Source organism: Strigops habroptila, chromosome 8, assembly GCF_004027225.2.
Source record: "Strigops habroptila isolate Jane chromosome 8, bStrHab1.2.pri, whole genome shotgun sequence".
Classification (NCBI taxonomy): Eukaryota; Metazoa; Chordata; class Aves; order Psittaciformes; family Psittacidae; genus Strigops; species Strigops habroptila.
This window is the reverse complement of record NC_044284.2, coordinates 42,019,752-42,239,360: the sequence shown is the minus strand read 5'-3', so window position 1 is coordinate 42,239,360 and position 219,609 is coordinate 42,019,752. Positions and strand designations below refer to the sequence as shown.

Sequence of the window (219,609 nt, the reverse complement as noted above, 5' to 3'; positions counted from 1 at the left end):
CACAATGCATAGGACTGCAAGAGCCAAAACTGATTCTGGCCCATTAGTACTACAGAAATGAAAGTGACACAAGGTGATAAAGAACAAGAGGAACAAACCTGACCCAATCCCCAGCAATTCATGCATGCACACAAAATAAAAGCCTGGTCTCTACCTTGCAAGACATCAGCGCAGTTTTTCAGAACTGCTGCTAGGTTTGGCCACTCTGAAGTGACCCTACTGTTACTGAGTAATGGGCTGTAGAACAGCAAGAGAGCACCCAAACCTTTGGGTTGCAGAAAGAGAAGCGTGTTGCAGTAGCGCTGATACATACCTACTATTTATTTTCTTGTATCCACTGACATCAACAAAGTCCACCATTATCAATATTCTGCAAGCATGTTCATAGAAACATTAGCACTACAAGTACCACAGATTAAGAGGGTTCCTTGAATGCCACAGAAGAGAGATCAAGTGTGAAATACTGTAGTTTCACCATGTCACTTCTTGTCTCCATTTTAGAAGGTCTTAAGAAACAGTGTTCCCCTTTTAGCTTTGGAAAAGGAAGCATTTTTCAGGCAAAAAGAATTTGTATATTCTGCTCAAGTTTTCCTTGGTTTTATTCCCACGTATTTATGGCCATTTATTTTACTCTTATTACAATAAGAAGGATTAACCTTAATGAGTTTTATGGAAACATCAAGAGAATCTTTCCAGAAGGAAAATGTCCCTCTAGATAGAAGACTTTGATGAACAGAACCATTTATCTTCCAGATTCTGTTTGTTTGTTCTGCACCTCACCACCTCATAATTTACACACACACTTAACCTTAACATCAAAACACACCTCCATGTGTATAAGCCTTTCACACTCACACTTTCACTCACCTAGAGTAATCACCTGCACAAACCACAGGGAAGTGACTACCAAGTGCTGGCTTTACTATCTCCTTTCTCTGGACTACCTCTTACTTCAGTAGCATAAAGGGTTGTATCCTTAGATGGAAACATCTGTCAGTTAGCTTTGGAGACTCAACGCCAGTTAAGGTGGCTTCAGTGCCTGAGCAAGCTTTTTTAAAGGTAAAATAGGGCACTTCAAAACTGAGTCCCACTCTGTATAACGTAACATGATTTCATGGGTACTGGCAACCTCAAAACACCCTTCGTATCTTTCAGTTGGAAGACAACACCAAGAAGGACACAGAGGTTTTTGCAGTTGTTTGGATGGTCTTCCCTAAAAACTGACCAGCAGTTGCCCGAAATCTTCATATTAAAAAAAAAAAAAAAACAAACCACAAAAATAAACCCAAAAACAAACAAACAAAAAAACCCCACACAAAAAAAATCCCACCAAAAAAAAACACACACAAAAAAAAAAAACCACCCACAAACAAACAAAAAAACCCCACCAAAACCAACCTTTTCGTTTACCTGGTCCTGGCTAGTCCTAGAATATATGAATGTCAAGCTGCAAAGTTATTATTCTGGGGCTGCATATTCAGCAAGTTTCCTCTGGCTTCCTCAGCAAAGCTGTGGCAGAAAGAAAACGTGAATTCACCATCACTATCTGTGCAAACAGCCCCACCAAGTGGCCAAACACAGCTACATCGCCTCTTCCACATCTTGCAGCCAAAGCAGAAACGTCTCACGAAACTCTGTTAAAAAAATACAAAACTTACTCACCTAACCCAGCCCTACTTACTATGCCCAAAGCCTAACAGAAAGAGGGCTTCCGAGACAGAGTTCTGAAGATCTTCTTTCCTGCAAGACTGTGGGTAAAGGTAAAACTGGGAAGTGAAAAAGAGGCTTCTTTCCTTCACAAGGAAAGCAGCAGCAAGGCATACAAGCAGAGAAAGAGGTATCACAAAGCCTCTTAAAGTTTTGCTCATGTTCAGGTACTGTGCTAAACCATAATCTAAGTTGCCCCCCCATTTCTCATCTTACCCACTACTACCTCTTCTACTTGCAAAAATAACAAAGTTGGTTTAAACTCTTAAAATTTGGAACAAAGCCCTGTCCTCCCTCTTGAGTCAACTTACCCCACCAGCAGGAGACACCTACCTTGCTTTCAATAGTTCATGGCATAGAGTTCGTGCAAAGAAAGGATGCTCACAAACAATGGGAAGTTCAAGCTGTGCTGTCCAGCTGTCCATACATATATTCTGGATGTTCATATGTCTTAGCTTGTAAGTGAAGGTACTTTAATCTCAGTGTCAATATACACTCTTTCAGCAATACAGCAGCTGCACAACTCTGCTGATAAACTCCATGCCCCTCCTCTACTCCACCCACTTCCCCCACATCTGTACCTTTTACAATCCTAAACTAAAACTGTTTAGCTCTAAAAAAAAAAAAAATGGAGTTTGGGGAATGGTTATGGACAAGTTGATGAACAAACCCCATCTTCTACTTCCTACTCCTGGAAAGTGACCTTCTGAGTGGTAACCTATATTCACACTGACCACCTAGGTGATCTAAGCTACTGCCTGACCTATGCAGGTTCCCTAAAGGAAAGCTCTAGTAAGGCCTAGACCCTGATAAATCAGAGCACAAAGAAAGTGCCTGTGCTCTGCTCTAAATTAATCTGAATTGGCATCAAAGTTACCGGGTTACTCTAGCACAAAAGCAGAGATGTAGAGCCAAGTTTACAGGATATTTATACAAAGATGGTGTAGGCATTAAATCTCCTACATAGGTTAGCATGCTGAGACCAGAGCTACATCTTGCCCGGGTTTCCCAAAGATCACCAGAAGCAGTATACATATGGCCCAACAAAAGTATTATAAACAAGACATACTAAACAACCCCATCTTAGAGTAAAATATCTGACAATTATTTGCATCAGAGGGAAAGTGGTACTGCTTAAAAAGACATTCTGGATCATTATATAACTACAATAATTTTTTGCTATACAGGAGGAACAGGCAGCATATAATCTACATATGACTGTAAGGGAGCTAAGATTCTTCTGAAGAGAAAAGGCCTGGCATCTTCCGGCTGACCCTAAGACAAGCATTTGTAACTGGATCTAGATGATATCTAAACAAAGAAAAGATCTTGCTGATACTAGATTAGCTAGAGAAACGCAGAACAAGGACTTTTCCTGGATGTTTAGAATACAGATACAGTTTAAAGCCACATGATTAGCACACATGAACCACTGAACCTGGTGTGTTACTGATGCTGCATCAAATCATCAAAATACTCTGATTGTTGATCTACCCAAGAACAGACACTAGCACTACAGCAAGATGAAAGGTCAAAAGTGTGGAAGCACAGCCAGTGGTAAGTGTGAAGGCTGATACAGAGGGTTCCCAGACTGAGTGAATAACCAAGATAAACTCATGAAACCGCTGGAAAGATTCCTGCTTCCCTTGGAGATTTTAGCTAAAAAAAAAAAAAAAAAAAAAAAAAAAACCAACACACACCACCAAAAAAACCCACCAACACACACCACCAAAAAAACCCACCAACACACACCACCAAAAAAACCCACCAACACACACCACCAAAAAAACCCACCAACACACACCACCAAAAAAACCCAAAACCAATCAAACAAAAAAACCCAAAACCAATCAAACAAAAAAACCCAAAACCAATCAAACAAAAAAACCCAAAACCAATCAAACAAAAAAAACCAAAACCAATCAAACAAAAAAAACCAAAACCAATCAAACAAAAAAAACCCCCAACAAACCACCACACAAACAAAACAAACAAAAAACCCCCAACTATCTAGCAGACATCTATCAGAAAAATTAAGTATTTTTCAATTCAACAATATGCAAAATAGCACAATCCCTAACACGCACATTGCTTTTAATATTGGGTGGTGGTGTTTTTCCCCACCCCCAAAAGTTTGTAGGGAGCAACAGGCTTTTTTGGCCAAAAGAGAACAAGGTATCTTTTCCTCACATGAGTTCTGCTAGAAAAAGTAAGTGGGGAGAGTAGTAAGAGTAAAATCAAATAAGCAGCATCAATACAACAAGAGAGTTAAGAACTTCGTTCAAACTGCTACAACAAATTATTCTTGCCCAGGTGGGCAACCAAAATTACTTGATGCCATATACTCTCAGAAAAGGGGAGACACTTTACATATATAACTAGACCAATACATTCATATCGAGCAGTCTCACCTCAGAAGTTTGCTTACATGACTGGGAGCTAATATTTTTCATATTACTCTTTAAACATAACATGCAGCTGCAAATACAGTCTGTATTTCTGTACTGCTAAAGATTTCACCTTGAATTAATCCACATGCTGGGTATAAAACTTAGCCACAAACACCACTGTTATTAGTTGTCCTGGTTTCAGCTGGGATAGAGTTAATTTTTTTCCTAGTACCTAGCACAATGCTGTGCTTTGGAGTTAGTCTAAGAACAATGTTGATAATATACTGATGTTTTAGTTGTTGCTAAGTAGTGTTTACCCTCATCAAGGACTTCAGTTTCTTGTGCTCTGCCAGTGAGGAATGTTCTCATCTCAACCCATGGGGTTTTTACCTTTTTCCAATTCTCCTCCCCATCTTACCAGGCAGCTGGGGGAGCAGCTGTGTGGTACCTGGTTGGCAGCTGCAGGCTTTTTGAGTTTTGGGTTTGTTTGAAACTCCTCAAGCATATGATTTGACCCAGATTCTTCACTGTTGACAGAATGTTGTTAATAACTAACACATGTGAAACCAGCCCAAGCAATACAATGCAGATTTGCTACAAACTTTATGTAGTATATGACATACACTGAATTACATGCATAGATGAACAAAATTCAAATTACATATTTAAACAGTGTTATGCCAAGCTGTATAGCAGCGCCTGCCATTCAATCATTCTCACAAGCAGACCACAGGGAAGGGTATAAAGGCCTCATTCCACCAATTCTAGTCTGGCTATTCTCCTCTATCAGCTTCACGAGAAATGTCCATCTGCAACTCACTTATTTCACAACCATGTCTCAAAATAAAGGATTTTGTTTGATTTCTGCAGTTTTGATTTTGGCCTTTGCAGAGGGCTCTTGTGCAGAAGTACTACCAAAAAACCCAAACAAGTTTTTGAATGGCACTGCCCTCTTGAGGGAAATTGAGCTGTATCACCTTAGCAAAGCCATCCTCCCTTCGCTGCTATTCAGGTCACACTAAAACACCCCCACTGCCTTGCCATATGGTTCAAGACAAGAAGTTCTTGAAAAGCAGCAGTAGACTCACACCTAGGAATCAATTATCTAGATTAACTAGATAAAATATAGTTTTTGTTAGGTTTTATTTAGAGGTATTTTAGTTACAAACCAATAGGCCACTCTGAAGGCACAGAACCTATTGGAAATACATAAACCTGTCCCCAGAAATCAGAAGTTTTGTTTCCTCATGAATTGTGGCCTTTTATTTTACCCAACAGCCTGTGCTGCAAAAATGAGAGCAGGAGCCAGAATCTATCATTTTCTTTATTCTGCAAGTTCCTAATCACTGAGCTACACAAGCATGATCTCTAGCCTAAGAATCTTCATTTTCCTGAAGGAAAATAAGTTTATCCTGCCAAAGCCATCTGCTGGTTGGAGTAATCCCTTGCAGTATCTACTTGAAGTTTTTGGAAATTCCTTTCCCAAAAGCTGCTGTAACAACCAGGCTGTGGAGCACAGCCTCCAACAAGTCTTTATGAGAAAGCAGATATTACTACTATATTTATAGAATACCAAATCACATGATTTACTTTAAATCTTTATGGCATCACCAAATAAAGTCACAATCCCAAAATTCTCAGAGAAGTTAAAAGAAAGTATGCCTGGTTTCCAGTATCTTGTCAAGCTGGGATATAGGCTAGACTGACATGAGAAGCACGGATATCTCAAGAAAGCTCAGGGAAAACTCTACAAACATTGCCATCTGTATTGAGGAATTTCATAGTACTGCAAGTCTGGAAAAACCCAAAAATTATCACACCGTTTTGTACAGACATCAAGTTCATTAGCAAGTACTGCCAATGAGAAGCAACATCTTCCCATAAATAGTATCTGTGTTACACTAGAATCCATGCTATGGCAAAGGGAGTGGAGCACACTGCACATGAAGAACATAATGCTTTAACACACAGCACAAAAAGACTTTAAAAAAAAAATCACTTTCAAAGCTCGATACCCAAAACACCTCTAATTATGCTATATGTAGTTTAGTGTATGGAATCCATAAAGAATTATTCTGTGCCTTGCATGTACTTAACATCTTTAGCTCTTGGAAAAATCATCTACCTTCGCAGTTAGACTTTCACTGATCTCTACACTAGATGCTGCTGCACAACATTGCAGGACTGTTGGGATAACAGAACTTACTTAAAAACATGAAGTTGTGCTACACACACACCCCATCACACAAACTATATTTGGTGGAAATGGGAAAACTGTATGAGAAGCTTTGTACTTAGATTAAGACATGTAGATTAACAGAGACTTTCCGTGAAATGTCTCACATGCTTCAATGTAAGAAAAATCTTCAAAGCAAGACCTTAGAAGGTTCTGATGCCCCAGTAAAAGCTTTAGAAGCAATGATCACCTGCTGCTCCTAACTGACTTGCTAGCACCTCTAGCTAATAAAAGAAGTTGAAGAATTAAACAAGACCAGAAAGATATCTTTATACAGGCTTGAATCATCCTCCCTTCACTATTAAAAAAAAAAAAAAAACAACAAAAAAAACAAAACCAAAAACACACACACCAAAACTTCTAGCAGTACACATTCCTACAAATGTCCAAACCAAAATTTTTAAATTGGAATGTTATGCAAAGTCAGTTGGGAGAGAGCAGGGAGGGGGGAAAAGACATAAGAGAGAGGGTTAAATATCCTTAAATCAACTATTTTAAAAATTAACATTTTATTTTTTGAAATAATTATAAAGACTGTGGAAAAAAATCAAGTCATTAATATCCATGCCACACAAAGCGCAAGCTCTTAAGTTCAGATACAAGGATAAACATAATGAAAGTGGAATACAAGCAAAGACAAGTCTAAGAACTACTTCCAGGAGTCTGAACTCTAAGCAGCCCCTTCTCCAGTTCAGCAATTTTATCTTCTCGTGAGGCTGCGTAACTCTTTGCTGTCTTAATGAGAGACTCATGATGCTTCTCCAAACAAGCCTTCAGATTCAGGTATATTTCCTAGAAAGAGGAGATAAAGGCGGATGGAATATCCATCAGCAAAGTTAATATTTATGCTTTATAAAGATTTAAGTGAGACCTGTTGGTCTCAAGTGACTCCAAATGTACCTCATCTCTTACTTAAGAAGCAGCATTAACAGAGCACAGGAAAGTTACAAAACACTAGAAGAATAAGAGCAGCCACAAGCAAAATCCCAATATCGTGATTCTGCTGTAATTCAAATAGTCAGAATACTAAGATGGTCAAACAACCAGCACTAGCCCAGCATTCACACTACTACTGCCCCATTCTGTGTTAATCTGTGCCACCAAGGTCTCTGCCACTGTGACTGACACCATTGTCCTCCCAGCATGGACAGAACTTCAACAATGAACAGATAGGATGAGATGCTACCGGCAGACTGTTATCCCCTACTCCAAACCCATCAGGATTTCTACCTCTTTCCAAAGCTGAGCTGGGCAGTCATCTTCCTGAAAGCCCAGGAAGAAAGTGTTTGTGACATTGCAAGTGGTCCAGTATTTGAGGGAGACTGTCGAGAGGATTATTGTACTGCCCATCACTACAACACAAATGTAAAGTCTCACAAGTCAGGTCCCAGGGGCCAAAAGAAAAAAAAAATAATTCAAGCACCATGATACAAAAACTGGCATCATGCAACTAGCATAATATCTGCTACAGGCACTGGTGGGAAGACAAGTTTAAATTCACCTCCCAAAATGCTGGGCAATCACAACATTCCAGAGTCTTTTCTCTCAGGTCTGAAAAGCCCAATTCTGTGGGCTGCCTGTACAGCCTGCAGAGACAAGAACAAGCCCTTGCAACCCAGTGGCACCACATGCAAGCAGCACTCTTCCTCCCACTATCCATCCAAACCACCACCTGCACAGCACTCATTTTTAGGCCCAGTAAGTGATCCTTTGTCTATATAGTCCAAATTAAGAATCAGTTTTGATATTACCAAGCAGGATTCCTTTGGTGGGGCGGGAACAAAACCAAACCACCAACCCACCTTGGCTTTCATTTCTTGTTTTTCAGCATTATCATTCAGTTGCTGGATTTTGAACCTTGTCTGGTGGATTTCTTTCTGAATGGCCATCACTTTATCATATACAGCATCCCTTTTCTCCTGAACTCTGTTACAGTACCTAAAGGTGGGGAAAAAAAAGTTAGTACTGAGCTATTTGACTAAATCCAGATTAAATTTAACGCCACCACAAGCAAAGCTTGAATTTTATGAGCATGAAACTAGCAGCTTCTAGAAGCAATGTTGTATATAATTTACTTGCTTGGAAATTTGTCCAGTTCTTAAACTAGAATAATTTAGGTACAAGAAGTGAAAGTCTAACAAAGTGGAGTTAGAGGAGCATGTTGAAGATATTCAGTTGTTGCCAACCAAGGCAACTGAAGTGACTCCAGCGGAAACAACCTAACAGACAGCTGGACACTGCATCTTCCTGCCTTAGCTTAATGCAGTACAGGTCAGTACAGCTCAGGCGTCAATGAAGAGCCCTGCCTAACTCACTGGACCAGATCAAAAGCAATAACTATACTTGATATTTCAGCATAATTGCAACTCACACATTTTCCTTAGCCCCAGATCACCTCACACCAAATTAGAGCTCTAATCCCATACATCTACATATGTCCATCATTTCACTGCATCTCAAACAAAGACCAAATAATATTTCCCCATCTTGCAGGTAAATTCAGATAGCTCGAGCTGTGAGCTGCCATACAACCAGCAAAGCTGTTAGGGTGGGAACAGGAGATCTATTTTTCAAATGCAAAAAAGACCTACTAGTTTATACTAAGCATTTGTACAATAATTACAGTTGGAACTCTAACAGCTGCTTTTGCTAAAAAATGGCTCAAATAACTCATATATAGCAATAGCCTACTTATACCTTCCTAAATCAAGGGAACAGTCAGGACACATTCTCTCATTCACCAGTAAAACCCCTTGTTTTCAAACCAAGGTTAACTCCCTTCCCCTCTTGCTTATCAAAACATTAAATTTTATCACTCAAGGGAAATATCTAACACATTAAAAAGAGATAAATTTGCAGCAACTTTTAACATAAGAGGGCATTAGGTTATATTATTTTTAGTCTTTATTTTGAAGGAAAAGTAGCTTTTAATCAACCTTATTTAGCTGGTGCAATACACTAGATGAGGAGGAAAGAAAGCCTGGGAACCTTGCTGCCATTCTACATACCACACAAGCTTTATTAGCATGACTAAATCTTAGTTGACTGACTCAGCTCTGTGGAAAAAGCTCTCTTCCATTATAGTTAATCTACAGCCAATAGTTTTCCATATTCCCTTTCCTATCTATGCATGAAAGTTACATAATAAGCTTCCTCTATAACAGTTCAGCACCTCTAATCTTACAGTGAAGCCACAACGTTACAGTTTGCTGCTGCAGAAAGTAACTGCTGTGCTGTAAACACTGCCTTGCAGCTTGCCTTTAACATATGGTAGGAAGGAAGATGGGCTAAGAGGCTTTGATCAAATGACACTTTTCCTTTTGTTTTAGAAGCATCATGTCAGGATAATACTCCTCTGAGATACAAGCCCCATTTCCCCATGGGTCTTGAACATCTTTGATAATGAGCAAAAGTGGCAAGGGAAATTATGAAAAATTCATGAAAGGCAAATGGGGCTTTGTTGAAGTCTGATAAGTTGGAAAATTATCCCAATGTGACATTCTCTTTAAGAAGATAAAAGAATCAAGAATAAGCATTATAAATTAAATTAGTGCTCCAATAAAAGAATTGCTGTCAAGTCACATTGCAATTATTGATTTGAGACCCCAAGTCCCTGCCTGCAGCATTACTGGTCTTCATGCAAAGATATCCCACATCACTCATTTTCTTCTCATTGCTAAGCTACATGTTTGTATCAGACATGAACTTTGGTAGCACATAACGAAGACATAAAGTAGCATCATGCAGAAATGTCAACACATCCATACTCAAATACAGTGTGCTTATATTGCTCAACATCTTCACGCTTCTTTTTTATCCTTATTTCAGCTGTAGACAGCTTCTCATGTTTTGCAGTGACCAGTCTCTTTAAGGACGTTTCATCTGTCTTCCCCTTTTTCAGCTCTATCTGAGCACTCTCAAGCTGGTCCTCCAGATCTCTGACCTAGAGTACGGAAGAAGTATTGTAATAAACTGAATAGGGGGGGAGGGGAAGGGGAAATCAAAATAGCATACCCTATCGGTTTACTAAGATTAGAACTAACTCCTCACTTTTGGAAGATCTGACGCTAACAAATTCTCCCAGTTAAATTCCAGTTCCCTAGTATTTATCTGATTTTAAATATGTCCAAATGGACAAGATCCCATCACTTAGAATGATTTTCAGAAATTATGAGTTCTGCTATAGCTCTTAGCCAAGGGTAATTTGAACATATGCTATACAAATACCCAAAAAGACTGCATACCATTTTTCAAATGCTCCTAACAATTTTATTCTCCCAAAACTGAGTAGCAAATAGCAAGGTACTGTATTGTGACAAACATTTCATCAGGGAAAGGCTGGCTTAGTAATAAAGTTAAAAGCACTTAAGACATAACTCTTTCTGAAGTAATAATTTTTTGCTCTTAGTTTCCACTTTCTAGGCAGAAGAAATTGGATCTCAGGTTTCTTCTTTCACCATTTCCTACCAACAACCCCAAGACAGTTCAAACTATTTTAGGTCAGGTTTCCATGGCAACAAAGGCTTTGACTATTAAAAGTGGTCAATAGCACATGAGCCCAGCTATGTTTTACTGACATTTTTAAGAATGAGATTTTTGAAGTTAGCCAAATTCTTCCTTTCTGGGGAAGAAGAGAGATGGGAACTTTCAAAACACATTTACTGATGATCACCTATCTTGCTTAGACATTAATTTCTCCCTACCCAGATATAAATTTGCATAATACAAACCTCTGATAATACACTGGCCAGTCTTTCCACGTTTGCTCCCTGTCTTTCCATCTTCTTTTGATATAACTGCACCTCCAGTTGACATGATGGCAGAACCTCAACTAGGTCTCTGTAACCTTCATATTTCTCAATAATTTCTTGCTTTAAAGAGAAAAGACTATTAATAAATAGCTTTAGAGTTCAGCTATTTTGTATAGTATTAATGCATATTAACTTTTGTATCCATTCCCTCATTGTTTAATATACACTAGAAGTAGTATTTAGTAGTTACTGAAATGAGATCTTCAGTTTGTAAAAAGAAGCATTTATTTGTAAAGCACAGGCAAAGTGACACACAAGTGTTTTACACTGAACTAACCAGCTTGTTAGAAGAGCTTTCAGGACAAAAAGGGGGAAAAAAGAAAAAAAAAAAAAATCTGTAAAGAAATTCTATACTGGTAAAACTGGAGTTACATACAGCATCATAAAAACAGATATCTGAAATTGAAGCAATAAGGTTTCCACCTTTGGAACAAAATTAGCTAGGGAGACAAAGTGGTGCAAGCTTCACTGATGTATGAGCAATCATGAACTACAAACATCTAAAAACTGGACATTACTACAAAAAACAAACTAGGAAGGTAACTCAGTGTTCAGCATACTAGTGGAGACAGACATGAATTCTGGAAACAATGAATGACAGAAACACTATGAAGAATATAATCCAAATCCAAGGACATTTGTAAACTGCCAGAATATTGTCAACTCTAGAGAGCAAACAGACAGACAGATATAGTATAAATTCAAGAGTTCTACACCTAGTTTCACAAATAAATAGTCATTGAGGACAAAGCAGCAGTAACTGCAATACTGCCTAAAAGAAAAAAAAAAAAAAAAAAAAAGGAGAAGTCACCCCCACAACCAACTTTCAGTTTTCTCTGAAGTTGTGATTTCATTTCAGACTAACCACTGTTGATTTTTGACTAGAAGTACAAGCCATTCAAGCAGCAGTTCTGGATTATGACAGTTCATTAAAACCTGTGCTTTTTTTAACAGAATACCTCCTTGTGTGGACAAAGGAAAGCCTCACCTTGGATTTCTTGAGTTTCTTAACAGTCTCTTTCATCAGTTCTTTGTAATTTTTCAGTTCCTCTGGGCTCTCCACAATTTTTGATTTCAGCTGCTCTTGTTCTTCTTTCAAAGTAGCCATTGTCACTTTAAGTTCATTCTAGTTAACAAGAAACACACACTTTCAATATTAGCAACTAGGTGAACAAAGAGGAATTGTGACACATGGTTTGCCAGGGTCTTGCAACTAGACAAATACTTTTCTCTAAATCATTCTTCACTAGAAAGCCCGCTTCAAAAAAAAAAAAAAAAAAAAAAAAAGAGAAAGGATAATTTCCTCTAAACAGCATTAACATTCCCAATCAAAGCGGTAAACAGTCCATTTTGCTCCCTGAACATGCTTATACAGGTGCAAAACTAAGTCATAAGAACAGCATTTAACTAATATTCCACAAAAGGCCTGCCAGCTAATACTTATTACCAGCAGTGCTCTCCTTCAGAACCCCTCACCTAGGGCAATCAAGGTAGTCTCTGCAGGGTTTCAGAGACAGCTGTATCAACCTGGTAGAAGAGCAACAAGCTTCCTGTGCAATCTCTCAAAAACCTGCTGGCTTGTCCCCACCAGGTCAGGGGCTGCCTCATTACCCATTCTATGCACTGAAGGCAAGCCCATAGCATCTCAGAAATCCAGATTTCTTGCCCTTTAACGGGTCAGCTTCCTGAACCCAGACAGCACTTTATATTGAAGACATGTGCATTTGAAGTTACCAACAAAACAAGCTACTGCAGTAAAGTTTCAGGGCAGGGGGGCATGAAGCCAAATCAGTTCAATTGAAAAAAAAAAAAAAACAAACCAAAAAAAAAAAAAAAAACACACACACACAGAAAAAGGTAACAGTCACCACCTAAACATTACCTAGCTCCAAGAATAATTTGACCCTAGAAAGGAAGATGATCTATTAGTTGACCTGAGATGCAAGCAACAGCCTACACCCACACAGAGGTGTACTTACCAGTTTTCGGGTACTCTCTGCAATAGCCGACTTCTTCTGTGAAATTACTTCTTGCAAAGCTATCTAAAAACAAACAAACAAAAAAAAAAAAAACAGAAAAAAACCCACCAAAAAACACAACAAACTTTAAATAAGCATCTCTACAACTATTGCCTCCTTCCCTTCTATCATAGAACTGTCTACAAGAGAAATCCCATTTATGGTTTCTTTAGAGTGCTATAACTAGGCAGACAAAATTGCAGCCTATAAGATTTAAAAGACAGGGAAGAAGAATATTGTCACAAAATCCAGTGGGAGCACTAGGGATGCAGCCAGCAGTAGGTAACTAGGAACAGGGATAAGAGAGTACTACTTCTTTCTAATTCTATGCTGATCCTGACAGCATTATACACACACAACCTTCTTCGCCAGAGGCACTGTTCTTAAGAAAAATATAAGTTAATACAACATACCAAATAATAGAGGTCACATGCTTAATAATATTAATAGCAGAGACATGCCTTAACATAAAAAAAAAAAAAAAAACAAAAAAACCCACCCACAAAACAGAAACAAACAAACAAAACCAAACAAAATCCCACTAAACAAAAAACAACACTATTTGCAGTTTTTTGGGGGGGTTTTTTGTTTGTTTGTTGTTGTTTTTTGCTTTGGTGGGTATTTTTTCTTTTTTTTTTTTTTTATCTGAAGCAGATGAAGAAGTTACCTATGAGACCTTAGAGGCAAGTTGCCATTGCTGGAAAGTTACCCCTGCAATCAACCCTACTCTTTTTGCCACGCATTTCCTTAGGTGACCCTTCTTAGGCCTCATTTCCTGCAATGGCTCACCTCCAGTTCCAATTCTTTGAATTCATAGGGAAAACAAAGGGAAACATACCCATGTTATTGTTCAGAAGTGTGACGTGCATCTCTCAAGTCATTGCAATAATGCATTTCAGAAAGAAAGGGAATACAAAAAGCATACATTCAGCTCTAAGCCCAATTTCCAGTATGTTTCACATTCCTTACAATGAAATGAAGAGTTGGTGCTAAGTGTTAGACAAGACATTGAGTTGCAATGACCTTTGTTTTGAATCAGAAAAGTCCCCTTTATCCTTTGTAGAAGGGAGGGAAAACAAAATAAAAATCAACAGAAATAAGGAACACCCATGATGAGAAGCCATAGCAGCACTTGAGAGAAATGTATAACAAGATCATACTTGTTTTCGACGATAGTCTTGCCTTAGTAGTTGTTCCAGTTCTCGAATGTTATCTGTTAGCTGCTTGACCTCTGCTTGATGTTCAACTGGAACAGTGCTAAGCAAAAAAGGAAGATATTGGACAGTTTCAGTATAGTTAGGTCAACAGAGCACAGTAGATAAAAGTCACTCTCTCCAAATAGTTTACAAACAGTAACTTTAGTAAACAGGTCAAGACAGTGTCCAAGTAATACATTTTATTCTCTTTTGCTTGTAAGATTTTGTGGTTGAAGCATAATCTGAAGAGCTATTTTGGCAAGAAGTGGTACATACTGTCCTGGGTTCAGCTGTAACAGTTATTTTTCTCCTTCTTAGTAGCTGGTGCAGTGCTGTGTTTTTGACTTTAGTCTGATAACAACGCTGATAACACACCAATGCTTTTAGTTGTTGTTAAGAAATGCTTACTTCAATCAAGGACTTTTTCAGTCTCATGCTCTGCCAGTGAGGAGGGGCATGGGAAGCCAGGAGGAAGCAGAGACAGGTCACCTGACCCAGACTAGCCAAAGAGGTATTCCATATCACAGCACGTCATGCCCAGTACATAAACTGGGGGGAGTTACCTGGAAGGCCCAGATCACTGCTCGGGTCGGGCTGGGTATCAGTCAGCAGGTGGCAAGCAATTGTATTGTGCATCACTTGTGTTTATTGTTTTCTTTTCCTTTTCCCACTTTTAGTTTTATATAATCTCACCTTGTTATTTCCCTTATCATCATTATTATTGGTGGTAGTGGTAGTAGTAGTAGTTTTGTATTATACCTTAGTTACTGGACTGTTCTTATCTCAACCCATGGGATTCACATTCTTCCCATTCTCCTCCCCATCCCTCCAGGAGCAGAGGGGAAGAAAGGGGGGAGTGAGCGAGCGGCTGCATAGTTCTGAGTTACCAGCTGGGCTTAAACCACAACAAAGCATAACAGAAGACTACATTTAAAGATCATGTTAAGCAAAGCACAAGAGAACAACACTTGGACCGATTTTGTGGTGATTTTCATTTATGAAATTTGCGTATTACCTGCCATAGAAACAGTTTGTATTAGAGTAGACCTACAGCTAGCTAAAGAACCTCCTGTCTAGCATATACCAAGAATAGCTATCAGACAAAAAACTCATTGTTTTGAAAGTTATATTGGAAACTAGCCATCTCTTCATCTTATTATCCACAAGCAAAAACAAAACTTAATGGTGCAAATACACAGGCAGAACTAAGCAGCCCAGTTCCCTCAGCTGCTCCTCCTCCTAAGATTTGTTCTCTAGACCCTTCATCAGCTTTGTTGCCCGTCTCTGGACCCACTCCAGCACCTCAATGTCTGTCTTGTACTGAGGGGCCCAAAACTGAACACAGTATTTGAGGTGCACCCTCACCAGTGCTGAGCACAGGGGGACAATCACTTCCCTAGTCCTGTTGGCCACACTGTTTCTGATACAAGCAGAGATGCTATTGGTCGTCTTGGCCAGCTGAACATGCTGCCAGCTGTCAACCAACACCCCCAGGTCCTTTTCCACCAGCCACTCTCCCCCAAGCCTATAGCATTGCATAGGGTTGTTACGACTCAAGTGCATGCATCAGCACTTAGCCCTATTGAACCTCATACAACTGGCCTGAGCCCACCTATCTAGCATGTCCAGATTGTGTGAACTGAACAAGAAAGTCACATAGCGCATCTCACAGTGCTTGCTCCTCTTACTCACTTCAGTTTCTCCAGTTTTGCTGCTGCCTCCCGATTTGCAGTCTCCAGTTGTTGGTGTTTCTCCATAGCTGATTTCTGCAAATTAAATATTCAGAGATATTTTTTTATTTTAGAGGAATATGGTTTCTCTCTGGGCTTCTATTAGAGTCCTGCTCATCATTATTTCACATGAAATGCACCATCTGTGAACTACTGAGATATTCAGAAGAGGAGCCACCTGCAACTCAGCCCACTGACTGTACATCTACCTTTTCTCAAAATAATGCAGGATGTGAGACCTTTGCTTATCAGGCTAAACTATCAAATAAGTTACTGGAAAAAAACTTTAGGTAATAGCTTTAAGTAATAACTTAGTCATGGTCATACAGAAATCTTTACAACATTGACAAGCTCATCCACTCTTCTAAACTGACAAGTTTCCTTAGGAGCTTTGCAAAGGTTTTTCTTAAACCATTTACAATAGCTGTGTATGCTTATAGCATGCAATATAATTGTACAAATTTCATGTAGTATTAAACTGGTACCTTCCTACATTACTTAGCTATATTTAAGATTCCAATGCATTACATAAACATACAGTTAAAAAACACAGCCTTCATGCTCCCAGTTCTAGGTTAACAATAATTATACTTAAGTAGGTATCTAGAGCAACATGGCATCCAATCTTACATAGTTCTGTTGTAACTCCAAGTAGACCTCACGTCGTGATTCTCTGAAATGTACAAAGTTGAGAATACCACTCAAGAAGCGAACTGTCCTCTTTGTTTCTGAAATAGGAATTGCAAGCCATCACTATGCTGTTTTTCACATGCATTACAACTGCTTAGAAAAAGTTGGAAAAACTTAATTCAAAGAGACAAAAATTACAAAAGAACAAATTCCAAATTAGTTCTTCACCTGCTCACCTTGCAAAGGTTTCACACACGTCACAAAACCCAGTACTAAACTATGAACTTACAATGTCTCAGCAATTCTATGCAATTTAACAAATAGAAACGGCATCCAAGAGAAAAACTATTAACGTACAGCCTCCCATTAAAACAGAAGTCAGGGAGAAAGAGTTTCAATCTTCAACTACAACTCCGAAAACAGAACCTTGCTGTGACTCTCAGGCTAACTGAAGAGAGGAGTTTGAATTGCAGGAACTCTAGTCCAAGCAAGCTTTGTGGAATATGATTACAAAGGCCTAAGATGTCTTAGACAAGACAGAGACAAAAAAGTTCTTCAGGATAGCCTTTTCTAATTTGTTTGTGCTGTTTACCCAAGAATCACCACACTTGGGTATTGAAAAGGGTGAAGCAAAAATTCAATTGCTTCCTACACAAGCATCAGCATAATCAATCCTATAGCACTCCATAGCTGCAAGGATAATTTTAGTTACCATCTATTCTTACAGCATTTCAAGTATGTCACAGACCACTCTCTAGACCAGCAGTTCAACAGACTTCTAGCATTCAAAACTCCCCTCAATTACTTAACTGGATTAGCATACATAAGGAGGAGAACTGCTCATTAGAACCAGCTTGTCTAAGGGCCACAACAACCATAAGAAGAGTAGTCGGAAGCCGTGGACAGTTCCCCATACTAGACACCCATCTGGCTATGCCAAATGAGAAAAAGCACCTGGATATCAAGCAACATCTAACACCCCAGGAAACACAAGGATTACAGTGCTCTTGCTTACTTGGGTTTAACACATCAGCAATTTGAAAATCATTAATCTGGCACACTGGAAGTAACCGTTCCCTGCAAGGAAAACAAAATACAACTTTATCTGCAATAACCATTATTCTGCTTTTGTGTTATATCCATTTACCACAAAATGGATCTTGCCCCTCTCATCCCAGAGAATACACACAGCAAGCACAGACAACATTAAGTCTCAGACGAATGACACAGTAGGACTCCACACACAGACCAGCATTAAAAATTTGTACATCATCTCACAAAGGTTTCTAGAGGAAAAAATACTTGCCTCTAGAACAACTTTTTACCTTAATTAGGAATTTCTACACTTAACTGTTAGTCAGTTCTCCCTTTGCAACTGAAAGTAAGCTTAAAGTCTAGCATTCACCTTATTCCAACAAAGAATCTACACAGGATTCAGATGGCAAGTTTAAACAACAGGTACTTAAGATCCCTCTTCTAGGCGTAATGATGACCCTCTAGCCATTCAAAGTATAGATATACTAAATAAGGCTGGATTATTTAGTCAACACATTCATTTTGACAAGATAGTTGCCAGCTGAGAATTTTAGCCTATTAAATACTGCTGTCCCCTGTTCATCTGCAAATTTCGCTTTGCTCAGAACCAGCAAACAGTGGAACCACCATCAGCAAAAAGGCATAAAGTCCCACTACTTTTGGTAAATTGGACCTTTATAAGGAATTGCAACTGAACAGATGCAGCATCTTATACTTACATGTGAATATACAAGTTACAAACAGGTAGAAAGCCTTCAAATATCTGTGGATACATTATGCCCATGTTGAATGGCATCTAAAAAATAAAGTCAATGCATAAGTAGAGAATACTTAAACAAAAACTACACAGGTCTGTTTCCAAAACTTAAGATAGTTCAAACAGGTTAAACACCAAGGATGGTCTCCCATCTCCACATGGAACACATGTTAGAGGTTGAAGAATGCCATCAAGTTAATCAGCAGACTATTTTAAGTGTCAATTTTGGCTGGGCAAATTGTAAGATGACAATAATAACTAAGGCAGCAACATTACAAACTCTGGAATTCAATGAAAACCCTCTGTTTCATTTTGTTCAAAACTGGTGCAGAAGGACAATCTCAGCATTACACACCTAACACCAAGAAGCTCTTTCTTTAAACATCCTGAATTTCAAACTCAACTGTTTTATGAAGGAATCAGAAGGCAGCAGCAGTACACTGTCACCTTCTTCTGCTATTTTAAGCCTCATAATACAGTATCCCAGCTTATAACTTGATTCTCTAGAGGTAATGACATCTTGTGCATATATGATCTTCCCTTTCAGTTCATTCAAAAATGGCATAAGACATGACTATTTATCCTCACTTAGGAATCAGTTCTTGTTTAACAGAGACAGAAGATAAATTGTTAATCAACAAGGTATCAGTTAACCTCCAGCTGCACTTCTCCTTATTTTCCTCCCAGTTAATGGAAAATTAGAGATGATAAAACATTAAAAGCAACATTTACTTTCCTTGTATACCTAACACCTAAGTAGAGATCCTCCTCCAGCCACAACCAAGGCAGATGCCTAAGGAGCAAGTATCTGGTATCCATTTTCAAGGCCAGAGATGGTGTCCCTTCATAAGCTAGTCCAACCCCTCCTAGACCTTACAGACATCTCCAGCAGGGGGGTTGGAACTCCTCCACTTCACAGCTTAACTGCAGGAGGAGAGGGGTCTCCACAGAACCTGTCCTTACAGCCTACAGTGTAAGTGAGCTCCTCTTCATGTCCACTAGTTCCTTAGTGGAAAAGGGAGTCTCCTTTCCATGAATAATAAACAAACAAACAACTCAGAGGCAGCACACCCACAAAACCACTATTTCTACAGGTATGTTGAGCTGAAGTCAACTTCTAGACAAGGAACAATGATCAAAGCAACTTCTCAGACATGATCAGCAAGGCCCAGGAACAGCCCACAGATGACGCTCCCAGGTTTGCTTACCTCTGGTAAATGACCCATGCCAAGATCCCACTCATGCAATTACAATATACAGAACAGTAAGCTACTTGCAATTTGCTGGTGAGAAGATGAAACTTCAACATTTAATTTGTTACGTGCAATTCTTTCTTTCCATTCACATATCATTACACCTGCCACTGCAGACATACCATGTAAAAATGCTCCAGGCGGATTCCACATACTTTCTGCAGAACTCTCATGTAAATCATGTGTAAAACTTCGAGCTGCAAGAAGACAAGACATGAATCAGTATTCCTTATGATTGATTATTCAGGGCTTCCAGACTGGGCCATGAAGACTGATTTCAGTGAGCCACCAAGACTAACAAGTTTTACTTTCCAAGAGTTTGCAGTTCAAGCATTACTATCTCATAAATACAGTTATAAGAGATAGCAATTAGCCCAGACAACTACAGCTGTAACTACCACAGCTATGCATTGTTTTTCATTACATTGCTGCGCCCTGAGCAGTTCTCAAAACAAGTCACACCAAAATCTGAAAAAGGTCACAGCAAGTATAATCCCACAGCAAAAGCACCCTTCATCACGTTATTAAAATGGAGCAGCAAAAAATACCTACAAGCCAGTTATTCATTTACAGCACTAATCCACGATCAATTCAAATCAATCTTGCTTCTTAAAAACAATCATCCCGTTATTCCCTAACAAGCAGGGCCGGCCTCCTCCTACAGCAGGCACAAGCACTTACCTAACAGCACAAGGAATCACACAGTGTATTAATTCAATTTTAAAGTCACTTCTCTTTTGTCAAGGACACTACAAGTCTGTTCCAACACAAACAGTCAGACAGATAAAAAAGAAAAGGAGGTGGAGCAGGGAGGAGCTGCTTTTTTTAAAGGATTGGTTTAAAAGCATTAGGTGATCAACTAAGCTGTTGAAACTGTGACACTATACTAAACAGTGCCTATTCTAACCCAGTTTCCACAGAACCAAGAAAGACAGACTGTTTAATTTCATGTATGCCCATGTTCAAACCCTCACCCCCTTCCTAGTGAGGCTTGAGCAAGCTTCTCTCGAGATGAAGAGAGAAGCTCTAGGTTTAATCCTGTAACTCCTACAAGACTAACCTGCCATATCAGACAAACAAGTTGCCCCACTTAGAAGGCATTGCTGCACACCAAAGACCATGCAAGCTGGGGAAAGAATTACTTAATACCAAATTAAACAAGTATTTCATTGTGTATAGAGACATAGTCATGGACAAGGCTATAAGGACTCTCAAAATAATGAAGGCATAGAAAAAGAGGACCAGATGTTTTCTTTCAAATCAATGTGGGTCTTTATCTTTTTGCTAAGGCCTGAGAAATATGTAAACAGCTGCAAGAGAAAACAGCTAAAGGAGCCTCTCAGGGTGGTAAATTCACCCTAACAAGGACATGTAGTTAATTGGCAAAACTAAACAAGCATTCCAATGTCCTTAACTAACAGATTTCCATAATAAAGGTAAAATGAGTGGGGATATTTCTCCCCAATTCCCAGAGACCACTCCTCAAATTCACAGCACCTGCACCATGGCCTTATCTACCCAAATTACCATATGCAATAAGTAATAAGAATTGGGTGGGCATTTCATGGAATTGTGATTAATATGTGCATAATACAGGTATATAAACTGTAAACTGTCTCTTCTTGGTGTGCATGACAGGCATAGCAACCCACCATGCACCTGGTACCATAATAATGTAATGTCAGCTTTCTAACCTATTATTCTAGTTAGAGAGTTTATTTAGAAACATAGAATGGTTTGGGTTGAAAGGACCCTAGATTGAAAGATCATCTAGTTCCAACCCCCCTGCCACGGGCAGGGACACCTTCCACTAAACCAGGTTGCTCCAAGCCCCATACAGCCTGGCCTTGGACACTGCCAGGGATGGAGCATTCAAAACTTCCTTGGGCAGCCTATTCAAGTGTCTCACCACCGTCACAGAAAAGAATTTCTTCCTTAAAGAAAAAAATTCCCGAATTTCAGTGACATATCCAAGAAGCCAACCGACGCGCCAGAACACCCCTGGCGCTACGGCACGCAAAGGCCGTGGGAAGGGAAGAAGTCGCCTGAGCGCGGCGAGGCTCCAAGCACGGCTCCCTCTGCCACTCCCGCTCCACCACCGCAGGCCTCAGCCTCCTCCAAACCCTCTCACGCACCTTGGGGTTGCCGAACACGTCACTTTTGACCAGGTTCCGGGCCTCTGCGCCCGTTAGGATGAGGCCGCGGAGGTAAGTGATGATATCGTCGGGGCTGTAGTGGGGGAAGGTGAGCACCTCCATCCCGACGCCGAGCCGACACCACACCGCCAACGGCCCCGCAGCTTGAATTTGGCGGGCAACTCCCCCGCCCCGCGTCTCGCGCAACACGCCGATGGCCAATCCGCGAACGCGCCGACGGGAGGGGGCGGGCCTTGACGAGGCCCCGGCGCGCGGCGGCCGTTGGCAGCTCGGGGCGGGGCCGCCCGAGGCGGGCGGTGGGAGGGGGCCGGGTGCCGCCCGCAGACCGCAGAGCCGCCGGCACGGCTGTGGCAGCCGACGGGTGGCGGTGGCCTCGCACCTCTCTGGCTGCGGGGTTTAGAAGGCCGCCAGCAGCCGGCTTGTGGTGCTAAACGCTGCAAGGGCACCTACCACCGGCGGTCCTCTCTCAGGGGCAGGGCAGGTCCTCCCGCGTAGGGGTGGGCAGGCGGAGGAACACCATGGCCAGTCAGAGGGAACTGAGGCGTCTGTGGAAAACTTGTCCTTGGTAAAAATGAGTCTGAAAGAACCTCCTTAGTTGCCTTCTCACGACTCCTGAGAGGAGCCAAGGCCAATGCAGTGCAGCATTGCAGAGGGCTCTCTCACTAATGAGTACTAGTGATCACCTTTTACAGTTTGACCCCATTTGTGACAACATTTGCACTGTTTACGCTTGTCTTGCGCAGTTTTGATGCTCTCATCCAATGCACGCGTCCTCTGCACCTCCACTTAGCTGAAAGCAGCTCCTGCTCAGCCAGCAAGGTCACAGCGCTGCTCCTGAAGCCGGGCAGCTTTTGCAAGCCATTTATACAGAGGTGTCATCTGGCACCAAGTGTGATATGGAGAAGCTCGAGCCACTGTTCTGCACCAGAAACCGGGCTCAGTTTCCAGCTGGGCGCTCTGCCAAAGAGTCAGGTGAGTCACGGACACAAAGTGCTTCCTGACAGCCTTGCAGCCGGACACCTCCTTGGCATGGCTGTGACAGTAATGTAGCTTCCATAGGGCTGCTCACAGTCCCCAAAAGGCTGAGCAGTCTGCAAGCTCTTAGACCATGTTTCCTTCAGGCAGACCACAGCCCCTGAGCCTCATGTTTCTTTTGGGGATGGGGATGGCATCAGAGAGGATCAACTGCCCAAGAAGGTGTAGCTGTCAGTACCTGGAAGTGAACTGCACAGGGCAGCAGTTGCAGGAGTTCCCTGTGGCCATCCCACTGGATACCAGGCAGCTGATTCTGGCAGCAAACAACATCTCGTACCTGCCCACAGTGGAATTGAGTTTCTTGACTGATTTGGTCTATCTGGACTGCAAGAAGAACCTCTTAGGGCATGACTTGGATTTCACTTTCATTGGTGTGGCCAAGCTTGTCTATCTGGACCTCAGCTTCAACAGTCTCACACAGGTCACCTTCAGCACTTTCTCACCCCTCCTCAGCCTGGTGGTACTGAAGATCTCGGACAATCCCAACCTTGTGGCCATTGAGAAGGATGCTTTTGCCAACAACACCTGGCTGAGGCACCTGGATGTGAGCCGGACAGGCTTAACATTCCTGGACACCAGCACTGTGCAAGACCTGCCCAACCTGAGGTTTCTGGGGCTCAGTGACAACCTGTGGCACTGCAACTGTTCCCTTCTGGACTTCATCACCTGGATGTCAGAGAGCAACATTCATTTTCCAGGTGAGGGCTGTGTGAACAGGACCTCTCTTCTCCCTACTGCAGATCTTTGTGGAACGGAGAGGGCCCTCTGTTCTCCTTCTCAAAACTTCAGCTCACGGGGCTGTGCCACTGCATGTCCCATGCTCTGGTTTTGCACAAAACACAAATTGGAGCAGCTGGGTTACCTGTGCTCCACGCACAGACAGCCGTGAGCCATTCTTGCTCACACCCTCAGGACAGTCAGGAAGGTGTACCCTGTAGCTAGAACATTGTTGCTGCTCTAAAATGCCTGGTTTCAGCCTCAGAAGGTGCCTGCGAGTCACAGCACCTTGTGGCTGCAGTGCCAAGAATAAGAAGCCCAACACTGCTCTGGGGAAATAAGCAGTGGGAAAGCTGCTGCTGAATTTTCTGCCTCGTCTCCTGCTCTGATCATTTTGGTGCTGCCACAGTACCAGTGTGTGTATAACGATCAGTTAAGCCCCCTCCTTCTGCGGAAATGCTGCCTCTGTTCTGACCTGCTCAGAGCAGCCTCTCCAGCCTTGAGCTCTCACCATCCACCAGTGTTCCTTACACCTGGAACACCTTCCGCTAGCCTCTTCCCACACAACGTCCCTGGCAGGCAGACCTCATCCACACAACCTCTAAGGCAGCAATTCCACTCAATGCTGAAAACAAAGCCAGGCTGAAAGCCAGTCAGCTCTTCTGCTGTCATCTTCCACTGACAGAGTCTCTGGGAAAAGTTTGGGTAGTGTGGAAGCCAGTGAGAGTTTAGGTGCTGACTTCTGTGGGGCTGTGATCACACCCTGACCCCTGCTAGCCCTTTACCATACGTGAATAGAGTACACAATGCACTTTGCCTTAAGAACATAGCAGCTGTTATGCTAAGGCAGATAAAAATTACAAATCCTGCAACCTCCAGCTGTGACCATGCTCCTCAGCCCTCAGAGCAGGTACATTTGGCTGATTCTCTGTACCAAATGTGACCCAATGCTCAGAAGTCAGAGAAGGACATTTTGCTGTTCCCATAGGAGCTCTGGTTTGGGTCCCAGCTGACATTTCCTGGTCAGAGTGAAACAGAACATAAGTTGAGCTCAGAAAAGCATCCGTATCCTTATGGCTGGGAGGCTCCATATGGGTCCCACTATTCCTCCAGCACCTTAAAGGAAATTTGCACTCTTTTATTTTATCTTTTCCAAAATAATAGCTGTATGCACAATGCAGGTGAGCATTGAGTCCCATGAGCTGCAGCAGCACAGCACAGCTTGCTGCTGAATAAAAGCCATTTCTTGAAAACAGGGTCTCCAAGACTTCTTTACATCACCTGGGATCCCAAGATCAGCTGTTTCCCATCATATTGAGAGATTCTACAACTGGGCTATAGACACCAAGTGTTCATGAGGCAGGGTAATCGCCAGTTCCCTTTCCCAGGAAAACACTGGTCCCAAGGGCAAAGCTTTGTTCTGCAGCTGCAGCACATGGACTCAATTTTTCCAAACTGCCGAGGAACACAGCACAGCACATATTGATGAAGAAAGCTTGGCTTTCAGTAACACACGACACAATAGAGAGAGAGCAGCAAAAGAGAAATTGTTTGAGAAAGTCTGTCCATCAAGTAAGAAAGGGCCACAAAAGAGCCCAAGGGGAAAAAAGGGAAAGGCAAATGGAAGCTGGTGTTAGGACAGAACCAAATTAAAGACATCCCTGTGTCTTATTAGCTGTAGTAAGCTCCCTATAGACAGTAAAGTATTTTCCACATAGAGGTTACAGGCAGTTATGAAACAGTGTAAAGTACTGTTCTTAGCAGCAAGATCAGAGATAATACACTGAACCCTCCTCCTCTCCACTGCTCCCTTTCCCTCAGGCCCATCTACCCCATGCACCAAGCAGTGACAAGCCTGTGTCTGCTCTGGGGAACACAAAACCTGCCAGGCAAGGAGAGGGCTCTGGCCAAGAGCACCCTGTGTTTCCACATGCACCAGAAGGAGATGGTGCTTTTACCATGCTTGGCCTTCAGAGGGAAAACCAGTACCTGTTTTGTCACTACATATATTACAGTACGACAGGGTATAGTTGTTATTTCAGTGGAACTGAATCATTGATGAGTTTCCTCTTTCTCACAGAGCAGGTGAGGCTATGCCTAACTGCAAACCACCCTAATTGTCAAATGCACACACGACGCTTTATTCCAGCATAACTGAGACTGTATCCCTTCAGAAGGTGTTTGAGATTAAAAAACCCCACACAAGTTCTCTTATATTAAAATAAAAGTGCTCAATCAGCAGAGAGCAGTGCAGGGACAGCAGTTTGCCACAGTGGCACAATCCAACAGACAGTATTTTCCTATGTATGGAGGCAACACCACAAAAATCATTCAGGCAATCTGGCAGTTGTGGTTGGGCAAGGGTCTGCCTGTCTTGTTTTACCTCAGCCATGGAGAGAGAGGGGTGTGAAGTCTGTAGACATTTTTCACACCTCTCCACCATTTTTCTATCAGGACTTCTATTCACTAACACTTAAGACATAGGCAAGAGTCTTGCTTCTGCTTTTCCCTCTGCAGATGCTGACAATGTTACCTGCTATACCCCAGAAGGCTTGCATGCCCTGAAAATGCCTGCAGTGGAAGCACAGCTCCACTTCAACTGTCTGATGCAGCTGTACAAGCAAGACTACATCTTTCTGTGTCTCGCTGGCTTCTGCATATTCTTTGCCGGCACTGTGGCAGCCTGGCTGGCTGGCATCTGTGCTGTCATCTATGAAGTCCACATCTCAAAGGGAGAGGAGGAGGAAGAGGAAGACACAGTCACTTAGGATCGCCCTACAAATCCTTCTGAACTCATGGGAACTGAAGGCAGGCCCTTCCTGCCTCATTTCCCACATGATCTCTCACTTTAGATGCTTTTTTTTTTTTTTTCCCCTGAAGTGAAATAAAACTGCAAGAGACGAAAGTCTCTGCTCCAGTTTCTCTCCCTGTGCTACCTCTACTTGTCTTCTTCCACTGGGATCCAGGACACTGGCAAAATATTCGTTTGGGTGGAGCACTTGAGAGGTGTGCACAGTGCCAGGCATTTACACTTCAGCTTTACCATGAGACCACAGAAAAGCAGGGCCATAGGGACCTGCTTGAAGAGGTACGATCTGAAACATGGGAAAGGCCCCAGCACTGTGCTCTAGCCACGGGGTTTACCAAGCCCTCCCTGGCCAGAAAGCCCAGCAGAGATTGTTTGGACCAGCTTAGATAGCTTACTGGAGCCCCGGGGAATCCACAAACTTTCTGCTGTGGAAAGGCAGGTACGTGAGCAAAGAGATTAAATCCAGGACTTTTAAGGGCCCAGGATCCCACTGGGTCTTGCTTGCTTCCCCATTACACTTGTTGACAGCGAAAGGCATCATCTGTCCCCCTACAGCCACACCCCGTGCACTTCCACCGGTTTATGAACATTGACAGAAATGCAAAGTTCAGCTTCAGTTTTGTATCATGTATCTCAAAATTAATGTAAAAAACATGGCTTACACACACTCCAAGTATTCTTGGAAATGTCTTGTGTTTCGATGTCAAAGTCCCATATGCAGACCAGAAAAAAGGGAGAGGTAAGATCTTTCATATCTCTAACGTTGGTAATTGCCAAGAAAAGTATCTGTTTACATGACCAAGTACATCGACTTGACATGTGAAACACTGGCTTCTTCATCCAGTACTAGCAGGATCTGGTGAAATAGAAAGGAAAAGCTGAAGATTTCAGCAAGCATGGTATACTCTCTTAAAGCCGTTAAACTGCAGACTGCGAATCAAAGCTGCAATCTCTGTCTTAGGTATAATCGGTATGACAAAAATGGTTAGGAGTGGACACAGCAGTGCATTCCGTGAAGGAAACGTGTGCGCTGGTGACACATATGCAGAACTACCAAGTAGGACAGGTGCGCCCTCAGCAAACTCCGTAGTGTATTTTTGCACGGCAAAACCCTCCGCAGAGCCACCTGAATCCCCGTTAAACTCACCTCTCAAGACGCACCCGAGAGCCCCACGCAGTCGATAAGCACCGCCCCGCGCTGCCGGCAGCGGAGGGCTGGACACGGTGGGGCCCCGCCTGCGGGCGCTGCCGCGGGCAGACCCGGCCCCGGGCGCGGCCTCGCTTCCGGCTCCGAACGTACCGCGATCGGCTACTCTGCGCCGCGCCCCAGGGTGAGTGAGGGCCGCGGGAGCTGGCTTGCCTCTCCGGCTGCGGGGAACGCGGTGGGGAGGGAGCTCGGGTGGAGCGAGTGCTCTGAATGCGTGCTTATTATGTGATTATCCTGATGGCAAAGAAAATACAGCGGGCGCCGTGACCCTCCTCCCTGACTTCTCCTTCCCTCCGGGAGCAGGCTTCGGGGGAAGTGACTGCGGTGAGCGGAGAGCGGCGGGGCGTCGCCTGCACCCCGGCATGGTCAGCTTACTTAGAGCCTGACCCTACCCGCGGCGCTTGCAGACTGCCTGTGGAGCAAAGTCTGCGCGCTCGTCGGCTGACAGAGAGCTCAAAAGGCTCTCCTGGCTTGAGTGAAAGCCTGAGCTTTTGTCGGGTAGTCCAGGCAGAACCGAAGCGCTGGTCTGCACAGTGAGACTTGCTGAGGTTTGCTGACTCATAGTAGCCGTAGTGTTATGGCAAACTTGGTAAAAATCCTTAATCTGGAGTAAAAGCACCCCCAGGAGCAATTCTGCTACAGCTCCCAGTCAGTGCTGTGTCATGCTCTGGAATCTCTTGGTCGTGTGGCCCTGGCCTGAAGCATCTCTGCATGGAAGATACAAATTCAGTCTTGTGCACCATGCCAGTGCTTGTCAGCAGAGTCCTTGCAGCTGCAGACAAAGGCTCCTGAAATGCTCGAGGAACCAGAATCCGGAAACAGGCACTAGGCGTGCAATCAGAGAGAGGCTGAAAGTCCTGTTGACTTTGGAGTGTTTAAAGCAGTTCCAAATTACTAAAGCAAAGGTTTCAGGTACAGTTTTATACTAACAGGGTAAGAGTAGCAGCTTTATAATACACCTGGCTTAATGCTTGCTGTGGTCTTTGCTGCTAAGATGAAACTCCATATTATAATTTAGCACTGTGAAGATAAAGTGCCTGGTTCTTGCTGGCTGGCGGGTGTTCTCCACCAACCTTGTAATTTGAAGGCGGAAATCTGACCATCGACCCGCTCTATTGGGTGGGAATGTGTTCTATATCCAGTGTGCCATCTGTCAGGTGCTAAGCTCTATTACACGTGGGTGCAGCTGACTTTTCTTCGTTACTTTAGGATTTCAGTGCTCTTACTGATAATTGTTTATCAAACTTCATGTGGACAAAGCTAGCTGTTGTCTTCATCTTGCTCTATTGGTAATAATCCCTTTGCAAAGGAGAAATAAAACCCTCTGGTTCCTAAGATCCCGGGGGGGGGTGGGGGGAGAAGCTAGTGCTGCTGCAGTAGGAAGGCTGTTTGCACCAGTTCCATGAGGTGGCCCATTTTCTCCAACACTGCCAGACTGCTGGTGGGATAGCGCAGGAGACTCCAAAACCTCATTATATCATGGAGGCACTGGATGGAGATAGGTATCAGCTGGGGTTTGGCTTGGAGGGGGAATCATCTCCATGCTGGAGAGAGGTCTCTGCTGTTTTCTGCTGTGCTGCATCATGCAGCACTGTCTTGGGTCACACAGACAGACAAGATCTGAGGTTTGGGATTGTGTAAGAGGACCCCTGCCAGAGGGTTGTGAGGAAGGACCCTTGTGCTCACTTGCAGCCAGGGAGGGTGGCAGGGCACTTGGTGTTGAGCATTTCCCAGCAGCGCAGGCTGGTCCAGCAGATGGGCAGCAGGAAGGAGGGAGAAGCACGCAACACAGCCTTGCTGCAGGGCAGTGTGGCAGAGGCTGCTGGATGCACCTTCTGCTCCATGGTTCTGTCTCAGGCCTGCACAAGGAAGTGCAGAACCATTAAATGAAAACCATGCGGGCCCTGACATCTCCTGGCTGGCAGACTTGCTTGTGCAGATGTTGGTAAATGCCAGCAGCTGCATGTTGTTGCAGGCTGTTCACTGACTTGTGACCCTGAGAGGGTCCCTTGAAGCCATGGGGCTGAGCATCACTCATCTGGCCAGTCCCTCTTTACTAAAAAGGTTTGGTGGATATTGCTATTGTGGTGGGGTTTATTATTGGTTCATTGTTGACCTAAGCAGTACAAACTAACTATTCATGTAGCCCAGCTCCTTTCAGCTCAGGGGATTTCTGAGCCAGTGTGTCTATGTCTGTATTATAATTCCCAATTTACGTCTTATTCCCAGAGCTTGCCTAGTTTCTCCTTGAGTTTATGAAAACTGCCTGCATTGGCAGCATCCCTCAACAGGGAGTTCCACGGGTCTGTTTCTTACTGCATGAAAAAACACCTCTTTTGTTTTGTTTCAAATCTGTTTCCTGACTTCATTTGGTCGCCCCTAGCCCTGGTGTTGAAGTGGCCATGAACAATCAGTTCCCGTCCACCTCCCCAGAGCATCCCTGCAGGCACAGCACCGTCAGTGTCAGTGAGTTGGTAGGACTTAGCCAGACACAGCCAGAGCTGATGGAACCTACTGTTGGCTGTAGTCATACTTTGAGCCAGAGGCAGAACTAGGGTCCTCCATACACCACCTCTCACCAACACTTATGCCATTTTAAGGCCTACTTGACAGAGAGCCCGTGAGTTTTGCTGCTTAATAGCCAGCAGACACCAAGAGAAAACTCCCCAACTCACCATTTCTCTTTTCCTTCAGCCAGTCCCTGTGCTGGGAGGTCTTGGGTCCATACGCAGCAAGTCATCCATACTCACATATCCACATGTAGTGAGCTGTCACTTCTCCAGTCACACCCTGAAATAGTAACAAGCTCTCTCTCTGACAGCACCAGCATGGCTGTTCTTTCCAAGGAGTATGGCTATGTCATCCTTACAGGGGCCGCCAGCTTCTTCTTGGTCATGCACCTTGCAGTGAAAGTGGCGAAGGCTCGCAAGAAGTACAATGTGGAGGTGAGTGCTCAGGCTGAGGGAACAGGAAGGTCGGAGCCAGTCTGCAGGGGATGTTGCAGACAAGCTAGGTGACACCTTGCTTATTTTGGGTGACTTGCCAACATTTCCTGCCCCACCACATGGATGCAGAAGGGCAGCTGCTATTCTGGAGCAGATGGCACAACAGAGCTTGGGGTTTGGGACATGAGGTGCTTGGTGCCAAGCCAGCTGAAAGCACAAGGCTTTGAGCTTGGGAACACTGATGAACAAGAAACCACACGTCCCTCTTTCCCCTGCAAAGGCGGCTGATGCAGCATTTGGGGCAAAGGGATAATAGTGGAACAAAAGTGACAGGAGGGTTTCTCAAACTCAGGGGGAGCATGTGAGCCCTATCATAAGAAGTCTTTCAAAGTGACCTTCCCTCAGCATCCATTGAGGAGCCTTTGAGCTTGGCAGGGCTGTGGGCTAGGTGAGGGCAGCCAGTCCTGTCCATGAGTCAGGATGATGGCATGCAGAGGCTTCTGTGCCACTTGGCTCCAGCACAAATGCTCCTTTATGGGGAGTCATAAGCAGGGGTGGGCACAAGGACAGCCCTGGGCATGTGCTGCAGGCCCCGGTGCCTGTTGGGTTGACACCACTCCTACTGCATGAAGTCAGGGTTACAGCAAACGTACCCAGTGCGTATGGTGCACAGGGCACTGGGTTTCAGGCTTGGCTAAACTTCTGCAGCCAAGCAGCAGCTGCAGCTGGCTGCCCAGCTCTGCAGTGGTGAGGGAGGCAGTGTCCTCCGAGGGCTGTTCCTGAGTGATGGGCGGCTGCCAGCTCCTCAGAGGAGACATGGGGGCACGTCTTTGGTAAGGATGCTTTGTTCTCCTCTCCAGAGATGGGATTTAAACAGGGAGGTCACGCAGTGCCTGGCTATCTTCTGTTCAAAGCAGGGGACAGTTAGGTTGCTCATGGAGCTCAAGAAGCAGCCTGGGGCAAGCAGCAATTTCAAGAAAGCATTTGTGGGCCACAGGGCAGGAGACAGGCTCTAACTTGCCAGTGCAGGTCAGTCCTGCAAGCACTCAGGCAGCACTAGGCTCCTTGGGGAACGGTGCTGCAGGGCATGGTAGAGAACAGGCTCCTGAGCCCAGGCTGCACGTGCTCATGTTTTGCTGCTTGTTTATTCTTTTTGGCAGTATCCAATCATGTACAGCACAGACCCTGAACATGGGCGTATGTTCAACTGCATCCAGCGTGCACACCAGAACACGTAAGTAACATGTATGCATGCAGACCTTGGAAATAGACCACATTGTGGAGTAGGCGCTACAGCTAGAGACTCAGTGCTGCCAAGTGCTTAGGTTCAGCCTCAATGCTTGAGGAAGATACACTTCTGTGTAACACTTAGCAGTAAGGCCATGCTGGCTCCTTACCATGCCTTTAACCATGAGACAGGGCTGTGAAGCAGCCTCCTCTTCCACAGTGTCTGGCTCTTATTCTCCATGGGTGGATCTAGACACTAAAAATCTTGTTTCCAGAGAGCCCGTGTGGGGGCTGCTGATCTGTTGTGCTGCCCGGGTCTCCCTGGGGAGAGGCCTGAGTCCATCCAGCTATGGTAGACCAGGCTGCAACAGCACATCAGAGGGGTGCTGGAAGGAACAACTCCTAGGTTAGCTGATGGTAAGTAGTATTTAGCAGGGGCTTAGGGCACAGAAAGCCTGTGCATGCTCAGATTCTCTTTCCTTCATCTGTGGCTGCAGCATCAAGCATGGAGACTTGTAACAGTCACAGCTTCTGTGTTTCTGGAGTTTGCTCTTTGTAAGCAACTTGAGCACAAACACAACCTCCTTGCTTTTATTTTCAGGTTGGAAATTTACCCTGTCTTCCTGTTCTTTTTAGCCACTGATGGAGTCTTCCACCCGGTAAGTGACACTGCAGTGCAGGTTTGCATGACTGCACTTTGCTCTTGCTCCCTGACTTGGGAAGGGTGTGGGGCAGTACGCCAAGCTAACCGCTCTGGAGGCAGCAGGCAGCTTCACTAGCCACATCATGATTCACAGCTGTGCCCCTTCTGAAAATGTAGTTGTAGAGGTCTTGTGTAGAGAAATCACAAGTAGTTAATAAACTCATTCCTGCTACTTCAGGTATTAGACCTTTCCTACCCCTAAGGCTGCCTTGTTAGACAAACCGAAGCATTCACAGCCTCCCGTCCATGAGTGGAAGGGTCCCTCCAACCCTGCCTGGTTTTTCCAAGCCCTGCAGGGTCCTGCTGGGCTTACAGTAGTGCTACTCAGCAGCTGGTTGCGTGGATGACAGGAACACTTTTTTCCCCCTATCTAAACAAACTTTCATGAGGAGTTTAATGATAAGAATAGAGGGGGAACACTGATCTTCCCACTCACTGCCACCACCAAAGGAGGCATGCGAAGGATCAAAAAAAGCCTGGATTATTTTTCACTGAAAGATGCATACAACTCGGGAGGAGGCAGGCATGTGGGAGAGGCCAAAATCAGTAGCTCGCTCTTTGCCACCAAGAGACAAATCAGGTTCCTTCTTGAATATTTCTTTTCAGAGAGGGAAGGAAGCAGCATAGGCACATCTGGCAAACTGGAGCCACATTGCAGCAAGCTCCAAGTGGAAACTTGTAACACCCAAAACAAAAATGTTTCGGGTGTGCATCTCCTATAGGCAGTGAAGTGGGGCTTGGGACAACAGCTGCCTCCAAGATCCCGGCACTTGGTGTTGCTCATTAATTGGACAGTGCTGCTGCCTGTATGACTTACCCCTTTCTTGCTTGGGTGGAGTTGTGCTGCAAGAGCAAGGCTCAGCAGCACATGGCATGTTCCCTCCCCATAGGTGTCATGAAGGTGACTCATCCTATACACAACTTAATCTAGCACACTGCATCAGTCACTCGCCTCCCCCATGCTGACTCCCAGTTGTCCTACCAAGGTCAGGACCCTTGCTATAATTGGTGGTTACTTCTCTGAAGCAGGGCTGCTATAACACCTAAGCACATGTAAGCAGCACGTCTCCAAAACCTTTAATGCTTCTCCTTTCTCTCTAGCGGATTGCCACAGGGCTTGGCCTCACCTGGATCGTTGGAAGACTCCTTTATGCCTATGGTTACTACACAGGAGGTAGGTCTTTAGTCTGCAGCACACAACAGGTGCTTGGAAACTCAAGTCTCTTGCAGTGGCCTCAGAGCTTTTTACTCCAGCTCACATCAAAGAGGCAGCATAAAGCTTCCAGTCAGGGTATAGAGAAAAGGGTGCAGGTCCACAGGCTGCTAATGCTGCGGTATGCTTTTCCTACTGATGGGAAGAGCACTAGTGTAATAATAGCACAGACTGAGGGTAGGTACATGTGCCTGCTGGTTTGCCTTGTGATTTATCTCAAGTTCCTACTTCCTTTTAAATTTTGAGTATGGGCTATTCCTCCAGTGATGGGCTGCTGAACTGACCAAACATGTCTTTCCTTTTTCAGAACCGAAAAACCGCAGCAGAGGGGCCATTGGTTCACTTGCACTCATTGGGATGGTGGGCACAGGCGTGTATTCAGCTTTCCAGCACCTCGGTTGGATCGGCAAGAACTAACTGACAGCATAATGGCTACCTGGGAAACGAAAGGGATTTTTGGTTTGTTTTCTTTTAGAACAGTTCCTGTTTTCTTGGGTTTTTTTTTTTTCCTTTCTTCATTCAATAAAATGAAGTTGTCAATTCTGTATTTTCATTCTAAAGTTACAGAAGGTCTTTTTAAGAAGTTTTACAGAATGCCAGAACAACTCTGGCTTTGTAAACCCACAGAAATCTGCCTGTCACACAGAGATGTTCTAGCTTTTATGATTTCAGTGACCAAAAAGCCATCTTGCAACTTGTTTAACCCATACAGCAACAACCCTATTTCTGGACCTCTCGATTCATGTCACGATACAAGAATATGTTCCAAACAGCGTTAGTATTTATTTGACTGCTTAAAAAAAAAAAGGCTGTTGGCAAACATTTAAAGTTGTTGCTTAATCATGTTTATAAAGAAGAGTAGGCCTATAGGAAGGAAGTCAAATAGCGTTTGCTTAAGAGCAGCAGGACTCTAACCTATGCTGGACCTTGGCTGTGCTCCATACTCTGTGGGGATGATTCTCAAGGCCATGCCTGTCCCAGGTGGCATCAGCTAAACATCCCCATAATACCTTGTTCCACCTTGGAAGTGAGGCACAGATAGAAAAAGCAAAACTTCTAGTATGGGAGCTAGAGGAAATGAACAATCCTACCTTTAAGACTTCTTTGTAGTCAGAGACTAGATGGAGCCTGTAGCTACAGGGTATCAATGTCCAACAGCTTATACTTGCATTGAGTAGGGTCATACCTGTTCAAAGTTGACTGAGGGTGGAAGGCAATGGGGTTTCAAGGCATGCTGCACTAGAAAGAGCCTGTGCAAGACCTCTGCTACTGATAAACCTCTGGTAACACCCACTTAGCTGAACGAGCTGCTGCTGAAAGCCGCACTGCTACGTCCTACTCAGAGGTTCCCATCTTGCACCAAGCAGGCCCTTGTATGTTGCCCCTTGCAGGGGCAGGGTGGCTAAATGCTGCTCCAGCACTGCCTCCCCTCGCAGGCACTTCACTTAGAATTTTAGAACACTTTATTGCTGTGTACATGATCCCTATCTCTGTCTGACAAGCAAGAACTGGTTGATGCTCCCTTGAGCCAACCCTAGAGCCACTAAAACACTGATTCCACATCACCCATCTCCACACAGACAGTCTTCAGCTGCGAGTAGTACTCAATGGCTGCCCGTCCATTCTCTCTGCCAAATCCTGCAGAGACAAGCCAGAAGTGAGAACACAGCTCCATGCAGTACCAGGTACCACTCATACCCCCTCTAACTGGCATGTAGTCATACCAGGGAAGGTCAAACAGAGCTCACCTGATGCCTTGTATCCTCCAAAAGGCAGCTCCACAGGGCTGATGTTGTAGTTATTAATGAAGCACATCCCAGCCTTGAGAGCAGCCACTACCCTGTGAGCCTTCTGGATATCCCTGCAGGAAAAGGGCAGTTTAGCTGGATCCCTTCTCATTCATCCCCTCCTTCCCTGCCAGCTAACACACCACTAGAGAAAGGTCAGCAGGTCACAGTGGTTTTCAGAGCCTGACCTGCCCTATGCTGTCTTTGCCTGCTCAAAGGACACATCACCTATTCCCAAGGACATTCAAAAGTGATTTGAAAAGGCAGGACAAGGACACCAGCAAAGCTGACTATAGCAAACAGCCACCAGCTGTCTTTGCATGCTTTCAGCAGCGTAGCAGGCTCCTGCTGCATGTCACCTGGAGATGCAGGAAGGCAGGCAGCAGGCCAAGCACAGGCTGGAAAGAGTGTGAAGGACAGCTGGGCGCACCTAGCCCTTCAGAAAAAAATGGGAGGAGACGCATAGTCTTTTATAAAGTTCCCTCTTGGCAATCCCTTGCTCCAGCTTTTCTGGAAAAGGATATCCATGCCTATGACAGGCACTGAAAGATGAACATCAAGTTGCCACAGTATTTCCGTTCTTCTCCCCTCCCTAGACTGCTTCCACCCCAGCCACACTTTCCAGTCATACCTGGTGAAGACTCCACCTGCCAGGCCAAATTTGGTGGCATTAGCTCTTTCCACAACCTCCTCCTCTGTGTCAAATGGCAGAATGGACATGACAGGCCCAAAGATCTCTTCCTTCACACATGTCATATCATCTGTACAATTCCCTGGAAGCATGGCAGAGCACATGTGCTTTAAGAGGAAGATCTAGTTGCACAGCCTGTGCATTCAGCAACCCACACAGCCTTGAAGCCAGCACTCAGCACTGCACAGCCCCCCTGGCTTGGCTAGCAGAAGAGCAAGTCTCATCCTGCATCTCAAGGCAGCAAAGGCACAAACTGCACAATTCCTGTCAGACCCTTCAACAGCAGAGATTTCTCTGGATACCCATATGAGTGTCTGTCCACACTGTGGACATACACAGAGACAGGTTACACTGAACACAGCTTTCTCTAGAAGAAACTCAGCAACATCGTCATAGAAGACTGCACTATCATGAATAGGAAGGATCATACCTAACACACAGGGTCGCATGTAGTAGCCATTCTTCAGCTTCGGGTCATCTGGCACATACAGGTCCCCACCACACAGAACCTCTGCCCCCTGAAAAAGAGCCAAGCAGAAGGTAGGCAGGCACATCCAGGAGCATCCTGCCCAGCTGCCATAGCTCAGAGCTCTATCCAACCTGATCCTGAATGTTTCCAATGATGGAGTATCTACAACCTTTCTGGGCAACCCATTCCAGTGTTTCACCACCCTCACAGTGAAGAATTCCTTCTATACATGTAGTCTAAATCTACCCTCTTTTGCTTTAAAACCATTATCTCTTGTCCTGTTGCAACAGACCCTGCTAAAAAGTTTGCCCCCATCTTTCTTATAGCCCCCTTTAGGTACTGGAAGACTGTTATAAGGTCTCCCTGGAGTCTTTTCTTCTCCAGGCTGAACAAGCCCAACTCTCTCAGACTGTCTCCATAGCAGAGGTGCTCCAGCCCTCTGACCATCTTTGTGGCCCTCCTCCACGCTCACTCCAAAGGTCCACATCCTTCTTATGTTGGGGAGCCCAGAGCTGGAGGCAGGGTCTCACAAGAGTGGAGTAGAGGGGCAGAATCCCCTCCCTCAACCTGCTGGTCACACTTCTTTGATGCAGCCCCGGATACAGTTGGCTTTCTGGGCTGCGAGTGCACACTGTGGGGTCAAATCCAACTTTTCATCCACCAGTACCCCCAAGTCCTTCTCCTCAAGCCTGCTCTCAATCCCTTCATCTCCCAGCCTGTACCGATACCAGGGCATGCCCCAACCCATATGCAGCACCTTGCACTTGGCCTTGTTGAACCTCCTGAGGTTCACATGGGCCCACTTCTCAAGCTTGTCCAAGTCCCTCTGGATGACATCCCATCTCTCAGGCATGTAAACTGCACCACTCAGTTTGGTGTTATCAGCAAACTTGCTGAGGGTGCACTCAATCGCACTGTCTGTGCCACTGATGAAGATATTCAACAGTACTGGTCCCAGTAGAGACCCCTGAGGGACACCCCTATCACCAATCTGCATCTGGTCATTGAGCCATTGACCACTACCCTCTGATGCAACTATCCAATTCCCCATCCACAAAACAGTCCACCCATCAAATCCATCTCTCTCCAATCTAGAGAGAGGGATGCTGTGGGAGACTCTGTCAAAGGCCTTAGAGAAGTCTAGATAGACAACATCCATAGCTCTTCCTTTGTCCATTGACGCAGTCACTCCAACATTGAAGGCCACTAGGTTGGTCAGGCAGGACTTGACTGACCTTGGTGAAGCCATACTGGCTGTCTCGAATCACCTCTCTGCCCTCCATATGCCTTCACCTAGCTTCTAGGAGGATCTGTTCCATCATCTTTCCAGGCACAGACAGGTCAGTAGTCCCCAGGGTTCTCCTTTATAACCTTCTTAAAAATGGGTGCAATGTTTCCCTTTTTCCAGTCACCCAACTGCCATGACTTTTCAGGTATTACAGAGAATGGTTTGGCAACTACATCAGCCAGTTACCTCAGGGTGCTGGGATGCGTCTTGTCAGGTCCTAGCGGCCCAAGACACTTATCGAGTAATTCAATCACAATAGAGAAATAAAAACAGCTTAACTGGAAGGCACAGGACAGGAAAGCAGCTCTGGACTGTTTGTCTAACAAGAGAGTGATATTTCAGGGCAGTCACAAGGCAGCATCACAATCTCACCTGCTCCTTCGCCTGCTTGATAAAGCCCTGGACACGATCCAGGTGGGGCCGGTTGATGAGGGCTCCCATCCGCGTATCTTCTAGAAGCGGGTCTCCAATTTTGATTTTCTGTGTGCGTTTCACCACCTCCTTTGTGAAGGCATCCAGTATCTTCCTCTCCACAAACACCCGCGTGCCGTTGCAGCACACCTAGGATACAGGACAGGCGGTTCAGTACAAGACACACAACAAGCACTGCACAATCCTTCCCTGTTTGGGTCCTGCTACAAAGGTTCTAAGAAAAGCATCTCCACAGCTACTAAACCAGCTAACTTGTCCCTGGGAACAAAGACGACTAGATTACCCTGCTGCTCATGACTGCACTGAATAGTCCATGCTGGACATAGTAGTACTGATGCCACCAGGTGGCAAAACTGCATCAAGTCACCAGCAGAAGAGAACTTTAGCTGACTCTTCAGTTCCCAGAGATGAACCTGGTAAGCAAATTTGCCAGCAGAATTTCAAAAAAACCTGCAGCATATGTGGAGATCCCAAATTTGGGACAGAGAGAGTCCCATAGGGCCATGGCTTAGCACACGAGACTGGAACCTCCTGCCCCTCCAGAGAACACCAGCACAGAACAGCTGCTCTGAGCTGGATACTGGGTGTTAGAGAAGCTCCACTTCTGGGAAGGAGAGGGCACCAGCTAAGACACACTCTGCTGGGACACTATGCACTACCTTCTGCGAGGACACCCCTTCTGATCCTTTGTGACACTGCACAGGGAAATGCACAGCAAGATAGGAGCTTCAGGGCATCCCTCAATACAAAAGGCCACAGGCTGGTTCTGCTGCCCAATCCTGAAAGCCTCCACCTCACTGGGGATGATCGCTCCTGCCCCATGGACACATACCTCACCCTGTGTAAGGAAGTTGGCCATGAGGGCTCCATTCACAGCATTCTCTAGGGCACAGTCCGAAAAGATGATAAGGGGGGATTTGCCCCCCAGCTCCAGGGTGACTGGTTTGATGCCTTTAGCTGCCATCTCCATGATCTGAGGGAAACAAGGACAGAAGAGACAAGTGACCCACTGGCAAAGGGAAGGCTGGTGGAGTGAGGGAAGAGAGATCCAAAAGGTGAGTTCCTGCAGGACCCTTCACCAACAACAGAAGCAGCACAAAGGGCAAGCTGGGTTTCCTACATGTGTGTAGTTCAAACTGCGGATGGTTTCAGAGGGTTTGATTCTTCTTATTTTCTGAAGATAGAACCAACAAAACCTGAAGAGTCATTTACAGGAAGTCTCGTGCTCATTGTAAGCTGAGGACAGCAACAACTGCATCTATGACACTGCACCCCACAGGTACGCACATGTAGTGAGTGTTCAAGGGCAATATTTCACAAAATCATAGCATGGTTTGGGTTGGAAGGGACCTGAAAGCTCATCCAGTTCCAACCCCCTGCCACAGGCAGGGACACCTTCCACTAGACCAGGTTGCTCAAAGCCCTGTCCAACCTGACCTTGAACACTGCCAGGGATGGGGCAGCCACAGCTTCTCTGGGCAACCTGTGCCAGTGCCTCACCAGCCTCACAGTAAAGAATTTCTTCCTAATATCTCATCTAAATCTACCATCTTTCAGCTTAAAGCCATTTCCCCTTGTCCTGTCACTACATGCCCTTGTAAAAAGCCCCTCTCCAGATTTTTTTGTAAGCTCCCTTTAGGCACTAGAAGCTGCTCTAAGGTCTCCCCAAAGCCTTCTCTTCTCCAGGCTGAACAAGCCCAACTCTCTCAGACGTCTCCATAGCAGAGGTGCTCCAGCCTCTGACCAAATTTGTGGCTCTCTTCCAGGCTCGCTCCAACAGGTCCACATCCTTCTTCTGTTGGGGAGCCCAGAGCAGTACTCCAGGTGGAGTCTCACCAGAGCAGAGGGGGAGAATCTCCCCCCTTGACCTGCTGGTCACACTCCTTTTGATGCAGCCCAAGACATGGTTGGTTTCTGGGCTGCAAGCACACGCTGCCAGGTCACATTGAGCTTCTCATCAACCAACACCCCTAAGTCCTTCTCAGGGGTGCTCTCAATCCAGTCTCCGCCCACCCTGTAGCTGTGCTTGGGATTGCCCCAACGCACATGCAGGACCTTGCACTTGCCCTTGTTAATCTTCATGAGGTTCCCCTCTTTCAGATCAAAATTTACTTCTAGAAGTCTTTTTGCTACTGCTGAACCCAGGACAGGGACTTTTAATTTTTGAAGAATAAATTAAGCTTAAGAAATTCACAGAAACTAACCTCTCGCTTAAGAACAGTAGACTCTAAGCAGCTAAACTGAACTATTACTGTCAGAAACATTCATATATTTTCCTAGTGCTGCTGTTTTACATGTCCTCCTCCCCACATAGCTAGCCACTGTAGCAGCTCAGAGACTTCACTGCAACCAGTGTCTACACAAGGGAAGATGACCATGCGGCTCCTCGGAAAAGACTGAGTGCCCAAGCCAGTGGGCCAATCAGAGCTCCAATGTAACTTCGTGTCATTTGTATGTGCAAGCTCCTTGCTCAGACTGAAAAGTGCTGACTCCCACCCCATCTTTACAAGTCTCATGCATAAAAGCTCAAGAAGGTATTGGCATCCGCAACACACTGTGAAGGGCAACGCTACAGACCTCTTGCTTCCCTGAACGCAAAGGTGCCTTTACCTTGATGCCAGTTGGCACACTGCCAGTGAAAGAGATTTTGGCCACATCTGGGTGATGACAGAGGAACTGGCCTGTGGCCGCTCCACCCTGCACCACGTTGAAGAGCCCCTTGGGCACACCAGCCTCTGTGAAGATCTCTGCCAACTTCACCACTGAAACGGGGGTGAAGGGAGAAGGCTTGAAGACCATCGCATTGCCTAGGGGAACCCAGACAGAGGTAAGGTGGGGTTAACACCTGAACCGCTCTAAGAGGAGAAAAAAAACAAACAAAAAACTCCACCCCACACAATGAGTTTGTCTCAACATATCCCAGAAGATCCCCTCCCAGAGAAGGGGAAACAGTTTCAGATGAATGCTGCAACCAGCAAAAGGGAGTAACCGCACTTTCCTGCTGGGAAGGTCCAGGGAAGATGGGGCTGCTGGTCCTGCACTGCAGACATTTCCAGAGACCTTCCTTGTATGGTACAAAGCCACACAATCAGCCTTTCTCCTCATGTGCTCCCACCCTCTTGGCATCTGCCACGTTTTCACTTCCATTTCCTTTCTCTTCCTGCCAGAGTAGCAGCTTGAAGGTTCTACTAATCCTTTAACACCTCCTTCAAGGTAATCCTAGACTTTATCCCCTGAATCACTCTTTCCCACAGGATGATTTGGCTTCAAGGAGAAGCTTGTGTAGGCAGAGTCTCCATTACCACAAGCCAAGGCTGGAGCAGACTTCCAGCAGGCAATCTGGAAAGGGTAATTCCAGGCTCCAATCCCAACACACACCCCAAGGGGCTCTCTCCGAGTGTACCCAAAGGATCCCCCTGGAAGTTGGATGTGTTCACCTGCAAAGAAAAGAAACAGCCAGAAGGTAAAGAAAAACAATGCCCCTACCTGTCTCACCAGAGTTTCAGGGGCCAGAACTCGCTTTAATTTGGAACAGAGACAGGCAGTTTTTACCCCAACAAGTTCACAAGAAGGTGCCTAAGTGGCCACAGAACATAGCAGCATTAGGTAGAGATCTCTGAAAATCCTTCCAAGATCTTTAGAAAAAAGGAATAGTCCATCTCTTAGAGAAATCAGCAGCAAAGATGGTCTTGTGCCACGGAAATTACCAGGGAATGCGAGTGGCAGGACAGAGAGTAAAGAGCAAACTCTGGTAACGTTCTCACCAGCTAGAGATCCTGCCAGTCCTGCATAATACTCCAGGCACTGCCAGGATATGTCAATGTCCACTCTGGCTTCAAAGATGGATTTCCCATTGTTGATGGTTTCCATGGTGGCAATTTCTTCTCCCTGCTCCTGTGAGAGGCACAGGGCAGTGACATGTTAGAGAAACCTGCAGTAGAACTCCACAATTGAGATAGCTGCTTCCCAAGCACTCAAGTCCCAAACAAGACTCTGCCATCAGTAAGCCAGGCTCTGCTGTGAGAAACTGTCATCTCTAAAAGGTACATTCCCAACTGCTATTTATCAGTTTCCCAGGGGCAATTGATCGTAGGGAAATGTCAGCCAGCCAGCCACTGAGGTTCCCTGCTTGTCCAGTCTTGCTTAACATCCCTGTTTATCTAAAAGATTAGCAAACCTGAACTTAGAAGCCAGCTGGCAAACAACGGACTGGGAAGAGCAAACAGCAAGATTATGATGGTACCAGAGGACTTAGTGAAGAACAAACAAAGCAACACAGCTGAGAAGTGTCCTTTAACAGACCATATCCCAGGCAGAAATAGTATCCTGCTGTGGAAGTCTGGCAAAAGCAGAAGTTTGGCCAAAAAAAAGTTCTCTCCTCACGTACACATACCAGCAGAAGAAGGTCTGGTTTCTTACAGATCTGTGCTTTGATTTCAATGTCTAAGAACATATTATCTCACAAAGGAGTTTGTGATAAAGCTAGCTTACTTGTATCCTCTCTCATGTGTGTTATCTGCTATCTAAGATAAAAGTCAGCATTCCTACATTTTTTATTGCCAAAACAAAGCACACTCCAGTCACGTGACAGCAGTGCCTGACAAGCTGAAAGATAAACAACATAACAGTTATGCAACTTCAACTTTGAAATCACTTGCAGTGAAACTTTATCTTTGAAGCTACGAAAAGAAGTACGAGCCCTGAAAGATGTCAACTGGATGGCTTCAGTTTTGTGTCTTTTAACAGAATTAAGCAGAGAAAGTACACACTGGTCTTGAACACAGCAACAGACCAAAGCCCTGCCAAAGACAGCTTACTGTCTTCTGGTCACAGGTGGGTTTTAACTCCTGTGTTCCTTCTGGAGCTCAGGAAGTCCTGTTGGAAGCCCCCAGCAGCCACATTAATCCACAACAAAGCTCAGAGACAGAACCTCTCCAAAAGAAGAGGCGAGCTCCCACAACATACCCGAATAATTCTGGCAGCCTCCAGCAGCACCCTGCTTCTTTCCATGCCGGACATCTGACTCCATATTTTAAACGCAGCCTTTGCACTCTGCACAGCCAGATCGACCTCCTTCTCCCCAGAAGAGAGTACCTTGCATATCACACGACCTGGGAACATTTTAAACAGGAAATAAATAAGACAGAAGTCTCAGAAAAATGGTACAGAAGAATGCAGTTTATCTTGCATCAAAACACAAAGACTTCAGTCCAGCCATCTCTACCAGGCTACATAACTTCATGTTGTGATCCCCACTGATTTGTAATTGGCTATAGAAGAGGTGCTGCAATTCAGCCACTCTGAATTAAAGATGTGTAATTCTCCACAGTTGTGTTCTGGTTACTAATTAGCTCAAATCACTACAAAATTCCTCTGTTCCCCTCTGGAGCTTGTTACACTTCTACCACCAGCCTCAGGGCTCTGTTACATATTGCTCTGCACAGTTAAACACTATCTATGTTGAAGTGATTCTGCTGAAACCTATATACCTCCAGTTAAAAAAAAATAAATTAATTTTAGAAATGTTTAAATCGTGTTATTTGCCAAGATCAGGCACCTCTCGATTTTCTGTTTGACTGCAAGTCAGAGCTGATTTCTGCTAAAAAGTGTGACACGGGACATGCACTGCAGGAGGCAAAACGCAGCCACCAGACCACCACGGCCTTAAGGACACCTTCACAGGCAGCATCCGACGGTGGGAGAAGCCGAAGGCGTCCAACCCTTGCAGGCAAGTACAAGGAGGCAACTCCGGGCACCGACCCCGCGCCTCAGCGCAGGCTCAACCCCCCCACCCCAAGCAGACACAGCGGGGCGGTACCTGTGGCCGGCTCATACACCTCCTCAGCCTGCCCGCCGTCGGCAGGATGAACGCGGGCGCCCGCCCGGTAGTTGAGGGGCTGGTGGATGGTGACGGTGCCAGTAGCGCTGCTCATGGCGAGACTGGGTCGGAGCACGAAGAGAGAGGGAATGAGGGCCGGCAACCGAGACCGCGCCAGCATCAGCTGGGCCGTCGGGGGAATGCGGTGGGTTGCGGAAGCCCCACGGGAAACGAACCAGTCTCCCGCAGGGCACCCCCTGCTGCCACCGCCCCCTTTTACCTCTGGGCCCCAGGTTCCACCACCCCCCGGCGCACACGTCTGCTTGCGCGCTGGGGCGTGGCGGAACCCGCGGCCCTGCCCAGCACTCGGGCTCCCTCTGGCGGCTCGGAGGTATTACGGAGCACCGTGTGCAAATAGTTCACTTTCCCAAGCGACAGACTGGTGTGATGCGATGTGTGCGTACTCCTATAAAATAGCGAGAATTAACCCAATATTCACTATTTAATATGGTATCGCACCTGCTCCACACTCTGTGAGGTGTTTCAGTTTCATCCCTTTGCCGTGCACCTAGTAAAAAACTTCCGAGTAAGACGTACCCCATGATAACCCTCTGGTCATACAAGCAAGAAATCAATAGCCCCTCAGGTACTGCCTGCTTCAGGAAAGCTGTCAGTCTAACTTGAGCCACAGTAAGATTTATTCACTCTTTTTAAACAAGGTGAGCAGGTTCCAGCCAACAAGATTGATCCAGTTATTTGGCGAAGCTAGAGACAGCCTGGAGAGCTTCCTGGCCCAAGAGAGAAGCTTTTTAAGAGATGTACTGATCATCAGTCTGTTTAGCAGTGAAGTTAAGGAGCATGAACAAAAATGCTGCTGTGATAACCACTTAGGCAATAAAGGGTTGAGTAGCAGCGAATGATACTGACATAATGTAACAGTTTGCTCAAGTCTGCAGGTCAGGTTTGTTTCTGTAATTGAGCAGATTCTGCCTAAGCAAGCAACTTTTACAGAAGCTACCTAACTCCACAACCACCACCATGGGGCTGTACTCTGCCAGGAAGACACATACTGACAGTACATCCAGAAACACCTGCACCCTCCAAGAGCAGCTGGCACAGGGGCAGGTTCCGCTGCCTGCAGTCACCTGGGCCAACAAAAAAACCTCACCCTCCACGATGGAAGTTTTGTGAAGGGCACACCTACTTGTCCAGCTCCCTGCTACACAGGACTATAGCCAGTATGGCTAAAACAAGAGAGTCACTTCACAGCATGATCATTCTGAATTTTCCAAATTGTCTACTTTGCAGACCCCACTCTTGCCAACCAAGTTGATTTCCATTTTGTAAACTAAATCAACTGCACTACATCAATGTATTTCTACTTGTCCTGCCACACAATTAGGAGACATCTAAATAAACATGCCCATGCCATTTATTTCTCAGAAACACCAGAAACAAAAGGTCAAGTCATCTTCTGAGAACTTTCTTGGTTTGATAAGCAAAAAACTGCTGGTAGAATACTCCAAATGGAAGATGTTTCCAAGACTGCGGCAAATACTGCATAGGCTGGTTTTGGACCTGTGAAGCCTGGTGCAGGATCCCATCTTGTTACCTCCCAAAGGCAGTCTTGTGCACTGGTCAGACCTTCCATGAAGGCTGTTAACTGTGCTTTAGGAGAACTTTCCTGCCTGAGGCGGTGGGCCAAGGAAGCCCCCTGCTTGCTTGGTGGCAGCCCGGGAAGGAGCAAGACCGAGCATCTTCTGGATATTCTGCAAGAACAAAGCAGAAGAACAGGATAGTGTCAGACTGTGACAAAGGAGACAAAGCAGAAATCCCAACTCTTACAAATACAGCTTGCCACTAGTTTCAAGAGATTCAGGTTCTTACCCACACAGCCTTACCAATCTTGCTAATATATACTGGACCTCTATCTTTATGTATTCAAAAAAGCTTAGCACAGAGTCAGACAGCCATCATCCACAACAGCTACAGTTAGAGCTGTGCCACTCTCCCCCACCTCAACAAATGCCTTCTGATTAAATTAAATCCATAAAATTAAATTAAATCCATATTTTGGATGACGGTTCTTTTCTACCTCCGGCTACACACCACAGTCAGTTGGCAGATACCTTGTTAACGTCTTTGCACATAGGTTGGTTTAAGATGAACCTACAACATTTATCTTTGCAACTTAACTGCAGTGTACACAGAGGAACAGGTTCCTAACATCTGCTCAGAGGCAGAACCAAATCAGCGCTCAGTTTTCACAAGTTCCAGAAACCACTGTTGATAGCAGCCATCAGAGCCTGAGGGTCTGCAAGCTGGTGAGGAAGGCTCTCTCGTAATGCAGCCAGAATTTGGGTCAGCAACATGGCAACCAGAGCATGTGCCAAGTTCAAGTCAGGAGCTTAGGCAAAGAATTAACATGAATGCTAGTGATGCAAACTGAACAATGGTTCAGTGGAGACATGCAGAGTAACAGGGCATATGTAGCAAAACTCAAAACCTGACTATTAAGATGACCTCATCTGCATCTGAGCAGGATGTTTCAGTAGATAACAACAAACAAGGAAAGATTTAAGTAGCAGGCATTAACTAAAAACTCACAAGAGATTTAAATTTGATGTTTTTCTCCCTTTTTGCGAAATTCCTTTTGTAGTTGCACTGTTGCAAAATTTAAAGAGCTAAAAGTTTTTTCAGTATCATCCTTCATGTAAATAACTGCAGCTGAAGATGCTGCTTATGCAGTGCTGGCATGACAGGGACATCTAATACAAGAGAAAGAAGAAAACAACTGCGTCCTCCTCATGTCACCAGCTGAGTCCCGGCTATTGAGACAACAAAAAGAGGAAGAAGGATTCTCTTCAAATCCAAGTGTCATCTCAAAAATAACTGTCAGGATAAGTCAGATAGCAGGGTCACAGAGTTCTTGAACTTTTTGGTCATGGAAGGAGAACAAACTAAATCAACCAACCAACCAAAAATGGGAATTGTTCCAGGTGGAGACTATGGAAAGGAAGGTTTCAGCCCACACACAAGCATGAAAGTAAAGGAGAGGAGGGGAACACTTACAGAAGAATTACATCAGGTCTAGTCCATGGCATACATCAATCAGCCACTGGTTGATATTCAGCAACTGAATATATATTAGAGCATTTAACTGTGGGAGATTCCTTCGTGTGGTTCCTCTACTCGGAGCTTCCAACTCAGTCAAGAGTTGGACAGAAATTAGAAACCAAAAGCAGGTAAGGGACAGATACAGCAACACCAGAGGGTGCTGCAGAGCCAGCAGCAGGCAGGACCAGGATCCTAACAGGTTTGTACTGCCTCACTTGTGGAGAACATTAGGGATCCTAGAAGAGCATCCATGGAAGAAGGGAAGTGTGCACTGCCTCCTCCCTGTTCCTTTAAGTATCAAGAAAGAAGGAGAACTGTAGTGCTAAAAAGCTTAATACATCTGCTTGAACAGTTCCATGAGGAAGAGAAATGACAGCTTGCCTGTACGTGGATTCAAGACCACAGTCAACTCTCCAGCATTATCCTTCCATAGCTGTCTCCCTCCTTTCTGTGGAAGACAGCTAGGCTCCTGCACCAGTTGCAAAGCAAGTTTTGCAAGTCAGCAATCCTGAACTCTACACAGCTGGAAACACCAGGGCTGGGGCAAGGTCCAGTAGAAACCTGTGGGCCATGTTGCACAAGGCAGTCTGCAGAGTCTGCTTTCAACCCAAACAAGGCCATCACCTTCAGGAGTAAGGAGGGAAGACTGCGAGACTTAAGGATTCAAATTCCTCATCTAAGTTCTTCTGATCTCTCCTCAAATGACTGCAAGAAGGACAGGAGCTGTTTCTGCTTTTGTCTCAAAACGCAGAAGGGCCTCAAAAGCAAGGCAGCCATTGTCTCCCTGCCCCAAGACCAGGCTGTGTGGGAAAGCGCACTCCTGGCAGTAGGAATAATTGCTGGCTCCCCTTCCCACTGGGAACACATTTCAGAGAGAAGGAGCCTAATCCACAGTTCAGGCATGTGTGAAAAGGAAATGAAGACCAGCAAATGCCTAAGGAATAGCAACATATCCCTCTTCACAAACAGCACAGGTGAAAGCTGGAAGCTCAGAAACAGGAGCAGGGACAGAGGATGTAACCCTGACATTATGCCTCCTGCCCAGCCAAGCAGCGGCCTTTCCCAGCTGAAACCCAATAGCTCAAGGACCCTTGGAGGGCCTCTCCCAGCAACCCTCCTCTCTCCAAACAGGAAGGCAAGAGGAACTAGGGGACAGGATTTACGTGCCAGGGAGAGCTGGGAACAGCGCAAAGGAAGTTACTCACTAGGAGTTGACTATTTCAGGAGATGCTGTCCAGGTCACAGGCAGCAAGCTTCCCAGTCGGTGTTTGAAGAGTTTATCACCCCCACATGCCTGAGGACTGCATGAAGAGACTGCCTGATGCTGCTACTGCCCAACCCACTAATGTAATTTTAATCACCGTCCAGTTATTCTCCCTATGCTCACGTACTCCCCTCAATTTTCCTCCAGGTCACTTTTTTTCACATACACAAGTTCCTCTACTTCTGAGTTCCACAGGTACGTCTCTCTTCTCTACCCTTGACCCTTTCACAGGCAGCTCCAAGAATTAAGGAAAGGCTGAAGAATATATGGTCTCCTTAGCTTGTTCACAACCTGTTCCCTGACTTTTGGTACATGTCCACTCCTTCTCCTCTTGTGCCAGCAGCATCAAGCCAGACACTAACTCCCACATCAGTTCTCCTCCCTTGGGCTAACAGCTGTTTCAAAGCTGAGCAGGTGAGATTTCTCCTTTTCCACACAGCGAAACACAAAGGGTCAGAAAGCTTTCAGCTTTAAGGTCATCAAAAACACCAAAAGCAAGTCTTTGGAACCATTTTAAGCCCTTAATTACTTTCTTCCCCTCTCCCCTGGCCTCTCACACTCCTTCAAAGTCCTCTTCCCAATGCTGTTATCACCCAAATTCTTTCAAATAGTAATAAAGCCAAGAACAGATGCCAGCAATCACAGCTTCAGTTCCTCCCTTTTGCACAAACCTCCCTTTTGTGGCTGGTCTCTGCTCTTCCCTCCATGTAGCAGGAAGGAAGAAACCCAGTTGCCCTAGCAGTTGGAGAACTGCAGGTATAGTTAGCCATGATTACACAGATAAGGCAGCACTACGAAGTCTGCAATCTAAGCAGACTTCAGAGCAAAAACACCCTTCTCCAAAGCAATAAAGTAACTTCTATCCTCTGCAGGACCAGGAACATGAACTCTAAAAGCACAAGGGCAATTTTTCCTGGAATTTCTCTTGAAAGCCCAACCCACTGCAAACAGCTTGGCATTTCTGCCCAGAGCCAGGCTGGACCACCACTCAGTTCATGCCATCTACGGATTTCACAATAGGAAACATCAGGAAATGCCCAGGACTAGAACTAACCACAGGAATTGTATTTTTGGACAAAAAAAAAATCCATGGGGGATTTCAGCAAGGGAGTTCCCCAACCAACCCAGTGAGTGCAGAAAAATCTTGCTGACGGTGCTAGTTTCACATAATAATCTGCAACATTGCAAAGAAGGGTCTTTCCATTAACAGTTAACACAGAGCAGCACCAGACTAGATTGCCTGAACGAACAGCATCAGACCACAGCATCCCAGGAATTCAGGAAGATGATCCCATGAGCTAAAAAGGTCTGATTTCTTTCAAAGCCGCAAACACTGCTCCCTTCACTCCCCCTCACACTGAGAAGTGAAACAAGATTTGTCTTGCAGCAACCAGATGAGGAAGCTCCTGGCCTTTGGTACTCTGAAGTTGGCCCCTGCTTGGAGTGAGGGGTGAGTCAGATGACCTCTAGCTGACCCTTTCAACATCAACTATTCTATAATGTTATCTGCTTTCGCATAGGACCAGACAGAGATTCATTTTAAAACAAGCACCCAATAGCAACGTTCACTAGGACACACTTCGTGACTAAAGGAACTCTCTACTATCAAGCTGCTCCATCAAGCTCATCCAAACTTCTCACAGCAGCTGGCATAACATGTCACTTCCTCCTACATATCTCCTTTAAGTCTTTCTAAGCCCCTTGGCACCCTCTGATGAAAAGCAACAAGTCAGTCAAAGAGAAAAACAGCAAGAATTCAGGAAGTAAATCAAAGAAAAAGGAAATATAAATACAGAAAACCAGATAATTTTCAGCTGGTTTCACCAGCATTCTCCAGCCCCCAGAGCCTATTAACTTATCCCTAGCACTGTGGGGAAGTTTGGAAAATGAAGTAAACGTCCAGTTGCAATCAGAAGATCCACTTGTCCTCACTGGCCATTATGCCACTTAAGCTGCTCAGGAACCTTCCTGAGCAGGCACCTCCCTTGTCCTCACTGATGCTGCTCTTTTGAAAAGATAGGACTAACTAGCTTTGCTGGTGAACTATGTGTAGCCTACTCTTAGCTTATCATACCAGACTCCCTTTCTGTATCACATCCCTAACACTAGGAAAGACTTGACACCAAAGGTAAAGTTCTTAAGACTCGGGGGGAGTCGGGGGGGACGGACCAAACCAAAAATCAGGCAATCAGCAAAAACAGGAAGGACAAACCCAAAAGAACTCACTTTCCCAGCAACTTTGTGGATTGATTTAACCTTTACAGAACCTCAAGCCACAAAGGAAGCTTCCCCTAAAGATACTACACTTCTTTTTTCCCATATTACTATAAAGTCATTATTACTAAGAAGCAGTTCTTAGATTGTCTGCTCATGGAGGCAATTTCTTGGTATGGCAATCTGCAAAGTTATCTGACAAACACACACAAGGAAGGAACCCATTTCTGCCAACTCTGTCCTAGCGCCCTGGTGTAAACCTCCAGTCGAGTCTTCCACATCCATCCAGGATAGTGGCTTGTTTTGATTCCAACCTAGAATTGCTTTGGATATGAAGTATGAGAATAAACAAACACGGAAACCCAAAACAGATCAAAAATTATACAGGCAAAACTGAACAATAGTAACAGACTCCTCTTTATGGATTGAGACGTGCTTTCCTTGCATGCAATTGACACAGCAATGTACTCACCTGTCTGATTGACATTGTACAGAGAATGTAGAGGAAGATAAAGGAACAGTCAGTATAATCTTCACCCAGAAGGTTGCGGTGGGAGAGACCTTGGATGTAGGAGAGGGGAATAAATGGAAGCTTTGCCACCACTCGGCCATCAAATCTGGAAAAGAGCGCACTGGATCAAAACTGGGGACAGTAGAAGAGCCTTTGGCTATAGAAAGAATAAGTGAGCATCTTCAACAGGCAGGTAAGACCACATGGAAGGCTAAAAAGTCACATTGCCTTCTCCAGACCACCTTTATATACACTTATATATAAAGTGTATAAATAAGCTAAATAAACCTCTGTCATAAAGCCCTGCACACCCATTCATCCACAAGCTAAGTAGGCTTCACTCAATAACAGGTTTGCCATAGTCAGTGTTTCAAAGTGATTTAAGTAATCAGATGGACAAGATGTTGGTTCATAAACTCTTAGTTGGTGTTCTGCAGTTTACTGCTGCATTTTATTTAAAAGTAGAATTTAGCAGATCACTTCCCAAAACTTGAATAAAAGATGGATGACTATCACCCTGCTGTATTGCACTTACTGCAAGACAACAGACTCTTTGCTTTAAGCAAGAGCACTTTCTATAAGCAGACTGTAAGACAAAGACATCTTTTCCTTTCCTAGAGCAACTATGCTTCTTAGCACAGGAAGAATGCTTAAGAGAGCCATCAACAGAATGCTTTTTAACACCAATAGTTTTCTCTGCATTAGCTCTGAAGATAAAGACAGTGCAGAGGCAGGATGATACCGCATATTCCAAGCAGTCTGTCCTGCTCCTGGAACTCCTCCAGGTCCACATTCCAGGACATCAGACAGAGTATGAATTCTGGCCAGTTCCAAAAATTTCCCCCAACCCAGACTCAATCTTTTGAAGTAAATGTGTATGATGCCCCATCAGCATGTGCATATTTGGATGTTATTTCCTCTGCATGTGCTGATTTTCTAACAGGTGTTTCTTGTTTCAAGATATCCTAAATGAGCCTTCTTTCCTGTGGAGATGCAGTCACACAGCTACGGCTCAAACACACACCAACTTTGTTTACATCTCACAGGCAGTTTGGCAAAAGAGCCAGGAACGGATGTTTATCTCCCTGTAACATCCCCCCAGTGGCTTAAAATTCTGCGTTATTCCTGCTGTGAGAATGACAAGTATTTCAGCAGTAGCACCCTGAGGTACCTGCTTTCAATTCCAGCAGGTTTCCACAGTTATGAAATGCACAACTCCTAGAGTAAGACAGAGAACTGATTGCATTAAGAAGTTTCTGACAAGAAAAAACTGAAACACACAGAAGCTAATTTCTCTTCCAGAAGAAATCCCATTTGCTTGGAGGCCACCACCACTACAGATTTCGCTGCCCTAGTATGCCTTTTAAGCCACAACAATTATTCAGCTGCTCATCTTCAACACAGTATCCTGCACTTCGGGTTTAAACCAGCCTTCTTGATATTTACATATCCTTCCACCATGATCCACTCTGCTGCTCTATTACTACTGGCACTCTGAGAAAGAGAGCCAGTCATCACAGTAATTTCCACTTTGGCTAAGCTGGCACTTGACAAAGGTGAGGTGCCTAGCCACAGAGTAGCAGTGTCTGCATAGTACTTGTCCAAAGGGCAGCACATCATGCTACTTCCTTGTGATTCCAACTCCTTTTGTCCCCCAGAGAAATGAACTCATTCAAGAACAGGAAAGGCAAGCAAATGAGGCTACAGCCACTGCAGGTGTCAGCCACCCTTTTCCTCCTTTTCATACCACACCCACAGCACCTCCATGGATGACCTGGCCGTAGCAGCTTCCTAGAGGGAAGTTAAGAGCCTACTGAATTCATAACTGAAGTACTCTCCTCCTGAGACAAACAGCTGCTCTTTATGCTATGCCAAGAAAATGATAGTATGGGACAACCAGCTCCATGAAACCATTCTGTCAGCTTCAAACTGTGCAGGCACAACCCACTAAAGCTGCCATTCAGATACAAATACATCACCTTGTACTGAGACCAGGAGCAGAAATTTAACTATCTAGCCCCAAAGGCCACACAACCACATCTTCAGATTTTAATTCAACAGCCTCAGCTGTTAGCAAGAAAGCTATTTCAATTTGAACAATCACTGCTCTCTCTGGATACTCCTGCTGTTCATGTTCAGGTTCCCTCTAAACAGATAGTTAAAGGAAAGATACACCCAAAAGCTTCTGTTAATTCTGTGTCTACTATCATGGTCTCTGTAGGTAGGAATCCTCAAAGAGAGGAACAAGACAAGTAAACTTTGTATAATAAACTGATTTTTTTAGGTTAGTATCTATTGAAGGAGGAGCCACACAGGATTTAACCAAAATCAATTCCTTTGTAAATCAACTACTCCTTTTAATGAAATTATAACCCTGTCACACTTGTCAGTCATAGCATACTCTGAACTGTCTCCTTCTGCTCTAGGAAAGTGTGCAGAGTAGGGTGAGGGTTTTTTTAGTTTGTTTTTCAGTTTGTTTCAGGGGCAGAAGTGGTGCTGGTGTTTGTATTGCACCCAAATAGCTAGGCAAGCACCTCAAGGTCTCAGGTGCTGCACTATAAATCCCTGCCCCCCTAGATGCTATGTTGCTGGGCATATGACTCACAATGCACCTTCATCCCTAAACTTCTTAAGGCTGCAGTAAAATGAGACATCAATGACTCAAGACTGTATCCAAATGTTAAAGTCCTTTAGTGCTGTGTTCCTCTGCTCAGTTTCACAACATTCCAGAGAATGCTAGATGCTGAAGCCTGACTAAGCTGAATAGAGTCCACACAGCTGAATAGAGCCTGAATAGAGTCCACTTCTGTTATTATGTTACCCCCTGTTTGCAATTTACCCACTCACTGATCTGCAGTAAAATAACAGTTGACTGTATCCTGGGGACTGCCAGCACAGAGGCCAAAGATTTTGGTGCCCAAGAGCATAAATTCCTGCTGGCATGACAAGTATACTGCCTGGATACTAAACAGCCTTCCAAAGATTATAATAATTATATTCATGTCACCTTCAGATTTATCAGACAATGGGAAGCCTGCATTTCAAGACCGAATCAAGTTTTGAAAGTCAAGCACAATCTTTCAGTTTTGCATATCTCAAACAAAGCTGTCTATAAGCTATGAAAACCAGTTTGGGCATTTTTGTCTTTGTTCAGTTGTTTTTTTGTTTGGAGGGTATTTTGGGGGTTTTTTTTTCTGATCCCCCTCCCCCCCGCTTTTGTTTTGGGGTTTTTTTTGTTGCTTTTTGGGTTTTGTTTTTTGGGGGTTTTTTGGGGGTTTGGGTTTTGCTGGGTTTTTTTGTTTGGTTGGTTTGTTTGTTTTTTTGTTGTGTTTTTGTTTGTTTGTTTTTTTTTTAAACTAGACCCATCCGAGGTCATTTGTAAAGCAAAGGAAGATTAGAGCCCATGCCTGGACCTGTTACTACCTTGACTGATCACCTTAAGTAGGGCAACAATGAATTCTGCAGTTACAACTCATTTCTAAGTGCAAGGGAGCTGACCCAGTTTTGCTTGCAAGAGCATTCTTTGGTCACACTATTACAGCAAAGCCAAAGAAGCTGATGCCTGTAGCTGCTTACCTGACATTTACCAAAGTTGCCCTAAACAAGATGTTCCCACACAGAAAGGACGTTAGAGTTGTGCCTAGATCTAACGCAATTTGTTCAATTTGATGCAGTGTTCCCTGTTGAGCAGAATGTGTGTGTGGGTGACAAAAGAACCGCATCTTCATATGAAATATTGATCCATTTTATACAGATTAGTTATGGTTCTTGGATGGACTCTATCACTGTAATACTTCAGGTGATAGAAGGTGGAGAATATATTCACTATGAAAATTGAAGAAAAATCCAGAAAGTCAATACTTACATGGAATTAAACATTCCCATCAAGGCAGTGAAGCAGAAGCCAATGGCAAACATGGATTTCATCCGAACCTGCAAGCAGAAAGGTCAGAAATAATCAAAAGAGGCCTACACTAAGGGATTATGAGCTCACACCCTTAAGAATAGGCTTTGTACAGCATCACCGGAATACAGAAGGAAAACATATGACCCAGAAGGCCAGAGTGATTGTAAAAGTGACCGGAGAACTTCCAAGAGAAGTTTGGTCAACAGCTGGGTACAAAGGCAGCCACAGTGGACCACTGATGTGAAGAGCTGCTTCAGGGGGGAAAAAAAAGTGCTCAAGAACTGTCCTGTAACCTTCCACAGGTTGTTTTTTCCCCTTAAGCCTATATAGCCAATCAGCAGGGAATCATTATCAAGACAGAACTTAAAAGAGGAAGTCAGACAAATTAATTCTACTTTGAAAACATCACGAAGACTTTTAAAGGTGAACATAGCTAAGGTTGGGCATGAGATGAAGAAGTAACTTCTGGAGAACTCTGTGGCTCATACTAAAACCCGCAGCTATTAGAAAACAATCCAGAAGGACTTTTCAGGAGGACAAGCTGCTATGTCTGCCAACGGAATAAAGTCTTTCTGTTGGAAAGCTCACCGAAATCTTCAGCAGTTAAGAACTTGCTTTAATTGTCTTACCATTGACAAGTCCCTGTTGTTATTCTTCAGTTTTTCTTCTTGTCTCTCTGGAAAAAGAAAACCAACAAACACTTACCAATTTTACCAACTTAGAAAACAGAATGTTTTCATTTCCAGGAAGACTTAACCTTTCTGGCTCTCCAAACAAACACCACTTCCAAAACCAACTCCAGCTTTCTATGCCAGCCAGTAAAAGTGAAAAATTGTACATAGCCAACTGCTTCTCCACTATAGACACATGCAGCAAAGCAGCCACAAAAGAGGAGGTGGTGGCTAGAATCACACATTCAGCACTTTTGAAAGAAATGCAGCGCATGTCGAATTTGCTAACTCAACCAACACAGGAGCCTGAACAATGTTGCCAGAAAACAGAGACAGTGCCTCTATGTCACTTTTCTGAAAAAGATCAGTCTCAATTTGCTGCATGCTGGGCTCACCATTATAAATACATTATACAAAGTAAGGACTTCATTTTGGAAACCATACACAGAGCTGGGAGCCACGCCTCAGCAACGCTAATATCCTCCTGGTCTTAGTAATGAATTTTCAACCCTAGTCACACCTAGAAGATTATCCAAAAAGATACTTTCTACATGAATTTCAGTAATGTGTGTATCACTGTGTTTTGCAGAGCATACTTTGAAACACTACTTTGGAAATTTAGTCTGTCCTTAAGTCACCAGAAGCTTCAAAGATGCCCAATTTTCTGAGAGGGCATTTTCCATGCCCCTCGGTGGAGGACTGCTCTGGCTTTGCACATTATTTACCATCTGTCACCTTTCTTGTCCCATGTTCCCATCATCCCTTGTCCCCTGTGCTCCTCTCAAACTGAGGATCCAGAGGGGCAGCCAGGGCTTGGAAGCAATACCTAGCTGAAGCAGACATGTGAACAACGAAGAACAGCATGAGCAAAGAGAGAGGGAATACAGAAGGGCTGTCAAGGGCTATCCAGCATGCAAGTTGTACTCCAACTTCAATAGGGATCCACAGGACAAGAGAGCCACAGCACAGAAGTCCAGTTATCTTTTAAGCCCCTGCTAAATACGTGGATGCCCAGTAAGCATTATGAAAACACCCCTACTCAATTTCTTAGAATCCTCATTGCTATTTTCAATTGCTCCTACCTACATACCATCCACTCTGCCAGGAACTTTCCAGACATCTGCTTCCTGATCCAGGTGGGGAGTTTTGTGCTGGGACATTTCAGCAATTGCAGGCCAGCTCTTTAGGAATCACATTTGGCAACAATACTTGTTTTTTCCCCCCCTCTGCTACATAACTAATCATCTATTTAGATGGGTTAAAGGTTACATAGGGATAAAGAATACAGCCACAGTCTCCCAATATACCCGACATGTTTCTCACCCATTTCTACAAGTTCTAAACAAATAGGCTTCAGGCGCCCTACCACCTTACATAAATAATCTATTTCTGCCCAAGTCATACATAAGCAGCCTTTAAGTACTTTGCTATAGAGCTGGGTAGAGGCACAGAGAAAGAAGAGTGGGCCAGCAAGCAGCACCCCGGAGTCCAAAGCCGCCTTATTCTGCTCACTGGAACACAAACAACAAGGATACATGGATTCAGCAATAACCTTATTTGCCAGCTTTTTTTTTTTTTGGGGGGTGGGGGGTGGTGGTGTTGGATTTTGTTTGGTTTTGTTTTGCTGTCTACCCAGCAATTGGGGACTCCTGGGAATATCACTGTCTTTTCTGCTAGGGGCACATGGATGCAGAAAGCAGTAGCAAAGTTTAAGCTAATAAATACACTCCTTCAGCTGAAATGACAGAAGGCTGCACCATGATGCTAAAGGTGTCCTGTTCCGGCAGTGTGAAAGGTGATTTGGACACAACGTGACTGAAGTTGGTTCATTTTACGCTTAAACATAAAAAGTTTGATAAGTAGGGAACACCAAGTTAAGCCTTCCCATGCAACTTTCACCCTACCTCCTTGCCCATATGCATGATTCATCCCTTACGTAACCAAGTAATATCATACACACACCTCCTGCCATATTCTGTGCACAGAACAGATGGCAACTGAGGTAGATCTGTACATGGCTGTGACTTAGCTGTAAAGCCTCAGCTCTTTTTTTTTTTTCTCTTTTTTTTACCTAGAATGGTAGAATTTAAAGGAACTCCAGCACAAGTAAATCTGCTGTTACAACTATGCTACATCTTGCAGGATGATTTGACATCCAGTAAGTTACTGGGATCAGAGATTTCCAAACCACTTAACAGCTGTAAGAGTCATTTTCTGGATGTCCAGCTTGACATTTAGTGCCTTATTTTTCAGAAACACTAAGAATTCAGCTTTGCCTGAAAACAAATGAGACACTGAAGTTATACAGCACTTGCAAAAAAAAAAAAAAAAAAAATCAAAAAATCAGCCTCAGTATCTCAGGCTTGCCCAGCAGCATCACAGCAAGCAGAATCAGTGGTCATTTCCTAAGTTCTGTTGTTAGTCCCTTTGTGCTTTGTTTTTCGTTTGCAAAACAAGATTATTTCAGTGTAGGAAAAAAATTGGTGGAGTATCTGAATTCCTCAGATTCTGTTTATTAGTTTAGTCCAAGCACAAGTAAAATATTCTCTGCTAGGAAAAGAGCTTGGATGGTGCCCTGCAAAAAAGTCATTGCCACACATGCAAAAGTGACCATAGCTAAGAAAAGCACGTAACATAGTGAAGTTGACATATCCACTAAGTGGTACTCATCTCATGCAAAGATTATTCAAGATTAAGAACTGAAAATGCACAAGAGGAAGAATTTTGGCTCCTGTCCCTTCAGGAGTCTAATGATAACAGGTTTTATACCTTGGAAAAACTGTTTGAAGATATGTTTATAATTATTCCCAAGCTTTGTACAGATCAAATGACTAATCCAGCTACCTGGTGTTACAGAGGAATGAGGAAACCAACTCCCAGGAGCTCTCAGAAGTGTTCCTGCTACAATTTCTGTAATAACTGACCTTTGCTGCACGCTTTACTTTAGAGTCCTGCAGGTAACAGAACTTTCTAAAGCTCACAGCCACTAAACATCTACCATGTTGTTATTATGTAGTTCAGTACTTAGAGTTACCTTAAACGAAAAAGACTTAAATTTATTTACAATTGAAAAAAAAAAAACCCAACAAAAAAAAATAGAAAAAATATTTCACTACCTAAAATTGAGCAAAATTAATTTATCATACTTGCAATAAATCTAGTGTAGTTGCAGTCATCATGCAAACACCTTCAGCTGTGAAGTGTTCAAATGAGAAAAAAAAAGATTCAAAAATCACATTCATACAGTCATGGAGCTATTGCAAGCTGACAGAGCACTGCAGCAAAGAGCTTTGACAACAGAAGTTAGTAATAATCATGGATATAAAGACTCAAATTGGAGAGAAAGGCAACCAGCTGAGCAAGAAATGCTGCTCCTCTCAGGGATGTTGCCCTTCTTTGCGTTTGACTAACACCATCAGGAGGTTAGACGTCTCCCGTTTTGAAAGCGTAAGGCAAAAGTGTTCATATTCCAGTCATGAGGCCAAGAACTAGCTTTAGTACCGCTTTAAATAAATAGTTTTGAAAGGAAGGAAAGGATAATCATTTCCATAAGTTTCCCAACTTTCCCCTACTCTTGGGGCACCGCACTCCTTTCCCAGTCTTACCTATTTTCTTTTTCTGCTGTCGGCCTGCTGATTCAGTTATTGTTTCCTTCTTCTTTTCCACTGTCATGTGAAAAGAAAGATACACTGTCATTTCTGTGTAGGGATATCACCACTCCTTTTCCACACACCGAACAAAGTATTCTATTTCGTTAGAGAACAGGGGCACAAAACAAAGGTGGGCATGACTAAAAACATATTCATCATCAACGATTTATAAACCTTCAAGGCTGACCCCACCAAACACTTAATAACAACATTTCAAAGTGCTGGATGAGATACCAGAATATTTAAAGGGATAATTTTGAACTCCATCAAGAGCCCACTACATTGTTAACTGAGCAGTCTGGAGACAATTTTGGCTCAAATGACCCTTGCTGATTTGTCATTAGTACTAGACAGTACTTTTGATTCAGCAAGTCTAATGAAAAGAGCTTTGTGGCAAGCTCTGCTCCCAATTATCTGCAGTGGGAAGCAGAATACAGGAAAGACTGTGTTCTCATACATCCCTTCTTCACAAGCAGGCATTCTCAGGGGAAATGCTGTCCAAGTAGCCAGACTCAGCCTCTCCATTCTTCAATTAATTAGTAGTGAAGCATTTCTGATATTTTAAAGCAGAAGCCTAAGCTCAAGGTTACTAAAACCCTGAATTGGACAGTCACAAACCATCAGCAAATGACAACCAATGCAGCAAAAAGGCCTAACATAAAGCCAGAATAGTGAACATACAACACAATAAATGGGCTGCTCATCTGCAAGTGCTCTGCTGACAGCAAAAGCTTTTCCAGGAAGTAAGAGACATTTTCATTTACGAGCTATTACAAGAGTACTACAAGATGTGAGGATGATAAAGCATGACTAGGGTCTAGCAACAGAGAGCATATCTATTCTGTAGATATCTGTACCATATCTGTACCATATCTATTCTACCAAATAGTCCTGGCTCCCTGTTAGCTCACAGAATCAGCTTAGAGACCTCAGCATTAGGACCCTTCTCCTGTATGGAGTACTAGCTCAGCACGGGCCTGCTAGACTTTATTTCTAAGCATGGGTGAAATAAAGACAGACAGCCTTCCAAGTCACACAAGGATTTGTAGTGCTGCCTTCAGAAATGTCTGTGAGTCAGTCACAAATTCTAAGAAAACCACAGTAGCCCAGACAAGATACCTAAAATCACCTTTTCCATGCTAATGTAGTAAGACACAATTGTTTTTTCCAAAGAACAAGCATATCTCTGATGGGCAGACTAGCACAAGGGGAAAAAACAGGGAGGTCTGCTCAGAGAGAATGCTGGAGAGAGGTGCCAGATGACACAGCACACCCAGTACTCACAGAATACTCTCTCCATAACCTTCCTTGTTCCAGATCCAACTAGGGAATCCTGATCAGTCAGTCTGTCCCAACCCTAGTCCACATAAACCCATGTCCTCCAACTCTAAACCCAACTGGAGAACACTGACTCTCTTCAGGCCTATCTACTCTCAGCCCTAATGAAAGGCTCTTCTACACCACAGCGTCACTTTAGATAACCCCGAGGAATTCTACAGCCCTAATTCCCTTAGGGTTCAAGCAGAACAAGTAACTGACAGGCAGTCTCATGAGCCTGTCCCTGGGAACATATACAACACAGCAGCAATTCTAAAGGTAGCCTTCAGCCTTGCAAATTTACTGCATTTACCCCAGAACGCTTACTATGATCTCTGCAGCAGTTTCAGACAATGCTGTGACTTTCAATAGAAGCGAGGGGACAGGAAGAGATGAAATGAAGAACCACGATTAACAACCTCTGCTTGAGCACACTACTTGGCCTATTTGTTTTTGCAAATCCTAAGGACTGCTGGGACTCTCATGGGAGAGCTTAAAGATCTCAAATGTGTTTTTTCCTGTTTCAGATGTGTTAGATAACAGTTGAAAGGTGTGGCTCAAGTAGTCTACTTTGCACATTGTCTGTAAGCCATCAGGTCAGCCAGCGGTCCTTAGCATAAGGGCGTGGGGGGGGAAACAAACCACCAAAAAACCAAACAATGCATTTCTAGTGACTCCTTATTCAGTTTTGCCTTTTTTTTTTAATTATTTTTTTATTGGGGATGGGGAAATCAAACAAGGATGTTAGAAACTAATTGAGATGCATGAATCTCACATCTTTCCCTTCATAGATTATAGCCTAGATACCAGGAGAGCTATAAAAACACAGAGCATTAAACTCTTACAGCAATCATTAAGCTCTAGAGAGCAAGCCCTGCGAACAGCTTTTGGAGTTCTACAGCACAAACACGCAAGGACATTAACTCAAAGTTTTCAGCTGGATTTCAATTACTTCTCTAACTTGCTCTTCTAGGTGCAATTCTATCCTACACATTTTTGTCAGCCAAGTGGGAATAAAGTGAGACAGAGATGCAATCCTCATCCAAGATTGCTGTGATGACAAAAGGCCCTAATTTAGGAGCTGTGACACAAACATGACTATACTTCAATTCTTTGGTTTACTTTGCTCAGGGGAAGGCTGGAATAAGCTAGACTGGGAAAAGCATGCTTTGATGATATTGTTCTCTCACGCAGCACTAAGAGCACTGACACCATGGCAAAATGTCTCTAAGGTAAAACCAGCCCACGTTTGGCCCCAGTTGTTGTGTGCTGCAACTTGTGTAGGGTGCATACAGTTGAGTTTGAAAGATCAGCTGAATTTCTTCTCTGCTCCTTGGCTTCTGATACAAGCAGGTCCATTGAAACACTCCATGCTCAGACCCTCCTGTTTACCATTACTCTTAATATCCGACACATATCTTCTGACTTCTCACCCTCAGCTCCTTTTGCCCCTTCCTGCCTTCTTTTTTCAGCCACTCCCAGGCCTCTCAGATCTCTTCTCTATGGAAGCAGCCTGGGACTTTTTTCCTATTCAATTCTATGTTTCCAGTTCACACTACAATAACTTATTTTTATATCAGCTGATAGCCCAAACCTTTCTATCATGGCTTTGTCTTTACTCATTCTCCACCATTAATCACCACTTTCAGTCTTTACATACAATGCCTTCCTCTCATGGTATTCATTATTCAACCCTGGTTCTTTCTCACCTCAGATCTCAAATTCTCGATTGCTCTTGAAAAGCAGAAACTGCATCTTTGAACTGATTTCAAGCTTCTAAAGGAACCTACATATACAAACAGTGGCTACGCATGTTCAGAAAAGAAGATGCCAGTACTGATCTCTTACTCTCTCCTATCCTCCATTAAGAGGAGAGGCAATTCAGACAATACCACAGGTCTTCATACTAACCCTCCCTCCAGCAAAAGACAAGAATTAAGTACAGAAATAAGTCCCTTCAGTACAGATTTGTGTAGCTTGTAAAATTAGGCTGCTATGAAAACCAAGCTGAAGAAAGTTCTGTCACTCAGCAGAAAAAGCAACAAGTATTTCTCAGAGCACAGACTCTATTCAACTTGACATCTGCTAAAGCAGAATGTAACAGGAATAACAATACATTCTCTAGTGTCTGAAAAGTACTTACATTTCTTGCTCTGTTTTTCCACTTCAGCCTTTAATCTCTTGTATTTGTCTGTGCGGTACACCAGCACCCAAGTTATACCTGAAACAAATACTCAGCAAGTTACTAAGTAAATAACGACTTCTTGCAATAATAGGAATACAAGTTTGCAAATAGATATGCAAAAAAAAGTCATGTCTACATGACATCTACAAACCCACATTATAATACAGCCAAGATAGCACAAAGCACCAGTAAGCTGATTCATCACCTTCCTTCAAATCCCCTTCTCAAGTTCCATGTAGCAATGGTGCCTATAAAATAAATGTCTTTACCAGTTACCAGCCATCTTACTGAGCACTGCTGTTCCTTGGGACTCATTCAGTTTCTTCATGCTCATATTTACCAGCTGTTGCTCATCTTAAAACCAGGAGTTGATTAAGACAAACAACATCTTTCTGCTCTGCATTTTCATAGCACCTAGTTAAGGCCTGAGGATTAACTCCCACTCCTACCAGGACCTGCCTGTTAGCAATACCACGTTTTGAAAAGGCAAACAGAGATATTAGGCTAAACAGACCTCAAGAGATTCTCCAGTCAAAATCCTTGCACTCAAACATGATCGAAACAAGTTGTACCACAAGCAGTGGTAAAAAAAGAGCCAACAGGGCTGTGCTTCTGAGTCCCAGGGATCACCAGCTGCAGAGAAGTTCCTGAGACACCTGAGGTGGACACAGCTTTATGCTGTGAAAAGCAAAGGATGTGTACGCCATCTAACTCAAATGCAATGCAGTAGAGCTCCTAAAAAAGCAAGTATTGCATTTCACCTGGTACTCTCCCTGCACTTGAATGCCTAAAGGTAGTGTCTTGCAGCTCTGGGATGAAGGAGATATGGTGATATAGCTCAGTGCCTGAAAGAGAGAGCAGCCTCTGACTTTGATTACCCCAAAAAGTACCTATGCAACCCACCCTTAAAAAGCTGCATCTATTTCAACACCCTACCATTTAAAAAGCCTTTTCAAGTAGAAAGTCACCATCATTTCAAGTTCAGGCAATTTCTTCACATCCTTCCCATGACAGCTACAGAAAACCACCGCTGTCCTCTTTCAGGCACACTAAGAACTGTTAATCCATCCTCTCCTTGCCTTCCTCCTCCTGGAGGAAACAAACCCAATTCCCACTGCTCTGCATCACAGGTCGGTTTTGTTGTAGAGTTCTTCGCTGCCAGCCCCGGGGGTGCCTATGCCGCCCTCCAACAACCAGGCCTCCGGTGGCCCTGAATAACCGAACCTGTTGCTCACTCTCACGGCCCTGCTCTTCTCTCGAAACACGCTCTCCCTTCCCTTCTGTTTCGTTCCGCCCTTTAACCGCTCCCTCCCAGCGCTCAGCGGCGGCGCGGCACAGGCGAGGAGCAGCAGCCCCCTGCCAGCCCCCTCCGGGCCACCCCCGAGCCGCTCGGGCCTCCAGCCGACGGGGCCACCGGGCCAGGATCGATCCCAGGGCCTCCCCACTCCGCCAGAGCCCAGCCGGGACAGGCCCCCGCAGCCTGCTGAGGAAGCGGGGCCGCAGCCCGCTCCGCGGCGGGCCAGCACTCACCCTCGGCCAGCAGCGCGGTACACACGGAGATGAAAACGATGAGGAGGGTGTCAGCGAACATGGTGCTCATGGTGGTACCACCACCACCACCCCCCCCGCCCCAGCAGCGCCACCGCGCTCCCGGAAACACACCCCGCCACCCGGAAGCTACTGGGGCACGTCGCCTAGCAACGGCCGGAAGCTAGCGTTCGCGCTTCCGGGAGCCGCCGGCGGCCAATCGACACGGCGCTGGGAGGGCAGCGCGGGAAGAGCGAGGGGCGGGGCAAGTGCCGGCAGGCGCTGCTCTGATTGGACGAGGCGGCTTTTAATGGTGGTGGCGGGGCCCCGCGTGGTTGCTGGGGGCGGGGGGGTTGGGTGCTGTCGTGGCGTTTCGGGCGGGAGGCCGCGGGAGCGGCGCTTCTTGGGCAGTGGTGCCGGGACCAGACGCTGTCCTTGCAGCCGAGGGAGTCGGCCTCCTACCGCGGCGCTGAGTCCCACACGCCTGTGCTGGTGGTGCCCAGGCGCAGCGCTGGGCCTGCAGTGGGGTTCCTGCTGCCAGCACAGCCCTCCCTGTGTCTGGCTGGGCAGTGGTGCTCCACACAGGTCCTTCTGAGCTGCTCCAAGGCTGCTTCCAGAGTAAGATGTGTGAGACACCTGTTTTTGATAAACATATTCCTCACAAAGTCACAAAGGGGTTGACTTGGAGCAGCCTTTCCTGGTTTCTAAAGTTGCACTCTGGGTTAATTTGCCAATGGCATGAATATCCCACGCAGCAGCAGGAGGTGTTTTCTGGGATCAGATATTTACAAATATGGTTGCTGCCTTTTTCCAGGGTTCGTTGCTGGCCCATGCACTCGTCATGCAGTCAGCAGTGGAGTACTGTGTTCAGTGATTCAAAGGGCTGGAATCGGGGAGGTAAATCTTGTGTTGCTGTGCATGTGTAAAATATTCACAGATGGGATGAGACTAAGAAGGACAGTAACAGGAACAGTGAAATAATGGCACGAATTTAGCAAAGAGACTAATTGACTTTTATCAAGGTTCTGGCAGCTGCACCTGGAGCAACAGAACTAGACCAAATCCAGAAGTTGTAATGGGGCAAGGAGACCTAGAAAGCAAAAATACAGACAAGGAAACAGGGCAGGAAAGGAAGGGCGGGTTTGTAGCTGTCCTTATCTAACAGAGAAGTTTGCTGTCAATGAAGAGTGATGCAGATATGCAAAGCTGAGTGGAAAATAAGGAAGGTAAAAAGCCCTGCCATTGCCCTTAAATTAAACACTCCATTCAGAAAGAGGGTGACAAAACATAGTTCAGAAAAGGCAGCAGCAAGTAATAAGCGAGGGTGTGAGATGAGACAGCAAACAAACCCCAGTGACATTTGCATACAAGGAAACACAAAAGCCACATGCGTGCAGCTGGTTGTGCAATGAGTTAGGCCATCACTGAAAGTTGCAGCTAAGCACCCTCTGTGCCACAAGAAAGTCCTGGCACCGCCTCTGAGCCCTGAGAGTTTCCTGCAGCATTGGGGGAGAACTGAGAGCAGAACCTGGTCATATGCAACAGGAGTCCAGTGGGAGCAGGAGGCATCAGAGAGACAGGGATGAAATTAAGGACGGATATCATAGAATCATCATAGAGTGGTTAGGGTTGGAAGGGACCTTAAGATCATCTAGTTCCAACCCCTCTGCCATGGGTAGGGACACTTTCCACTAGACCAGGTTGCTCAAGGCTCTGTGCAGCCTGGCAAGGAATGGGGCATCCACAACTTCTCTGGGCAACCTGTGCCAATGTCTCACCATGCTCATAGTGAAGAATTTCATCCTAGTATCTAGTCTAAATCTACCCTCTTTCATCTTAAAGCCATTCCCTCTTTTCAGTTTATATTTCAGTTTAGTGCATGCAGCAGGAAGATACTAACAACCGATGATGTGGCAGGACCCATGATAGTGTTTTGTACCTTGCGGTGTGCCACCTCATGCACTTGGCTGTGCTGATCTTCCACCCTCTCACCTTCTCTTTAGAGCTCGCTGGCTTTCCTGTCTGTGAGATGTATCCATATAAATAAAGGCAATATTTCATAGAATACTAGACTATGTCGCCTAAGGAAAATTTGGAAATATTTTCTCTTATACCACTATGGCAAATGACTCACATGATAGTTATCGACACTGAACAAGGTCTTTCACAGAATACTTGTGTGGCAGAAACCAGGCTAGGAGGATACGGTCAGTGACATGCACCTCTTTCCTCTCTAGTGTCTGTGCTTTGAACTTGAGGTAGAGGTGACATGGGCTCTTTGTAACTTCATCCTGTCATTTTGAATCACACCAGGTTCCTTTTCAGCTTTTTTTTGGACAACAGAAAGCATAGTACTCTCAATGGCATTTCCTTTTTAAAACAGCATTCTGTGCTTTGATCAATGTGTGACAGACAGATGAAGAGTTGGGTGCAGTTTGGTTCGATGTAACAAGCCTGGGATATGAGAAAAAAGAAAGCATGTGCATAATACATAGCTCTTGACATATGAGTCAGGGGCCAGGGCAGTCTACAAACATTCTAGGTACAGCAGAGGTAGTATTTATTGAGGTAACCTCAAAACCAGACTAGAGAGAGTCATGTCCAAACAGATGTCATTATACTGAAGTCTCCAGCCTATAACTAGCAAAAGATTAAGTTGCTTTTCACAGTACGTTAGTGACTGGCAGCTAGGAAGAAGAGTGTAAAATTCTCAAGTAAGATTTGAGGAAAGATGCCACCTAAAACTAACTGGGACTTGGATTTGATTCCTTTCCAGTTTACAGCCCTGGCCTGGTTTTGAAAGAGATGCTAATCCGATCTTTGCAAATTCTCCTTGTGTTCTGTATAAATAAGCCTTGACTGTACCCCTTGAGGGCCCATCAAGAGGCATTACTTATCCTTCCCTATACGAGTGTGTCTGCTCCTGCCAGGTGTGAAGTGTCTGGTTTAGAAGGGGAACTGGAAATGAAATGCCATGATGGGCATCCTACAAAGATGCTCAGCTCTGAGACTGGATGGACAGCACAGTCTGAAACAGCTTCAGCACAGCAGAGGTTTTGATCTTGTCTCCAAGCAGGGCAGCAGAGAGGCTGGCAGCAGCGAGCGTAGGCATGAGGAGAACCAAGTAACCTGGAGGTCAACAGGCACTGAGGGGGTTTTGCCATTCAGACATGGGTTTGTTGCTGTAGGGGTAAGAAAGAAGAGCTGTGAATAGCTTCTGTACGCAGTGGTGTGCACAGGAGCTGTGCCCATGGTCAGCGCTTGGAAACTGGCATGGAGTCGTGGGAATCCACTGGAATTCATCCCTGCAGGAAGTTCTTGTCCACGTAAAGCACTTCCTCCCCTGGCACCAGCCGCACGCAGTGCCATGCTCCCATGCCACAAGCTGCAGTCCTCAGGGGCACAGTTGGAGGGGAATTGGGAGCAGTGGACAGAGAGGGGTCACACCTTCCCTGGAGATGCTCTCTCACATCCTGCGTGATAAGGGCTAGGATGTGGCACTGTCTGACAAACATTTCCACACCTGTTTCACCGTATTAAAGTGGGAAGTTAAAAACCTCACTGAAACTGATGATCCTATGAACGGGCTGGGAGGAACATTAGGGTATTGGCTTAGACCACCTCCTGCCCCAGTGCAGGATCAACTCTACTAAAAACTTTCTATTCAGGAAGTTTGCCTAGTGCCTCTTAGTGGAGTCCTTACTCTTCCTCAAAAACTTATTCCAGGACTCAACCATTCCCATACCTGAAAAATGTGCCTGAATGTCTATCTTGAATTACCCTTGTTGCAATTTGAGGTGGCAACATTTTGTTCAAGTCCCCATGGGTAACAGAAACTTATTCCCTTCCTGTATGTGGCAGCCTTTTATGTATTTGGAAACAGATGTCATGTACCCGCAGCCGTCTCTTCCCCAGACTGGACATGCAGAGTTCCTGTGGTCCTTCTGCAAAGTCAAACCCTAAGCTGTTCCCAAGACCCCACTGGTCTGTCCCATCAGGCCTCACCTTTCTCAAAACGTGGTCCCTGCCTACATTTACATGTTCCTGTGGGATGTTTGCCTTTTTCACAGCAGCACGGCATTGACTCTTTGATCCACTGTACTCCCAGATCTTTATCTGTAAAAGGGCTGGCTAGCCAGCAGGTTCCCATCTTGCATTTTCACAGATGATTACTCCTACCTAACTACAGTATGTCCCACTTGCCCATATGGACTCGCACCCTTCATTTTGTTGAGCCTTTTTCTGTTTCATCTAGAGCATTTGACTTTGAATCCTGGCCTCCAGAGCATTGGCAGCTTCTCCAAGATGGGTCCCATTTGCCAAAGACATAAGCATAATTTTTATTCTTGGTTTGAGTCGTTAATAAGCATTCCTAAGTGCTCACAGGACCAGGGCCCAGGTGGGATGGGAGAATCCGGAGGGTGGACATATAATGGGGGTCCTGCCAGGGGCCACTTTGGTGTGGTCCCAGCGCTCACTGGAAGCTGATGGTGAGTGGGCAGCAGGACGCATCGGGCGAAGGGGCAAGCCAAGCCGGCAGTGAGAGGGAACAAGGGCCAGTGAATCGGGCGGCCGCACCGCCTTTGTCCCCGGGCGGAGGAGGGCGGTGGCGAGGTGCGGAGCCATGTGGCCACCGAGCTGTACTGTACGGTATTGTGCCGTGTCGTGTCTACCGCCAGCAGGCTGGGCCGGAGCATGTGCAGCTGCGGCAGGCACCTGGCAGGGCGCCGCAGCGCCGGGATGTGAACCAGGCGGGGAGGAAGGCCCTTGACTCATCAGATAAATCCAGCCCCGCACGGGGAGTGAAGGCGGAGGAGGTGGCGTTGTTGCTACTAGCAGGGGAGGATGGCGGGGGACAGCGAGCAGAGGCTGGAGGAGCACGGGCAGCCCAGCGGCGGCGAGCCCTTCCTCATTGGGGTCAGCGGTGGCACAGCCAGCGGCAAGGTGCGGGGCTTCGCGGCGGGCTCCTGAGGAGCCCCGGGGGGAAGGAGAGGGATCCCTGCGGCGCAGCCTCCCCCCGCCGGGCGCGGCGGCCACATGGCAGCGCGGCGGGTCCGAGCGGCCGCTCCGCCACGTGAGCTGCCCCGAGACCTGCCAGGCTGGGCCGGGCCGGGCCGTGCTGTGCTGGGGAAGGCGGCAGGACCGGGCGTGCTCGCCGCTCTGGCGGCGCATGCTGCGGCCTGGGGAAGGACGAGCCGGCGGAGGGAGCAGGGCCGCCGAGGCGTCTGGCCGGGCGGCGGTGCGGTAGCCTCGGGTGCACGTGGAGGGGAGGGGAGGGAGGGGTGGTGGTGTTGGTGCAGACGTTGACCCCCCGGCCGGGGCTCTGCTCCCGGGCGCTGCTGGAGTTCGGCGGGCAGGGCTGGGGGCTGCGCGGGGCGTGCGCGGCCCCGGCCCGGCCGGGATGGAGGTGCCCCCGCTGCAGAATCCCCCCGTCTGTGGCTTTAACCAGCGCTTCCTCTCCGTCACCCCTTCACTCGCAGTGTCCTCGAGGGTCGCTCGCACCGCGGCAGACCCGCAGGGCGCGTTGGGTGCCATGCAGTCAATTAATTTCTTCTTTAATGGTGTCGGTCGTGCATGGGGGTGCCCTTTGCTAGCTAATTTCGGGGTAGCAGGAGTGGAAAATCCGCAGTAAATGCTGACTCACAGCGGCAGAATGACCTCCTGGCTGCGCCCGGGAGGGGATGGTCCTTGACCGCGGCAGGTGGGAGCGGGGCGGTGGGGACAGGGCGAGCCGCTGCGGCCAGGGTGATGCGGGCTTTCTCTGGAGGGCTGCTGCACCCAAACTGCAGCGCTGGGTACCTCCGGCAGCCTCACGGCTTTTATTTCCTTTTAATATTTTTAATTTCTTTTTTCTGTTATTTCACGCACTGGATTTTTCTGTATTTGTTTAACCTGAGGTAGGTTGCTTTTGATCCTGATATGATTTCCGCGCCCCCCCCCTCCCCCCAGCTAATCAGCCCCTATGCAGGGCAGCACAGACACTCTACCTGCATTTTTAAGAGGCATTTCAGAGACCGTGAATAAATTTGGAAGTAGCAATACCTTTGAAATATTTCTTGCTAAGGAAACTGAATGTGAGCTGTCACAGGAGGAAGACAGCCTTATATCTTTAGGTTGAGTTGTATTTGGAGGGGGGCCCCTTTTTCTCTTGAAGGATGGCATAACCCAACAACTGCACCTCAGTCCATAATAGTGTTTTAGGAATCTGTCTCTCAATACCCAGTTGATTCTTGGACTGCTGTTGCTCTACTGCAAGGGAGAAAAATCCAGATATAACAGGGGAGGGATGGTGAAAGAGGACGCAATCTCCTCCACTGGGAACCAAAGCTGGATTGTTCCTGCACTACAGCTCCTGGTGATTCAAACATGCTGGGTTTGTCTGTTCTCTGATGCGTGGGTCTGCCTCTGTAGCTGTCCCAATAACATCGTGTCTGGCGCTGCTGAACTGTTATGTCTCTGAGCGCTGTGTCTCTGGCCCATAAGGTAAAAGCAGTGATTACAGTACAATATGCCACAGTTGTTCTCAACTTCAAAGTGAAAATACTTAGTAGCAGCAGGCTGCCTTAGTAAAAAAAAATAGGCAAATGGTTCTTTTAGCAAGGGTGATGTAGTAACTGGCTTTTCCTGTCTCTCAGCTTTGATTTGCGTGTGTTTCCCCCCCCCCCACCCAGTGACTGGTGCCTGCTAAAACCTCTGTGCAGTGCTGCCAGTTGAAGGGAATCCAGCAGATCAGTGCAAAATTTGTGGGAAAAGACTGCAAGAAATATGCTGGGGGGAAAAAAAACCACCAACACCCCACCACACACCCCCCTCAAAAAAAAAACTGGCTTGAGGAGAAGTAACGGGAAGAAATAACCTGGGGCTTGTGCACACAGACCTTCAAATTCACACTTGATGCAGCTGCAAGGCAGGGGTGCACTGGGGTTGTCCCACCACTGGCTAGTGACAATGCCGGGTGCTGGGTGATGCCGAGTGCACAGCACACTCTGGGAAAGCAGTGGCCGGGCTGGTGTGGTTTGCTGAGCTAAGGGCTTCCCTGCAGCTAAAATCTAGTCCAGGAGCTGCCATGCCAGTATGCTGGCTCTGGGTGAGAACAAAATGCTCCTTGAGGGAAGCAAAGCAGGCACCTTTCCCACTAGGAAAGTGGCAAATCCATCCGACTCACCTTCACGCCAATTGAGAGTTGTTGTCATAACACACCCCTTTGGCAGCACACCAGCCAGAAGATAACGGAGGGCATTTGCCTTCCATGGTCCCCCCACCTCCTCCCACTGCTGCTTTTGAGTCTAAGGTGGGGAAAACGCTCCACAGTCCTCCCCCATCCTTCTCAACATACCAGCACAGTCAGGCTGTGGAAGGAAGGGATTCTGTTTGTAGCTTGTCACAACTTGTGTCGCATGGTGCTCTGGGGAAGCTGGCATCCAAAGTGGCCATCATTCCCTGAAGACCTGGGGGAAGTGTTTGCCTGGTATTTCTTAAAGCCATATTGGTGACAACTCAAATCCAAAGGCTGACTGCTGTTCCCAAGTGAGCAAAAGAGGCTTGAGCAACTTTTGGTACCAAATAGGAGGTAGAAACCTAAGTGCTGTCCTGTTTTTTGGCTCTTAAAAGGAAGCTGGACTCTATTGGGAGCAAAACTGGGGAGCCACAGAGGTCCTGGGAAGGCTGTGATGCTGCAGCCTCTATGAGGGCAGTCTCAGCTGCATGGTGGCTGTTTTGTGTCTGCTCAGCTGGAACAGTCTCTTCACAAAAGCGTGCTGGGAGGCAGCATTTCTCCCCCTGTCCCCTGAAATATAAGCACTGTGCAACTCAGGCAAAGCTTGCTGCAGTCTCCTGATGTGGAGGAGATGACATGGCATTAAGACCCCCTCCTGAGCCAAAGCCAGAGAGAACTGCAACTGCCTAATTTTCTTAGAGGGATTCCCAAGGTTGATTGTAGCATTTTCTTTCATCCTGTGTGCTTTCAAGTGATCTGCTAAAGTTCTTGTTTTCTTCTTATACTCATGGTCTTTGTGCTAACACCTTCTTCCCTTCCTCCCACAAGAGACTCCTGACTACCAAAGACTGCAGCATGCAAGGCAGGCAGCCAGGCTGCGGGCTGGAGGAAAAGTCAGCAAACTGACTACTGAGATGTCCTGTAAAGAGTTGGGATACCTTCTTAGGCTCTTCACGTGTCCTCACTTCAGCTTAGCTTCTGGGACCTTGCAGCTCTCCTGGCAGTGCTGGAGTGGCAGTGGAAACATATGGTGATGGGGTGGATGCAGAGGTGGGGAGAGCTCTTCAAATTCAGGCTAAAGCATTAATGGCTTGTCCCCATGTGCAAAGCAAGGTGCTGATTGCTACCTTCCGTCAGGAATTTCTAAGAAAACACAGATTTGCAAATGCTTTTGTTGGCTACCCAACCCTCAAACTAGTGAGGGCTGAATATTGGTGCCACTGTGGCCCTGTGGCTGCATCATTTGGATCCTGCGTTAGAGCTTAAAGTTGGAAATGCCTGTTTGAACATGCAGCCTGAGAGTTTTCAGACTGCAGAGCATCAAAATTGCAGCATGTGTTCAGCCAGGTGTATTCTTCACCGTTAATCCATTAGGCACTTTTGCTTTAAACACCTAAAATGCTGTTTGAGTCTGAGCTGGCTGCCTAGATGACTGAGTTGGAAGGCTGATATCACCCAGCCAGGGTGGGACAGCCAGGGTGTTGGTCCCCAGAGAAGCAGTGGCCCCAGCTGCAGTACATACCGGCATGAGGCAGTTCCCTCTCCACATGGGGCTTCTTGCATGACAGAGTTCAATCCCTTATACTAGCAAGGGCTGAAGTCCCCCCCAGAAGCCTGGGTGTCCCTGCCACATCGTCACCACCTCGATGCCAGGCAAAGAAGCCTAAGGGAGACCCTGCAGTGACACAGGGGGAGCCACGGGAGGGGGACTAGCAAGGATTGTAGCAGTCCTGTGTCAGTTCAGCACCATTTCCTGGTGACGTTTGTTCTGTGGCTGGCAGGAGCCCTGCATCACAAGGTCTGACTTGTTAAACACTGGTGTCAATGTGTGCTAGAGACTTGTCAAACTTTTTAGTAGAACATTATTCTGTGCCAGCCCTTGATCAGATTGATACACAGGACATTTTGATGGGTCATCCCTTTCCCATTACCAAATGAATATGCGTAAGTTTATTATGGAGCCTGCTTAGCATAGTCCTGTGGACTTGGCCTGCTCAAGGCTATAGAGTTTGCAGCAGAGGCTCCAGAAAAATGTCCTGTGTCTAAATCCAGTGGATTGGGAGGGATCGTGTTAGGGTTTTTTTTTATTTCCCTGTGCATAATCTGTGTTCAGATCCTCAGTGTTTGTGTGCCTGTTTATGCTCCAGCCCAGGACTGCTGATCACATGCACAGTGTCCCAGGGTGAGTGAACAGAAACCTGGCTATCCCAGTCCTAGACTGGTTGGCTTGTGGCTCACAAAGGGAAAGGCAAGAATGGTGAACCTGCCTGTGAAAGCTCTGGGTGGAGGCCCAGGTTTTTGGTACAAGAACAGCAAGTTTCCAGTCCCAGTGCTGCCATGCAGATGTGCTCCATTAGGACTGGAAAGGATTGTATGGGTCATGAACCAGCTCTCTAGAGTTCCAGGCAGACATTTAATAGATGCTCTGTGACCCTTCCTAATTTGGTATCTATTCTGTGTGCCACCCCAGTCCACCAAGTACTTCCTAATACTCTATAATTAACATAACCTTACAAGAAGAGACCAAAATCCATAACTACTGCGCTGCAGGAGATAAGCTGGAGAGAAGGGCAGCACTACCATGGCTCCTGATTTCAGGGACCCAATTGAGTGAAAGTCCCCTGTGATTTCTGAAAAGGGAACCATGCTACCGGGGACATCAGAGAAATGCAGCAAGTAATCCCAGTGGCCTCTCGTGTGATCTTAGGGAAAATCCTGTCAGATCCCAAAACTGGAGACTGTTTTATCTACAAGCATGTGATGAGGACACCTCAACTGGGCTCATGTGGGTGCAGAGCTGATGACAGCCCCTGCCAAGCCTGCTGACATGCAAATCCTAAGTGGTGTCCCTTGACATAACTTCTGGGCTTCTCTCCCTGATGAGAGGGGGGATATGACTGCTGCAGTCTATCCTTGCTCTCGGCTGTAGCATTTGTTGTGGGCCAAGGGGCAATGCCTCTCTTTCTTCCACACTGGAGCACAGCACATGCCTCTCCTGGTAGGTCTTTCTTCTGGCACAGCTTTTCTCCCTTTACTTGCTCTTGGGGGGACTGGCAGCTTCAGTATTCCTTTAGGGTTGGAATCACTTTATCTGGCATAGGGAGGATGGGGGGTCCTCCCTGCTGCTGTAGTGGGACCCTAGTGAGCAACTTGGTGTAGACATCCTTCTGCAGTGCCAGGCTCCCTGGGGATAGATGGACTGCTCAGAGCAAGTAGGTTTTAGTGTATTCATATGCATGAGGCATACGGATCCTTCTTAGCCCAGGTCAGGCCTTGCCAGCCAGGGCAGAAATACCGATACTGCCCTATCTGCTGCAGCAAACCTGGGGCTGCAAACATCAGCTGTGTCCTGCCTGATGCCTTCCCGTGATGGTTACCTGTAGCATTGTCCATCAGCTTTCTCTCTAATACCCATCTGAAGTCCTAATTCTCTGGCTGATAAGAACTACTCAAGAGGGATTGTGGGATAATCTGCGTGGGAAATTAGTCAACTCCTGAAGAATATCTGAGCAGCCAGCTATAGGGCATGATAAATGTGAATTAAATATGTAATGTAATTAATATATTTGAAATAAATGTCAGGGGTAGAGCTCGAAATAACCATCTGTAGAGTTTCTTCCCCTGTGCACCACTTCTCTCCTTCTGGGAAAATATGCTGGAGTTCTTCCCCAGGTGCCCTCTGTGTCTTCCCAGCAGAATAAAGCTGTACTTCTTCCTTCAACACTAGTTATTTGTGTGCTTGGTTCAGAGGAGGAATCTTGCAAGAGGAGCTGCAGCTGCTTCTGCCCAGGAATAACATCTCTGAGCTCGCTTCTTGCGCTGTGATGTGTAGATACCTCCCTCTCAACCATCTGTGTGTGGTGTGGGTTGGTTTGCAGTTTTCCCAGGGAGCAGCTCAAGTGCAAAGCCTGGGGGAGTGCAGCTCAGTGGGTTGCAGCCAGTTGGCTTAAACCTGGAGCCGAGTTTCCCCTCAGTGCAGTGTGTGGAAAGTAATGAATGATGGCAGAGTGGCCAAGGCTGCCTGCCTGCATGCTTGGGAAGTCCTGCATTGGTTTTATGTCGCTGACATGGGGAAGGTCCGCTTGGCAACCATGGAGGCTTGGGAGTTGTTGTGTTCTGTCTATATTTAGTTTTAAATAAGTTCTGGAGGAGGGGAAGGCTTTTGCTTAAGAAAGCATCCTGTTGCTGGGAGTGCACTGCGGCCGAATCACCTTTGATGTTCACTTCGGATCATGGTGAGGTGTACGCAGTGTAGATCTGGGGAGAGGGCTGAGCGAGGCTGGTTGCACCCTGGCACGTTACTTCACAGTCATGTCTTGGTCTTTTAGGGCATCTTAAGGCCTCCCCAGAGCATAACTGCTATCATTTCCAGTTATTAGTGGATTTTTCACACTTCTGATTAACATCAATCACATGTATGTATACATTACTGGTTTTGGAGGAGGGTGTTTAAGCAGGGGACACACATTATTCATTTGGAGGGATGCTTCCTAAGACTGGGAAGTTTCGTTCCCACTGTATAGGGGAATTTGTAACCTCTGTGTTTCTGGTTTTATTTCCTCCTTAACATAGGGTGTTTATCAACCAAGGGGAAAAGATGCCTGTCCAGCTGTAGGAGGTATTCAGACTTGCATCAAGGAATGGCCCCCATGAACCATTCTTGTTTCCATCACAAATGATTGCGAGGAAAGCAAAAACCACCTTCTTCATATAGATCTTGCTGAGGTTTGCTGCCCCACTGAAGCAAGCTTAACACAGCCCTTGGGTTGAAGGAACATGCCATGTCCCCCACTGTTCCTATGTTCTGCTGCACTTAGTGCCCTGGCCCACACCTTGTGTGGGACCAAGGTGACATGTGCTGCTTCCCAGAGCCCAGAGGTGTCATCCCTGTCTAGCTGGGCAACACAGTACAATGAACCTGCGCTCAGTCCTGAGAGTGGGATGTCCTTGTGATTGTCTTTCTCCACTGCTTCTGATAGGTCGCCAAAGACCACCAGAGAGAACGGAAGGGCCCATAGCATCTGCCTGGATGCTTTTGTAGGAGGCACTTGCCACCACAGAGCACTGAATGGTAAATGCAACCAGGACATGCTCCAGTCCTGGTCCTGGGCCCCAGTGGGAGGATGTACTCCTATCTCCAGCAGCTGGGGACTACTTTCTCCTTGGGTTTTTCTCACCACTAGGTGTCTTAAGTTGTGGGGTATGGAACAGGAGGGTGATTTTTCAGAGCTGATGGGGACTTCCCTCCCCACCCTACTTTCCAGGATCAGTAGTCCAGAGATTAGTGTGCATAAGGCAGAAGAAAGACTGACAGGAACTGTCTGATGCCCTCAAATGATTTTATGGTCCATCTGCATGCCGAAGTCCAAGGGGAGAGTGAGTGTGCAACTAGCGTTTTACTTTCACTGATCCAAAGTAAAGGGGCCCTGCTCCTTCTCCTGGGCTGGGGAAAGCGATTTCTGGTACACATACAGACGGAGCCTGCTGATCTACAGGCTGGGGATCTATCTGGGTGGCTGTGCTGGGAGGTGGTTTATTACAATGGGTATGGGAAATTTGGTGTCAGCAGCTGTGGCCAAGGCTGAACCCTGCTGCACTGCATCTCCCTGCTGCACAGGCAGCATCGGAAGGCAGCAGTGTCTGGAGGACAGAGCAGGGAGGAAAAGTGGAGGAGAGGCACTGTGCACGCCCTGTTCCCTGTTTTTGTGAAACCTATGGGATACAGCTGGATAAGCAATAGGGCTGATGCAGCCTGGAGAAGGATGTGGGGAGTGGGAAAACAGAGGAAACGGAGAATGGGCCCTGGCTTTGTGTCTGCGCATGCCGAAGGCCGAGTGACTGGCACTGACTTGCAGTGCTTTGTTCTGGGTGGTAGCAGTTTGCTGCAGGGCAGGGCTTCCTGACGTGGCTCAGGAAGCACAACTTGCCAGCTGCGAGAGGCAGGAAAAGAAGGTGGGATGCTCGGGAGACCCTGTCCCTGACCTGAAACCCGAATTTGTGCCCAGGGCCACAAGGACTGCTGCCGGGCAGCCTGAGCTGGTTCACTCTGCAGCAGTGCTGTGTGTGGAGGCTCTCCAGCCAGGCTGGGGCTGACTCACAGCACAGCGGTCACAGCCAAGTCAGGTCAGCCTGGCCTGAAGGAGAAGAGACAGTCTCTAGGGACAACAATGCCGTCAAATCTTCCAGCTTCTCAGGCAAACAGCCTTGCCCTCTGCTTGCTGGGGTGACCTCCTCTGCCAGACATGCATTCTTCTCCCTGTTCCCTCTCACCGCTGCTGTCTTCAGCTCTGCTGAAGGTTGTTAATCTGGAGGTTGTCAGCCAGGTAAAAAAGCAGATGGTTGAGCCAGCAGGGAAGTGTGAGCACAGAAGGAGCCAACAGCAGGCTGGGGCAAGCAAACTTCTCTTTGCAAATCAAAGGGCTCAGCAGAGAGTATTTGTGATGATCGAGACCAGGAGCTTCTCAACTGGGCATCTGCAGCAAGTACAATTCGCATGAGGTGAAGCAGCTCAGTTTGGCAAGAGGACCACCCACTTGTCCCCAGACAGTGGATGCTGTTGGGCAGGAGTGGGGCTGACACAGAGGGCTCCCACAGGCAGGTCTCGCTGGCCAGGGCAGGCGTACCGGCTGCCAGTTGGTGATGCAGTCAACACTGCTGTGTTGCACAGTGGCCAAGGACTCGTATGACTAAGGAGAAGGGACTGAAGTGGGCTTTGGGATTTGTCCCCCAAGCTGTGCTCTTATTCTTGTCGCTGTGGTGGGGTCCAGCATGACCCTCAGCTTGTGCCTGCTGCAAGTGCCAGCAGAGTGTTGATGCCAGGCCACCAGCACCCAGCCTGCTCCATGTGATATGGGAGGTGCCAATCCCTGTGCCAGCAGTGCTCCTGGGGATCTTGCACTGGCAGCCAGAGCCACATGGCTCTGCAGTGTCCTTAGTCTCATTGTGCCAAGAGGCACTGGGATATGCTCGAGGCTGCGCCTCCCAGCCCTGACAGCTGTGGCAGAGATCCGTGATATAGTCCCACAGCTCTCTTTCTGGTGTCTTTTCACCCTGAGCTTTCTTTAGCATGTGAAAACAATCTGGCTTTCCCTCTCTGAGGACTCTCTCCCTCCCTGCCCATGCGGTGGTGGGGTTTCTGGGCTGGACCAGTGCTGGAGGAACCAAGATACTGAGGCCGCCTCCCAGGGAGGAGGCTCAGCCCTGGTGCCACACGCAGCTCTGCTCCCTGGGGAGCTGCTGGCCAGGCTGAGACTGGCCATGGGGCCCCTAGGGGTGCGGCAGAACCCAGGCAGTGGCTGACTGGTTTCCTGCTGCCATTTGTGCCCAGAACAGGAGCTGTGGGCAGGCTGTAGGGATGGAGGAGAGGGAGGCAGGGAGCAAACTTAGTGCTGCTTTGACACTGAAGGGCCCCATGTTGATGCCTCTGGAGCACTTTTCCCTCAGTGGCTTTGGGCTGTGCCTTTGAGGAGACCACAAATTCTCAGCTGGAGGTCCAGCAAGCAGTGCCTCATGCACCCAGAAATGGCTGTTACCTGGGGACGTTCTCCCTGCACGGCTGAGGCACCACTTGCCACTGACTTGCCTCCTTTGCTGTTCTTTTCCCAGTCCTCAGTATGCTCCAAGATCGTCCAGCTGCTGGGCCAGAATGAGGTGGACTACCGCCAGAAGCAGGTGGTGATCGTGAGCCAAGACAGCTTCTACCGGGTCCTCACCTCAGAGCAGAAATCCAAAGCGCTCAAAGGCCAGTTCAATTTTGACCACCCAGGTGAATGAATGGAGAACAGCACTGTGGCTCTGCCATGCAGTGTGAGGCAAGGGCTGGAGTGGGACCCCTTGCTTCACCAGCAAAGAGCCTTGCATGGACACTGGGACCCTCCACAGGGGGCAGGAGTGGGAGACTTAGTTGAGCTGTTGTGGAGCTGGGTTCACCCCTGGCAGGGTGGCTGGGGACCACCTGTGTCCCCTGCAGTACAAGCTCTGTCTCTCCTGGGAAGGAAACTGCCTGTGGGGTGGAGTGTTTGAGATGAGAAAGGGCAGGTTGTGAATCCTCAAAACTCCTTGAGATGCTCCTCTTCTCCCTGCAAAAACATCCATCAGTTTGAAAACCTTTCTGGTGCAGCTGGGTTGGGACCAGGGAGATCGCCTCTGGCACAGCCCCCTGGAGCCAGCAGCTCTGTGTCCCTCCTTCAGGGAGGGAACAGTCTTGTGCAGCTGCTCTGCAAACCCCTCCACTGAGGGGGCTGTGCCCTGTTACTACAACAGGGGCTCTTTGAACCATCTCTGGGCTTGGTGGGGAAATTCCAGAGCTGCTGTCCCTGCATCCCCATGAGGACAATGGCCAGAGACAGTGAGCACTGAGCAAACAGAGCTCGCTCTGTCCAGCAACTCAAGGCTGAAACACTGCTCCAGTCTCTCTGAGGGCTGGAGCCCTGGAGGAGATGCCTTCCTGGGCCTGGGCAGCCGCACCACCATACAAGGGCAGTATTGATCTCTGCAGGCCAGATCCCAGACTAGTGCAAAGCACTGACGGTGAATACCCAGGGGCTCTGGGAGAGCTGGGCCTTGCTACGCCCGTGGGGATGTGCAGGGCTTTTCTTCCTTGTCTGTGCATTTGTCTGTCCCCAGTGTGGAGTGCCAGTGGCTCTGGCTAGGCTATGCTCAGTGTCTGCTGGGTGGGAGGGGTTGTAAAGCTGCCTCAGGTAATGTTTCCTCTCTCCTCAGATGCCTTTGACAACGAGCTGATCGTGAAAACGCTCAAAGAGATCACTGAAGGGAAGACGGTCCAGATTCCTGTCTATGACTTTGTCTCCCACTCCAGGTCCAACAGCTGCTCCTGCCTTGCTGTGCTGCTGCTAACACCCTGTGGCACAGCACGCAGTCCTGCCAGCCCAAACCACCTGCCCCTCTGCTTGCGCCCGCTGTTAGGCACCTAATGTGCCAACTCAGAGTTTCAATCCTAACTTCTCCAGACCCCTTGGTTAGAGGATCCAGGGCAGATACAGGTGCAGTCTGAGGGTCTAGAAAGCTGCGCAGCTATGCAGTAGCATCCAGCAACATATAGGTGTCAATGGAGGGGGTTTATGGCCTCTCTTTTCTTCTTCCACCCACAGTTTGTCTCCCCACAAAGCTAACCACTTGTAGCTTTAACAAGTATTCCAGGCTCAAACAGCCTGGCACTGCCAGGAAAGGAGGAGAACAAGAGTTCTTGCTCCTGTAACTCTACCCTTGCATGTGTTCAGCTTGTTTTTGCATGCCTGTATTGGTCGTGGACCGTGTGACTCTGCTAAGTTTCCCACAGAAGCGCTGTGGTGTCAGGGGAGTGCTACCTGGCTGCCAGAGGAGCAGAGCTGGCTCTTGCAGTTTCCCAAGGGTCAAGTCCTATGTGTTTCTGGGCTTTATGGCTTGGCACATAGCGCTTGCAAGCAGCAGCTGGCCAGGATAGAGGGACAAGGGCTGGTCTGCGTCCTGCTCTGCTGTTTGTCCTTCTAGGAAGTGTACGTATGCCTTGGATTCCCTTCACCACGGTGGGGTAGGTCTGCCCTCTCCTTGGTTGTCCCCCTTGTGCAGCGGTGATGTCCCAGGGTTGGAGCAGTGTCTAGGAGCACCGCTGTTTCCCCCACCTCTCTTGGCTTGTTTCCCCCTACCAGCATATTTTGACTCTCCTTCCTCCTGTTAGGAAAGAGGAGACGGTGACTGTCTACCCTGCCGACGTGGTGCTCTTCGAAGGCATCCTGGCCTTCTACAGCCAGGAGGTGCGGGATCTGTTCCGCATGAAGCTTTTTGTGGACACGGATGCAGACACCCGGCTGTCCCGCAGAGGTGAGGCCCAAACATGCCTTGTGGAGCAGAGACAGAAACGTCACTTAATTGATCTGGGCAGCTGGTTGCAGAGGAAGGTTACAGTGACCAGAGCAGGTCCGGAATTGGCACAAAGCTGTGCTGCTGCTAGCAAAGAGCCACGGAACTTTTCCTCCGTGGTGCAGAATATCACGTAGGGCAGCTTATGGCAGTGGAGAACGCCTTGCTCCATCTCTCTTAGGATTCAGTGGGATTTTTGCTGCCTTGCCTGGGATTCCTCCTTTGATGTGTAGCAGTGTGACTACTGAGCATGCTGTGTCCTTGTATGGCCCTGTGGCACTAGCTCTGTGTCATCGGCTGAATAGCAGCTACAGTCAGCACATACCAGCAGGGAGGAGTGCAATGGGCAAGGCAGAGCATCTCAGCAGTTCAGTCAGAAGACAGTGCCTGAAAGATATGCTCAGGACCTGGGGTATGGATGTGCTCCAAAGATGCATTTGGGTGTGAGGTTGTCCATTGTGGATGATGATGCAAATAGGGAGTCTAGTTGTTCGTTTTTCAGTCTGTGCAAGCACAGCCAGCGCAGCATGGAGCCTCTTTGTGATACTTGGCACTGGGATGATGGCTTTGGGAGCAAAGAGCCCTAGAAACCAGAATATCCCTCTCTAGGACACTCCATGTCCAGCTTGGCTTGTCTGTGGGTTGCCAGTTGACATAGGAGGGACTCCAGCTCTGCAGGATCTGTGTCTCGAGATGCTGTTCAGTTCAAAGCAGCCTTTATGAGTGGGCTCACTGATGTAGCCATCTGAGTCTCCCTAGATGACTAAGAAAGCATTTGGGGATTCTTGGGGCAGAATTTGATTCTCTCTGAACTGTCCCTGCCCCTGCCCCTGCCTGGCTCCAACAGCCTCCATAGGGTGTCTGGGGATGCAGAAGGTGACTTAGGAGAGGTCCGGTCCAGACCTCTAGGCTGTGATGAGAGGAGCATGTCTCAAATGTGTCAGCCTGGAACTGCTTGTGTGCATGGGACTGTTCCACTCTGCTACAGAACTGGTCTTAGAATTATAGAATCAACTAGGTTGGAAAAGACCTTTAAGATCATAAAGTCCAATTGTTACCCCAGGACTGGCAAGACCACCACTAAACCATGTCACTAATGGCCTCCTGAACACATTTTGAACACTTCCAGGGGTGATGATTCCACCACTGCCCTGGGCAGCCTATTCCAATGCCTGACTACCCTTTCAGTGAAGAATTTCTTCCTAATATCCAGTCTAAACCTCCCCTGGCACAACTTGAGGCTGTTTCCTCTTGTCCTATCACTTGCTACTTGAGAGAAGAGACCAGCCACCTCCTCGCTCCATCCTCCTCCTCCGCCTGCCTGCCCTTGTCTGTGAGACAGATACACAGCCCGCTGCTGGGATGTAATCAGTGCTGATTAAAAGCTCCTTTTTACGCATCCTTCTTGACCCTGCCCAGTATTCTTGCATGACTCATCCAGGGAGGTGACAGCACAGTCATTGCAGGGCGATGTGTTAGGAGATAGACATTTGCAAGATCCTGCAGTGTGAGCCTTATCCCTTAAGCAGACTGTGCTGTAGAAGAACTTGGGTTCACACCCAGCCACGGGGTAGCACACTGCTGTGGTTTAACTCCAGCCAGCAACTAAGCATCATGCAGCCACTTGCTATCTCTGCCTTCCCAGCAGGATAGGGGCAAAACTGGAAGAGTAACAGTGAGAAAACTCATGGGCTGAGATAAAGACAGTTTAATAAGTAAAAAGCTGTGTGTGCAAGCAAAGCAAACCAGGGAATTGACTCACTAATTCCCACCAACAGGCAGGTTTTCAGCCATCCTCAGGAAAGGAGTGCTCCTTCGCACTTGGGTTACTTGGGAAGACAAATGCTGTCATTCTGAATGCCGTGTCCTGTCATCTGTCATCCTGTCCCCCCCTGCCCTCCTCCCTAGCTTCCTCCTTCTTCCCTAGCTTTATATGCTGAGTGAACATGATGTCATATGGTATGGAGTATCCCTTGGGTCAGTTGGGATCAGATGTCCTGGCTGTGTTCCCTCCCAACTTCTTATGCACCCCTAGACTACTTGCGGTGGGGTGGTGTGAGAAGCAGAAAAGGCCTTGACTCTGTGTAAGCACTGCTCAGCAATAACAAAAATATCCCTGTGTTATCAACTCTGCTTTCAGCACAAATCCAAAACATAGCCTCATACTAGCTACTCTGAAGAAAATTAACTCTATCCCAGCCAAAACCAGTGCATTCTCCAGCCCTTATTTCATACCATTTATGTCACGCTCAGGTCCCACATTATCCAATGCATTCTCATTGCCCACCACACCTCTTCGCATCCTCTGATATAATGCACAGATATAATTCCCTTTGTTTATGGACCGCCCCTATAAAATAGCTGCAAATGTCCATTGAGTTCATTTAGTCCATGACTTTGGGCTCCATCTGTTATGATGATCACTTGGGACAAGAGAGGTGGTGTGTTGCATGGAGTTACTGGGCACCAAAGCCAGCTCAGGTAGGGTCACTTGCTGCACTTGCACTGCTTCTTCTAAGGCTTGTCCTCCATTGGTTCAGGTGCCTCCTGCTATAGTAATTCCAATAACATGCAGCTTAAATCATGTGTTACAATGATTTAAAAGTCTGTTCATTATGATCTTCACCCCTGCTCCCTTTGGGTTAGGTTATAGGGTTTAGTATTGCAATGAACTCTCCCTTGCTCCCAGCCCGGCTAGCAACAAGAGGGCCCTGCTGTAGCAATTCCTGTAACATACAACTCAAATCTCAAGTTACAACAATTTTGGCAGTGCCCTGGATTAGCTGTCTGAAGGCAAGGTGTTGCATGTGCATTTGCAGTGCAATATGACCATGTGTGCATCCCAGCTATACTCTGGAGTGTGTGGTACAGTCACTTCGGACTCGGTACAGAACTGTGAGCTCAGGGCGTGAAAACTGGTTGAGATCCCATCTAAGATCTGAGAACTGAGACTATCCAGCTGCTGACCACAATACAGAGGTAAACCCAGTTGTGCTGCAGCTGTTGGAGAGGGTCCTGAGCCACCTGGGCCCAGGCCATTCTTAGGTATTTCTCCCACCCACCATCAATTGCTAAAGCCTTGCAAAGGGGCATCTAGCCTGGTTGAGGTGCTGGTATCTCCTAGTTAGGGCAACTCATTGGCCTCCTGGTAGGGAATTGACCTGGCTTGCTGTCAGCAGTTGGGAGGACCATTGCAGCAGTAAATCTGTTTACTGTGTCTCCCTAACATTTCAGAAAAAGGAGAACCTGCATGTGAGGTGCTGAAACTATAATCACATCCCTGGAATGTAGCTGGAGGCAGTTTGTAGCAAAAGTCAGGATCTTGCATTGTGACATGGCCCTGAGTCATCTTGCTCTCTTTGAAGTCCTGAAGAGTTGGAGCAATGGGCTTTTCAACTAGGCAGCAGCAGATGAGGTTCCTGGAAGTGTAGCTGACAGCTCGGTTAATCAGTAGTGCTGTGGTTCTGTACATGTAATTTGCACTGTCCCCATCTCTGCACCTCTCCCAGGAAAAACACTGCTACCGTAGGACAAGGGGCTAGGTCTGTCGGGTGCCTCAAACAGCCTGAGCCATGGAAAGCTGATTCTGGCTGAGGTCACTTCACTGCCCTGTCCTCAGTCAGCTTCTGTAAAACAAAGATAAGTCATTGTACACGTTTTGGGCCCGATTTGAGCAATGTCTGCCTGCTGGTTCTACATGGTGCCAATCTGTCCTTGGGACATTTGCCTGCCCTGCAAGTAGAGGGTGATATTTCCAGATAGGGTGGGTGGTCTTAGCCTGGGTTGCTGGGACCTGTTGCTTTGAGGTCAGGTACAAGACAGTAGGTGCTTGACTTGTGTTTGTGTGGGGGGGTGATTTGCCCTGCTGTGGTCTGCCTGGGAGCAGGCAGGAGAGCTTTGCCTGCCAGGACTAGCCCCTGCAACCTGGGCACTCGCCCCCTGTGCAGTTCACAGGCCTCCAGCATGCCATCCCAGGCTGGGTGTGCTGTAAATACGCCCTCACTGTGCTCCTTCCCTGCCTCAGAGCAGCCAACAAACAGGGTGTGGGACCTGGGAAACAAAAGTCTTTCTAGTTTATTTTCTTTGCCTGTTTTTCTGTATTGTTTGAGCTGGGGCTTGCTCCCACTCTTTGGAGAAGGCAAGGAGCTGTCTAGAGCAGCCTGGGCTGAGCTGAGCCATTCCTGGAGCTGGCATGCATCCTGCTGCCGGTCCTTTCTTCCCTCCATCACCTCCCCCGCTTGGGGCTGCAAAAGAGCACACTGCAAAGCTGCTGGCTGAGGACAAACAGACCCATGGGGATGGTGCCAAACCAGCACTGGAAGAACAGCAGTGTCCTGGCCCTGCAAGCACATGGGCAATGGCTGCCGAGCAGGTCACACAGGCTAGTAGTGCTGTGGCTTGGCTCTGCCTTGGCATGTGGGAAAGGCTTACTCCAAACCCAGTGCCAGGCATGCTGGGGAGAAGCCAGGCCCCTGGGGAGAGCCAAGAGACATCTGCTCTGCCACAGCACAGCAGTTTTGGCTCCTACCCATGGATTGAATTCCCCCTGAACTGGGGCGCTTGTTCATGCTGAAGTGGCTTCAGACTGGGGATGACAATGGCCCAAATACCTTATGCAACCAGGGTGTAAGGCCCAAATGGCAGAACAAGCAGGAGGCCAGCTTGCTCTCCTGGCTTCCTCCAAGCACCACCCCCAGCCTCTTGCTGTGGGAGCCTGCTTTGCCTTCCCATCCTACTCAGCTGGGAGCTGCACAAGGGGCCTGGCAGAGCTGGGTAGGTGGGAGAGTTTTACTCTGCACACCTGAGTTAAACTGTGCCTTATGGGTGAACTCCACTGCTTTTTTATTCTTTGGGCACCTCTGTACTGGATCAACTGGGGGAAATGGCCCTAAATGCCTTTTGGCCAAAGGAGTGATTGGAGGGTTGCAGGGACTGTGAGGCTGGAAACAGTCAAGACTGGGGTAGCACTGGTTACAGCTGAAATGTGCTTGCAGAGCTGAGAAGAGAGGGAGGACAAGAAAAGCCCTTAGTCAGGTCAGCCAGCCCTTGGCTCCCAGGAAAGCCTGGAAGCATATAGCAGGGATGAGGTGTGCTTGAACATGTGGGCAGCAGCTTCCAGGAACAAAAACCTCTGGCAAAATACATGGGTGGATGGCGAAAAACTGTACTGAAGGGAAGGGGGATGGAGTAATTCATGTCTTGTCTCCTGATTGTGCCTTACATCTTCCCTGCAGTGCTACGAGACATCAGTGAGCGGGGCAGAGACCTCGAGCAGATCTTATCTCAGTACATCACCTTCGTCAAGCCTGCCTTCGAAGAGTTCTGTTTGCCAGTAAGTAAGGGGAGCGACACCCACAGGAGTCTGCCAAAAATGCCTTATATCATGCCCAGCTCTTCAGACAGGAGCATTTTGTGTCCCAGAGCTCAGGTCAGCCTGTCTCACCTTCATCCCTCCCTGCAGGCACTGGCAAAAATAGGGGTGCTAGTGCTGGCTGAGACAAGGTGAGATGGGGACTGTTTATACAGACACTGTCTTCCTGGTGAGCTCCCCTATGTGAAGGCCTGTATGGCAAATAAACCCCTCCCTGCACAGGGTCTGATAAACCAACACCAGGCAGCCCAGCAGATTACAGCCAGGAGGGAAGATCCTTGGCTGCATCTAGCCAGGGGAGATCCCTACCACAGGCAGTGTCTGCTGTGCCTGCCTCCTGTTTTGGGCTGTCCTGCCTGCCCTTTTCACCCTGGAGTCTTTCTGGCTTCTTGATGGCTGGATGCTTGGGAGAGCAAGGGCACTTCTTCCTGTGCTCTATGCTGCAAGATATGGCCTTGCAGGTGGCATTTCCTGGCTGGTGAGAGGCCAAGGTGTAGAGCATACAGACCTTGCTCTGGGCCAGTGTTGCAAGGTCTGCCTGGAGAAAGGAAGCTACTTTGGGAACTGATAACTGAGGCAAGGCTCCCTAGCAGACAGGGACTTTGCATGTGGGAGACCACTGCAGTCCTGCAGAACTTGCAGGTGGAATAGCACGTTTGTAGGACTAGGCATTGCACACCTCTCCTGGCTCTCGTGCAGAGGAGCCTGTGCCTTGGATCTCAAGGGTTTTCAAGCAGATGTGGTAGTTATGTGAGGATTTTCTTCTTCTTCTGGAGGCAGAATAAGAAGGAGCAGAGTTCTTCAGCCTGAGAACTGCTGGCCAGCACTATAGACAAAAATGGAACCTGGGCTGTCACCCTCAGGAGCATCTCTGTGCCTGTCTAGGTGGCCAGCTCTGCCCTTTCCTGTAAGAGGGGCTGATTTGCTGTGTGCTTGTTAGAAGATCTTTTCCTGGCTCCTCAGCAGCACCCTTTTCTCTCTCTCGCTCAGTTGTGGCTCTGGGAACCAACATCCAATTCCTGGTAATCCCAGAGAGGCTTTTCCTGAAAGGCAGGTCCAGTTTGGTGGCTCCCTTCCTTGCAAGTCCCCAGCAAGGTAAATCTGCAGCTTTGCAAAGTAGCAGATGCTGCATCAGTCTCTTCTGTTGAAGAGTCTGTAGGAGGATGAAATAGGAGACAAGCAGGGTAGAAAACAACTGCTTTGTCCCTTCCCACCAGCTTTGCAGTGGCCTGTTCCTGCTTCTAACCTGGTGGTGCACTGAGCTGCAGAGCAGTTGCATGCGGATGTTGAGCAGGCTCAGCCTCCACCGTTGCTCTGTTATCTGACTCCTAACCCAGCCTTGGGCCAGGTGGTCCAGCACTGAAATGGTCCAGCATGTGCTGGTGATTTTTGATATAGCTAGAAGCCCCTGGAGGTGTCAGATGGAACTCTTCATCCATGGAGCTGACTTCTTTACTGGTGGTAGAGCTTGGCTGTCAGGAACTGGTCAGCTGTAAAAGCTGACACAAATAAGGGAGGAAACTGGGACTGGCACCTACAGGTGAAGATAGGTCAGAACTGGTGTCCTGAATCAGACTTTTTTTGCAAGCGTTGCTGGTAGAACGTTCTTCCCACATCCCAAGCAGACCACACGGCTGTGCCCAGGCATGTCAACTCTTGCACCAAGTCTCGCTGGATTCAGCAGGGAGGTTGTTCCCAAAAGCATCAACTGCTGGAGTCCTGTGATCATGAGGCTTTTTTTATTTCAGGTTTGTTAGGGTGACTCTTGCTACCTCTTAGTGCAGTCTGTATGAGCTCATGAAAATGGAGTCAAGGCACAAAGCATGGCCCTCAAAACACAGAGCAGAAGACAAAAAAAAAAAGCATCCAAAATGTGTTATCAGCAGTAACATACCTCCCAGTAGGTTTGGGTTTGGCAAGGGGAGGGGAAGGACCTGGCCCAGGAAGGAGGGGCAACGCCACAGCCTGGTGGCTCTCCACTTTCGCCATAACACAGTGCTCTCTCTCCTCCCAGACCAAGAAGTATGCTGATGTGATCATTCCCAGAGGAGCAGATAATGAAGGTGAGCGGACCCAGAGCCTGCTGTTATGTCCTGGCTACCAGCTTTGGCCTGTGCTGTTGCAGTGGAGCCTGCCACAGAGGTGACTCAAGTTACTGTCACCCAAGAGAGTGCTGTTACCACACATGCACTGACTGAGATGAGCCTCTGCCTTTGCTCCTTCCTGGCTGGAAGTTTTTGCTCCTCTGATCAAGCCTGGGTGCCCATCTACATGCAGTGCCTCCAGGCAAACTCCTGGTTCATGTTCATCCCACACAAAGGAAAATAAATGTGCTTCTCCCAAGGCAAGAGTGCAACTGGGACAGTCAGTTGCTGGCTTGAGTGCTGGGCTTAGCTAGGGCAGAGGGATGAAATCCCAGCGGGCAGCTCCTCCTGCCAGGGTTGCAGCTCCCCACCATGGAATACGAGGGGATGGGAGCAGGGGAGACATTATGGTCATCATCTCTGGACTGGCTTTAGTTTATGTGCAGTGACCCTAACACAATCTCTCCCTCATGTCTTTCCCTCCTTTTTGCTCACAGTGGCCATAAACCTCATTGTGCAGCACATCCAGGACATTCTTAATGGAGGACTCAGCAAACGCCAGAGCAACGGCTACCTGAATGGCTACACTCCTCCCCGCCAGCGGCAGCCCTCAGAGTCCAGCAGCCGGCCTCACTGACCGCAGTGGCAGCGTGAGGCTGGGGCAGAGGGCGCTTGGGCCCTGCCACTGCCCCTCTGTACATACTGTTCATTCATTCCCCCCTTATCTATTTAAGAAACCAGATGGAGATGAATGCCTTTAATTTTGTATGTTTGAAATGCTGACTGAGAATCAGCTGTCTACTTGGGAGCCTGACTGTCCACAGCTCCTGGCCTTGCTCAACAACTCCTCTAGCACGGAACTGGCTATAAATATCTATAAATATAGAATTGCTCTATTTTTGTGTAAATGCAGAATAATGTAAAATTACTTGCCATAAGGTATTCACCAGGCTGAGTGTTGCTGGGAGGGCACTGGGAAAAGGGTCGTGGGAGATGTTGCTGTCAGGATCTTCACCTCAAACGTGTGAAGGAAGGAAGAACAACAACTGCTTTAGTATCGCAGTGGTGTCTGCCCCGGGGAAGGGACAGGCCTGTGGTGGCTTGAGTATGGCATGGATTTTGCAACTGGGCTGGCATTGCCTCCTCCAGCCGTTGCTGTTCAGGCCTGAGCAGCCTGGTTTTGGCTGGCAAGTACTGCACAATACCACTGCGAGCTGGGAGAATGATGTGTCATACCTCCCCTGACTGTCTCTGCATCTCCAGGTCTCTGTCTTTTAACAGTATCCCTTTCTGTGTCTGACACCCCTTTCCGCCACAGTGTGGGTCAGCTGTCACGCTTTCAGCAAGGACCTAGCAGGGGATGCTGGGTATGTGATCATACGAACATGGCAGCTTGTGTCCTTAGCAGTCTCACTGCTTGGCTTGGGTAGGGACGGCACCCGCTGATGCTCGCTGGCCACGTGTGTGGTGGGACTCCTAGCTAAGCCCTGGGTTCAACTGTAAGCCTGGAGGATGGCTTGCAGAAGGTCAGAAGTGTGTCTGTCATTCCTCCCTGGGAACGTTTTTGCTCTAGATGGGGGATTTTGGGTCTGTAAGATATGGTTAAGGGAGAACCAGCCTCTTCTGAATGAAAGGGGCAACAGGTGATGAAAGGCAGCTGCTGAGCAGGCTGTCTCAGCAGGGGCAGCAGCGTGTCCCTGAGCTGCCCAGTATCCCCATATGGGACATCCACAGGTCCCAGCTGGGTTGCGTGAACTTGGATGCCCAGGAATTCTCTGTTCCCCTTTTTCAAAGCATGCTGTCACCTAGTCTGTGTCCTTTTCATTGTGTCCTGCTGGAGGACAGTGTCCCTGCAGTCATCCCCAGGTTTGCCCAGGAAGTGCCCTCCCTTGCACAGGGTGAGACCTAGTCTCCCCTAACCTGCTAGTGCTGCAGCACTTGTGGCCCAGGAGAGCCTGGTGGGATTGGACTGCAGGTCATGGGATGCCTGGAGAGCAAGGGGCAGCAGGGCTGGGCCAGAGGCTTGGTGGCAGCCAGTGAAGGGGACGTAGGATGGCAGCCAGCAAGATCCTTTGGCCCATGCTTTTGGGTCTGACTTGCCCCATTGAAAACAAAGTTTCATAGGCATCCCGTGAAGCCTGGAGCAGGGGCCCTTAACCTTGCTTTCTCTGATGATTCCCAACTTTTCCAGAGCATTCTTTTTGCTCTACATGGTTAAAAGCTTAAGACCTTAGATGCTCGATGCTCCATTGCTCTCCAGCCCCATGTGAGCTGAGATAAGCTTTGATTTTTAACAAGAGAACAAGAAAGGAAACACGACCCGCACACACACCCCTGCCGTGACCTCTACTGGGACAACCTCATTCCCTCTTGATCTGTGATGGGGGCACGTGGCAGCCCTTTATCCCCTTATGCTAGCTTTGCCATAACCAGGGGCTGGCACTGGGCAATTCTAGGTACAGCCATAATGTCACAGAACTGATAAATTGAAGCTGAATAAAATTTATTCAAACTCAATTAAAGCTCTACCAACATTAACTAAAGATTTGGAATGCCACATGAATTCGTCACTATGCTACTGAATCTTGAACTTCATGGCCAATGATCCAAAATGCGCAATCACTCACATGAAAAGGGAGGGCTCTCAACCTCAAGGAGTTCCCCTGGATGGCGTCCTGACCCAAGGGGAGAGTCCCTGACTGCAGACCTGCTGCTCTGAGGAGGACTGAAACGTGTCCTCTGGTAGGTCTCCTGTATGACCCCAGTTCAGACATGGTCATGCAGGCCCCCATGGGCTCAGGACTCAACTTTCTCACCCCTGCACCCATGGACCACCACCATGTGGGTGGGACAAGAGCTGCGCACACGGGAAGCTCTCCCGGGCTCTTTGTGGTGGGAAGCTCTCCTGGGCTTTTGTCAGTTTCTTGCCAGGGCTTTTGTCAGGGTGGGTGTACCTCCCACACATAGGTAAGAGGGACCAAAGCCCTGCAGAACTGGTGAGGCATCTTGGGGCTTAAGCAGCCAAGACAGCTCTCAAGATAAAATGCTGGCCTCCTCTCCCCTGTAAATAAAGACAGAACAAATGGATGCTGGTGTTTCTTGTTTCCTTGGTACTGCATGTTGCTAGCTGTGTTCCCAGTGTGGAAGCAGACTTGGGCAATGTTGTCTTCATTCTGCAAGTCAAAGCCACACCTGGAGCAAAGCTCCTGGCACAAACTGCTTGCGTGAAAAGGGAGGTGCTGAAGGCAGTGGCTCTGGCTTTTGGCTGGCCAGGCTAGCTCTCAGCAAGACCTGTGCACATACGGCTTTGGGTGTTTTTGTGAAACCCCTCTGTGGTCTCAAGATAGCAGAGAGATGGAGAAGTTCAGCCCTTCCCATTAAATCTCTTGAAGAGGTGACAGTCAAATGAATTTCATCAAAAGAGCTTAGAGGCAGGGGGGCATTAGCAATAGTGGGGTGGGCATTGGGCAAGGGTGAGACTGCTTTTAGCAAAGGGGTAGATCGCTGTGTGGCAAATCACTTTATGTCAGCATGGATCACAAAGGGGAAGGCATGCTTAAACAAAGTGATAAACCTCTATAATCTGGTTTGGCAGATGAGGGAAGACCACAGCGTATTGTCTATGTTGATTTCTCTCAGGCTTTTGACATAGACTGCTATAAGATCCTCATGTGAAGCTCTTGATGAATGGGCTGGCTGGGCAGACAGTGAGATAGACTGAAAACAGGCTGAATGGCTGACACCAAGAGTGTGCTGATCAGTGAGGACCGGAAACTACTAGTGTAGCCAGGAGTCAGAGCACTCACAAGGGACAAGGGCAACCACTGGAAACCATGATCTTTGCGACTGACCCAACTTAAATTTCACCCTATAGAGGCCTGCTGCTTTCTCCCTTGCATTACTGCTGGGTACCGAGACACAAATGGTTGTGCGCCCCACCAGGCAGGAATCTGACAAGAAAGCCCAGCACCTTCCTTCCCCGTGTTGTGCTGGGGTCTTTTGGAGGGTTTTGGCCCTGCACATTGGCATGTCCTTGGTGAAGAGGCAGAGGAAGAAAGCTTCGGGGCCTACTGAAGCTTTCTTGCCCAATATGGATTTTGTTTGTTCATAGCAAGCCTTCTCGGCCAAGGCTGTTGCAGTTTTCTGCTCCCCACAACCCAGCCCCTTCTTCTGCTCACCTGTCCCTTGGATCTCTTTACATTTCTCCAGAGGCCAAGCGCAGTCCCAGCCATAGAGAGCAGCCACACGGTTACCCAGGGCTGGCAAAGCGGCCAGGCCATCTGCCCCTAATGGCCCAGAGGGCAGGACAAGTAAGAGGCCATGATCTTCAGGCCTTCAGGAATGATGGCCATCCTGACCCGCAGCCAGCTGTGGGGGTTGCAGAGACCAATGCTGCTGCTCCAGTCAGCAGCCATGCTCTCCGCAACAATGGGCAGTTGCTTTTGGCTCTCAGGAATGATGGCCGTCCTGAGCCCGACCCAGCTGTGGGGGCTGTGAAGACCAATGCTGCTGCTCCATTCAGCAGCCATGCTCTCAGTGACAAGAGGCAGCTGCTTCAGACACAGCCGGCATCCCTCCCGGCTGTGATGCAGTGGTGGTGGTTGCAAAGGCCAAGGCCACTGGGGAACAGAACTACCATGCATAGTGTCATGGTCAGGAAGAGGCCCTGCTCCCGTGAAGCCTGGAGCAGGGGCCTTTAGCCTTGCTCTCTCTCATGATTCCCAGCTTTTCCAGAGCATTGTTTTTGTTCTGCATGGTTAAAAGCTTAAGACCTTAGATGCTCAATGCTCCATTGCTCTCCAGCCCCACGTGAGCTGAGATAAGCTTTGATTTTTAACAAAGAGAACAAGAAAGGAAACACACACGCACACATGCAACCTCGAGGAGTTCCCCTGGATGGCATCCTGACCCAAGGGACGCCTTTGGGATGTCAGTGGGCCCAGGCATCATCTTTGGGAGGGTGGAGAAAGGGATCCTCCGCAAAGTCTGTCACCAGAGAGGTGCCAAATTCCTGTTGGCTTTTGTGCCAGGTGGACATGAGCAACCAACCAGGACATGGTCACCCATTGGCTGTGGCCACCCTGCAGGAACATGGATCATCTAGAGCCAACCCCCTTGCCACAGGCAGGGACACCTTCTTTTAGAGTAGGTTGCTCAAAGCCCTGTCCAACCTGGCCTTAAACGCTTCCAGGGATGGGGCATCCACTTCTTCTCTGGGCAACTGGATGCTCCGGCTGGAGTTGCCATCCACCCTCTTCCTAACACCTGCCCCTCTTCCTGGTGTGATGCCCTCACACCAGCCTTGGAGGTCCTAAAACCCAAGGAACCGAATGGGTCATGGGCAGGCACTGGCCACTGCCCCGTTATGGGACATGGGAAGGAAGAACCACACACCTCACGGGATGTGGGCATGTACCAGGTACCTCAGTGGGACATAGGCACCAACCTGGAACATCACAGGGACAAGGGCATCCTGCCAGGACGTGGGCCTCCCTTCCTGGGATTGGACACCCATGGGGCACCTCACAGCCACGGATGCCAGTTCTCCCCTGCCTCACGTCCCACCCCACACAGACAACAGCACTCCCTTGTACCACTGCCTTTAATGTTGTCAATCGGCTGGGGACACATGCTGGCTGGAGTTGCATGGGGAGCTAGGGCAGGCGCTCCGCTTCTTATCGTTTACTCGTGCCTTCTCCTTCAAGTGCTTGTACTCAATCACTTTCTGGCGTTGGTCGGAGACACGCCGCAGGCACCTGAGCATCACTCCATTGGCGGTCTTCAGCCGGCAGAGCAATCTGTAATATCTCAAGCTTCTCTTTTTCCAGTAGCCTGTTGCCATGAAAGACGAGGCCGTCTGTCTCCTTCCCTGGAAATGACAGGGCTGGGGCACAAAGAAGCACGTGAGGCCCGGTGGAGCTAAAAAGTGCCCTGCTGGGCTTGGCTTCCTCTGGAAGAAGTCCAGCCTTGCAGGACTGCCCAAGGTAGCACATAGAAAACCTCCGTGGGACCTGTGTTGTGCTGGGGTCTCTTGGAGGGTTTTGGCCCTGCGCTTTGGCATGTCCTTGGTGAAGAGGCAGAGGACCTCTCGGGGCCTACTGAAGCTTTCTTATCCAATATGGATTTTGTTTGTTCATTGCAAGCCTTTCTGGCCAAGGCTGTTGCGGTTTTTTGCTCCCCACAACCTGGCCCCCTTTGTGTGACTGATCTCGACTGCTTACCTGTCCCTTGTGTCTCCTCACATTTCTCCAGAGGCCAAGGGCAGTCCCAGCCATAGAGAGCAGCCACACGGTTATCCAGGGGTGGCAAAGCAGCCAGGTCATCTGCCCCTGCTGGCCCAGAGGGAAGGGCAGGTGAGAGGCCATGATCTTCAGGCCCTCAGGAATGACGCCTGCCCTGACCCGGACCCAGCTCTGGGGGCTACGAAGACCAGTGCTGCTGCTCCATTCGGCAGCCATGCTCTCTGCAACAATGGGTGGTTGCTTCTTGCTTTCAGGAATGACAGCCATCCTGACCCGGACCCGGCTCTGGGGGCTGCGACGACCAATGCTCCTGCTCCATTCAGCAGCCATGCCCTCTGCAACGACGGGTGGTTGCTTCTGGCCCTCAGGAATGACGGCTGTCCTGACTCGCACCCTGCCATGGCGGCTGCGGAGACCAATGCTGCTGCTCCATTCGGCAGTCGTGCTCTCAGTGACAAGAGGCAGCCGCACCAGGTTTTCAGGAAAGTCTTCCCTCCCGGCTATGATGCAGTGGTGGTGGTTGCAAAGGCCAAGGCCACCGGGGAACAGAACCGCCATGCAGAGTGCCATGGTCAGGGAGAGAACCATGTGGAGCCTCATCTTGGTTTCTCCCAAGGGAGGAAAATCACAGTGCACGAGCTGGCTTCTGTCTGTCAGGCAGCGACCAGCAGGACTGAGTGGTCACCCCGTGTGTCTGCACTTGGAAGGGCTGCTGATGTCAGACAAGGCTCTGTGATGTCACAAAACCCTTCCCTGCGCGCCCTGCAGGCGGTGACGGCTGAAGCGGAGCTGGGGAGGACCCCCGCAGGTGGATTTTGAAGCCTGCTGCTCTCACCGCTGTGCCTGCCAGCAGACACTGAGCCCAGCAGTGGAGCGGGACTCTGCCCCAGGTCATTTGGGCTGTGCTCTCCGCTTCTCTGCGAGAAGGAGCTGTGCTCAGACTCCATGCAGGCTGCGTTCAGCAGCGGGGCAGCCGTGACACGGTTCAGCTCGAAATCCTCTTGGGGACCAAGCGGCAGCCCATGTTAAGAGGAAGGCCCAAAATCCATGCACTTTGACCATAGCCTGAACCGTGCCTGAACAGAGCGTTGGACGAACTGGCGTCCAGAGCAGCTGCCTTCTAAGCTCAGCCATTCCGTGGATTTTAAAGTGTTTTCAGCATTAAGAAATGCAAAGGCTTTCGTGCTGTCGGCCTCCTTAGTCACCAGCACGACCCTCTTGTGCCCACATGAGGCTCCTGGAAGGCCCCGGTAGATGGCACTGGTGGGCTGCTGCGCTCCAGCTTCAGCTGCGAGATGAGTTGGTGCCGGCTCGCTTCCTTCTCGCGTGTCCCTGTCCCTCCTCACGGGGACTTCCCGCACAGCTGCCCATGAGTTTAACCTTACGCGAGGCTTGAACTGTTCAACATGGCGGCAAAAGGGCAGCGAGCACGGCCGGGGGAGGCCGTGCTGTGAGGGAGCGTGCACCAGAGGGAGCGCCCAAACGGTCTGGAACCGGCTTTCACGGCCTCTGCCACCGGCAGGCACGTGGGGGAACGGCCCTTCCCCAGCAGGGTACGCAGTGAGGGCACGCTGGCTGGCCGTGGTGGTGGTGGGGGGCTGTGGCGGCTGAGGCAGCAGCAAAGTGGTGGGACGGGGATGCGTGGCTGTCTTCAGGCATACTGTAGGCTCAGATCTCCACAGCCACTGGTCTGTGGACAGACAGGGGTTTGTGCGAGGGAGTTTGTCATCATCGCCGCAGAGATGGTGAACTGCCGCAGCATGCTTTGAGGGTGGACTCTGAGATGAGAGGTGAGGGCCATTGGTAGGGCCAATTTTGGGGGTGCACAGGAGGTCTGTGGGAGCTGCATCCAATGCTGATGCGCTCTGCCCGGTACTGTGGGGATCTTGCGGTTCCCCTCAGCAGTTGTCACTGCCACATGCGAGCATATGGGTCTCTTGTGCCAACCAGAGGTATCTGTGCAAGAGACGGTGGTGAGGAATGGACGCATTACGAGTCCTGCGTCTGGGGAGCTGCTACAGGATTACAGACCACAGCAGTCAGGTGTGCTTTCACGAGAGACTGCTGTGGCCTTCCCTCAAGCTAACAGGAGTAACGGGTGTCCCAGGCTGAATGCAGTTCCTTTCCTCAAAATTTGCATTTTCCTTCATGGCTACAGAAGAGAGGTGCACCAGGCCTTTGTGGGTCCCTCCTCTCCTGACTGTGCTGCAGTTCTGCTCTGGTGAAGAACTTGCCTCTGGCCTCTGTGACCACAGCTAGGATCAGCACCCCGCCGCAACCGAGCCTCACAGTCTTGCTGCATCCTTGTGAGCTACCGCTGCCTCTCTTTTCTCAAAGAGATGGATTCTGTTACACCTGGGACGGGTACTACCTGTTGTTCATCTCTGGGGAGGAATAATGAAATGCTCCTCAGATCTGACCACTGGAGGGGATTAAAGCTGAGGCCAGCATCCACAGGGGTCCCCAATGGTCCTTAGTAGGCTGGCTTTCTCCCCTGGCTGCCATCCAGCTACCAGATTAGGAAATCATGCACATCTGCAGCCACAGTCACTTCTGCTCAAGAGAGGGAACTGGATGCGCCAAAAAGCCTTGCTTTGCAGCAGGCATTTCACTGCGTCTCTTTCATGACTGACCCAACTTAAATTTCATCCTGTAGAGGCCTGCTGCTTTCTCCCTTGCATTACTGCTGGGTACCGAGACACAAATGGTTGTGCGCCCCACCAGGCAGGAATCTGACAAGAAAGCCCAGCACCTTCCTTCCCCGTGTTGTGCTGGGGTCTTTTGGAGGGTTTTGGCCCTGCACATTGGCACGTCCTTGGTGAAGAGGCAGAGGAAGAAAGCTTCGGGGCCTACTGAAGCTTTCTTGCCCAATATGGATTTTGTTTGTTCATAGCAAGCCTTCTCGGCCAAGGCTGTTGCAGTTTTCTGCTCCCCACAACCCAGCCCCTTCTTCTGCTCACCTGTCCCTTGGATCTCTTTACATTTCTCCAGAGGCCAAGCGCAGTCCCAGCCATAGAGAGCAGCCACACGGTTACCCAGGGCTGGCAAAGCGGCCAGGCCATCTGCCCCTAATGGCCCAGAGGGCAGGACAAGTAAGAGGCCATGATCTTCAGGCCTTCAGGAATGATGGCCATCCTGACCCGCAGCCAGCTGTGGGGGTTGCAGAGACCAATGCTGCTGCTCCAGTCAGCAGCCATGCTCTCCGCAACAATGGGCAGTTGCTTTTGGCTCTCAGGAATGATGGCCGTCCTGAGCCCGACCCAGCTGTGGGGGCTGTGAAGACCAATGCTGCTGCTCCATTCAGCAGCCATGCTCTCAGTGACAAGAGGCAGCTGCTTCAGACACAGCCGGCATCCCTCCCGGCTGTGATGCAGTGGTGGTGGTTGCAAAGGCCAAGGCCACTGGGGAACAGAACTACCATGCATAGTGTCATGGTCAGGAAGAGGCCCTGCTCCCGTGAAGCCTGGAGCAGGGGCCTTTAGCCTTGCTCTCTCTCATGATTCCCAGCTTTTCCAGAGCATTGTTTTTGTTCTGCATGGTTAAAAGCTTAAGACCTTAGATGCTCAATGCTCCATTGCTCTCCAGCCCCACGTGAGCTGAGATAAGCTTTGATTTTTAACAAAGAGAACAAGAAAGGAAACACACACGCACACACGCAACCTCGAGGAGTTCCCCTGGATGGCATCCTGACCCAAGGGACGCCTTTGGGATGTCAGTGGGCCCAGGCATCATCTTTGGGAGGGTGGAGAAAGGGATCCTCCGCAAAGTCTGTCACCAGAGAGGTGCCAAATTCCTGTTGGCTTTTGTGCCAGGTGGACATGAGCAACCAACCAGGACATGGTCACCCATTGGCTGTGGCCACCCTGCAGGAACATGGATCATCTAGAGCCAACCCCCTTGCCACAGGCAGGGACACCTTCTTTTAGAGTAGGTTGCTCAAAGCCCTGTCCAACCTGGCCTTAAACGCTTCCAGGGATGGGGCATCCACTTCTTCTCTGGGCAACTGGATGCTCCGGCTGGAGTTGCCATCCACCCTCTTCCTAACACCTGCCCCTCTTCCTGGTGTGATGCCCTCACACCAGCCTTGGAGGTCCTAAAACCCAAGGAACCAAATGGGTCATGGGCAGGCACTGGCCACTGCCCCGTTATGGGACATGGGAAGGAAGAACCACACACCTCACGGGATGTGGGCATGTACCAGGTACCTCAGTGGGACATAGGCACCAACCTGGAACATCACAGGGACAAGGGCATCCTGCCAGGACGTGGGCCTCCCTTCCTGGGATTGGACACCCATGGGGCACCTCACAGCCACGGATGCCAGTTCTCCCCTGCCTCACGTCCCACCCCACACAGACAACAGCACTCCCTTGTACCACTGCCTTTAATGTTGTCAATCGGCTGGGGACACATGCTGGCTGGAGTTGCATGGGGAGCTAGGGCAGGCGCTCCGCTTCTTATCGTTTACTCGTGCCTTCTCCTTCAAGTGCTTGTACTCAATCACTTTCTGGCGTTGGTCGGAGACACGCCGCAGGCACCTGAGCATCACTCCATTGGCGGTCTTCAGCCGGCAGAGCAATCTGTAATATCTCAAGCTTCTCTTTTTCCAGTAGCCTGTTGCCATGAAAGACGAGGCCGTCTGTCTCCTTCCCTGGAAATGACAGGGCTGGGGCACAAAGAAGCACGTGAGGCCCGGTGGAGCTAAAAAGTGCCCTGCTGGGCTTGGCTTCCTCTGGAAGAAGTCCAGCCTTGCAGGACTGCCCAAGGTAGCACATAGAAAACCTCCGTGGGACCTGTGTTGTGCTGGGGTCTCTTGGAGGGTTTTGGCCCTGCGCTTTGGCATGTCCTTGGTGAAGAGGCAGAGGACCTCTCGGGGCCTACTGAAGCTTTCTTATCCAATATGGATTTTGTTTGTTCATTGCAAGCCTTTCTGGCCAAGGCTGTTGCGGTTTTTTGCTCCCCACAACCTGGCCCCCTTTGTGTGACTGATCTCGACTGCTTACCTGTCCCTTGTGTCTCCTCACATTTCTCCAGAGGCCAAGGGCAGTCCCAGCCATAGAGAGCAGCCACACGGTTATCCAGGGGTGGCAAAGCAGCCAGGTCATCTGCCCCTGCTGGCCCAGAGGGAAGGGCAGGTGAGAGGCCATGATCTTCAGGCCCTCAGGAGTGACGCCTGCCCTGACCCGGACCCAGCTCTGGGGGCTACGAAGACCAGTGCTGCTGCTCCATTCGGCAGCCATGCTCTCTGCAACAATGGGTGGTTGCTTCTTGCTTTCAGGAATGACAGCCATCCTGACCCGGACCCGGCTCTGGGGGCTGCGACGACCAATGCTCCTGCTCCATTCAGCAGCCATGCCCTCTGCAACGACGGGTGGTTGCTTCTGGCCCTCAGGAATGACGGCTGTCCTGACTCGCACCCTGCCATGGCGGCTGCGGAGACCAATGCTGCTGCTCCATTCGGCAGTCGTGCTCTCAGTGACAAGAGGCAGCCGCACCAGGTTTTCAGGAAAGTCTTCCCTCCCGGCTATGATGCAGTGGTGGTGGTTGCAAAGGCCAAGGCCACCGGGGAACAGAACCGCCATGCAGAGTGCCATGGTCAGGGAGAGAACCATGTGGAGCCTCATCTTGGTTTCTCCCAAGGGAGGAAAATCACAGTGCACGAGCTGGCTTCTGTCTGTCAGGCAGCGACCAGCAGGACTGAGTGGTCACCCCGTGTGTCTGCACTTGGAAGGGCTGCTGATGTCAGACAAGGCTCTGTGATGTCACAAAACCCTTCCCTGCGCGCCCTGCAGGCGGTGACGGCTGAAGCGGAGCTGGGGAGGACCCCCGCAGGTGGATTTTGAAGCCTGCTGCTCTCACCGCTGTGCCTGCCAGCAGACACTGAGCCCAGCAGTGGAGCGGGACTCTGCCCCAGGTCATTTGGGCTGTGCTCTCCGCTTCTCTGCGAGAAGGAGCTGTGCTCAGACTCCATGCAGGCTGCGTTCAGCAGCGGGGCAGCCGTGACACGGTTCAGCTCGAAATCCTCTTGGGGACCAAGCGGCAGCCCATGTTAAGAGGAAGGCCCAAAATCCATGCACTTTGACCATAGCCTGAACCGTGCCTGAACAGAGCGTTGGACGAACTGGCGTCCAGAGCAGCTGCCTTCTAAGCTCAGCCATTCCGTGGATTTTAAAGTGTTTTCAGCATTAAGAAATGCAAAGGCTTTCGTGCTGTCGGCCTCCTTAGTCACCAGCACGACCCTCTTGTGCCCACATGAGGCTCCTGGAAGGCCCCGGTAGATGGCACTGGTGGGCTGCTGCGCTCCAGCTTCAGCTGCGAGATGAGTTGGTGCCGGCTCGCTTCCTTCTCGCGTGTCCCTGTCCCTCCTCACGGGGACTTCCCGCACAGCTGCCCATGAGTTTAACCTTACGCGAGGCTTGAACTGTTCAACATGGCGGCAAAAGGGCAGCGAGCACGGCCGGGGGAGGCCGTGCTGTGAGGGAGCGTGCACCAGAGGGAGCGCCCAAACGGTCTGGAACCGGCTTTCACGGCCTCTGCCACCGGCAGGCACGTGGGGGAACGGTCCTTCCCCAGCAGGGTACGCAGTGAGGGCACGCTGGCTGGCCGTGGTGGTGGTGGGGGGCTGTGGCGGCTGAGGCAGCAGCAAAGTGGTGGGACGGGGATGCGTGGCTGTCTTCAGGCATACTGTAGGCTCAGATCTCCACAGCCACTGGTCTGTGGACAGACAGGGGTTTGTGCGAGGGAGTTTGTCATCATCGCCGCAGAGATGGTGAACTGCCGCAGCATGCTTTGAGGGTGGACTCTGAGATGAGAGGTGAGGGCCATTGGTAGGGCCAATTTTGGGGGTGCACAGGAGGTCTGTGGGAGCTGCATCCAATGCTGATGCGCTCTGCCCGGTACTGTGGGGATCTTGCGGTTCCCCTCAGCAGTTGTCACTGCCACATGCGAGCATATGGGTCTCTTGTGCCAACCAGAGGTATCTGTGCAAGAGACGGTGGTGAGGAATGGACGCATTACGAGTCCTGCGTCTGGGGAGCTGCTACAGGATTACAGACCACAGCAGTCAGGTGTGCTTTCACGAGAGACTGCTGTGGCCTTCCCTCAAGCTAACAGGAGTAACGGGTGTCCCAGGCTGAATGCAGTTCCTTTCCTCAAAATTTGCATTTTCCTTCATGGCTACAGAAGAGAGGTGCACCAGGCCTTTGTGGGTCCCTCCTCTCCTGACTGTGCTGCAGTTCTGCTCTGGTGAAGAACTTGCCTCTGGCCTCTGTGACCACAGCTAGGATCAGCACCCCGCCGCAACCGAGCCTCACAGTCTTGCTGCATCCTTGTGAGCTACCGCTGCCTCTCTTTTCTCAAAGAGATGGATTCTGTTACACCTGGGACGGGTACTACCTGTTGTTCATCTCTGGGGAGGAATAATGAAATGCTCCTCAGATCTGACCACTGGAGGGGATTAAAGCTGAGGCCAGCATCCACAGGGGTCCCCAATGGTCCTTAGTAGGCTGGCTTTCTCCCCTGGCTGCCATCCAGCTACCAGATTAGGAAATCATGCACATCTGCAGCCACAGTCACTTCTGCTCAAGAGAGGGAACTGGATGCGCCAAAAAGCCTTGCTTTGCAGCAGGCATTTCACTGCGTCTCTTTCATGACTGACCCAACTTAAATTTCATCCTGTAGAGGCCTGCTGCTTTCTCCCTTGCATTACTGCTGGGTACCGAGACACAAATGGTTGTGCGCCCCACCAGGCAGGAATCTGACAAGAAAGCCCAGCACCTTCCTTCCCCGTGTTGTGCTGGGGTCTTTTGGAGGGTTTTGGCCCTGCACATTGGCACGTCCTTGGTGAAGAGGCAGAGGAAGAAAGCTTCGGGGCCTACTGAAGCTTTCTTGCCCAATATGGATTTTGTTTGTTCATAGCAAGCCTTCTCGGCCAAGGCTGTTGCAGTTTTCTGCTCCCCACAACCCAGCCCCTTCTTCTGCTCACCTGTCCCTTGGATCTCTTTACATTTCTCCAGAGGCCAAGCGCAGTCCCAGCCATAGAGAGCAGCCACACGGTTACCCAGGGCTGGCAAAGCGGCCAGGCCATCTGCCCCTAATGGCCCAGAGGGCAGGACAAGTAAGAGGCCATGATCTTCAGGCCTTCAGGAATGATGGCCATCCTGACCCGCAGCCAGCTGTGGGGGTTGCAGAGACCAATGCTGCTGCTCCAGTCAGCAGCCATGCTCTCCGCAACAATGGGCAGTTGCTTTTGGCTCTCAGGAATGATGGCCGTCCTGAGCCCGACCCAGCTGTGGGGGCTGTGAAGACCAATGCTGCTGCTCCATTCAGCAGCCATGCTCTCAGTGACAAGAGGCAGCTGCTTCAGACACAGCCGGCATCCCTCCCGGCTGTGATGCAGTGGTGGTGGTTGCAAAGGCCAAGGCCACTGGGGAACAGAACTACCATGCATAGTGTCATGGTCAGGAAGAGGCCCTGCTCCCGTGAAGCCTGGAGCAGGGGCCTTTAGCCTTGCTCTCTCTCATGATTCCCAGCTTTTCCAGAGCATTGTTTTTGTTCTGCATGGTTAAAAGCTTAAGACCTTAGATGCTCAATGCTCCATTGCTCTCCAGCCCCACGTGAGCTGAGATAAGCTTTGATTTTTAACAAAGAGAACAAGAAAGGAAACACACACGCACACACGCAACCTCGAGGAGTTCCCCTGGATGGCATCCTGACCCAAGGGACGCCTTTGGGATGTCAGTGGGCCCAGGCATCATCTTTGGGAGGGTGGAGAAAGGGATCCTCCGCAAAGTCTGTCACCAGAGAGGTGCCAAATTCCTGTTGGCTTTTGTGCCAGGTGGACATGAGCAACCAACCAGGACATGGTCACCCATTGGCTGTGGCCACCCTGCAGGAACATGGATCATCTAGAGCCAACCCCCTTGCCACAGGCAGGGACACCTTCTTTTAGAGTAGGTTGCTCAAAGCCCTGTCCAACCTGGCCTTAAACGCTTCCAGGGATGGGGCATCCACTTCTTCTCTGGGCAACTGGATGCTCCGGCTGGAGTTGCCATCCACCCTCTTCCTAACACCTGCCCCTCTTCCTGGTGTGATGCCCTCACACCAGCCTTGGAGGTCCTAAAACCCAAGGAACCGAATGGGTCATGGGCAGGCACTGGCCACTGCCCCGTTATGGGACATGGGAAGGAAGAACCACACACCTCACGGGATGTGGGCATGTACCAGGTACCTCAGTGGGACATAGGCACCAACCTGGAACATCACAGGGACAAGGGCATCCTGCCAGACGTGGGCCTCCCTTCCTGGGATTGGACACCCATGGGGCACCTCACAGCCACGGATGCCAGTTCTCCCCTGCCTCACGTCCCACCCCACACAGACAACAGCACTCCCTTGTACCACTGCCTTTAATGTTGTCAATCGGCTGGGACACATGCTGGCTGGAGTTGCATGGGGAGCTAGGGCAGGCGCTCCGCTTCTTATCGTTTACTCGTGCCTTCTCCTTCAAGTGCTTGTACTCAATCACTTTCTGGCGTTGGTCGGAGACACGCCGCAGGCACCTGAGCATCACTCCATTGGCGGTCTTCAGCCGGCAGAGCAATCTGTAATATCTCAAGCTTCTCTTTTTCCAGTAGCCTGTTGCCATGAAAGACGAGGCCGTCTGTCTCCTTCCCTGGAAATGACAGGGCTGGGGCACAAAGAAGCACGTGAGGCCCGGTGGAGCTAAAAAGTGCCCTGCTGGGCTTGGCTTCCTCTGGAAGAAGTCCAGCCTTGCAGGACTGCCCAAGGTAGCACATAGAAAACCTCCGTGGGACCTGTGTTGTGCTGGGGTCTCTTGGAGGGTTTTGGCCCTGCGCTTTGGCATGTCCTTGGTGAAGAGGCAGAGGACCTCTCGGGGCCTACTGAAGCTTTCTTATCCAATATGGATTTTGTTTGTTCATTGCAAAGCCTTTCTGGCCAAGGCTGTTGCGGTTTTTTGCTCCCCACAACCTGGCCCCCTTTGTGTGACTGATCTCGACTGCTTACCTGTCCCTTGTGTCTCCTCACATTTCTCCAGAGGCCAAGGGCAGTCCCAGCCATAGAGAGCAGCCACACGGTTATCCAGGGGTGGCAAAGCAGCCAGGTCATCTGCCCCTGCTGGCCCAGAGGGAAGGGCAGGTGAGAGGCCATGATCTTCAGGCCCTCAGGAGTGACGCCTGCCCTGACCCGGACCCAGCTCTGGGGGCTACGAAGACCAGTGCTGCTGCTCCATTCGGCAGCCATGCTCTCTGCAACAATGGGTGGTTGCTTCTTGGCTTTCAGGAATGACAGCCATCCTGACCCGGACCCGGCTCTGGGGGCTGCGACGACCAATGCTCCTGCTCCATTCAGCAGCCATGCCCTCTGCAACGACGGGTGGTTGCTTCTGGCCCTCAGGAATGACGGCTGTCCTGACTCGCACCCTGCCATGGCGGCTGCGGAGACCCAATGCTGCTGCTCCATTCGGCAGTCGTGCTCTCAGTGACAAGAGGCAGCCGCACCAGTTTTCAGGAAAGTCTTCCCTCCCGGCTATGATGCAGTGGTGGTGGTTGCAAAGGCCAAGGCCACCGGGGAACAGAACCGCCATGCAGAGTGCCATGGTCAGGGAGAGAACCATGTGGAGCCTCATCTTGGTTTCTCCCAAGGGAGGAAAATCACAGTGCACGAGCTGGCTTCTGTCTGTCAGGCAGCGACCAGCAGGACTGAGTGGTCACCCCGTGTGTCTGCACTTGGAAGGGCTGCTGATGTCAGACAAGGCTCTGTGATGTCACAAAACCCTTCCCTGCGCGCCCTGCAGGCGGTGACGGCTGAAGCGGAGCTGGGGAGGACCCCCGCAGGTGGATTTTGAAGCCTGCTGCTCTCACCGCTGTGCCTGCCAGCAGACACTGAGCCCAGCAGTGGAGCGGGACTCTGCCCCAGGTCATTTGGGCTGTGCTCTCCGCTTCTCTGCGAGAAGGAGCTGTGCTCAGACTCCATGCAGGCTGCGTTCAGCAGCGGGGCAGCCGTGACACGGTTCAGCTCGAAATCCTCTTGGGGACCAAGCGGCAGCCCATGTTAAGAGGAAGGCCCAAAATCCATGCACTTTGACCATAGCCTGAACCGTGCCTGAACAGAGCGTTGGACGAACTGGCGTCCAGAGCAGCTGCCTTCTAAGCTCAGCCATTCCGTGGATTTTAAAGTGTTTTCAGCATTAAGAAATGCAAAGGCTTTCGTGCTGTCGGCCTCCTTAGTCACCAGCACGACCCTCTTGTGCCCACATGAGGCTCCTGGAAGGCCCCGGTAGATGGCACTGGTGGGCTGCTGCGCTCCAGCTTCAGCTGCGAGATGAGTTGGTGCCGGCTCGCTTCCTTCTCGCGTGTCCCTGTCCCTCCTCACGGGGACTTCCCGCACAGCTGCCCATGAGTTTAACCTTACGCGAGGCTTGAACTGTTCAACATGGCGGCAAAAGGGCAGCGAGCACGGCCGGGGGAGGCCGTGCTGTGAGGGAGCGTGCACCAGAGGGAGCGCCCAAACGGTCTGGAACCGGCTTTCACGGCCTCTGCCACCGGCAGGCACGTGGGGGAACGGCCCTTCCCCAGCAAGGCACGCAGTGAGGGCGCTCTGGCTGGCCGTGGCCGTGGGGGGGTTGTGGCGGGTGAGGGAGTAGTAAGTGGCGAAGCGAAGTCACTGGTGCGTGCATGAATATATTACAGTTGGAGCTGCCATCCTCCTGTTCTAACACCTGCTCTTTTCCTGATGTGATGCTCGCCGTCGCACCACCCTTGGAGGTCGCTTAGTCCGTAACTATTCCTGGAGGGAAATGGCCAATGGAAGCCTGGCATGCGTCGTCCGCTGCCGCCTCACTCGTACATGTGCTCCTATTTAGAACCTCCAGGGTATGGGTATATCTCTGGGGCACTGATTAGCCGGTGGGACATGGGTAGCCACCTGGGCCCTCCGCAGAGTCCATGCCTCATGACGGCGGCAGATGCACCCGGCCGTCACGGATATACCGGCTGGCACGGGCCGTGCCGACACACGGCCAGCTCTGGGAGAGGTCGTAGCCAGCGGCGGGCTGCGCTAGGCCCCGCCGTTCCGGGGCCGCTGCCGCGGGAGGGACGGAAGGGGCGGGCGCGGCCCGGCGCGCGGCAGCCGCGGTTGGCGGGGCCGTCGCGCGGGGTCGGATCATTTCCTGCCGGTGGGGAGGGGCCCGCAGGGTGCGCTGCGTTCGGCGCGGCTGTTGGGGGACCGCGGCTCGGCGGCGGACCCGGCGCCCGGCGTGAGTGAGCGCGGCGCGGACCGTGCGGCGGCGTTGGGCTGGGGACCGCTTCTCGTTGCAGCGCGCGTGCTGAGGGCCCCTTTGGCGCCGCGGTGCGGGGCCGGGTGCGCTGCCCTCTCCCGGTGCCGTTGGGGTGGCGGGGCATGGCTGGCAGCGGTGCGTGTCGCGCTGCCTCGGCAGGCCGCCGCTGCAGCGCGGCCTGGGCCATTCGCTCCCGGGCCGGTGGGGAAGCGGCGGGCCAGGTGTAGCGCGCCCGGCTTCTCGGCTCGCGTCGGCTTCTCCTGCGGGTCGGGGTCCACGCCCCTGCCCGCCGCTTGCTGTCGGTTGGCGGTGTGCCCTGCGCGCCGCGGGTTGGCGTTAGGTCTCCGGGGGAAGGGGCAGGAGGGAGCCGTGCTCGTCCGGGAGGAGCAGCCGTACGTCCCGGGAAACCTACTTGCGCCTGTGGGTGATAGAAAGCCATGCCTACGCATTGCTGGGAAGGTTGTCGTTTCGTCCAGTTGCTGCCCCGTGGAGAGCACTAAATCGAGGACCCTAGTCCAAAATGTGTTTTTTGTCCTCATGACTTTTAATGCGGTTTTAAGGGGTTTTAAATCTGATGCAATCAGGGGTCTAAGAATGGTATCGTCCACATTTCGTGGCATGTGCAGAATGCTGTGAACGGCCTTTGCATGTGTTCCAGCACACGGGCAGTTGTGAAGATGCTGCTTTGCAGTGGGGCAGGTGGTGGTCCGTGTGGGTGCGTGCAGTGAAGCTCGCTTTTCCAGGAAGCCCCTCGATGCTGGCGAGAGGAGGGGTAGCAGAGTCTAGTCGGGGAGAGGCCAGGCAGTCATAGTTCGGATTTAAATGGGTATGCAGTGCCCTAACCAGGAGGAATCGGCTTGCTTTATTTGCAGGAAGCGATGAACCTGAGTAATTTGCAACTGTGGAAGACAGCAAATCTGAGCTTATTTTTCATTAACTGGCAAACTGCTGTGTTTGTGTTTCTGTGATAATGTACCTACAGAATGTTGCATATAAAATAACTTGCTTCTTCATGTAGCCAAATATTTATTTTGTAGTTAAATTTGAATTGTGCCAGAAAGTATTTTGTTGCTGTTGGATGCAGGGCTTTCAATGAGACAATTTCAGTCTTCCAAAAATTACTTTATTCTTCCAGAATTTAAGTTTTCCTAATTTAAATCCTACTTCTCTTTATTGTCAGAGTTATTCAGTCTCATTCTGTCATTGCTTTTCCTATAGTTTCACTAGTTTCTGATTTCTCACATCAGTTATGGATGTGAGGAAGTCAGTATGGAAGCAGAACACCCTTCTGTTTTTTTACTATATGATGGAAGTTAGCCTTATTGCTTTAAATAATGATTGAATTGAATTTGTATTTAATTGCATCAACATTAAAAATAAAATTTAGATGATTAATACCTTTGAAAAAAGGGTTGATCTGCATTAGAATTAAAAGTTAGTGGTTGAACATGGAAGACCTGTGCAGTTGCAAACTGTTATTTTCCTCAGAAAATGGATATTTGGAGTGGATGTGTGGTGAGCATTAGGCAGCATCATTAATCTTTGCAGATGTAGTACCATTATTAGCATCCCTTTTACCTCTGGGGCACATAGTTATCTTCAGTTTCCAGACACAAGTTTTATCTTGCATCAGATAGTTTCTGCAGTGTAGCTGTTGAGCAGCGCAGTGCTGTTTATTAGGTGCCAGCCTGCCTTAAATCTGGTAAATGTATGAAGGAGAGATACCTCCTGGCTCTGAGAGTGAACACCCTGTTACATGAGATACTTTTTCCTTTGGTAGAACAATTTTAAGGATTCAGGGAGGCAGACAGTTTATTGACTTTATGATGTGTGTATTCCATTTGCCTAAAGAATCATTATGCAGCTGTAGTGAAATTTAATGTTGATATTTTCTCCTGTTTTATTCTCTGCAATCCAAGACATCATTAATCTAGGCTGTGGATTTTATAGCTGGTTAAGAGCTTGAAGGCATATTAGTCCATGGATGTGGTCAGTTCTGTTGTCCTAGAGCCAGAATGAAGAGAGGAAAGAAGGTTCTCTTCCTTCAGAATATGACCCTTTTTTGTTCTTTTTTTCTTTTGGGATCAGGTCTTGAAGCATAGGGTGAAGGTTTCTCTTCACGGTGCATGGACGGAAAGCCAATGCGCAGGTAAGACCATGAAAAACAATAGTCCTTCTCTTACCCAGACATGATAAATCACACGAGTTGGTTTCTCAAGTGCCTAGACGATTTCTTTCTTTTTTTTAAGCCCTGGCTAGGAGAATTATAATATAAAGTGTCCACTCTTAGTCCTTACTTCAGTGTATTTAGTTTTCTATATTTACAAGACCAGAAGTCTCTAAATGAATGTGCTGTTAGGAAGAGTACAGGAGACAAGTTATAATTCTCCATCCCCCATTCACTATCCTATTTAAAATTCAGTATTTAATTACTAATTTAATTGTGTGAAATAATCTGCCTGGGAATAAATTTAAACTTTAAGGGGCATTGTTTTTTCTCTTAACTAGAGTTTAGTTTCTTTGATGGGGTAAGATCTTGGGTGAAAAGGAGATTTCCTTTTCAAATTATGGGGGGTGTCAGTTGCCTCAGTTCTAATGAGTTGAAGATGAAGCTGAAGTTTAATTCCGGGGAGTTCCTGCAGTGGTTATGTCAGAAACATTATCTGTAATATACAGAAACAATTACCACAGTAAATCAGCTTGATGACAGGTTGGCAAACAGGGTTGTCTGCTAATTCTAGTTGCATTTCACTATCCAGTGGCAATCCCATGGAGAAACTTAACAGCAGATATATTTCTGTATTTCTGTGTGTGATATAGGCTGTGTGGAAGCAAAGTTTCCTGAAGTTCTATACCTCTAAATGAAGTAAAGACAACTGATACAAATTGCTTAGTCTGTCTGCACTCTTTAGGATGTCGAAAGTAGGGAAACTTGTATTAATAATAATTCTGTAAACAGTCATGTAAAAGAAGAAAAGGAATTTTAACCATAGATGAATATGTAGAGCATTTTTAGCTACAGCATTTGCAGAAACCATTAGCCCAGGTTCTGTATAAGAAGGCAATAAATAAATAGTCATTTAAACCCTTAAAGAGTGACACTGTATTGTTTAATTAAATGAACCTGTCAAGCACAACAAAAAAAGGCTGTGCTGCTGCTTCAGTTAAGCTAACGAGTAAACCTTGTGACATGATATGGGCATCACTGCTGTGAGGTTATGTGTTGTTCAATATTTTTGCCAAGATAAGAAATGTAGTTTGGCAAATGAGCTGTATGTGACTTTTACAGTGAGTTCCTTCTTTAAGACAGATTAAGTAGCAGGTGAACTTTCTTCAATCTTAGTCTTCTACAATGTAGACTGTTTAAACATTAACCAGTATAAAACCACAGCTTTTCAGGTTCTCGTGTTGTACTTCATTTATCAAAACCTTTTTACAAGATGACATGAAATTGGTGACTGGCTTGGCTTGTTTTCTTGTTTTCTCTCTATTTTTTGTGTTCCTAATGGAAAAATTGAGGTTCTAAATTTTTTTTTTTTTTTTTTGTCTGCTGTTTTCTGCATGTTGCATTGAGGCAGAAAATTGAAGTGCTGAAGTTCATGTCTTTTGTGGGTTTGTGGCCTTGGACTTGCTATCATGGAAGTTCTGTCTGCTACTCAGACTAGGTAGTTTTAGTGGTGAGTAACAGCTGGGTGCTAAAGTAATAGAGGTTTTCTATTGTGATGCTGATCCTGGCACTTCAGGCTTTGGGGGATTTTTTAATTTTATGTGAGTAATGGGTGCAGACCAGACTTTTGAGTACTTCTTGTTTTCTCTCCCTCTCTGGCAAAACAGGTTAAGGCATGGATAACACATTTGACGTATTTACATGCTTTTACTTTTGATCTAGCTAGCTGATTACTGTGCCTCGACGTATTGTACTGCTGCAGTCTAGGCTAACAAGCAGCGCTCTACCGTAAGCTGTGGACTTCAATTCTTGAATATGCTTGCATATTTTAAAGCCCTCTGTGTGGATTGTTAAAATTTGTTTGTTGTTCGACTGCGTGTCTTAGCAGAAAATGATAAAAGATTCCTGACTGAGCTTTAAGTTCCCAGATCTTCCTATAAAGTCCAGCTAAGCCAATGGTGGAGCACTTCCTTTTATCCTTTTATTCAGGGCTCTGCAGCCATTTAATACCACATGTAAGAGTCCTGTTAGATATTGCAAGAAGAGGGAAGTGAGACTTGTCTGTACTCTATTAGTAAGCATGGCGACTTGGTATCAAACGTGTACAGCATTCAGAGGATGGGAAGTACAGTTTGAACAGAAAAGGAATTGCAGATACTTCTGTCAAGGGTATAGTAAACACATTGATGTTGAAACGGTATTTATCTTGCTGTCCTGGTTTCAGCTGGGACACAGTTAATTTTTTTCCTAATAGCTGGTGCCCTGCTGTATTTCGGCTTTAGTGTGAGAATAATGCTGATAACACACCGATATTCTAGTTGTTGCTAAGTAGTGCATACCCTGATCAAGGACTTTTCAGTTTCCCATGCTCAGCAAGTGAGGAGGGGCACAAGAAGCCAGGAGGGAGCTGAGACAGGACACCAGACCTAAACTAGCCAAAGGAATATTTCATACCACAGCACATCATGCCCAGTATATAATATGGGGAAGTTGGCTAGAAGGGGCTGATTGCTGCTTGGGGATTGGCTGGGTATCGGTCAGTGGGTGGTGAGCAATTGTATTGTGAATCACTTGTGTTTGCTGGTTTGGGTGGGTGGGGTCCCCTTTTAGTTTTATATCTCTCTCCTTGTTATTTCCCTTATTATTATCATTATGAGATAGTACTTTATTTTAGTTATTACACTGTTTTTACCTCAACCTGCAGGTTTTGCATTCTTTCGATTCTCCTCCCCGTCCCACCTGGGGAGAGAGAAGTGGGGGGTGCGAGCGAGTGGCTACGTGGTGCTGCTTTTCCGGCTGGGTTTAAACCGTGACACTTGCATTAGGAATGAAGTGACAGTTGGGGCAGGCTATACTTTCTCCCTGTCAGGGAGCAGCAAGAGAACATTGTGTTGCTGAAGGAAATAACAAGGCAGAGGGGACGTCTCAGTAAAGGGCATAGTCCCACAGTACCTGAGCAAGGAGGGCAAAGCAAATCTGATGACCAGGGTCAGTCAGGAGTCTGGTACTCATCAGCCAAGTCTGTAGTGATGAAGAAGGGCTGAGGTCAAGCCAGGAAGCCAACTCAGCAGGTCAGTGTCAGTGGAGTACAAGGTCAGGTGCAGATGTGCTCAGACCAGGCACGAGGGCTTGAGCAGCTCCCAAGCAAAGCAGGGAGGTCCTCCTACCTCTTTCCTCTTTCCTGCAGCCTGATTCCAGCTTACAACAGTGCTGTACCGTAGCGGCCTCAAGCACAGGCAGCCAGACCATGCTGAGGGGGAGTCTTCAGACCCCAACCGCGCGCTTGAGGCCCTTGTGTGCACTTGAAGTTAATCAATAGCTTGGACATAGCTCTTGACCAAGATAAAATACAAAAGGCTTAGGAAGGTTTTGAAAGACTCCAGTAATGACTTCGTCTTTCAGAGTATGGACATCCTCATTCTTGGTGAAACTGAGTTTTCTGGGCTTGGTCAGTAAAAACCAAACTAAACAATGGAATAGAGACATATCATAGAAGCATAGAATGGTTTGGTTTGTGTTGGAAGGGCTCATGTAGTTCCAATCCCCCCTGCCTTGGGCAGGGACACCTTCCGGTAGACCAGGTTTCTCAAAGCCCCATCCAGTGTGGCCTTGAACACTTCTAGGGATGGGACATCCACAACTTTTCTGGGCAGCCTGTTCAGTACCTCACCACCCTCGTAGTAAATATGTACCAGATCCTTGCTGCTCTCCTTTTGAGCAGTATAAAATACTGTTGCAGTCAGGTTTATTTGCTTGTTTGCATGACTCAGTCTCATTGATAATGTGTATCTAAACCTTGCTGGCTAGGTAAGAAGAGGAATTGGTGGTATTTTTAATAATAATCAGACTTTTAGCTAACTAATTCCTAGAGTATTGATAGTCACAATAAAGCACTTCCATTTACTTAGTTGGCAGTGTTATTGCCTCTTCCATCATCAAAGGTATTTCATTTGGCTAGTCCAAATCAAAGATCTTTGTTCTGGCAGTTTTGTAACAAGTATAGGAAATAATATATTCTTTGTGTATGTGTTAATTTCAAAGCAAGGCATTGACAGAAATTTCTACTGGTTTGGTTTGTTGTTTTCATTTGCTACTAAAATCTGTTGCTACTGAAATCCAGTAGTGATGTATGATTTTGGATTTCAGTTGATGTTTTCAGCCTGAGACTTGTCCTGTTGCATAGGTCAGCCTATTTTTTTTTTTCCTGGAAAATGTTAAAGTTTGCTTATAATCTCATGCTAAAACATATGTTAACCTAAAAAAAAAAAAAAACAGGCCACTGACTTGGAAGTTAAGGAGCTCTAGGACAGTGCTGGAGAGAATTTTTCCTAGATATGTTAGTAGATATTTTTTTGAACTTTGGAAGGAGCTGCTGTAAGCTCCTGGGTTGGATGTTTCACAGATGTCTGCGTTAATGAATGAAGTTTTGGCAACTGGTGTAGCCTAGTAAAATGGAGGCAGAGCAGCGTATTTATCTAGCTCACTTAGTGTTGCAGACTGCCTGTGTTCCCATTTGTACTTTTCAGCAGTGCGCTACAAAAACTGATCCTTTGTCAGCCCTTTCTTAATCCCATTGTATTTGCTGATTTCCCGAGCCCTGCATGTTAATGGAAGCTAATCCCAGAATATCTGCATAGCTGGGTGTGAATCTTTTATCCTTGCATACACATTTCCTCTCCAATCCTCAACCCTTCTTAATCACCCCGAGTGTTCAGGAGCAGCTCTTATCTTTGCGTGTGTGGGGGGAGGCAGCTAGCCTGCCATGTGAGGATCAAGTGTTGCCTTCTGTCTTTCACACCTCTAAGCTACTGACTCATCATTTCATTCTCTATGCATACATATGCATAATGCACACATAATGCAGTTAAATTATTATACCTGTGGAGGCGCTTGCTATCAGACAGTGTCCTTCTAATACATGCTTCCATGCCTGTGTAAGCAGCAACCCACAGTGCTTAACATCAGACATCTGGTTTGGTCCAGTTTGGAAATTCCCAAGCTCTTGCATTTCCCAGATATAAGTTATGGATGAATTGGGAGTGCTAATTTGTTTATTACTCTTTTTTTCCACCCATTCAGTTTTTATTAGTCATTAACCAGGACTTTCCTGGAGGAAGGAGGCTGGATGCAATGCGGGCACTCAGATGAACACTGATGGGAACAATGCACGAACGCCTCCAGATCTTACTAACCAGACTCCCTTTCAGTCAGTTTATTTAAAGACTTGTTCAGCAGTCTCATTTGGGCGTAAAAATCCTGTTCTGTCCTGTCTTGGCCAGGAAGGACTACTGCCTAAATCTGGCCAGTCATGTGGCATAAGATGGTCCACCCCATTGCTCTGTGTCAGCAAAGAGTCTTGGGTGGTGGGATTGACGAGGTACACTGTATTCCTTGTGGCAGCATAGACTTAATCTAATCTTTCTGTACTTAGAATCTGTGCCAGTCTGAAAAGTTCTCTGAGATCTTCTTTAGGGCTGTTTTTAGTGGGAGTTGTCTTTGAGGAAAGCCTACGGGTGTAGTAGAGGGATTCTGCTTTCCAGAAGCAGGTATTGTCTTGGACATAGGTCATCTCTTGTGATATGTTAGTTACATGGAATGGGTTTTTGATTTGAAGAATGCTTGTTCTGTACTGTTGTGATTTGACTGACCAAAAATTACTATAGTGAGTGTGTGTCTTAATAGGGCTCTTATTTTTCTTTTTTTTCTCCCAGGGCTTGGTTTGACATAGCTTGAAAGCCCTAATGCACAGTAAAAATCTGTTTGACTTGCTTGGCAAGAGCTAGGCTCTACAGGGTGATTTTTGTCACTAACTTTCTTCATCTCTTGGTAGAGGGATTAAATTACTTGCCCTCTGGCCTTAGCTGCTAAGGACCATGAAAACAAGCTAATTAGGTAAGTTAATCTTTAGTCCAGGTTTCTTAGGGGGTTTTGTAGGGGTACCATTAAACTTGGTTTGTCTATGTTGCTGTGAGGAGAGCTTAGTGCATTTTTCATGAGGAACTTGGCAGAGCTTTGAAAATGGTTGTCAAACCCTACAAGGTGAATTTGGGTTGTGAGGGACAAGAGTGGGTGGAGGAGAGTGAGAGGCAGTATAACAGCAGAAGGATGTGTCAGAGGTGTCAGAAAAGGAGAATGGTGATGGATATAAAAAAGATGGAATAGGAGTAAAACACAAGGCATTTAAGGTGCAGAGGCTGAACAGGAACAAGCAACAAAACCGAGAGGGAAGACCCAGCTGCTAATGGTCTGAAACATCTGAATATGCTGATGAAGAAGAGAGCATGGGGGAAATGGGGAAACAGGCTAAGATGCAAGTGAATAATTTGAATGGTTGCAAAGAGACTGGTTTCCCTGTGGTTGGAAAGTGCATTTGACATAGTAATGAGAGGAAAAGATACGAGTTACTTTTTTTTAATTCTTTACTTCAAGCAGGCTGCAAAATACATTGAGCAATAGCAATGTGAAGTTAGGTTTCTTTTTAACTCTTGATATAAACCAAGTGAGATAGTGACAGCTCACAGATAACAGTGTACCAGAGAAGGTGGTAATGGATAGCATGTATTGGGTCTTTTAGTATATTTTCAACAGCTAGTGTACTAACTGGATAATTCATAACTATCAGTATTCTGATACTTTGTGCAGTACGCTTTAATTGATCTAAGTGGTGGTTTTCCTTTGAAGTGGGAAGAGGAAATAGTTTCCTTTATTTTCTTTATTTTCATAGTAATTGGAATGTTACTGGCGCTGATGCATCTTTTTTAATAATTGTGCGTATGATATGTGGCAGAAATTCACATATGCTATGCTTGGAACATGCAAAATGCCACCTCAGTTATGTGTGTACTGATCTGCTTATTTAGTCTGATTGCTGAAAATAGAGTTGGGTTTAGTTCTCGTTTAGCACTGATTTCAGTCATAATGTGTTATGAAGCCTGGGGTGTAGGCAGACATCTCTGCAAAGTGGGGTTTGAGGTGTGTCATCTTGGTTCATCCCTGCAGAACTGCAGAAAGCCTTGGGGCAATACTGCATTCCCATTCTCTCGGGTTAGTAGTATATGTGGTGTGAAGTGTGGTCTGTCAGCATTGTCATGCTGCTGTGCAGAGGGCTACTGCACTTAGGCTGTGGCAGAGCTGACATCTGCTCAGGGATGTGAGGGCTAAAGGAAAGGTACGTGAACTTTCATAAAGAAGAACATCAGCTAGCTAACACGTTGCATGTGGAACTCGGAAGATAGTATGTTGTTCCTACTCTGTGCCAGAAACTTGGTTTATATATTCTCAAGTCATTCCTCATCTCTAAAGTTATCATCTTGACTTTATTTTCTTCCTTTCTCACTAGGCGAATAGTTGTAGATACTTTGATTGTTTTGACTTTTTCCTGATCAGGATGATAATCCCAATTGCCTTCTGCAGCTCCTAGTCTACCATTCTTGGGAAAGATTAGCCTTCTCTTGAAACGTGTCAGGGAAGGTCGATTGAGTCAGAAGCCTCCATAATTCCAAAATAACTGAAGAGGTGATGATTACGTGGATATTCTGTGAACCTGAAACACTCATGGTAGGCTGCAGGCTATGTTAAATTACTGAAGTCTGTGTGACAGTTTAGTGTGTTCAGACATCAATGATGAGTGACCCTCTAAAAACAGTAGGTAAAAGAACAGAAAAGTTTGGCTAAATCATGCAGCTGGAATTCTTGGCAGTGGAAATCCATCTCCAGCTCTGTTAAAGAAAACTCAAGTGACAATGGGCGAGTCAGCTAATCTTTTCTGCTTTGAGTTACTCTCTATGAAATGGGGATATTGCTTCTCTACCACACAAGGCTATTATGAAGTTCAGTTAATGAATATGTATGTGTAGTTGGATATTACAGCCATGTGTCATAGAAAACATATAAAAATAGGTATAAATATAAGCCTGCTGGAAGTTGATGTTTGTTTACTTCTAGGTATGCTTTGGTTTGAGACAGATTCCTCTTTCATGTGATTGTGTGCTTGTTTCCATGTTACAGCATGGAGCTACAGGCACTGCTGGTTTTGTGCTTGTAATCAGTGCGAGCTGTAGAGCACTTTGGCTTACAGTTGGTGGTAGACTAGTTGATGATGGTCCTGTCTTACGACTTCCTTCGCTGCAGGTGTACCAGTACTCGACCAGGAGAGACCGGAATGGATGTGACTAGCCGTTGCACACTCGGAGATCCTAACAAACTGCCAGAAGGGGTGCCTCAGCCTGCTCGCATGCCCTACATCTCTGACAAGCACCCTCGACAAACCCTGGAAGTCATCAATCTTCTGAGGAAGCACCGGGAGTTGTGTGATGTGGTGCTAGTAGTTGGTGCAAAGAAGATCTATGCCCACAGGGTGATTCTGTCAGCCTGCAGCCCTTACTTCCGAGCCATGTTCACTGGGGAACTGGCAGAGTCTCGGCAGACAGAAGTAGTAATTAGAGACATCGACGAAAGGGCCATGGAACTGCTGATTGACTTTGCATACACCTCTCAGATCACTGTAGAAGAGGGAAATGTCCAGACTTTGTTGCCAGCTGCTTGCCTTCTCCAGTTGGCTGAGATCCAGGAGGCCTGCTGTGAGTTCCTTAAGAGACAGTTGGACCCTTCCAATTGCCTGGGCATCCGAGCTTTTGCTGACACTCATTCATGCCGTGAACTGTTGAGGATTGCTGACAAGTTCACACAGCATAACTTCCAGGAGGTAAGAAGCTAGTGTGTTGGAGTTAGGGTGTAAAATGTGTGAATGTGTCCTGTGACAGCTTTGAGCAGCTCTCATCTTGTGCTTCTTTCCAAATCCTACCTTTATATTTGCTGTGTGCCATAACAGTGATGGGTACCAGTCATTAGGTGGGGAAGAAAGAGGAAAGAAGTACTTGTAGGACTGTGTTGTACTAGTGGTTTGTATATGATCCATAGCATTTCTGAAAGTTGAGTGGCAAGTGCTATGTGGAAGGCAAGGTTGCAGGTGTAGCTGGAGTTTGGCAGTGAATCTGACAGGACTGCATAATGGTATGACATTTCATTCCCCTTTCAGAAATGTTCTGGATTCTACATGATTGGAGGGGAGATAGGTGTTAAAGTAAGGACAGTACATCGATAGAACCAAAAAAATTTGATGTCGAGTTTAGGGATTGGAAAGGTGGGTGTATGGGAGAGCACACAACTGCCTCAGTGGAGTCTTCAACTCCCTTCCTGTAGCAGAACTAGGGTTTTGCATCTATTATTCAGCAGAAGCTGTTTAATTTTGTAGCTTACCTTTCTGAACTCAAATCTCTGTTCCTATGTGACTCTCTGCCTAGGTGATTTTTTTTTTTTTTTTTTTAGTGTTTTTTTTGGGGGGGTGGGGGAGGGGAATTGCCAGCAACTGGTTCGGGGAAGGATCAGCATAATAATTAAGGATTTTGTGAGCAGTAGTCTGGAAAGAATGGGTCTTTACTTTGCTGTTACACCCAGATGCAGGAAGGAGCCCAGTGCTTTTAAGTGGTGTCTTTCCTGAGCCCTGGTTGGAAGGGTAAAAATTTGTCTGTGTTTGGGAACCAGCTGCTCTGTAGGAGTGCGCTCAGCATGGACGTCTGTTCCTCTGCTAAAAGAGATTAGTCTCTTGCCTCTTCTAGAAGCTGCACTCTTTCATCCTTTGGAACATGTAGCCTGCTGTGGAGAAATCTCCTCATTCCACCTACTTCACAGGTAGATCTTTTCCAAAGGGAGTGACTCCGGTATCAACTCGTGGTGCTCATTTAGTGTCCCCAGAGAAGCTGCAGTATGTAAGTGCTGTAATTGATTGCAGCTTGCTGACTTTTTGTCCCCTGCAGGAAACAGATTGGAATTGTATTAATTTCAATCAGAAAAAATATGAGCAGAAGCAAACACAGTTGAACTTGACTGTTGGACACATTGAAGACAATACTTGGTATCTAGCTGTAGACACATGACATCAGTTTACTCTAAAAGTTGCAGTTAAATACATCTTTCCTATCTGTAAAGACTAGAAAATAGAATTTGCTGTATAAGATGAGAGCTTGTGTTTTGCAGAACTTGGTGATTTCCCAAAAACCTGACATTTTAACTGTCCATTTCATGTGCTCTGTGCTTGCTCTGCATTTAATTTCTTCTACATTTTTTTGGGGGGAGCAGGATGGTAACCAGATGGCCACTTTTTTCAGTGCCTGGTTGTTTTAATGGTTAGATCTGTGCTGCTCTTGTTATTACATGAGTAGGGCATGCTTACAAGCCTCTAAATAACTTTTTAACAGCATAACAATTTTGGTTTAAAATGTTTTAGCATTAGTACATATAGCTGGCTGTTAAGGGCTGCTTGCTATGGGGTTCTTTTCTTTTGCAGTCCCTCAGAAACAGCTTTCTATCTTCCTTATCCCTGTTAAAACACAAAAAGCAAAAGTTTTGGACTCAAAACCACTCCTACTCAAAGATGAGGCAAATTAAAATTGACTTAACTGAATCATGGCCTCCGGAAAACAAGTGCTTAGATTAGAGCACTATTTGTTGGCCTGGGCAGGTTTTGATGTCCCTTTCAGTGCCCTGGGAATTTTGCAGCTCTTCATCCTTAATGATCATTTCTTTGCTCCCACTGTTTCTCTGCAGACAATCTTAGTGGTGCTGCTTTTTGGCATTGTGTTCTAATCTGCCATTATTTTCCATCTGGAGAATGGACTGGTAATCTCTGATGGAAGCCAGTGATACAGCTACTTAATCATCCTCTACTGTGGAGGCTGAGAACTGATAAAAATGTGCCTTCCTCTGCAGAGGCTGTACGCTCATCATTCCTCCGAGCTGGGAAGAAATGCGAGATGGGATTTTCCTGAATGACAATGTAAAATATTAAGCACTAGGCATCAGGCCAATCCATGCCAAGTTACCTTGAACGCAGTTTGAATTGCTTCATGTTCTCTGCTGCACTAACCTCTAGTTCTATTAATTTTTATGTGTATTGCTGTATTAGATCATTAACTTCTTGGTAAAATATTTTTCCAAGTTTTCCATTCCCCTTAGTTTAATTTGTTGCCTAAACCTCCTAGCGAATCTTGTGGATATAACGTGAAATGGTTCTGTTAACAACTCTGCTGTACAAGGACAACTTTTGTATTTTTTTGTTTGGTCTCTGACACCTTTGGGAAGGGAGAAATATACTTGAGGATGAACAACTTGTACTTTGTATCAACAGACAAAAAACGCACCCCATATTATATACTTTGACATTTGTTCTGTTTGTAAAAGCAGCAGTGCACATGAATACTGTAGAGGAAATGAAGCCAATCCAATTCTTGTTTAATAAGAAGTCAGTCTAATAGACCATTAGTAGTATTAGGTAATTATTAGTGTCCTGATAATTAAGCCAGAATAAGCCAAAGCATTTAAAATTATTTACTATGTAAACTAACAAGTTGCATAGTAGTAATGATTTGGTTTGCAGAAGTGCTTCCAGTACTTTGAGTTTTCTGAGGCCATCAATGGAACTGGGTTTTCTGAGCGTGGAAAGGAGAGTCTGGATGACCATCCTTAACTCATAGATTTCCAGAGCCTCTGTTTTCAGTCTCTGAGGCTGCATTTACAAACTGTCAGAGTAAAGTTTAGACATAAGCTAGTCAGCGTAGAAAGGAGGGAGACTGTGGAAAAGTGCTGATAAATATCTTTAATGATAAACCCCGTTCTTACTCTAAGCCTGAAGAAGTGTGGGTTAACCTGTCCCTGAACGCCCATGAAATCCAAGAACCGTCTTGTAACTGATCTCATTGTTGTGGTCTTTTTAAACAATATTTTCTGTTGTCAGTAACTTGGTGATTTTTGTGGATCTGTTCAGTGCTTTTAAGTAATTTCTTTAGGTAATTAAAAGGACTGCACAGCTGATTCCTGTTGAGATGGTTGTGTCGAGGTATATAATTTATGCTGCAAATCATAAAATAAGTCGTGGAATTCTAATGTGCCCACAAATTATAAGAACAAGGCCAATATTCAGTAATTTTTTGTCACTGAACCTCTTGGAGATTACAGGCTACAAACTGGGAATGATTGTAGGGAAGCCAAGATGGCAGTTATGAATCAAACCATTTCTGCAGTTCTCTTTATTTTGATTCTTGCATCTTTCCCATGGTACCTGTGAGGAAGACATGGCTGTGCATGAGCTCGGTAACTTCCCAAGGCAGTCACAGAGTGACTCACATGTGCTCTGCAGTGTGTTGTTTGAGCAGTCCTCCAGTGACAGCTAAAGCCTTCTGAGAAACTCGGTTGCTATCTTGGCTGCTGAAGGAATTATGTGTTTGGAGATTGTCAGTGGCTTGAATTTCACAAGAGATCAGTCTTTAGGGCCTTAGGAAGCTCTGATTCTCTCTTTAGTGCATCTGGACTTGTGCATACTTGCATATTAAGAGCAAATGAAAGAGGCAGGATCAAATCAGTCCATCTCCCTTTCCTGAAATATTTTTATTCTGCCACAAATCGACATTCAGGAAGACTTTCCATGTTCTCTACAATGTCTCTAATAACTTGTTTCTGAGACTTTTATTTTGTTCTCTGTTTCGAATTTCTTGTGAATAGAGCCTCTCTATTCTGATAGTGCTTTTCAGTCGCATATTTATCATCTATGCAACATTTTTATTTCTGCTTTGTGTTAGACATGCCAAAACAAGGAGACTGATTTTAAAGAAGGGCTTTGTTTTTCTCGTGTATTTTGAAATCCAGTCAGTGTGTTCTGTGGTTTAAAGTGTCCTACAAAAAAGAATTTTGTGTAAAGGTCCCTTTCACTTGCATTCCCATCTAAAAGTGTCTTTGTTGTGTTGCAAGGGACTGCATTCTGCTCTGTGCAGCAAACCCTTCACATGTGTTGATGTCAAAACTGATGGGTATTTGGCACTTTACTGGATCTGTCCATTAGACTCTAATTCAGGTGGACTGTGTCCTCTTCAGAGTTGCACTGAAGTGCTGGTGTGGTGAATGCTCTGGTGCTTTGGCCATTGTCCTTACTTTTTTTTTCCCCCCTTTCCTTTTCTGTTTAATCAGGTAATGGAGAGTGAGGAGTTCATGCTGCTTCCTGCCAATCAGCTCATAGACATTATATCCAGTGATGAGTTAAATGTTCGCAGTGAAGAGCAGGTGTTCAATGCAGTGATGGCCTGGGTGAAATACAGCATTCAGGAAAGAAGACCGCAGCTGCCACAGGTAATCTTGAGCACAGTAACATTTGAGGCTGCTTTATCCAGAAGAAGAGTAATGAGGGCTGATGTGGTGGTGCCACAGCAGTGTCAGTTCTGAATGTATGCAAAGCTCCAGTAAATCTCTCTGACTTCTACCTGTGGTAGGTGGCTTGCACTCTCTGTTCATCTAAGCTGGAAGGTGCACTGTCTGGAGTCTTCAACAGGGGCGTTGTTGAATTGTTTCTAGGCAGGACTTGCCAAGCTAGATCACTCCAGTGGTCTGTCCAGACAAACCCATCTGCATTGCTTTGAGTGTTGTATAAAAAACATAGTGGATTAAAAAAAAAAAGCTTTTCTTCATTTATGGTGTATCTTTAAGCTCTGCTGCTTGATGCCTCGGCCCACATGATCCTGTACTGGAGCTTGTCAGAATGGTTTTGTTGAAATATGATGCTTCATCTAAGCCAAGCCATTTCACAGAGAAGTACCCATTCTGACAAAGCTTGTCAGCTGGAAAGCCTCTGAAGTCTCAGGCTTTCTGATCAAAAGAGGTGAGAGTCTGCCTGCCTCAGTGTTTCTGCTTTGAAAATAGACATTAAGTGCAACTTTATTTAGTTGAAAGCTTTGGAAATTGTTTTAAATAAACCAAGCCAGAAAAACCTGCTGTTCTCAAGGTAGCTCTTAATGCTCTTATAAATGTTTGCCTTTTTAGGCCTCTCTGTCTATACCTGCTTTCACCTCTAAATTCTAAACCATTGTGAAAAGCATGTTGCTTGTTATTGTTCCTTTACTGCACAATACGGCTCACATTTAAGAGAGCTAAATGGTTGATAAAACTTCTAAGTAAACTAGTGTTTCAGGCAAATGTATTGACATCTGTAATTTTGTAAAGGTTTTTAATTGTGACCTTGTTTCCAGCTGTTAATAGATCCAGTGGGTTGTTCCCTTTCAAAGACTGGTATTTTGCTGGGTATATAAATGGGTATATTGAGAAGATAAAGGTGCTGTAAGAGGAGCTAAAATGCCAGGGTTTGGCTGTGTAAATGACTGTGCATGTTTGCCAGAGGAATTATTAACTCTTTTTCAAAATCTTTTAGCCACTATTTTCCATTTGGCTTCTTGCATCTCTGTGGGGGTGTGTGGTTTACCATATATATTCCATTTTGTGTTTTAGGTCCTGCAGCACGTCCGTCTACCACTGCTGAGTCCCAAGTTTCTTGTGGGTACAGTGGGTTCTGATCCACTTATTAAGAGCGACGAGGAATGCCGGTAAATCTCCTCACTGATTTACACAGTGAGATTTCATTGTGTTTGCATCTGTTCTCTAAAACTGTGCTGATTTGTCAGTGGTAAATGGGTAATATCTCACAATTTCCCCTCTCGCAACTGGGAGGAGAAGAGATGCAAGAAAAAGTGTTTTCTGTTTGCATAATAGTCAGTGGTGTGCCCTACAAATGTTTTTGTTCTCTCAAGTTTCCAGTGAAATAGTAAACTTTAAGTGTGCAGTTTTATTGCTGGTAAAATACCTTTCAGTGTACTGTTTTCTACTTTACATTTTTTGTTTCTCTAGTCATGGCCTTTCATTACAGCTTATCACTTGCATGGCATTCATAATCTCATTAGGACTGAAAGTAGTTTTTCTATGTAAAAAGTCTGCACTTTGATAACTTAATTGGATTCTGGGGTTCGAGTCTGTGATTTCCCACAATGCCAGTGCAGTGATGAGTTTATGTTTTGACTTGACCTATTCATGCACTTACATGACTTGTGAATATGTGAAGTGCATGACTATTGCTGGCTTCTGTTGTGATCGGTTTTGATTTTTATCTTCTCCTGAGACTGGTATCAGGTGAACTTTGGGGATTAATATTTTCCTGTTTTGCACAGGGATCTAGTGGATGAAGCTAAAAACTATCTCCTGTTGCCCCAAGAGCGGCCACTGATGCAAGGACCAAGAACTAGGCCACGCAAACCCATCCGCTGTGGAGAAGTGCTCTTTGCAGGTATGTATAGCTCCTGCTGGCTTAGGTCAGGAGACTCAGTTCTGGGTTTTCTGGTGGTAGTGTTCCTGGAAGGCCAGTCTTCACAATATATTTCTGAAGTGACCTGTGCATTAATATTTGGAGGTTTGAGTTAATTTTCACATTCTTACTTGTGTGATTTCTTCGGTGCTATGAACACCACAGCACTTCCAAACTTATATTAATACTCTTGAAAATCACATTCTGTCTTCTAATTGTCGTTCTTAGAATGAGTAACTCGGAGATGGGAAGTGGGTTAAGACTCGCAAAGTCCAGAGGCATTATTTGTACCAGGCACACACAGAGTACATGAGCTCAGTGCATTGTTATGATGCTATTTCTTGTGTTTGGTTCTCACAGTGGGGGGCTGGTGTAGCGGAGATGCAATTTCCAGTGTCGAGCGCTATGACCCTCAAACCAATGAGTGGCGGATGGTGGCTTCCATGAGCAAAAGACGCTGTGGTGTTGGAGTCAGTGTTTTGGATGATCTTCTTTATGCTGTGGGAGGCCATGATGGTTCCTCTTATCTTAACAGTGTAGAAAGGTAGGTCTCTAGAAGGCTAGTGTGCAAGATGTTAACTCTGAATGCTTAAACCTGGGTGAAGCCTCTTAAAAATGAATTCATTTTGCCAGCTCTGTTCTTGTTCTTCTGAAAACCTGAAATTTATACTATGTTATCTACATTTCCTCCTCCCTTCTGTACCCCTTCAATATTGTGTTGGTTTACTGTTCAACTAGGGCTTAATGCATAACAGCTTGTGTCATGTTATCCCCAGCTTAATGAGACAAGACATAGCCTTTGATATAAGGAAGGCATATGTAAGAGGTGGGTCTGGGTATAATTGGTGGGAGGAGTGCTGCTCCTAGTTAACCTTCTTTTCAATTGTAGTTTGTTTTTAGCATTGTTGAGGAAGGTGAGGTTACAGTAAGCATTTCTTAGATGTTGAGGGAAAGATCCTGGAATTTTATTGGGGAGTGGTAACTGGAGATTTAAGGAACCTTAGTACTTACACAGAAGAAGGAAAATGCGTAAGTTTTAGACCTGTGAAAGACTTAAGTCAAAAAGGCTTTACCAGGCTTCATATGGCAATCCCCATACCTAAAAGCCGTAAGACTTAGGCACTCCTAGTACTATAAATCTTGGCTCTGTAACAAATATAGTGACGTATACAAATATCTATTTTCTCCTTGAGCCTTTCCTTCCCACATGTCTCCTTGCATACTCCCAGGTTCCCAAATCATAACCCTAGCCTTGCATCTCCTGTGTCCTGCACTTTTCTTCTATGCACCATATTTCCTTGTCTCTGGATTCCCAAGTCCATCTGGCTCTTCCATCTTTTATCTTGAAATGCAGGTCCTAGTGCTGGCTGAGTTCTTGTGTGAACTGCAGAAAACATACAGCAGAGTAACTCTGGCTGCTGCTCTTTGCATAGAAGCAAGGTACCACATGTCAGCCAGTCTCTGGTAACCTGCTCTCTTATGAACCTGAACCTTTGATCTTCAGTTTGAATCATCTTATGCTGGAGTTTGAACATCCCTGGAATAACATGTATTGGATGCATTATATCACTTCAGAGGTTTTGTCCAACTTACAAATAGCTGTGTTGCAGTTTAAGCTCAAGATACGCAAGTTTCACTGCCTTAGTAGTTCCCAAGCATGAGAGTCTGAAGCATACCTAGACAAGGAATTCATGCTGTTTGGTGTGTTTTTTCTAGGTATGATCCGAAGACCAATCAGTGGAGCAGTGATGTGGCCCCCACTAGTACCTGCAGGACCAGTGTTGGAGTAGCAGTTCTTGGAGGCTACCTCTATGCTGTGGGTGGCCAGGATGGTGTCTCTTGTCTAAACATTGTAGAAAGGTACTTTCTAATTAAAAAAGGTGGGGCACAAGGAGAAGAAGGTCTCTTAGAAGGTGCAATTGATGCAGATGAGCAGTTGCTGTACAGATCTTACAGGGATTTTTGTTTGAAGAGAATAAGGTTCCTGCCCCTTTGTGAAGATGTCGACACTTCACTAAGCTTTGTTGTTTATTCTTCTGCCAGGTATGATCCCAAAGAAAACAAATGGACTCGAGTGGCTTCTATGAGCACCAGGCGCCTGGGAGTTGCAGTGGCTGTGCTAGGGGGCTTCCTTTATGCTGTGGGAGGCTCTGATGGAACTTCTCCTCTCAATACTGGTATGCCAATCCTTTCCCTTAACTGCAGTCAGCTCTTGTTGTGGTCCTGTTTGTCCTTTATGTCCCCAGATGACTTTTGATTATCTTAATGATGAGTTTGTAGTGTTTTTTTCTTCTTAAAATACAATTTTTGCCATACAGTAATTCACTCTCCAGGCTTGCATGTTGCCTTTTTTTTCTTGATGCTGCATTTGGCAGTGCGTCCTGAATACAATACTTTGATCATTTGCATAACAGTTGCAAGCACATCTTTTTTTTTCCTGCAGTAACCCTCTTCTGCTGTAGGAAGGAAATTGCAAAAGGTAAAATTACTGCAAGATGATTATGCAGGTCAGTTTGTAGCATTACCAGCTCCCTCTTGGGTGAAGATGCTGAATGTGATTGACTGTAGGGCTGGAGACAGGAGAGATAATAGCAAGAGTTGTGTAGAACAAAAGCATTAGAGTGAGAGATAACAAACTGGTTCATCGTATTTTTGGTGTGTGCAAATTGTAGCATCTTCACAGATTGAACAATGCTTTGGATGCAGGTTCGAAAGTGCTAACTGCCACTGTGTCATTTCCTCTGCAGTGGAACGCTACAATCCCCAGGAGAACCGCTGGCACACAATTGCTCCTATGGGGACAAGGAGGAAGCACCTGGGCTGTGCAGTATACCAAGACATGATTTATGCTGTGGGAGGCAGAGATGATACAACAGAGCTCAGCAGTGCGGAGAGATACAACCCTCGAACCAACCAGTGGTCTCCTGTTGTGGCCATGACATCCCGCCGGAGTGGAGTGAGTTTGGCTTGGTTTTGTTGTCTATACTACGCATAATTGTGTGGTGAGAACACAGTATAGTGTCATCTTGTGAGGATTTTCTCTTGCTTTCTCTGTACCTTCACCTCTCTTCTTCTGTGAGAGGAAAGGGGGAAAGGTTTGCAAAAAGTCAAAGCTCTTTAGCAAGGCTGAAGTAGTAGTCATATCATGCCATAGACAGCTGTTTAACATGCTTGAGGATGGGGAAATGGAGGATCTTTTTAATAGTTTTGGTTACTTATATGAAGTCAACTACTTAGGTCTGAAACAGAAGAGTTCTTGAGGTTTTTACTTGGTGATGTAGCCACACTTGGTATGAGATACTTTTAGAGAACAGTATCAAAATTAGCACCCGAGTCTTTTTGGGTGAATTAGGAGATGAACATACTTTCAAAGAAGAGCAAGCTGGGAATTTGGGCAAGCAGGTGTTTAGATATAGACTTCATCAAAGTCTTTTACTTGCCTTGAGATGTGTGTGGGAAGAAGGTTTCTGGATTTTCACTTAGTACATTGCCTTTCTTCACTGAGTCCTGTGAATATTGGGAGTTGCAGCATCTTCTCATCAACTGCTAATCTTAGTGCTTTCTGTAGGCTTGTTTAAAAAAAAAAGGGGGGGGGAGGGAGAAGGATTAACAGTGGTTTAAGTAGTCATCATATTTAGGCAGATGCAAATGCTATGAATATTTATCATTGGATAGAATCATAGAATGGTTTGGGTTGCAAAGGACCTTATGATCATCTAGTTCCAACCCCCCTACTATGGGCAGGGACACCTTCCATTAGACCATGTCGCTGAAGGCCTTGACCAATCTGGCCTTGAACACTGCCAGGGATGGAGCATTCAAAACTTCCTTGGGCAGCCTGTTCCAGTGCCTCACCACCCTCACAGTAAAGAATTTCTTCCTTATATCTAACCTTAATCTCCCGTGTTTAAATTTGAACCCATTGCCACATGTTCTATCACTACAGTCCCTCATGAAGAGTATTGAATTATATAGTAAAGAGTGGATTAATTCTGTCTGTAAGTTAGCATTTCTTTGGTGAGGCAAGTATGAATCATAATTTGAGTAACTACTGGTTTTGGAGGCAGAGAACACATATTTTTTTCCATCAAGACATATAGTTTCCTGTCCAATGCTGTCCTTTTTAGTTAATGATCAGGCATTGACTTTTCATGAGCTGCTTCTCTATTTGCTTTCTGTAAGCTGCTGAACAGATACATCTGTATCTGCAGCCCTCCTGAGTTTTCTAACTTTCTCAGAGCCAAAACAAGCACTTTATATTGTGTTCTTGTATTTTCTCTGTTATGCCACGAGATGTTTTCACTGGAAATGATCTTTCTAAACCACAGAACTATTGGAGATTTCAGTGATTTTTTTTTTTTTTTTTTGTGCTTCGGCAGAAAAAAAGAGAAATGCTGGAGTCCAAGATACTTACAGATGGTCCAAGCCCCAGCCTGAGAGGAGCAAGCCAGGGGCTTAAATATGGGTCTCCTAGTTCAAGCAAGCATTCCAGGCTGTAGGCTGGTAGATATTCTGGTGCATGCATGTCACACTTGAAGAATTTCAGTCCAGGACATAGTAAGTTTTGTCTGACAAAGGCTTAGGTTCTCATGTATCTGTTATAATTCTGGCAGTTCTAGTTCTTTTAGCTGGTAATAAGGGGAACCTTCTGCTTCTTCTCTAAGAGATTCTGTTTTGAGATAACTTTTCATGTCTCATTATTTTTAGGCTATTTTATTTGCCCTTCCCCCAACCAAAAAACCTCTGCTGCAGACTGCCTTTCATTTTCATTCTAACCCTGCTTTTCAGGACCTGTCTTTCCAGGACATCCCAGCTAAGTAGCTGCTATCTGTGATGCTTGTTTTGCAGGTTGGCCTTGCCGTGGTGAATGGACAGCTGATGGCAGTGGGGGGTTTTGATGGCACAACATACTTGAAGACCATTGAGGTGTTTGATCCAGATGCTAACACATGGAGGTAACTGTTAAGTTTGTGAAACAATCAAAAAGCAATCTCCAGCTGTACCTGGTGCCACTCAGCTGGAAGTGTCGCAGACAAATTAGAAGTGTGATGTACACTGTAGCGAAGAACTCATGTGTGGTAGCCAGCATAAGATTGACATTGTGGCTTATTGGCTTGCATGGAAGTGTAAGAAAGAGAATCACATTTTGAAAAATATCACAATATGTCATTTACATACAGCATCCCCATGTCTATGACTGTGGCAGTTGAGAAACATTTTCTTGCAGATTTCTGCTTGAATTCCAGTCATTGACTCCATTTTAAGTAAAACAGGAGTGAGATTTCCATGGTTTTCCCATCTAAGTATCCCAACAGATTTAACCAACACCTAATGAATAAAGTTGCATTGCATCTTTTGCAGGTAGTAACGTATATAGCTTATTGAGACCCAGAGAAAATAAATTATTTAGCAGGCTTGTTGGGTAGCAAGCAAAAGGTCATACCAAAACCTAGTTTGTTTTTAAGTGCTGTTTTTGAATATAACACAAATATTGTACTTGTGAGATGCCCCTTCTGTTTATTTTGGGCTATTTATTATCTGCTTCTCAATAAAACTACGCTTGTCCTTAGCAGAAGGAGCTCACAGTCATGATGGAAAATTAAGCCTACTCGTTTTTTTTCTTTCAAGCTGAGGCTCTGACTTCCAAATCCTTTTGGAGGAGCTGAAACAGAACACTTCAAGCATATGATGTTCTTCCCCTTTAAATCTGCAAGACAGCAATTAGAAGAATGTCATCAGATTTACAAGCTGAGAGGAATAATATGAAATTGCTGCTCAAAAATACATACTGAGCAGAAAAGAAATAGGAAAAATAGCCTTTTTAGTAATAACTACACTTGAAAGCAATTGCTTGTGTATTTATTCCCAAATCTAATTAATACAAAATTTCAAGATCCCATGGGTATTCTTGCTGCCTTAGTAATCTGGCAGGAGTGGGGAAGAGAAGTTAATGTCTTTATTCCTTCCAGCCTAGTAATACTAGCAGATTAACTCTTTCCTGCTGAGATAAGCTGTCATGAGAAGCACTGGAGGAATTTTGCCTTGTTTGTCAAACTATGGACAGTGCTTTTTGAACTGCTGAGAAAACCAGTTGAGTAGAGAGTAATACATGCTTCATATTCCTTAGCTGAATAGCTTCAGTTACTCCCAGTGGCAGAGTAATAACATGTCTAGAGTTAGAAGTTACTGCCTGGGCTAGCATTCACAGAAGGTAAGGAGGTTGTTCAATGTATTTGCTTTTGTTTTTCTCCCACTAAATTCAGTATAGCTGATAACATCTGTGGTCTTTTCTTTCTTTTGTTTGCTGAACTTCTTGCTCCATGAAGGTTATTTTTTGAGTCACCTAACTGAGAAACGCTTCTGATGCAGTCTGAGTTTAACAAATTGCATTGGTAGGAGTTGTTTAAAAACTTGCTTCTCCCACTTCTGCCAGCAGACTTCAGTGGCACAGAGGGGAATACGCAGCTGAAGTGAGTAGAGATTAGATTTCCATATGAAATGCAGGCACCATTTCAGTAACATATTTCAGAGAAACAGATGGTGCTTCAGATGTGTTGTATCTTGATTGGATCAGCTGAATTTAGGGTATTAGAAATATAAAAGAAATTAGTTCAATTGTGAATAGCAAACCTATTCTTGCTTCTGTGTTACCCAAAATGTAGCCCAAGGTCAGCTATAGTTTACAGAGTTCTCTTCTATCTTGTACATTACCAGATGGGGAAAGCAAGTGATTATTTGAGAAAACTGCAGTGTCAAAATGAGAAGCAGTTTCTGCTTTGAGAAGGGCATGAGCAAATACAGCTGTTTACCTTGGAAGTGTGTAAGTTGACTGCTACCCAACTTCTTACTTGTCATGGTCCACTTTAGCCAGAGGTTAACAATGGTGTAATTTTGCTCACAATGGATGGTTCAGTCTTTCCCATGGTAGCTCCATGAAGGAGATGAATTAGTGACCACTGAAACCTTGTCTTTGCAGGTTGTATGGTGGGATGAACTATCGGCGGCTGGGAGGAGGAGTAGGTGTTATCAAAATGACACACTGTGAATCCCATATATGGTAAGCATCAAGAGGGAGGGAGACCCCTTGGTTCTCATTCCTAGAAAAACTGAAGAGACTTTTTGACACTGGACCTCTTTGCAGCTCTAGTATGCACAGTCTAGATCCAATATAACTCTTTGCCAGTGACTCTTTCTATGGGATCATAAAAATGACTTCTGTGAGAGTGTGCCCGATGGGAGACCACGTTGTCAGACCCCAGGGAACCACTGGACAAAAGTAGAAGTGTTGCTTATGTCCGTATTTTTTCTAAATAGTCTACATTTTTGAATAAACCAAACTGTAAAAGTTACTGTAGCGTAAACAGTGCTGATGTAGAAACTATATGCTACACTGGGAGTCTGGCAAGGAGGAGGGTTTCCTGCCTTCCCTCCTGCTGTGTGAGCAGTGGATGTGGCAGCTGTGTGGTGGGCGAAAGAGGAAGGTGATCCAGAAAACTTTGCTTTTGCCTTATTTACAGAGAGCTTCAAAAAAGTACTTGACCTGCAAGGTGCCACCTTTGCACAGAAGCTTTTCTGTGCACAGAGTATATTTATTTTTTCATTTGTATCATGTATTTTCTTTGTACTGCTCACAGCCATAATTCCAGCTTTTTATATACATATGTGTGCATATATGTATGTATTTTATACATATGTATATGTACGTGTGCAATTTGAGTTTTGATAAGCTGGCGGTTAGGGCAGGGCTATGTCTTGCCAGCTGTTGTGGTTCCAACCCTTGTGGTATGTTTTAGGGTCTCTTAAGAGTACAGGAGAGCTGTGAGGATGGGTGCCCTGAGTATCTTTTCAGTCTTGCTGGAGGCAAGAAGTAGAACTGGAACTCTCATCTATCGACTGAATCAGTGAAGTGCCCGAAAAGGGTGAGAGTGAAAAGGATTTCAAATTAACGCCTTTTTACTGTACAGTGTATGGTACAAAAGTTCAGCTTTTGTCTCTCCCCTCCCCTGTGTAAACCTAGAAACAACTAGTTGTTGCTTACTTATAAAAACCTTCTTCTCACATTGCCTGCTAGATATCAATTCTTGTCTGAAGCTGGGATGCAGGTGTCATCTGTTAATTCTGACTAGCCTAGATCAATGCTCACTTCTTGGGTTCTTGCTAGATTGCCAGACACATGGTCAGCTGCTGAAAAAAGTTTAGACCAGCATCTTAGCTGCCCTCCTGCCTCTTGTCTGTGTCTTTAGAATTCCTCTTGTAAAACACTGACCACGATGAGATGGTACCCTCTCTATTAGTGATTTTTTTTTTTATTTTTATTTTTATGCACTTTGCCTGTGTGTGTTTAGAGCAGGAAAAGGTATGAGACTCATTAAAGAGTTTGGAGGGGATGGACTGTTTGCTGGCACTATGAGTAACTCGTGTTTCAGTGACTGTGAAGGCATCCAGGGGGAGAGGAAGGAGGAACTCTAGACTCAAAGGTTCTGATACATTTGTACTGTAATTTCTATCTAGTATGAAAGAATGACCTTTTGCACCTGATAAAAATTTGGACCTTACTAAATCTGATTTCAAAAGAGTAATAGGACTGTAAATTCCTGAGATGAAAAAGGCAGTGCTGACATCTTAAGTTCTTTAACTTCATAGTTTGATTCATGTAACTCAGATTTTAATGTGCTTGAATATAGTAAAAATTACACTACAGTAATAAATGGGCCATTTAAAACTTTTTTTAAAAGTCCCTTTACCCCTAACGGTCGGTATTCTTGTGTTTACATATGAAGATCATTTGCACCTTTACAAGGAAAACAAGTATTCTGTAAACAAATGTTTACATGTATCATTTATGCTTTTTTCTAGCATGAGTAACTTGTATAAATAGTGCTATCTTAATAAATTTCTTCTATGCTGTTCTTGGTTTGTTCCTTTGGGTGAAATTGGACTATATTTTTGTATAGTTTGTGTGAACACAGATGCTGGGTTTTTTTTGGTATGTTTTGTTTTTTCCAGGTACCAGTCCAAGTAAAACTGGCTTAAAACTTTGCTGTTTATTGCTACCCTCAATTGCTTAGAAGCACATCATTCAAAAACAGCTTTTTCTCAAAGAAAGCAGCTGTACTACCTGGCTGAATCTAGCTCTGGTCACTTTACTGCAGTTACCAATGAGGGCTATACTCCAATTTTCTCCAAAGTAGCTTTGGAGAAAGTAGCTTTTCATTCCAGCGCTACCTTACAGCTAGGCTGTAGCAGACGCACGCATACACAGCAAAACATTGGTCTTGAAAGCTGAGTACGGCCATAGTTGATATATGCACTCCACTGGAAATTCACATGCTTATTAGACTGTGTTCTTAAGGCAAAGGACTAGTTAAAAGAGGCTATATGGAATTTAGTTTTTTAGAGATCTATGCAAATTTGTTGGAAAGAGCTGAGCATTAGATTTAAAACTAAGCCATGGCTGCAACAGTCCTGTTTTCAAATCAAATACAGGTACCAGTTATGTCAGACCTCCTACTGCTTTAGCCAGTGTTCCTCTGAATCAAGATAGCAAACTTTGTCTAAGATGTTTCATAAAAGGAAACTAAAGCACCAGAAGCGATAGTTTAAATAGCTGCTGTGCTGTCAAGACCTTCAGGAAATTGCTTAGCTGCTTCTATCAGGGTAAGAGTTAGCACTTGGCAGACTGCAACCTTTACAAGCAAAAATAATCCATCTTCAACTAGTAAACAAAAACTAAAACCAAGTGCATGTTTCTTTTAATAATCTATTTCCAGAATTAGCTAAAGTAGGTTAGGAACTAGGTATGCAATTATGTCACATTAGGTAGTTACATGTTTGCATGGCTGGTTCATCTTAGTGTGTGGGGAGAAGAATGAAGAATGTTTTTAGTGACAGCTGACAAATCCTAAAATTATGTGGTTGGGCAAAGAAGGGAAACTTGTGGCCCTGTTTAGGGAGAATGTCACAGCACAAACTCATCACACCTCAGAGATGCTGCACAAGTGTGAAGGTATACAATTCACTTGTAATAAGAAACTAGACTTTAAATTTTGCTGCTCACAGAATTATTTAATAGGCAACAATGGGTAGTTAAATCAGGTAAGCACCCTACAAGTATATATTTAAGCAAGCATATCTGGTCTTTACTTAGCTCAAGACCGATCTGTTGGTAAAAGATGGCAAATATTATTTAGTACTGTAATACAAAATTATAACACTTGACATATATTTACTCTACTTACTTTTTGCTTGTTTAAGCTATGACCAGGCACTGTCCACTAACTGAACTCCTAAGTGCTGTAGAAGGGAGAGATCTAGTATAAAGTTTTAGCACCCATAGCTCCAACCCCAAGAGCTCTGGGACCTACAAGATTACATCCAAGACAACAACCATCAGGCAAAGCACAGTCAATATCTAGTTTATCCACAGCCCTTAATTTCTGATGTATTAACTCATCTAAGAGAACCAACAGGCTGGACACAAAAGGCAGTTGTCAGTCTCATGCTGTTCAACTTAGCCCAACAGGACACAGATGAATACTTTATGACCATTACCAACTGTTCTTAGCAAGCTAGAAAGGAAGTTAGAAACCTGGATTTTTCTGCCCTGGGTTGTAGAGCATGCACCCTTTCTCTGGGGTGTTTGAGTGCAGTTAGATTGGCCCAAGAGTAGTCCTAGTTGAGCTAAGATTAAGGTCTGTATAGCTTAGGCTATCTACTTAAGTGAAAACCAACTTGCTATTTGAAACAACAGAAGTACCTGTCAGCAAGTTGCATCCAAGAATTTGCAAAGTTTATCTCCTAGCCCCGGCTGATACCTACACATAAATGAACAGAATGACTATGATAAAAACAAAGGTGCTTAAGAAGCTATTAGTAGTTTGTACTGTAGCCCTTCTTTAGGGCAGAAATGTCTGCTTGTCTTTACTGTACATGACACTGAATTACAGCTAGAGGCAAGTGCAGGACTTAGGAGTTCAATTTTGGACAGCCAGCATGAAAGGAAAGAAGATGCTGCAGGAGTGAGTTTCTACTTGGTTTCTCAGCATACATCTTCCAGCAGTAGCCTCTTTAGCATGATTTGCTGAAATGACTCTCACTCTATCTGAGAGATTGCTAGTTCTGTCAGTAGCATCAGCACTTCAATTACATATTGGCTTTGTAGAAACTGAAAGAAAGAAAAAAAAAAGGCATGTAAAAGAAAATTGCACTTGCCAGATTTCCACACCCTTAAATGGTTGAAAACCAACTACCCCATGTTCCATGTGACTAGTCAGCTTCTCTGTTATTTGTACAGTACCTTTGTTACTGTTTTGACCCTGGATAAGATACACATGCCTACATGCTGCTCCTTTCAGAGCCCTGTCTTCTGCTCCTGTCCCATGTGAAGCAGGATATCTTAAGAAATGTCCTGCTTCTACTCCAGTTTTTTCAGAAGCTGAGAATCCTAGCACTTCTGCTCCTTCAGCTACCTCCCTTCTTTAGGAAGATCAGGAAAGAGGTTGCTGTTTCCTTGAACACCCCTATTTTCCATACCAAATATATCCTCATTATGGAAGAGCCCAAACTGAGTTTGCACCACAGACATTCCCAAAGAGAACCCTTCTTCAGAAAGCCTATTCAGTTGAATACCATTTGTGCTTACTTAACTGCAAAAGATGTTTCAGCCACTTTTAAACTGCTGCAGATAAAAAAAAGCAATGTACCACTAACATTTAGCTTTTGCAGTTCTGCTGAAGGCCAAAATTGTTAAGCAAAGTTTATCATCTTTCATTTGATGAACTCATGCTCCAGGAAAGAGGTGCATGAGGGGGGTCCCAGTTACAGCCTCTACCATTCCCTCTGTACCCAGAACAATAAGGACAGAGCGTCATAGACTAAATTTAAGCAATTGCATTTACACAAATTGTTCTTTAACTCAGATTGAAGAAACTTCAGGAAGGATTAATCCTCCATGATTTTAAAAGACATTATAGATACCTCTATAGGAAGACAAATGCATCTTTATGAAAAGGGTTATAAGTGGTTTTAAGCAAAACATTTTCACTCTTAAAATTATGTTGTCTTTTGGCTCACCCACACACCAGTTATTTTAATATAGCAGGTTAATTATATTTATCTTTTTACCTGTCTTAATTACTGCAATACTGGAAGCTAGTAATTTTTTTTTCTTAAAGTTTTTTTATTAAGTTTGGGATCTTTTTAAGCTTAAGTTTTGGGCAATGGGCAAAGAAATTTTCCTGTTGATATACCACAGCTAATACACCTATTTCTGGCTCAAGACTAGGGTTAGTAGCTTCTATTTCAATACAGCAGTAAAATACTGTATTGATAGCCCCAACTCCAGAACCAATTATGACTAATAAAACCTGAGGGCTTAACAATTTCTTAAAGGAAATTATGCACAAGAAACATGAAACCTTCATTTTTTAAGAGTAAGGCATTTCTAGAGAGGTACAGCTATTTTATTTGTTGCACATTAGTTAGGACAATGTGCTACTTTAAACCTCACCTTTATAATCCCATCACAGTGTGCTGAGGCAATTGCTGTAGAAACTTTCACCAGTTTTGTAGATGACAAGTGGATCTTAAAGTGTCTGTGGAAGTGAGAGTAAAGGCAATCCATAAAGACATTCACCTCTTCTTGAGTTATCTCTCCTGGCGTTTTTTGGACTGTGTCCCACAGAGCTTTTGCATCCTCTGGATGAATGGCATATAAAATATCCAGAGGCTGGGGCAGATGGGGGACAGAGAAAACAAGTTCCATGGCAGATGCAGTTTTGTCTACCTTGCATCTAGTCCACATAGCTGCCATCCAACTGAGACTGAGAGGGCTGATGGCTAAACGGTGGAAGCAGCAGTCAAAAGTCTTCTGAAACCAACTTCCAACAATGGACGTGTAACTCTCTGCCCCATTAGCAAGAAAAACCGGTAAACAAGTGAAGTCCTCTGGCATGTTCTTGGAAAGATCATCTCCATACACAGAGCAGAACCAGCCCGACCATACCAGTTTCTCTTCTGACTTTTTTTGGTAAGCTTGTGATCTTAAAGAAAGCTGGGATGGGGAAAAGAAGCATTTGAATGCTACAAAGCAAGTTAGACTTTCTTTAGCCAATTTTTGTTTGTTTTATAATCTCAAGCATGGTACAACTTTTTTGTCTCAAGAACCTCACATACAACATTATTTTCTGCAAAGCTCATACAGTTATTCAGTCTGTTACATCCCTAAAAGATGTGTGCAACTCTGTTGAAAATAGCAGTAAAAGCACTTCATTAGGAATGATCCTGAGATCCAAGTTTATGCTGCTTAATTCAGAAGAGCCAAACCATGGTACATACTGACCATTGCCATACTGAACTTGGCATTTCAAAAGCATCTTTCACTTGAGGCAAAGCATTTCAGAAATATTAATTAGACTTGAGCTATGGCCAGGAGGTAGAATTATGCCAACTTTATCCAGGAAGCTAAATAAACAGAGTTCTTGCAGTTAATTGACTGCTCACTAAAAAAATAGACCAGGATTGCTCCTTGTAGTCTGATCGTATAAAAACGTTTAAACTCAAAATTGCATTGCTTGTGTTCCAGTTAAAAATGGACCAGGCTCACTTATATTAAATTGCAACAGACACTACAACACAGCTAGTGTTTAGTTGTGTGGTTTTTGGTTTTTTTTTTTTTTTTTTTTTGAGAGCGCATTTTATGACAGCAAAAGCAACTTTTGAAATGCTATTCTCAAGTAAAATAACAAAAACTGCCAGGAAGACTCCTTACCTGCACGAGAATTGCATCCTCGTCTTGGTCACTACCTTTCAGGTCTGGAAGGCTGGTGACAGCCACTTTGATGTCGAGCTCAACCCCTACTTCCACCGCCAGCCCCTTCTGCTTCTCGGCAGCGATAAATGCACTCAACAGTTTAGCGTAAGCCTTCAGATGAGCGCTAGAGAACTTATACAGAGGAGTCACGCTGTATAAGGCCCAGTGCTTGCGCAGTAGAAACGCTGTTGTCTGGGAATCTGCGTTTCTCTGAAGAAAAAAAAAAAAGAAAAAAAGTTAAAATATTACCCCCCGCAGCAATGAGGAACAGCTTCCTCAGTCTGGGCTTCCAGGGGGACCCCCCGCCCGCATGGCCCACCGCCGCTCGCAGTCTCTGTGCCCGACCAAGGGCAGGTTTCGCGCCTGGCAGCGCCGCTGGAGCAGTGCTGAGCGGGAGGAGGCAGCACTGAGACGAGTCCCACATACGCGGGGAACAGCGGCGAAAGGAGCCCGCCAGGGGGCCGAGAGGACAAGTAGGCCCCACCGCACCCACCACCCGTCCCTACCGGCAGAAGCAGCCGACCACTGGGGCTGAGCCCGAACCGTCCACGCGCTCGCCCAAACGGCAGCCCCCGTGACAGCCGCCTGATACTGGGCAGCGACCGCGTTGCCCCATCCACCGACTCCATGGCCAGTAGAGGCTGCAGCGCTGCTCCCCGCCGGGCGCCGTTTGAACTCCCTTCCCGTCAGCCCCGCGGACGCGCTGGGCGGGCCGCCGTCCGGGTCGCCATATTTGTGGCGGGCGGAAGTGGGGGAGGGTTCGGTCTTCTTCGGCCCAGCTCCTTTGCGGCGCCTGGGGGCGAGGAGGCCTTCCTTGGTGAGCTGGGGGCAGTAGGCCTTACCATGAGGCGGTCTGCCTCCTGCAGCTGGGCCGCTCCCGGTCCTGGCTGGAGGGGCTCTGCTCCCCGCCGGTGCCCCAGCCTCCTCCCTGGGACATGGGGCTCCGGCGCAGGGCTCCCCTGAGCGGAGAGGCTGAAGCTGGGGGGCTGGAGCTTTCCTTCCTGTGCTTGTGACTGTCCCCTCTTGTGTGTGGTTCAGGTGCAGCTGTATGATGGCACTATCCTGGCTGCTGCCCAGGGCGCTGCCAGGGCTGGCCCGGCCGGGCTGCGGGCGGGCTCTGCGCAGGGCGGCCTCGGCCTCTGCCTCAGCGCCGGCGGCTCCAGGTGAGACACAAGCGCTTGTTTTATCCCCACCGTCTCTTCTGGGTTTTAGGTATCGCTTTGTCCCTGGGACCCAGGTCAGGGTAGTCTGCACAGTTAGGTAAAGGCACACTTGGATCACTTTTTAAATGTCTTCTCTAAATCATGTTTTTATTTAACCTTTGGTTTCTCTCAGTGAATTATGATTTAAAGTATACCAAGACCAGTTTATCTTTTTTTTTTTTTTTTGAGCTTTCACTTTATTTTTTGACCCTCTGTCTTATGTAGCACAGTATCTGTAAACAAGGGTAGCTGAAGGCCTAATGAAACAGTTGGAAACGAAATCTTTGTACCCTCTATTTTAATCTTTTAACTATAAAGCCTGTGATGTAGCAAGCGAGATTAGTTCATATAATTACATATATATTTAGATAATAGTTTCTTTCAAATTTTTCCTTGTGAGCTGAATCTCTTGAATATTCTGTAAATGGTGTGCTTGGTTTTATAAGTTGTGATGCCAGGCACGTGGGTCTGTGGAAAGGCTTCTGTAGGTTCAGGCCCTTTACCAGCAGTTGTAGGCAGGAAACTTCAACTTGCACCCACATGGTTGGTGTATGTATGTTTCAGTCTTGGTTTGTCAAGCCCTCTTTCTGCTGTATTTTCTAGATTTCTGTATGGAATTGTCAGCATGCCTCAGGACTGATCTGTAGCTTTCCCTTCTTTTGCCCCTGAAATTTTTAGGGCAACCGTTTGCAGCAAGACTGTGTTCAGATTTCTTTGTGAAAGTTTGATTGAGACATATAAATAATTCCTCTTAAAAACTTGTTTAGAATAATTTCATATCATATGTCCTGATGCCTTACAGTAGTCCTATTGGGGATATATGAAATAACTTCTTTGTGTACATCTAAACGGTATTTGGATTGGGGAGCAAAACTGTCACTGCTTTGTCTTGCTTGTCTGCAAAAGCCACAAAAGGTTTTACTATTTTTATTCAAGACTTCAATAGTTTTGTCATTCGGACAAACACTTGTGGAGAGCTACGTTCTGCTCATGTGGGACAAGAGGTCACACTGTATGGATGGATTCAGTATCAAAGGTAAATGCAAACCAAGATGAAAATGGAGATGCTTGTTTGCCACATTCAGTATGTGCTCTAGGTCTGGATTCAAACACTTCTTTTTATGCTTCAGGCTATAGAATCGTAGAATGGTTTGGGTTGGAAGGGACCTTAAAGATCATCTAGTTCCAACCCCCCTGCCATGGGCAGGGACACCTTCCACTAGACCATATGGCCCAAAGCCCCATCCAGCCTAGCCTTGAACACTGCCAGGGATGGAGCATCAACAGCTTCTCTGGGCAACCTGTTCCAGTGTCTCACAGCTCTCATAGTGAATAACTTCTTCCTAATGTCTCATCTAAATCCCCCCTTTTTCATCTTAAAGCTATTCCCTGTTGTCCTATCACTACATGCCCTTGTAAAAAGCCCCTCTCCAGTTTTGTTGTATGCCCTGTTCAGGTACTCAAAGGCTGTTACAAAGTCTGCTCTGAGCCTTCTCTTCTCCCAGCTGAACAAGCCCAACTCAGCCTGTCTTCACAGGAGAGGTGTTCCATCACTCTGATAATTTTTTGGCCCTCCTCTGGGGCCAAAAAATGGACCTCTCCAACAGGTCCATATCTTTCCTGTACTGAGGACTCCAGAGCTGGATGCAGTACTGCAGGTGGGGTCTGATGAGAGCAAAGTAGAGGGGCAGAATCCCCTCCCTCGACCTGCTGGTCATGCTCCTTTTGATGCAGTCCAGCACACAGTTGGTTTCTGGGCTGTGAGCGCACACTGCTGGCTCATGTTTAGCTTTTCATCAACCAGCACCCCTGGGAAGGTCTCCCATTTCGTTCTGGAGGGGACTCATGTTTTCCCTTGTCTTCCTTTTATCCCCAGTGTACCTGTAGAAGTTTTTCTTGTTGCCCTTAATGTCGTTGGCCAGATTCAGTTGTGTCGGGGCTTTAGCTTTCCTAACCTGATCCATGGCTGCTCTGACTATGTTCTGCCCAGGCTACCCATTCTTGCTGCCACCCTCTGTAAGCCTCCTTTTTTTTTTTTTTCTGGGGTTTGTTCAGGAGCTACTTCTTCATCCACACAGGCCTCCTGGTGGTCTTGCCTGGCATCCTCTTTGTTGGGATGCATTGCTCCTGTGCTTGAAGGAGTTGATCCTTGAATATTAACCAGCTTTCTTGGACCCCTTTTCCCTCCAGGGCTTTATCCCATGGTACTCCTCCAAGCAGATCCCTCAAGAAGCTGAAGTCTGCTCTCCTGAAGTCCAGGGTAGCGAGCTTGCTGCGCGCCCTCCTCGCTGCCCTAAGGATCTCAAACTCCACCATTTCGTAGTCAGTGCAGCCAAGGCTGCCCTCAAGCTTCACATTCCCCATGAGCCCCTCCCTGTTGGTGAGGACAAGGTCCAGCATTGCCACTCTCCTTGTTCGTTCCCTCCATTGCTTGGAGAAGGAAGTTATTGTCAACATGTTCCAGAAACCTCCAGGATTGATTGTGCCCTGCTATGTTGTCCCTTCAGGAGATACTGGGGTAGTTAAAGTCCCCCATGAGAACCAGGGCTGATGAACATGAGGTGGCATCTATCTGTCTATAGAGGGCCTCATCCACTTTGTCTTCCAGGTTGGGGGGCCTGTAGCAGACACTGTACTCTCCGCTGTCCCTGGCCTCCCTTTAATCCTGACCAATAAGCTCTCAACTGGCTCCTCATCCATCCCCAGGCAGAGCTCCAAGCGCTCCAGCTGGTCATTGACAGTCACTGATGTGGCACTGCCTCCTCATTTCCCCAGCCTGCCTTTCCTGAAGGGCCTGTATCCTTCCATTCCAACACTCCAGTCAGAGGAGGTGTCCCACCACATCTCCGTGATGCCAGTGAGATTGTAACCCTTCAGGTGTATGCACACCTCTAACTCCTCCTGCTTGTTCCCCATGTGACATGCATTGGCATAGAGGCATTTAAGTTGGGCCCCTGATGATGCTGGCTTATTGGCTGGAGTGGCTGGAAGTCCTGTCTTTTCATATCCTGCAGTAGTTGCTTCTGAAGTGAGTAAACCAGTTGAGAACTGTGCCAGATCAGTATTTAAGATTTCAGAGTTTAATACAAATCTTAATTGATCCTCATTACAGCGCTTTAAAACAGTTAAATAGTATTACCCGTGTTGTATAGGGGAGAAAACAAGTAATAGCATATTTATAGCAATTCTAACAGCTGTGAGTAAATAACATCTTTTATATAACATCCTTAAATTTTAAGCAAGTGATGTTTGTCTCTTCAACTGCAGCATCTAATGATGCATATTTAAATAATGCAAGCTTTGCTTAAAGAAAAGAAATATTAAGAAAAGGTAATGAAGCTTTTAAGAAAAGCAGCTGGTGAAATGTTAATTGCAATAGTTTGCTATAGGTGGTATGATATAATCACTCCTTAATGAAGTTGAATGTTTTGTGAATGTTGGGTGAAAAGCATGTCTGCATACAGCATGGAGTTCCAGGAAACAGTTAGGATTATTGCAATGCAGTTGTTGCACTCTTGCTTTTAAAGACAGGCAGAGCATTTAGCAGCTTCTTGATGGGTTAAGTACAGTGGTAGTTGTCTCTACTGCAGCTGAAGAGTTCAAGATTTATGATTCTGGGTCTAGGAGTGTGGACTGTTATCATGAAACTTTTAACGGGACCAGTGTTCTTATTTTGTGGTTGGAGATTTTTTATTTGTTTTTGTATCCATGTGAATTTTAGTTTTGTTGCTTATCTAAATGTGATGTTTCCCAGCAGGAAATTGCACATGTTCAGAATCCCTGCTCTACATGGATTAATGTTCAAGTTAAAATCCTTCCTCTCCTGGTTGTTTGCACATGTTTGTCTGTGGTTGGGCAAAATCTAAAATAAATTGTTCAGTTCAGATTCAGGTGGGGGAAAAGTATTTATATGTACATTGCTTGGAAGTGCTTTGAGATTAGTCACGAGGTGCAGAAAGTAGCTAGTTGCCATGTGCTTTGGCTTAAAAAGCAGAAGGCTGCTGCATTCTTGAAAAAACCTGGTTTTCCTTTTGTGTTTTTCATGGATCAGACAAGGCCTGTTTATGATTTTGAGGGATTTCCAGGGACTGATCCAGGTCATCATTCCACAAGATGAGGTAAGTGCTACCAAAATATGAGTGTCTCTCTTATTTTTACTTTTCCTTTGATAGCATGGGTCCAGCAGACAGAGAGTACAGAATGAAGTACTTTGTCAGACTGGGTGATGTGACTCACAAGTAGGTTTATGTGTTATGAGAGCCCTGATCTGAGATAGTAATGGAAACATCAATGCTCTTTCCTCTGGCTTATGAGGAATGATCCTGGAATCAAATGGGCTGTTAAGAAATGAGGCCCTTGAACATGGTGTGTTTGTCCTGTTTGAGTTTCTGTGAGACATTGTCATCTCCTTGCAGGCACATTCCCATGTGAAAAATCTCTTGTCTAATGCCCCAGTGGAGTCTGTTGTTCGAGTGACTGGAATTGTGACACCTCGACCCCCAGGGCAGGAGAATCCGGTGAGGATGCTGGGGACACTGAGGGTTTTTATTCCTTGTGGAAAAGAGCACTGGTCAATAGAATTATGGTGGGTTTTGTGTCATGGCTTTGCCATGGTTTCTGCATGACAGCCTATCCTCATATAATGTGAGGTGAGATAACTGCTATGACATTGAACTTAGGAAAACCTCAAAGTACAGTACAGATACCCACAAATTAAATTCTGTTCCAGACCTTTGGAAGAGTAATGGCTAGACTCTTCAGGCTTTCAAAGCGTGTTGGAGAATTTCTTTTTCTTGAAAATAAGTGTTGTCATCCATCATAAGTTCCACAGCATGCCATGACCTGCTTTCCACTCCGAATAGATTTTGCTTTTCTTGTTGTGTAGGAAACAGAGGTTAAATACTTTTCAAAATGTTGCGCATTCCTCAGCTCTCACTGTAATCAGCTGTAGGTTAATCTGTCAGGTTTGTATGTATCCTGTCACTGGCAGGCTTAAAAAGAGAACCTGGATTTATGACTATAACTTTTTTTATTTTGCTCTGACCACTTACAGATGTGCATAAAGAATGCAGGCTTTAAGCAATGCTTTTATTTCTTTTAATCATTTATGATTTTATTGGAAGGTGGTATATACTTTCCCCTGGTAAACAGAGTTCTGTAGGATCAAGTGAACTTTGATGTGGCACAGTGCTAAGTGGGAGAAGCTGTCTGTTCTCCCATGGGATCTAAGAAGACTAGTTCTGAGAACTGGTATTCAGAACTAGAAGTTCCAAGAAGTTCCTCACAAGTTATCTTATTTGACGTGTATTAAGGTCTGATGGTGATGCTGCTAATGCACGCTAAAATGTGTTCTGCGTGGTTTCGTTGAAGCAGAATGTCCTTCAAGAAGAAGGCAAAGTAAATATATTTCTTGTAGAGATCAGTATGCTACTGGGAAAGAGCATGCTGTCTTTGGTGAGGCGACTTGTGTTTTTTGTAAGAGTTGGGAAATCCAGGAGAAATCTGTCCTTGAGAGAAGTTCTCTGAGTTAACGTTGTGTTAGAAGGCAGGGAGGATAATCACATCACATGGGTGTTTTGCTGTCCCCGCCATCTCCCCCCCCTCCATCTGTGAAATACCTTTGTCCAATTGTTTTCCTTAAGTTTTGAATCTAATTTTTTTGCTTGTCTTTTTGCTCCAGAAAATGCCAACAGGCGATATTGAAGTGAAGGCAGAGACTGCAGAGATCCTAAATCCCTGCAAGAAGCTACCTTTTGAAGTCAAGGATTTCATCAAGGTATTCATGTTTGTTTCTTTGGGTTTTTTTGTTTGCTTTTCTCCAAAGTGGTGGCTTTTCAATAAATTAGGAATTTGCCCAGCATGATGGCAAAGCTTCTGAGCTGCTTCTGATTATCCCAGCTCTGCCCTGGGGGAAGGATGGTATTTAAAATGGGAGTGCTGCTTGTTAGCTGTGAGGATGTATTTCTAATTAAAGTTAAGCAGAAAACAAGGCTTGAATGATTCCAGTGCATAAGGTGTTCAAATATCACTGTAAGAACAGATGATAAAGGGAAGAGTAAAAGAAATCAGACTATGCTAGCTTTTTTGAGTGTGAAACAGAACCTGCCAGTGCACTGCTGTGTTTTAAGGCAAGGGTGGTTAGTCTTGCCTGGACGAGTAGTTAGTCTGGCAGACTTTCTTTGTAAGTACAGTCTTACAAGAGGTTAGTTTTAGTACAGGCTCTATGGTGAGGAGTGGCATCGCTGTTAACTGAAGATATTCTCTTTGCCATTGAAACTGTGGCTGATACACAGGTGTTGGGATTGGGAGAACTGGGTCCTGTTCCTTCCATATTATGGGTCCTGGACAATTCCCATCATCTGCACTACTTTAGATTTCCTGTCTGTAATAAGGATGTTTCACCATTTAGTTGTTCCTGTAGATCTGTGCATGATACCACTCCTCTGCTTAAAAATCGCAAGGAGGTGCTACATGCTGTTGCAGTGGACTGAGAATAAGGAGGGCTGAAATTCTAAAGTGTATTCAACTTTACTGAAGCAGCTTTCATCACAGTAAATGTCTTTTTTCTTTTTCTTTTTTTTTTTTTTTAGGCAGATGATGTCTTTTTTAGTAATTGTCATGCATGGGAACACTCTTAGTTTCATATTTGTAGGTTGTGGGTCATAGGTAGGCTCTGGTAATAGAGCAGCATTGTTTTTTTGCGTCCTCCTTCTGTGGCTTCAGGAGCAGCTTCATTTGAGGTGCAATTTGAATTTTGTCTCTTAATCCTAATTATCTCTTATCCTCAGAAATCAGAGGCCTTACGGATGCAGTATCGCTACTTGGACTTGCGTAGCTTCCAGTTACAGTATAACCTGAGGCTGAGATCACGCGTCGTGATGAAGATGCGGGAATATCTGTGTAACCTCCATGGTAAGAAAAGTGCTTGAAGAACAATGTGCAGCAAAAAAATGTTTTGGCTCTCCCTTCTTCTGTTTCCTGTTGCTGAGAGAGGTTGCCAATCAACTTGCTACTCCAACTGGTCCTACTTAGTAAGGAGGAAGGATATGTCTGCTTGCAGTGTGGTCTTTAGAGATGTTGCCAGACCTGAAGAACAAGTATGTTGAAATCTCTTGGTGTGCTACAAACCAGTTATTTCAAATGAGCTATATCCAGTGAGAAAAGGCCTTTTGCAGATAGTTTCCCCCTTTTGGTCAGCCAACTTGAGGCATGTCAAAGGGATGAGTTTCTCATAGGGCTTCTGTTTGCCTTAAGATCAGGAAGCCCTTTGTGGAAAATCTAGTTCGAAATAGAGAACTAATAATGTTTCAGCCTATATGGAGTCCTCTGATTAACAGTTCTGGCAGGACATCAGGGTAGCTCCGAGCCTTTAAATCTGTTACTACACAAGTTATTCCTGGAAGCAGTGAAATCTGTAGATTTTGGAGAGGCTACATGGTGTGCTAGATTACCTGTTTTGCTGACTAACCCTACTCTAGCCTAGTCTGTGTCATGCTAGTTCTCCCTGATTTCTGCATATTCTGTGTCTGAAGCGTGTGTTTATTCCTCAGGGTTTGTGGACATAGAAACTCCAACGCTCTTTAAAAGAACTCCAGGGGTATGTATTCTGTTAGTAAAGCATTTTAGCCTCCTGCAATTCCATAGGCAGTTCAGCCGAATTATTGTCAATTGCCACTCGGCCTTCATTGCTATTTCCTCACTAAGTAACAGCTCGTGCAAATTTCTGATATGGTACATGGATCCTTTAAAACGTAGAGGGTGTGAAAGGGAAGAGGTGATATCCTTGGTCTTAATTTTGAACCTTCAGATGAATAAAGCATCTATCTTGTAGAGCGCATGTTGAATGCAAGTCCTGTCCTGCGACAGGTAGATTATTATTTGGCAAAACCAAAAAACTTCCTCTAAGCACTCTTTCCCCAGCAATTTTCTCTTAACTAGTAGTTTACTGCAGTGGCACTACTCAATTTCTGAGTCTATATTCCTTTCTTCCATTTAAAAAATAATCACAGAGAACCGTAGTCCAGGAATTGTTGATGCAGCTAATACTTGGAGTTCTTGCATTTAACCTCCTGCCTTGGATGGTGTACTGTTACGCATTAGTGTCTTAGAGCAAAAGATGGAGAATCCTCCTTTGGGATATTTGGACCAAGCTGGCTAACAGATTTGAGTGTAATGTACAAACAGCCATTTCCTCACAAGTGGGATTTCATAATTGGGAAAATAAGTCCTTTCCCCTTGCGCTTCTGGTCTGTGCTCTCTGTCAGGAATTGAGGCCATTTATTTGCTGAACTGTGTAAGCTTTTCTTTCTGATGTTAGGGAGCAAAAGAATTCCTCGTACCCTCAAGGGAAGCGGGCAAGTTCTACTCTCTGCCACAGAGTCCTCAGCAGTTCAAGCAGCTCCTCATGGTTGGAGGCCTGGACAGGTAATTGTTTCTTGGATTCCTGTTCTCCACGTATCCCATCCAGGGTTTGCTTGCTTTGGTCTGAGGTTTTAGATACTTCCCCAAAAACCTACAGCCAAGGGTTTTGTGGTTTGAAGAGGAATCCTTAATCACTTCAGATTTTTCAGGCAGACCATGCCCTTTGCCTCCCCACTCAGCAATAGCACCTCCCAGTAAGAGGAAATGTATCCTGTTTGAAGGTTGAAACCTGGGTTGTTTTAAATGGAAACCTGATCTGAAGCACAGTCTGCCTGAAGAGCAGAAAAACTAGTGTGTGATAAAAGCCTCTCCAAGAGTAACTTGTAGAACTAATTGAGATGAAGCTGGGCAGCTGAGCATGACTGAGAAAAGGAGAGCATGCTCTCGGGGTGTATGAGTACAAAGCTTTTAATTTGTCTCGTTTCTCCAAATAGAATTGAAGGAGAGGGAGACAGTTGTTCACACAGTGAACTGCAGACCAGGTCCTGAACATGAGTGAATTTCGCATGGCTGATAGTGGAGTCTAGGTTTGGAGCGGAACCTGGGAAAAGGGATTGTGTATGTCCCTGTTGGGAGGCAGCCTCCACATGCATCTGGAAGATGTGGTTGGAGATCGATACAGCTGCTGGTAGAGTTGCTTCCACACAAAATTTCATGCCTTTGAGGGGATGGGAACAATCAGGGCTATGATCCTCTGCTGCAAAGGGAACAGAGGAATTGAGCTCTCTCCCTGCCCCCACCCCCTTCTTCTTTACATTATGATCAATTCTGTAGCCACAATTTAATTTAGGGTACTTAAATTGTTATCTAAGTAAAAGTACTATTGCAGGTACTTTCAGGTTGCTCGCTGCTACCGAGATGAAGGTTCACGACCTGACAGGCAGCCTGAATTCACTCAGGTAACCGACTCACACTGCCTTTCACCTTCCTCCTTGACCCAAATAGCTTCTTCCCTTCTGAAGGCTTAATTTCTGTTAGCTCTTGTACTTCTTGGGTGGGGGGTAGAATGTTGCTTGCTGCATGCTTCACAGACATGTCCCATACTAGCTTCAAAGGGCTGTATATAGAGTGGCTGCTGTCCTTGGCTGACTGGTCCCATTACATTAGATGATTAGATGTGGGAATTTTGTCGCAGCAGTGATTGTGCTTGATGATACAATCTCTTCCTGCCCTGCTGGGTCAGCCATCTCATTCCTCAGCCTTGAGATCCCAGGCAGAGTTAGCCTGGTTCATTCAAGGCTTCTCTTTCTGTCCTTGCCATCATTACCTCATTCAGTTCTCCAGGGAGAATGTTGCCTGAGTCATCATGCTGTAGGGAGACCATAGCATGTCCCCAGCCTAATGCAGTCATGCTATAATTTCATGTAGTATATTGTTTCTTGTTATACTAGCTTCATAGTCAAGAGCTTCTGCAAGTAGCAGTGGAAAGGCAAAATCTCTATCTAATGTGGAATCTACCCTCTTGTTTTCTCTTTTAAGATAGATATAGAGATGTCATTTGTAGATCAAGCTGGGATCCAAAGACTGGTAGAGGGCCTCCTGCAATATTCCTGGCCTGAGGAAAGAGGCTCCATTTCAACTCCTTTCCCTTCCATGACGTATGAGGAGGCGCTGGCTGACTATGGGACTGATAAACCAGACACTCGTTTTGGGATGAAGGTGAGGGTTTGCCCACTGGAAACTTGCAGCTTTTCCTTTCTGTTAGTATTTCGTTTGGATCATATATACATGATGGTTGGGGTTCTTAATGCTGTAGTTTTCCCAAGGTGTTTGTCACATCGTTGCTGCTTTGTACAAGTAATTGCTTGGAGAAGAGAGGGTTTGATTTGTTGGCTGTGGAAAACAAATGTTTTAAGCAAATTTTATTTTGAAGGTAATATAGCGTTAGGAAGTAATGCATCTTGACTGCCTTAGGAGCTGAAGCCCATAAGGAGTTCACAGGTAACCATAAGTGCTTTTACCTGCTGTACTCCAAGGCATACTCCTGGTGAGCATGCTTCATGAGATAGGCTTCTCCAGCCTTTTAATGGCCTGAGGGTATTTTCAAGATAACCAGCTGTGGTTGTGTGTATACACTTTCTATATGAAATAAGAGTATGAAAGTATAAAATTAAAATATTGACAAATGTATTAAGAGGAACAGTGCTGAAAAGCAAGGAAGCATCTTATGTTTCCCCAGGAATTAATTTTGGGGGTTTCTTTCTCAGTCTACAGCTCCCTTCTCTGTGGTAAGATGTCACCATCTCAACCTTGGGTTTTTCTGCCTGTCTTGCATTTCTGTTTCTGCAGTGTTCAGCCTCCTGTTGGTTATTCCAGCTTGGCCCTCTTAATTTCTTTCTGTGAACCATTTGATTTCTCTGAGCAAAGAAATGATATCCCAGGGAATGGTGTTGGAGGCTTTGACATAGGTGCTGGATTTTTGCTTCATGTCCCTGAAGCAGACTGCTTCTTCCTGTGCTCTCTCCTTTCTTAGATAGTGGATATTGGTGATTTTTTACAAAGATCGGACATTCAGTTTATACAGAATGCACTCAGTTACCCACATGGCACTGTCAAAGCCATTTGTATTCCTCAGGGAGTGGTAAGTGATGCTTTTACATACTGCTTTTGGTTTATATGAAATAAATAAAATGCCAGTTTGAATTCCTTTACTGATATGGAAATGTTCCTTGCTATTATTGGGGTGTTGGTATCCTTTGGGGAATTGGCGAACTTGGGGTTGGTTGTAATTGATGTCAGGTTGGGCTGAGAGGTGTTGGAATGGAGGTGATCAGCTGACAGGAAGAATATACTACCTTTGGGAAGGGGAGGAAAATAATAGAGCTGCAAGATCTCTTGAGGATAGGGAAGCCTCCTAGGGCTTCAGCTTGCTTTTGTCAAGGGTTGCTTCTGATGTGCATCTCAATAATAAATTATGCTCTGTGGCAAGAGATTGAAATAGAGCCAGGTATGGTGCAGCTCTGTTCTGGCCTAGTGAGAGAAAGTTCAGGTAGTTACATGCCCTTCTTATGTTTGCTTTTGCTGCATTTGTGGGCACAACTCATCTTGTATAATGAGAATGTCACAGACCAAATCCAAGGCTCACAATGGATGTAAATGATTATTTGACACAGCCATGTATTTTGGAAGGGAAGCAGATTTAATTCTGGATATGGTTATATTTTAAGCTTGGACAGTATGGAAAAAATAAAAATTCCAACTAAACTCTGAGTTTTGTTTGGGGAATAGGACATTCTGACCGTGATTTCTTTTGGCATTCCTTTAATTTTGGTACAAAGTGCAAGTTACTGGCTTCCCACGAGAGGGCACTAGGGTGTGTGTTTGAGCAGAACAAAACTGGAATCTTGAGCCTCTCTAAACATTAGAGTAGATGAAAAAATCAAAATCTTGACACAGGTCCTGACTGCGTGTGAGAGTGAGCCCAGTTGGTTTCCTTCTGTTGTTACTCCAAATCGAGCTATGCCTTCCCCTTCAACAGCGTAGTGCTATAACCTTGTTTCTGTGTCGTGGCAATTAATTGTCATGATCTGACTCTGGTGACCAGCTGTATCTGATTTATGAGCTGGGAGGGAAAACTGCAGCTCATGTAAAACCTAGAGAGGTCTCTTCCTGAAAGGAGCCCTTGGAGAAGATGCCCAGCTGCAGCCTAGTGCTGTGGGCCCTGTCCTGTTCCACAGCCCTCATAGGAGCTTGTATTAGAAACAAAAGAGCTTGGGAAATTTGGAAACAGCTCAGTCAGTAGATCTGAATCCTGGACAGGTTTTCCCATAGACTTTGCTGGTGTTTACTGTGTCTTCTCTTGCTTTTTCCCCAGAGATACCTTAAAAATAAAAATTTGGAGTCACTAAAAGAATCTGCAAAATCCCAATTTAACCAGGTGAGACCAAAACACTGTTGAGGCATTGGAAATGGTGAATGACAAAGTATGTACAAGGGCAATTGAAGGCAGAGGAAGGCAGAAGAGCAGTTTTTAATAGCCGAGGCAGTGCCTGAATATGTGATGCTTCAAGACGGGAGGGGGCAGCACTGGACTAAACATACTCGTCTTTCTTTAGGAAATCGTGGAAATTATCTGCAGGCCTGATGGAAGCTTGAAGTCTCTGCTTACAAGGTTTCTTGGTGAGGAGCAGCAGTCAGAGCTTGTCCAAGCACTGAACATGCAGGTGGATGATGTGGCACTGCTGGCTGCTGGAGAACAAAAGCAAGTGGTAGGAAGCATTTCTTGGGTGGCTATGTGAGTTGGATGTTGCTGATGATAGATTTGTTATCTGACTTTAGTCTAATTCTTTTCACTGTTAAAATAGGTAATAGTCTAATTCTAGGTTTCTTTGGAGCTGAGCTATAGCAACACAAATAATGCATGTAATGTACCTATTGCTTTTATTTGCCTTAGTCACATTCTGGGTAGAACTTGTAACTGTAGTGAAAGCGGGATTATAAAACAGGAACAAATTAGTGCCTCCTTTTCTCTCACCTTAACTTATTTTTTAAAGCATCAAATAGAGATTGGAAAACAAGGTCAACTAGGTAATTTCATCTCCCATAAGCAGATGACAAAGTGAAGCACAGCTGTTTATTAGCAGCAGTGATAGGAGATTCTGTCCATACTCTTCTCTGTATTCTTGGCAGCAGATGTTGCTTTCCAGGCATTGGTTTATGACAAAGTGTTATGCTTTGCTTGATTGTCAAAATTTTGTCATATTCTTTCTGTGCCTTCATTTCTCTGTCTGCAAAATGCAGATCTTACTTGTGCTTCCCCAGTTAATCCACATTTGTGTGGAGCTTGTAAAAAATTCTAGAAAAATTCTATGAAAGTGGAACGGTTGGACGAAAATGGACTTTTCAGCTCCTTACTTGGTCTTTGTCAAACCCTGGACTTGATGCTGCCGCAGCAGGAAGGTGGTATATTTCAGGATACAAGGCAAAAGGGTTTAAGGCAACAGTGCATTACAGCTGATGCTGTCTGTGGTATAGAATCTCTCTATGGAACACTCTTTCCTTGGCCCACTCTTTCCCTGTTTGGTGCTAGAGCCACTTTCCTGATAGTAGATTGCCCCGTGTCATTCGCTCCCTTCTCTTTTGCAGTGCTCTGCCTTAGGAAGCTTACGGTTGGAGACTGCTGATCTCCTTGAGGCGGCTGGGCTGGTACTCCGTGATCCTGCAGCTTTTCGCTTTCTGTGGGTGGTGGATTTTCCCCTTTTCCTCCCAAAAGAAGAGAATCCCACTGAACTGGAATCTGCTCATCATCCTTTCACTGCCCCTCATCCTTCAGATACCAGCCTCCTCTATTCTGATCCCACAAAGGTAACTAAAAGAGCCAACACAGCAGGCATAAAGTTATAACTGTGTGTCATGGAAAGCTAGTCAAGAAAAAGAGATGTTGTTTCATGGAACTGACTACATATTGTATGTATCTGTCTGGAAGAGATGACTTTGAGATTACTCCAAGTGGCAAATATCCATGTGTGCCCCTGACAAAAGGCATTTATGGGAAACAGTTGCTTAAGGTGGAGTCTTGTATTCTGACCCATCCCATTTTGCTTCATGTTTTGGTAAACTTTGTAAAAGGATTTGTACTGTTCCTGTATATGTCAGCAGCAGTCCATGCCTTGGATAGGACTGGTAGCTGAACTGCAAGATACTATTGAGGGCAGTGTTGTAGTATGTCAGTTCCAGTGTCTTTGCCATCTGGATGGAGGTGGCTGTTACATCCATCTGTGCCCCAGCCTTGCTAAGGTGCTTGTTCATGTCTTTCTGCAGGTCCGTAGCCAGCACTATGACCTTGTGCTGAATGGCAACGAAGTCGGAGGTGGCTCCATCAGAATTCATAGTGCAGAACAACAGCGTTTTGTGCTGGAGAAAGTGCTGAAGGTAACACCTACCTAGAGATGTCTCTAACATTCTCTTGAAGACTTAAAGGGCTGATTAAATATCCATTTCAAATTCTGAAAGAAACACTTGTGTGTTTCTCAGATAAAGAAATGTAGCTCCTAGCCCTGAGCGATGGATGGCTCCATCATACCTTCCTCGTACATTGCTGGTAGGAGGAGCATTGCTTGTCCAGTGACGCTTCTTATGTAATTTTACAGGAGGATTCTGAGGTGCTTTCCCATCTACTTGAGGCTTTGGAGCTTGGAGCTCCACCTCATGGAGGAATTGCTTTAGGTAAGTGCTCTAGCTCTCTAGATGCAGGTGTCTTGTGACTTTTTGGCATATTACATTTCAGGAACAAGCCTCATGCTGGTTAGAAAAAGCCATGTCTCCTTCTGACAGAGATAGCTGTCCTGGTGTTGCTGTTTGGCACACCAGTATGGTAACACTGTGTGGGCTTATGCAGTGCTTCCATCTCTGTAGCTGTTTTGTAGAAGGAAATGGGTCTTGTCACCAGGTGCAGAATGTTTTGGTGTTCCTCCCCAGCATCATAGTGTGACTTAATTCTTATGCAAGGACCAAATCATATATTGGTGTCTCTAAGGATGATCCTTATCTGCTGTTCTACAGTGTATTCATTAAGATTAGGTCATCTTTATTCTCATTCCTGTGCAGCCAGAGCAGGATCCCTCTACTGCATGCCTAGAGGCCTGGGACAGCATAGTACTTTGTGTTCCATGCTCTGGTTCACTGCCTCAATCTTGCCATCTGCATCATAGAATCATAGAATCACAGAATCGTAAGGGTTGGAAAGGACCTTAAGATCATCTACTTCCAACCCCCCTGCCATGGGCAGGGACACCTTGCCCTAAACCATGTGGTCCAAGGCTCTGTCCAGCCTGGCCTTGAACACCGCCAGGGATGGAGCATCCACAACTCCCTTGGGTAAGCCATTCCAGTGCTTCACCACCCTCACTGTAAAGAACTTCTTCCTTATATCTAATCTAAACTTCCCCTGTTTAAGTTTGAACCCATTACCCCTTGTCCTACCACTACAGTCCCTAAGGAAGAGTCCCTCCCCAGCATCCTTATAGACCCCCTTCAGATACTGGAAGGCTGCTATGAGGTCTTCACGCAGCCTTCTCTTCTCCAGGCTGAACAGCCCCAACTCTCTCAGCCTGTCTTCATACGGGAGGTGCTCCAGCCCTCTTATCATCCTCATGGCCCTCCTCTGGACTTGCTCCTACAGCTCCATGTCCTTTTTATGTTGAGGACACCAGAACTGTACACAATACTCCAAGTGAGGTCTCACAAGAGCAGAGTAGAGGGGCAGGATCACCTCCCTTGACCTGCTGGTCACGCTTCTTTTGATGCAGCCCAGGATACAGTTGGCTTTCTGGGCTGCAAGCGCACACTGCCGGCTCATGTTAAGCTTCTCATCAACCAACACCCCCAAGTCCTTTTCTGCAGGGCTGCTCTGAATCTCTTCTCTGCCCAGCCTGTAGCAGTGCCTGGGATTGCCCCGACCCAGGTGTAGGACCTTACACTTGGCTTGGTTAAACTTCATAAGGTTGGCATCGGCCCACCTCACAAGCGTGTCAAGGTCCCTCTGGATGGCATCCCTTCCCTCCAGCGTATCAACCGAACCACACAGCTTGGTGTCGTCGGCAAACTTGCTGAGGGCGCACTCAATCCAACTGTCCGTGTCGCCGACAAAGATGTTGAACAGGACCGGTCCCAACACCGATCCCTGAGGGACACCACTCGTTACAGGTTTCCAACTGGACATCGAGCCGTTTACCACAACTCTTTGCATGCAGCCGTCGAGCCAGTTTTTTATCCACCGAGTGGTCCATCTATCAAATTGATGTCTCTCCAATTTAGAGACAAGGATGTCATGCGGGACAGTGTCGAACGCTTTGCACAAGTCCAGGTAGATGACGTCAACTGCTCTGCCCCTGTCCATCAGTTCTGTGGCTCCATCATAGAAGGCCACCAAATTGGTCAGGCAGGATTTCCCCTTAGTGAAGCCATGTTGGCTGTCACCAACCACCTCGTTGTTTTTCATGTGCCTTAGCATGTTTTCCAGGAGAAACTGTTCCAAGATTTTGCCAGCACAGAGGTGAGACTGACTGGTCTGTAGTTTCCTGGGTCTTCCACCTTCCCCTTCTTGAAAGTGGGGATTATATTACCCTTCTTCCAGTCATCGGGAACTTCACCTGACTGCCAGGATTTTTCGAATATGATGGACAGTGGTTTAGCAACTTCATTCGCCAGCTCCTTCAGTCTTGCTTCTCCCTTATCTGTTTTGCTTACTAACTCGGTGTCAGGGGTTTTTTTGGTTTTAAAAAAGGAAAACCAAAAAACCTGCACACCAAGCAAAACAAAACTAAAGAAACAGTCAAAACTAACAACTCCCTCCCCCCCAAACCTACAAATAACAAAGGTAGCATTTTAACTTGTGGCCTTCAGTGTGATTTCTCTCCATCTAATCACCCAGAGGCTCTTGTTCTTTTTTAATTGCTCCTAGTTGTTGTAATCCTTCAGAACTAGATGATCAGGAGCTTTGAGCAGTTAAGCAGAACCCTAAAGCCCTCAGTCTTCCTGCTATTTACCTTCCCTGGTTTTGTTATGCTGCCTTTTCAAAGGCACTTTCTCTCTTGTAGTCCTTGATGTGTTGCAGAACTTTGTGTAATATTGAAAAGCTTTATTTTGCTAGGTATTTCTGGTCTTCAGGCAAATCTGTTTGTCTGATACGTGGTTAAGATTGGTTTATTTTTAGATTGGTTTTTTTTTCCCCTTACTTGCTTCACTTTTATCTTCAGGCTCAGTAATATTATCTACTACATCTTTCTGATCTTTCTGAATTGGAAGAAGTAACACAGGGCCATAACTCAAGTGGTTCACCAATTTGTTTTTTGCTTCTAGGACTTGACAGGCTGATCTCTCTCATCGTTGGTGCTCCAAGTATCCGAGACGTCATTGCTTTTCCTAAATCCTTCAGGGGACGGGACCTGATGGGCAATGCTCCAAACTATGTCACTTCAGAAGAACTAGAGCCGTACCACATCCAGGTTTCCTGGCCTCTAGAGGAAAAAGAGGCAAAGAAAAACTGACTTAAAGACAGTGATGTAAGCTGATCTGTATAACCAGAGGTGCTTCTGAATTAAGTTCAGAAGACATGAATGGAAGTGTGAGGGAAGGTACAATCCCACTGTACTATGATAGTTTCCGGATTGAATAGGAAATAGATATGAGGGCTCCCTGATAGAAATTCACCATTAGTTGGTAATGGAAAGGAGAGCTAGAAAAGCAAAAGAGAAGAGTATAATTTTAGCAGAGGATATTGAGACTGTTGGCTTCATGGTGTCATTGGAGGGAAGATGAGATCTACTTTTTCTTCCCCCCCACCTTTTTACATGTCCCTTGCAAAGCATTTCTGCTCCCATCTGGAGGAGATAATGTCAGCTTCCCTGGCAGGATGGTTTATATTCCTGATGATCATTGAATCTGTTAGTTGAGGACTGTCAGAATAAAGCAGTGGTGCACTGGGCCAAGAGCTCTGGACACTTCACAGCAAAACTTTATTATAGCCAGAAGCTTGTCTGATGTTGGAGGATACAAGATCCTCCAGAACTTGCCACAGGAAGTTCATATTCCGCTGTGTTCTCCCTTTAAAAAGGGGGAGAGAAGTGTTCATAACATTGGCAACAATTGTCCTTGTAATACTTGTCTAAGAGGTGATGATATGTGTTTGGAGCCTGTGGTCCTGGTGCTTTTCAGCACACTAATTCTGAAGTTTGTATATTTGTAAATAAAGTTTATCTGGCAATGTGTTTTTGACTGAGGTTGGCTTTGGGCTTCCTTTACAAGAGCAAGGTGTCAGTTTTTCTTTGTGAGCCTTCATCACTCCAGGAGATGACAAGAAATCTGCGACAGCATAGCAGAGTTGTAGCAGCAAGTTCCTCAGAAGTAACTGTTCATTGCTGTTCCATGCCAGAACAGCCAAAGTGCAGGAGCCACAGCGCAGAGTAGAGTGTGGGCTCTAGGAGCATCCTACCAGACCAACTCTGCTCTGTAGTGTATAGCAAGCCCTCTGCAGAGGCACTCCAGTAGGTGTTCTTAACGCTGTGTTCAGGTTGGAGAAAGCAGAGAGTTGGTGGGACAAAAGGAAGAAAGCGAAGAAGTTGAGGAAAAGAGAAGTTACCTGAATAAGCTAGGAAGATGATGCAAAGGAAGAAAGGCAGAGCTACTGTGTCCCAGCTGGGAAGAACAGCAGGAGGCATCTGCCAGAGGAAGTGCATGAGGGCAGAAGGAAGACTGCAGTTCTTGTCTGAGCTGACGCTGAACGCCAGCCTTAGGGTCTCCTGCCAGATCCTAATGGATTCTGGGCTGCTCTAAGTGTTATCAGCTCATTCAGTCCCCACATTGTGGGGTAACATTGCATGGTGCTGCACACTGCTCCTTTTTTTTTTTTTTTTTAGATACCGGACTGTTGTGATGATAAGAAACAGTAAGGGAGGTAGCTCTTCTCCTTAAGGTTGTTTTGAGTTGGGGTTTTTTTGATTGGTTGGTTTGGTGTTTTTGAGTACTTTATACAGGTGTAAAGTACCGTCCATAGTCAAGTAACAGCAGAGCTGACTTGCTGCTGCTTTGCAGATTATAAGATGATGGAGTTGTATGTGTAAAAGAAAACTTGAATCCTTATGTTAAGATTGTTATAGTCAGTTTCGGGGTATGGTTAAATACTGTTTAAAAAAAAAAAAAAAGGAGAGAAAACCAGCACAATCCTGGATTTGTATTCACATCGTTCTGGCCAAACACTGAATTCTCTCTTTTTTTTTTTTTTTTTTTTTTTTTTTTCCCTTTTATGAGCTATTAATTCTTATCTTTAAATTAATTCACCTTTGGTTTACTCACCCCTACCTCCCCAAATAGAAGCTGTCAGTAAGGGAGTGAGGATCAGTTTTCGGAGAGATACATATTAATGAGCAGATACGTGTTAATTTTTTTTTGTTTGTTTGTTTTTTTGTTTTTGTTTGTGGGGAGGAGAGTCCCCTTGTGAGAGTTATACCAGATATTTTTGTTCCCTTGACTTGTAAGCTGGAGATATGGAATATAGCCACTACAAGGCTATGTATTGTATTTGGGCTGCTTTTTTAGAGGATGCTGGATTTCATTATTTAGTTTCCTTACTGGTAATGAGATTAAAACTTGCATGGAATTTGCTTGAGCATCATCTGTGTTTCCTAAAGCAGGGGTGTCAGAGGCTTGTTTGAGGACATGGCATCACAGAAAATAACAGTTATTCTGAGAAGCTTTTCACTTCCCCCCCCCCCCCCCTTTATAGTAACTGTAAGCATAATGTGCTGAACTTCTTATTTAATTGTGAAATAAGGACTACTGTATTACTTGGTTAGTAACTCTCTGCAAAGGCAAATGTTGTTTTTGTCTGAAGAGTCCCAGTTCTTTAAATTAGGATTATCATCAGACGTTCGAAGGGTAACTGATGCTCTAAAAGGCTTATGCAGAAATGTAAGGCTGCCTGGAACGTTCTTCTTGAGAGCACTTGTTAAAACATGTGAGTAAGCTGTCTCTAAGGCATACACATCCTCTGTCTTGTGCAAGCTGTTCTGTGTGATGTTTGTTTACCCACTGCTATATTAAGGACTTGCTGCAGTTATAAGTGTGTGGCACAGCTACAATTAGCCAGAGTGAAAAAAAGATGCAACAAATCATGTCATCTGAGCTGCTGCAGTCCTGCCACAAGTAGGTCAGTGGAAAAGATGTATCCCAAATTTGTAAGCCATCTGTGCTTGGATTTGTGAATGAAGGTGGCTTACTAGTGTGTGAATTTGTGATTGTGTGAATGTTGCCACAGAGAAGACATTAATTGTTTGGGTTTTTTTATACATGTCCAGATTTAGGATAATCTACTTGGTATACTTAGCTGCATATTTTGGAAGAAGCAACAATAGACAGGCATTACAATGAAATATACAGAAATAAGGGGTGGTCGTATTGCAGACAAGTATCTTGTGTTTGCTGGAGAAAAGCTGCTGGCCTGGGATTCTGAAAATAGGTGTTAAAACCACAGCACAATGTCCATCAGAAAGTCCTGCTGAAAATAAGCTACAGCATAACTGCAAACTGCAATCTTTCACAGAGGCCTTGTTACTTCTGCTCTCCTTTCTTTTCCCTGTTTGAGACAAACCTATGGAGAAATGTTGCTATGTCCACTATACTAGAAGCTGCAAAGTCCTGGACTCCTCTATTAAGAGTTAATCTTTAAGTGATCTTTTCATTAGAGGTGTGATGTGTAAGAAAAGGTTGGTGGGTCTGTATTGCTTGTATGGTTTGGGTTGGTCAGAGTTTTTTTACCTTCCTCGTGTAGCAGAAGTCTCCAGGCCCAAGCCAAACTAGCGGTGTAACTCTGCTCATCAGAGAGTCCAAAATCCTTGAGAGTGCCTTTATGGTATTCCTTTTTGTCCAAAGAGTAACCAATAATACAATTAATATGTGCAGGCTTCTCTCTGTGTTGGAGGTACTAATAAGACTGTTGGCTGTTGCCAGAAGTGCCCCTTCTGCCCTGGCAGATAGAGCATCCCACCATGCTACAGCATGTATGCATGTAAAATTGGTAACAAAACCCCATACCATTACTATCTGGATTCCTGCAGTGATGTCCATGTGTCATTGTGACTCCTCTGCTCTTTCTTCAACCTCTTTTCAGTGTGTGTGTGTATGATGGACAAGATAACTGCCCAGCCTCTAGGCCCTCTATCTGGAGCATCTGGATTTGTTGGAAGTAAGAATCACCAGCTGGACACAGGCGCTGCCTGAGGATTTGGTTTGGGTCTTTGCAGGTACAGATCAGCTTGTGATGGTTGAATGTGTTCCCTGACATAGTCTTCTCAACTCCAGTGAACTTAAAGACTAGCATACATAGGATTGTACAAGGAGTGCTCTTGCAGGATCCAGAGTTGTATGTGAGGCATTTGTACTCTACCCCCACCAGCTTGCTGATTTTCTTCTGTCGGAACTGAAATAAGCACTGGTAAAACAGAAAGACAGTTTATTCTCCGCCTGTAGGGGACCTGGCTCTGCATGTTTCGATAGATTTAACTGGAACAAGCATCTAGTGAGTTTATACCACTCATTTGTAACATCAGAGATGTTTCTGGTTTGTTTCAGTATATTTTTATCCTGCCTTTCCAGAACAGGAATATAGCATGCTGGTGGGATTCTCAGCAGCTGAGGTGTGGTATTCTGCTTTTCTTTCTGAAAAGTTTCCAACCCTACCCAGAATATTTCAGATTGGGCCAAGCTGGGGAGAGATTGCAGCACTGGATTTCAGCCATCCCAGATGGCTTGGGTGAATTTGGCTGCGAGGGTTTTGTACAACTGCCACAACGACAGGAACTGTTGTCAGAACTCAAGCTGAGTTTAATCCTATATTGTGCCGGTATCTCTCTAGGGTTAGCTAAATTATAATATAACTTCACAGCAGCTTTGTGTGATCCCAGGCTGCAGGTACCTGGAGGTTCAGGGTGCTGATCAAATCCCAGTTCTGTTGAAAACAGACCGCTGCTCTATGAAAATGTTATAATTTGTTACAAATCAGCAGAAATTTTCAAAGAATGATTTCAGCTGTTTGCAGGTGGGTTTGTACCCACTATTTTACCCTAGTGGTATTTTACCTAGAAAAGGGGAGAACTAAAGCTCTATACTGTCACTCTTCTATAGCCCAAGTCTGATAGAAGGACGTGTATAATTTTCCTCTGTCTTGGAGAGTATGGAGACCTTAGCTCAGACCTGATGTAAGGACATTCAGTGTGGCGGAAGCCAGAGGACGTTACTTGGGTGTATAAAGCTACTCCTAGAGCTAGATTGAATGCTAGAACCAGTGAGCAGGAGTTGGTGCTTTGTGTTGGTGAATCTTCACCCCAGGAAAGCATGACTCTATGGCTCTTATGTTTCAGTGGGATCTGTCCCGCTGGGAGGGATGGAGAAGGCACAGCATTGGGTGATGCTGCACTGGTGTCCAGCATCTGGTGAATACAGGCAGCCTCAGAAAAAGTCTATAATGGTAAGAGTGGAAGGATAAAGAGAGCTTATGTAAGGGTTTCTATTTTTTCCCTGCTTACTTTATGCCTTTAGTTGCTTGCACAATGATTTGTTTTGACCACGCTTTCTGGCTGTTGTCAGTGTATGTAACCAGCTGTCTTGTGAGGATACTTGGTACACTCTTTGGCCTGTGTGTTAACAGCAGCAGAAAAGGCATAGACAACTGGCAGCCACCTAAATGGTAGCAGATGGAAATTCGTGTAAGCTTCACATGGCTTCACCTCTAAGTGTTTGGATTCTTACTTTAGGCTTGTATTCTAGTTTGTTGCTTTTTTTTCCAAGCATTGTTTTACGTAATTAAAAAATGTTGATTACATGCAGTCACCAGCTGTGTCATCCAAAATTTTACATCAAGCAGAGCTCTGTGATAGGTACATTTAAATGAATTGGTCACATTTGCCTTTAATAATCCATCAGGCTCCAGCTGTCTTGTTCTGCTTTGATAGCCTTTGTGTCTCCTGTAATGCTACAGTTGAAGAAAAGCATCATAGCTCTCCCATTAGTTGTATTTTAAATGTATTTGTATTTCTGTAGCCATGAGTTCTGTTAAATTATGTGTTATTCTAAAAAGTAATTCCTCTTGCTTAATTTAAATCTCTCATCATTTCATGAGGTACCTTCCCATGCAGGTTATTAGAAGGAGTGAATACTCAAATTTCTTCTGTGTTTTCCATTCTGCCCATCACTTCATGAATTAATAGCATCTGTTTTTCAATCACATCAATTTTAAGCCGTACAGTTTTAGGGTGATTTTGCCCACCTGCACGCCTCCTGTACTACCAGCAGTGACTTTCTGTACACACATCAGCAGCTGAAGTGACCAAAAGTTGATGCTGTTTTAGGCTGTTTGGAGGGTGTTTCCCGTTATGTGCTACTGTTTGTATTTATCAACCTTCACTTTCTGCTCTGTACTGTGTAGCAATACTAAATAACTTTTTTGGTACAAAACCTAGTACTAACTGTGTACTTCAGGTAATACTTAAAAAAAAAAAAAAAAAAAAAAAAAAAATTACTGGAAAGATCACAAAGTACCTGAAAAAGAAAGCAGTAAGTTTTGGCAACACTTTGCACTTTCTCAAGTAGCAGATGTATACCAAAGTGAATGATATAAAAACATTTCTGAGAACAGTTAGTACAAGGGGCAGATACAGGGGCAGTTTTCTCTGCAACAACAATCGCAGTTACTATTGGATTTTTTTATATTATCCTCTATTTGGACAATGATAGATTTAACACACTTTCAGTCCTGAAGATTTTACTTGTTTACTTAGCAATTTGAAGAGAACTGTAGTTGAAGGTTTCAGCAATTTGATGGTGTCCCTTGAAATGTAGGCTCATTTGTCATCGATTCAATTTTTCTTGTCATTATGTTTTTATTTATGTATAAAAAACCAGATGTCCAGAATGGTTCTGTAAAAGAAAAGCCTTAAATGTATTTTTCTTGTAGCATGAACAGAACTAATTTGACAGCAATTACAGTGCCAGGGCTGTGAGTTGGGCGGTACAGAGTGACACTAATCCTTTCAAACAGCATCACTTCACTTTGGCAAAACAACAGTGTCTAGAACAAAATGGGTGTGATATTTCTTTGGGGTGATACAGTCCCTGCTAACTGCAGAATGGCATTTTTTCACGGCTCTGCACAAACATACTGTAGAGCCAGTAGGAGAGGTGGGTGGATGACAGGCTGAGTAGCTCAAGGTCACACAGGGTATTGTTCCAGATGGAACATCCCAGGAGCGCTATAACAGTTCACAAAGAAAGCTAACTTGTCTTTAACCTCCCATGCTTTTTCACAAGGGAAAATGCTGGAGTTTAAATAAGAACTGTTTCATATGCATTATAAAAGTTTAAAAAAGCAATTATGGAAGGCAAGAGCTTAATTTGGATGTTTAGGATGTCTTGTAAAAATCCCAAGAATGCTTTAAATAGATTTTTGAAGTGAAAGCGTGAATTCTCATTACGTATTTTCAGTTAAAATTGTATAGCTAAAGCCAGATCCAGAAAAAAACCCCCGATTCTTTTAATGAGAAGAGCATAATTTTAGCACAGTTGCCACAGAAATACACAAGACCATGCTCTGCCCGCGGTTGCCTTCGGAGATGATAGCTTGCTGGTTTTAATGCATTTGCAGGAGTCACATGAAGAAGATATCTGGCATGCTGTTAGTAATTTCATTTGTGGAAGATGAGATAAGTATTGATGAATATAAACATCCATTAAATATAGGTTCACTAGTTAAATAACTACACTGATTAATATATAAAGTACTTTGCAGTCAGGAGGACATTAAGATGGAATGATGCAGAAACTGCCTTTCAAAAAGTAAGTTTATAGTTTTATTAATGCTATCTGAAAAACCTCCTGTTTAAATCCAACCTGTGAGCCTGCAGAACATTTTTTGTCAAGGACATTTCCATCCCTCTCTTCTGTTCCTCACTGTTTTCTTGGCAGCACCAATCTAAGAGTTTGAGGGATGCCCGGTAAGCAGCATTATTTCAACTAGGACCAGGTTTTGGATCCAGCACACTGCATGGCCTTGTAAACAGCAGCTGCAGCTCAGGTGAGGAGTAGGAGTAGGTGGCTGAGGTTTGGAGAATACAGGAATGAGCTGATGCTGAAGTAAAATAACGTGCGGTTAATTCATGCTGCCACCTTGTGGCTCCTGTTTAAAAAGATTTAAAAATACTGAAAAGTGTTAATCAGAATCTATCCTACAACAGGAGGAAACACCGAAGCTGTTCTTTAAATAACTAGTGATACACAGAAGATTTTTGTGTGTTTTCCTAGGTGTTACTGTTCCCTTTGAAACCATAAAGTAGGTTGCTGTCTTATTCCTTAGCCTTTCACAATAGTGTGAACTAAAAAGCTGGAGGTCCACAGTGTGTGTTATATGTATCTTCTGTGATACTATGCATCTTATTATGGAGAATAGACATCATATAATATGCTGCTGTAGAAATTTGAGTGTATTTATGCATTTAACAAATTCATAAACCAAAAATATAATGTGGAAGTTGATTGATAATGTTCGCTTGTTTATTAAGTATACCTGGAGGATAAGTAAAATTGAGAATGAGAAGTCTCACCAAAGTCTGCTGAAGACTGTGTCCACCCTGGTGTCATAAAAGAAGAAACAATGAGGATGAGTTACCTTAACTTGCCTTGCTTTCAACAGTCAGGACTTGAACGTGATTCTGTGTTCTTATGTGAATAGTAGGATGTTTCTGATTAAGCTTAATACTTTTATGACCTGTTTGGCAGCTCTTGTTTCACTTGACCTTACTTTTGAACTGCTGTGGGTTTGTTCTGGGGTTTTTTTTCCCCTCCCTGGATCTAGGATTGCTCTTGCTAATGTCTCAGATTTCTTCTCTCTCTGTAGATGACTCTGATTCCCTTAGTCACTGTGGTCCCTGTTCCAGGCACAGGGACCTCAAGAGGCAGTGCCTCCTGGCAGCTCTATGTGCTTATCCAAATCTTTTTTCAGGGCATTCTGAGACTATACAAATAGTTACTACTTAACAGTTGCCATTTGCCACTTATAACGTTTCATGTAATGTATGATAGAGGGTGAGTTGGACTGTGCTGCATAGCTTGCATGGCCAAATGAGACTTTATTCCTCCCTCCCGCTCTTCCCCCCCCTCCCCGGTTTCTCTCTCAGTATTACAGCTTGATTTCTTGCAGGCTGCCTAACTCAGGGCTTGCCTCTTGAGCAATGGGAGTGAGCTTTTGGTTACAGTGACCTAAAGTGCCACTACTAAATGAATAACCACACTTCTCCCTTTGTAATTGTGAGATTAGTTTATATCTTGAAGTCTGCAGGACAAATGCTTCTTTGCTTTGTCATGATCCCTTAACATAAGAAATAGTTGTTATGACTGTGACAACCCTTCCTTTCAGTAGTCCTGGTAAGCACAACAAATGAGCAGGTCAGCACTTTCCTCGGTCCTCCTCATACTATTAATGTACATGTAGGATAATCATGAGAACAGAACGACCTATTCAAAATATGTCAAGAAGGCTGAAATGCTTAGTGCTTTATTTCTTCATGCTAGGCATTGTTAGAAAGTTCAAAAGAAAGAAGTGCTGAGTAGCACTGCTGGTGATAATGACAAATAGTGACATCTCTGCTTAGAATAGAGGGAAAAAAATACATTCAAGAGGGCTCTTGGGAAATCAGATGGTCTCAAGCTGTCTGGGTGTCAGGAATTTTGATAATAAGTTAGCTGAAGTGATTTCAGAATAATTTGTGGGGATTTTTTGCAAATTATGGTAGATAGGTGGAGAACTTGACTGCCATAAATGTGCAGTACCTGTCTCTAGAAGGAAGAAAAAGAGGACCAGGGTAACTACAGATCAGTTTAATTTTCATTTACATTAAAAAAAAAACCCAAACCAAACTAAACACAACAATCTGAAACATCCAGCATTTTCCAGGCTGCTTTTAAGTTTGATGGTTTTTTGTGGAAAGTCAGCTCAAACCAAAGTAATATCGTCCTATGACAAGATTAAAAGGTCTTACTGAAAATGTCTTACGGCTAGGGGAGAGGCAGTACATGACAAATACAGAGTCTTTCTGGCATAGTCATACCTGATGTGACTCTAGATGAAACTGGGTACAGAATGGTTGGATGATTCTACCTGGGGAGGGGGGAACTTAAATGTGTATTTTGAGATGCTTGTCCAAGGAACATTTCTTTCAATCTTGGATGGTGAATAGAAATGTGGTTTAATATATTTATTAACAAACTATTACAGATTTGAAGAATCTGTAGGCTATTGAAGAGAGGTATGGCTGGAATTCAAATCTTGACAAATGCAGAAATGATCATGGAAAAACTAGGATGCCATGCAGTACAGATAAATGCGAGTTTCTGTATTTAGGAGAAAAAACCCAGCTCTGTAGACAGCAGCAGATGCCGTCTGTTCTGACAGCAGAAACTGCTGGTGTTTATACTGGGTCACAAGCTAAACATGAGTCAACAAACTTGTCCTATTGTGAAAAAGCAAATACCATGCTGGGGTGTAAACAGTTATGCAGAAAGCAAAACAGGCGTAACTGTCTCTTCTTTCTGCTCAGCATGGTGTGGTCTTAGCTATAATACCTGATTTTTGGGTTTGCAGCTGTGCTCTTGAAGAGAACCTGCATGCTGCCATAATTCTCAGTCTGTGCTTCTGGACTGACAAAAAGCACTGCTGTTTGCTTGCTGCCTCGTGACTTGGGTGTCAAATGATTCTCTTTGATACAGAAAAGCTGTTTCCTCCTGCCTGCAAGCAGGGAAGGCAGAGACTGATATCAGAGAGTTGACCGGGTGAACAACTTGGGTTCTCTTTTTGGTGTTGCATGCGGTGCACTCCTAAAGCTCAATTCCTAGCCCATGCAGAGTTGACCTCTTATGCCAGTGTGTTTTGACAGTTAATACTGGATTTTTTTTAAGAGCAGACGGGCTGTTTACATCATACCTTTGTTGAATATTCTGGGTGCTCCCTGAAGTCCACAGGATTCCTGGAACTTGCATCCATGCTGCCTTTGTAGGCAGTCTGAGCTCAGGATCATCTGGGTCTGGACCAACTTCACTTGCCCATGAGACTGTGGGTCTTCATCTGCCTGCTGTCAGGCAAATAGCATATTTGCAAAGGCAGATGATGGGAAAACCCTGAAATATAACCTACTTTCTGTGGGTCACCTTGTTTGGACACTTTTAGTCATGCAGAAGGAGATTGCAAGCAGGATATACACAACTTGACTAATAAATACAGCTTTATGGCTTTAACACAAAGTGGGGAACATAGGTTTTAACAAGCTGGTAGACCAAGCATTAGTACAAGCTGCTACATCAGGTGTTAGTATGCTTCTACCCTCCTTTTCCTAAGACATCCAAAGAGCCTTTGCTGGCCACATAGGCATTGCCAGAAGCAGAAAGGTTGGTCTCCAGTACTCTCTGCAGCTGATCCTTAGTGGCGCTCAGTTGCTGTCTTCTGCCTCCATGAGTATTTCCTATAGAATTTTCAATATTGATGTTTTTCCCCTTGAATCTTTGAGCTCCTGACTTTCCCTGCTGCAACAATTCTGTAACTTTGTCTTATCTGGCATAACTGGTTTACATATTTTTATTTTTTTTTCACTTGGCAATTTCTCCCTATTTTAGGGAGCTGGGCTGCATTGAAGTTAGGCATTAGGCCCTTGGACACTGCTGAACCCGTTGGAGAAGTGGTGGAAAGTTAGAGAGAGAGGATTACACTGTTCCCAGTCTTGGAGGCAGTGTCGGTGAAAGCTAAGCAGGTAGCACTGTTGATGTCAGACAAGTGATGGGTTAGGCTGGCAGGGAGGGAGGAGGCTAAGAGTCAACCTCAAGCACCAGAGCCAGTCCTGTCTCACCACTAGCATTGATTATGGGGGCTGCCTTGCCTGCTGGATTTGTCCCATAGGGGACAGATCTTCCCAGCTCATGGCTACTTATAAGGGACTTTCAGCTGCCTCGCAACATGGCTCCATGTTTTCCTGGGCTGCACTAATAGAAATCTGAAAGACAAATTAATCTGCATGTGCTTAGTCAGAGCTGGCATGTGGTTTTCCAGGCATGGGAGCCAGTTCTCAGGGTCAAAATGTCTGGACTGTGTTTATATATCTTGCCCAGTGTCATGAGAGCATCTAAATGCAAGTGTGGCCAGTGGAGAGGGATGACTTGGTGCTTGGGCCTCTTGTTCTTTGCAAAATAGTACTTGGTCATACCATCTTCCACAGAGGGTAAAGACACACATCTCCTCTCCAAGTGCACTACTCTTTAAATGGAGGCCCATCAGTTTTGCCAGATGTTAGTTTAGCAATGCAAGGGCTAAACAAACAGCAGCAGATGGGAAGTCCCCTGTTGTTGTGCACCACAAAGCCAGAATACAACTCCAAACCACATTCTGCAGAGTTGCTGCTCACAGCGGGTTAGTTTGAGTAAGCAGTGAGCTACAGCTGAGGGAAATGAGAGAGCAGCAGGAACGTTGTTATATCCTTCTCTGTTGTGTTTAGGAAGGAGCATTGGAAGATGATGGCTCACCTCTGAGCTCTGTGTGTTGCTGCTGCGGCAAGGATAAATGCAGAAGTAATACTTTTCTTCTTCTTCTTCTTTTTTTTTTTTTTTTAAAAAAACCTTTTTCTCCAGAAATGCTTTACCAAGAGTATTGCTCCCAGGGCCGTTTATTTTAGGGGAGAGAGACAGGTTATCTCAATAGTCCTTTCCTTAAAGAGTTGTTATGCAATGTTCTAGCAAGAAAGACCTTCTCCAGAGACTATGCTTTCCCTAAGGAGATTAATCTATTTTGTAGAGCTTTTTCTTGTGTGTTTCAGAAAACTTATTTCCTTATTTCTGTCTCCGTTTATTCGGAAACAACATGATACTGTTTGAGGCCTTGGGTCTGTTGGTCCCCTGTGATGTGGTGGTCTCCCTTACCTCCCAGACACACAGAAGTTACAATACAGCTGTCTGCGGTCAATGCCTTTGTTCAGTACTGCCCCTGGCTTGGACTTTGCTTACAGACATCCAAAGCCCTGGGTTACCATCCTTTCTGGAAGTCTCATCCCTTGGTGTTTTCACATGGGTGTTCAGGAACATGGCCCCAGGGACTGGAGACTAATGGAGCCAGAGGCTACAGAAGCATCCACAGTTTGGTGCTTTATCCCTTCATTTCCTCATAGGAGTGAATTTACTTACCTTTTCTGCCGTTTTCAAGACCCATTCAGCCAATAAAGGGCTTTCCCAGACTCCCAGGTTCACACATTCAAAATCAGACAAGTAGCAGCATCATGTTGTTTCCCACCAGTGCCGGCACTGCCACATGATGGTTTCTGGAGCTAAAAGACCTCTTAAAGGTGAGGGGTGTCTGAAAAACACCTGGGTGACTAGCTCTGAGATTTGTATTTCCAGGCTGGGTATTACTGGATTCACAACCTGGTTTAAGTAGGGTAGCACATGTGTGTGTGAGGGGAAGGGGAGACAAATGTCACTGGCAAGCAGATGCTGGTGAAGCTGTCTGTCCCTGCAGGTGCCAGGGTTCCTGAGGTGGAACCAAGCCATCAGATTTCACAGCCAGGATGAGCTGCTAATTTCAGTAATGGCACTGCCCCAGCTGCCTGCTTTGTAAGATGCTTAGGTTTTGTTTATGCACAAGGAAGCTGTGTTTTGTGAGTGCCCCATCCACCACAGGGGATGTCTCTGTGAGCAAAGGGCCAGCACTAATGCCATCCTGTATGACTGTGAATGAATTTGCACTTTATTCAGTGCCCTCCACCCCTGCTGAGCCAACGGCCCTGCACTGCTCATAGGCGTGCATGGATGCTGCCATTTGCAGCGCTGGTTCAGCTGGGCTTCCACACCCTGGTGCCTCTAATTCCAGACAAAAAAAGGGTCATGGAGCAGCGAACACAACAAGACCTCTATTCTTAGCCTGTAAAGCCTCAAAGCTGTTTCTCTGGGGTGCAGGGTGATGAATATGCAGTTACTGGAGCTCTCAGCAAAGCTGAGTGCATAGCAGTGTTTGTCATTAGCTCTGAACATACACTCCTCTCCCATTGGATCCGTAGCCTTCACTGCAGCTTTTCACAGTTACATAAATATGGCCTATTTTCCCCTCACAAAATAATCTTGCTAAGTTTAGGCTTTTGCATACATACAAAACAAACCCTCTGATTTTTCACATGCAGCTGGAAATCCTGGATCACCCAGGGAGAAGCCATCCCTGATGGTATAAAGCCTTTACAGTGGTGATGGACAGTGGCACTGACAGTGTCTCTTTGTGAGTGACATGACTCTGCAAAGTCCTGGACGCTGTGCTGCAAATCATCTGAGATGCCTTGTCCTTTTTCCCCCTGGGAAAGTCAGACCCCAGCCGTATGGCTGCAAGGATGCTGGAGGGTCTGCCTTCCTGGCAGGCTGCATGGCGTCCTGGAAACTGAAAGGTTAGCTGCATGCTTTGGGGCACAGAGCAGATAGCTCCTCACTCTCCAGAAGCCACAGATGTGGGTATTATTTTCCCCAAAGATGGTTCATGCCCACCCTGCCTTCAACTAGGAGCTTGAGCTACAACATATCTGCATTAAAAACAGCCCTATAGAGAGTGGATGTAATTTGGAAATCTTCCAGCCTTGGGGTGTAAGAAAGCTGACGTGCACCCACTGAGACTCCCGGAGGCTTTATTAGTGATATATATAATACACATGCACAGAGCTGAAAAAAAGATGTAAATGCCCACCCTTGCAGTAATATTACTCCCTACTTCAGCAGCCTCAAGGAATCCAGCTCCCCAGTGGTGCTGGAGTTTCAGCATGCTGGGGAGATGGTTAGGATTCTGACATAGCATCACATCTCAGCCTCTTACTCCTCTTGTGGTGGGAATAAGGATTCCTGATTTTAGGTCCTGAAACCATCATCCCCTGAGACAATGTATCTGCTGCTACAGTCAGAGAAACCATCTGTAACTATGGATCTACAATGAGACCTTTTCTATTCTAGGGCTGATGGCATGCTGTGACTTAAAATATGTTCTGACAGCTCCTGGCAGAGAGACTCATGAGGGAGATGTTTCCTGGAGCTGGGCACCAATGTCCTGAGGCCAGCTGAGCAGGTAGGTGGCTTGTGTACTGGATTTTGGCTCAGTAGGACTGGGTCCTATCCTGCTCTGCTGCAGACATGTGATCTCAGGTGAGTCTTTAAGGTGTACTATTGGACACAGTCACTTAAAGATGGACTTGGCAATGTGGTGTACTCTCAGGTTAACTGCTGTAAGGAATATTGACTAGGAGACTTTCTGTGCTTGTAATTCAATGCCTGCCATCCCACTGATTTTTGTTAACAGCAGCCTTGTGGCTAGGTATCTACGTGTCTCTGAAATCACTAATGGGAGATGCTAGAGTAGGGAGCTGCAGTGAACAGGTGACTTGGTTGTTTCAGGGGAGTGTATAGTACCTTAAGTATCTGACTTTGCTTTCATTTTAATCCTTCTGACCAAACTGAGCACCCCAGGCAAGACCCAGTTCCTCTGAGTGGTAAGCTACTAAGGAAGAAGGGGGGAGGAGGTGTGGGATCTTTCACAAAGCTGAAAAAGGAATCAGAGCTAAATCTCTCACTTCCTTTCAAAGGGGTACCTCCTTCTAAGCATGTGATGCTTTAGAAAAGCACATTGTAAAAATCTGTGGAGTGAGGAATAGGTGCCCCTTCGGGGAGGATTACACTGTCTCTGAATCCCTGGCATTTTGGGTCTGTCATTGCAGCAGATCAGCAGTGTCAGGGACTGCAGGCAGCTCTGCACACAGCTTCCTGTGCAACATGCATAGGGGAGGTATTATGGCTTGAGTGTCTTTCCACACCCTCCAACACTCCTGCCAGGCCTTTGGACCTGTATTGACATGACCTGGATAATGGGAATGAGAGGGGAAGTCTGAGCTTTATGTGATGCTGGTGTTTTGGGTATGTGCAACCCACTTTCTGTCCATCTTGCTGCAATACTATCTTCAAAAACTCTGGGTCAGGCTAGCCTTACACCATCCCTCAGTGCAGCTGAGGAGGTCTGGGGTTGGGGTTCTTTTTATGTTGAAAGGAAGAAAGGAGTCATCAAGGAAAAGCTGAACTCTCTATCACTGCAATCCCTTCTAGCCCTCTGGTATGGCATTCCCCCTCCCAGGTAAAAGCAAAGACAGACAACAAAGCCCCTGGTGCCTAAGTGGTAGTTTTCCTTGCTCTAATGGTCTGTGAGGTCCTAATCTCTTCCCTGTCTCTTTTCCCCACCGTGCCCCTAGCCAGCAGCAGATGCTGGCAAGTTCTCTGCGGGCAGCAGCCAGCCTGCAGCAATAATGAGAGCAAGTCAGGCAGTGCCATCCTATACAAGCGTCTGTCTGCTCTGTGTGTATGTGTTTGCGAGAGTGCACGCCCTCATTCTTCCTTCTCCCCCTTCCCTCTCTTTCGTAACCCCCCTCCTTCCACCAGCTCTTGTTCTTTTCATGAGACACAGGGCTAGGGAGCCAGGAAAAGTGGCACAGTGCTGCTGCTCCTCCAGAGATAACTGTGGCCGGGCTGGGTCCTTCACCCTCCCCGATGCACCAGGAGTCTGCAGACACTGTTCCTCAGGGTCCCAACCAGCTATGTCCATCAAGCACCAAAAGCCACGTAGCCACCACCCCGCTGCCAGCTGCAAGACAGGTAAGAGCTAGGAGAGCCTTGGTAGGTGATGAAAGGCCCTGTGGTCCTTTGCTTGATTATGAGTCCCTGGGGGAGGGGTTTTTACTTGCCCCAGTTTTCGGGGGGAAGGATGGCTCCACAGGCAAAATGGGAGAGGAAGGGTGCTACTCAGATGTCACCCCTATTAATGTCATGACAGTGCTTTTCCCGGTGCGTTAATCTTCCCGTGGCGTCTTATGAATGGTCAAAGGGACACAAACACTGATTCTAATTAGCAGGCAGAGAAAGAGAGCAGCATATTTCATAAGTTAAGCCCAGCCCAGACCTGACTGGGCTGATAAAGGAGACACAGGACTCATTCTAGGGTGATCTCCGTTTCAATGGGATTAGCAGTGGGCCTTTGATGCTGAGAGAAAACATCAGCCTAAGCTGGTGCCTGCAGCTCTGCGATCTTCATCATCTTTTCATTGATTCCCCCTCCCCCCCCCCGCCTTCACTATTATTGTTGTTTTAAAATGGTGGATTGTATTTCCTTTGAATATTTGGGTATCATCTGTGACATTGTGACTAATACTGGGGTTAATGCCGGGGCTGAGCTAGTTAAAAATAAGAGTAATCGGAGCAAAAAGAGAACATGTTGGAGAGCGAGAGAACTGCATTGAGCAGAGCCTGTAGCAAAAACTTGCAGATGGCAAGAGCATGTGCACTCTTTGGGGGAAGACTGGGGGGTTAACGCATGGGACTCCTTATTCTGCAGCCCTGATTGCAGGGATGCTGTAACTCACGGAGATTGCTGCAGCAGCAAGGGTCATCTCTTTGCCATCATTTGATGGGTGGGGAAAATAGGCTAGTAATTTGGCACAGCTAAGATATACAGGGCACCCATTGTGCTAGCATCTTCTCTTTGTGGCCGATTATCGCTGCACCCAGTTCCCAGAGGAGCACAGTTGCATTCCCTCTCCTGGGGAGTGTATGTATTGCATAAAGTGCTGTGCTTTCGCTGTCCTGTTGTGCTGCCCTTCTCTGAGGATCACTTGTTCCTGCAGTCCCAAGCTCCTCTGAAGCAGCACGGCCTGCACTGGCAGAACAAGCCTGGCTCTTGCCTTGCAGTCCTTCCATGTGGCTCTAGAAACATTGCCCAGTCCCTAGGGCTGGACTGGTGCAGGAGCTGGCAGAGCTCAGTGTGCATCTCTATCTAGACTGGCAGGACACAGGTAATGATTGCAGGCCAGTCTCCTGAGGAGAGATTGGTGCTGGTTGCAGCAGGCATTTTTATGAAAGAATCTCCGTCTGCTGGAGAAAGAGGATGAGCCCATCTAAATCAATTCATTTATGTTTTAATTAAGGCTAGAGCAGCAGCCTCCAGAGATGAAAGAGAAATTCCAAGTCAACCATGCAGTTAACTCTGTTTGTATTTCATCGTACAAATATCCATTCAACTGCTCACACATTTAAAGTTAAGCACGTGCTCAGTGGGAATGACCTCCTGGAGCCAGGCTGTGTATCTGTATAGTGGTTAATAGCCCCAGTAAATCCTTGCTGTGGGACCTGGATGCCTTGTGAGCCTGAGTTTTTGAAATAACGGTGAGGAGCAAAGAAGCATAGACCTTGTCCATCATAAATGGATTTATGACTGCAACTCTGAGATCTTGGGGCTGATTTCTAACATCCAATAAACGACTAGTTTGCAGTATTCAGCTTGCAAAATGCAGGCTACTTGCAGGCACCTTGAATCATCTCTCAGCAGCAAATTAACCCCATCTGTCAGCAAGCCTCACTCCCTGGCCTGTGTCAAGCATCAGATCTCAATCAAAACATAGAAGGGACAGAGCATCTGCAGGAGGGGATCTTTGTGAAGGTCTGTCTATCAGGGTGGATCTGTCTTGGCTTCCCAACCACACACACCAACTGCGTTACAGATGCTGCCATATTGATAGCAGCAGCGATGCCGAAAGCTGGGAGGACTCCAAGGCTGCACAGAGCAATTCTATGTCAAGCCCAATCCTTTCTGCCTCCCTGCTCCACACGAACAGCATCCTCTCCAACGCACATGCAGAGGCACCGACCTGCTTCTTTGCATGTAACTGCTTCTGGGCACGGGAGCATGTTTCCTCAGAGAACAATTATGAAATTGTAATAAAGTGCTTTAGAGGGGAAATTCTTCCCTTTGATTCCTGTCTTGCATGTTGGCCCTCTCAGCCCTGAGCCCCCCACACTGCTTAGCTGCTGGTTTTGCATGCTACCTGCCTGGAGGAACTGGGAAGGGAGCGGGGAGCAGCCAGGCTGGGGCCGGGAGCCATCTCACAGCAGAGGCATCTGTTCTGCTGCAGCAATCGCAGTGCCTGAGAGCCACAAACATGTCCAGGAGACACTTTTATCATTGACGCAGGGGAGAATTTAAATAGCTGCCATGCTCTCAAGCTAAGCCAGAGACAGAACTGTGGATCACACTTTATGTAATTCACTTTTATTTTTAAACACAGTCTTTTATTTTCAAGGGGAGTTCAACTCAGTGGGTGTCTCCTCTTTCCTGCACTTGTTAGCACATGTGAAGTGGCTTCTTTTATCAATCCCCCATCCGGTATATCTGCTGCTTGATTTCCTCACCTACCCCTGAAACTCATCTCTCCTTGTTTCACCTTTCAGGATCTCATGCTTGCCAGGCCTGATGTGGAGAGTGATTTGAGATTTAAGGTGAATAGAAAAAATAACCCCTGAAAGACACTCTGAGCTACATGTCTGGATATTTCCTAATGTTACTGTAGCTCCTTTTTAGGAGGGGGATCTGTTCTTGTGTCTTTCTTCACAAGTAAGATAAGTCTGTGATTTGTTTTGCAGTTTAGGAAGGTATCTATGTCAGTCGGAATTTCTTCCTCCCCAGACAGTTACCTTGTGCTGGACCAAGTGTGTTTTCTGGTGGACCCTCAAACAAGCAGGCAGGCAGCCCAGCATAGTGAGCATAACATTGCATGCCAAATGTCTGTTACTAACAATTTCCTTCCAGCTTTAATTGCAAACAGTGGTAGAGAACAGCAAGCTCTGGAGGTAAATTAACTATAAATCTGAATTACCTTGGGATCAGGCCTGTACAGGTACCATATATCTGGATTCTGGATAAATTTTGAATGACCATATGTCAGAGGACATCAAATGATGCATAGTGTCATTAGAGATTTGCTAGGATTGTCACTCCAGGTCAAGGGTGGTTGATCTTTCCAGTTCTTCTTCAAGCCCCTTCAGGTCACACCAGAAGTTGACCATGGCTGCAGGCTTGTAGGTGAGCTAAAGGCAGGCTTTACAGCATGCAGGTCACCTGAATTCCCAAAGCAGTGACCACTGTGGGAGGCAGCCAGCTTCATGTAACTGGCATTTTACAGTCACAGGACCTACATGACTGAGCATCTTCCAGAGAGATCACAGAGGTAACAGGATCTCATGAAAACATTCCAAAGGATGACTTCACCTGTGGGGATGTATCTGCCAAACATCACAGCAGTCTGAAGAAGCACTTTCTTGGCACCAGGGAAAACCTCTTGGACCAGGAAGTTGTGAAGCACACCCTCGAACAAGCTCCTTGCAGCACAGTACTAGAAAAGAGAGATGCTGGCACAGACCCAGGAAAAGTCGCAAAGGAAGAGCAAACGCAACCCCAGAGAAGTTCAAAGCCCCTGTGGCATGGATCACTGTAAATATGACAAGGGCACGAAGTCAGAAATGAGAAGTGGAAGCGACAGTAGCAGGCTTCGCGTGATAGTTCGTTAAGCATAAAATAATGGAATCCCAGAGCAGCAGCAGACCCCTGCGGAAACAGAGCAAGAGTGAGAAGACACAGAGAAGTCTACTTAAATGTCAAGGTGAAGGGATTTGTTTAAGGCAAAGCCACTGGAGTTGTGAGCCAAGCAAATGAGCTAGTCAGTGTAGGCATCCTCTGATCTTCCAGCCCGCACCTGAGGAGGGTGATTAGCTGCCAGCCCTGGGAGGAGCATCCCTGTATCTGGAGAGGCAAAAGCCACACAACTACCAGCCAGAGCTGCCTTCCTGGTCCTGCTGGATGTGTAAGGGCAGACGTACTGGAAGGAAGAGATGTTTTCAGGCCATGCAATTCTATCTAGCAGTTGGGTGGCAGAAACTGGGACCAAGTGAAACTGGTGGAGGTGTTTGGTCCAGAAGAAGATTTTGGGTAAAAAAGACTTGAATGATAATCAATGGACAAAACACACAGAATAGGCAGGGAGGTATTTAAAATAATAGGGAGGGTGGAAATGACCCTGGACATAGTGGAGAGAAGATTAACATCCAGGGAACAGGCTGGTAAATTCCCTTCCACCCTGCCCAGTGACAGCCAACACTCCCAACACTGCACATGTTCACTACTTGTGTGTTTGCTGTTAGCAGGTCATGAGGAAATTGCTTCAATGTAATTGTTGGAGAGATTTAAAATTTTGGATGGGATTCAAGCCTAATATCAAAATGAGTTATTTTATTAAAAGCTTTTAAATAGAAGCTACAGAGTAGTCAAAAGCAGGAGAGCTATTTTGGAAGGAATTTGCCATAAAACTCTTCTACTGCACAGAAGCTTTCTAAAATATTACCTTGTAAAAAATGTAATTCTCTTTACCTGCAATTTAATTACATTTCCCATAGTGCCCGTGTCAGCATAGTTCACTTCTTTTTGTTCTCCATTAACTCACACCTGGCCCCAGAAACTAGAAGAAAAAACTGTTGATGTTCAAAGTTGTTTGTGGATTGTTAAAGGATCTCACTGAGGTCATGAAAAGGTTGTACTTACGTATTGGAGAAAGAGGAATATAGAAATATGGTCTCTGGCCATACTGTCGATGGCTGTGAGATGGCAATATAGAAAACTGGCGTAAAAGCAGGAGCAAAAGTGGAAGCACTCGTGTGGTCGTCTGAGTTATCCCATCCAGAGTTAGTGGATCAGAGTTTTTGATCTGTTTGAGATTGCAGAAAAGTCCGGGTATCTGAATAAGGGACCAGAATCATCTAGAGCTTTGTTGATTAACATTTTGTTGACCTCCTCCACCCCACAGTGTCTCTGTGTGTAAATGAGATCTGATAGTTGTCTTGGAAGTATTATGAAAGGAACACTTGTGATATCCTGCGGTTGCCCAGAGAGAACCCGGAAATGTGGAAATGCATTAAAGCAAAAATGACGTCTTAGAAGTTAAACCCTTGGTGATGTTGTATTAAATTTGTCTTGTGTTTGGGGCAAGGGCTGAAGCTGAGTGTTATTTAACTTGAACAAACTAGGCTATCATAGCAGAGGCATAAGATGAACCTCAACCTTTGACCTTGGCTGAGAGGAGATTGTATCTGCCATGGTGTTTTCTCAGTGCTTGTCTTCTGATAACTGGAGACATGATTAATCTGAGTCAGGATGACCTGGGCTTTGCGATGTGAGGATGAGAACAAGGCAAATATTTCCTTTCACCATTGAGCTGTGAAGGAGGGGATCCAAGATGATGGAGAGCTGGGATCATTGCTGCAGTGCTACTAATCCCTTTGTTTTTGTAGTAAGTTTAGCAAGATTCTGTCTCTGCCTGGGAATATTGCCTGGTGATAATGTGCTATCTCAAGACATGCTTCCTGCTAGTAGCACCAGGATGTTAGGCCCAGCAGTTTTTTAGCAAAGGAGAGGCAGGCGACTGCAAGTTTCCAGGAAAAGGACAATGACTTGTTTAACTGCAGAGGACCTTTTTATTTTTTTATTTTTATTTTTTTTAGTTGATCAACCTCATTAGGATCACAAAAGCAATAAAGCAATGGAGATCCCATGACTTGAGCTCTCAGTGAGTCAGTGACACACATCAGTGCCTGTGCAGACTGCATGACATCCAGATGTTGTGCTAAGCTCAGAGCTGGGGGCTGTGCTGCAGCCCCACCATGTTGGTGCTCTGGGTTACGTTGTTGTTAGAGTCTCTGGGGTGAGGCACTGGACAACCTATGTGCACCCTCTGGAGGACGGAGGGGTGAGTGCAAGAGTGAAAAGGGAATTGGAGCCTATACCACGGGGTGAGCGCACTGAGAGAGGTTGCAGGGAGTGAGCAGGACTGCACACATCAGATGGGAGAAGCGGGGAGATGGATGCAAGGGGTCAGTCACACCACTGACTTGCCAGGTGGATTTTTTTTCTTCTGTCATCCCATGCCCTGCAAAAAGGTCCTCCCTTGCCTGTTGCCAAAATTTTATTTGGCTCTGCTGACACCTGGTCACTTTAATTAAACTCTCCCATCCCTAATATCTGTGGCAACTCCTAATGATCTGTGATCTGAGGGTAGCAACCTTCCCTAAACCTCAGAGGAGCCGATTAAAACGATGCAGGCGGATGCTTTTTTCCAACATACCGAGGGTGACAACAGCGAGTGCTTTTGCAGGCGTCTTCCCCTCCCCACCCCCAGATGCTCCCTTCCAGCCTTTGGCATCCACCGCACGTGCAGAGCAGTCCCCCATCTCCAACGGGGGAGAAGCAGGGGTTTTGCTGCCAGGTGGGTGAGGAGGGGGTGCAGCAAAACATGCTGCTCTGGTGGGCTCCCCAGCAGTGCCGCCAATGAGCAATGGGAGCCAGCTGCACAGCAGAGCCTCAGTCTGCTGGCTTGAGGCTGCTGTAGGGGTTTGCTGGATGTGAGAGAGCTGCTTTGAGCTGCGCTGCTGCTGGCCGGAGAGAGGTGGGGAGGGGAGGGGTGTCAAAGTGAGACTTTCACCCTGTGCAAGGGGTTTTCTCTGAAGAAGACCGCTCTGCTCTCTCCCCAGAGCCTCTCTGACCACACTGTCGGCACAGACCCACTGGCAGAGAGGACAGGTCAAAGGCAGTGAGTATCATTTTCTCCGTGTCTGTCTGCAGTGCCTCTGTTCAGTTTTTTTCTGGCTTTCGCTGCGTTTGAATGAATGGTCTTAATCTCTTGAAGCCCTTGAAATCTCATGGTTTGTTTTGTTTGGGGTTTTTTTGTTGTTGTTGCTTTGTTGTGGGTTTTTTTAACCTTTGTGCTACTGTTTTTTTTTTCTATTGGGATGGTTTCTTTATCTTTGCTCAGGTGATCTCCTGGGGTGGTTTGATAACCTGCATGTCACAATCATACCCCTCCCTTTCTGTCTTCCAAGGAGAAACCCCAAAACACATCCATGATGAGACTGGCAATTCTCCTTGACTGGGGTCCTTTCATAGGAGTGGGAGGTAGGATGAAGGATGGAGAGAGACGCAAAAAACCTCACCATGGACCCCTACCAGGATGCCTTTACCAGACAGCACAGATTGTATTTCTGAAGTCATAATTGACTGGCTTTATTTGCAATCAGAGTAAATGTCCATGGGTATGTCAGCGTAGCAGTGGAACTGCCTTCACAGGAAATGTAGGTCTTGGCATCCGTGAAGTCAGACAGACTTTGGGATCACAGAGAAGTTCGGTGCTGCCTAGCTGTGCAGGTTATTGTTGCGGGGGCTGGCAAGTGGGTGGGAGCAGGGGCAAGCAGAAGGCTGTTTCATAACAGTACCCCAAAAAACAGGCTGCTGGAGGAGGCTGCAAGGGAGAGGGCACCTGGCTCTGCTTCCAGCCGTCGCTTCACAGCAGCAGTGGGAAAGAGGAGTAGGGGCTGCTGGGCTCCAGGAAATCATGTGCTGTGGCCCCACATGCGGGTGAGGCTGTTAATGAGGAAATTTAAAGGGGCTTAAGGAATTACAAGGATTGATTTCAGTTAAAGCGTATCGAAGCAGCCGGTCAGGGTAAGGATTAAGGAAATGCACTCACTGGCATGTAGCACAATCCCAGTTCCATTAATTTGTTGGGAAGAGGCTTTGTGCATTTTTAATGTAATCAGATTTTAAAAGGGATGGCATTGGACAGCCCAAGATCTGGGATCTCCCCAGGTCCCAGCAGAGCAGGGTCCTGGTTCCTTTGCACACAGCCTCTACTCTTATCAGTTCCTTTGTCTCCTCCTCCATTTTTTCCTCTGGGCAAGAGGACATGGAGGTTACCTGGAGCTTGGCCCTGCCCTGGCAATTACGAAACCTTTGCCCTTTGCTCACCATATAGTCCTGCTCTGTTCCATTGGCCTCCTTGCTGGTGGATCTCACCTTCACGCTCTGATGTGAGATTTGTTCAATCAGCTGCCTGTGTGCCAAGGCTCACAGGGACACTACCATCCCTTCCTTCCCACCTCCTCCCTTCCTTTCCTCTTTCCTTCCTTCCCCTTTGCAGACTGTGCATCTCCTCGGTGGCTCCCCACAGGCTCCCACCACCCCGAAGAAGAGATGCTTTCTTTGAGTTATTTTTGTGTGAGTGCTTAAGCCTGTGATGGTGAAAGGACCAGCATCTGCAGGCACGTGAAAGTCCTCCTGTTGTTCTATTTGCAGTGCCAGCTTTTCCATGGTGCCTGGCCAGTAACATCAGCCATGACCTGGAGGGACAGGGACAAGAGGTAGTTTGGTCTTCTTAGCGAGGCCAGCCTGGAGCTCTACCTGTTGAGGAGAGAGACCTTCAGAGGTGTTGAATGATGAGTGCGATAATGCCAACTCCTGCTGCTCCATGGTGAGCTGTGACGCCAAACTCAAGTCACTTTAGACCTGAAGCTGGACTTAACCTGCGGTCCTGATCTTAGAAGGAAATGCTGTCTCTCCTCTGTGATCATCCCTCAACTCTGAACGTCTTTCACTGAAAAACAGACCTTCCGCGCTAGGAGGCAAGGATCAAATGGGTTGAGAACAACTGGTCCTCCTTTTGTTTTGCAGAGGATCCTTTGATACATTTTTAAGTGCCAGGACATGGAACAGTAAATCCCTCCTTCCTGCACTCCTGCCTCCTGCAAACAGCCCTGACCGCTGTCCAAGCCAGCCAGTTAAAGGGTTAACTATAACTGGATGCCTGAATGGCTGCCTTACTGATCCCACGGAGGTAACTGAAAAGACATGATGCATCCCTCACCCCTGCCCATCCTGTCACTGCCTACCTCATCCAGCAAGCCTTTCAGCTCGCTGTGGTGCTCCCTCTTCCCTCCTGCCCTTCCTTTGCCTCTGCACCTCCCATGGATCCAGTTTCTTTCCCCTATTTCTCCTGTGTCCTGTCTTGGAAGTTCTCACCTAGAGATCAGTGTTCCACAAGAGACAAGCTCCTTGCGCATGGCGCAGTGTCTCTGTCCCTCAAACACTCTGATTCCCTGCTGCAGTCCCTTGATCTTAGGCATCAGAGAGAAATCTGAGCAGCATTGCGGTAACGCATGTCACACCTCTTGCTGCGAAATTCGTGAGCTTGCTAGAAAAAATAGTGCAGACAAGACAAAGGTTGGAGGTAGGAGGTATCAGGAAAGGTACCAGAAAGATCCTATAGTGACCTCAATGTCTGTTTGAGCACAGCAGGTCCAGCATGCTCAGCCAGGAACATGGCACTTTACACACGCTATTTTTGCATTGGTGTTTGAGGTTTATGTAGTGTAGCATCCCAAAACCACCAGCCATGGGTCCATAGTTTGAGGCTGTGCAACAATTCCTGCAACTGAAGATCTCCAGGTTTTTGTGCTTGTTAAATGCTGCGAGCTGCCTGTGCTGCGCCAGGGAGACACTCATTGCATTTAATTAACATTTAATTTGCTTTAAGATTACATTAAAATGTGCAATAATAGAAACTCTCTGAAGGGCGGGAGGAGAAGGGAGAAACAGGCATGCTACAGATTGGCTCAGTTGCTGAGCTCAGGTGCTGAAGTGTTCTGCAAGAATTACATATGGAAGAGAAAAATAATGTACTTTCCTCTACAGTCACAGAAAGTATTTAGCATCTGTTTGGCAGCAGGGCTCAGGGAAGGGCTTTCTTCAGCTCAGAAGTGGGTCCAGCAGCTGAGAAGTGGAGGCTAGGTCACTAAATCTTCCTCCTGTGGTCCAGAGGCGAGGATGGCCTTGTTCGATGTCTTGGGAATCTAGCAGAAGAGATGACCTTGGACTGGAGAGGCAAATCACAGGCTCTGCCCTTCTGGAGACCATGTAAAACCATTAACAGGCATCTCTATGTTTTTGAGAGGAGATGAGGCCAGTCCTGTATAATGCATGTGTGTGTTTTTTTCCCCCTCTCCTTTTGTGTTCCCCTCCATTTCAGGATTAGGTAATGAAGGATGCTATGGACATGTTTTCTATCCTGGGAAGGGGCTGGCAAGGACGCGAGGGGCTGATAAAGGTGCAAAGGCTCTTGGTCTGGTTTGAAATGTAGAGGGGAAAAAAGCAATAAAGCCATTTTCTGCCTGGGTAAACCTGTCAGGAAAGAGGCAGTTTTAGTCTGCTTATGTAACCTGAGTCTAAAGAAGCTACTTGGGATTGATCCTAGCCACAGTCTCATGGCTCTGCAGCACAGGCTCACCTTGTAGGTGCCTTACCCCCTCTCTTTTTCCTCCAGCCCCCTCCTGCCCTCAAACCCTGATATTTGTGCTTTTTCTGGTGCTGCTGGATTGTGGTGACTTATTTCTGGTATTGCTGCCCTTTGCTCTCCTCCCACACCTCACCAGAGCAGATCTTTCCAAGAAACCATCCCAAAGCGCAGTCTTTGAAAGTCTTTTTGCCAGTCAGAGCAGCTGAATGACTGGTGTGGGTGAGCCTTCAGCTGCTCTGGTGCTGTCTGTCCTTAGTGACTGCTTGGAGTCTCACTGAAGATGTTTCAGGGTCCCTCCCACAGATGAGGCAACCAAGGACACAGGTCTGATGAGGCACAGAGACACTGTGGTGTTTTGATTTGTTTTGTTTTTCTTTTTTTTTTTTTCCGCTCTGGCTAGACTTATAATTGTCATCTTCTTTGGTTTTCCCCTGCTTACACCCCTGCTCCCCCACATCGACCACAGGAACAGAGGAATGAGGACTCGCCTGGGCTGCCTGTCTCACAAATCAGACTCATATAATGATTTCACAGCTATTCTTCCGGACAAGCCCAACCGGGCTTTGAAGTGAGTATAGCTGCAGCATCCCACCCCAACCCCATTTCTGTCCTTCCTCTCCCTGCTCACCACCTCTTCTAGTATTCTCTTCCTTTTATTGTACTTTGTATAAGCTTTGACTAGTTCTTTTAGCCACAAGGAAGAAGGAAAACAGAACAGTGCTGATACAGCAGGAACACCTTCTTCAGAAAGTACCTGGATCATTGATACAAGTTCTCCTGTGAGACAGGACATGTGCACTGTCCCCACTGCTGTATGTGAGACATGTCTGCACATATTTGAGGATGTAATTTAGCCCTCTGTCATCACAAATCAAAGTCTGAACAGCTGACTCAGTGTAAGAAGTGACCAGCAATTTCAGGTCACAGTCTGCTTTAGCAAAGCCTTGCTATTAAGCACTACCCAGAAAGTTCTATGTTAGTTTGCACAATGTTTAAGGTAGATGCTTCAGACAATCCGGAGTCCTGATTTGAGATGAGTGGGATGGGATTCATGTGATCACAAGCCACTGCTTACATCTGAGCTAAAGACTCTAACCTTCCTCTTAAAGTCAAGAAACAGAGATAAACAATCCCGCAGGGATGGGTTTAATTTTGCTTGACTTTTGGCTTTTACAATGTAAATGTCTACATCTGAACTTGTTCTCTGGGCCTCTGCTTAGAGTCAGTGAGGAAAAATTGGTCCCTTTTTGGGTGTGATTCATCTGGTCTGTTTTACCCACCTACCCGGGGATGTGAGCTGAAGAAAGTCAAGTCCCTGCAAGTCCCTCGGTTTCTCCTCACTGATTCTAAATGGAGCCCAGGGTGACTTGCTCACCTGGAGACCTTGACACTGTAGACCTCCAAAGTTAAGTGAGAATTCCAGCCTTCCTCGGTGTCCTTGTCAAACAGCCCTAGAGGTGACCAGTGGCCATGGGTTGGCTGTAACTTACCCCTTCCTTTCTTTACAGAAGACTATCAACAGAAGAAGCATCAAGATGGGCAGACTCTTTTGATGTCCTTTTGTCCCATAAATGTGAGTAGAGACCAAATTCTACCTTTTTTACCCTCGTACCCTTAATACTGGTTGTAGCTAGAGCAAACAAAATGTGCACTGCGTAGAGCAGAAATGGTCCCTCAGGTGGCTGCTCACTACCCACTAGGCAATGCTCACAGTCATTTATGGGCAGGACTTGTCCTCTGGTTAAAAGGCAAGGGAGTGAGTTTCTGTGGGTTTCCTTCCTGGCTTTGCTCCTGACTGAGTGATCACAGCTGATAAAGTCATTAGCCCAAGGTCTAGCCTTCTCCAGCTCCTAGGAATGAGCTAGAGGCAGGACCCCAAGGCTGTAGCGATGTGTACCATCCTTTGGAGTGTACCCCTGGGTCCAGTCTTTCCACACAAGCAAATGGCAGGTTCTCAGCTCTCTAAAGCCCCCTGAGATCCGCGACACCAGCTTGTCTCCCTCTCCCTCCAGCTGCTCTTCTGAGCTGCCGTGCAGCTGTGCTGTTTTGAAGCATAGCCTTTTCTACAACACAACAGTGTATGTGGTTCAGTAACCTTGAACAACTTGCTCTGTAAAAGAGAAATCATGCGTGGTAGCCCTTAGCAGAATCTAATTTACAGTTGCCAATGCAAACTTGAAAATTTCACATCCAGAAACCTTATGCAAACATATAATCAGCGCACCGCACTCCATTGAATAGATCAATCATATCAGTTCTGTTCAGGAAACATTATTCTGCTTCAACAACATTTTCATGCTGGGAAATTATAAACAAGACAGAGAAGCTCACAGTATAAGTTCATTGGTGTGCTTCTATTGGAGAATAAAACAAGAGAGAGTGAAAGTTGGAGAAAAGTCAATGTGGGTGGTGAACTATTTTATTGCAACAAGGAACTATCTGACTTTCTTAGAGATTCAGGGTTTTCTGCACTTAATTTTTAAAATATAAGTGTAGAGTAATATTAGTATTTATATAAAGTGTAATTTTGCTGGATTTCTACTGAAATGACAACAGTTTTGGCAGGGAATTAAGTGACAAGTTAAAACAGGCTGGCTGACCAAGGCAGAAAAAGCAATATACGATCTTAACAGCAGTATCTTGTGGAGATTGTTGCTCTTGTAGCTAATCGGGGAAAAAAAGTATGGGTAGCTGTTTATGGCTAAGAGGGAACATTTATTTTGTGGAAATTCAAAACAAGAAGGGAAAAATGTACCAAATTGACTATTGGGTGCCTGGGGAATGAGGAGTGGGGAGGACAGGATATTCACATCAGCATTACAATTCTGTACTTGAGCCCCTGTTCCGCCTTCACTGCCGTAAAATTTGAAATTTTCTTTCTTAGCTACAGACTGCAGCAAAAGTGCTTTTGTTACAAAAGCCAGTGAATTTACGCATCTATGTACTGACATTATACAGATTGTTCTCTCTTCAGATGACTGCTGCAAATGCTAAATCAAACCTTATTTCAATTATTTTGTCCAACAGCCTCCACAAGAGTTTCTGGTTTTATTAATAGATTAGCCTTACAGAGTGATGAATTATCAACATTTTTCCTGTCCCTAGAATGGAAAGTGATTCTGAATAACTCTCTGGTACCTAATGAAAAATATTCAGTTCCTAATAACAACAGAAGGTGATCTTTAAAATTTAAATTAATCTTTTTTTTTTTTTTTTTTTAATCAGCAGTCACAGTGGCATTGCCTGGTGATTGGTGAAAAAAAATGTTTTTTGATAAACTACTTTCTAAAGGAATATATTAAAACTGTTCTGCACCTGAAGTTTCTGGAATCGCAAGCCTGGCAGTCAAGGGTTATAATGATGCAAATGCAGAAAGCTCTGTAGAAACAGAAGTGTTGTTTTAGTTACACTGGTTTAAAGGAGAGAAAAGCATGTATCCATAAATTGAGTTATATGGTAAAGTCATTGTGGTTATCCTTGTATCCAAAACACAGAGTATTGCCAGACATCTGCTATAAAAGCAGAACAAGAGAACTGCATTTTTGCTGTTAGAGATGTGCTGATGTTAGGCAGGTGAGGGAGTCTTTTGCTTTATCTGACCAAAATTTGAGAGTAAGAAAAGCAGTACCTGGCCTGCCTGCATCTGCCTGTAGTGAAGCTGCCAGCTAATATTGTACTTTTAGCACTGAGACGAACTGTCTCAGTGTAATTTTCCTGTGACTGCCCAGGTGAACAATATTAGCCAGGAAAAATCTGAATTCATGCCTGGGGGCATGGGCTAAGCAGCAGCTGGGCTCAGGGAGAATTTCGCCTGGGGCTCACAGCATCAGCAGGTAGACCGCTTCTGCTTGACATATCTGTCATAAACTCTTTCTTTGCTAGACGGACAATTCACCTATTTTGGAAGGGAGATGGTGATGCTGATTTCAAGGGGTTGAGTGGTGCTTTCTGCTGTGGTCAGATGTTAAAGTGGTTTAGGGTCCCCTACAGCCAAACTGTTCTTTGGGGGAAAAACCCCAGAGTGCTCAAGTAGGACACAGGAGCTGGATGCAGCAGCTGAAAATGGGGCAGTCATTATGGATAATATTGCAAGGAGGTTAAACAGTGCAAAAAAGAGTTCCAAGGAGCAAGATACTGGATCAGAGCTCCCTAAAAGACTCTCTCAAGTGCCAAGGTGAGCAGGCTGCCCTTGTAGGAGGTTCGCGGGGCTGCAGTACTCTTTACAGGAAAGGCAAACTGTGCTCTTCCACTTCTTATTTTCATGAGTCTCCAAAAGGTTTCTAAAGGGAAGGAACCTGAATAGGTACTGTGTATAATGCAGACTCTATGGAGAGTGTCATTATGCTAATTTTTGTCAAATATCCTTTGAAGTGTGATGGCCCTCTGGAACCCTCCTCCCCCTTCTCTCTCCCCACATTGTTTTAATAAATGACCTCTGAGGTAATGTTTGATCCTGACATACTGCTGCCTGGCAGTATCTTGAGCAGAAGATTGAAAACCCTTAGGTTTTGAAGCAGTTCTGTGTCTCCAGAAGTTCCCAGGCTGGGCAATGTCCCTCTGTATAGAGTGGTCTGGTTTGAATTAATTCCCTGGTCATTTAAGGAATAATTTGTGTTGACACTAGCAAGAGATTGTGAGTAGGAAAGGCAGAAAGGCTCTCTCTGTCACACTGCCACCTTCCCTTTGCACTGGCATTGGGACTTCAACATCACAGCCTAGCCCTTGTAGAGTAACCAGTGTTGAATGGTAGGATGCAGCTCAGGCCTGTTTCGTTGATAACTCTAGATGAATAGGTCAATGCAATGATATCCTACTTGGTTTTGCTAATGAGTGAAGCAAATCAACTTGAAACTGGCTGACTGGTCAGCCAGTCGATCCCCTTTTTACAGCAGGAGCCTTGTGTGAATTCACTGCAAGAGACAGAAGCACAGCATAGCAGTGCTCCCTCGGGTCAGGGCTTCTGAGCGTGGCAAGCAAAAGGAGAGAGGAGTTTGATTTTACTTACAGCAGGGAATTGGGAGAGTAAGAGTCAGATCGTATGCAGCATGCTTCCTTGGGTGTTCAGGGAGCAAAACCAGTGGTTTTTACATGCTGGAGTTTGGCATCTTTTCCCATTTTGTGCCAGCGCGGATTAGTGAAGGCTCCCAGGGACTTGGAGCTCAGTATGGTCCACAGAGTCTGTGTGCATGCATGTGAGTAACTGCGGAGTAGTTCCCCCTCTGTACCCATGCCCAGGAGGTACAGGCTGGTCAGCCAGATGGAGATGTCTTTTGACAGGCTGCTTGAGGGAAATACAAGCAATAGCATGTCTTGTTCTGCATCCCTTGCAGGCTGGACACACATGGCTTGACATTTGTCCAGAATCCAGCAGGACAGTCTGTCCTCAACCCTTAGTCACTTTTCAATGAAGCATACAACACAGAAAACCTTTGCTCTGAATTTACATTTTTTTAATCTCAATCTCCCCCTCCCCCCATTTTTTGTGATCTCTGTGCTCTTCTGCCCAAACTTTATTATTGTCCTCCTCCTTCTGTTGTCTACACATTGCTCCTCTTCCTACGCAACACAGGAATATCCCAGCCTACTCCTAGTTCTTTCTAAGCCAGAACAGCATTAGCATTAGCATTGTGCTGGTGACAGGCACCTAACATTCAATGAAGCAATGCTAAGCATCATTGAGAGCATGAACATATGCTATACAGAGCATTGTGGCCTTGCCTCTTCAGACCTGGACCAAATACACTCCATAGAGCGACTTCATCTACCAGCCATAAGGACTCCACTGTTATTCCCAACATGAAGTGCTGATTGCCCTGATGGTGTGAAATGCACGCATTAAATAAATTATTGTTGATCACTTTCTCACTCTGACAGTGGCTAATGTTTGGTTATTAAGCTGTCTGCCTGAACGATTTAAGCCACTAATCTCAGCTCTTCCTCATGTTGGGGAAGCTTGTGTTAGTTAAGACCTCTGTTATGGTTAGTGCTAGCCAGTTCAGTCCCTTTCTCCACAGCCCTTTTTGCTGGAAAGATACACTCTCCATGGCCTGAAGAACACCATCCGAATGGGATGTCAGGAGCATCTGAGTTGAGTCCCTATCCAATGACGTAGTCATTGATCTGCCTGGCAGTCCTCATCTGTAAAACAAAAATTCCTGTCATTGTTCAACTCACAGGTGACCTGCAGGGTTATAGCTGTACGGTGTGCTGCAATATCATGGGATAGAGTAATGTACAAGAACTTGCCCAATCCTTCCCGACAATCCTCTTGTGCATTCTCTTGGTCTATCTGAATGGAGAGTAGGGTGTTTTGAAGCTTACATTTACACTGCAAAAGTAAAAAGCAAATGTCTCCCACTTCTCTTTCAGACTCTAGACACTCAGTAGAAGTGCTCATTTCTTTGCCTTCACCCTATCTACTCCATCAGTACTGATTTACTCCTTCGGCTTCAAGCAAGGCTCACCACTCTTAAGTCAAATTCCTGAATAATAGGCCAATAGTTGTCTGTGGATCTATACTAGTATATACTAGTATGTGTCTGTCTTCTCAAATGGACATACCTTTAGGCTACACATGTTAGGGATATTTTATGCTGCTGCATCTGAAGACCTCTAACCCTGCTTCTCATTTTTGTGCTTTCTCTGTAAAACATCCCTGCGTTGTCGCATTTCTTGGGTGCTTGGACCATCTTCCAGGATATTTCAAGAGACTGCCTCAGTAGGTGATGTTCATACCACACTGCAATTCAGTGCTGGTTGCCCCAGCAAAAAAGCTGTCCAGTTGGGTGAGATGAGCTTTAAAATACTGATCATTCATGAGCGATGCTTCCTTGATAACCTTCATGTGTAGGAGGAGATTAAAGCCAACATTCAGGTCAAATTCCAGCAAGGAATTCCCAGGTTCAGCCTTATAATTTCCAGCTCCTCAAAGGCTGTGAGGAGGGCACAACAGGAGTATATAAAGTGGAGAACTGCAAGACACTATTAATTTATCTGCTGTTTAAACTTACTTTAAGATAAAAAGGTGCTGATTGACAGGAGAGCATAAGGCAGAGCATATAGAAACCTTCAGGTCCCAGGAGCGACCTGCTTTGGCTGCTCTCCAGCGCAGGGCTGAAGCAAACTCCTTTCTCACTGCATCAATCATAATGTCCCCTTCTTTCAGCAGGTATCATATTTTGCAGATATTATATTTGCCATGCAAAGCTGCTGTTCCTGCTGATCCTCTGTCAGTGCTGACACTCTGGGGCTGTTGTAGAGGAAAGGGGAGAGTTAAAAAAAGACCAGGACGGAGAAAGGGGAGCAAGACCTCTACAGGGACACATAGCAGAGCATGTATAGTCACAGCAGTGTGCTTGGGTGCTGGAATATTTGTCAAACACCCTAGGAGCTAATGACATGCATCTCGGGGAACTGCTGCTTTCTCACTTTTGTACTTTCTTCTTTCTCAAAACTGTCAGCCTGCTGCTATGTCCTCTCCTTTTCCTCCTGCAAAGACTTCCTGCTCCTCACTCCCAAGTCCTCCACTTGCTCCCATCACAGGTCCTGTGAATTTTATAGGCATTAAGGGAGACACAGGTTTTGAAAATCTTTTCTGTCTTCTAGGTTACAGGAAGGGGAGCAGCCCTAAAACATCTCTCTCATTCACTGCATTTATCTACTCATTGAGATGATCAAAGCAGCCACTGGCAGCTTGATCCTGACAGGGACCCTGCTCCCGGACATGCCTTTGGCACTCTGCTCTGCAGGCTTCGCGGGGCTAATGTCACATTATTGCCCCAGGCTTGAACCCACAATTTGCACTGTTCTGCAGTGCTCATGGACAAGAGCCCTGTTTTTGTCCACAGTAGCAGTCTGAAAACCTGATCTTCTCCTAAAAGAGCATTAATTAAGAAGTGGCAGGACGAGTTGGTATGATACAGCTATTTCTTGCCCTTCTAGAGCTGGCAGAAGCAGCAAGCATAGCTGAGGTGGGACATAGCTATTTTAGTCACCGATCGCTGTGCTCTTTACAATATCAACTGCTGATGGACTAGTTAGCAGTGCAGAGCCCATTAACAAAGGAGCTTTGAGAAACATAGTATGGAGAGGTTTAGCCTACAGTTTGGTCCTGTCTGGCCTAATATCTTTTCTGCCTTTCCCTTTGAGAATCTGGAAAGTCAGACATCTCCGCTGACTTATGCGCAGCCAGAAATAGCATTGTTAGTTGCTGTTCAACACCCAGGGCCATTTCTTAGGGCTTGAGGCTCAGGACCTAGAGCTGAAAGATATCTCCTTGTCCTAAGTTATTACTGGAAACAAGAAAAGCAGGAACAAGATTAGAACATACAAGGGAGAAAAAGGGCAGTGTTACATTGCTGCTTCTTCTCCCATACCTAGTGTAGGCAAGAACAAAGCTGCTATGGAATTTATGATGGATCCTGTGACGTGGCCAGCCCCTGTCTCTGGTGGGTTTGGGCTTGCTGTGGATATGTGAAAATGACCTGCATCAAGCATTGCCCCTTGGGGTCTGCCCCAACTCCCATGCCCGCTTTCTCCCATGCCATGGGAGAAAGGAGGGAAGGCAGCTCTGCCAAGATCTCTCACAGCAGAAAGAGAACAGATGGAGACCCCAACCCACAGCATTGTGGCTGTTCAGGTCCTGCAACCCCCCATCAGCCCTTGTCCATCCCTGTCAGGCACACATGCACTTGCTCCTCTCATCCTTTTGGGGAGTCTGACCTTGCCAAGTGCATTCCCAGTTCCACCAGTATTTTTAGACACTTGCTTGGAGATAACCAGTGTTGACTCAAGAGGTTTCCAGTCATGAAGTACAAATACTCAGACCCTACAGAAAAAGACCAGGAAAAGTTAGAAACATATTACTGGAAAAAAAACCAAAAACCCCACCAAAACAAAACAACAAACCAAAACTTAGGAGCCAAATTTATCCCAAGGCTAAAGGAAGAAAAAAGGGCATATGTGAAACCTTCAGCTACTTCAACTCTGCTGGTGCCATTCAGGGAAAGGAAATAAAATACAGTAAATATGCTCAGGCAGGGGTTTAAGAGGACACAGATTGCCTAATAAATCTTTCCGTATTTCTAATCTGCCCTGGCTGACTCAGATTACATTACTGCAATGTCACAATTGCTAAGCATTAGCAAGTGATAAGAACACTTTTACCACTGACTAGACAAGTAGTAATTATGCCGTGTCCTTTCCCTCTCTCCTTTATTGTAGCTGTAACAGACTCTCCAAGATCCTTCCTCTCTTTAAATCTGAACTAAAAGTATGTCACAAGACAATAAAGCAAAGTGACAGAAAACATAGGAGACAAGTCTACAGATGCTATGTTTTATTAAAGGTTTTTCTTAATGACAGATAGGACATTACAAAGTGTTGCGTTAACAGCCACAAGATGCTGTGGCAAAGAGACTGTATCGTTGAAGCTTGATGTTTTCAAGAGGAACTTTACAAAGGTTAGGTGTCCTGGTCTTGGAGAAAACCCTTTGCTCTAGTAGCTAGCAAAACACTTTTTTCAGAGTGACAGCAAATGTTGTTTGGCTTTGTACCAGCTCGCAAGAGTCCAGCTGATGCGATGGTATAAGTTATGGACGCATCCTGGGATTGCACACCTTGGGAGAAAAATCAGGTGGTCCTTAGTAGGTAGGGGTGGATGGAAAGATGTCTGTCCTGGGTTCAGCTGTAACAGTTGTTTTTCTCCTTCCTAGTAGGTGGTGCAGTGCTGTGTTTCAGCTTTAGTCTGAGAACAACGCTGAAAACACACTGATGTTTTAATTATAGCTATAGCTTACCCCGATTGAGGACTTTTATGTCTCTCATGCTCTGCCAGTGAGGAGGGGCACAAGAAGCCAGCAGGAGGCAGAGACAGGATACCTGACCCAAACTAGCATGTCATGCTCAGTATATAATGGGGGGGAGTCACCCAGAAGGCCCAGATTTCTGCTTGGGTTGGGCTGGGTATCAGTCGGCGGGTGATGAGCAATTGTATTGTGCATCACTTGTGTTTATTGTTTTTTTCCTTTCCCTTTTTAGTTTTATATTCTCTCCCTTTGTTATTTCCCTTATCATTATTATTATTAGTAGTGGTTTTGTATTATACTTTAGTTACTGGACTGTTCTCATCTCAACCTGTGGGGTTTACATTCTTTCAATTCTTCTCCCCATCCTGCCTGGAGCAGGGGAGAAGAGGAGAGTGAGCGAACGGCTGTGTGGTTCTGAGTTACCAGCCTGGCTTAAACTACAACAATGTCTATTAAAAAGACTGCTCCCCACCCTCTTTCTTCTCCTATTGTAACTCCCCTCACCTCTCTTGCAGATGGGCTGGCTGCTTTCCGTGCTTTCTTGAAGACAGAGTTCAGTGAGGAAAACTTGGAGTTCTGGCTTGCCTGTGAGGACTTCAAAAAGACCCGCTCAGCAGCCAAGCTGGCCTCCAAGGCTCAGCGGATCTTCGAGGAATTCATTGATGTTCAGGCTCCTCGAGAGGTGGGTATGCCAGCACCCTGGGCAGGCAGAGCATCCCTGTGGCACAGGAAGCAGGTCCATTTCCCCCAACAGGGACTTGCGGGGTGCCGGGAAGCCCTCCCTCTCCTCCCAGAAGTAATGGTGAGGAGAGGATAAGAAGGATGGGAATGCCATCCTGCCTGCTATAACGGCCTCTGCTCATGGTGACTCATTCCATGGTGAGGGCAGCCACTTTGATGATGCTAAATTAGTCACAGCCAGTGACTTCACTGGCAACCACAACCTACGTTTCCTAACATCTCTGAGCTTCCTAGGAGTATTTCACCTTGGTCCTCTCATTTACTATCAATCCCTGAGCAGGCTATTGGGCTCATTTCTCACAGGACATTTTGCATAGAAGCATCCCACAAATGACTAATTTGTTGACTCTCCAGGGAAGGGTACTTATCTGCTGACTAACTCCCAACTCAATTAGACCTCCTAAAAGATATGAGCAATAACTCAGAGCTGAACAAAAAGTGCAGTCACAGCCCAAAGCCTGGAGTTGTTAAGTCCTTTTTCAAGTACTGACAGGCTATGTGACTGTCATATCCTGCATCATGATGTTGGGTTGTGTTATTGTATTCATAACACAAGCAGGAGGGTGCTTACTGCACCTGCTCTTCCATGGTGGTCCTCTTGCTAGACTGCACTGGTGCTTGTCACAATACACGTGCCTGTGAGGGGATCCCCCTAAAAGGGCTCTCTTTACTCCATCTTTGAACTAGAAAGACTATTGTTAGGCCATGGAGAAGCACCTACAGCAAGGGGATGTGAGTGTCTTGGGACATGCTTCAATCCCCATCACCCTCAGTGAGCATCTTCCTGTTATTCATGAAGCTGGGTGAGATTTTCAAGACTGCAGGGCTGAATCTGGATTAGAAATGTGAGTGCAGGTTGGATGGAGTCTTTCCTAAAATTTGGTCGTGTTTTCATAATTTTGGCATGCTAGAATGTGAAATGACCCTTAACTGATACAGAGAGTTAATCTATATAGCTGTGATCTGAGACAGACAGCTTTATTTTTTAGACTCCTTTAAGATTAGACACTGGATTAATAACAACAAATAACACATTTTCACCCAGTTTTTAAACAATAACCATAACAGATGCTGACTGCTTCAATAAGGAAAGAAAACAGAAAAACTCATGTTGGCTTTGCAAACAAATGGCAGTCATAACATGAGGGCCGTTTATTTTACCAAGTTCTTACATGAGATATTGTAACACGAAGCTGTTATGGGAAAAATCAGACAATCTATAACCACAGAGTTTAAAAACATTTAATAAGAATGTAGTAATAGTATAAACCCAGCTAAAAGTTCATTAACCCTTTTATTGGCCTGTAGTGAAGAATAAAGGGACCAGAGAAATCTTGATCAACAGGAGAGAGGTTAGGCTGAGTCAGCATTTTTAGAAGATGTGCTGCATAAACCCATACTTAGGAGCCTGAATAAAAGTGATTTGATTTCAGAAGTGCTCAGATCACTATAAATCTATTTCAGCTTTTCCAAATTTGGGGCAGGATTTATACATTGGAGTGCTAAGCCCCGCAGTGTTTGGGGGGCTGTTTAGGCATGGATGAGAGCAGGACCTTAGTTCTGTTGCTGCTTTTACAGCCATAGATGAGATAAAATGTGCCATTTGAAGAAGGCAAACTGGTCACTTGGTACCAAACTCTCTTTTGCTACTTTTCCCAGGTGAACATAGACTTCCAGACACGGGAGCTGACAAGAAGAAATATGCAGGAGCCCTCTCTCTCTTGCTTTGACCAAGCCCAGGGGAAGGTGCACAGCCTGATGGAGAAAGACTCTTACCCCAGGTTCCTGAGGTCCAAAATTTATACAGACCTGCTGTCTCAAACCCAGAGGAGGCTCAGTTAGAGCAGTGATGGGGCTCTCAGAAACCATGTGCTTCCCACAACAGCAAAAACCATCTCTAAATGTGAAACTTTCTTGGTGTTAAAAACAGTGGAAATGAGAAAAAAGGGAGAAGGGGAAGAGAAGGCTTCCAGAGCGTGACCCAGATGTGGTATTAGAACTCTTTTTGTGCTTTATTTTTGGTTAGTGGTAGCACCTTGCAGTTGTTGCCCCTCTAGCACAAACCCATAATCCTCTCTAGTCATGGGGTCATCTATTGGGAAGGGAAGTTTCCTTTGAAATTACTAAGCTGGTTTGTGTGTAAATAATGCCACTGCACCTTTCCATCCTTCCAGACCTCTCCCTGGCTCTCGCCTCTCCCCTGTGTTTGGAAAGGCCCTAAGGGCAGTTCTGAAATGTGTGAAGCCAAGTCCAGTCCAAAGCATTGTCTCCCACACTGGCTGCTGGGGTCTGGATCCAGGGACCATGAGGAGGGGGAAAGAAGGCAAAGGCACATGATTCATGCTGCTTCCTGGAGTGGAAACCATCAATGAAGTCTGCTCACCTTCCCATTTTGATTGCACACCTTGTGACACCAGCTGCTACCCTGTCACAGCCCCTTATCTCCCAGAGATGGAGACTAAGGGTTATTTTCCATATGACTGCCAAGGATCTGAGTTTTTCTCATGAGGAATGTAATCCCAAAAGCTCTCACTAGACCTGGTCAGGCAAGTCTTCTAGGGAAGATGACTGTTTTTCATTAGTATTATTTATTTGTGCTGTAGTTCAGCCTCAGGACCCCTGTCATCATTCAGGCTTTACTGTGCTAGGCACCATCCCAAAACCTAACAGAAAGAGGCTCCTAGCCGCCAGAGACATTAACAGGCTTGGTGGCTTCTCAAGAATGACCTGCCAGCTGTTGGGAAAGAGTCGAGAGAAGGAATATCCCGTCTGCCCCATGCTGAGATGTATGAAGAGCACAAGACCTGTCTTCTATGGCAGATAGCATTTCTCATGTAGTATCTGTAGGGAGATACTACATCTGCATGGCAGGGAGAGGTAACATGAAAAATCACAATTACATTTTTGTCATTTGCTGATTATTGACTGTTGTTGTTACCTACCAATTGTCCACTGTGGGTTCAATGCCATGTAAAGATCTACTAAAACACAGACTCTGCTGCATGGTGCTTGCTTAAAAACAGGACACAGGGAAACATGCAGTGAGCAGGATGAGTGTCCGGGTGTGAAGTGATGTGTGAAGTGTTCTTTGGCCCTTCTCCCATAGCCTGGATAGACAGCTGTGGGAGAAGGCTCTGTGCAGATGTCAGCTGTGTAGCACCTCCTCTGTGCTGTGCAATAATGCCATCTGAAGGCCCCATTTCTATGGCATTGCTGTTCTAGCTTATTGGCTGCCAGATTCTTGCAATATTTTCTAGTGGAGAAGCAGACAACCTGTCCGTGCATTTGAGCCTACAGACCAGAGGTTTATTTACTTAGTTTTATGAAGGCCTGGAAAGTGACCCCTTGGATCTTTTCTTTCTCTCAAGCATCCACAGATCAGAGGATGTAAACCTCTGCTCTAATTGAGGGTGGTGGGTAGGTTTGATACTTAAGAAAGCTGGTGATACTTAGTGCAATGTGGTGTAAACAAGGTAGAGTGAATTCTAAAGTTATGCATAATGTATGGAATGAGATACAAAAAGGCTGCTTGGATATTAAAGCCTGCTTTAGGTAGGAAACAGGTTTTGAGGCTTTTTGTAAGGATGCTGTGCAGGACATTAGGACAAATAAGTTTAGAAGCAAGACAGAGGAGGTAAACATGTTTGGTTTGTTCCGGAGGTGTATTCCTGTGGTCCCTAAGACACTAAAGTCTAAATACAGTGCTAGTGCAGAATTTATATTTGGTAGGGAAACCTGCTTTTCAATACCTGCTTGGTCAGCTCTAGAATTATCCAGTTCTTTGGTAGGCAAATACCACCTCCAGTTACCTTTTTCTGAGGACTCGCCAGGAAGAGCAGCATGCTCTGGCATTCTGAACCAGTGTTCCTGGCTATCCTCTGCCCCTGCAAGGTAACCTGAGAAGCAGGGGCTGAAGCATGTTGAGCGATGTGGCATTCTGCAGCCATGCTCAGGCTCAATGGCACAACTTCTGGAACTGTTGAGGTATGTGAGGTCCATAATGCCATGTGTTCAGAGAGGCAAACTCGAGATCTGGACATTACTTTGCAAATTTCACTGTGGCAGCTCGATGCAAACTTCTTTGCTGCTTGTTTGAAAGTGGAAGCAATGAGAAAGGTCTGGAAAATGCCCCAGATTTGCCACGATTCATCCAAGGGGTCTACATTATGCAGCAGCTCAACTGGCCACCTGTTCACGGGCCCATAGCTTTATGGCAAACAAGGTACTTTGCAAAGATCTAGTGGGACAGGTGTCTGGGGAAACTTGTGCAATGCTCTGGAAGGAGTCAAAGACAGAAGCAAAGGATATTAAAGGCAGGCATCCAGTGGCTGTCCCTGGTGGTATCTGGACTATAGGAGTCACATCATCTGTACAGCCCTCTCCTGTAATAGGTGAAAGGGAAAGAGGAGGGCAAACCACCCCACATTGCGGTGAAACAATGCTTGACATGCAAGAGAGAATGGAAAGCCACTGAATGTGAGGAGGGGCTGGAAGAGCTCCCCAAGGAACACTATGTCTACTACACCTGTATAACACAGGCTGGACTGGGATCTCTCAGGGGTACAGGTTGCTTTGGCTAAAATATTTCCCCTTGAGATGGTTCATGGTGCCAGTTTCACCCAGTGCCACTGTGACCACAAAATAGCACAGTGACCGGTGATCCAACCACTGCAACACAGCAGCTCAGCTTTGCAATGCTGTGGTGTCAAACAAGTTGTGTTGCAAGGGATGAAGGGAAGGCCCTGCCTTCCTCCGTTTCAGCCTCCTCTTGACTGCACATGCAAAAAGCATCCCAGTGCTGCCCTGGATGTGGGGGACAGTTGCAGCAGGCCTATGCAAGTCATTGCTTTTAAAGAAAAGGCAGAAACATCTTGTTAAGTGCTTTATGGTATTTCTCTTAAAGCCACTGATAAATCATCTGGGTGGGCTTGGATGATACTGACCTCTAGTGCCAGCTGATGCATCCCAGAAAAGGTTTTTCAGCAACGTGCCCTGCAGCCACCCATGATGGTGAGGGTCACAGAAACAACAAGGCAATGAGGAAACAGCAGAAACAAGATATATGTGTCAAGGAACGAGGAACAGAAACTCAGAAGTGAGGCTTCCCTGATGGCTACAGAGGCTGGTCCTGTTCAGAGTGTGACTTCAGAAAGCCCAGGAGGTAACATTTCTCAGCAAGCTCCTCCAATGTTGGTGCTGTCATACTTTCAGTTCGCGGCAGAACTTATGGAAAAACTTTAAAGTAGCCAACATCCTGTAAAAACCAAGCTCTCCTCTCTCCCCATCCACCTGGGGAATAGCTTTGAGCAGGTTTATTCAGAGATGCAATTGCTGAGAGACAGGAATTCTATCATGCTGGCTGATAGGAGAAGTGTTTTGCTCATTAAATTGGTGCCAGATAATATCCTCCATGGGAAACTTCCTATAGCATAGAGTGGAGCAAAAGGACTGTCTGAGGCATATGAGTCTATCACGGTTATTTTTGTTGCTTCTCTTACAGTTTGTATCTCTTGAAGGAAAACAGACTAGTTATTTAAAGTATTTTATTTTTTTTTTAACCAAGGAATTGGCACCAGCTGCTTCTTTCATGCCAAATGTCAGTCTGAAATGAATTAAAATAGGCAGCTATAGCTCTTCCCCTAAAACCAGGGGAAATTAAGGAAATAATGACTGAGCCAAAGCTTCGGAAAGCACTGAGTGATGACTAATCCCCTTCAAGGACAAATATCCTATCTTTGATTCATCTCTTACTGATGTGACCGGGATATTCATGACTTACAAACCCTATTTCCCCTCTCCACAAGCACACACCTCCAACATTTTCTTCCTGTTTCAAGTAATGTCAGTGTATGCCATCATATGAAGAGAGGGAAAATAATTGTTTCGCTCAGCTCTTTTTATTCTGTGTGTTTGCTGGCATGTATCCAGTCAGCTCCCAAGTCCTTTGACAGCAAAAGGGAAGAAGTGTTTACAGATTGTCTATAAGCTTCAGGTGTTCTTAACTCCAGAAGCAGATGCAGAACCCCAATCTGCTTTGACTTTCTCTTGCTTTGGCCCATCAGCCAGGTTTGGGATGATTTCCATCACTTTTACTGGACTTGTTAATATACCAATGGGTTCCTGCCCTCCGTGCTGGGAAGATGTGAAGGGCAAAGTCCTGCTAGTCTAGGTGGGAGGTGGAAATAGGTGTGTGTGTGTCTGCGGGTTTGGGTGGGTGAGGGTGCATGTGACTTCAAATGTATGTTATTTAGTGTCTTCTACTAGAGAAGCTTTTCCAAGACATAGATGTGCATGTTAAAATATGAGAATTAGGCATCAATAACATAAAAGAAGATTTTTAGCCCAGTGTTGTGTTTGCCTTGTGTGTAAGTTTGACTAGTAATAAGAGATGTAAAACTCTGTTAAGCTTCCAGTTACCCATAGGAGCACATGTATCAAACTGAACTGAATGTTCACTGATAGACACAAAACCAAAATGTTTACAGCATTCAGAGCAATAGCAAACCATACCTCACGCCAGCCCTGGAGTGCCTCTCACTCACCAGTGCAAGCTTTCCCTTCCCTGGAGGCCTCTTGCTTCTCCCTCCAAACCCCCCTCTCCTTCTCAGTCCTGTCTATGCGGTCTTCCCTCTTCTTCCTTCTTATAGTTTACTACCTGAAGCACTCCTGTCCATGGACACCTTCCTCTCCACCAGCACTGTTCGCCCCCATATATCTGAGCCTGGGTCTCATATAACCTCCTCCCATGCACCCCTGTTTGCATACCTTCCATCCCCATCTATCCCTCCTCTCTTCTTTGCCTTTTACTTCCCCAGAAACTTGTCTCTGAACTTGCCATCTCTCTCCTACATAACTCCTACTGTCACTATGAAGCTCCTAATAACCATTCCTTGCCCATTATGTAAGAAGAAATTGCTTCACATAATTTCTCCATTATCATTCGTTCCTGGGGCTGCTGCAGTCGTCTTCTCCCTTGATACTGTTTTCTCTGGTATCAAGGCATTATATCACAGAGCTGGAATTAAAGTACATTTTGCTGCTAGACCAGAATGCTTTTCTCTACCACATACCCCTTGGGCTTTGCAGAGGCTCTGCTTGTCCCCAGTATGGTGTCTTCTTCCATCCATGCTCCATGTGTTGCACTTGTGACAGGGGCTGACTAGTTAAGACGGCAGCTATGCTACACAGAGGCAGCAGCTGCTTGGGCAGGGTCAATGCTGTGCTTCCTCTTGGCTTTCTGACATAAAAAAGAGTGTAAATAAAGGGTGGGGTGTTGTATTTACTTAGTAAAGTCAGTTGTTCTGCTCTGTGTCTCCTCTTGGTTTTACTGGAGGGATGTATCTCTAATTTGACACTGTGGTAAACTCAATTGGAGTTCAGGGAACTGAGGGCATGGCAGGAGGTAGCAAAAGGGAATGAGCTTATTACTGGAAAAAAAATCAACATTTCTGGCAAAAAGGCACAGAAGAAAAGGCAGTGCCTGCTTCTGGAGGGACCTGGCATGCCAGAGAGGTATGGGGACCAACTGCAGCGTGAATTGTTTGTCTCCAGTAGCCCCACAACTCCCAGTTTGCATCATGTGCTGTGTGCCCCAGGCTGGATCTAAAACATGACAGATGAGGAGCTGTTCATCTTTGCATTTACAGCATAGATAATGGTGTTATCCTAAGATAAATGTCTTCACATTGCTCTATCAGTGCCTGCAGTCACCAGCTAAAAAACAGCGAGGAGGAGGCATCTAGTGTCATGTTTATTTATGCAGTCCTCCGTAATGAAGAGAGCAGGGTACAAGTACACCCTTGGGTAGATCCCCCTTCCTCAAAAACCAAGATTGAAGTAGCTCGTCTTCCTATAACCTCTCTCCCCCTTCTTTTACAAGAAACCCAAATCAGACATGCACAGTTCAGATTTTTCTTTAAGCTCTCAGGCACCTCCGTCTTTGGTGGGCTGGCAGTGTCCCATTGGCAGGAAGGGGCCCTGAGGACCAGAGTCCAAACCCAACAGCACCAAATAAGGCTGTCTTAGACAGTAAAGAAGTCTTTTTTCTTGGGAAACATGCTTGTGGGTGGTTCAGAAGAGATTTAGGAGGGCATTACTCTATAGAATAAACTCAAAAGAGAGCCACCAGGTACCTGAGTAGAAAGACCAGCTTTTTTAAGACCTGTAAGCCACATTTTAATTTTAATTTGATGCTGCAATTGCCTCCAAAGTGTCAGGGTGCTGCTGGTATTGGTAGATAACAGCAGGAGCTGTTTGAGCAGGACATGGGCTGTTCAATCTTGCTCCTTCCCATTCAGGGGAAGGCAATGGCTTGGGTTCAGTTTGACCTTTCCTCTGCACTAGCTGCTTGTTTCTAGGCTCCCCTTCCCCTACAAGGCTGGAGAAGCTCCTCAGCCATACCAGATGTTCAACTGGCAATGATATCCCCACTGAGTCGTGTCACCACATTGTAAAGTGTTATTCACCTGTACTGTATAGAGACCATGAGGACATAATAAACAGCCTGAGACTACTTGCTCTCTGCCTCAGTGTCTGAGCACGTTTTCCTGTTTGAAGAGGAAAGTGGCAACTGCAAGCATAGGGATGGAGAGGTGTCTCCCAGCAGAATTGCTGAGAAGGGAAATGATGGGAAAACCTTGTGCCTGCTTGGACCCTGCCTCATCTTTCTGTGTGCTGATTTCACTGGTGCAGACATGCTGGATGGGGCAGTGAAGGGATGTGTTAACTCTAAGCAGCCAGTCTCCTCTGTTGAAGCAATTTAGAACCAGTCTCCTTGGACGTAAAGTTTGGGGAGATGAGTCTGAACTATTGCCAGTAGGATTTAGGAGACTACAAGGAAGATAAATCTAAACAGACTTCAGGCTGGTGAGTCACCAGTAAAGCCCAGGGTGAGGGCTGGCAGTGGGGATGGAGGCAAACAAATAAGGAACAGGAAAGGCAAGGGCCAGCTCAGTAGGCAGTGAGAGCACTGCTGGGGACCAGGACATACGTGAGCTGCAGAAGCCAGAGCAACTCGGTGAGTCCCAAGGGCCAATTTAGGGAGTCTGGAAGAGCCTGGGTTTGCTGGGGAAGTGGTGGGCAGCAGCTGAGGGCAATCCTGGGTGCTCAAGGGGGAAGGGGAGGTATTAGCAGGGGCAGAGATTAGAGTGAGGACAGCTGGGGAGGTTGTTTGGGTGTTAGCAGAAAATTGTGCGGAGGGAGATTTGCTGTAGAGTGGGGTTGCAGAAATCCCATGGAGGCTGCTGCCTATCTGGAGAGAGGGCTTCAGTGGGGGAGGGTTGAGGCCAAGCAGAGCATGTTCTGAGCAGGTCTGGCAAGTGAGGGCAAGCAGTAACCTGGATTCTGCCTGGCCCTGGGCACAACAGCAGCACTCCTCATCCGGCGCACAGCTTACTCTCCCTGCTGAAAGGTGAGTGTTTGCAGCATGATTTGCACAGGGTTGCATTTAATAGCAAATTTTAAATTTGCTTGTTTTTCTCTGGAAATTGCTGCAGTGGAATTTAACAGTACCTCTGTCTTCTTTCTACCCCCCTTCTTTTTGCCCAAATTCCCTTCCTTTCTTTTATTGCTTTTCTTTTTCATCTGCTGCTTTTTCCTTCTAAGCCTGTCCCTGAGCCAAAGCAATTTGCATGCATCCAAGGAAGGATCTGCCATTAGTGCTGCTCTATCTCTCCTCTTAGTTAGGATATATTTAGCCATCGCCTTTGTTGTTTGTTTTTGGTTTTGGTTTTTTTTTTTTTGCTGTTCAGTGGCTTTAAAGAGCAGGTGCCAGGAACAGAAAAAGAAGATTAAAAATACCTGCTGTCAGATACCTCTCCCTACACAGATGTGCTCTGGTGCTGTGCAAACTGAGCACGTGAGCAGAGTGGATAACAGCTGCCCCTTGAAAAGCTCATTTGTAATTCTAATTTTTTTTTATTTCAATAATCTCTTTCCTCACTGCTACAAATTTCCCGAGCAGCTATTTCCTCTCATGCTTCATGCGAACACAGCATGCGCTTTTGTTGGGAATCAATTAAACACCCCGTGGGGTAGGGTGAGGGCTTGTTGTTGCACAGGAGCTGCCGAGTGATGAGCGCTGCTGCCTGTATGGGCAGCTGCCTGTCCTGCAATGGGGGGGGGGAGGTTATTCAGGGGTGGGAGACACAGATGGAGCAACGTTTGCCTGCAACCACATGGACATGGCATCCCACAGCAGGCCCTGACTGTCCCTGTCTTGCAAGCCGTGTCCATAGCCAAGACCCAGCTGCAGTGTGGCTCCTTGGGGACCCCTTGCAAACACTCTGCTGCTGTCACAGTCTCGGCAGTTGCCTCGCTACTCTCGGGCACCATTGCCAGCTTCTAAACAATGCTGCATTCCTGCCTGCGCAGCAATAACCTCTCATTATGGGTAACCCCCTGCCACCACCCCTTTCCCCATCTCCTTTGCTTACACTTCTCCTTACATACAACCAGAGCTTAACAACAGCCTGCTGCATGAGCAGAGCCTTTAGGTCTCTCTTTTCTACTCCTTCACATTCAGCATCTCTCTGATTTCCTGCGGACAGCCCCAGGGGACTTGTCAGCTTCTGGCAGTCTCCACTGAAGCAATACAGGGAGCATGCAATGCTGTCTTCAGGTTTTACCCATGAGGTTCCCCAACAGTTTGGAATAAATCAGGTGTCGGGCTCCACAATGAGCTTGCCTGGCCCACATCTATGATGCAGCAAGATACCAGCAGCATCGCTTGTCCTGCCTATGCCCCCTCTCCCCTTCCTATCCACTGCTGTATCTTCCCCTTCTTATTCCACTCAAACCATGTAAAAATACAAAAACACCTGGTACTAGAAACTCCTCTCAATGCTTGGCTGTGCACTGGGGCAATGTGCAAGGGCACTTTTCACCCTGCCACTAGTCCCTCCTTGTTTCCCTGCTACCTGCCTCATTTGTTTAGTTTTGGGGCTGAAAATTTTATTTTCCTATTTTTCAAGGTTGCCCACTAACCCAGAAACAACAGCAGCAATACCTGATGCTGAGAGGTTTTGTGTTTTGCTTCTGATGTGGAAGTCATAGCCATACCTCAGCAAATGCTGGTGTACCTGCCTGGTTTTCCTGGCAGAAATGAAACTCTGAGAGGGCTGGTCCTCATGGATGGGAGGTGGGCTTCATGCTGGCAAAGCTGCAGCATAGTTACGGGAAAGGAGCCATGCTCCAGGTGTTGCGACACAGATGAGGTTTCATGTTCCAAAACAAGGACTGATAATGCAGGCAGCTGAGCTGGGGCTGCAGGAGGCTGCTAAGCTAAATGAGACAGGAAGCACGTAATTAAATCAGATATAGAGTGGCATAAAGACATCTGAGTACACATACATCGTTGGGCTCAGAGGCTATTGCATAACCCTACTGAAGAGCTCTGCGTTATAAAATATTGTACCTACCGCATCCCATGCTGGCAAGATGCTTATCCTTGAACAGCATCTTCCACCCTATCAAAGGGGAGAGTTAAAAACCCTGCCCCAAGAGAGCACAGCTGCCAGGCAGTGGATCGTGCAGGGAGCTGGTGGCTGTAGGAGAGCAGGCGGAGGGTCTGTCCTGGCTTTGGCATAGAGGATGTTGCTGGAACAGCCTGATCCCATTCCTGCACCTAGGCTCAGACCTGTACGCATGGTATGGGCACTGTGCCATGCTCCAGAGCCGCACACTAGTTCAAGCACCCAAGTGTGGGACTGCATCGTTTCCTATGGCTTTGTGCATCTTTGGCTGAGTAACTGCAGAGCCTGAGAAGATACAGCCTTTGACTCTTTTCCTCTCACTGAGGTTTTATAGGGGTCTCTATAAAATGTGGGCTTGCAGGGATCAAGCTCGCACCACAGACTCTGCCTTGCCAGCAGCATTGCTCCACCTGAGCCAAGTCCTTCAAACGCTGATGTAGAGGGGACAAGGTAAAATTGTATATTCACTTGCCCAACACACTTTATTTCTATAGGAGAAAGCAGCGAGGAGACATGATCTGAAGCAAAGTGGAGGTTTCAGCAGACTATAATGCCAAGGCAGAGATGTGCAGAGTTTCTCCACTCTGGCTCACATCGCCCATGCTCCTCTTCCATTAACCACAGCTGTTGCTGCCATCCCAGCTGCTAGAAGTCATCTGTCCTGTATATCTGTAACATGTGCCCAGCCTCCTGAAGGTTTTCTTCTCAGCATAACCTGCTCGGGGGATGCCTCAGACACCGGGGAGAGTCACCACAGAATCCTGTAGCTTTGTTGTCTGTAGGTGGGAGTACGGGCTGCAGCGTGTGAGCATGATTTTAAAGGCAGAAAGGACACACGTGGAGTCGTGCTTAACACCAGGCATGCCCCAAAACAATGAGAGAAAACAACACCAGGGCATCGCTGAGCACTGCATCTGTGGAGAATGCAGGAGCGGTGGAAATGCAGGTGATGGAGGAAGAAGGGGCGTTACCACCCCAGGTAGCCAACCGCTACAGCTGGGAGGTGAGTGCAAAGGGTATGTGTGCATGGCCAGTGCTGAAATACCCGAGTGTGAACCTTTCCTGTGGATACCAGGAGCCTGTACCCATATCAGCATAGCACTGCTGCTGTGACACCGGTACTCCCAGCAAGGCAGTAAGCTGGGGTACACCGCCAGTCTTATGTGGCCAAGCACTTCCAAAACCCATGTTAGATCAAGTGATGTCCATGCTATGAGCCTGACCTTGGCATGGGGGACTTCTTGGCTGTCACGGAGCTCTCTGCTTGTTGCACCAGACCTTGCGGTTTGTTGGTGTGCAGTGTCTGACACTGGTTTAACTCTTTATCCTTCTGTTTTGCTGTTTCAGCCCTTCCCTTCCAGTTTCCTCCTCTTCCCTACTTTTAGTCTCTTTTTTCCATCTTCAGTTCTCATCTTTATCAGATGCTTTACCATGTTTCGCTCAAACTTTCTTTGATGTACATCCCCTTTCCTTCTTTCCTCCCACCACAGACCAAGCAGACAATTTGTGATGAAGTGCAACTTCTGCCAGTACGTGGGATAAGACATTATTTGTTCTTATTTATTCTAACTGTGGACCAGCAGTGTAATTCTGGGGGGATGTGGAAACACTACACCCTTCTGCTCTATCTGCAGTGCAATGACGGGTGTATTGCATTGCCCTGGGGAGTGCAAACCCTTCCTCCAGGTTTTGCACCTGCCCTTGGGATGCTGCAGAGCAGCCTGACTTTGCTGGTGACCAGCATCCCCTGCTTACACCAGCTGGGGAAAAGCTTGCTGCTGCGATGCTGCCAAGCCAGCCCCTGCAGCGCTGGGAGGATTGGAAGTCCTCGTGCCACAGGATGGAGCTGACGAACTGGCATGAATTACAGCGTCTGTCCTGTCCCTCTTGCTCTCTCCATCTGCGTACTCACCCGCTGGCAGTTACTCAGCAGGTTCCACATGCTGGTGGAAACGAGCCTGTTTTTTCCTGTTATCGAGGAAGCAGTTATGACTGTGATGCTCAAGGACAAGCCTGGGCCTCCCACTCCCCCTCCCTTAACAGCACGAAAGAAACCTACCTAAGCCGTTATCTTTGCTGGGCACTGCTGTAGCAGCTTTTGGTTGGCTGGAGGCTGGAGCGATGCTGGGCCTCCCTCCCAGCTCTTCCACCTCCAACCTGATATAAAGCACGGCTCCTCGCTGCTTTTCCAGCTGACAGCACATGTCTGTGAGTGCAGGTGGTGCCACAGCTGCCTGTTGCACACCACTGCCACCGCTGTAAGGACCCGATGAGTTGCTGGATGTCTGGGTGCCCAGCTCTCAGCATGTGCCGGGGGTTAACTGCGCTCCCCATCAGTTGCCTGGAAAGGTAAGGGCCTTTGCCACGCCGCAATGCTGGGATGCAGAGGGTTAGCTGGAAAAGATGCACCTAACTTAGAAGTGGCTGGACCAGCCTCTGCTGCTGTGGCCGTGATGTTTTGGCAGAAATTGGAGTGCAGACCACAAGAAAAAACACGAAAGATGGCCTGACAGATTTGCTTTGGCTGTATCCATTCTGCTTCCCAGGAGGGGAATACGGAGGCAAAACATGAAGAGAGAGAGGAGACTGGATAGGGCTGCCCTGCGTGTGTCCAGGTGTACAAGCGCACGGGAATTGTTGCTCTGGCTCTGCAGAACTTGCTTCAAGTTGACAGCAGCAGGACTATTTTTGTCAACACGGTCGACATGTTAAATGACATGTTGCTCCTCCTGCCAAACATGGCTACAAAGCCCCACGCTGCCGGCTTGACATTTAAACACTTATTTTTGTATGAGTGCCTTGGGATGCCTGAATGAGCTGCAGCACACAAATAGCAGCGGGGCTGCGCACTGCCTGGGGAGGGACCCAAGGGAGAGGAGTCGATTTAACAGCAGCTCCTACCATATTGCTGCAGAGACCTCCCGGCAGGGAGGTGCTTCTGTGCCACCGCCACAGAGCTGCGGTAACCGGCAGTAGCATCCCAGGCTCTTGCAAAGGAGCTCTGGCACAGGAGCATCGTGCTGCTGCTGGGCTTGCTGGGTCTCAAAGGCATGGGGTAGGTGGATGGTGCCACTGGGGAGCACAGCCATCCCCATGGTGTGGTAGCAGGCTCCTGGTGATGCAGGGGCACCCCCAAAAAAAAGCAGGGGAGCATCAGCCCTGCTGCAGCAGCCTCGCAGCAGGGAGATGCTCTTCTTCTGCTGAGCAGAAAGCAATCACTGTGTTTTCCCAGCGTTTTGAGAGCAGTGTAGCACTGCTGGGAGAGGGGGGTGGGAAAAGGAGCCAGGTTAGCTCCAGGGGGATGGGGGGCTGCAGCTGCTCCTGTCCCAGAGGAAAAAGCTTGCTGTGCTTTATAAATGCATGCGACACTACCTGAGAAGAGAGCAGGAGGGAACAGTCCCCTGGGCTTAATGCACTGCTGAGTGTGGTTGCCAGGGAGCAGAAAAGCATTTATTTCATACATCACAAGGCAAAAAAGCAGCTGAAACTGAGGAGAGAGGGCTGCCCCTCCGAGCTGTGTCGGGTCTGTGGGGTGCAGCCCCTGCAAGGCAGGGGTGTGGGCAGCAGCTGTCCAGTGGTCCAACAATCCCTCTTCTCCTTTTACTTCCAGAGCCAAGGATCTGAAGACCCACTTAGGAATCCTGCTTCATAAACCAGAGCTGGGACACAGGACTGGGGCCTCCAGCAAGCTGCAGCTGGGCTCCAGGCAGAGGTAAGCCAGGCAGTGCCATGTCTCAGGTTCAGCCTGGGACAGGTCCCCGTGGACCAGGCTGTCCTGGGGGATGCTTCTGCCCATCTGCGCAACAGAGAGATGAGAGTGCAGCTCGCCCTCCCCACGGTCCCACCCTGGCAGGCAGGATGGGCGGATCATTTCTGAGCTCCACCAGTTATAAAATCAGATGGGAGAACTGATGTTCCAGCATTAGGTACAGGAGAGCAGGGCCTTAGTAATAGGCAAGAAACCTAGAGGGCTCCCACATTTTCTGGCATCTCATACTAGTGCCTGGGACCCCTGAGGAATGAAGGCAGCATTAAAAACAAAATACTAAATATTGCTGCTGAAGGCGGGGTATCATCTTGCAGAGGAGGCTCTGCTGGGTTCGTGCCAGCAGAAGAGGGCTCTTCTGCATATCCTCTAGAGCAGCTACCTGGCCAAAGCTGCACTATGGAGCTGAGGTCTGGTGAGCCATCAGGGAAGTTAAAAGAAGGAGAGAAAGGAAAGAGAACCCACAGGTAATGGATGCTGGGGTCTCACTTTGGTTTCCTACCGGGTGCTGCTGCCTCCCTTCTTGCACTGCCTCCCATTAACTGGCCTGCTTGACTGAAGTGCCCTCATCCTTCACTATGGGGCAGAAGATGTGTTGTTTGTGGCACAGTAACCCTTACATCATTTTGTCTTTTTTCAGAGATTCTTCACAAGAAGTACTAGAATGGAGGGAGTCCTTCGACCAACTCCTGAAGAGTAAAAGTAAGTAGGATCTTGTGTTCTCCTCTTGGTGAGATCAAATAGGACAAATATGTTCCTAGTGAGCTGGGGGGTGCTGTATGCCTGGAGGCAGTGTGTGAAGAAATCTTGCCTCTTCCTCAGGCAAGATAGTTTAGGATTTAGAGAGAAGCCCCTTTCTTGCCCTGACAGAGGTGATGTATGTGGGTCATTGTGTGGCTTGCGAAGCTGTATGCTTTTCTTGTGGCTGGGTGCTTTGTGGGGGGCACAAGTGCTGTCTCGCAACACCTTGCTGCTGCCTCAGGACAGGAGCATCATCGTGGGCATCCCATGTACAGCAGCTCTTCGGGGGAATGCCCTGACAGTTCCTTTCTCCACACTTAGGAGAAGGAAATGTGTCTGCTTTCCAACGTCCCCCTTTGCATAGCAATGCAGCCACCTCCTCACAGGCTTTTGTTCCTCAGAAAACTGCACTGCTGCCCTCTGTCTGTCTGTCCATCCTATGCCTCTGAGGATGGCTCTTCCAAAGGGAGAAGGAATTCAGCTGCTTTACTGAGTTACACATAGCTATTTTTCCCTCCGATATTTGCTATATGTATGGTGATACACAGGGTTCCTGTAAGGCGCTGTCTCCCTCTTCCCCACACAGACAGTCTCTCCAGACCCAGAGAGGGGACTTCTTTTTGAGTCCCACATGTAATCCTTTCCTTACACTCGGCTTTACAGCAGCTACACAGTGGTAGAAATGCCAAATTTTAATACAAAAGAAGTCGCCTACCTTAAAAGTTACTCCACAGCAAGAGAAAGTCCTTCCATAGTGCTAGTTTGGGGTTTCATGTATTTTTTTTTCCAGCGTTCCTCATGTGCTGTGATGGCTAACAAGTACCTCCAGCTTTGTAACTTAATGCTTTCCCCCAGCCTGGCTCTGAAATCCCTGCTGCAATTACTCTCCCATACTCCTCAGCATCTCGTTCCCCCTAGATTTCAGCTAAGAAATAAAAATAAAGCCATCTCTGCTTGGTTCCTGCAGGCATGCTGATACGTCAGTGGATTTCTCCATAGGTAGAATTAGCTCTTTTCCGAAGCTGTAAAGAAAATACTCTGAAGCCTCATTACAGAAAGGTCAGATAAATAAAACCAGAGGATTACTTGTCTGTGGGAAAGGATTTTATTGGAGTCTAGAGGCCAATTAGCAACATCTCAGAGGGTGGAATTTGCCTGGAGGGAAAGGAGGAAATCTGCAGATGTCAAGGTCTGAGCTTCCAGGGCGATGCTCACAGGCAGTGCGGAGTCTAACAGTCCTCTTTCTACCCCCTGCTGCCCCATTGACTGCTCTTCTCTCCCTCCCCAGGTGGAGTGACCGCCTTCCACACCTTCCTGAAGACGGAGTTCAGCGAGGAGAACCTTGACTTCTGGCTGGCATGCGAGGACTTCAAAAAGACCCGGTCGAAAACCAAGCTGGCCTCCAAGGCCAACAGGATCTTTGAGGAGTTTGTCCAAAATGAGGCACCCAGGGAGGTGAGAGCATTTCCTGCCTTTGTACTGTGGCATCAAATAGAGTGGGAAAGGAATAAAATATCCTGGTGGGTTTTATTAAAGTGTTCTCAGTTCAGTGGGAAGATATGCTTACATTCATGAGAGCTTTCATTGTTAATATCGTGTAGTCTACCAATGTGAAGGGCTGTAAAGGCTTGCAAGCATCTTCACCCTCATCTGAGGATGGAGAAAACAGTTTTCTTCCCCCCATGGGAGGGAAGTTAACACTGAGTTAATATTTGTGGATGCTGCTTCCTTGCAGGTCAATATTGACCATGAAACCAGAGAGATCACCCGCAAGAACCTCTCAGGTGCCACCTCTGCTTGCTTTAACGAAGCTCAGGCTAAGACCCGCACTTTGATGGAGAAGGACTCCTACCCCCGATTCCTGAAGTCCGCTTCTTACCAGGACATGACCAAGCAGGCCACCAGCCGTGGCATCAGCAAGCGGTCGCATACCTGACCCATGCCCAAATTCACCACGGGAGGACAAGCCAGGGGACCAGACAGAGACTGAGAGACAGTTTGCAAGGGCTGAGGTCTGTGCAGTGGGGTTTTGGCTGAAGTCCTGGCAATTTAGCTGGAACCCCAGGACCTCAAGTGCTTCCTGCTTCCCACCGAGCTGTTGGGAAAACTGGTCCTCCCTCCCTGGAGCAGTAGAGTGGGTGGGAACCCGATGTCTCTGCTTGCAGCATGGCTGGAGACCTGCACCACCACAGGGACAGAAACAAATCAGATTGGAGTTGCAAGCCCAGGAAAAAGAGACGGGATTCCCCATAGCATCTGCAACCAGAGAGCTCCCACCTGCTGTCAGGACCGTGTCTCCGACCTGCAGCATCAGCTGCTGGCTGCAGGGCCAGCACACGAGCCTGCAGTTCCTGGGACAACCGCCCCAGACCTGCCCACAGGGCTTGCCCTGTGAGGGAATGGCCAGAATAAAAATCCAAAGACTACATGGCATTTTCAGCTGGAGGGAACCCTTCTCCTGATCCTGAGATCCTTCTGCCGTTTCCTATGCATGCTCTGTATCAAAGCTTTACACCTTCTTCCATACAGCATATCCCTAGAAGTGATGTTTTAATCCCTTGCTTAAGCTATGTGACCTTTGGATTGCACAAATCTTAGGCCATGTGCAGAAGATTTTATTACTTTTATTATTTATTTTATCATTATTATATATATATTTATTAGAGCACTGCTGAAAGCATACACGTCCCTTGCTCTGAGGAGCTTTTAAATGATATTATTTTAGCTATTGTAGTGCTTAGCATGCCTCTCATTACTTCTGTATAATAACTTAAGGTTGATGACCAGACAGATCTGTAACATGACTGTGGAACCAGGGATATGAATAGCAGCAGCAAGAGTTGCAGTCCAGCAAGGCTGCTAGAGGAGTCAGGTATCCTGTGAGCTTGAAGGACCATTGATGGCAGTAAAAGGATGCTTTGCAATCAGTGTTGTTTCCTTTCTCCTCTTAGCTTGTCCTAGACAGAGAATAGCACTGTAAAACAGGCACTTTGGTGAGTGATCCTATTGAAATTCTCTTTTTTGAATTTTTTTTTTTTTTTTTTTTTTTTTACACATTTTTCCCCTGGATTAAAATTGGGCTTGGTGTTCCCTTTGGCCAGTGAAACCAGTCTGCAGCCACAGCAGTTTACTAGAAACCGAGGGAGCTAAGCAGAACAGCGATGTGAGCTGTGAATTTAGTGTCTCAGGGCACAGCACGATGTTTTATCAGCTCAGACTTGTGGGGTGAGCTTTTCAGAAAGCCCTTCTGAGCAGGGATTTCTGAGTTCTTCAGCTGCTCTGGAAAGCTGTGGATTCCATTTGCCAGCAATGGTACCAGGCACTTGGGTGGGTGATGGGTTGTCCACCAGTATCTCATGCTGGGTCAGGGAGAACGTGCCACCAGCATAAGTTTCCTACTGAGACAGCCTGGGGCTGCCACATGTGCCTCCATTTATCTGTAAATACCAAACCTGGAGGTTCTTATCCTGCTGGTACTCACTACTTGCCAAGGGAACCATCTTTCACCCACCCCTTCAAACATTCATTAGAGCACAGGATTGCTCAGGCTTTTTGCAGCTGTTTGAGCAGAGCAAGGGACTGAGGACCAGTTTGGGGATGTTATTCTGAGCCCTTTTCTACATTCCCCATTCTGGTTCTATCTCTGAGCTTCAGTGGGTCCTGACTGTGTTTACAGGGAGATTTTAGCTGCTTTATTATATATTATTTATTTTTACAACTGGAACCACCTTCGTTGTGTTACTGAAAGACACACAATGGTCCATTTTCATTACTAACATAATATTGTTATTATAAAATATAAAGAGGAAAATACTGAGACAACATGCTTTTTTTTGGTAGTGGGTTTTCAATTTTTACATTCTAATTTTGGATGACTTGCAAAGCATGCTAGGGAAAGCTGCTTGTGTTGGACGGCTCAAGGTGCATTCACAGTTGCTTTGAAAGTTGCAATGTCAGGAACAGAAAAGAAAGGGGAAGACTTGTGAAGAGTAAAGTTTCAAGGTATTTGGCTTACTGAAGAGAACTGAACAGTTCACAGCAAGAATGGAAGCAGAAATTAAGTTTTTAATATATTAATTGCTAGGGTGTTCAGTACTGTTTGTTTTGCTCACCATTTTCTGACCACTTTTCAGGACTGCAGGTCCCAATACAACATATTTAGTATCAGTAAGACACCATTGTCTCAAAAGCATGGGAGGATTCAAGTGAGGGCTGCTGTCTGCAAAAACTGCTTTTGGGTCAACGTCATAAATAATTTGACTTTTATCAGTAACTCAGCTGACGACTGAATTCATTTGCAAAGGACAAAGTATCTGGTATTAAAGTGGTTATTAGAAGACATCCTACCTCTATTGCAGTGCTGTTTCTGAGGTCTTAGCAGTTCCCTGTGCCCTTATGGGATGCTTTTGGGAAGGCAGAGGTGTGCGTGGTGTATGCATCTCCAGAGACCGCAGGATCACTGCAGGGCTGCCTGTGGCACTAGCAATGCAGAGAGGGGAGCATTCAAGTGTGGCTTAGAGATGCTAATGCTCTGAATAAGAACAAAACAAAACATGTTTTTAAGTTATCTTCTTTCTTTTTATTATGTGCTTTGGAAGCCAGAATTAACTGGCCTGTGTCACTGGAGGAGGAGAGTGTGAGTGGACTGCTGAGGAAGAGCTGGCATCACAGCTGACTGTAGTTCAGGAGCACTTAGGTCCCAAGGTATGACTGCTAGCACAAGCCAGCCTCTGCCATTAAAACGCCATTTTACAAGCAACTGCATCTATAATAAAGCCTTATGTCTCTTCTAATGCAGCCATGCAGAGTCCGAGGATCATCATTCATTCTAAAATACAGTGTCTCTTCTCCATCCCTATTCCCCATAGATGTCATCCATCTAACTGGAGGAATGCAGTTTAAATTTCCCCTTATCTTTTATTCACTATTCATTAGACATAGCCCTGTCTTACAAGATAGATGATTTGTAATCGCAGCAGTCTGCATGTATACCTGATCCTAGTGCATGTCAGAGGAAAGAAATGAGCTGAAGGGTGTCCAGGAAGCATTTAAATTATCTGGCAAGAAAGACTTAGAGTAGTAAAACAGTCTAGAAGCATGTAGAAAGAATAAATACTGGTTTGTTCGGTCTTTTTTAAACGTAGCTGCTAACTGAAAAAAATTAATATTTTGTCTTGCATACCTTGAAGCTCTTTTAAAACCAATTCTCCATTAAAAAAATATTTAAATTGACCAACAAAAAAAAAAGTAAGAAAAAATCAGAACTAAAATATTTCTGAGCTTTCTTTAGATGGAAGTCTGGGGTTATGTCCATTCTTGATGCACCATGCATAGAGATGGATGGCCCAGGCTAAGTCTCAACCTTGGCGCCAGCACTCAGACTTCACAGCTGATACTGGAGTATCCCATTTGCAGCATAGTTTCATGTCTGCAAGTCTGAGATGCTTCCCAAAGAAAAAACTCGGCCAATAAAACCATGCTTGCATCTGGCATGTCCTTCTTGATTGCTGGCAAAACCCAGTGGTAATACAATAAAACCTATAAAGCTTTGGGGGGATAAAAAACCCCAACCCACAAAATCACATTGAGAAAGAGGAGTTGAAGCTTCCTGTGACCGCCTTTGGGCACAGCCGGCTGTGGTTGCTTCCAATAAACCACGACTGAAGTTTCCCAGGGCAGAGGCTGCGAATTTGGAAGCAGCAGAGAAGATCTGAGCTCCGGGGAGCAAATGTGGGGGTTGGGGCTGCCTCCCCAAGGCATGACACATACTTGCTCCAGGGCCAGGTTTCCATGAACTGGGATAGGGGGTGGATTTATTTGGTGGAAAAAACCACACGTTTCCCTCTGCCCTGGGACCCAGTGTGTTCCCAGTGGCAGCTTGGTGGGGGTGACACTGTCCCTCAGGCGTCCTGTCTCCTCCTATGGCCAGCATTGCCACTCTGGCAGGACTAAGCAGCCTTTGAGGTGGCCTTAGGGCATATACATAGGTGCACTAGTGGCCCCTTGAGAGCATGTATTTGGGCAGGTGTATGGATGCTGAACTTCCTGTGTGTGTGCATGGCAATGGATACACACGCATGACAACACATATGCAAGCAAATTTTAAAGATGGTCTGCAAATACATGCCCTAAAATGTTGTTGAAATATGATTTTGAAGGAAGCTCACCAGCAAAGGGAATGCACTGAGCCCTTTCAAATATCACAAACACCTTATCCAGTGGTCTGCAGTGCTCAGCAGCCTCTGTGCCAGCTGGCAGGGAGGGAGCAGCTGTATCATACTGCTTCCCACTCTGCGGCTCTCACTTCAAGGCCTTAGCCTGAATAAAGTGGAGAAATCATGTATGACGTGTTTCCATATGGCTCACCCTCCCTCTCAGTACATGTGCAGCAAAATGCCAAGGTTCCCAATCAGGTCCAGCTGTGTGCAGGGATTCTTACCCACAGGGTGCCTTGGGAATGGAGAAAAGATTGATAATATTCATGCTTTCTGCCAGTGCTGGGGTGCTGAAGGCAGCGCTGGGCTCTGCAGCCCTTCTGCCTCCCTAGAGCAGGGCTGCCTATGCTGGAGGCTGCTCTGATATGGTGCAGCTGCAACCGGGGAGAAGCTGGCGATGAGCAACAGCTGGGAGAAATGCTGCTGCAGAACCACCTCTGCTGCTTGGGAAATGCATTTAAGCTCGGCTCCTCAGCCTGGTTTTCTTGTTTGACCTACTTTGGCTGATCTGGGGTGCTTCTGATGGACCTACTCTGCTCTCCTTGCTCAAGGACTGGTACATGGTGTCCTCCATGGTGAGGTCCCTGTCTGCCTTTGCTATTGTCCTCACATCTTCTCAGTCCACTCCTGCTGGCAGATGCCCTGGTCTTTTTTATGTGTGGTGATGAGGACTGAATAGAAGTTTAAAAAGCTAGCAAATGCAGATTAAAAATGTAAAAATACTCCATGGTAAAGTGAAATGTGGTCAATGCTCCTGTGTGGACTGCATCACCTGTCGGTGTTTAAATTGCATCTGTCTGTGGACTACTTTTCAGGGCTGTGTTCCAGCACTGAAAGTCACATCAGTGTGGCCAAACATATAAACCCTGGGACATTCCCTTTTGGAAATAAAATAAGGAAGCAAATACAGGGAACATGAATAAAAAAGCTATCCTACTATTTATAGCTACTTTTAAAATTATTTTGACTTTGGTAGGCAGTTCTTGTTGCTGTGTTTTACCTCATGTTTATTTGTGGCTGGTGGTCAGGTCATAGATGCTCAGAGATGTTATCTAAGGGAAAGAGTTGCAAAATGGGTGTAGGTCCATCAGGATGGAGGAAAAAGAATTGCTTAATTGCATCCTTGATGTCTCTGCTGACTGTGTTTCAGCAGCTTGTCTTCTGAGTCCCTGTGTATGGGGCAGTAAATAAGGACTCCGCAGAAGTCAAATAAAGCAGGAACTACGCAGCCCGGGGCTATGGGAATGGTTGTGGAGAAGAACGCTGCAACTCCTGTGCTCTAGAAACCCTCCGAGGCCCTTCTATTCCCCATAAGCTGTCTGTTGCAGGAACTGGGAGTTTAAACTTATGACTCTATGGAAAGCAATTTGGATCAGGCATGAGAGAGATGGAAAGTGTTACCAGCAAATCCTTCTTTACTGGGGTACAGGCACAGGATGCTTCTGCCGGTTGCAAAAACCTTGTTCCTAGCATCCCAGAATTTGGGTTCCTACCATTCTAGGTTTTCTCATCATCCCACCATAAGATAATGAACTAAATCAGCAAGCTGAAGAAGGCTTTTGTACTTTTTGGCTGGGTGACATGGTATTATTATGTATCATAATGCTGATTTTTTTTTTTTTTTGGACATCTTTATTGTTGGCTCTGAACCTGTGATGTGCCCCTGCTCTGCTGGTTTGTCTCTTTTACAGCCTGCAAACAGTGGTGGGTGATTAAACACTGGCAGCTAGAGCCCCGGCTCTGGTCGAACTAGGAGAGGTGCTATCAAGTTCAGCAAATTTCTGTGAATTAAAATTGCATTTTGACAGCTTTGAAAGTGATTCGAGATTGTTCCCCAAGTTTTCATGGTCTTTGTCCCTGTGGGGCTGTGTCAAGGTCTCCTGCGGTAACACATATTTTATGAAGTTCCATCCAAAGACTGTGGGATGGGAATGTTCCTAGATCTTGCTGATGCGCTGCATGCTGTGGAGAGCAGGTTATACAATATGATGGTTAGGTACAAAGGCTATGTGACTCACGCATAGGTAGAGCTTTTGTGAAAGCTGGCATGCAGATGCGAGCAAGCAATGTAGATGTACATGAAGATTTGGATACGCTTGTAAAACATATGGAGGACTGCATCCCTGCACCCTTTAGGGTGTGTTCCTGCATTTGTGCTCTTCCGTTTGTATCCAGCCATCTCTCTGTGTACATATATGTATGCCAGTTTGTGCATGCACTAATGTTGTCCAAAAAGCAGATTCATGCCCGGTGTGCAGTAAACCAATTTCACGCTCTCAGAAGAGATACAGTGTTTATTCAGGCTGGGGTGCTTGGTGGACTGTTCCACAAATCAAGTGCACGAATGCCAACCCTCTTTGTTACAATTATACGCAAAAGTTATAAGGTAGTACGCTCCCAGTAACAATGATTGGTTGTAATCTACATGTAATATCTGCTGTGTCATTACTTTTAATCACCACCCATGCTCAGAGGAGGGGTCTTCCCCTCGCCCAGGGTCTTTTTGATCTGTGCTGTGATTTTAAGTATTACAATGAAGCTAGTTCACTTTAGGGCACCTTTAAAGTTAGCTCTTTTTCCAAGTTAGGTAACTGAATGGTCACTTTGCCAAGCTGCCAGATAACTCATCCTTTGGCGCTACCAATCCTGATAGTTCTCCTTTGTTCCTTCAAACACAACCAATATTCCCAGCGTATCATGGAAAGCCAGGCATGAATTCATTGATACGATTTCAGCCCTGTTTCAAGTGTGATATGAATCTTGCAGCTGGCACAGTTGGGTGGAGGAGGCTGCGGAGGCTGCATGAGCTCTGCATGCTGGTGAGCTTATCTCACATTAGAAGGCAGTGGGGGAAAGTGGGTGGCATGTCACAGCCTGGCT

General features: G+C 46.3%; 14 protein-coding genes and 2 long non-coding RNA genes across 35 annotated transcripts; 9 read left to right on the top strand and 7 right to left on the bottom strand.

Annotated features, from left to right (window-relative positions):
• Positions 1-4,683: 4,683 nt before the first annotated feature.
• Positions 4,684-27,683, bottom strand: NUF2 (NUF2 component of NDC80 kinetochore complex). Of its 2 annotated transcripts, none has more exons than XM_030495485.1 (13): positions 27,628-27,683; positions 19,886-19,960; positions 18,473-18,549; positions 17,734-17,795; positions 16,719-16,816; positions 16,051-16,124; positions 14,323-14,419; positions 13,124-13,186; positions 12,133-12,270; positions 11,064-11,204; positions 10,101-10,276; positions 8,136-8,271; positions 4,684-7,125 (listed from the first exon to the last, which is right to left on the bottom strand). In XM_030495485.1, exons 2-13 carry the CDS (start codon positions 19,943-19,945, stop codon positions 6,976-6,978), a joined length of 1,272 nt encoding a protein of 423 aa, XP_030351345.1. In that variant the 5' UTR covers positions 19,946-19,960; positions 27,628-27,683; the 3' UTR covers positions 4,684-6,975. The 2 variants fall into 2 exon arrangements, with proteins under 2 accessions (XP_030351345.1, XP_030351344.1); XM_030495484.1 differs by lacking the exon at positions 27,628-27,683 and adding an exon at positions 21,899-22,082.
• LRRC52 (leucine rich repeat containing 52) lies at positions 23,013-26,439 on the top strand. The gene is made up of 2 exons (XM_030495506.1): positions 23,013-23,652; positions 26,189-26,439. Exons 1-2 carry the CDS (start codon positions 23,028-23,030, stop codon positions 26,437-26,439), a joined length of 876 nt encoding a protein of 291 aa, XP_030351366.1. The 5' UTR covers positions 23,013-23,027.
• An 11-nt stretch (positions 27,684-27,694) lies between the features above and the next one.
• On the top strand, positions 27,695-34,252 carry MGST3 (microsomal glutathione S-transferase 3). The gene is made up of 6 exons (XM_030495507.1): positions 27,695-27,811; positions 30,509-30,632; positions 31,793-31,866; positions 32,461-32,518; positions 33,664-33,736; positions 34,083-34,252. The coding sequence occupies exons 2-6, from the start codon at positions 30,516-30,518 to the stop codon at positions 34,190-34,192; spliced, it is 432 nt and encodes a 143-aa protein (XP_030351367.1). The 5' UTR covers positions 27,695-27,811; positions 30,509-30,515; the 3' UTR covers positions 34,193-34,252.
• Positions 34,253-34,534: 282 nt separating this feature from the next.
• ALDH9A1 (aldehyde dehydrogenase 9 family member A1) lies at positions 34,535-44,600 on the bottom strand. Of its 2 annotated transcripts, XM_030495482.1 has the most exons (12): positions 44,541-44,593; positions 44,261-44,382; positions 43,408-43,553; positions 42,207-42,336; positions 41,745-41,879; positions 41,053-41,249; positions 39,275-39,415; positions 38,383-38,571; positions 36,684-36,771; positions 36,194-36,335; positions 35,524-35,636; positions 34,535-35,413 (listed from the first exon to the last, which is right to left on the bottom strand). In XM_030495482.1, exons 2-12 carry the CDS (start codon positions 44,373-44,375, stop codon positions 35,319-35,321), a joined length of 1,491 nt encoding a protein of 496 aa, XP_030351342.1. In that variant the 5' UTR covers positions 44,376-44,382; positions 44,541-44,593; the 3' UTR covers positions 34,535-35,318. The 2 variants fall into 2 exon arrangements, with proteins under 2 accessions (XP_030351342.1, XP_030351343.1); XM_030495483.1 differs by having other exon boundaries at positions 44,261-44,600.
• Positions 44,601-45,674: 1,074 nt separating this feature from the next.
• On the bottom strand, positions 45,675-64,821 carry TMCO1 (transmembrane and coiled-coil domains 1). The gene is made up of 7 exons (XM_030495505.1): positions 64,627-64,821; positions 63,055-63,132; positions 59,550-59,609; positions 55,903-55,949; positions 55,232-55,299; positions 51,328-51,472; positions 45,675-46,029 (listed from the first exon to the last, which is right to left on the bottom strand). The coding sequence occupies exons 1-7, from the start codon at positions 64,694-64,696 to the stop codon at positions 45,931-45,933; spliced, it is 567 nt and encodes a 188-aa protein (XP_030351365.1). The 5' UTR covers positions 64,697-64,821; the 3' UTR covers positions 45,675-45,930.
• Positions 64,822-69,263: 4,442 nt separating this feature from the next.
• Positions 69,264-92,239, top strand: UCK2 (uridine-cytidine kinase 2). Of its 3 annotated transcripts, none has more exons than XM_030495491.1 (7): positions 69,264-69,567; positions 79,445-79,604; positions 80,561-80,657; positions 81,516-81,658; positions 86,932-87,029; positions 89,083-89,131; positions 89,650-92,239. In XM_030495491.1, exons 1-7 carry the CDS (start codon positions 69,469-69,471, stop codon positions 89,787-89,789), a joined length of 786 nt encoding a protein of 261 aa, XP_030351351.1. In that variant the 5' UTR covers positions 69,264-69,468; the 3' UTR covers positions 89,790-92,239. The 3 variants fall into 3 exon arrangements, with proteins under 3 accessions (XP_030351351.1, XP_030351349.1, XP_030351352.1); XM_030495489.1 differs by lacking the exon at positions 69,264-69,567 and adding an exon at positions 69,644-69,867; XM_030495492.1 differs by lacking the exon at positions 69,264-69,567 and adding an exon at positions 76,888-76,910.
• A 2,504-nt stretch (positions 92,240-94,743) lies between these two features.
• LOC115611879 lies at positions 94,744-96,004 on the bottom strand. Its single transcript, XM_030495493.1, has 2 exons — positions 95,374-96,004; positions 94,744-95,021 (listed from the first exon to the last, which is right to left on the bottom strand). Exons 1-2 carry the CDS (start codon positions 95,992-95,994, stop codon positions 94,764-94,766), a joined length of 879 nt encoding a protein of 292 aa, XP_030351353.1. The 5' UTR covers positions 95,995-96,004; the 3' UTR covers positions 94,744-94,763.
• Positions 96,005-96,775: 771 nt separating this feature from the next.
• Positions 96,776-98,054, top strand: LOC115611886. Its single transcript, XR_003992743.1, has 2 exons — positions 96,776-96,947; positions 97,553-98,054. It is a non-coding gene; the product is annotated as an uncharacterized LOC115611886 (long non-coding RNA).
• A 2,490-nt stretch (positions 98,055-100,544) lies between these two features.
• Positions 100,545-103,078, top strand: LOC115611885. Its single transcript, XR_003992742.1, has 2 exons — positions 100,545-101,971; positions 102,577-103,078. It is a non-coding gene; the product is annotated as an uncharacterized LOC115611885 (long non-coding RNA).
• A 1,413-nt stretch (positions 103,079-104,491) lies between these two features.
• Positions 104,492-105,843, bottom strand: LOC115612217. Its single transcript, XM_030496231.1, has 3 exons — positions 105,421-105,843; positions 104,794-105,067; positions 104,492-104,511 (listed from the first exon to the last, which is right to left on the bottom strand). The coding sequence occupies exons 1-3, from the start codon at positions 105,841-105,843 to the stop codon at positions 104,492-104,494; spliced, it is 717 nt and encodes a 238-aa protein (XP_030352091.1).
• Positions 105,844-107,393: 1,550 nt separating this feature from the next.
• Positions 107,394-108,131, bottom strand: LOC115612216 (translation initiation factor IF-2-like). The gene has a single exon (XM_030496230.1). The coding sequence runs from the start codon at positions 108,129-108,131 to the stop codon at positions 107,394-107,396; it is 738 nt and encodes a 245-aa protein (XP_030352090.1).
• KLHL20 (kelch like family member 20) lies at positions 107,586-136,025 on the top strand. 7 transcript variants are annotated; one of them, XR_003992741.1, is made up of 13 exons: positions 107,586-107,671; positions 109,781-109,841; positions 117,990-118,563; positions 122,877-123,035; positions 124,185-124,279; positions 124,898-125,013; positions 125,392-125,575; positions 126,748-126,891; positions 127,075-127,208; positions 127,779-127,987; positions 129,411-129,588; positions 129,880-129,986; positions 132,008-132,380. XR_003992741.1 is itself a non-coding variant. In XM_030495478.1 (13 exons), exons 2-13 carry the CDS (start codon positions 109,819-109,821, stop codon positions 134,051-134,053), a joined length of 1,842 nt encoding a protein of 613 aa, XP_030351338.1. In that variant the 5' UTR covers positions 107,586-107,671; positions 109,781-109,818; the 3' UTR covers positions 134,054-136,025. The 7 variants fall into 7 exon arrangements, 5 of the variants coding, with proteins under 5 accessions (XP_030351338.1, XP_030351339.1, XP_030351337.1 ...); XR_003992740.1 differs by lacking the exon at positions 129,411-129,588 and adding an exon at positions 131,746-131,851 and having other exon boundaries at positions 132,008-132,088; XM_030495478.1 differs by lacking the exon at positions 129,411-129,588 and adding an exon at positions 134,038-136,025 and having other exon boundaries at positions 132,008-132,088.
• Positions 132,899-139,538, bottom strand: CENPL (centromere protein L). The gene is made up of 4 exons (XM_030495488.1): positions 139,348-139,538; positions 138,800-139,051; positions 137,540-138,082; positions 132,899-136,195 (listed from the first exon to the last, which is right to left on the bottom strand). Exons 1-4 carry the CDS (start codon positions 139,468-139,470, stop codon positions 136,124-136,126), a joined length of 990 nt encoding a protein of 329 aa, XP_030351348.1. The 5' UTR covers positions 139,471-139,538; the 3' UTR covers positions 132,899-136,123.
• Positions 139,467-158,176, top strand: DARS2 (aspartyl-tRNA synthetase 2, mitochondrial). Of its 2 annotated transcripts, XM_030495474.2 has the most exons (18): positions 139,467-139,658; positions 139,880-140,004; positions 140,980-141,079; positions 144,095-144,161; positions 144,459-144,560; positions 145,724-145,819; positions 146,832-146,955; positions 147,594-147,640; positions 148,361-148,467; positions 149,294-149,363; positions 149,944-150,123; positions 150,938-151,045; positions 152,279-152,341; positions 152,520-152,672; positions 153,550-153,768; positions 154,225-154,335; positions 154,554-154,629; positions 157,264-158,176. In XM_030495474.2, exons 2-18 carry the CDS (start codon positions 139,890-139,892, stop codon positions 157,449-157,451), a joined length of 1,926 nt encoding a protein of 641 aa, XP_030351334.1. In that variant the 5' UTR covers positions 139,467-139,658; positions 139,880-139,889; the 3' UTR covers positions 157,452-158,176. The 2 variants fall into 2 exon arrangements, with proteins under 2 accessions (XP_030351334.1, XP_032776014.1); XM_032920123.1 differs by lacking the exon at positions 152,279-152,341.
• A 2,895-nt stretch (positions 158,177-161,071) lies between these two features.
• RGS8 (regulator of G protein signaling 8) lies at positions 161,072-203,048 on the top strand. 9 transcript variants are annotated; one of them, XM_030495496.1, is made up of 8 exons: positions 161,072-161,201; positions 171,964-172,075; positions 173,434-173,646; positions 180,397-180,455; positions 184,456-184,557; positions 185,501-185,562; positions 194,311-194,477; positions 196,196-203,048. In XM_030495496.1, the coding sequence occupies exons 3-8, from the start codon at positions 173,542-173,544 to the stop codon at positions 196,376-196,378; spliced, it is 678 nt and encodes a 225-aa protein (XP_030351356.1). In that variant the 5' UTR covers positions 161,072-161,201; positions 171,964-172,075; positions 173,434-173,541; the 3' UTR covers positions 196,379-203,048. The 9 variants fall into 9 exon arrangements, with proteins under 9 accessions (XP_030351356.1, XP_030351354.1, XP_030351363.1 ...); XM_030495494.1 differs by having other exon boundaries at positions 185,498-185,562; XM_030495503.1 differs by lacking the exon at positions 173,434-173,646 and having other exon boundaries at positions 185,498-185,562.
• Positions 203,049-208,212: 5,164 nt separating this feature from the next.
• Positions 208,213-215,311, top strand: RGS16 (regulator of G protein signaling 16). Its single transcript, XM_030495504.1, has 5 exons — positions 208,213-208,356; positions 209,618-209,719; positions 210,414-210,475; positions 211,803-211,969; positions 212,250-215,311. Exons 1-5 carry the CDS (start codon positions 208,277-208,279, stop codon positions 212,448-212,450), a joined length of 612 nt encoding a protein of 203 aa, XP_030351364.1. The 5' UTR covers positions 208,213-208,276; the 3' UTR covers positions 212,451-215,311.
• Positions 215,312-219,609: the final 4,298 nt, after the last annotated feature.

Coding starts and splice junctions, on each gene's coding strand:
- DARS2 (XM_030495474.2), top strand. CDS start 139,890: ATGATGGCACTATCCTGGCTGCTGCCCAGGGCGCTGCCAGGGCTGGCC. Junction 147,641..148,360: donor TCTTTAAAAGAACTCCAGGG/GTATGTATTCTG, acceptor TTCTGATGTTAG/GGAGCAAAAGAATTCCTCGT. Junction 154,630..157,263: donor TCATGGAGGAATTGCTTTAG/GTAAGTGCTCTA, acceptor TTTTGCTTCTAG/GACTTGACAGGCTGATCTCT.
- KLHL20 (XM_030495476.1), top strand. CDS start 117,955: ATGATGGTCCTGTCTTACGACTTCCTTCGCTGCAGGTGTACCAGTACT. Junction 125,014..125,391: donor TGGAGAAGTGCTCTTTGCAG/GTATGTATAGCT, acceptor TGGTTCTCACAG/TGGGGGGCTGGTGTAGCGGA. Junction 132,089..132,172: donor CACTGTGAATCCCATATATG/GTAAGCATCAAG, acceptor ACCTCTTTGCAG/CTCTAGTATGCACAGTCTAG.
- CENPL (XM_030495488.1), bottom strand. CDS start 139,470: ATGGAGTCGGTGGATGGGGCAACGCGGTCGCTGCCCAGTATCAGGCGG. Junction 139,052..139,347: donor GTGGTCGGCTGCTTCTGCCG/GTAGGGACGGGT, acceptor TTTTTTCTTCAG/AGAAACGCAGATTCCCAGAC. Junction 136,196..137,539: donor ACTGTGATGGGATTATAAAG/GTGAGGTTTAAA, acceptor TCTTTCTTTCAG/TTTCTACAAAGCCAATATGT.
- ALDH9A1 (XM_030495483.1), bottom strand. CDS start 44,441: ATGCTGGCGCGGTCTCGGTTGCCGGCCCTCATTCCCTCTCTCTTCGTG. Junction 43,554..44,260: donor GGTGTATGAGCCGGCCACAG/GTACCGCCCCGC, acceptor AAATGTTCCCAG/GTCGTGTGATATGCAAGGTA. Junction 41,250..41,744: donor TGCTCCAGCCTTGGCTTGTG/GTAATGGAGACT, acceptor GGGTTCCCCTAG/GCAATGCGATGGTCTTCAAG.
- TMCO1 (XM_030495505.1), bottom strand. CDS start 64,696: ATGAGCACCATGTTCGCTGACACCCTCCTCATCGTTTTCATCTCCGTG. Junction 55,300..55,902: donor ACAACAGGGACTTGTCAATG/GTAAGACAATTA, acceptor TTCTGCTTGCAG/GTTCGGATGAAATCCATGTT. Junction 51,473..55,231: donor ATGGGAATGTTTAATTCCAT/GTAAGTATTGAC, acceptor GCTCTTTTCCAG/ATTTGATGGCCGAGTGGTGG.
- LOC115611879 (XM_030495493.1), bottom strand. CDS start 95,994: ATGAGGCTCCACATGGTTCTCTCCCTGACCATGGCACTCTGCATGGCG. Junction 95,022..95,373: donor TGAGGAGACACAAGGGACAG/GTAAGCAGTCGA, acceptor TGTCATTTCCAG/GGAAGGAGACAGACGGCCTC.
- NUF2 (XM_030495484.1), bottom strand. CDS start 22,021: ATGGAGGTGCTCACCTTCCCCCACTACAGCCCCGACGATATCATCACT. Junction 17,796..18,472: donor TGTAACTTGTATATTCACAT/GTAAGTATAAGA, acceptor TTTTCCTTGCAG/GGAACGGTTACTTCCAGTGT. Junction 13,187..14,322: donor AAGACTATCGTCGAAAACAA/GTATGATCTTGT, acceptor GTTTGTTTTTAG/ATAGCTTTGCAAGAAGTAAT.
- UCK2 (XM_030495489.1), top strand. CDS start 69,661: ATGGCAGCGCGGCGGGTCCGAGCGGCCGCTCCGCCACGTGAGCTGCCC. Junction 79,605..80,560: donor GTTCAATTTTGACCACCCAG/GTGAATGAATGG, acceptor CTCTCTCCTCAG/ATGCCTTTGACAACGAGCTG. Junction 81,659..86,931: donor CACCCGGCTGTCCCGCAGAG/GTGAGGCCCAAA, acceptor TCTTCCCTGCAG/TGCTACGAGACATCAGTGAG.
- LOC115612217 (XM_030496231.1), bottom strand. CDS start 105,843: ATGGCAGGGTGCGAGTCAGGACAGCCGTCATTCCTGAGGGCCAGAAGC. Junction 105,068..105,420: donor TGAGGAGACACAAGGGACAG/GTAAGCAGTCGA, acceptor TGTCATTTCCAG/GGAAGGAGACAGACGGCCTC. Junction 104,512..104,793: donor TGACAACATTAAAGGCAGTG/GTACAAGGGAGT, acceptor CTTGGGTTTTAG/GACCTCCAAGGCTGGTGTGA.
- RGS8 (XM_030495494.1), top strand. CDS start 173,542: ATGCACCAGGAGTCTGCAGACACTGTTCCTCAGGGTCCCAACCAGCTA. Junction 173,647..180,396: donor CGCTGCCAGCTGCAAGACAG/GTAAGAGCTAGG, acceptor CTCTCTCCCCAG/AGCCTCTCTGACCACACTGT. Junction 194,478..196,195: donor ATGTTCAGGCTCCTCGAGAG/GTGGGTATGCCA, acceptor TACTTTTCCCAG/GTGAACATAGACTTCCAGAC.
- MGST3 (XM_030495507.1), top strand. CDS start 30,516: ATGGCTGTTCTTTCCAAGGAGTATGGCTATGTCATCCTTACAGGGGCC. Junction 30,633..31,792: donor GCAAGAAGTACAATGTGGAG/GTGAGTGCTCAG, acceptor TCTTTTTGGCAG/TATCCAATCATGTACAGCAC. Junction 32,519..33,663: donor CTGATGGAGTCTTCCACCCG/GTAAGTGACACT, acceptor CTTTCTCTCTAG/CGGATTGCCACAGGGCTTGG.
- RGS16 (XM_030495504.1), top strand. CDS start 208,277: ATGAGTTGCTGGATGTCTGGGTGCCCAGCTCTCAGCATGTGCCGGGGG. Junction 208,357..209,617: donor CCCATCAGTTGCCTGGAAAG/GTAAGGGCCTTT, acceptor TTTTACTTCCAG/AGCCAAGGATCTGAAGACCC. Junction 209,720..210,413: donor CAGCTGGGCTCCAGGCAGAG/GTAAGCCAGGCA, acceptor GTCTTTTTTCAG/AGATTCTTCACAAGAAGTAC.
- LOC115612216 (XM_030496230.1), bottom strand. CDS start 108,131: ATGGCTTTCTATCACCCACAGGCGCAAGTAGGTTTCCCGGGACGTACG.
- LRRC52 (XM_030495506.1), top strand. CDS start 23,028: ATGTTTCCTTCAGGCAGACCACAGCCCCTGAGCCTCATGTTTCTTTTG. Junction 23,653..26,188: donor GAGCAACATTCATTTTCCAG/GTGAGGGCTGTG, acceptor TTCCCTCTGCAG/ATGCTGACAATGTTACCTGC.